Raw genomic sequence first — 288,358 nt, forward strand, 5'->3', positions numbered from 1 at the left:
GCCTTTCGCTCGCTGTATTTTACCCCTGCCACCTTTAGAATTTGAAAGAGAGTATTCCAGTCAACATTGTCAAATGCTTTCTCTAAGTCTACAAATGCTAGAAACGTAGGTTTGCCTTTGCTTAATCTTTCTTCTAAGATAAGTCGTAAGGTCAGTATTGCCTCACGTGTTCCAGTGTTTCTACGGAATCCAAACTGATCTTCTCTGTACCTTTCACAATAAATATTGCTTCGTCACTAAAGATAATTTTCTAAAAAAAACCATCCTCTTCCATACGCTGTTGCAACTGTGCCGAAAATTCAAAGTGTCTGGTTTTGGCATTGGGAATCAGGAATTGTAGCAATTGTAAGTGGTAAGGCTCTAGGTTCAGCCGTTCCCTTAAGATCTCCCATACGGTCGGTTGTGGTATGTTCAGCTCTGTATTTACTTTGCTCATCGACGTCTGAGGGCTACGTGCGAAAATTGCCCTCAAGCGGTCAACTGTTCCTGCACTCACTGCAGGTCGTCCCGTTGATTTCGCCATCACTGAACATAGCCGACAATTGGTCGATCGTTGAACTTCGTTCTGAAGTGACATTGCACTGATATAGCAGACTGACGTGAATTCGATTCAAGAACAACATACTATACACGCGAACAAAGTTGACACTCGGTGTGGTGGCTGACGGGAGCGACCGTAAAGGCATTTTCCATTTACAGTGGCTCCCATCAGCGACCACGCCGGGTGTCAACTTTGCGCGAGTACAGGCCCCCACAACCGCACGAGTGGTCGACTGTGAAGAGCGGACAAATTGAATAGCTGGGCGGCGGCCATTAGAGTGATAAACTGACGCGCGGATTTCGAATGTTTATACATCGCTTTTGGTTATAAAATGCCTTCCCTAGAGTTAGGTCACAAACATAATGCCTCATTTAAATACGTTACTACAATATAGTTTTTGATTTACGAACAAACAGCAACTAGTCACTGTTTATGAATTTATGTTACGTAGTACATGGAATCTGCCGTAGCTAAAAGTTATGCACTGGACCCCTAGCATTTTTCGTAGTTCATTTACGATAGATGTACGCAAAATGCATCAAAATACTCGAAGATTTGCCCACTATGTTAATAGATATTTCTGACTCTACCTTGCTTTAGATTTTATGACGAAAAGTGCGTTATATATGGCGTAATGCTTTGGCAACTCACGACCAAATTAACAAGTTTCAACCTAACCTAGACCATGAAAACAGTACCGATCAGCCAGCTACAACAAACAAGACTTCAGGCAGGCATCCACTATCGCATTAGTCACAATATTTACTTTCGAAGATGTACACTTCAGTTTATATGTGTGGTTTTTTCATATAATAAATAAAACTCAACAACTGTTCCATCGAGAGAAGTTGTGAAATCAGATTACAATTACACACATTCAGTTGCATTTTATAACGATAAAAAGCCTGCTAACTCAAATTTCGTGTTGCTTGCAACTCAACTTTTATAGTTAAAATAAAATGTGGTTCACAAAGAAAAATTTATCTTCTGCTATATATGGTCTGGAAAACGAAATACGGATGGAACAGCATCATCTTTCAGCTTTCTGCGATTTACGAAATTTTCAAGGAAACAACTTTCTTCAAAATGATCGGAACATATAAAATGGTATTCTGTCGGTCGGAAATCTTGCCTCCTGACAGCGTGTAACCATTTTTGTAACAGCTGTGGTTTTGAGAAAGGAAACCTGCAAATATATGCACAGACATTATGCTAATACCGTGTTACAAAAACATTTACTAAGCAAGTGCACTGACATACAAAACAACTTAAAATATCCACATACCTGTGATATGTAATATTCGTTTCTTTCTCGAATTTATTTGTACAATTAATCGCTGCACAACTCTTCACCATTGTACTTCTTTTGATTGGAACGTACAGACAGTAGAATTACGAGTAACAAATACTGTATGTACGCCCCAACAAATATACAACGTTGAATCAGGGTCTTCATAAACAACAGTACTACACAACACATCAGACTACAACCACTATAATGGCGTCCAGCCGAAGGTTCAAATTATCCCGCGACTGCAGCACCATCAGTGAGTCTAGTTATTTTTTACAAGGTCTTTGCGCGAGTATTACACTTTCTCGGTGCCTGTCGCCGTGTTGCCTAACTTCACTGCTGCGCTCTCGTGGCAGAAAGCTGAATGAAGTGCGGCTGCAATACGGGTGTCGAGTTTTGTGAGAATACGTCAGTCACTGTAGCTACAATGAATTTATGAAATCGATCCAATCATTTATAATAACAATGTATGTATTGTTGAGGTTTGAACAGCTGAGCTAGTTTTCAGCAGCTTTGTGCGTGTCAGTAACGACTTTCGGCTTCCTGTCGGCGACATGTGCGGAGGTAATTTATTACACATCACACACATACAATGGATTCTTATCAGAACTGCCATCTTGCTCGCCTTCCGCTGAGCTCGTGGTCAACTGCACAAGTAGCAAACTCCTAACTCACATCCTGTGCGGCCATTGCTCCGCCTTTGTGCAACATTCTGTGTTACAGGCTGTCTCCCACTGCATGCGTGAAAAGAATGCCTTCAGCACGGCGATATTCGTTTAAGGTGGTTTCAGAACAATCTCTATGCTATACCTCGTGATAATGAACTCTGCGACCTCCATCTTCAAACAACTTTCATTAACGAAAGGAAGTAGTTGTCAAGATCTACTTCTTTATTTTTTCCCATGTCTCAAGGAACCATCTTAAGCAAGATTCTCGCTCGCGGAATTAGTCGATACATAGTTCTTAGAAATCAGATTAAAAAATAGAACCAGAATGCAAAAGATTTCCAGCACTGAAACAGTTTTCAATGTTTGATCACTTATAACTGCTATAATAACAACAATAAGATGGAACTCACATTAAATAAGACAGGGTTGCAGTCTTTCACCCCAGCTGCTCACTTTATACAGGATGAAAAATTAATTTAAACCGACAAACTCTGGGAGACTGAACGGGACACCGTAACAAATATTTTTCTCTAATGTCATATTTTCCTGTGACGATTTCTTAAACCGGTAGAAGGATTTTTCTCAGGATGAAAATTAATTAAAGTAACAAACTCTGGGAGTTTGCATGGTACACTGAAAACGCTTTTTCTAATGTGTTTTCCTGTGCAGACAATAAGTAACACAAACAAGTTTTAATCCTTTGCTACCAAGGGACAACAACATCAACACAGGCACAAAAAAATGGTTCAAATGGCTCTGAGCACTATGCGACTCAACTGCTGAGGTTATTAGTCCCCTATAACTTAGAACTAGTTAAACGTAACTAACCTAAGGACATCACAAATATCCATGCCCGAGGCAGGATTCGAACCTGCGACCAACACAGGCACAGTTAGTACAATTATAGTAGGGGTTCAATATGCCTCCATTGACTTGTAAACAGAGGTTACACCGGTAGGCCATGTTCTTCTAACGCGGTCAAAGACTGCAGGAGTGTCCTGAATTCCTGCTGCTGCTGTTGCTACTATCCGGGCAACCAGAACCTCTTCCGATTGAATACAGATTTTGTAAACAAGGTTGCACATCCCTGACCACACAAAAATACAGAGAGGTCAAATCAGAGAATCGAATAGGCCCTGGTACAGGACCACCACTGCCAGTCCACTTTTCTGGAAACTGCCAGTTCAAGAATCGATATACAGGTCGATTGAAATGTGCTGGCGCTCCGTCATGCTACGGGGTGTTCAAAAAGTCTCTCCGCAGTGTCGTACGATTGTTAGCCAAGCGTGCCGCATGCCGCAGTGAATAAACCGACATGAAACTCAGTGAAATACAAATTATTAATGTGTTGAATATTAATTTTTACTTATAAATTTTCACATTAGATGTTGAAAGTGTCCCCCCTGTTGTTGAATACGCAATTCAATTCGTCTAATCATGTTTCCAAACACAAGCTTTAAAATGGTTCAAATGGCTCTGAGCACTATGGGACTTAACATCTGTGGTCATCAGTCCCCTAGAACTTAGAACTACTTAAACCTAACTAACCTAAAGACATCACAAACATCCATGCCCGAGGCAGGATTCGAACCTGCGACCGTAGCAGTCGCGCGGTTCCGGACTGCGCGCCTAGAACCGCTAGACCACCGCGGCCGGCTCACAAGCTGTAAGATTTCGTCTATAACAGAAACAGTGAAAGAGAATATTGTAGTTTTCAATTCATCGATGGATTTTGGACTTTTTTTTTTATTGACAACACCCCAGATGAAAAAGTCAAGTGGTGTTAGGTCAGGCGATCGTGGAAGCCAAAGTCCCTGTGCAATTATGCGATCACCAAAGACATCAGCAAGCAGTGACATTGACACGCGAACTGTGTGCGCGGTTGCACCATCTTGTTGAAAATAATCGTTCAGTATTTCACTTAACACAAGGTCTCCTATGAATGGGTACAGAATATCACTGCAGTATCGTTGTGCGTTTATTGTTTCGTTGAAAAATATGGGACCCAAAATCCGACGTCTAGAAATTGCAATCCAAAGTCCTATTTTCACAGAATGAAGTGGTTCCTCATGAATACACAATGGATCTGCAGTAGTCCACATAGGAGAATTTTGCGAGTTCATGTACTCGGATAAATGAGCCCGCATCTCGTGGTAGTGCGGTAGCGTTCTCGCTTCCCACGCCCGGGTTCCCGGGTTCGATTCCCGGCGGGGTCAGGGATTTTCTCTGCCTCGTGATGGCTGGGTGTTGTGTGATGTCCTTAGGTTAGTTAGGTTTAAGTAGTTCTAAGTTCTAGGGGACTGATGACCATAGATGTTAAGTCCCACAGTGCTCAGAGCAATTTTTTGAACCGGATAAATGAAACCACGCCTCATCAGTGAAAAGCTTTTCATTAAGAATATCCTTTCCATTTTGTTGAACGAAATTTTTGAACCATTAACAATAATGCAGTCTCTTGTCATGATCAGTATTTTTCAGTTCTTGCACGACTGTCATTTTGTACGGGAAAAGTTCTAATTCTTTCCTTACAGCTGTGTGGGCCGTTCCGGCACTAATATCGATTTCCTGAACGAGTTTTCTTACTGACTTGTTCGGACTCATGAACATTTTATCGGAAATATCGAGTTGTTTATCCTCAGACAAAACGCTAGGACGACCACTTCTCGGTGCATCTGTCACTGAACCCGAACTTCGAAATTTGTTAATCAAATCTCGCACAGTATCGCGATGTGGGAGTGTTGTCTCCGGGAAAACTGAATTAAATGTTTGACGAAGTGAAAATGTGTATTTACCGCCAGCTTTGAACACTTGTTCGACTAAAAACACACATTCTTCAATGGTTAGCATTTTAACAGTAACAAAAACGAAACAAACGAACTAACTTGAACGTTCACGTCAACACGTAACGACACACACCAACGATACTACTGACGCTGGCTGAGACAAACGAAACAGTGGAATGTTGGGAGAGTCCACTTGCAGGGAAGTAACCCAGGCAGGCGAACTATCATACGGCACGCGCGGCTAAGAATCGTACGGCACTGTGGAGAGACTTTGTGAACACACCGTAGAACCACATGCGCTGTCTTGTAACGACTGACACGTCACTCAGAAACTGTGGTAATGCTCTGGCGAGCAAGTTGTAATAATGTTTGTCTTTTAATGGCCTAGGTAGGAGATATGGTCCAGCCAAACAGGAGATATGGTCCAGTCAAACAGTCACCATCAATATCTGTCCACACGTTCACGTGGAACCACAACTGATGTGCGAGAGTAAATGTGATTTGTGGATTGAGCTCACTCAAAACTTGCAAATTGTGGTTGTTGAATACCCCGTCATGCCCGAACCTTGCTTCATCTGTAAACAGTGCAGAAGACGGAAATGTAGGATGCATTTCATACGGTTCCAGGTAGTACTACGGTAACTGTGCTCTGACTGAATATTCACCTGGTTCCAGGCTGTGCACACGCCGTTAGTAAAATGGATTAACAATTGATCGAGAAGGACGTTTCTTACATTCGTCTGATTCGGCCCCTTGCTATTGGCAGTTGGACCAGTGCTGAGAAATATTACGCCCTCTACCGGATTAAAAAAATTCTCAAAAGTAATTATGAGATTAAAGAAAAATGTTTGTTTTGGTTTGCCGTGCACCCTCCCAGAGTTTCTCCGTTGCAGTAATTTTCATCTTGAACGAGGTCTGCTCAAAAAACTTTGTCCACAAAATTCTTCTGTTCCTATCTTATACTTATTGAGCATGGACTCCTTCGAAATACTCTCCTCCACAATTGATACACTCCTTCCAACGCCGTTTCCACTTCCGGAAGCAGTCTTGGTACGCCTTTTGCTGGTTCGTGGGAAGCGCCGTCTGTGAATTTTCTTTCATCCCGTCTGTCATTGCCAGTCTTCGTCCTTTCAACGTCGCAACATCATAACCGTAGTAGACCCACGTCTCATCACCAGTTATGATTCTCTTAAGGAACATCTCGTTCTCATTTGGGCGATCCAAAACTGTTCACAGATTGCGAGACGTGGGACGAACTTGGCGCCAACAGGATGCATTCCACGATGCTGTGGCAGGATTTCATGATATGGTCCAACTGAAATGTTACATTCTTCTGCAATGTCTCAAACAACCAGACTTATGTTGCCACGCACAATTTCATTGACGTTTCTGGCATGAGCGTCTTAGGTAGACGTCCAAGAGCGTCCTGAACGAGGATCAGTCTTAACATCCGTCCAGCCACTTTTAAACCGTGTGAACCATTCGTAACACCGTGTACGGCTTAAACACTCATTACCGTAGGCTTCCTGCATCATTTGGTGTGTCTCTCTAAACGTTTTCTTGAGTTTCGTGCACTCTGCCATCTCGAAAATCTCAAACTGTGCGACACAACATTCTATTCAATACAGGACTGAACAATAAGTAACATACAGGGTGTCCGAAAAGTCTTTCCCTGATTACGTAAATTGATAACTCAGGCTAGAAGTAAGATACAAATATGAAACTTGCGTCGAATTGTTTACAACTATCAAAGTTTTTTTTCTATTTTAGGCTCGCAGTACGTAAGTAGTGGATGAGGTGCAGTGCCCAAGAAGCCATGTTAACCAATCAGGAGAAGGCACAGTGTGTCCTGTGGTACCGTGAGACACGATCACCAACCACAGTGCAGGGACACTTCCAGACAACATTTGGAAGGAATCCACCTGATGTCAAAAGCATTAAAGCCTGGTATGAGAGGTTCAAGAACACAGGATCGGTTGCTGACCTTCCGAGGTCTGGTGGACCAAGAACCTCAGCAGACAGGGTGGATGCTGTAAGGCATCCTTTCTGCGAAGTCCGAAGAAATCGGTGCGCAGGGCCTCACGTAAATTACAGATGCCAAAAAGCTCTCTCCATGACATTTTACACAAACGTTTGTTGTTTCGTGCATACAAAGTGCAAATCGTTCAGGCCTTGTTGCCCAATGACAGTACACGTCGCTATGACTTTGCGGTCGAAATGCTATCACGTATTGAGGACGATGATGGTTATCTCAGACGAATTGCCTTCTCCGACGAAGCGACCTTTTTTGTCAGTGGAGTAGTGAATCGCCATAATGTGAGCATTTGGGGTTCACAACCCCCTGGCGAGGTCATGGAGTGCACCAGAGGCAGTCCAAAGGTGAATGTTTGGCGCACGCTATTGCACGATCGAATTATCGGGCCATTCTTCTTCGCGGAGGCTACCACCACATGTGCAGTGTATCTGGACATGTTGCAATTGTATGCTGTGCACCGCCTCATTGGGGTTTTGACGTCCGTGTCTATCTCGATATGACCTTTCCTGGGCGATGAATTGGTGGCGATGGGCCAACGGTTTGGCCTCCACGCTCTCCTGACATAACCCCATTAGAGTTCTTTTTATGGTGTTACGTCAAGGACGAGGTCTACCGAACACGTGTACCAGATCTTGAAACCCTGAGGCAACGGATAACCACAGTCGTTGAATCGATGCCTCCAGTGACGTTGGTTAATGTGTGGACAGAAACTGAATATCACCTAGATGTGCTACGTGCTACCAAGGGTGCTCATGTGGAAGTTTACTGATGTGTGAAAAAACTTCGATAGTTTGTAAACAATTAGACACCAGTTTCATATTTGTATCTTACTTCTAGCCTGAGTTATCAATTTATGCAATCAGGGAAAGACTTTTTGGATACCCTGTACATACTACAGTGAAACGTCCGGCACCTACACATTAAACACAGGGACGTGTAGGGATGCCAACTGCCTTTCATTCCAACACACCATTCGCACGAAATTACGAATGTTCCGGAATCTTTTGAACAGACCTCGTACATCGAGGAAGCAACAACGGAAATTAATGTATCGAGAGTGGGATTAAAATTCAGGGTGAGAGGGTATCGATTCGTCGGGACATTGGTATGGTTCAAATGGCTTTGAGTACTATGGTACTTCTGAGGTCATCAGTCCCCTAGACTTAGAACTACTTAAACCTAACTAAGGACATCACACACGTCCATGCCCGAGGCAGGATTCGAACCTGCGACCGTAGCAGCAGCGCGGTTCCTGACTAAAGCGCCTAGAACCGCTCGCCCACAGCGGCCGGGGACATTGGTATCCTCAGAGGAAGTGAGAAAGAAGTGCTGGACCTGTTGAATAGAATGAACACTCTAATGAGCACAAATTATGCACTAACAGTAAACTGAAGAAAATTAAAAGTAATGAGAAGTGACAGATATGAGATTACCGATAAAACTAACGTCAAAAGTGGGGATCACGAAGCGGGCAACGTGAAGGAATTCTACTACTTGGGAAGGAAGCAAAATAACTCCTGATGTGCGAAGCAAAGAGGGTATAAAAAGCTGACCACCACAGACAAAGACGGCATTTCTGGCCAAAATAAGTCTGCTAGTATCAAACATGAGACACAATTTGAGGAAGACACTTTGGGATATGTACAACTGCGGCACAGCATTGTATGGAAGAGAATCATGAACTGTGGGAAAAGCGATTGAGATGTTGCCCACGTTAAGAATTAGGTGGACAGATAACAAATAAGGTTGGTCTCCACAGGATCTGCGAGGAGAAGAATGTGGGGACAACACTGACAATAAGAAGGAACAGGACGATAGGAAATGTGTTAAGGCATCAGGGAATAACTTCCATGGCATTTAACAGAGCTGTAGAGGGCAAAAACGGTAGTGGAAGACAGAGATTGGAAATAATGGAGGACGTCAGATGTAGTGCTACTCTCGAAGAAGATGTTGGCACAGGAGAGGAATCAGTGGTGAGGCGCATGAAGCGAGCCACAATGCTGATGACCCCCAAAACAACTGCTATTGAGATCTGACACTCATTCCGAATGAAGACATTTGATGGAGATGTCTTACAATAAAATTGTGCAACTAATTACGTTCTTAGTTCATTTTTCTCTCAATAATGGAGAACATTTAAAAATCGCTTAAAGCTTTGATATAGACAAATGATGTATGAGCCGTGGTGCGGCTCGCGTTGGTGCTGTTTGTAGGTTCCCGCCCTCTGTTGGAGGCCAGACCGTATCCTTTAGTTGGCATGGTTGCGGTTGTTTGTCTTCTTCTCGTCTTGACTGGCACCACTCGTTTCGCAAGCGTTGCCTGTCCGCTAGTGGCAGCAGCGGCGGTTATCGATATGCAGTAACTGCTGCCCTATCCTTGGGGCGACGTCGTCGTCTTTCCGTGTCGTGTGTGTGCAGTCCAGTTGGGGACTCAGGAGGAGCCAGGTCTGCGCAGTGCGAGAATACGCTGGGAGTGCTGGCGGCGTGCATGGACTGCCGGATAGAAGGGTTGTGGCCACGAGGGTGCACGACCTCGTCGTAAACCATATCCTGCAAGCTTTAAGATGAGTGCATTTCAATTCAAGTAGAGAAAATGATTGGCTCTGAGCACTATCGGACTTAACATCAGAGGTCATCAGTCCCCTAGAACTTAGAACTACTTAAACCTAACCTACGGACATCACACACATCCATATCCGAGGCAGGGTTCGAACGTGCGACCGTAGCGGTCGCGCGGTTCCGGACTGAAGCGCCTAGAACCGCTCGGCCACTGTGGCTGGCTTGGAAGAAACCGCAGGAAATGTAGTCGATCGACAAAGGAGATAGCTTACAAAACACTCATTTGACCAACATTTGAATATTACTCATCAGTATGAGTACCGTACCAGAGAGGAGCGATGGAGGAAATAGAGAAGATCGGAAGAAGAGCAGCACATTTCGTTGCAGCTTCATTTAGTAAGAAGGTAACCGTCACAAAGATGATCAGCCAACTTCAGTGTGTCGCGCGGGGAAGCCTCATGCTGTAGGTGCCTTAAAAGCTACGTTGTGCAAGACGCGACAGTTGGCTGCGACTGCGACGCTGCCCCCTCCTCTTTTCCCACCCTGGCAGACGGCGACCCGGCCGCAACACGACTGGAGTCGTCGCTGTTTCCCAAGCTCCGGTCGTCGGCGGCGGATTCAAATACACAAGAAAAATAAGAATTCCGATTTTCTTGCTGTAAAAAATACTGTATGTTAATGGAACAAAGTTGCATCGGCTTCCAGAATTAGTTTTTCGATACAGATTCTCCTTTTACTTTAAAAAATTGAAAAGTATCTCTTCCTGTTTTGTGTGTTTTTTTCGCTGTATATCACTTCTCTATCGATTGTGAGGAAAGTAAACGGCACAAAAAATTGATGTTTGCATATCTTACAGTTTCACATCACAGCTTGATAGTGATGTGTCTATTTTTCCGATATTCGTCACAATTATTCCGATAATTAATTTACAAGTAACCTACTGCATAAAATTTGAATTGTGTACAGTGAAAAATGTGGTCGCTGGCTACTTTGCGTATGGTTTACGTTAGGTCATCCATCATTCCCGATGAAAAGAAGCTAACATATCGAAATTATTTTTAAAGTTGAGATCAGAATGATATCGATCTCCGTGTCTGAGATTTGGGCTCATATATCTCTGGGAGTGTCGCGACTAGCCACCGGTTCTGTCGACGCGCAACGTGAATCGTGTGGTCATCACACGATAGAGAATGCATTTGTTTTGTTTCGCTGACACATTTGGACCTAATGAAACCATTTTATGTCATATATTTCTCCGGTATGAGTTACTAATATTTCTCCATATGCTCTTGACAATTTCCTTTAAAATGTCACGAAATGTAGGTTTGTTAAAAGTAAAGACATGCTGCCTTCAATATATATTCTACTCATTCTTGGGAAGAGAATAAATTACTCACCTCTAGTATTTTCTTCTGAACCTGGAAGAGGATAACCAAGTAGAAGTAGACGTCCTAACAAAACCAACAAATGTCAAAAATTAACGTTTTTCAACAGAGCGAAAAAACGTTCAAATTAGTTTAATATCGCCTTGCCATCAATTATATTTTTTATATGATGTGGTAGGTAAATCATAGCGACACTGGGTTTGGGTATTACTTCCCGTGAGTATTGCATTGTCGCTTCACAGTACATCATGCGATAAGTACTGGCTAGACATCTTTCTGGCAGCCGTACGTCTCTGTGCCGTCCGACTTCCGTCGCAACACTGCTCACTGGTGCGGTGCTGCGGCAGCTGCCGCAACAGTCGCGCGTCGCAATCCAACCTCGAACTGCGCATGCGCCAGCAGACTACTTGTGACGTCACGTAGCGACCCGTCGCAGTCGCTAGTGTGCGTCGCGTCTTGGACAACGTACCTTTAAGTTACGTTGTGCAAGACGCGACAGTTGGCTGCGACTGCGACGCTGCCCCCTCCTCTTTTCCACCCTGGCAGACGGCGACCCGGCCGCAACACGACTGGAGTCGTCGCTGTTTCCCAAGCTCCGGTCGGCGGCGGCGGATTCAAATACATAAGAAAAATAAGAATTCCAATTTTCTTACTGTAAAAAATACTGTATGTTAATGCAACAAAGTTACATCGGCTCCCAGAGTTACTTTTTCGATACAGATTCTCCTTTTACTTTAAAAAAATTGAAAAGTATCTCTTCCGGTTTTGCGTGTTTTTTTCGCTGTATATTACTTCTCTATTAATTGTGAGGAAAGTAAAAGGCACAAAAAATTGATGTTTGCGTATCTTACAGTTTCACATCACAGATTGATAATGAGGTGTCTATTTTTCGGATATTCGTCACAGTTATTCCGGTACTTAATTTACAAGTAACCTACTGCATAAAATTTGAATTGTGTACAGTGAAAAATGTGGTCGCTGGCTACTTTACGTATGGTTCACGTTAGGTCATACATCGTTGCCGATGTAAAGAAGCTAACATATCGAAATTATTTTTAAAGTTGAGATCAGAAAGATATTGATCTCCGTTTCCGAGATTTGGGCTCATATATCTCCGGGAGCGTCGCGACTAGCCGCCAGTTCTGTCGACGCGCAACGAGAATCGTGTGGTCATCACACGATAGAGAATGCATTTGTTTTGTTTCGCTGACACATTTGGACCTAATGAAACCATTTTATGTCATATTTCTCCGGTATTAGTTACTAATATTTCTCCATATGCTCTTGACAATTTCATTTAAAATGCCACGAAATGTAGGTTTCTTAAAGCCAAGTGATCAAGCAGAACCCATTTTCTTGGTTTTGCTGAGGCATCTGAACCTGTTCCAAGCTTTCTTTCTCGTTTATTTCTCTGATACGAGTCCCGAATATTCCTCCATCTGTTTTTGCACATTTCACCTAAAATTCCAATGAAAGATAAGTTTATTAACAATAAGCGCACCTAGCGTCATTGCTTTGTTTCAAGTTCTTGGCAACAAGATAGGGTTACACCTTAAACATTTCTAGAATTTTGATTCTGAACGTCTACAGTATACATTGGCAGAAATGTGGAAGAAATAATGTCCGTGCTTGTTCACAAAATTTCCCCAAATTATGCTTGTCAGTTTCTCCCATGCAGAAACTTTTGGAACAAGCTAAGGCAACTTTCATAGCTGACTGAATCTTTATTCCCATCCAAATGAACTTCCATATTCTTATATTCTGACAGCATACATCGTTATGGATGACATGAACATTTAATCTTGCCAAGCTGCACTCAAAAGATGACTCCAGGATTTACAAAAGACGAATTTCAATTGTGAACTGAGTCAGACCAGAAGGGCCTTGTAAAACAGTAGTGCACCTTATTACCATGGTTCGCGCGGCTCTCCCCCGTCGGAGGTTCGAGTCCTCCCTCGGGCATGGGTGTGTGTGTTGTCCTTAGCGTAAGTTAGTTAAGTTAGATTAAGTAGTGTGTAAGCCTAGGGACCGATGACCTCAGCAGTTTGGTCCCATGCGAACATACGTCAAATTTCCAAAATTTCTGCCGGCCGCTGTGATCGTGCGGATCTAGGCGCTTGAGTCTGTAGCCGCTTTGCTGCTACGGTCGCAGGTTCGAATCCTGCCTCGTGCATGGATGTGTGCGATGTTCTTAGGTTAGTTAGGTTTAAGTAGTTCTAAGTTCTAGGGGACTGATGACCTCAGATGTTAAGTTCCATAGTGCTCAGAGCCATTTGAACCATTTTTGAACCAAAATTTCCAACTCCAGTGGCAGATGCTGCGAGCAAGAGAGGTGATCTGGATGACGGGGTTGTTTACTGGTAAAGGTGGTGGTGGTTAGTGTTTAACGTCCCGTCATTAGAGACGGAGCGCAAGCTCGGGTTAGGGAAGGATTGGGAAGGAAATCGGCCGTGCCCTTTCAAAGGAACCATCCCGGCATTTGCCTGAAACGATGTAGGGAAATCACGGAAAACCTAAATCAGGATGGCTGGAGACGGGATTGAACCGTCGTCCTCCCGAATGCGAGTCCAGTGTGCTAACCACTGCGCCACCTCGCTCGGTTTTACTGGTAAAGTTCGAGTGCTTACGTTCCTAGAAGAGTCAACAAATATATGTCGCGAAAAGATCACGAAGATAAAATTAGAGAGATTCGAGCCGACACAGAGGATTACTGGCAATCATTTTTCTGCAAACTATTTGAGACTGAAATGAGGCAGGGTGAGAGATGGGGAGGGGGGGGGGGGGGGTCGGGAAACGCGACTGTGCTACACAAACTATCCTCCGCCAACAAATGGCAAGGTGGATTGCGTAGTATAGACGTAGACGTAGAAATATTTGTCCTATTCTCTGCAACGGTTGAGAAATGGATCTGATTGGAAGCAGAAGTGAATGGATCTCCAATCGCCTCTTCAAACACACTATAGCAGGAGTTTTACCTGAGTGTCCACATTTCCTTCCAAGCTCAGATCTTGTTCCTTTACACTCTTTATCCGATTTGCAGCTTGTAAAAATAAAACTGAATCGATATTTGAAAATAACAGTCTATTAATTAACTACTGCACTGTTCTGCACATAAATGAGCATCTACAACTTTCGAACAACAAAGAGTTTCAATAACATCGATGTACATCTGATCATGACTCAATAAGATCACAGTAATCACTTTCCTAAACCAGAGAACAATAAAATGGAAAATAATAGACTTCCAGTTCTTACAACGAGAGGAACATCTGAGAACAATAATATCACGAGCGCTTCTTCAATGAGCGATGGCCTTCGACACATTTGCTGCTGATGGCCAGGCACCCGGAGCAGCTCGGTGTCGGATGCGTTACTTATTTTCCCGGTGATCGCCCATTATATGAAAAGAAACACAACACTATTTTTTTAGTTACAAACCAAACATACATCTATTTTGAAACATAGTAAATCTACTTAAAATATGGATCATACATACATACATTTGGTCGGCTCTTGCAAAGAAGAGTGTAAAAAATTTGTTTGTCACACTTCAGTTCGTAGTGAAAAACAAAACAGGGCAGGCAGGTAAAATTCAGTGTTTTGCACAACGCCTGTTGACATTATCAGTCCATTCAGTCAGTGGAAATACAGGTAAATAACTTATAGAGTATGTGCGTAGAAACGCAGCAGGTACAAACAATTTCAATGAAGCTAATTGATAGTTAGGCATGTTAAGTAACTCGTCTTATTTTTTGAAATTTCATTAGTTTTCTTAAGAAATGCAGTTAGATAATTCTTAACTATATCCATGTTCCTTCATATTTAACTCTTTTACACAAGGTTGTTTTGTGTCAAGGATTCTTTGAGAACCAGATTATGAGTCTTAGACGTCAGAACATAAATGAAAAATCCAAGTTTGCTTTGCGCAAAATGTTTCTTGTTACCTTCGCTCGACGCCGCTGATTCCGCTTAACGCCCCGCTGCAGCTGACGTCAGTGAATCACCTTCCATTTTTTGTTACCAGCCAATAGGTGCAATTGCGATGTACAGAAAATGCTTTTGAGTACATTAGTGACCAATTTTGTCCATAATATATTGCAAGAAAATCCTTATCTAATGACTGAAAATTTTCATACTTTGTTTGCGTCCATACTTACAAGTCCTTGTCACATCGATTTTTAAACCACTAGACCGTAAGTCCCGATTTTCTGCAAATTGTGTCTGCGAGTACTGGGACAGCGACTCTTGTGGGCAATGACTAGATGGTAGGTGGATCCGAGAAAATTCTTCGCTGGATTCAGAGAGGGAAGAAAAGGCCAAGACTATTGCCTAACACGAGTTGGGTAGATGACATTAAAAATACGTGTATGGCAAAATGGTCGACTGTAGCTTAACGCTGCAATACATAGTAAAGTGCTTTCGGGTGTGTATTGAGGGGTGTTACAGGGGGCCCTTGCCCCTTCCTGGAATTTTGGGGTATTTTCTTTCTTTTCGTTATAAAGTTCTTAGTCGTTGCTAGCAGTGATTGTTTGCGACTCTAGCAAACTGCATTTCGGAAATGTGAAATGTTATTGCTTTAGCAGTCATTATATAATCTGAATTTTTTTTTTCAGTCTGTTGGCGGGATATTGCAGTTTACTTGGAGCGCTGGTGGGTTCCGAGCTACACTGGCGTCCACACACATTGACGAATATTAATGTGGTAGGGTAATTTTGCAGTTTTTACGGATGATATATATATATATATATATATATATATATATATATATATATATATATATATATATACAGGGTGTTACAAAAAGGTACGGCCAAACTTTCAGGAAACATTCCTCACACACAAATAAATAAAAGATGTTATGTGGACAAGTGTTAGAGCTCATTTTAGTTTCGTCAGTATGTACTGTACTTCCTCGATTCACCGCCATGATTTCATACGGGATACCCTACCTGTGCTGCTAGAACATGTGCCTTTACAAGTACGACACAACATGTGGTTCATGCACGATGGAGCTCCTGTACATTTCAGTAGAAGTGTTCGTACGTTTCTCAACAACAGATTCGGTGATCGATGGATTGGTAGAGGCAGACCAATTCCATGGCCTCCATACTCTCCTGACCTCAACCCTCTTGACTTTCATTTATGGGGGCATTTGAAAGCACTTGTCTATGCAACCCCGGTACCAAATGTAGAGACTCTTCGTGCTCGTATTGTGGACGGCTGTGATACAATACGCCTTTCTCCAGGGCTGCATCAGCGCATCAGGGATTCCATGCGACGCAGGGTGGATGCATGTATCCTATCTAACGGAGGACATTTTGAACATTTCCTGTAACTAAGTGTTTGAAGTCACGCTGGTACGTTCTGTTGCTGTGTGTTTCCATTCCATGGTTAATGTGATTTGAAGAGAAGTAATAAAATGAGCTCTAACACGGAAAGTAAGCGTTTCCGGACACATGTCCACATAACATATTTTCTTTCTTTGTGTGTGAGGGATGTTTCCTGAAAGTTTGGCCGTACCTTTCTGTAACACCCTATATATATATATATATATATATATATATATATATATATATATATATATATATGTGTGTGTGTGTTCAATCAATCTTCCTAATTATATTTTATATATTTTTATAGTTTGTATATATTGTATATTTGTTTTATATTTGTTTCCTAGGAAGATTGATTAAATCACGTCAAAGAGGAAAAAAATAATCTGTAAAAACTGCAACATTACCTTCCACATTAATGTTGTCAACATATATATCCAAGCTACACTGGCGACAACACACACACACACACACATTCTTGTTCGACATGTTTAATCAATCTGCCTAATTTTGTTTTATATATATCCGAGGTACCCTGGCGTCCACATTGACGAACATTAATGAGGCAGGGTAATGTTACAGTTTATACGGATTATTTTTTTCTCTTCAACATGATTTAATCAATCTTCCTAGGAAACAAATATAAAAACAAATATACAATATACATAAAAATTTCCAAAACAAATATAAAACAAAACTATGAAGACCGATTTAATTTCCAGTGTCAAACTAATAGCAAAAGTCTTTTGTCGTTAACTCATTGGAGACCCTCGATTTTATCGTAAGTAGTATGTCATACCAAATTGTTTGGTCAAACGGATGTCGTTCGTATTCATATCTATAAGGTAAATCCATGTACTTTGCATAAACTAACGAAATATTTGTATACTTCAGGTACTAAACTAACCCAACTTACAAACATGGAGGTTATAGTAATCAAACAACTTATGTGTGCTTTCTATTAAATTTAATTGTTTGGGGACCGATATGTTCTCAAAATCACAGAATCCGTTATATCAAAAACGCAATTTTAGGATATTTCCTCCTCTTGGATAGGTTTCTGCGGACGCCTATGAGAAATAGCAGAGGAGGTCTGTGCTTGGATGTGAAATGGCTGATGACGAAGATAATAATAATGTTCGTAACATCGATAAATGTCTATGGGACGATTTAAAGTACTCTTTGCTTCACATTTTACAGTAGATAATACAGTTATCTTGCGATCCGTTCACTTTCTTGGCTGTTAAATCCCATTGTGACTCATACGACACAGCCTCCTTCTACGTCTGTCTATACCTGTATACATACTCTGCAAAATGGCTGACTAAATGCACGTTTCATAATTAATTTCGTCTTGACTTCTCGGTCCCATAAGGAGCGACGTGTATCGGGCTGAAACATATCTCTGGATTCTTCACTTAACACTGTTTCTTGAAATTTTGTAAGCAAGCTTTAGTAGGATGATTGTCGTCTGTCTCAGAGCGTCTAGGAAGGAAAGTGAGTGCTAATTTATGTCAGATTGATTTTTATTTCTTTTATCGCATTTCTTATGTCGAACCACATTCGCTTCTACTTATTTTCGTATGGGTGCTGATAACCTCGTCGTTGAGAGCTCCAACGCTCAAACACACACACACACACACACACACACACACACACACACACACACACACACACACACACACGAACACACACAAACACAATCCCGGTGTTTTAGGATTTCCGTAACTCTGTGTCGTTGACATAAAACCTTATGCAGGAAAAAACCTGTAACGTTAACTCTACAAAAGTGTCACGTAAGAAATAACTCTCCCCATGAACCATAGACCTTGCCGTTGGTGGGGAGGCTTGCGTGCCTCAGTGACACAGATAGCCGTACCGTAGGTGCAACCACAACGGAGGGGTATCTGTTGAGCGGACAGACAGACGTATGGTTCCTGAAGAGGAGCAGCAGCCTTTTCAGTAGTTGCAGGGGCAACAGTCTGGATGATTGACTGATCTGGCCTTGTAACATTAACCAAAACGGCCTTGCTGTGCTGGTACTGCGAACGGCTGAAAGCAAGGGGAAACTACGGCCGTAATTTTTCCTGAGGGCGTGCAGCTTTACTGTATGGATAAATGATGATGGCGTCCTCTTGGGTAAAATATTCCAGAGGTAAAATAGTCCCCCATTCGGATCTCCGGGGGGGACTACTCAGGAGGACGTCGTTATCAGGAGAGAGAAAACTGGCGTTCTACGGATCGGAGCGTGGAATTTCAGATCCCTTAATCGGGCAGGTAGGTTAGAAAATTTAAAAAGAGAAATGGATAGGTTAAAGTTAGATATAGTGGGAATTAGTGAAGTTCGGTGGCAGGAGGAACAAGACTTTTGGTCAGGCAAATACAGGATCATAAATACAAAATCAAATAGGGTTAATGCAGGAGTAGGTTTAATAATGAACTAAAAAATAGGAGTTCGGGTAAGCTACTACAAACAACATAGTGAACGCATTATTGTGGCCAAGATAGACACGAAGCCCACGCCTACTACAGTAGTACAAGTTTATATGCCAACTAGCTCTGCAGATAATGAAGAAATTGATGAAATGTATGATGAGATAAAAGTAATTATTTAGGTAGTGAAGGGAGACGAAAATTTAATAGTCATGGGTGATTGGAATTCGAGTGTAGGAAAAGGGAGAGAAGGAAACATAGTAGGTGAATAGGGATTGGGGCTAAGAAATGAAAGAGGAAGCCACCTGGTAGAATTTTGCGCAGACCATAACTTAATCATAGCTAACACTTGGTTCAAGAAGCATGAAAGAAGGTTGTATACATGGAGATACTAGAAGGTATCAGATAGATTATATAATGGTAAGACAGAGATTTAGGAACCAGGTTTTAAATTGTAAGACATTTCCAGGGGCAGATGTGGACTCTGACCACAATCTATTGGTTATGAACTGTAGATTAAAACTGAAGAAACTGCAAAAAGGTGGGAATTTGCGGAGATGGGACCCGGATAAACTGAAGGAGCCAGAGGTTGTAGAAAGTTTCAGGAAGAGCATAAAGGAACAATTGAAAAGAATGGGGGAAAGATATACAGTATAAGAAGAATGCATAGCTTTGAGAGATGCAGTGGTGAAGGCAGCAGAGGATCAAGTAGGTAAAAAGACGAGGGCTAGTATAAATCCTTGGGTGACAGAAGAAATACTGAATTTAATCGATGAAAGGAGAAAATATAAAAGTGCAGTAAATGAAGCAGGCAAAAACGAATACAAACGTCTCAAAAATGAGACCAACAGGGAGTGCAAAATGGCTAAGCAGGCATGGCTAGAGGACAAATGTAAGGATGTAGAGGCTTGTCTCACTAGGGGTAAGATAGATACTGCCTACAGGAAAATTAAAGAGACCTTTGGAGAAAAGAGAACCACCTGTATGAATATCAAGGGCTCAGATGGAAACCCAGTTCTAAGAAAAGAAGGGAAAGCAGAAAGGTGGAAGGAGTATGTGGAGGGACTATACAAGGGCGATGTTCTTGAGGACAATATTATGGAAATGGAAGAGGATGTAGATGAATATGAAATGGGAGATATGATACTGCGTGAAGAATTTGATAGAGCACTGAAAGACCTAAGTCGAAACAAGGCCCCGGGAGTAGACAACATTCCATTAGAACTACTGACAGCCTTGGGAGAGCCAGTCCTGACAAAACTCTACCATCTGCTGAGCAAAATGTATGAAACAGGCGAAATAACCTCAGACTTCAAGAAGAATATAATAATTCCAATCCCAAAGGAAGCAGGCGTTGACAGATGTGAAAATTACCGAACTGTCAGTTTAATAAGTCACGGCTGCAAAATACTAACGCGAATTCTTTACAGACGAATGGAAAAACTGGTAGAAGCCGACCTCGGGGAAGATCAGTTTGGATTCCGTAGAAATATGGGAACACATGAGGCAGTACTGGCCCTACGACTTATCTTAGAAGCTAGATTAAGGAAAGCCAAACCTACGTTTCTAGCATTTGTAGACTTGGATAAAGCTTTTGACAATGTTGACTGGAATAATTTCTTTCAAATTCTGGAGGTGGCAGGGGTAAAATACAGGGAGCGAAAAGCTATTTACAATTTGTACAGAAACCAGATAGCAGTCATAAAAGTCGAGGGACATGAAAGGGAAGCAGTGGTTGGGAAGGGAGTGAGACAGGGTTGTAGCATCTCCTCGATGTTATTCAATCTGTATATTGAGCAAGCAGTAAAGGAAAGAAAAGAAAAATTCGGAGTAGGTATTAAAATCCATGGAGAAGAAATAAAAAGTTTAAGGTTCGCCGATGACATTGTAATTCTGTCAGAGACAGCAAAGGACTTGGAAGAGCAGTTGAACGGAATGGACAGTGTCTTGAAAGGAGGGTATAAGATGAACATCAACAAAAGCAAAACGAGGATAATGGAATGTAGTCGAATTAAGTCGGGTGATGCTGAGGGAGTTAGATTAGGAAATGAGACACTTAAAGTAGTAAATGAGTTTTGGTATTTGGGGAGCAAAGTAACTGATGATGGTCGAAGTAGAGAGGATATAAAATATAGACTGGCAATGGCAAGGAAAGCGTTTCTGAAGAAGAGAAATTTGTTAACATCGAGTATAGATTTAAATGTCAGGAAGTCGTTTCTGAAAGTATTTGTATGGAGTGTGGCCATGTATGGAAGTGAAACATGGACGATTAATAGTTTGGACAAGAAGAGAATAGAAGCCTTTGAAATGTGGTGCTACAGAATAATGCTGAAGATTAGATGGGTAGATCACGTAACTAATCAGGAAGTATTGAATAGTATTTGGGAGAAGAGAAGTTTGTGGCACAACTTGGCAAGAAGAAGGGATCGGTTGGTAGGACATGTTCTGAGGCATCAAGGGATCACCAATTTAGTATTGGAGGGCAGCGTGGAGTGTAAAAATCGTAGAGGGAGACCAAGAGATGAATACACTAAGCAGATTCAGAAGGATGTAGGCTGCAGTACGTATTGGGAGATGAAGAAGCTTGCACAGGATAGAGTAGCATGGAGAGCTGCATCAAACCAGCCTCAGGACTGAAGACCACAACAACAACAACAACAAGAAATAATTCAATAGACAGTTTCTTTCAGTTCTTTGCCGATTTCTTTGATATTTTGACTCAATGTTGCATTACAATACGCGAGTGTTTTTATACACCTACTGGTATGCCATGTATAAAAATGTAATTATTTAATATATGTATCATATGGCTTGTTGGAATGCAACGTTGTATCAAAACTTCAAAGGAACTGGTCAAGAAATTCCAGAGATGTAAGATCTTGAACAAACATTTACTTCTGTGTACACAAAAATGTAAATGTTCGTTTATTCAGAATCGTAAACCTCCGAAAGTTCTTCACGAGTGCTTTGAAATTTTGACACGGCATTGAGTTCGAACACACGTATGTGTAATAATTATATGTGTAACTATAAGTGGTCGCTAGATGGGTATTGAGTTACAGAAGGGGCCACTCCCAAGATAAACAAGCATATAGAGGTCCTGCTCCAATAAAAAAGAAGAAACTTAGCAATGTAAATAAAATTCTACAATACATAACTCATGAGCAAAAATTAATTTTATCATAATATCTGCCAGTGGCCAGCGAAGAACGGACAACATAAAAATGAAGCATACCCACTGTCGTCTGCTTTGCTGTATTTTGATTGTGATTGTATCTTGGGTACATTATAAATAAACTATTGTGCTCATGACTGACAACATTCGATACCTCAAGTATATTGTAATCGTATAAACTGTTTATTCGTGGGGCATTTCCTGCACAGAAACCTTCCGACCACATGTTTAAACCCGTTGTGTAGTAAGACAGCTTTTTGTGTCTGCTAAAAAATTTACTTTCTAGGACATGACCCCTTTTGCAACTCAGCAGTTCAGTTCTTAAAACTGTTATTATTTTGGGCATGATGGGTAGTTTGATGCAGCTCTCCAGGCTACTCCATCCAGTGCAAAGCCTCCTCACCTATTGAGACCTACGTCCATTTGCAATTACTTATTGTATTCATCCCCTCACATTTCCGTCAACTAGTAACTGGCGAGTCGTTCACGCCTCAGGATGAGCCCTGCCAAACTATCCCTTTATTTGAGTCACGTTTTGTCATAAATTGAAGGATCTAAGTGCAATAATAAGGAATTTTGAGGTTTTGTGTGAGATGAGATCTGTGTGCCATCCCAGTAACCTATAAAGGGTTCAAACTGCCACGAATGAAAATATAGTACTAAATGGAATCAAAAGATGATATGCGTTTTAACAGCCACTGCTGTTAACATATGAAAGGCTGTAACGTCCAGTGCTCTTATTCCTCGGTGTTAGATAAAATGACGGAGGCAGTAGACGTTTGTAATAGTTTGAGTGGAAAGGAACGACGGATTAAAGGAGAAGGTACTGTGGTAGGAAGGACGAAAAAGTTGAAAAAATGGAGGGAATCAATATATAAATTCAAGTAATAAATGTATTCCAGCAAAACCTCGTTCAGTACAAGACGTCTCATTACTGATCGCTATTTGAGTTACAGAATGCATTGCTCCAGAAGATACAAAGGGCATGACACAGCAATCAAAACAAAGCCACTTATCGTCACTAGGATGAATGCATATTGTGGTGTCACCGCTAGACACCACACTTGCTAGGTGGTAGCCTTTAAATCGGCCGCGGTCCGTTAGTATACGTCGGACCCGCGTGTCGCCACTGTCAGTGATTGCAGACCGAGCGCCGCCACACGGCAGGTCTAGAGACACTTCCTAGCACTCGCCCCAGTTGTACAGCCGACGTTAATAGCAATGGTTCACTGACAACTACGCTCTCATTTGCCGAGACGATAGTTAGCATAGCCTTCAACTACATTTGCTACGACCTAGCAAGGCGCCATAGCATTTGATAATTAATATTGTGAAGCTTGTACAGTAACGAGAGATGTACACCAATTGTGGATTAAAGTTAAGTATTCCAACAGCTACGTACTTTATTTGCTAGACTCAAATCCTTTAACTGTTCCAGACGTCACGCCAATCTGCGTGAGCTTAAAAGCGTGCATTTCGGCCTCCTCTAGCAACACGGTGTTGGCTCTTCTGCCAACACTACACATATGACTACGTAGATTTTAAGAAAGCAACATATTGTAATGTCAACACCGCAAATCCAAACATATTCAATGTACAGTGGCTATTGTTGGCAAAAGTAAATCTCACGCAGTTAAGACTAGGAGAAGCTGAAATGAAACTTTGGCCAGGAAATGCATCCTTATTTTGAGGAAAGGTTTACGACTAGAGGACACCAAGAAAATGGAACTACCAGTCCTGGTTACTAAAAGTCACATCTGCGAAGAAAAGAAGAAAGATTTAATGAAATGGTGCAGTACCTGACAGGCAATGACCACATACAGTTTTACAAAACCAGAAGGATCTTTTACTATCTTTTTGTTGAGAACTGAACAATGACGTTTAGAGTTTTTCATACTTTTCAGTAAGTTTTTCATACTACTACAAAAAAATGTTTATAATTTCCCTTGCAAAGTAGGTCCGTCGTGGGACAGCGAAGGCACATACACTGAGCCATGTTGGGCTCAAGTTATGCGTTCGTTTAAACCTTGGTTCCTATTCTGTGTTTGGTTTCCCATGGTTATTGCGATTATGCTGTTGTCTGCTCTCTCCATGACAGGCAGTATGAGCCGATATTCGCACATTGTACTATCTTTGGTCTGGTGCTTTTAGTTTCTGGCTGTGCTGTGTGCGAGGAGTCGGTCGGTTGGCGTGGAGCAGTGAGGAAACCTCCGCGGGGCATAGTTTGGCCAGGCCCGCTCGCTGGCGGTCTCTACGCAGTGTCGGAGTGTGCGCGGCTGTTCCTATGGCTACGAGGTCCGTGGCTCACCGACCCTGGACACGAAAGTTGAGTTTGGATTTAATTTATCAGCAAGTCAAGACTGTTCACATTGTGCAGTCTGGTTCTCGTTGTTGGCTGTTAGGACATTCCTGCCAGCAACAACATGTGTGTTCGAGTTGGTGAAGGATTAGCCACCGTCTGGTGGAGTCTAACTATATTTGTTTATCTGCAATTGAAGGTCACCAGCAGAATTTTCTGCCTTGTGGCCGTTAACATTCCGGTTACCTGCCCTGGCCAATGACGTAAATTCAGGCAGTATCCTTTCCTCACCATATTGTCACTGTTCAGCATGGTGTGTAGTTCGACAGCTTAATGTATGCTTGGTTGTGGGCGTCCATGCCTTTTACGTTTGCAAAGAACTCCCAGTTGGGTTCTGGTCGAGTGGAGCACAAATTACTTTGTTGGTGGGTCCGTTGACTGCTGTTGGTTGGGTTGTCGTCGGATCAAAAATGGTTCAAATGACTCTGAGCACTATGGGACTTAACATCTATTGTCATCAGTCCCCTAGAACTTAGAACTACTTAAACCTAACTAACCTAAGGACATCACACAACACCCAGTCATCATGAGGCAGAGAAAATCCCTGACCCCGCCGGGAATCGAACCCGGGAACCCGGGCGTGGGAAGCGAGAACGCTATGTCGTCGGATCGAGAAGGGTTGTGCTGACTGCCTGTCTCACCTAAGTGAACGTTAGTATTTCAAGTGCTGAGAGCCATTAGCAGCACTGCCTTTTCTCATTTTCTGTTGTGTGTGTTTGTATGCGTCCGCAGCTCGTGGTCGTGCGGTAGCGTTCTCGCTTCCCGCGTCCGGGTTCCCGGGTTCGATTCCCGGCGGGGTCAGGGATTTTCTCTGCCTCGCGATGACTGGGTGTTGTGTGATGTCCTTAGGTTCATTAGGTTTACGTAGTTCTAAGTTCTAGGGGACTGATGACCATAGATGTTAAGTCCCATAGTGCTCAGAGCCATTTTTTTTGTATTTGTATGGCTCATAGCCAATGGTTTTGAATTAAAGTTGAATTGTTTTTAGTGGTGTTTTGTCATGGGCCTTTAGCCGCTTTAAAATTAACAGCTTGTCAAGTGTTAGATTGTTTGGGCCTTCAGCCTCATGAATATATTGTTTAAAGATAAGGCCTTGGGCCTTCTGTCTACTAAAAATTATTTTAGTTGTGTTTTAAGTTATGGGCCTTCAGCCATTTTAAAATTAAAGTTCCTTGCTTGTAAAGTGTTAGATTGTTTGGGTCTTCAGCCTGATTAATATAGTGTTTAAAGGTAAAGCCTTGGGCCTTCTGTCTACTAAAAATTATTTTAGTTATGTTTTAAGTCATGGGCCTTCAGCCATTTTAAAATTAAAGTTCCATGCTTGTCAATTATTGGATTGTTTGGGACCTTCAGCCTAATTGAAGATAAGGCCTTCTGCCTTGTGTTTTTTTTATTTAATTTTACCTTGAGTGGGCCTTGAGCCGTCTTTAAATTAAGGTTGTTGCCTTTCAAGTGTTAGATTTTGGGCCTTCAGCCAAATTATAGAACTTACTTAACGTGAGGCCTGCTGCCCTCTAAATATTCTCTTTGGCGTCTGAATTTTGAGTTAATGGATTTTAGCCATTTTTTTAAATTAAAGTGATTGTGCCCTTAAGACATATGATAGTGTGGTGATTTAGCCGATAACTAAGTTCAAGAATTTGTACTGTAATGTTTGGTCAATTAAATAAAGTTATACGTGTGAGTGTAACTGACAGCCGCTCATTTTGGCCCCTTTCCACAATTCCAACTACCTATCCTGTCCTGCGGGTTTAGCAGGAGGTTTCACACAGGTGTCGGTAGTTTCACGTACACGAGGTACAAAAGAGCATTTCATTGGCGAAGCTGTCATTTGCACACAGATGAATCATGTGGAAAGGATTCCGCAGTGGCTGTGGCCACACGATGGGAATTAAAAGACACTCAACCCATAATGATAGTTGGAGTTAGGCATAGGACATTCTATTCTGGAACTGTTACGGAATTCAATATGTCGAGATTCGCAGTTTCAAGAGTGTGCCGCGAATACTATATCTCAGACATCATCTCTCACCACGGACAATGTAGTGACCGACGGTCGTCATTTAACGAACGAGAACACGGGCGTTTGCATAGAGTTGTCAGTGCTAACAGACAAGCAACACTGCATGACGTAACCATAGGAATCAATGTGGAACGTACGTCGAATGTATCCGTTAGGTAAATGCGGCGACATTTGGCGTTAATGGGCTTGCTAACAGCACGACATTGCCTGCAGCGCCACTCCTAGGCTCATGAACATAGCTGTTGGACACTAGAGGAGTGGGAAACGGTGGCCTGGTCAGATGAGTCGCTGCTTTAGTTGCAGAGCTCTGTTGGTGGTGGTGGTGGTGGTGGTTAGTGTTTAACGTCCCGTCGACAACGAGGTCATTAGAGACGGAGCGCAAGCTCGGGTTAGGGAAGGATTGGGAAGGAAATCGGCCGTGCCCTTTCAAAGGAACCATCCCGGCATTTGCCTGAAACGATTTAGGGAAATCACGGAAAACCTAAATCAGGTTGGCCGGAGACGGGATTGAACCGTCGTCCTCCAGAATGCGAGTCCAGTGTGCTAACCACTGCGCCACCTCGCTCGGTGATCTGTTGGTAAGGTCGGAGTGTGGCGCAGACCCCACAAAGTCGTGGGCACAAGTTATCAACAAGGCACTGGGCAACTTGGTGGTGGGCTTCATAATGGTGTGGGCTGTGTTTCAACATCTACATCTATATCTACATGGTTACTCTGCAGTTCACACTTAAGTGCCTGGCAGAGGGTTCATCGAACCATTTTCATGCTACTTCTCCACCATTCCACTCCCGAATGGCGCGTGGGAACAAGGAACACCTAAATCTTTCCGTTCGAGCTCTGATTTCTCTTATTTTATTATGATGATCATTTCTTCCTACGTAGGTGGGTGCCAACAAAATATGTTCTCATTCGGAAGAGACAGTTGGTGATTGAAATTTTGTAAATAGATCTCGGGTGTGTACCCGTGGTCTAGGGGTAGCGCCTTTGATTCATAATCAAAACGTCATCGGTCCCGGGTTCGATCCCTGCCACTGCATAAATTTTGATAAAATATCAGCATTGGCGGCCGAAGACTTCAGGCATAAGAAGTCAGCCTCATTCTGCCAACGGCCTTGTCAAAGAGGGCGGAGGAGCGGATAGAGGTTCAGGGCACTCTCTTGTCCTGTTGTTGTTGTTGTGGTCTTCAGTCCTGAGACTGGTTTGATGCAGCTCTCCATGCTACTCTATCCTGTGCAAACTTTTTCATCTCCCAGTACCTACTGCAACCTACATCCTTCTGAATCTGCTTAGTGTATTCATCTCTTGGTCTCCCTCTACGATTTTTACCCTCCACGCTGCCCTCCAATACTAAATTGGTGATCCCTTGATGCCTCAGAACATGTCCTACCAACCGATTCCTTCTTCTGGTCAAGTTGTGCCACAAACTTCTCTTCTCCCCAATCCTATTCAATACTTCCTCATTAGTTATGTGATCTACCCATCTAATCTTCAGCATTATTCTGTAGCACCACATTTCAAAGGCTTCTATTCTCTTCTTGTCCAAACTATTTATCGTCCATGTTTCACTTCCATACATGGCCACACTCCATACAAATACTTTCAAAAACGACTTCCTGACATTTAAATCTATACTCGATGTTAACAAATTTCTCTTCTTCAGAAGCGCTTTCCTTGCCATTGCCAGCCTACATTTTATATCCTCTCTACTTCGACCATCATCAGTTATTTTACTCCCCAAATAGCAAAACTGCTTTACTACTTTAAGTGCCTCATTTCCTAATCTAATTCCCTCAGCATCACCCGACTTAATTAGACAACATTCCATTATCCTTGTTTTGCTTTTGTTGATATTCATCTTATATCCTCCTTTCAAGACACTGTTCATTCCATTCAACTGCTCTTCCAAGTCCTTTGCTGTCTCTGACAGAATTACAATGTCATCGGCGAACCTCAAAGTTTTTATTTCTTCTCCATGAATTTTAATACCTACTCCGAATTTTTCTTTTGTTTCCTTTACTGCTTGCTCAATATACATATTAAACAACATCGGGGAGAGGTTACAACCCTGTCTTACTCCCTTCCCAACCACTGCTTCCCTTTCATGTCCCTCGACTCTTATAACTGCCATCTGGTTTCTGTACAAATTGTAAATAGCCTTTCGCTCCCTGTATTTTACCCCTGCCACCTTTAGAATTTGTCCTAGGGGTGGGAAATTGCCCCTAAAGGCGGAAGAATCAGCGATGATCAACGACATGAGGATGCAGAAGGCAATGGAAACCACTGCATTAAAGGCACGTAACATGTATCCATAGGACATGTGGCCTGTAATTGAAGAAGTGTCATGATGATCTCTTCATTGGAAAAAGATTGCATGGGGGCTTAATTAAATAAAATGCAAATATTTTTTAGTTTTTAGTAGCTGTAAGTCCGATTACGCTGTTTCGTAAACGGTTGGCCCTGACTAGAATTATTACGCTATCTGACTGCAAAGAACAACAACAAGATTGAAATGAAATTTTTCGTTAACACAATTAATTAATTAAGTCCCCAGCAACTATGAAACCTACGAAACCAAAGCATAAGTATAACTGTTCTGTATGTGGAAGTATGACTCAACGGACATCTGGCACGGTTCTTCTTCAACAAGACAAGAATTTTCAAATACCAATTTTACTGACGTGATAAAAGAAAATTAGAAATACGAAAATTGCGTAAGGAAAGCAGGATTACACTCTAATACAAGAACACACGCCAGATGCTTTGTTGACTGAACCTGTAATGACGCATTATTTAGGACACTAAAATAAAAACAAACTGAGTTAATTACCTCACTTATATTGATGAAAATCATTCTAATCCTTACAGTATATCTCAACCAGAACTCTCCAATATCACATCTCAGCAAGCACTGCCTAATAGCACATCTCAACAAACACTCTCTGCTACAACATCTCAGCACAGACTACCACGAGACCTCGACATCGACAGGCACTCACTACTACGAGCTCTCTCCAAGCACTGACTTCTACGAGTTCTTAACAGGCACTGACTACTACGAGCTCTTAACAGGCACTGACTTCTACGAGTTCTTAACAGGCACTGACTACTACGAGCTCTCTCCAAGCACTGTGGAGGCGGCTTAATAATACTCTTTGGCGCAATCTCTGGCGCACTGGCTCAGTGTAGCCACCTTTCATATGCCCTTCCTCCACAGGCCAGAATTTGATGGTATTTTTGCCAGCATCGGTGGTGAAAATACCACCAAATTCGTCCAGAAAAATACAGACAAAAATAAAAGATAATATTAATACCTAAATATCACATAATTAGTTAAAATTTTGGCTTTGCACTGACCTTTCAATAACTTAATATATAAAATACAGTAGGCAATACAAATTCTTTTCATACATGTGGCTTTACATAATAGTTTGCACAATACACAAAAAATCAGTTTATACAAATGTTCACATAAAATACTTTTAATTGTCCAAAAAAAAAAACAAATAGTTGATAATTCCAGCCCAGCAATGGTCAACAGGTGCAAACACCAACAAATGACATCATTTCAGCAGAAGCAGTCCATCAGTTGCACCCAGCAATGTTGAGCAGGTGCAGACACCAACAAGTGACATCATTTCAGTAGAAGCAGTTCATCAGTTGCACCCAGCAATGTTGAGCAGGGGCAGACACCAACAAGTGACATCATTTCAGTAGAAGCAGTCCATCAGTTGCACCCAGCAAGGTTGAGCAGGTGCAGACACCAACAAGTGACATCATTTCAGTAGAAGCAGTCCATCAGTTGCACCCAGCAATGTTGAGCGGGTGCAGACACCGACAAGTGACATCATTTCAGTAGAAGCAGTCCATCAGTTGCACCCAGCAATGTTGAGCGGGTGCAGACACCGACAAGTGACATCATTTCAGTAGAAGCAGTCCATCAGTTGCACCCAGCAATGTTGAGCAGGTGCAGACACCAACAAGTGACATCATTTCAGTAGAAGCAGTCCATCAGTTGCACCCAGCAATGTCGAGCAGGTGCAGACACCAACAAGTGACATCATTTCAGTAGAAGCAGTTCCATCTGTTGCACCCAGCAATGTTGAGCAGGTGCAGACACCGACAAGTGACATCATTTCCATACAAGTAGTCCATCAGTTGCACCTAGCAATGATGAGCAGGTCCAGAGAGCAGTCCATGATATTCACTATCCCTGATCACACTGTTCCTCAGCAGAAATTAAACATGTCCTAGTGGCACCAATCATGTAGAAAAAGTACAAGTAACAGTCCATAATATTCACTATCACTGATCACACAGTTCATCAGCAGAAATTAATCATTCCTAAGTGTCACACATTATGTTGAAAAAGTGCAGGTAACAGTTCATAATATTTACCATCACTAATCAGACAGTTCAGGCATGAACAATAGTTTGAATACACGTACAAATGCTTTTACACACTAAACATATAAATTCTAATAAACACAAAAATGATATCAGATAATTGTCATATTAACTATTACAAATACTCAAATATCAGTAAACCTATAATATTTATGGGTGTCAGTGAAGCCACTACAAACAAATAAAATAATATTTACGAGATAGGTGGGTAGGATTAGGAAAGGAAAACACACAAAACACACTCATTCGTCTTTCATCCACATTAAGTACTACTGTGTAAGTGAATGGTGTTAACTGTGTAAATGTAATTCTGTCAAAATCTGATGTTCATCATGTGTATCAAGTAGTAGTGGCAGCAATGTATAACAGTCAATAATAGTTAAGTCAACGTCATAGTCATCATGTCAAGACCAATGTTTGCCAAGCCAGATCAAATGTACTGTTGCTGAACAACTGTCAGTGAGCCAAGATATGCAAATACTTCCTCTCTTCAAAAAAAAGTATATACTGCTTAGTGATTTAACAAAGTGTGTGTATAGACTATCTTCCTTCTACTTTTGTGTTCTAGTCTGCTATCTTCATCTTCCTTGTTCCATAAGACCAACAAAAAAATATGCATCTCACTTACTTTACCTCTTATCCACCAAAACTCCAATAATCATCAACTTCACACAATCTCAATAATACCTCAATAATACCTCTTCAATACGTCGATACATATAAACCTTATTGCCAATATATGCTCCTCACTTACTCTACCTCTTATCCACCAAAACTCCAATAATCATCAACTTCACACAATCTCAATAATACCTCAATAATACCTCTTCAATGCGTCGATACATATAAACCTTATTACCAATCTCATTTCACTTCCATAACAACTCTTTCCTCTAGTCAGTCTCCTCGAACAAGTACAGATAAAATCCTAATGCAAACTTCAGTTCATCATTCCATACAATCTGAAGACACATTGCCAACACACAACCTCTGTGTAATCCATCTGACCCAAATCTTCTGCTCATTATGAATTATAAACAAAGAAATGCATACATGACCTCTAACAGACTTAGTTCGAATAACTCTCAGTAATTAAGTACGATTACGGAATGTGAATGATCACAATATTTCACAGTGTGTACACCACTTCAAGAATTATGGCAAACAGAAGCAAACATGTGGAGTATTTCTTTGTGTCAAGTGTCACTTCCTATTTCAATTGCTCACGAAAAATGCAGTGTAATAACTGTCAATGGTCTAAACCTAGTAACGGTATGTCATGTCGTTAGCTTCCTTCCTATTAGCATAAAGTTATACAGCTTCCATAAAACCTCAGCTCATGTGACTTCTATGAAGTTTCTTGTACTAATGCCGTTCGTCGAATTATAGCAGTTCATTTTCTTATCTTAAAAATATAAGGCACTTAGCGTAAGCAGAACAAGCAATAGCGAGTAAATATACCAGTAGAGAACAGAATGTCAAAAAGTGGATGCAGCACAATCCTTACAACGAGGCTCTGCCAAGCGAACAATCTGTAACCTATACCATAGTGTAACCTAAACTCTATATTCGTACACTGTACATCAGCATTTCTATACACCAAATTAAAGAGTAGTTATGACAACAACAGATATGTATAAATATGCAATCCATACGCAAAGCAGTAAACATGTCATTAGCATCATATCAGCATAAGCAAATAAATGTTCATATGTCATCTTAATAAGTAAACATGAAGGCGCAAGCAGATAAATCACAAAGTATAACTTACATACCTAAACAAATCAGCACAATAAATCAGGTTACAATTATAATTTAAATAAATAAGCACAGCAGGCACATAATTAAAAAAAAATATGACATCAGTGAAAAAGCATAGCAGCCAAGCGATGCATAATATATACAAATAACAACCCTGTTCATTAATAAAACATTGACAAAAATCAGCAAATGTACGCAAGCACGTCGCTTCACACGTAAATTCATAGAACATGACATTAGCACAAAGTATGAATCACGTAATCGCGAGCAGCAAATTACGTCTAAAGTACGTACCTAAGTGGAAATATGTTACCTGAAAAATAAACTCAATTAATAGTTACCCTTTTTAGTTTATTAGTTTCTTCTTCGAAATTACATTCTTCCTGAAAATTTCTCGATAGCAAGTCCTCTTAACGTCGGAGACACACAGAATTTACCTGAAGTTCTTAAATATTTTATAGAACCGTATCCTGAAAAATACTGAATGTTAATAACATAATTCATCAAGTCACTATAGCTTTATACTGAATTTAATCGGAGAAATTAGACTGTGTATTTGTTTACGGCTGTCAGTGCATTCGCACTGAGCGATCGATCAGCTGTAGGCGCGTGACGTAGGAAGCAATTGTTCGCGGTCAACGACTGCCTTGTGCGGCGCGCAGACTTGACTGTTGCTTTGAGTATGTGCCGCCGCCAAAACACAGCGCGGTATCCTTGTACTCTCCGCATGTTTACATCTAGCTGTTAGTTTCTCAAAAGTATGTCATTCCACAAAAAACATTTTTCAAAAGTATATCATTCCACCAAAAATTTTGGAAACTACGAACCTCACGTTTTGTGGTAGGTACAGCATAATTATGAATAGCGTCTAATTTTTTTTGGATCAGGAAGAATACCTTCTGTAGAAATAAAGTGACCGAGAAATTTCACCTGAGAACGACCAAATTCAGATTTTTCTAAGTTCACTGTAATGCCAACTCTTGCAAAAATACGTAATAATGAATCCAAAATTTTGTTGTGCTCACTCCAAGAACGTTTAGCAATAAGAATGTCGTCAACATATGAAGTAATATTGTCACGAAGATAAACAGGTAACATTTCGTTTAAACTACGAATGAATGCTGCAGAAAATATAGTAAGTCCAAACGGTAATTTCCGAAGTCACTTTTGGGTAAATTAGTCATATCCGGTTATTGTTTACTTACTCTCTAGATAGATTGATAGTCGAAGAGTTGTTCTGACAGATGCAAAGAATAGTGAAAGAGTAGGCAGCGGTACAGAAAACTAAAAGAGAAATAGCACCACTACAGCTCGGGGCCCTATGCTCGCTACGGCACATATTCACTTAGAGTAGTGAATCCCCTGAGGACTTTAATAACTGCACATAATTTCTAGTTTGTGACTTAGTGGCCTATTTAGTGGAAGTGCGTACATAAATTGATCTAACCATGCACGTGGATGTATGTCATTCTTAGAGTTGCGGAAGATCTTAAATTTCCGAACAGTCAAAAAGTGTTTACAGTCAAAATTTTCGCCTCGTGGCGACAAAGACCTACCGCGTCTGTCCCAGTCCGAATGTCGATTATTGTAAAGTACGCGCGCCTGGCGCTCTCTTGTTGCATCCCGTAAATGAAATAAATTATTTTCTTCAAACCCTTCTGGTATCTGTGATTCTAAATTTCCTTTGGCGTCTTTTCCTACTATTTCGCTTCAATTTGTTTGACTTGCTTTCGTAATGCCTCAAATTCCCTTTTCACGCGTTCATTAAATTTTCCCTGATTTTCAACATGCTTATTTATATTCTGGTACTCTTCGGTTTCTGAAAATGGTAATGGAGCTGTATCATCCGAATCTCTGTCCCCATGTAAACTAAGATTTGTCAATTTGTCTGAAATCTCCTCAACTCTTTCCGATAAGTCACCTAATTGCTCTTTCTGTTTATTTACGCCTTCCATAAGTGTCGCGACTCGGGATTCAGTATTGACACATTTGGTAGCTAGCTGTTCATATTGTTGTGTTAGGTTATTTAATCTGTCATTTGGTACTGATTCTTCGATTCTCTCAAATATTTCTTCCTTATCCTTTGCACGTTGTAAATTTAACTCTGAAAATTTCTGTACTATCACGCGATCTCTTTCTTCCTGTTCTCTATCCTGTTCCCTTTGTCTAATCTCTACTGCAATTAATCTATTATTGTGAGAATTCAAAATCGGTTGTACTTCTTCTCTGATTTCTTTCTTTAATTCCTCTTTCATATTTTTGAAACATGTCCCTATTCGTGAATCTAACCGTGTTTCCAAAGTTCCCATCTCTGTTTTTAATTCAGATCCAAACCGTGTTTCCATTGCTCCCATTTGTGATCCCAGTGAGTCTAACCGTTTTTCCATTGTTCCCATTTGTGTTTTTAATTCAGATCTAAACCGTGTTTCCATTGTTCCCATCTCTGTTTTAATTGTTCCCATTTGTGATCCCAAATTTAATATTGCACCCATCAACTGCTCCACATTAAATGGTTCAGAATTCTTTTCGCCCCTAACATTTCCCGCAAAACTAACTTCCTTCTGCATAGCCATAAGGCTATCTGTGTTCGATGCTATTCCAGAATCTTCTGTCGTTAATCTCGGATTCTGTGAATTTTCTGATTGAGAAAAATTTTGAAATGGTTCCGGACTATTTTCCCGACTTATTAAATTATTTTCAGCTCCATTATTCATCATACTGTTGTCCTGTGTTGGCGAGTTCGCCATGTCAACAATTTCGTCATTCTCACTATTCATCATTTTCGCCTTTTTCATTGATCGCGTAATCATTTACAAAATATACAAAACTCGTCACTATATGAAAATTACACACAATGACACTTTATCATCAACAATATCATTGACATGAAATGTTTCCCTCAAACACGATTAGTCGAACAATTGAAATAATTGCACTAAATTGTCAAACCCGTAGACAAGACAAAAATTTAAATTTTGAAAAATACCATTAGAAGAATGACAATTACCAAATCTACACATGCAATACAGACTACAATTACTAAACTCAAATTACTACAACAATACTACGGTCTACTATTTTTACAATCAGAAGAATTCCAAGGGACGATCCGAAGCAGCGGTCGCCACATGCATGGGGCCTTAATTAAATAAAATGTAAATATTTTTTAGTTTTTAGTAGCTGTAAGTCCGATTACGCTGTTTCGTAAACGGTTGGCCCTGACTAGAATTATTACGCTATCTGACTGCAAAGAACAACAACAAGAATGAAATGAAATTTTTCGTTAACACAATTAATTAATTAAGTCCCCAGCAACTACGAAACCTACGAAACCAAAGCATAAGTATAACTGTTCTGTATGTGGAAGTATGACTCAACGAACATCTGGCACGGTTCTTCTTCAACAAGACAAGAATTTTCAAATACCAATTTTACTGACGTGATAAAAGAAAATTAGAAATACGATAATTGCGTAAGGAAAGCAGAATTACACTCTAATACAAGAACACACGCCAGATGCTTTGTTGACTGAACCTGTAATGACGCATTATTTAGGACACTAAAATAAAAACAAACTGAGTTAATTACCTCACTTATATTGATGAAAATCATTCTAATCCTTACAGTATATCTCAACCAGAACTCTCCAATATCACATCTCAGCAAGCACTGCCTAATAGCACATCTCAACAAACACTCTCTGCTACAACATCTTAGCACAGACTACCACGAGACCTCGACATCGACAGGCACTCACTACTACGAGCTCTCTCCAAGCACTGACCTCTACGAGTTCTTAACAGGCACTGACTACTACGAGCTCTTAACGAGCACTGACTTCTACGAGTTCTTAACAGGCACTGACTAATACGAGCTCTCTCCAAGCACTGTGGAGGCGGCTTAATAATACTCTTTGGCGCAATCTCTGGCGCAGTGGCTCAGTGTAGCCACCTTTCAAGATTCCGGAATAGTTCCTCATTCGGATCTCCGGGAGGGGACTGCCAAGATGGAGGTTACCATGAGAAAAAGGTTGAATAATCAACGAAAGGATAACGTTCTACGAGTCGGGGCGTGGAATGTCAGAAGCTTGAACGTGGTAGGGAAACTAGAAAATCTGAAAAGGGAAATGCAAAGGCTCAGTCTAGATATAGTAGGGGTCAGTGAAGTGAAGTGGAAGGAAGACAAGGATTTCTGGTCAGATGAGTATCGGGTAATATCAACAGCAGCAGAAAATGGTATGACAGGTGTAGGATTCGTTATGAATAGGAAGGTAGGGCAGAGAGTGTGTTACTGTGAACAGTTCAGCGACCGGGTTGTTCTAATCAGAATCGACAGCAGACCAACACCGACAACGATAGTTCAGGTATACATGCCGACGTCGTAAGCTGAAGATGAACAGATAGAGAAAGTGTATGAGGATATTGAAAGGGTAATGCAGTATGTAAAGAGGGACAAAAATCTAATAGTCGTGGGCAACTGGAATGCAGTGGTAGGGGAAGGAGTAGAAGAAAAGGTTACAGGGGAATATGGGCTTGGGACAAGGAATGAAAGAAGAGAAAGACTAATTGAGTTCTGTAACAAGTTTCAGCTAGTAATAGCTAATACCATGTTCAAGAATCACAAGAGGAGGAGGTATACTTGGAAAAGGCCGGGAGATACGGGAAGATTTCAATTAGATTACATCATGGTCAGACAGAGATTCCGAAATCAGATACTGGACTGTAAGGCGTACCCAGGAGCAGATATAGACTCACATCACAATATAGTAGTGATGAAGAGCAGGCTGAAGTTCAAGACATTAGTCAGGAAGAATCAATACGCAAATAAGTGGGATACGGAAGTACTAAGGAGTGACGAGATACGTTTGAAGTTCTCTAACGCTATAGATACAGCAATAAGGAATAGCGCAGTAGGCAGTACAGTTGAAGAGGAATGGACATGTCTAAAAAGGGCCATCACAGAAGTTGGGAAGGAAAACATAGGTACAAAGAAGGTAGCTGCGAAGAAACCATGGGTAACAGAACAAATACTTCAGTTGATTGATGAAAGGAGGAAGTACAAACATGTTCCGGGAAAATCAGGAATACAGAAATACAAGTCGCTGAGGAATGAAATAAATAGGAAGTGCAGGGAAGCTAAGAAGAAATGGCTGCAGGAAAAATGTGAAGACATCGAAAAAGATATGATTGTCGGAAGGACAGACTCAGCATACAGGAAAGTCAAAACAACCTTTGGTGACGTTAAAAGCAACGGTGGTAACATTAAGAGTGCAACGGGAATTCCACTGTTAAATGCAGAGGAGAGAGCAGATAGGTGGAAAGAATACATTGAAAGCCTCTATGAGGGTGAAGATTTGTCTGATGTGATAGAAGAAGAAACAGGAGTCGATTTAGAAGAGATAGGGGATCCAGTATTAGAATTGGAATTTAAAAGAGCTTTGGAGGACTTACGGTCAAATAAGGCAGTAGGGATAGATAAAATTCCATCAGAATTTCTAAAATCATTAGGGGAAGTGGCAAAAAAACGACTATTCACGTTGGTGTGTAGAATATATGAGTCTGGCGACATACCATCTGACTTTCGGAAAAGCATCATCCACACAATTCCGAAGACGGCCAGAGCTGACAAGTGCGAGAATTATCGCACAATCAGCTTAGCAGCTCATGCATTGAAGCTGCTTACAAGAATAATATACAGAAGAATGGAAAAGAAAATTGAGAATGCGCTAGGTGACGGTCAGTTTGGCTTTAGGAAAAGTAAAGGGACGAGAGAGGCAATTCTGACGTTACGGCTAATAATGGAAGCAAGGCTAAAGAAAAATCAAGACACTTTCATAGGATTTGTCGACCTGGAAAAAGCGTTCGACGGTATAAAATGGTGCAAGCTGTTCGAGATTCTGAAAAAAGTAGGGGTAAGCTATAGGGAGAGACGGGTCATATACAATATGTACAACAACCAAGAGGGAATAATAAGAGTGGACAATCAAGAACGAAGTGCTCGTATTAAGAAGGGTGTAAGACAAGGCTGTAGCCTTTCGCCCATACTCTTCAATCTGTACATCGAGGAAGCAATGATGGAAATAAAAGAAAGGTTCAGGAGTGGAATTAAAATAAAGGTGAAAGGATATCAATGATACGATTCGTTGATGACATTGCTATCCTGAGTGAAAGTGAAGAAGAATTAAATGATCTGCTGAACGGAATGAACAGTCTAATGAGTACACAGTATGGTTTGAGAGTAAATCGGAGAAAGACGAAGGTAATGAGTAGTAGTAGAAATGAGAACAGCGAGAAACTTAACATCAGGATTGATGGTCACGAAGTGAATGAAGTTAAGGAATTCTGCTACCTAGGCAGTAAAATAACCAATGACGGACGGAGCAAGGAGGACATCAAAAGCAGACTCGCTATGGCAAAAAAGGCATTTCTGGCCAAGAGAAATCTACTAATATCAAATACCGGCCTTAATTTGAGGAAGAAATTTCTGAGGATGTACGTCTGGAGTACAGCATTGTATGATAGTGAAACATGGACAGTGGGAAAACCGGGACAGAAGAGAATCGAAGCATTTGAGATGTGGTGCTATAGACGAATGTTGAAAATTAGGTTGACTGATAAGGTAAGGAATGAGGAGGTTGTATGCAGAATCGGAGAGGAAAGGAATATGTGGAAAAGATTGGTAAGGAGAAGGGGCAGGATGATAGGACATCTGCTAAGACATGAGGGAATGACTTCCATGCTACTAGAGGGAGCTGTAGAGGGCAAAAACTGTAGAGGAAGACAGAGATCGGAATACGTCTAGCAAATAATGGAGGACGTAGGTTGCAAGCGCTACTCTGAGATGAAGAGGTTAGCACAGGAACGGAATTCGTGGCGGGTCGCATCAAACCAGTCAGTAGACTGATGACCAAAAAAAAAAAAAAAATAGATCTCGTCACAAAGAAAACCGCCTTTGTTTCAGTGACTGCCACCCCAACTCGCGTATCATATCAGTGACACTCTCACCCCTATTGCGCGATGACACGAAACAAGCTGTCCTCCTTTGCACTTTTTCGATGTCCTCCGTCAATCCTACTTGGTAAGGATCCCACAGCGCGCAGCAATATTCCAGCAGAGGACGGACAAGTGTAATGTAGGCTGTCTCTTTAGTGGGTATGTCGCATCTTCTAAGTGTTCGTGTTCTGTCAACAAAGCGCAGTCTTTGTTTGCCTTCTCCACAATATTATCTGTGTGGTCTTTCCAATTTAAGTTGCTCGTAATTGTAATTCCTAGGTATTTAGTCGAATTGACAGCCCTTAGATTTGTGCGATTTATCGTATACCCAAAATTTATCGGATTTCTTTTAGTACCCATGTGGATGACCTCGCACTTTTCTTTGTTTAGTGCCAATTGACACTTATCGCACGATACAGAAATTTTCTCTAGATCATTTTGTAATTGGAACTGATCGTCTGATGATTTTACTAGACGGTAAATTACAGCGTCGTCTGCAAACAATCTAAGGGGGCTGCTCAGATTATCACCTAGATCATTTATGTAAATCAGGAACAGCAGAGGGCCTATGACACTACCTTGCCGAACGCCAGATATCACTTCTGTTCTACTCGATGATTTACCGTCCATCACTACGAACTGTGACCTCTCTGAGAGGAAATCACGAATCCAGTCATACAAGTGAGACGAAACTCCATAAGCACGCAATTTTATTAGTAGTCGCTTGTAAGGAACAGTATCAAAAGCCTTCTGGAAATCTAGGAATATGGAAACGACCTGAGATCTCTTGTCGACAGTACTCATTACTTCATGGGAATAAAGAGCTAGCTGTGTTGCAAAAGAACGATATTTTCTGAATCCGTGTTGGTTATGTATCAATAAGTCATTTTCTTCAAGGTGATCGTAATGTTCGAGGACAGTATATGCTCCAAAATCCTACTGCAAATTGAGGTCAGTGATTTGGGTCTATAATTCAATGGGTTACTCCATGTTTACAGGGAATAGACTGGACCCTTTGGTCCAAGTGAACTACTTGGAGGCCATTTGCAGCCTGTCATGTACTACATGTTCCCAAACAACGATGGAATTTTTGTGGATGCCGGCGCATCATGTGATCGGGTCAAAATTGTTCAAGCTTGGTTTGAAGAACATTCTGGACAATTCGAGCAATTGATTTTGCCATCGAGATCGGCCAACGTGCATCCCATCGAACATTTATGGGACATAATCGAGAGGTCAGTTCGTGCACAAAATCCTGCACCGGCAACACTTCCGCAATTAATGTGAGGTTATAGAGACAGTTTGGCTCAATATTTCTGTACGGGACTTGCAACGACTTATTGAGTTCATGCCACGTAAAGCTGCTGCAGCACGCCAGACAAAAGAAGATCCGACAGAATATCAGGAGATATCTCATGACTTGTCGCCTCAGTGTATGCATAACTATCAGATAAAACATATTAATAGTGCAATTACGATCATGAATACCTAGTATAATTAAAACTCATTTTCCTCAAACTCATGGTTTTGGCACTTAGAGGCTTTCTTATTTCAAGTCTTCAGTTTCCTTTTACCGAATTCGATTCAGTAACTCCAGATTGGTTACTCAATCTACAGATCTAACCTTCAGCATTCTTCTGCAGCACCACGTTTCAGATGTTTTTGTTCACTATGGAACTTAAGCTGTGGGAGTAACGTCAATCTACACTCATGCTCATAAATTAATGATAATGCTGATACATGGTAAAACAACGCTCTGGTGGGCGGTTTTCGGTTTTAAATCACCTCGGGGTATGACCACGCGGTGCATCTGACCTGGGGTCGTCGCACGGTGGCGCTGGCAGCAGTCCACATACGCAGAGCTGTGTTGGTGCATGTCAGAGTACGGTGCAGTGAGTAAGTTTGCAGACGTTTTCAGACGTGCTAACGGTGACTGTGTGTTCAAAATGGCTCAAAGAACATATATTAATGACGTTATGAGGGGTAGAATACTAGGGCGACTAGAGGCTGGTCAAACACAGAAGGTCGTAGTACGGGCCCTCCGTGTGCCACAACGTTATGGCAACGATTCCAGTAGACAGGAAACGTGTCGAGGCGCTACAGTATGGGACGTCCACAATGTACAACACCACAAGAAGACCGATATCTCACCATCAGTGCCTGCAGACGGCCACGGAGTACTGCAGGTAGCCTTGCTCGGGACCTTACCGTAGCCACTGAAACAGTTGTCGCCAGACACAGATTCTACAGACGACTGAACAGACATGGTTTATTCGCCCGGAGACCTGCAAGGTGCATTCCACTGACCCCTGGTCAGAGGAGAGCGCGTCAAGCCTGGTGTCAAGAACACACTACATGGTCACTGGAACAGTGGTCCCAGGTTATGTTCACCGACGAGTCCAGGTATAGTCTCAACAGTGATTCTCGCCGGGCTTTCATCTGTCGTGAACCAGGAACCAGATACCAACCCCTTAATGTCCTTGAAAGGGACCTGTATGGAGGTCGTGGTTTGATGGTGTGGGGTAGGATTATTATTGGTGCATGTACACCAGCATGTCTTTGATAGAGGAACTGTAACAGGTCAGGGGTATCGGGACGTCATTTTGCACCAGTATGTCCGCCTTTTCAGGGGTTCAGTGGGTCCAACCTTCCTCCTGATGGATGATAATGCACGGCCCCACCGAGCTGCCATCGTGTAGGAGTACCTTGAAACAGAAGATATCAGACGAATTTAGTGGTCTACCTGTTCTCCAGTCCCAAGCCCCATCGAACAAGTTTGGGATCCTCTCGGTCTACATATCACTGCACGTCTTCAAACCCCTACGACACTTCAGAAACTCCGACAGGGACTGGTGCAAGAATGGGAGGCTATACCCCAGCAGCTGCTCGACCACCTGATCCAGAGTATGCGAACCCATTGTGCGGCCTGTGTACGTGTGTATGGTGATCATATCCAGTATTGATGTCGGGGTACATGCGCAGGAAACTGTTTCGTTTGGTAGTGTTTCCGGACGGTTTTTTCAACGTATCAGCATTATCGTGGAGTTACAGATCTGTGTTGTGTGTGTACTCTATGTGCCTCTGCTGTTTGCGCCTGTTTTGTGTAGTGCCACGTTGTGTGGCACCACATTCAGCAGTTATCCTTAATTTATGAGCATGAGTGTATATTTGCGGGAAGAGAGGGGGGGGGGGGGGAGGGGGACAGGGAGAGAGAGAAGTAACCAATTGTGAGCCTCCCCAGAATGACGGAGCATATGTAGTGATTCGAGAATGAGACTGGGGCCGCACCACTGTCGGGCAGCTAGCAAAGACCGTGGGCTATGTGTTCATTAGCGACTATGCAAAATGAATGTGAATGTAGCGGACGGCAGAATGCGGTGTCGGCCTTGGGCAGCTGTGACGGGGCCATTGATAGCATCTGGTCGCACGCGAGCTTCCGGCAGCGCTGGACTACAAGAGCGGTCCGGCGAGGTGCGCTCCGCTCAGAGCCAGTTGTGCCGCTGGACCGCCATGGCAGCTACCGCAGCCACCGTCGCCTTCATCGCCGCCGCCGTGGCAGCCCTCGCCGGCACCGCCCACGCCTGCGTGAGTGTCGCGGCATGCGCGCTCTGTACACTAAGCAGGCCTTCTCCTGCACCCTGTGGCCACGTGTCCCCGGACAGATACCGACGTTACGTCCTAACATGCCCATTGAAGATGTTCAAGAAATGACACGTGTCTGCTCCAAAGGGAAGTGACTCGATGCGGTAGACGCCATATTTCTTTCATCTACATCTACATTTATACTCCGCAAGCAACCCAACGGTGTGTGGCGGAGGGCACTTTACCTGCCTATGTCACTGCCTCCCTTTCCTGTTTCAGTCGCGTATGGTTCGCGGGAAGAACGACTGCCGGAAAGCCTCCAGCATCCGTGATCTCCTCGGCAGGTATAAGTAGGGGGAAGCAATATGTCGATACCTCATCCAGAAACGCACCCTCTCGAAACCTGGACAGCAAGCTACACCGCGATGCAGGGCGCCTCTCTTGCAGAGTCTGCCACTCGAGTTTGCTAAACATCTTCGTAACGCTATCACGCTTACCAAATAACCCTGTGACGAAACGCGCCGCTCTTCTTTGGATCTTCTCTATCTCTTCTGTCAACCCGACCTGGTACGGATCCCACACTGATGAGCAATACTCAAGTATAGGTCGAGCGAGTGTTTTGCAAGCCACCTCCGTTGTTGATGGACTACATTTTCTAAGGACTTTCCCAATGAATCTCAACCTAGCACCCGCCTTACCAACAATTAATTTTATATGATCATTCCACTTCAAATCGTTCCGCACGCATACTCCCAGATATTTTACAGAAGTAACTGCTACCAGTGTTTGTTCTGCTATCATATAATCATACAGTAAAGGATCCTTCTTTCTATGTATTCGCAATACATTACATTTGTCTATGTTAAGCGTCAGTTGCCACTCCCTGCACCAAGCACCTATCCGCTGCAGATCTTCCTGCATTTCGCTGCAATTTTCTAATGCTGCAACTTTTCTGTATCATCCGTGAAAAGCCGGATGGAACTTCCGACACTATCCTCTAGGTCATTTATATATATTGTGAAAAGCAATGGTCCCATAACACTCCCCTGTGGCACGCCAGAGGTTACTTTAACGTCTGTAGACGTCTCTCCATTGAGAACAACATGCTGTGTTCTGTTTGCTAAAAACTCTTCAATCCAGTCACACAGCTGGTCTGATATTCCGTAGGCTCTTACTTTGCTTGTCAGGCGACAGCGTGGAACTGTATCGAACGCCTTCCGCAAGTCAAGGAAAATGGCATCTACCTGGGAGCCTGTATCTAATATTTTGGCATATTTACCTAGTTTGTAACACAGCTCGCAGTTTACGGTTTCAAGCTAACGGCATATTGAAGATTTATCGCCGGCCGTTGTGGCCGAGCGCTTCTAGGCGCTTCAGTCTGGAACCGCGCCACCGCTACGGTCGCAGGTTCGAATCCTGCCTCGGGCATGGATGTGTGTGACGTCCTTAGGTTAGTTAGGTTTAAGTAATTCTAAGTTCTAGGGGACTGATGATCTCAGATGTTAAGTCCCATAGTGCTCAGAGCCATTTGAACCATTTTTTTGAAGATTTATCAAAAACACGTCATCCTTGTCGTAAAATGTCAGTTAATGACGCATCGGCAATGTAAACCTTCTTGAGGTACTGTGATACTCAAGACAAAATACCGACGTCATATCACTGAGACCTGGTGTAATGGGTAACTTAGTGGATTACAGTACTAAAGGAAGTAGACTCCTAGGTTTGTGCCTCAGTATGAACTAATACTTTTTTCAACTTGGCGTTCTCAACATATTTCGGGACTTACTTATGAATGTAATACGAATGGTGTTCAATAAGTAATGCGGCACATTTTTCTCTGAAAGCAGGTTGGTTTTCTTCAGTATTCCAATACACAATATTATTCCCCACTCTATTTTGTATCCCGCCTGGAAGGTGGCGCGTGGGTCTGCTCCTGAAAACTGAAGGGTAGGAAGCTAGGAGGAGCAGGTGATGTAGAACTCTCGGTACTGCAATTAAAGTAAAAGTGGTTTTACTATATCACAACACAATAATAACTTGAATACATAAACTATTACCTAACTTTGACAGAGATGCACGTAGGTGTGAAGCCGGATGTACAAAGCTAACATAAGTTACACAGGCAAAGTCTGTAGTGGCTCGCCCACTATGAAAATGAAACGATGTTGGTTGGTCGTCTGCTCGTGATCAAATGGGCTGAATCTGGAGCACTGCACACCGCCGGCTAGAGGGCGCTGTCGTCGGCGAAGATCTTCCGCTCTCGTAGTGCCAACCTAAGGACGGGCACCTACGCTGTGCCATCGTAGCTATCGATACCACACTCTTTTCGCTACAGAACCGTATATTTCGACAGAACCTTCGTACAGGGCGACGCCCTTACGTCACCTTACCGAAAGGCTCTTTATACCAGCATGGTACCTTTATACCAGCATGGGTAAGCTATAAGGAGAGACGGGTCATATACAATATGTACAACAACCAAGAGGGAATAATAAGAGTGGACGATCAGGAACGAAGTGCTCGTATTAAGAAGGGTGTAAGACAAGGCTGTAGCCTTTCGCACCTACTCTTCAATCTGTACATCGAGGAAGCAATGATGGAAACAAAAGAAAGGTTCAGGAGTGGAATTAAAATACAAGGTGAAAGGATATCAATGATACGATTCGCTGATGACATTGCTATCCTGAGTGAAAGTGAAGAAGAATTAAATGATCTGCTACACGGAATGAACAGTCTAATGAGTACACAGTATGGTTTGAGAGTAAATCGGAGAAAGACGAAGGTAATGAGACGTAGTAGAAACGAGAACAGCGAGAAACTTAACATCAGGATTGATGGTCACGAAGTCAATGAAGTTAAGGAATTCTGCTACCTAGGCAGTAAAATAACCAATGACGGACGGAGCAAGGAGGACATCAAAAGCAGACTCGCTATGGCAAAAAAGGCATTTCTGGCCAAGAGAAGTCTACTAATATCAAATACCGGCCTCAATTTGAGGAAGAAATTTCTGAGGATGTACGTCTGGAGTACAGCATTGTATGGTAGTGAAACACGGACAGTGGGAAAACCGGAACAGAAGAGAATCGAAGCATTTGAGGTGTGGTGCTATAGACGAATGTTGAAAATTTGGTGGACTGATAAGGTAAGGAATGAGGAGGTTCTATGCAGAATCGGATAGGAAAGGAATATGTGGAAAACACTGATACGGAGAAGGGACAGGATGATAGGACATCTGCTAAGACATGAGGGAATGACTTCCATGGTACTAGAGGGAGCAGTAGAGGGCAAAAACTGTAGAGGAAGACAGAGATTGGAATACGTCAAGCAAATAATTGAGGACGTAGGTTGCAAGTGCTACTCTGAGATGAAGAGGTTAGCACAGGAAAGGAATTCGTGGCGGGCCGCATCAATCCAGTCAGTAGACTGATGACAAAAAAAAAAAAGAAGAGGTACCACTCTATTGGACGAAGTGGGAACCAGCGTTTTGCTCCATCGGCAACCTCCTCAACACGCACGCACTGCTTCCCACAGAGAGCATCCTTCATTGGACCAAACAGATGGGAGTCGGAAGATCCGAGATCTGGGCTGTAGGATGAACGAGGAAGAACAGTCCTTTCCTGTCAAGAAAGGTCACAGTTCGTAGTAATAGACGGAAAGTCATCGAGTAAAACAGAAGTAATATCCGGCGTTCCCCAAGGAAGTGTTATAGGCCCTCTATTGTTCCTGATCTATATTAACGACTTAGGAGACAATCTGAGGAGCCGTCTTAGATTGTTTGCAGATGATGCTGTCATTTACCGTCTTGTAAAGTCATCAGATGATCAAAACGACTTGCAAAATGATTTAGAAAAGATACCTGTATGGCGCGAAAAGTGACTCTGAATAAAGAAGAGTGTGAAGGTATTGACATGAGTACTAAAAGAAATCAGCCAAATTTCGATTAAGCGGTAGCTCATACAAATCTGAAGGTTGCAAATTCAGCTAAATACTTAGGGATTACAGTTACAAATAACCTAAATTAGAACGATCAGATAGATATATTGTGAGTAGAGCAAACCAAAGACTGCGACTCATTGGGAGAACTCTTCGAAGGTACAACAGGTCTCCAAAAGAGACTGCTTACACCACGCTTGTCCGCCCTATTCTGGAGTATTACTGTGCGGTGTGGGATCCGCATGAGGTGGGACTGACGGATGACGTCGGAAAAGTACAAAGAAGAACAGCTCGTTTTGTATTATCGCGAAATAGGGGAGATAGTGTCACAGACATGATACGTGAATTGGAGTGGTAATCATTAAAACAAAGGCGGTTTTCGTTGCAACGAGAGCTTCTCATGAAATTTCAGTCACCAGTTCTCTCCTCCTATTGCCAAAAAAATTCTTTTGGCACCCACCTACATAGGGAGAAATTATCATCACGATAAAATAAGGGAAACTGGGGCTCGCACAGAAAAAATTAAGTGCTCGTTTCTCGCGCGTGCCGTTCGAGAGTGGAACGGTAGAGAGAGCGCTTGAAGGTGGTTCATTGAAACCTCTGCCAGGCACTTTATTGTGATAAGCAGAGTAATCATGTAGATGTAGAAAGAAGGTTTCTGAGCTCCGCTCGGGTGCACAGACTTGTGTGCGGCCTTACGTTGTCACTGAGAGGGAGAAGTTCGTTAACATATTCATAGCAACGAACGCGCTGAAGTCGTTTCTTCAATGTTCTGACGGTAGCGCAATACACTTTCCCGTTCATCATTGGGAGAGAGGACGTCAAACAGATTAATTCCTTCAAAGTCCCAGAAGACCGTCGCCTTGAATTTACTGGTCAGGGTGCGGCTTTGAACTTTTTCTTCGGAGGAGAGGTGATGGAAATGAGCGTTTGGCGTCATTGGCCGGGAGGCTCCTTGAGGAGCAGGTCTGGCCGCCTTGGTGCAGGTCTTATTACATTCGACGCGACATTGGGCAACCCGCGCGCCGGATGGGGATGAAATGATGATGACAGCACAACACCCAGTCCCTGAGTGGAGAAAAATCCCCGACCCAGCCGGGAATCGAACCCGGGCCCGTAGGACGGCTGTCTGTCACGCTGACCACTCAGCTATCTGGGCGGACGGAGGACAAGTGGTTGAGGTGGTGAGGCGCCTCTCCATGGATTGCCGTTCTGTTTCCGGCTCGCAGTGATGAACCCATCTTTCATCGCCTGTGACGACGTTCGACAAGAAATTGGCACGATCAGCCTCGTAACGCGCAAGCAATTCCGCACAGGTGGTCCTTCGTTGCTCTTTATAGTCTTTTGTTAGGCGGTGGGGAACCCATTGGACACACACCTTTGAGTACCCCAACTGACGGACGAGTGTGTCAGCACTACCAACAGAGACTTCCAGTTGTGCAGAGAAGTGTTTGTGATCCGTCGATCACCTCGAATGAGAGTGTCCGCACGTTTCAACACTCTGGAGTCACAGCTGCGTACGGCCGGCCGGTACGAGAGACATTTTGCGCGACCTTCTTGTGATGAAGACAGCAGCCTTGCCCAACGGCACACCGTGATTCTGTTCACTGCCAGGTCTCCGTAAATATTATGCAAGCGCCTATGAATATCTGTGACGCTCTGTTTTCCTCCAGAAGAAACTCAGTGTTAGCTCGCTCGCTGTTTGGAGCGCACATCTGTTACAGAGACCATTTTGAAGACTACTTATAGCACCGCCGCCCATCGGAACTTCATGAAACTATAAATGCTGAAGAGAGAATAATTTGCTATGTTCCACAATAAATTCCGCATTTTTTCAAACAAAATTGGCCAAGGAAGAAATGTGTTGTGTTACTTATTCAACGCCTCTCGTATGTTCTGCAATATTCGTTGCTCTTAGTATTTCTGTCTCATTACAAAAGGAAAAGTGGTATATACACTCCTGGAAATTGAAATAAGAACACCGTGAATTCATTGTCCCAGGAAGGGGAAACTTTATTGACACATTCCTGGGGTCAGATACATCACATGATCACACTGACAGAACCACAGGCACATAGACACAGGCAACAGAGCATGCACAATGTCGGCACTAGTACAGTGTATATCCACCTTTCGCAGCAATGCAGGCTGCTATTCTCCCATGGAGACGATCGTAGAGATGCTGGATGTAGTCCTGTGGAACGGCTTGCCATGCCATTTCCACCTGGCGCCTCAGTTGGACCAGCGTTCGTCCTGGACGTGCAGAGCGCGTGAGACGACGCTTCATCCAGTCCCAAACATGCTCAATGGGGGACAGATCCGGAGATCTTGCTGGCCAGGGTAGTTGACTTACACCTTCTAGAGCACGTTGGGTGGCACGGGATACATGCGGACGTGCATTGTCCTGTACGAACAACAAGTTCCCTTGCCGGTCTAGGAATGGTAGAACGATGGGTTCGATGACGGTTTGGATGTACCGTGCACTATTCAGTGTCCCCTCGACGATCACCAGTGGTGTACGGCCAGTGTAGGAGATCGCTCCCCACACCATGATGCCGGGTGTTGGCCCTGTGTGCCTCGGTCGTATGCAGTCCTGATTGTGGCGCTCACCTGCACGGCGCCAAACACGCATACGACCATCATTGGCACCAAGGCAGAAGCGACTCTCATCGCTGAAGACGACACGTCTTCATTCGTCCCTCCATTCACGCCTGTCGCGACACCACTGGAGGCGGGCTGCACGATGTTGGGGCGTGAGCGGAAGACGGCCTAACGGTGTGCGAGACCGTAGCCCAGCTTCATGGAGACGGTTGCGAATGGTCCTCGCCGATACCCCAGGAGCAACAGTGTCCCTAATTTGCTGGGAAGTGGCGGTGCGGTCCCCTACGGCACTGCGTAGGATCCTACGGTCTTGGCGTGCATCCGTGCGTCGCTGCGGTCCTGTCCCAGGTCGACGGGCACGTGCACCTTCCGCCGACCACTGGCGACAACATCGATGTACTGTGGAGACCTCACGCCCCACGTGTTGAGCAATTCGGCGGTACGTCCACCCGGCCTCCCGCATGCCCACTATACGCCCTCGCTCAAAGTCCGTCAACTGCACATACGGTTCACGTCCACGCTGTCGCGGCATGCTACCAGTGTTAAAGACTGCGATGGAGCTCCGTATGCCACGGCAAACTGGCTGACACTGACGGCGGCGGTGCACAAATGCTGCGCAGCTAGCGCCATTCGACGGCCAACACCGCGGTTCCTGGTGTGTCCGCTGTGCCGTGCGTGTGATCATTGCTTGTACAGCCCTCTCGCAGTGTCCGGAGCAAGTATGATGGGTCTGACACACCGGTGTCAATGTGTTCTTTTTTCCATTTCCAGGAGTGTATATACAGGGTGGTCCATTGATCGTGAACGGGCCAAATATCTCACGAAATAAGCGTTAAACGAAAAAACTACAAAGAACGAAACTCGTCTAGCTTGAAAGGGGACACCAGATGGCGCTATGGTTGGCCCGCTAGATGGCGCTGCCATAGGTCAAACGGATACCAACTCCGTTTTTTTAAATAGGAACCCCCATTTTTATTAGATATTTGTGTAGTATGTAAAGAAATATGAATGTTTTAGTTGGACCACTTTTTTCGCTTTGTGATAGATGGCGCTATAATAGCCACAAACATATGGCTCACAATTTCAGACAAACAGTTCGTAGCAGGTAGGTTTTTTAAATTAAAATACAGAACGTAGGTACGTTTGAACATTTTATTTCGGTTGTTCCATTGTGATACATCTACCTTTGTGAAGTTATCATTTCCGAGAACGCTTGCTGTTACAGTGTGATTACTTGTAAATACTACATTAATGCAATAAATGCTCAAAATGATGTCCGTCAACCTCAATGCATTTGGCAATACTTGTAACGACATTCCTCTCAACAGCGAGTAATGTTCGCACATGCATTGAAAATGCGCTGACGCATGTTGTCAGACGTTGTCGGTGGATCACGATAGCAAATATCCTTCAACTTTACCCACAGAAAGAAATCCGGGGATGTCAGATCCGGTGAACGTGCGGGCCATGGTGCTTCGACGACCAATCCACCTGTCATGAAATATGCTGTTCAATACCGCTTCAACCGCACGCGAGCTATGTGCCGGACATCCATCATGTTGGAAGTACATCGCCATTCTGTCATGCAGTGAAACATCTTGTAGTAACATCGGTAGAACATTACGTAGGAAATCAGCATACATTGCACCATTTAGATTGCCATCGATAAAATTGGGGCGAATTATCCTCCCTCCCACAATGCCACACCATATATTAACCCGCCAAAGTCGCTGATGCTCCACTTGCCGCAGCCATCGTGGATTTTCCGTTGCCCAATAGTGCATATTATGCCGGTTTACGTTACCGCTGTTGGTGAATGACGCTTCGTCGCTAAGTAGAACGCGTGCAAAGAATCTGTCATCATCCCGTAATTTCTCTTGTGCACAGTGGCAGAACTGTACACGACGTGCTTAGAAATATGGTACGGGTGCAATCGATATTGATGTAGCATTCACAACACCGAGGTTTTTCAGATTCCCGATTCTCGCGCAATTTGTCTGCTACTGATGTGCAGATTAGCCGCGGCAGCAGCTAAAACACCTACTTGGGCATCGTCATTTGTTGCATGTCGTGGTTGACGTTTCGCATGTGGCTGAACACTTCCTGTTTCCTTCAATAACGTAACTATACGGCGAACGGTCCGGACACTACGATGGTGTCGTCCAGGATACCGAGCAGCATACATAGTACACGCCCGTTGGGCATTTTGATCACAATAGCCATACATCAACACGATATCGACCTTTTCCGAAATTGGTAAACGGTCCGTTTTAACACGGGTAAGCACGAAGCAAATACCGTCCGCACTGGGGGAATGTTACGTGATACCACGTACTTATACGTTTGTGGCTATTACAGCGCTATCTATCACAAAGCGAGAAAAGTGTTCCAACTAAAACATTCACATTTCTTTACGTACTACAAGAGTATGTAATAAAAAATGGGGGTTCCTATTTTAAAAAAACGCATGGCAGCACCATCTAGCGGGACAACCATAGCGCCTTCCCCCTTCAAGCTAGACGAGTTTCGTTCTTTGTAGTTTTTTTCGTTTGTCGCTTAATTTGTGAGATATTTGGCCTGGTCACGATCAATGGACCACCATATATATATGGTAATTTCCCGGATTGTAGTTAGGCAGGAACCTAACAGGACAGTTTAAATAACTGAGACTGAAACAAGCTGCAGAAATATTCCTTTGTCACATATATTTGTCTGTTCATTTCCGAATATGTTGCTATACCCGAGGATGTGGTTAGGCAGAATCCTAAAAAAAATGGTTAAAATGGCTCTGAGCACTATGCGACTTAACTCTTGAGGTCATCAGTCGCCTAGAACTTACAAGGGAACCTCCCCATCGCACCCCCCTCGGATTTAGTTATAAGTTGGCACAGTGGATAGGCCTTGAAAAACTGAACACAGATCAATTGAGAAAACAGGAAGAAGTTGTGTGGAACTGTGAAAAAAATAAGCAAAAAATACAAACTGAGTAGTTCATGGGAGGATATGCAATATCAAGGACTTCGGGCACGCAGGAGTGCTGTGGTCTCGTGGTAACGTGAGCACCTGCGGAATGAAAGGTCCTTCGTTCAAATCTTCCATCGAGTGAAAATTTTAATTTTTTATTTTCAGTTTATGTGACAAACTCTTATGTTTTCATCACTTTTTTGAGAGTGATTATCACATTCACAAGAAAACCTAAATCGGGCAAGGTAGAAGAATGTTTGTACCCATTCGCCAAGTGTACAAGTTAGGTGGGTCGACAACATATTCCTGTCATGTGGCGCACATGCCGTCACCAGTGTCGTATAGAATATATCAGACATGTTATCCTGTGGAGGAATCGGTTGACCTATGACCTTGCGATTAAATGTTTTCGGTTCCCATTGGAGAGGCACGTCCTTTCGTCTACTAATCGCACGGTTTTGCGATGCGGTCGCAAAACAAAGACACTAAACTTATTACAGTGAACAGAGACGTCAGTGAACGAACGGACAGATAATAACTATGCAAAAATAAAGAAAGTAAAATTTTCAATCGAGGGAAGACTTGAGCCTGGGACCTCTCGTTCTGCAGCTGCTCACGTTACCACGGGACCACGGCACTCCTGCGCTTCCACTGTCATGATGTTGCCTATGTCGTCCATGGACTACTCAGTTTGTATATTTTGCTTATTTTTTCACAGTTCCACACAACTTCTTCCTGTTTTCTCAATTGATCTGTGTTCAGTTTATCAAGGCCTATCCACTGTGCCAACTTATAACTAAATCTGAGGGGGGTGCGATGGGGAGGTTCCCTTGTTAGAACTAATTAAACCTAACTAACCTAAGGACAACACACACATCCATGCCAGAGGCAGGATTCGAACCTGCGACCGTAGCGGTCGCTCGGTTCCAGACTGTAGCGCCCGGAACGGCACGGCCGCAGAAACCTAAAGTACAGCTTAAACTGCTGCGAGTGGAACGAGCAACAATGAGGTGTATTCTTCGATGTTATAAATATTTAGCTGTTCGAGAAGAGCAGGGTGGAGTAGACGTCGCGCATGCGCAGAGTGGGATGCTTCTTAGGTCACTTCCGCTTGGAGAAGATGCGTGTTGTAGGTCTAACGTCTTGTACACGATGTACACTCGGCGCCTCTGTACCGCTGCAGCCAGTTTCGGTTTAATCCCCGAGCCTCGCAAGCTGCTGCTTGGGAGTGGGGGGGGGGGGGGGGGGGGAGGGGTGCAAGCTGAGAGAGGCGCAAGGTATAAATGTCGTATGCAGGATGTTTCGTAATTAGCAATGCTGTGCTTGAGCGCGACTCGAAAACTGCTCGAGTACATTACGTCAGAGCCCCTTTCGCTTGTCCGGCAGTCTGGTGCTATTTGTTAGTACTATTTTCTCGACTAGGCTTCCCACTGTCATTTGTTTCCACTATAGCAGTTATGGACGGTTTATGCTGATTTACTTTGTTTAGTATTAATTTAAATCTTATTTAATTTTTGTCCTTACTTCATATGAACGTTTAATTCTATGTTAGAAATTGTCCTAAAATGTGAAAAGGAATTTGAATGATCATTTGCAACCAACGTGATGAATCATCGTAGTCCTAATTACCAAATCAAATATTTAGCTGTGTTCATAGTCAAATAATATTTTCCGATGGATAACAATTACGTCCTTAACTTAGAAATTGCCATTACTGTTTACTCCATGTGAGCGAAAAATCGCGGAGTCACAGAGAGTTTATACAGGATGAGGCAAATAAAAGTGGCTTGGATATTTCGAATTCATTTGTGGCGGCATTAACGGCGGAGAAAAATGCCTACAGTTACTTCCAACAGCTGCCCATACAGCCGACCGAACCTTGGAGCTCATTTACACAATCTGGACGCCTGACAGGGCTGTTAGCAGAGGTCAGTCTGATTGTGGCCCTAGCTGGCCACCCAGGTCAGCTTATCTGTCACTGTGCAGGTGTGGGGAGCCCTCAAGTCTAAGGTGTATCGCAGCAAACCTCGCAGTCTTGAAGAACTGCAGCAGAACATTTCGGATGAGACTGCACGAATTTCAGCAGTCCAGTTTCGATCCACTTTCAGCAATTTGCCGATCAGGGTCCAAAAGTCCAAAGAGATGAATGGTGGTCACTTTCTACATCTGCTTTAGTCAGGCTATTACAGTATTTCCTTCCCTCTGCTGTGTTTCTTTGTATCCTGGTCCACTGTTCTACAGGCCACTTTTATTTGCCCCACCCTGCAGCTATGAATAACCCCCGTCAGAATCTGAAACAAAAGAAAGGAGAAAAGAATATATAAATAAGATATTCACAGTTACAGCTCCTTCGTGACTTTTCGTCCATCCTGTCTATTCATACATACTGTACATGAGCTCTTATTGCATATTTGTTCGCACACATTGGAGTAGTAGGATATAATGTCACTCTTTTTTCCAAAAACTGCCATATTTTAATCGCAGCTACAGCCTCTTCATGTAGGTAATCCAGAGTTCTCGTGGTTAGTCTAGCAGGATCGATACAGGATCGAACTCTGTGATGTATCGAATTATCCTGAGGATGTTCGAAGCAGAGTATCGTTTGCCCAGCACTAATAATTTCCACAGAAAACCAACACGGATGAAAGTGTACAACAACAGAAGCAAAAACGTTCTTGTAAACGTGTCCACAAACCATCCATTTGCGAGAGAATTGCAGATGTGTTATTACAAATCACCGCTGGCTTCAGTAGCAAATATTGTCATAGACGAAATTTGAGTCCAATTAGATGGAACTTGACAGAATCGTTTACGTATCAAACAAATTTGTGGCAACTAGGACTATAATTCATTGTGAAGTCAGCTGGGGCTCATAGCCGGCCACGGTGGCCGAGCGATTCTTGGCGCTTCAGTCCGGAACCGCGCGACTGCTACGGTCGCAGGTTCGAATCCTGCCTCGGGCATGGATGTGTCTGATGTCCTTAGATTAGTTAGTTTTAAGTAATTCTACGTTCTAGGGGACTGATGACCTCAGATGTTAAGTCCCATAGTGCTCTGAGCCATTTGAACCATTTGGGGCTCATAATCACACAATCGCAAGTATGCCACCACGGGCGTGTTCGTGCTCAAATGTTTACTGGAACGTTTTTGCTTCATTTATTGTATACTTTCAGACGTTTGTGTTTCTGCTATAATTTTCATCCTTTGTATATAAAGTAGCAAATTTTTTTCTGTAATATCCTGTGTGACTCAGAATTTGATGCAAATACTTTCGTATCACGCCATTTCACAGACGGGCATGCTGTTATAACTTCCCCCTTGTATGTATAGGATGACAGTGCAGGAAGAAAGTCTTACGTTATTTGATTTTCAAACAGCTGAGTAAAACTGAACGTACTCAGACAGTTCTCTCTGTACTTATTCTGATCATCACTAAACTGACACACAATATTTTTAGCGCAACGCAATCTGACTTTCAATAATACCTAAAAAAGAATTGCCCTGACTAACAATAACCTACACCTTTCATGAATCACTTACCTCACAAAAATTTTCGTTACTCGAACTACTGTAATACAGCCAGCGCCAATACTGCCAGATAAATAAAAGTTTCTAACTCTGAAGACACTAACTACTGAGAGGTATAGTTAGCAAATGAAAGATTTTGATAGAGAACAAACAATGTATTTACCTTAATAGCGTTCAAAAGTCATTTTATATATACACTCCTGGAAATTGAAATAAGAACACCGTGAATTCATTGTCCCAGGAAGGGGAAACTTTATTGACACATTCCTGGGGTCAGATACATCACATGATCACACTGACAGAACCACAGGCACATAGACACAGGCAACAGAGCATGCACAATGTCGGCACTAGTACAGTGTATATCCACCTTTCGCAGCAATGCAGGCTGCTATTCTCCCATGGAGACGATCGTAGAGATGCTGGATGTAGTACTGTGGAACGGCTTGCCATGCCATTTCCACCTGGCGCCTCAGTTGGACCAGCGTTCGTGCTGGACGCGCAGACCGCGTGAGACGACGCTTCATCCAGTCCCAAACATGCTCAATGGGGGACAGATCCGGAGATCTTGCTGGCCAGGGTAGTTGACTTACACCTTCTAGAGCACGTTGGGTGGCACGGGATACATGCGGACGTGCATTGTCCTGTTGGAACAGCAAGTTCCCTTGCCGGTCTAGGAATGGTAGAACGATGGGTCCGATGACAGTTTGGATGTACCGTGCACTATTCAGTGTCCCCTCGACGATCACCAGTGGTGTACGGCCAGTGTAGGAGATCGCTCCCCACACCATGATGCCGGGTGTTGGCCCTGTGTGCCTCGGTCGTATGCAGTCCTGATTGTGGCGCTCAGCTGCACGGCGCCAAACACGCATACGACCATCATTGGCACCAAGGCAGAAGCGACTCTCGTCGCTGAAGACGACACGTCTCCATTCGTCCCTCCATTCACGCCTGTCGCGACACCACTGGAGGCGGGCTGCACGATGTTGGGGCGTGAGCGGAAGACGGCCTAACGGTGTGCGCGACCGTAGCCCAGCTTCATGGAGACGGTTGCGAATGGTCCTCGCCGATACCCCAGGAGCAACAGTGTCCCTAATTTGCTGGGAAGTGGCGGTGCGGTCCCCTACGGCACTGCGTAGGATCCTACGGTCTTGGCGTGCATCCGTGCGTCGCTGCGGTCCGGTCCCAGGTCGACGGGCACGTGCACCTTCCGCCGACCACTGGCGACAACATCGATGTACTGTGGAGACCTCACGCCCCACGTGTTGAGCAATTCGGCGGTACGTCCACCCGGCCTCCCGCATGCCCACTATACGCCCTCGCTCAAAGTCCGTCAACTGCACATACGGTTCACGTCCACGCTGTCGCGGCATGCTACCAGTGTTAAAGACTGCGATGGAGCTCCGTATGCCACGGCAAACTGGCTGACACTGACGGCGGCGGTGCACAAATGCTGCGCAGCTAGCGCCATTCGACGGCCAACACCGCGGTTCCTGGTGTGTCCGCTGTGCCGTGCGTGTGATCATTGCTTGTACAGCCCTCTCGCAGTGTCCGGAGCAAGTATGATGGGTCTGACACACCGGTGTCAATGTGTTCTTTTTTCCATTTCCAGGAGTATATATATATATATATATATATATATATATATATATATATATATATATATATACTTGCTCCGGACACTGCGAGAGGGCTGTACAAGCAATGATCACACGCACGGCACAGCGGACACACCAGGAACCGCGGTGTTGGCTGTCGAATGGCGCTAGCTGTGAAGCATTTGTGCACCGCCGCCGTCAGTGTCAGCCAGTTTGCCGTGGCATACGGAGCTCCATCGCAGTCTTTAACACTGGTAGCATGCCGCGACAGCGTGGACGTGAACCGTATGTGCAGTTGACGGACTTTGAGCGAGGGCGTATAGTGGGCATGCGGGAGGCCGGGTGGACGTACCGCCGAATTGCTCAACACGTGGGGCGTGAGGTCTCCACAGTACATCGACGTTGTCGCCAGTGGTCGGCGGAAGGTGCACGTGCCCGTCGACCTGGGACCGGACCGCAGCGACGCACGGATGCACGCCTAGACCATAGGATCCTACGCAGTGCCGTAGGGGACCGCACCGCCACTTCCCAGCAAATTAGGGACACTGTTGCTCCTGGGGTATCGGCGAGGACCATTCGCAACCGTCTCCATGAAGCTGGGCTACGGTCCCGCACACCGTTAGGCCGTCTTCCGCTCACGCCCCAACATCGTGCAGCCCGCCTCCAGTGGTGTCGCGACAGGCGTGAATGGAGGGACGAATGGAGACGTGTCGTCTTCAGCGACGAGAGTCGCTTCTGCCTTGGTGCCAATGATGGTCGTATGCGTGTTTGGCGCCGTGCAGGTGAGCGCCACAATCAGGACTGCATACGACCGAGGCACACAGGGCCAACACCCGGCATCATGGTGTGGGGAGCGATCTCCTACACTGGCCGTACACCACTGGCGATCGTCGAGGGGACACTGAATAGTGCACGGTACATCCAAACCGTCATCGAACCCATCGTTCTACCATTCCTAGACCGGCAAGGGAACTTGCTGTTCCAACAGGACAATGCACGTCCGCATGTATCCCGTGCCACCCAACGTGCTCTAGAAGGTGTAAGTCAACTACCCTGGCCAGCAAGATCTCCGGATCTGTCCCCCATTGAGCATGTTTGGGACTGGATGAAGCGTCGTCTCACGTGGTCTGCACGTCCTGCACGAACGCTGGTCCAACTGAGGCGCCAGGTGGAAATGGCATGGCAAGCCGTTCCACAGGACTACATCCAGCATCTCTACGATCGTCTCCATGGGAGAATAGCAGCCTGAATTGCTGCGAAAGGTGGATATAAACTGTACTAGTGCCGACATTGTGCATGCTCTGTTGCCTGTGTCTATGTGCCTGTTGTTCTGTCAGTGTGATCATGTGATGTATCTGACCCCAGGAATGTGTCAATAAAGTTTCCCCTTCCTAGGACAATGAATTCACGGTGTTCTTATTTCAATTTCCAGGAGTGTATATATATCAGTTCATGACGTTCAGTCTTACAAATTTCCTTTTTCTGACGGACACACGTCTAGATCGTCCGCTCTCAAAACTCTGGCATCTCTGTCTCCACATCCACCACTGCTGGCGGCTCACCTCCAACTGCCCAACTCTACACGCTGTTCACATCGAACTGTCCAACGCTTCACAAGCGAATATTCCAACAATGAGTCCAACCAGCCACAGACTGCAAACAGTGCAGTCATCGATTTTCATACAGAGCACTACGTGGTGTTGCCAACACAAAAACTTAAACAGCCTCCTTACACTGTCACTATGAGTCGAATTCAGGTCCACTGCGTGATTTCTCCTTCATATCATTGACAAATTTGTGTTATACTCATCCATTGCATACATAAAAGTGTTGACCGTGTTTATCAAATTCAAGCTACTTTAATGGAAAATTTTCTAAAATTTAGCTGTAGGGGGCAGTAAAAAAGTTCCTGTTTGAGGACATTGCTACAGTGTACATAGAACTCGGCATAACTCCGATGTTGGCGTGCTGTACAAGCACCAGCATGTGGGAAAGGGATTAATGTGGCATTCGTGTCTTTCTGGGTCGGCCGCAGTAGCCGAGCGGTTCTAGGCGCTTCAGTCTGGAACCGCGCGACCGCTACGGTTGCAGATTCGAATCCTGTCTCGGGCATGGACGTGTGTGATGTCCTTAGGCTAGTTAGGTTTAAGTAGTTCTAAGTTCTAGGGGACTGATGACCTCAGAACTTAAGTCCCATAGTGCTCAGAGCCATTTGAGCCATTTGTCTTTCTGGCATGCATGTGGTAAATGCAGAGACGTGAACTATGGCGACACTATTAGGAAATGAGTCAAAACAAGACCAATGAGCTGTTATTCTTTTATAGGCTGCCGAAGGAGAAGCACCAGTTGACATCCGTTGGTAAATGGAAGATGGTGTATGGGGTAGCATGTCTGTCGAAAACTACCGTTGTGGAATGGTGTGCCAAGTTCCGTGCTGGTCGCGATTCGACACAAGTCGCAGAAGTTACGCCAACACAAGTGGGAGGTATTCGAGCACCTGATCTATACTCCTGATTATCACGGCTTCGTTCGCTTAAAAAAGGCATCAAAGGGTCAACGATTCCTGTCAGACGAGTGTGTGCAGAAAGCACTTACGCTTTACGCAGCAGCCCATGGTTTTACTGAACGTGGAATCTTGAGGCTGGCGCGTCGGTGAAATGAATGCCTCAATGCAATGGTTCATCTAGTCCAGACTATACGGCCTTCAAGCGGGAATGTTAATGCGTCAGGATTGGCCAGGAGGGGAAAGCTGTAGGCATCCGTAAAGAAAACATACACTACTGGCCATTAAAATTGCTGCACCACGAAGATGACGTGCTACAGACTTGAAATTTAACCGACAGGAAGAAGATGCTGTGATATGCAAATGAGTAGCTATTCAGAGCATTGTGCTGACATGAGAAACGTTTCCAACCGATTTCTCATACACAAACAGCAGTTGACCGGCGTTGCGTGGTGAAACGTTGTTGTGATGCCTCGTGTAAGGAGGAGAAATGCGTACCATCACGTTTCCGACTTTGATAGAAGTCCAATTGTAGCCTATCGCGATTGCGGTTTATCGTATCGCGACATTGATGCTCGCGTTGGTCGAGATCCAATGAGTGTTAGCAGAATATGGAATCGCGTGGTTTCAGGAGGGTAATACGGAACTCCGTGCTGGATCCCAACGGCACCGTATCACTAGCAGTCGAGATGACAGGTATCTTATCCGTATGGTTCTAACGGATCGTGCAGCCACGTCTCGATCCCTGAGTCACAGATGGGGACGCTTGAAAGACAACAACCATCTGTACGAACAGTTTGACGACGTTTGCAGCAGCATGGACTATCAGCTCGGAGAAAATATCTGCGGTTACCCTTGACACTGCATCATAGACAGGAGCACATGCGATGGTGTACTCAACGACGAACGTGGTGCACGAATGGCAAAACGTCATTTTTTCCGATGAATCCAGGTTTTGTTTACAGCATCATGATGATTTCATCCGTGTTTGGCGACATCGCGGTGAACGCACATTGGAAGCGAGTATTCGTCATCGCCATACTGGCGTATCACCCGGCGTGATGGTATGGGGTGCCATTGGTTATACGTCTCGGTCACCTCTTGTTCGCATTGACGGCACTTTGAACAATGGACGTTACATTTCAGATGTGTTACGACCCGTGGCTCTACCAATCATTCGATCACTGAGAAACCCTACATTTCAGCAGGATAATGCACGACCGCATGTTGCAGGTCCTGTACGGGCCTTTCTGGATACAGAGAATGTTCGACTGCTGCCCAGGCCAGCACATTCTCCAGATCTCTCACCAATTGAAAACGTCTGGTCAATGGTGGCCGAGCAACTGGCTCGTCACAATACTCTTGATGAACTGTGGTATCGTGTTGAAGCTGCATGGGCAGCTGTACCTGTACACGTAAACCAAGTTCTGTTTGACTCAAATGCCCAGGCGCATCAAGGCCGTTATTACGGCCAGAGGTGGTTGTTATGGGTACTGATTTCTCAGGATCTATGCACCCAAATTGTGTGAAAATGTAATCACATGTCAGTTCTAGTATAATATATTTGTCCAATGAATACCCGTTTATCATCTGCATTTCTTTTTGGTGTAGCAATTTTAATATGCCAGTAGTGTATTTTTATCTGCATGAAAGTTTAATGTCGTAAACAGGCAGGCCTGGAGAAGCCGCCGGGACTGAATTGCCAGCCGCCCCAGAGAGCAGGAGAGGAGGGCGTCTGGTCAGTTTGGAAGCTGCCAGCACAAGAGAGCGAACGCCGTGTCCGCTCCCGGCAGCTGGCCGCGGTTCCACCCCCACTTGACCACCTCCAAGCCTCCCTATTGGTCGGTCAGATCGTAAGGCGCGCACTTCGGTAGCGTTAACTCGTCAGCAACACGTGAGTTTAGCTGCTGGTGGTTCAACACGTGAGTTTCACGGTGGTTCTATCCGGTTTTGGGCAACGTGACTGAGATGCTGCAACTTACCGCCAGGCAGAAGGCATTGACGAACATCAAGTGAAAAGTAAAGATCAAATTTTTATGCTAGTAAACCGATTCAGTAACGGGTCCAACTGTACAGGGAACTCCCTGATCGGCCCTTACAAGTATTGGTGCCTTTTCTTTATATGTAACATCTGGCTCACACAGTTAACCAATGTCTTATGTTTAATATGTCAATACAGAATTATATCTATCTTTATTTGTGTCTCACTTCTTTTTTCATTTGCATGTATACGTTATCGCTTGCACGTAGAGGTTATAGCTTTCAAACAGTCCGTTGGAAATTTTGTAATGAAATGGAAAAGTACTTACAGATCAGCGTCTAATTAATTATTTGTAAGCCAACCAGCCACCTCTCATTTGGCAAACTGGTTGAAAGTTTGCAGGTTTCTTTTGGTCACTGTTTGCGAAATATAGTATTTTAACAGCCATTTTCTGTGTCTAGAGTGTCATTTGTTTCTGTATGTGTTGGCAACTTTCTCAGATTTTGCCTTCAATTGCTTTTTTCTGTGTGCACTGATGTAAGTATCTGTGTGTGTCTGCTTATTTTTTCCGTACACATTTATATTCCTGGCAGAGAAATGGGATTTGTGTTCCTATACTGGGATTACTGTCTATTATATAACAATGAGTAGTTAGTCAGATTCACTTGCTCATTTAATAGTATCTTCCTTTCAGCCTTTGTTTTAGATATGTGGTAATTTTCTTGCAAGGTTAAGAGATGTCTTTCATTATTTATTGTAACTATGTTCATGTCTTCCTCTCTTGTAGCAGGTTTGTGATTCTTTTCTTTTAAAACATCTGCAGAAATTGAGTGACTTGTCCCATATTTCCATGCTCTGATATAATCTTTGTACCAGCTGTCGAACGTTCTGCTGGTTTGTCCAACATATCCTCCATCACACACGTTGCATTGTAGCTAGTATATTCCTGCGTTGTAGTAAATGTCTATGTTCTTTTGTTATTTTTTAAGTGCTCTTTTGATTTGGACTGTCTCTTTTGAATGCTATGATTATGCCTTGTCTTTTGGTTGTTGTCAATTGACTAACGTAACCTTACACTTCATTTACTCTTGATTAGGGTTTGCATGCCTTACATACACCAGAGGACGTTGAAAGCATTCTGGATAGTGCAGAAGCCCACGGTCTTCCAGGGTGAAAGTAGGCCACAACACTCAGAGCCATTTCGTAGAAGTACGCCCAAGGGAGGTACAGGTCAATAGCCTAGCGGCTGGACAGCTCTTTGTATTGCTGCAGCCGGCCGGTATGGCCGAGCGGTTCTAGGCGCTTCAGTCTGGAACCGCGCGACCGCTACCGTTGCAGATTCGGATCCTGCCTCGGGCATGGATGTGTGTGATGTGCTTAGGTTAGTTAGGTTTAAGTAGTTCTAAGTTCTAGGGGACTGATGACCTCAGATGTTGAGTCCCATAGTGCTCAGAGCCATTCGTATTGCTGCAGTGGGTAGTCCAAAGCATCGTGGCCGAACACAGATAGGATCTCCTGTGGTGCAGCCCCCCTGCTGCAAAACAGGTTACAACAACCTAGAGAGTGGAAATAGGAGGAACGTTTCTAGCAGAACGCACTAAGGTGCAAGAAAGTAGAAAGCTGAGTTTTTCTCTGTAAAGCAGGGGACGCCACAGATAAACATCTCAAAAATACACACATGCTCATAAATTAAGGATAATGCTGATACATGGTGAGACAACGCTGTGGTGGGCGGTTTGCGGGTTTAAATCACCTCTGGGTATGACCATGCGGCGCATTTGACTGCGGTCGTCGCACTGTGGCGCTCGTAGCAGTCCACATACGCAGAGGGCGTCTGCAGGCTGGCCAAACACAGTAGGTCGTAGCACAGGCCATCCGTGTGCCACAAAGTGTGATCTCAAGATTATGGAAACGGTTCCAGAAGACAGGAAACGTGTCCAGGCACAACAATACGGGACGTCCACAGTGTACAACACAGACGGCCACGGAGTACTGCAGGTAGGCTTGCTCGGGACTTTACCGCAGCCACTGGAACAGTTGTCTGCAGACACACAGTCTACAGACGACTGAACAGACATGGTTTATTCGCCCAGAGACCTGCAAGACAGTTGTCTGCAGACACACAGTCTACAGACGATTGAACAGACATGGTTTATTCGCCCAGAGACCTGCAAGGTGCATTTCACTGATCCCTGGTCACAGGAGAGCCCGTAAAGCCTGGTGTCAAGAACACAGTACATGGTCACTGGAACAGTGGTCCCAGGTTATGTTCACGGACGAGTCCAGGTATAGTCTGAACAGTGATTCTCACCTCGTTTTCATCTGGCGTGAACCAGGAACCAGATACCAACCCCATAATGTCCTTGAAATGGACCTGTGTGGAGGTCGTGGTTTGACGGTGTGGGGTGGGGTGATGATTGGTGCACGTACACCCCTGCATGTCTTGACAGGGGAACTGTAACAGGCCAGGTGTATCGGAACGCCATTTTGCACCAGTATGTCGGCGTTTTCAGGGGTGCAGTGGGTCCCACCTTCTTCCTAATGAATGATAATGCACGGCCCCACCGAGCTGTCATCGTGGATGAGTACCTTGAAACAGAAGATATCAGGCGAACGGAGTAGCCTGCCTGTTCTCCGGTCCTAAACGCCATCGAGCACGTTTGGGATGCTCTCGGTCGACGTGTCGCTGCACGTCTTCAAACCCCTAGGACACTTCAGGAGCTCCGACAGGCTCTGGCGCAAGAATGGGAGGCTATACCCCAGCAGCTGCTCGACCACCTGATACAGAGTATGCCACCCCTTTGTGTGGCCTGTGTACGTGTGAATGGTGATCATATTCTATATTGATGTCGGGGTATATGCGCAGGAAACAGTGGCGTTTTGTAGCACATGTTTTTCGGGACGGTTTTCTCAACTTATCACCAATACCGTGGACTTACAGATCTGTGTCGTGTGTGTTCCCTATGTAACTATGCTATTAGCGCCAGTTTTGTGTAGAGCCACGTTGTGTGGCACCACATTCTGCAATTATCCTTAATTTATGAGCAAGAGTGTAGATTGGGGACAGTTTTTGGGCCCTTGAAGGCGTGAGATAGTTTTCAGAATATAAAAATCGCAGGGATTGGCTAAAAGAAGTAAAAAAGAGGTTAAGAAGAGGACCTCTGCTGTGTTCCTGATGACTGCCTTGTTTGGTCACAGAGAGAGAGAGAGAGAGAGAGAGAGATGATTTTTATGTGTGGAATGGTAGAACACACGTGACTGGTTAACCTGGGTAGACGATAGCCCAGGCAAGAAAACAGTGACAAGCGTGTTGGATGGAGCATATTTATTGGTCAGTGCTCGGAAGAACCGAAGCCGAGCCAATCTGACTGCAATAAGAGATGTTTAACGTGGCAATGCAAGGTTTCCTTGTAGAAAACATTCGATCAGAAACCACTGATTTTTCTACTTTATCTTAGACTTGATGGAAGATTTGTAGTTTAATTCAGTGAACAGTCTGCTTTCAGCTCCAACCACAGGTGCGATGTGTTCCATTCTGTAGTACCACTTGTCATTCAGTTAACATCATTACAATCACTGTGCACTCTGCGATTGCAATTTATTCTCCTGCACGGTTATTAACATCCTGATGCCCTTTGTCAGATGTGCCAAGGTAATAGTATATTAATACTTGTTGTGGCGTAACAAGACAGCTACGCCACACTGAAGTAGCCGAAAGGCTCGCGTAATCTCACTTAGGCTAGATAGAGGTCTGAAACAGGATACGTAATGAATGGTAGCAAGAAAAGTACGTAGCTGCTATAATACTTAACTTTTAATCCTTCATTTGTTTACAACGTTCTTGATGAGACATTTCATACGATAACTATCAAACTATGTAAGGCTAATGGCGCCTTGCTAGGTCGTAGCCATGGACTTAGCTGAAGGCTATTCTAACTGTCTCTCGGCAAATGAGAGGAAGGCTTCGTCAGTGTAGTCGCTAGCAAAGTCGTCGTACAACTGGGGCGAGTGCTATTCCGTATCTCGAGACCTGCCTTGTGGTGGCGCTCGGTCTGCGATCTCACAGTGGCGACACGCGGGTCCGACATGTACTAAATGGACCGCGGCCGATTTAAGCTACCACCTAGCAAGTGTGGTGTCTGACGGTGACATCACAATACTGTCATTGTTTTTCAACTGATTTTTTTGTAAACCTTCGTCGCCAGTTTTGCAAAGGCCTCGTCGCTACCGCTGTGGAGGCCGAGTTGCCAATGTTGTTACGGTAGGAAGAGTCTGTGGGTTCGTGAAACTACTTCTGGTGCAGTACACCGCTAAGAAAACTTCTCATCGCCGCTATCATTCAGCTGTACCCCCGGATCAGGTAACAGGATAGGAGAACGAAAGTTCTACAACACTCCAACAAATTAGTAACAAAGTCACACAAATGAGTTAAAAGATTTCTTATCTTTGCGACTTGTTCAATATTGAAGTCTGCGACACTTCTTGTAATATAACACAGAAAAGGCCCTCAATGGTTAAGTGCAGTTAATCGTAGGTAGACCTCACAGTATATAGCAAATGCAATCTATAACAACTGTCTGTCCACTTCTAGGAGTTCACTAAACGACATTTCCTGTCTAACAAGGGGAGGCCGCCAATTGTGAAATTCAGATTCGATTCATACTGCGCATAATAAAAGCTCATGGCCAGAGGTGTAATGTGGCAAAGCACCAAAATGCACTTCTCAGCCGTTGTCGAGAAGATCTACAGTTAAAAGAAACCGTTGCAGTGAAATACTCTCTATGAATAATAATTTTCTACAGCGTCGTGGCGCAGCGGTAAGCGCTCGGATTCGTAATCCGAAGGTCGCCGGATCGAATCTCGCCCCATACAACCTTTTTTTTTTTTTAGTATTTGTTTTTTGTAATTCAAATGTGTATATACACAAACACACACACACACACACATATATATATATATATATATATATATATAATTCCCGGCAATCAGTTGCAACAATTATGCATATAATAAGTTGTTGAAAGTCGTTTGTCGCGGAAAAACTGGCGACTTCGAACATCATTATTTTTTTCCGCAAACAAAGTTGTATTTCACAAATGTTATTAATTGTCTTCGTAATGTTTACCACGTATAGTTAACGGAAGACGTAGAAACGATATTCCGAAACGAATACGTATAGCGTAAGTCAAACGTTCGAATTAGAATAGATACCCAAGAACAGAAATTTGCTGTGGCAGGTATGAAATATGAACTCCGTTACTCGCTCGTTACACTTGAAGGACAGATGTTGAATGGGCCGAAACGAGCCGCCGCATAACAGCGTAGTTGCCTGCTAACTTCAAAAGAAGGTAGATGCGGTCCCTAGCGCAACTTATAACATCGTCGAAAATCAGTGCGGACGTGAGAGCTTTGGTACACCCTGTTAAACAAACGGAAAAATGGAGGCGGTACAATTGGAGAGCGATCCGCCTTCACCAACATGCATAAGCAATTCATTAATAATTTGTGTGTGTGTGTGTGTGTGTGTGTGTGTGTGTGTGTATACATTTGAATTACAAAAAACTAATAATAAAAAAAGTTGTATGGCGCAAGATTCGATCCGGCGACCTGCGGATTACGAACCCGAGCGCTTACCGCTGCGCCACGACGCTGTAGAAAATTATTAATCGTAGAGAGTATTTCACCGTAACGGTTTCTTTTAACCGTCGATTTTCTCGACAATGGCTGAGAAGTGCATCTTGGTGCTTCGCCACATTACACCTCTGGCCATGAGCTTTTATTATGCGCAGTACGAATCGAATCTGCATTTCACAATTGGCGGCCTCCCCTTGTAAGTCAGCCTTGGACGACGATTTATAACCAAGTGGGCGAGAGCTGCTCTTCTGAGTAGGCTTCTGCCCGTTGTCGTCCGGTCACTCGTTGGCTGTACTCGGCCGGCAATTGGCCGAGGCGAAGTCGATGTCTTCATCCTCAGCGCCGCCCGTGGCGCAGATGGAACTCGCGCAAGTGGCGAGTCTCTATGGCACTGGCATCAGCTCCCATCTCTGCGCCTTGGTGCTTTTGCCCTGGGTGTGTCTTGTTCCGATGACAGAGCTGATTTAAGAATAACTTTATCAAAATAACTCAAAGTAATTGTAATTATCGTCTCATTTAGGAGTCACAGTATTCCTAATTAATTATTTTGGAGGGTGATTAATTAATATATCACATATACAGGGCCCACTTTCATACACTGCTGGCCACCGTAAATGCAACACCAAGAAAGACAAGAGGTAGCACAACAAAATTTATTTTGTAGATAACATGTTGACCAAGTATCAAATGATTACGTTTACAGACGTCTGTGACATGTGGTTCCTGCCAGAATCAGTAGCCAGAGTAGCCGCCATTGTTGGAGATCACCGCTGCCACACGTCTCAGCGTTGAGTCAAAGAGACGTTGGATGTGTTCCTGGGGTACAGCAGCCCAAGCAGCTTCCACACGTTGCCAAAGATCATCTGGTGTGGCAGCTGGGGATGAAATCTGGGTCACTCGTTGAGCAACCATGGACCACATGTTTTCTATCGGCGAAGGATCCGGAGAGCGAGCCGGCCAGGGAAGCACTTCAATTTGGTTATTGACGAAGAACCTTTGGACAATGCGTGCCACGTGTGGTCGCGCATTATCCTGTTGAAATATGGCTGTGGCCGAGCCCTGAAGGTAAGGAAGGACAACTGGCTCCAGCACCTCGGATATGTAGCGCCGGCTATTTAAAGTACTGGCAATGCGTACTAGAGACGTGCGAGAGTAATATCCAATACCGCCCCATACCATAATACCCGGTGCAAGACCAGTGTGGCGGTGCATAATGCAGCTGTCCAGCATCCTCTCTCCACGGTGTCTCCACACTCGAATCCGACCATCGTGGTGCTGCAGACAGATGTGTGCCTCGTCAGTAAAGACAACGTCATTCCATTCTGCTGTCCACATCCGTCTGTCATCACACCATTGGCGACGGAGACGTCTGTGGTTCTGCATCAATGGTATACGAAGCAATGGACGTCTTGCGGACAGACCACTCTGCTGTAAACGCCGTCGAATGGTACGTGCAGTCACTGGATGATGCGTTACAGACGCAATGTGCTGTGCTATGGTTCGGGATGTCACTGAGCGATTCGTCACTGCCATGCGCACAATTTGCCTATCAGCACGTGCAGTGGTGCACCGAGGTGAATGCGATCGACCACGTCGGTCCATCGTACCCTCCTGCATCCAACGGTCACATATTCGCATTACAGTTGTTTGGCTTCGTCCAACACGACTAGCGATTTCTCTGTATGATAATCCACAATCTCGGTAAGCCACTATCCTTCCTCTGTCGAACTCGGATACTTGATCAAAAGATGTTCGCTGTTGTCTACGAGGCATAACTGATCGTCTTGTGAAACAACCACAAGGTAAACACACGTGCCGAACGTACACTCGTCGAAATCGCCAAGCTTTAAATGGCGCTATGAGGTGGCGCCACAGGCGCGCGTGATGTGCGTCTGCGCTGAAATTCTAATCAGTTGCATATCTCATCGCTGCAAACCCATGGTGTAAATTTCACTTGATTCGGATGCTTCCTTCAGGGTGTTGCATTTACAGGTGGCCAGCAGTGTATTTCTTTATAAATTATCAAACCTCAACCAGTGTTCACTACCAATATGTTAGGACCACACTGTGGCAGTCCCAAGAAGACAGTTTCCCCGCCTTTCTAGGTACTGCTGAATACGTCCGCTTCCACTGGAAGCTGCACTGGCCATACCTAAGTTTACCTTACGTCTTGGATTATCCCGTAAAGTCCATGCTTTTTAGTGCTGTCTTGGGTAATGTCCGATGTTTCAGAAATGTTCGGGGTTTGGGAATCTTTACGACTGGCGAAGATTCTTTTTTTAATTTTAGAGCTATATGTTCGACATGACATTTTTAAACATTCATTTACCGATGCCTCTCTCAGCCGACCACGGAGTAAGTGCTGACATCGATGGAAAGCTATAGCTACCAGTTACGTCGCAACTTTTCATTTAGGCAATTGTTAAACAACGAGGGCAATATGTTTGTGTTGCTTTTGTATGTGAAGTAATTCATCTACACGGTTTTGTTTATTTTATCTCTATTCATTTTTTTGTCTCATCGTTTAGTAATGGGCAAAAGAAAGTATGTTTTTAATGTTAATCTGGAACAAAAATACGAAGTTTTGAAACTGTGTAATAACGGTAACAATGAAAGTCTACATTGCACACTATCTACTGTCCAACTTTCTGTTGCACATAAAGGAAAGGACAATATTAAAGACCAAGTGAAAACATCTAAATACAGGAGTTCTATAAATGATACTGCTTCACCACAACTAAGAGATTCTTTTAAAGATCATGTTGGGAACTGTGATGTAGTGTGTGCTGCTGAAGAGACTATATTTTTAGCACAGGCCGCTAGACACGAATTCAATTTCAAAAGACCAGACTGCACATTTGAAGTGGTAAGTAAGTAAGTATTCGTGTGGCTAGGGCCTCCCGTCGGGTAGACCGCTCGCCTGATGAAAGTCTTTCGATTTGACGCCACTTAGGCGACTTGCGCGTCGATGGCGATGAAATGATGATGATTAGAACGACACAACACCCAGTCCCTGAGCGGAGAAAATCTCCGACCGAGCAGGGAATCGAACCCGGGCCCTTAGGATTGCCGAGCTGACCGCTACCGGCGGCGGACATTTGAACTGCTTAAAAGTTATGTTCAAACAATTTCCATCTGCTAGAACCAAAACCGAGACACTCATTCTTAGCGTTATTTGCCGGCCGGAGTGGCCGAGCGGTTTTAGGCGCTACAGTCTGGAACCGCGCGACCGCTGCGGTCGCAGGTTCGAACCTGCATCGGGCATGGATGTTTGTGATGTCCTTAGGTTAGTTAGGTTTAGGTAATTCTAAGTTCTATGGGACTGATGACCACAGCAGTTAAGTCCCATAGTGCTCAGAGCCATTTGAACCATTTTTAAGCGTTATTTTGTCATTTATATTTGATAATGTGCTGCGTTCTTTGGAAAGCATTAACTGTGTAATAGCAACGATAAGTCAAACAAATGAAGTAAAAATTGTTCCAATTCATGTAAGATATTTCAGTCTGGAGGAGGGAATTCGGGATTAACTTTCAAATTCTTATAAACTGCTAGGTGAAACTGCTCAAATTTTCACTCAGCATCTTTTGCAGTGTGTAAAAAATACAAACTTGAAGAAAACTTTGTTTGATATACTGCTGATAGCACTAATTTTGATGGTGTAAAGAGAAAGCCGAATGGAAATCTGTTCATAAGAGCTCAAACTGATTTAGACAGAGCTATTTTAGGAACTTGTCATTCAGCGGACATTGTACGAGGTGCATTCAAGTTCTAAGGCCTCCGATTTTTTTTCTCCGGACTGGAAAGAGATAGAAACATGCGCATTGTTTTAAAATGAGGCCGCGTTCATTGTCAATACGTCCCAGAGATGGCAGCACCATACGGCAGATGGAATTTTACCGCCGGCGGCGAGAATGAGAACTGTTTTAAATACTTAAAGTGGCGACGTTTTCCTTACTTGAACAGCATGCAATCATTCGTTTTCTGAATTTGCGTGGTGTGAAACCAATTGAAATTCATCGACAGTTGAAGGAGACATGTGGTGATGGAGTTGTGGATGTGTCGAAAGTGCATTCGTGGATGCGACAGTTTAATGAAGGCAGAACATCGTGTGACAACAAACCCAAACAACCTCGGGCTCGCACAGGCCGGTATGACGACATGTTCGAGAAAGTGGAGAGAATTGTTTTGGGGGATCGCCGAATGACTGTTGAACAGATCGCCTGCAGAGTTGGCATTTCTGTGGGTTCTGTGCACACAATCCTGCATGACGACCTGAAAATGCGAAAAGTGTCATCCAGGTGGGTGCCACGAATGCTGACGGACGACCATATGGCTGCCCCTGTGGCATGTTGCCAAGCAATGTTGACGCGCAACAACAGCATGAATGGGACTTTCTTTTCGTCGGTTGTGACAATGGATGAGACGTGGATGCCATTTTTCAATCCAGAAACAAAGCGCCAGTCAGCTCAATGGAAGCACACAGATTCACCGCCACCAAAAAAATTTCGGGTAACCGCCAGTGCTGAAAAAATGATGGTGTCCATATTCTGGGACAGCGAGGGCGTAATCCTTATCCATTGCGTTCCAAAGGGCACTACGGTAGCAGGTGCATCCTACGAAAATGTTTTGAAGAACAAGTTCTTTCCTGCACTGCAACAAAAACGTCCGGGAAGGGCTGCGCATGTGCTGTTTCACCAAGACAACGCACCCGCACATCGAGCTAACGTTACGCAACAGTTTCTTCGTGATAACAACTCTGAAGTGATTCCTCATGCTCCCTACTCACCTGACCTGGCTCCTAGTGACTTTTGGCTTTTTCCAACAATGAAAGATACTCTCCGTGGCCGCACATTCACCAGCCGCGCTGCTATTGCCCCAGCGATTTTCCAGTGGTCAAAACAGACTCCTAAAGAAGCCTTCGCCGCTGCCACGGAATCATGGCGTCAGCGTTGTGAAAAATGTGTACGTCTGCAGGGCGATTACGTCGAGAAGTAACGCCAGTTTCATCGATTTCGGGTGAGTAGTTAATAAGAAAAAATATCGGAGGCCTTAGAACTTGAATGCACCTCGTACACACACCATTTCTGAAGGAAGTCACGGCTAGTGAAAAATACAACTGAATGAATAAAATTTTGTGTTTCAGTAAACTATTAACGAATTTTAAAAAAAATATATGTCTTGTGTTTCAACCAAAAAATGTGGAAATATTTACTGGGATGGACCCAAAAAAACGTAAGCCTAGTCATAGTGAGACACCCAGTGCTTGTCCATAGATATTAGGCGGCGAAACAAGTAGTCTGGATTGGCCTGACGTAGGTGCAACATTTTTGCTGCTACCTTGGTTTAGCGGTCGTTTTGATTGGTGTGAACAGTCGCGGAACCCGGCAAGCACCGACCTTTGTCACGTCCAAAATGTCGTGCAAAATGTTGAAAACTTATCCGTGACTGATTTCCACGTTTCCGTCTATCTCCTTGATTGTGAAACACTGCTTCTAGAGGACCAGTTCTCCACAGAGAGATAAGTAAAATGTAAACATCGTATGACTAGCGCCTCCCGTCGGGTAGACGGTTCGCCGGGTGCAAATCTTTCGATTTGACGCCACTTCGGCGACTTGCACGTCGATGGGGATGAAATGATGATGATTAGGACTACACAAAACTCAGTCTCTGAGCGGAGAAAATCTCCGACCCAGCCGGCAATCGAACCGGGACCCTTAGGCTAGACATGCTGTCGCGCTGACCACTTTTTTTAAAATCTTATTTTGTTCGTTATAATTGTTCGTGGTGGACGTCACCTGACGCCCGTTGAAGTTCATTATTGAGCCATTCACTGAGGTTTTTTATTACAGAGGGCTGCTAACCCTCTGACCGAACACGCTGAGCTACCGTGCCGGCAACCACTCAGCTACCGGGGGCGGACACAGAGAGATTACATCAACACATTTCTTATAAAACAGAGGCGGGCAAGAATTTAGCTCGCGAGCCATGCCCTGGCATGATAACCACAGTGCCCACCTTGGGGGCGCCATTTCCCCGACCGCATCATACCGAGCGGTAGAAAGCGAACGACGGCAGTTGTACGGCATACGACAGTTTTTACGTTTCACATTTCTCAACGACATAGACGATAGACAAAACGAAGTTTCAGTATTATTTAACTATTTTTGGTCCGCTGAAGACATAATTTTTATCTGACACAAACTGTCGGTGTACGAACAGTCACAGACAATTTCAGAGATTTTCGAACTCACATTGTCACTTAATCGAGACTCATTTCGTTTATTCATCGAAAAAATAGTCTTTCACACACATATAAGTTGGTCGAAATATTGCAATACTTTCGCAACCTTAACATGGAGACATGGAAACTCTACCCGAGGAGAATAATGCAAACGTCCTGGACTGTTTTAACGCAAATGATTTCTGTTTAAAACGGGAATAGATCAGTCAGTTAGGCCTACATCTGCTCATGCGCAGCGGCGCTTTCAGCTGAAACGGTAAACGGTCACCAAAACAGCCATAAAACGAGTTTAAGATTGACAGTGTCCTCGAAACGTTTAGAAAGCTATCTTTGTAATTTTATCAAGGCCACAATGAACTCTTCAAACGTCGCTTTTTCTTTAACGTCAGCGGACTTGGGGAACTGGACTGTGGTTGTCAAAATGTGTCGCTTCTTTAATATTATTTTCTTTTTAAATGCCTCCTCATCAAATCAGAAATAAGCTTTTTTTTAACCCTGCAATGTCTTACTGTTGGTCGTGTGCAGTCAAGTCCAATTAAAATACGAGTTCTGCAGTCCATTCTGGATTTTTTCCTTCATAAATTCAACAGCAGCGAGTTTTAAATCGAAAAATCGTTTCTGGCATGCCCCTTGACTTAAGAAACGTACTTTGCAGTAATACATAAAACTTCCGTAGTCAATCAGTTCCATCGAAAACTATTTGAAAGTGGCGTTCGAATAATGTATAATACTTCAGAAATTTACCATTTGCACCACAAATTTCTTGACGTGCTTCGTGTCTACAAATTTAGCACAAAGTGATTCTTGATGTACAGAACGATGGACACCGTCTGTCGACCGTTGTAATTTTTTGCTCTTTCATTGTCAACTAAGTATTTAAATTCTTTCTGCCTGATATTGTAATGTCGTTTCACAGCAATTTGCAATTGTACAACTGCTTAATAGACTTTCAGAAGTCTCATCCCTCTCTTTTGTCATTCTCTTTCAGTTTTAAGGGCTTGTTGCGATACATTGAAGACTGACTCATTTTATGCTGTAACCTCCCCGCAGAATTTTGAAAAGACAATAATTAAATGTTAATGGGAATAGAGCCAAGTGTAACCTCCCCACAGAAATGAAAGAAATTTATTTAAATGTTTATGGTCGTCGTGCTAAACGTAACCTCCCACCAGAAATAAAAGAAAAGTCTTTGATAATGAAAACGAGCCAAATGTTTGGTCCCCACAAAAATTATAGAATAATAATGACCCAAATGTAAACTCGCCACAAAAATTGAGAAATGAACATTAATCATTAAACCCACAATAATAGGGCAGCATCGCTGACCTTAGGCCCTGTGCAATAATTAATCTGATAAATAGATTCTGGGAGGAAATGCATAGGAAATATTGTTTCAATTGGAATGATTCTTTTCTTAAGAAACAATTGCTTTAAAAACAAAATTATTATTGTGGCATTTCTTGCACAAATTAATTACAATTAACATACATTACATTCTCAGGTGTGCGCAATGCTGCTTCATTACCTTATTTAACAATATACCTCGTCCCGAACCTTGACCAGCGACCCATGTCGTCGCCCGCCGACTCCACACACACCACTTCCGACTGAGTACAACTCGCAACTGAACTCTCGCGCGGTCAAGCGCAGACTAGCAACGATAAATAACTCTCTGGTCAGAGATTCTGTCATGCCTCGCCATCGCTGGTACTGAATACACACGCGTTTCAATGCAATCAGCCGCAGAACCTGTGAACGCCCTTGATACCATAAACAAATTGTGAACCGTAAACCGAACCGCTTACACCACGATTCTGGTGAACTGAAGAGAGTTTCTCCGACCGAGAAATAGGGCACAACAATGTTAAATCAAGTGTCGCGTCCTACTTCCTAGAAGGACTGAACAAAGACGAGATTGTCAAGGACTCGACCTGTTCACAGCACTTGCCTCCGACTCATGTGCAGTTTGGCACTCCCTGGCCGGCTTTGTTATAAAACGTCTAAATGTTGTAAGTTGTTTTGATCAACTACACAATAAAGTAAAACGTAATTCAGGTGTTAATCTGTCCTGTTCATCTGGCACTGTTCAGATTCGAAAATTCTATTTAAGTTCCTTAAATTCGTATCAGACATTGGCCTGTATAACCAGTGATAGTTTTGCTCATCCCAAAAGTAGAAATCCAATGCTCCACTCGGATGGCGTTTTTCTGATACAGGCGGCACATACAAACTCGCCAATACTGGAAAGTTGCAGGCAGTAACACCATTTAGTCTCTTTAGAATTTAATAAACTGAACACCAAAGTTCAAATCCATAAAATGGACTGATACAGCCTCGCCCGCGAAACATAAGCTTTTTTCCAAGTGCAATAATATGGATCTCGCACTCACCAGCTATGAGGCAAAGTGACTGTTTCACATTTACTTACCACAATCTGCCCGTATTGCAGCCTCCGCCACGAACTGCCTACAACGACAGATTACTGCAGACTAATCCTCAGCCCATACTGGTGTTGGTTTTGTCACTCGTTGCGGACGTTATTTGGAACACTCGACTTCACACCTGTAATGCGTGAAACTATCTGCTCTTAAACCATCACCTATCAGCACAAAAATCTCAGTTAATCTTCACAAGTGGCATTCTACTGTAATAGTATTTTTTTCTATTAGATGGCAGTGTCTATAATACAGTTACGAAATTTTGAGTCTCTATTTAAAAAATTAAGGTCTCCCAAATTCTTTCATACAACTACTCGTAGCCTTTTTCCTCTGAACTTGCCAGTTCCACATTTCTAAACGAAACTATCTTACACTTACTATCATGCAATTTGGTATAACTGTCTATACTCCTCCTTATGACCCCTTATTACTTGTATCTTTATAATTCTTATAGGAAACGTATGTTGGGGACTGTATAATTGTTCTGCAGTCACTTCAAATGCGAATTCTCTAAATTTTCTCAATATTGTTTCTTGAGAAGAACGTCATCTTACCACCAGGTATTTCCATTTGAATTCCCGAAGCATTTCCGTAACACTTGCGAGTTTTTTCAGACCTATTGGTAATAAATCTGGCAGCCCACTTCAGTATTGCTTCGATATTTTCCTTTAATCCCACGTGGTAGCGATCCCAAACACTTGAGAGGTAGTCGGGAATGGGTCGCTCTGTACACGGTACCCTTAAGAGATGAATTATACTTTCCCAAAATTCTCCCAATAAAACGAAGTCGACCATTCACCTTCCCTGCCACAGTTTTCACATGCTCGTTCCACTTCAAACCCCTCTCTAATGTTATGCCCAAATATTTAAAGACGTGACTGTCAAGCAGGATACTGCTAAAGCAGTAACCGAAAATTATGAGCTATTTCCTGCTCGTCTGCACTGACTTACATTTTTCTACATTCAGAGCTAGCTGCTATTCACCATAGCAACTAGAAATTTTGTCTAAGTCATCTTGTATCACCCAACAGTCACTGAACGTCCAGACCTCCCCTTACACTACAGCATCATCAGCAAACAACTGCAGACTATTGCCCATCTCGTCCACCAGATGGTTTATGTACAAAAAAAAATAAAAGCGATCCTATCACATTGCCCTGGGGCACTCGTGACGATACGCTTGTCTATGATAAACACTTGCCTTTTAGGATAACATACTGGGTTATATATATTGTGTTCTATTACGTAAGAAGTCTTTGAGCCACATATCTCGAACCTTCGTTAACACTCTGGAGTGGGGAACCGTTTCAAATACTTTCTGGAAATCTAGATCTATGGACTATGCCTGTTGTCCTTCACCAATAGTTCGCAGTATATCATGTGAGAAAAGCGCAAGCCGAGTGTCGCGCGTTCGATGGTTTCTAAAACCATGCTGCTTCGTGAACATAAGTTTCTGGGTGTCCAAAAATTTGTTATATTCGAACTAAGAATATGTTCAACGAGTCTGCAGCAAACTTATTTTAGGGGTACTGACCTGTAATTTTGCGGGTCTGTTCTTTTACCCTTCTTATGTACTGGAACACCTGCGCCTTTTTCCAGTCGCTTGGAACATTGCGCTGGGGGGAGGTTCGTGATAAGTGAAAGCTAAATAAGGGGCCAATGCCGTGTGATTCCATCCGGATCTGGTGACTTATTTGTTTTCCAGTCTTTCAGCTGTTTCTCTATGCCAGGGATGGCTATTACTATGTCATCCGTATGGAATCTGTTCGATGATCAAACGATGGTACCTTGGTACCACTCTCATCCTTCTCCGCACTCTGTCCATCTCCTCCACTTCTTCTCTCTGTCCATCTCCCCCCCCCCCCCCAATTCTCTGTCCATCTCTTCCTGCCTTTCTCTGTCCATCACCTCCTTCCTCTCTCTCTGTACATGTGCTGCTCTCTGTCCGTCTGCTCCTTCCTCTTCTGTCCATCTTTCCTTACTTCTCTAACTCTATCTCCTCCTCCCCCCTCTGTCTATCTCCTCTTTCTTTTCTCCATCAACCTCCTCTTCTCACCTCTCTCTGTCCATTTCACCTTTCCCCCCTCTTTCTGTCCATCTTCTCCTCCCCTTATCTGTGCCCATCGTCTCCTTACCCATCTTTCCATCTTCTCCTTCCCCTTCTCTCTACACTTTATCACCCCTACCCCCCATACGAGGCTGGTGATTCTTACCCCCACAGTATATCTTTCCAGACTAATAGCAATACCAAATTTTACTGAAACCGTTCCACATGACTTTGCATGCATTCGCACCTGTCAAATATGTTTCACATATACTTCAAATATTTCACTCATATCTGTGCGCATATTTCACATGTATCTATAGCGAATTGCGCCTTGCAGTTGCTCAATGTTTATGACGTTATGTCTCCTGAACTACGCGTCGAAAAAAGGGATAATTCTGCTGGTTCATTCAGTAGCATATGTGAACTCTTTCTGCAAAATGTGTCGCGAATAGAGTTAGTTGTAAAGAAGTAATAAATTAGTCATGCTTCACGTAGCAGTTTTACTGCATGAACAGCGGAAATGTAGTAAGTGATAAACTTATTTTCTTTCATAATTTTGTGGAGGCTGTCAGCCAAATAAAGTTTCGTAGAGGTTTAAAGCTATGTGTAATGTTTGTTGGATAGTCACTAAGTGTTCTCATTCTCGAATACTAATAGAATATGGGTATTCGCGCGTTGTGGACTACACTGATTTCTCAACCTCGCTCCCATCCCTTTGACAGGTAGGTGGTTCTAACCCCATAGCGATTCTTTCCTGACAGTGAGTGGTATGAATTCCAAGTTTGGGTGAAACCTGTTGAACGGTTTAGGAGGAGATGTGGAACATAAATACTTACACACATGCATACATATGTACAGGGTTACATACATACGTACAACATTTTTATAATATGTATGGATTATGATTTTTTGAACGTATTGTTACGCAATTTCTAGTTACACAGACAGTCAGGCAGTTCACGGACTTACCCCCCCGGAGGAGAGGACGGGAAGAGGAATTCCCTACTCTCTGCCGCTTGTGCTATCTTGCGCACGTAGTAAGCGAATAAGCTGGCTCGCTTCCCCACAGTGGAAGACATTTGTACAGAACACGAGTAAATAAACATCCAAGCACGATTGTAGTGATAATCAGCGGACTGCTGCGCCAAACAACACATCCTGTCCAGTCTTGATGATGTGTTATACACACTTGAGAGCCAAACTACCAGGTGCACCTCCCAAATATCGTGTAGGACCGCCGCGAGCACGCAGAAGTGCGGCAGCACGACGTGGCATGGACTCAATCAATGTCTGAAGCAGTGCTGGCGGAAATGGACACCATGTATCTACAGGGGTGTCCATAAATCCGTAAAAGTACGAGGGGGTTAAGATCTCTTCTGAACAGCTCGTTGCAAGGCATCCCAGATATGCTCAATAATGTTCACATCTGAGGAGTTTGGTGGCCAGCGGAATGTTTAAACTCAGACGAGTGTTCTTGGAGCACTGCGGTTGATTTCGGTTGGCAGTACGTGACACACTCAATGTAAAACAAAAGGAAAATAAAAGAAAAATCAATTATGGAAGCCACAATTGTGGTGAAACATGTTTAGTTGTTAAAACAAAGTAATATTTTGCGTACTTGCAAAAACATGGACCCATCGTTAATTCACTATTATGTTCTGCAGACACAGGAACTGAACACAAATCTCCAAAATGATGATTTCGTAATCACTGCAGTACCTTCACATACCATGTCAATACGTAAAGTTTCATTCCGTTTCCTCCTCCCATTCTCGGCGTTTCACTTTTTTTTTGCCAATCAGTAACGTATAAAACACCAAGCTGTAGACATAAAGTATATCATTTACTCGAAATTAAAAGACTTTCTATACCATATGCTCGAACCGATTTTTTTAGCGGAAATATCCGTATCAGTTGGCGAAGGGTAGTGCTGAGTCATTACATAAAGTAGCGGAACCAGTAAAAGGACTGAGGCCCAAAAACATCATGCCATTAGCTGTACGATAATACTAAAATAAACCAGACTCGTAAAACTTGGTAGAATATGTGGCGGTATAATGAAAGGACATGGTATTAAGCGGACTGTCATGTTCAGTTTTAGGTGAGTTACCACAACCTCATAGATCGCAATGTATTCCGAAGAAAGCGCCAAACGTAGGTGACAATAATGGTTGTTGCATTCCGGTTTCAATCTCGATCCCTCATGGCAATATTAGCTGTACTATGAGACCCTAATCCAGTCACCGCATAGGAAACGCAAAATATTTTGAATAAAGTTGCACACTGTACGCCACATGATAACATTTTCCTGCAAGTCAAGGTCATTTCATTTATTATTATTATTGGTATTATTATTGTCATTACTATTGACATTATTGCAGTTTTATATGCAATACCATCCTAATAAATAATTTATAGTTGATAAATGTTTTGAACAATCACTAGATCTGTCACGGCTCCAAACTAAATCGTATCTTATCCAGAACAGGTGATAGAGTCTGTGCAGAGAATATCATGGCCGATGGACGCACAGACCGACACGCATGAGGAAAGCGGTTGTGGTAGGGGCGGCAGGCAGGCGCTGTAGGGGAAATGCGGAGCGCTGGAGGGGAAGTACCGTTTTAAACTGAAGCCTACATTCACTTTTTTTGTAAATATTTAGTGGGGCCCCTCCAACTGCATGGCGACGATTCAAAACAATCTATCACCTCCGCTTTGGTTAGTATCTAAAAAGAATTCTGCTGAAAATGCAGCGATTTATTTTCGCCTGGCTTGTTCGCCATTTATAAATTTCAGAGAAGCATAATGAGGGCCGAATTTTCAGTAAAATCTACACGGTTCTGTGGTTTCGACGCTAAAATTTGCTTCTTGTGCCAAAACACAGTGAGTTCACACAGTCTCACAAAAATGGTTCAAATGGCTCTGAGCACTATGGGACTCAACTGCTGTGGTCATAAGTCCCCTAGAACTTAGAACTACTTAAACCTAACTAACCTAAGGACATCACACACATCCATGCCCGAAGCAGGATTCGAACCTGCGACCGTAGCGGTCGTGCGGTTCCAGACTGTAGCGCCTTTAACCGCTCGGCCACTCCGGCCGGCTCACACAGTCTCACCTCACTAACTTCTTCTGCAGACACAATTGCGAGTGAATTCTGAAATAATGGTTTATTAAGTTTATTAATTGAGGAACTGAGGAAAAGTGAGGTCATTAGCATATGAAAAAGCACATTGTCTGTACAAAGAATGGTAATGTCTCCATTTATGTTGTTCCAAAACCCTTAGAATTTCTTGCTTCACCAGGTATCGATGACACTTAAAAGGTACATTCGTTCCCAGAAAAAAATTTATAGTTAGTGGAATAACACTGTAGGTAATGAATCTCTGCATAATAACGATGTGGCAAAATACTCTCTTCTTTCTGTGCTATCATTTGTCAAAATCCCATTTCGATATCTGAACCCGTTTATAAAATGTGAGGAATGTTGTGGGTATTACACTCTGGCTTTATCGCTGGCGCAGCGCGATCGCCAATGAGTGTGCTACATGAGTCAATTTTCTCGAGACTGTTGACAAATAGACACATCTACCCAAGTCTAAAAAATACGATGTGTTAACTAAATTTCATACACAGTAACATATTATGTAATAGCCCGCCCCCGGTAGCTGAGTGGTCAGCGCGACAGAATGTCAATCCTAATGGCCCAGGTTCGATTCCCGACGGGTCGGAGATATTCTTCACTCAGCACTGGGTGTTGTGTTGTCCTAATCATCATCATTTCATCCCCATCGACGTGCAAGTCGCCAGGTGCAAACCTGGCGAACGGTCAACCTGACAGGAGGCCCTAGTCACATGACATTATGTAATGTGCACCAAAAGCAAGATCATAATGACCTCTGTTCTCCATTGCAAAATTTCAAGCAGTCTCTTACTTCTATGCAAATGTCACGTTAACTATGACCATTAATGAAATGATGGGCATATCATCCTGAACCTGACATATGAAGCTATAAGTAAGCAAAAATTAATTATTTTACAGAATAGTTTCTGTAAAATCGTTTGAGCAAGATTGCTTCTTAGATTCTGGCATCGCCGACCAGCTGAAAGGTGCCAAGCACTTGTCGGCCTCCATTTCCAAGCAAACGAATGAACTCGCCCAGCACTTTGGACGGAAGCTGGTCACTGCGCATTGGCCACCGTATGTTGCATGGACTCTGTCACAGTTATTGGTTTTTGTTGCCAACTTTCTTTTCGTTCACATTGTTGAAGCACACTTCGCGTCTCCCCTCACACCCCCACTTCCACTAACAAGTGGGAACTAAAGCAGCTGGTGCCGCACCATCTGGCCTCGGAAGCATGTCACTCGAACCTCCTCACAGGCGTGAATCAAGCTGTCACTCTAGACATCGACTAATCATAAATTATCTTGAGGGTGTAGATGAACAGTATGAGCTGTGCCACAATCAAAACAATGGGAGAAGCCCAAAATTGACTCATTAATTGAAATGTATGCTGCAGTTAAGATTTACAAGCAGGATAATGAATGTTAAGCACTGAAAACGGTAGGAAAAACTCCACTACTATTCACACTTGATCCAGCATCAGTTAAAAATATAAATTTGAAAATGATATCAAGGGAACCACTATAGGGTTGACGCGAGCGACAAAGAAAAGTACTATCAATGAGGAGCAATGGCGTGTTGCTGTGCCTGTGGTCTGCAGCATCTAGATGTGTTATACAGATGGTGGTCGGTGGTTGTCTCCTGATCGAGTGAATTATGTAGATCATTTACGTCTTGCAAACAGTAAACGCCACAGTCACTTTCCAAGAATTGGTGGTTGTCTCCTGATCGAGTGAATTATGTAGATCATTTACGTCTTGCAAACAGTAAACGCCACAGTCACTTTCCAAGAATTGGTGGTTGTCTCCTGATCGAGTGAATTATGTAGATCATTTACGTCTTGCAAACTGTAAACGCCACAGTCACTTTCCAAGAATTGGTGGTTGTCTCCTGATCGAGTGAATTATGTAGATCATTTACGTCTTGCAAACAGTAAACGCCACAGTCACTTTCCAAGAATTGGAGATTGTGTCCTGATCGAGTGAATTATGTAGATCATTTACGTCTTGCAAACAGTAAACGCCACAGTCACTTTCCAAGAATTGGTGGTTGTCTCCTGATCGAGTGAATTATGTAGATCATTTACGTCTTGCAAACAGTAAACGCCACAGTCACTTTCCAAGAATTGGTGGTTGTCTCCTGATCGAGTGAATTATGTAGATCATTTACGTCTTGCAAACTGTAAACGCCACAGTCACTTTCCAAGAATTGGTGGTTGTCTCCTGATCGAGTGAATTATGTAGATCATTTACGTCTTGCAAACAGTAAACGCCACAGTCACTTTCCAAGAATTGGAGATTGTGTCCTGATCGAGTGAATTATGTAGATCATTTACGTCTTGCTAACAGTAAACGCCACAGTCACTTTCCAAGAATTGGTGGTTGTTTCCTGATCGCGTGAATTATGTAGATCATTTATGTCTTGCAAACAGTAAACGCCACAGTCACTTTCCAAGAATTGGTGGTTGTCTCCTGATCGAGTGAATTATGTAGATCATTTACGTCTTGCAAACAGTAAACGCCACAGTCACTTTCCAAGAATTGGTGGTTGTCTCCTGATCGAGTGAATTATGTAGATCATTTACGTCTTGCAAACAGTAAACGCCACAGTCACTTTCCAAGAATTGGTGGTTGTCTCCTGATCGCGCGAATTATGTAGATCATTTACGTCTTGCAAACAGTAAACGCCACAGTCACTTTCCAAGAATTGGAGGTTGTGTCCTGATCGAGTGAATTATGTAGATCATTTACGTCTTGCAAACAGTAAACGCCACAGTCACTTTCCAAGAATTGGTGGTTGTCTCCTGATCGAGTGAATTATGCAGATCATTTACGTCTTGCAAACAGTAAACGCCACAGTCACTTTCCAAGAATTGGTGGTTGTCTCCTGATCGAGTGAATTATGTAGATCATTTACGTCTTGCAAACAGTAAACGCCACAGTCACTTTCCAAGAATTGGTGGTTGTCTCCTGATCGCGTGAATTATGTAGATCATTTACGTCTTGCAAACAGTAAACGCCACAGTCACTTTCCAGAATTTCACCAGCATGGCGCCAAATGGTTCAAATGGCTCTGAGCACTATGGGACTCAACTGCTGTGGTCATAAGTCCCCTAGAACTTAGAACTACTTAAACCTAACTAACCTAAGGACAGCACACAACACCCAGCCATCACGAGGCAGAGAAAATCCCTGACCCCGCCGGGAATCGAACCCGGGAACCCGGGCGTGGGAAGCGAGAACGCTACCGCACGACCACGAGATGCGGGCATGGCGCCAACCACGGGGTCCTCTATGATGGACACTGACCATGTGGATACTAACGAAAGTGAGGTTGAATGGCCATTCTAGGTCCTTTTTAAAAACTCAGTACCAATAAAGAAAACAGCAACTGTCAGAGTAGGCACTATTTGCTCTTGCCACTACAAAAAGTTAAGTTTGTCTTAAAAGTGAGCGTACAATCCAAATCCTTTACATTGCCAGTAGTAGGAGAGTAGTACCAGATCAAGCCCGAGGATAGACAACCTGCAGGTTGACTATCAGTGCCACTTCAAGTGCAATATAATAATCTTATCTCAAGGTCACTTGTGGTGTCAGGCTACTCACTTGGGAAACTTATATTCAAGGTAACCTCCCACTCTCCTCCCACCAATGTAATCACCCTCTCTCCCTCCCCTCCCATCCTATGTGGACCAATAAGATTTAAATGAACCCCCCCCCCTTCTGCTTTCGTATTTGGAGCAACTGAGTGGGTGGCTTCCTTTTGAGCTGTGCACCATCTACATCTACATACAGAGTGTTACAAAAAGGTATGGCCAAACTTTCAGGAAACATTCCTCACACACAAATAAAGAAAATATGTTATGTGGACATTTGTCCGGAAATACTTAATTTCCATGTTAGAGGTCATTTTAGTTTCGTCAGTATGTACTGTACTTCCTCGATTCACCGCCAGTTGCTCCAATTGAAGGACGGTAATGTTCGGTGCTTGTGTTGACATGCGACTCATTGCTCTACAGTCAAGCACATCAGTACGTAGCGTCAACAGGTTAGTGTTCATCACGAACGTGGTTTTGCAGTCAGTGCAATGTTTACAAATGCGGAGTTGGCAGATGCCCATTTGATCTATGGATTAGCACGGGGCAATAGCCGTGGCGCGGTACGTTTGTATCGAGACAGATTTCCAGAACGAATGTGTCCCGACAGGAAGACGTTAGAAGCAATTGATCGGCGTCTTAGGGAGCACGGAAGATTCCAGCCTATGACTCGTGACTGGGGAAGGCCTAGAACGATGAGGACACCAATGGACGAGGCAATTCTTCGTGCAGTTGACGATAACCCTAATGTCAGCGTCAGAGAAGTTGCTGCTGTACAAGGTAACGTTGACCACGTCACTGTATGGAGAGTGCTACGGGTGAACCAGTTGTTTCCGTACCATGTACAGCGTGTGCAGGCACTATCAGCAGCTGATTGGCCTCCACGGGTACACTTCTGCGAATGGTTCATCCAACAATGTGTCAGTCCTCATTTCAGTGCAAATGTTCTCTTTAAGGATGAGGCTTCATTCCAACGTGATCAAATTGTAAATTTTCACAATCAACATGTGTGGGCTGACGAGAATCCCCACGCAATTGTGCAATCACGTCATCAACACAGATTTTCTGTGAAAGTTTGGGCAGGCATTGTTGGTGATGTCTTCATTGGGCCCCATGTTCTTCCACCTACGATCAATGGAGCACGGCCGGCCGCGGTGGCCTCGCGGTTCTAGGCGCGCAGTCCGGAACCGTGTGACTGCTACGGTCGCAGGTTCGAATCCTGCCTCGGGCATGGATGTGTGTGATGTCCTTAGGTTAGTTAGGTTTAAGTAGTTCTAAGTTCTAGGGGACTGATGACCACAGCAGTTGAGTCCCATAGTGCTCAGAGCCATTTGAACCATTTTTGAATGGAGCACGTTATCATGATTTCATACGGGATACTCTACCTGTGCTGCTAGAACATGTGCCTTTACAAGTACGACACAACATGTGGTTCATGCACGATGGAGCTCCTGCACATTTCAGTCGAAGTGTTCGTACGCTTGTCAACAACAGATTCGGTGACCGATGGATTGGTAGAGGCGGACCAATTCCGTGGCCTCCACGCTCTCCTGACCTCAACCCTCTTGACTTTCATTTATGGGGGCATTTGAAAGCTCTTTTCTATGCAACCCCGGTACCAAATGTAGAGACTCTTCGTGCTCGTATTGTGGACGGCTGTGATACAATACGCCATTCTCCAGGGCTGCATCAGCGCATCATGGATTCCATGCGACGGAGGGTGGATGCATGTATCCTCGCTAACGGAGGACATTTTGAACATTTCCTGTAACAAAGTGTTTGAAGTCACGCTGGTACGTTCTGTTGCTGTGTTTCCATTCCATGATTAATGTGATTTGAAGAGAAGTAATAAAATGAGCTCTATCGTGGAAAGTAAGCGTTTCCGGACACATGTCCACGTAACATATATTCTTTCTTTGTGTGTAAGGAACGTTTCCTGAAAGTTTGGCCGTACCTTTCTGTAACACCCTGTATATACTCCTCTAGCCACCAAGCGGTGTGTGGCGGAGGGTACACTTCGCGCCAAAGTCATATCCCCCCACCCCCTCTGTTCCACTCGCGGATCGCACGAGGGAAAAACGACTGAACGCCTCAGTACGAGCTCGAATTTCTCTGATCTTTGAATGATGATAATTACGTGATTTGAAAGTTGGTGATAATAATATATGCTCTACATCCTCGGTGAAGATTGGATTTCGGAATTTAGTGAGCAGCCCCTTCTGTTTAGCGCGTCGTCTATCTGCAAGTGTGTTCGATTTCAAACTTTCTATGAGATTTGTAACGCTCTCGCGATGGCTAAATGTACCAGTCACGAATCTTGTCGTTCTTCTTTGGATCTTCTCAATTTCTTGAATCAGACAAAACTGGTAAGGGTCCCATACAAACGAACGATACTCTAAGACTAGACGAACTAACGTATTGTAAGCTATTTCCTTTGTTGAAGGACTGCATCGCTTCAGGATTCTACCAATAAACCGCAATCTAGAGTTCTCCTTACCCGTTACTTGTGTAATCTGATCATTCCATGTGAGATCATTTCGAATAGTCACACCCAGATACTTGACTGATGTTACCGCTTCCAAAGACTGATAATTTATTTTGTGCACATACATTAATGGGGATTTTCGCCTTGTTATACGCAGTAGGTTACACTTACTAATATTGAAAGATAACTGCCAGTCATTACACCACGCATTTCTTTTCTGCAAATACTTATTGATTAGTTCACAACTTTCGTGTGATACTATTTTCCTGTAGACTACAGCATCATCGGCAAACAGTCTAAGGCCGCTGTCAATACCATCAACCAGATCGTTTATGTAAATCGTAAAAAGCAGATGACCTATTACGCTGCCATGGGGCAGACCTGAAGCTACTGCTGTTTCTGTTGAAGTTACCCCGTTCACGTCGTGGCTATTTGTTAGTAACAATGTAATTTTCTTGTAATTACACTAGGTCCAGTACTTGAGGTCGAAGATAAGGATGTATGTTACTAATGAATTAAGTTTAATATCATACAATTTTCGTCATTTGAGGCACCAGCAGAGACCATATCCAGACATATATACAAGTTATTATTTTTTTTATTTTTTGCTCAATCACTTTTATGAACAATCATAACCGGTTTTTACCTTCAAAGGCCGTCCTCAAATGCTATAGGCGGCATATGATGAACAAGTGTTCATGTGTTGTCAATACACGGCAGTAAATGGCCTTAAAATATTAACGTAATTTAAGGTGTGAAGCACTTTGACAATTCAGTATGTGGTCGAATTAACGATATCAATATATATTACACAAAATGATGCTAAATATTAACTTAATTTTTTTATTGTGTAGGACTCTATGATAATGCAGTATGTGGCTAAATTAATGACGTCACGATATATTAGCAAAAACTGAGAAAAATGTTATCTAGTAAGGTGGAAGACACAAACGTATTACTTACAAAGCATTGTATTGTTTCTAAATTTGTTTCTTGCGAGTTATTAAATTTTTTTGCAACTGTTGGTTCGTCCATACCTGTAGGTGAATTGTGTGGAACCATCACTTTGGTGGGCTTAGCTTGGTGGGAATACATAGCAGAAATATCACATTTCAATACATAAACTCTTGCTAAGTCATTCCTGCAGTACTAGTGTGTTGCTAGCACTTTAAGCGCCAACAACTCCCTTCTCTCCCCTTTTTTCTCTGGACCAATAAGAAACAGGATCCACCTCCTCCCCCTATACCATGTAGTTTTTAATACTAGATCCTCAACCACAATGCGATATTAAAACAAATGCTGCATCACCCATATAGTATTAATAATGTGTGACATCGTAGTTCGTGTTAAAAATGGTAATGAAATAGTTTCAGGACATTATGACATTTTCTGTATGCACTGCAAAGCATGATGCCAACTACATGGAATGTTTAATAATTACGTGATGCATTATCCAGTAACAAGTACCCAGTTGCTAGGTACTAAGTCTGTATTACCACTGCACTGTCAATATGTGATGTATAATGTTACAAGCAATTCAGTCTAGAAACACCTTTCGATATTTACATTATTTTAACTATCTCCCATTTTCACAAGAAAATGGACGTAAATATTTGATTTAATACGTAACAGACATGAGAAAAAATAAAACAAATGCAACGGTTCCAGACTGTAGCACCTAGAACCGCACGGCCACTCCGGTCGGCTGTCTTTAAAGCAAAAACGATTTGCATCCTCATAGTAACGCTACTGAAGCCACTCATATACATCGGGCAAGAAATTTGAAAAGGCAACATCTTTCAGATGTAGAAACACGCATACCAACTTTCGTTTATGTTGTCAGCTCCTTCTTAGTGTTTCAATTTTTTTATGTTAGTTTATTACAAAGAGGATCACCATCTCACTTGAGAGGTAGACAGTGATCGACACTTGGCATGGACTGCTCACTAAAACTATCGAAGAGAAGTATTTCACTAGTGTGAAATATCCAAAGAAAATGGCTCTCGAAATTAAGGAACTTAAAGGATGATTAATGAATTAAAAACAATTTCTCACTAATCGCGGTATCGCACAACACAGGCACAAAGAACAAAGACCTTAGGTACTGGTTAACATGATCAAAATAACAAAAATTCCAGGAGAATAATCTCAATAGCTCTCATGAATAGATACACGTTTGAACTGAAAACTGAACAATAGTGGAGAGGCAAAAACCAACGAGCTGTAGAAGCACGTGGTTGCATTTGGTCATGAACGAAGACCTTGAAAGTTAACACTTTTGGCAGCTATATAAAAAATGATTGAGAATCTATACAAAATCTAGTTTATTGACAACATCTTTTTTTCCCAAAAAACAAAGACTAACATAATTTATGCAAAACACGTTATGACAGAATATCGTAAACAACTTACAAGTCTTTTAAGACCACAATGGACAAGGATCCTGGTGGCAAAAGTGAGTCAAGTACTCTGATCCTAAAAAAGTGGATAACCCAATCTGACTTAATCTGCCACTGAGCAGACTCGGACTGTTCAAATCTACAGCTGTATATATTGGTGCAGCTGACAACAAGTGCGCGATTGAGATCTGTATACCCTGACAATGCTGGAGCAGCAGTACGTTACACTGTTTGCTTCGTGCAGAGATGTAACTTGAAGCTGTCGAGATGCGTACTGCAGAGGCTATGCGTAAGGCGGCACCTGTGAATCGGTCGCGGCCACGAAAGAATTGCAAAATCTCATGGTCTAGCGATCATGCAATTTACTCTCTACCAGAACCCTGAAATGACGGTAGATTTCAATGTGTGACACACCCATTCGCTGGTAGTACCAAGAACCAATTTGGCTCACTTGTACGACAGAGTGCACAAGGGTACCACACGTCAAGACTGGTAAACCAAAAATGTACAAGTGTTCCCTCAGCAAACAAGCAGACCGAGACGTTCGAAGTCGCCCTGTCGGTACAGTAAGAACTTCACCACAGGCTCTCCATCTAACTACTTGCCAGTGAAGTCAGTCTCAGGACAGGTGCCAAGTACCAACCACACATGCCAGAGCTTCGACCAGAAATTGCTCCCAGACCCCGAGTACCTCGCACCTCTCCAGATAAAAAACTCCGTTTTTTCGCAAAGTACACGAACGACACCACCTTCGCCCCATCTTGAGCCAATGACAGAGCTTTAGAGGCGCTAAATCTCCCCTCCTACACGACAGCACAACCTCATGTCGAACCAGGGAAAGAGTTAAGAAACCTGCGTCTCTGGAAAAAAAAGAAACTGCCAATTACAGGCCTTTTTAAGTTTTCATGGAGGGAGAACATGTTTTTCTCTGAAGTCGTGTCGCTTCCCGTGGCAACAAGTGAACAGATACAATCTTAAAGATCTTTATCTAAATCGCCTGTGCCTTGGAGCATGTTAGTCCTTGCTATGAGGTGTCATAAAGAATCTATCTCTAAAAGTTTCTCAGATGCCAGAGTTTCTTATACGACCGAGGCGGCCGATGGAAGTGGGTCACAGGCCTATTTGCAGAATCGGCGAACACGAAAACTTGCGATTTTTTATTAGGCGTGGCCCTGCACACAATGCCCAGTCTATGACTCCACTGTGTAGATGCGTCCCTTCAGTCCTTCACCCCCTGCACAGCCTTCGGCTATCGCCAATGTAGGTATAGCGGCATTGTCCTGCTGAAGACTTGTCTCGACTAGGAGGTGCTCTGTCTGCCCTGTGCAGCTGTGAACCTGTCTGGCAAGATTGCCTGAGGGATTGGCTTGCCACCACTTGCTTTCAACTTCCAACGTACCGTTTCTACAAACTAAGAACCATAAAAATATCTCATGCTTTTAGTGCCTTACCAGGCTCCATCAATGCCTGCTCAGGCCGTTAACGTTCTAGAGTCGCGCTCAAGTTGCGCAAGTTGTAAGAAAATCTTTATCAAAAATAGATGAGAGAGTAACTTGTCCTGTCTCAACCTACAGCCTAAGTCCCTCTGCACGTTAACTTTAAATAAGAGCAACCTAAACATCTACTTGTGAAGTACACCATCGAATTACTCTTCTAACTTAAACGGCTTCAAACCCACTATATGTTGAAATGCAACAAATTGTTATCCATCTCTAACATGTGCCAGCAAGCTCTGAAGATCTCCGAAGACCCACCATGCAATAACTGCGGGTCCCAGAAAAAAAGTGTCTGAACGGCATGCTAATACCAATCCCCATTTAGAGGTACTTTGACTGAAATGCACACATCTTTGCTTTGCTGGGTTTTAGAGTACAGTTAGAGTGGCAAGCCACAGGCGTCTACGTCTATGTCTACATACATATTCCACAAGTCACTGTACAGTGCATAACATACCACTATTATTCATTTCCTTTCCCGTTCCACTCTCAAATAGAGCGATGGAAATCGACTGTTGAGCCCTAATTTCTCTACACCCACATAACACTCTGTAAGCCACCTAATGGTGTGTGGCGGAGAGTACTTCTGGTCATATTAACTGATCCCCTCTACCCTGTTGCACGCATGGGAAGAATGATTATCGGTAAGTCTCTGTGTTGGTTCTAATTTTTCGAATTTTCTTGTTGTGGTCATCATGCGACATGTTTTCTGGGAGAAAGTAATATTTTCCCCACTCTTGCTGGGAAATGCTCTCTTGAAATTACAGTAGTAAACCCTTCCGCGTTTGCCAATAGAGTGGGTGTTGACGAAAGATGCGGCGCTTTGTTAGATCTTCTCTCTTCTCTCTTCTATCAGTCCTAGCTGGTAAGGGTCCCATATTGACGACTATACTAAAGAATCGTACTAACAAGCGCTTGTATGCCACTTCCTTCGATTATGAGTTACATTTCATTATGATTCTTCCTATGAATCTCAGTCTGGCGTTTGCTATTTGTTTTATGTGGTCAATCCACTTAAGGTCGCTCTGAATAGTTACTCTTCGATATTTGGGGTAAATACTGTTACCAGTAATTTCTCATCAATAGTGTTGTTGTACAGTAATGGCTTTCTGTTCCTATGCAGATGCAATATATTATATTTATTTACGTTCTTGCTTCGCATGTTATCTTCGTTAGCCCTACGGGAAATATACGATGACGGCAGTGGAACCGTTCTGCAGTCGGCCCCAAATGCCAGTGCTCTAAATTTCCGCAAAAGTGCCTCAGGAAAAGAGTCCTCTTCTCTTCAGGGATTGTCTTTTGAGTTCCCAAAGCATCTCTGTAACACCTGCGTGGTGAAAGAACCTACCGTAATAAATCTAGCTGCTCGCCTCTGAATTGCTTCCATGTTTTCCTTTAATGCGACCTGTTGCGGATCCCAGACACTCGAGCATTACTCAAGAATGGGTCACACTAGCGGAGTTACACTATCCCAAAATTCTCCCAGTAAAATAAGTCTAGCATTCACCTTCCCTTCTACCAAACTCCATTTCACATCACTTTAAACATTACGCCTACATATTTAATAGCTGTGACTGTGCAAAGTAGCACCCTGCTAATGTTGTATTCAAACTTGACAGGATTGTTTTTAATAGTCATCCGCATTAACTTGCATTTTTCTACACTTTGAGCAAGCTGCCATTCATCGCACCGACTACAAATTCTATCTGAGTCATCTTGTATCCTCGTACAGTTACTCAATGATGACACCGTCTCGAACATCACAACATCATCAGCAAACAGCCGCTGGCTACTGCTCATCCCGTTCACCAGATCATTTACGTGTACAGAAAATAACGGCAGTGCTGTCATTCTTCGCAGGTGCACTCCTGGCGATTCCCTTGTTTTTGAAAAACACTCACCAACGAGGACAACGTACTGGTTTATATAACTTAGGAAGTCTTCGAGTCACATATCTGGGAACTTAAGCCGTATTCTCTTACCTTCGCCAACAGTCTGCAGTGGAGCACTGTGTCAAACACTTTTCGGAAATCTAGAAATATGCAAATTGCCTGTTTCCCTCCATTCTTGGTTCGTACGATTTTGAGAGAGAAAAGGGAAATCTGAGTTACACACGAGTGATGTTTTCCAGACCCGTGCTGATCTGTGGTCAGAGGCTCTTTTTTGTCAGGGAAATTTATTATGTTTGAACTTAGAATGCGTTCGATGCAGACAGTTGTTAGATCTATGGTTTCTCACAGAACTTTTAAAACATCATTTATTCATGCAGTGATTCAGAAGAGTAGACAGGAAAGGATGCGAACTATGTGGATTTAGTTACGTGAAAAGAAAATATATATTTTCTCACTGATTCTTCATACAGAGACTCATCAGAACAGCAAAGGACTAACACTGGGTGCGAGGCGCATATCATAAACATTCGAGGAAGTTTTAAATGACGATCATTATGAAACAAAACTTACCTTAGGTACCACTTCAAAGTGTCAACTGACTGCTTAGTAAATTATTGTAGCAGAGATCTTCTTTTTGTGCAGTTATAGAAAAATTAAGAGTTGAGTGTACTGTAAATTACAAATGGTTCAAATGGCTCTGAGCACTATGCGATTCAACTGCTGAGACCATCAGTCGCCTAGAACTTAGAACTAATTAAACTTAACTAACCTAAGGACAGCACACAACACCCAGCCATCACGAGGCAGAGAAAATCCCTGACCCCGCCGGGAATCGAACCCGGGAACCCGGGCTTGGGAAGCGAGAACGCTACCGCACGACCACGAGATGCGGGCTGTAAATTACACCCCTTACGTATTTTGACGGACGCTTTAGACGTGAAAATAGCATTGTGAAAAACTAGACACAAATATTGTGCTGCTGATGAAGCTTACGTAGTTTTCCAGATTTTTAAACATGAAAATAAATTTAGTTATACCTTTTCACGTTTTAGACATGGAGATATTATAAGCTACACCCTTTATGTGTTTTGGCAGACAATTTAGACATGGTAAAAACATTGACATAACCGTTATGTGTTTGCTGAATAATACTCGTACATCGTTTTCATACAGCCAGTAACATAGCCTGACTTAGACACAGGCAGTTGCTGTGAAATGTTAGTGTTTAAGCACAGAAATAAGGTAGTGTGTGTGGTTACGTACTTTTGATAAACAAAATAGGCAATTTACTTGGGGAAATAATTGCAGTGGCTGCTGTGCCCTACTCCAAGTGAGGTGCAATTATCAAACTATACTTATTCACAAGCGCTGCTCAGTTAGTAAATTTTGGATGTGAAAATAACGCTGTCATACACACTGACTGCGTGCGTGCGTGCGTATGTGTGTGGTGTGTGTGTGTGTGTGTGTGTTTTAACATGGAAATACTGTATGTTTCACCAAATTACTAAGGCTTTCAGAATGAGATTTTCACTCTGCAGCGGAGTGTGCGCTGATATGAAACTTCCTGGCAGATTAAAACTGTGTGCCCGACCGAGACTCGAACTCGGGACCTTTGCCTTTCGCGGGCAAGTGCTCTACCATCTGAGCTACTTAAGCAGGACTCACGCCCGGTACTCACAGCTTTACTTCTGCCAGTATCTTGTCTCCTACCTTCCAGACTTTACAGAAGCTCTCCTGCGAACCATGCAGATCTAGCACTCCTGAAAGAAAGGATATTGCGGAGACATGGCTTAGCCACAGCCTGGGGGATGTTTTCCGAATGAGATTTTCACTCTGCAGCGGAGTCTGCGCTGATATGAAACTTCCTGGCAGATTAAAACAGTGAAATTGCGTGCTTATGGAATACCGTCTCAGTTATGTGACTGGATTTGTGGTTTCCTGTCAGAGAAGTCACAGTTCGTATTAAATGACGAAAAGTCATCGAGTAAAAGAGAAGTGATTTCTGGCGTTCCCCAAGGTAGTGTTATAGGCCCTTTGCTGTTCCTTGTCTATATAAACGAATTGGGAGACAATTTGAGTAGCCGTCTTAGGTTGTTTGCAGATAACGCTGTCGTTTATCGACTAGTAAAGTCATCAGAAGATCAAAACAAACTGCAAAACGATTTACAAAAGATATCTGAATGGTGCGAAAATTGGCAGGTGACCCTAAATAACGAAAAGTGTGAGGTCTTCCACATGAGTGCTAAAAGGAATTCGTTAAACTTCGGTTACACGATAAATTAGTCAAATATAAGAGCCGGAAATTTAACTAAATACCTAGCAATTACAATTACGAACAACTTAAATTGGAAGGAACACATAGAAAATGTTGTGGGGAAGGCTAACCAAAGACTGCCTTTTGTTGGCAGGACACTTAGAAAATGTAACCGACCTACTAAGGAAAATGCCTACACTACGCCTGTCTGTCCTCTTTTAGAATACTGCTGCGCGGTGTGTGATCCTTACCAGATAGGACTGACGGAGTACATCGAAAAAGTCCAAAGAAAGGCAGCACGTTTTGTACGATCGCGAAATATGGGAGAGAGTGTCACAGCAATGATACAGGATTTTGGCTGGAAATCATTAAAAGAAAGGCGTTTTTCGTTGCGACGGAATCTTCTCACGAAATTCCAATCACCAACTTTCTCCTCCGAATGCGAAAATATTTTGTTGACAACGACTTGCATAGGGAGAAACGATCACCACGATAAAAGAAGGGAAATCAGAGCTCGTACGGAAAGATATAGGTGTTCATTCTTTCCGCGCGCTGTACGAGATCGGAATAATAGAGAATTGTGAAGGTGTTTCGATGAATCCTCTATCAGGCACTTAAATGTGATTTGCAGAGTATCCATGTAGATATAGATGTAGAAGATAACTATACTACTGACAGGAAAGCGGCTTTGACATAGGGAGATTGTTACGATCTGCCAGCTGAGAACGAACATTCTCGTAAATGGCAAATCTGCACATCCGTTTGCGTATTACGGTGGTGGGCATCAGTGGAAAGTGGCTGAAGGACCCTGAAATCCCTAGCAGATGAAAATGTTAGACGCCTAAGTGTCATCACAGAACGTAGAAGTCGGAGGTTTACCTGCTCTGTAGAGCAGTATAGGCATCGATCTGTGAAAGCTCTGACAATAAAGCACAATGTTGGTGCAGGTACAAGTGTTCAAAGCACACTGTTGTTGAACATGGGACTTCATAGCAGTTGGCCCCTACGTGTTTACATACTGGCCCAACTATATCGGCAATTACGATTGCAGTGGGCACAGATCCACTGAGACTGGACCGTCGATCAAAGGAAAGATATCACCTTCTTGCACATATCACGTTTCTTCTTATTCCAAGTTGATGGTCGTGTCTGGATACACTGTATCGTGGTTGGTGAACGGCTAATCGGAGCAGGTACTGCGCGACGGGTATAGTCTGGTAGGAGCTTATTATACTATTGGGAACATTTCCCTGCGTTTCTGTGCGATCTGTAGTAATAAGATGTCAAAGAGCTGTGGACTGCGTGACGATGATTGTAGATCACGCTCCAAGCTTGACGTCTTCCCCAACAGCAATGATACCTTCCAGCAGGTTAATTGTCCGTGTGACAGAACCAGAATCGCGCTGCAGCGGTTTGAGTGCAGCGGTTGGAGGAGCGTGCTAGTGAATTCACGATGATGTCTTGGCCAACAGATTCGCCTGATCTGTTCCTGATGGAATTCATCGAGAGCCAGCTACGCGCCTGCAAATCACCGGCCCATAATTTCACTGCAACTGTGTACCCGCAGAGGTGTCTGCCACCACATACTTCTGGAAACCTGCCAAGGACTTGTTGTGTCCATACCACACAGAATCGATGCTGTAGCGCGCTCCTTACGTGGCCCAATGCACTACTGAGCAGTTGGTCATTACGTTTCGACTGATTAGCGTACAATTAGTGACGGACTGCGCAGCCAAGGTAGCAGACATCACTCAACCTGGAAAATCTGCTTTCATAGCAGACACATAACTTTTGCTGCTTTCCTGGTTACTCTTAAGATTGTGTTTGTTGACAGTTTTAAACTCAGAATGCCTCTTTCCATTGACAGGGCAGAAGTGAAACAGACGTTTGTCTCACTTTAAATTCGGCGCTTCAGTTTAAATACAAGAGTACTGAGATCATCGATAAGCTGTCAGTGCCCACAAATGTTACACATTTCACAACCATCTCATTCATTTGCGAATCATTTCCTGACCCTGTTCTTACTTGTTATCCGTTATTGTGGCTTCAGAAAAGCTATGTTGCCTTGACTGACTATTACAAAAGGTCGTTCAACAATTTTGTGCCGATGCTAAACATTGATTGACTAGTTGAACACCCAGCTTTGCTCAGGTGTGTGTTTATGCCACCCTTCTATCCTCCTTCCCCCTCTTGGTCCATCTCTTCCTCACCCCCTCTCTACCCATCTTCTCTTCCCTCCTGTATATCTCCTCCTCCCCCTCAAGTCAGTCCCCTCCTCCATCTAGCACCTCCTCAGCCCCACTATCTCCTCCTCCCCTCTCTTTGTCTGTCTCTCCTCCCCCTTTTCCTGTCCATCCTCTCCCCTTTCCTTTCTCTGTCCATCCCATCCTCTCCCCTCTGTCAATCTTCTCTTCTTCCCTTTCTGTGTCCATTTCTCCTTCCCATTCTCTGCCCATCTCCTCCTCCCTCCTACTCTCTCTCCATTTCTCTCACCTCCCTCTTTTTCTCCATGTCCTCCTCTTCCTTTCTTTGTGCATCTCCATCTTTCCCCTGTTCTGTTCATCTTGTCCACTTCCTGTTGTGTACATAGTTCCGCGCAGTCAGCTCGTACGCAACTTTCCCACTAGAGTGCGCCCCGCTAAGCACAACAAGGAGCAGCGCTCGTCCGTCTCCACACTATGAGATGGCGCTGCCATAGAGACGGACCAAATTCTGCTTCCGTCGATCCGCGTATTAACATGTAACGCAGCCAATGAGATTGCTGCTAACAGTAAAACCTTTTCTTCTCGTGGATGACACTCGCGCAGTGATACACAGACGCACGAGGTATTATAACGAGTGTACAGACCTCTGATTAGTCAGTCTGCATTTGTCTGCACCAGTCTGTACCAGTCTGCATTAGTCTTTACCAGTCTGTACGAGTTCTACATTTATCTGTACCAGTCTATAGTCAAGTTTCAGTCTGCGCGTAATAAGATTACCATATTCCTGTACAAAGCCATGAAGATAAATGTATACACACTTTTGTCAAGCATCAGAGATATGTGTGAGAATAAGATTAACGTACCAATACCAAAGGAACTTCAGATTGTCAATTGTAAATAGTATCCAGAACCAAGTTAAGTAATTTTTTTGCTTGTTATTATTTTAATAAATGTGTGTGAAAATTAATCAAGTTGGTCACCGTCAATCTGATACTCTAAGTGTGCAAGTGGCATTTCTATCGTCTGACCTAACGGCAGAAGATTAACACGCCACGATAAGACCACGAGACATATTGCTGATACTCGCCTACTTCGTTGGGGCGACAAGTCAAATAATCTGATGGTGTGTGTACTGAAGGTCTTACAGTACGCACATCACATTTACCTTTCTGTTCATTTCCCCCTCGCCATCTCTCAGTTCATCTCCTCCTCCGCTCTATTAGTCCCTGTCTGTCTGTCCATCTTCTTCTATCCCCTTCTCTCTCCACGTTATCAACCCTTCCCCAAAAGAAGAGTGTTGGTCCTCCACAATTAATAAAATATTCCGGGCTATTATGCCGTGGTCTAACAGATTTCACTTCAAAATCCGACGTTTCGTCCCCATCTGCGGAGGACATTTTCAAGGGCGTTCGTAGCTTGGTAGAGAGCCAGGGTGTGAATCGAATGTTCAACAAAGCTACGATCCCCCTTGGAAATGTGCTCCGCAGGTATGGACGAAACGTCGGGTTTTGAAATGAAATCCCTTAGACCACGACATACACTACTGGCCACTAAAATTGCTACACCAAGAAGAAATGCACATGATAAACGGGTACTCATTGGACAAATATGTTATACTAGAAGTGACATGTGATTACATTTCCACGCTATTTGGGTGCATAGATCCTGAGAAATCGGTACCCAGAACATCCACCTCTGGCCGTAATAACGGCCTTGATACGCCTGGGCATTGAGTCAAACAGCGCTTGGATGGCGTGTACAGGTACAGCTGCCTATGCAGCTTCAACACGATACCACAGTTCATCAAGAGTAGTGACCGGCGTATTGTGACGAGCCACTTGCTCGGCCGCCATTGATGAGACGTTTTCAATTGGTGAGAGATCTGGAGAATGTGCTGGCCAGGGCAGCAGTCGAACATTTTCTGTATCCAGAAAGGCCCGTACAGGACCTGCAACAAGTGGTCGTGCATTATCCTTCTGAAATGTAGGGTTTAGGAGGGATCGAATGAAGGGTAGAGCCACGGGTCGTAACACATCTGAAATGTAACGTCCATTGTTCAAAGTGTCGTCAATGCGAATAAGAGGTGATCGAGAGGTGTAACCAATGGCACCCCATACCATCACGCCGGGTGATACGTCAGTATGGCGATGACGAATACACGCTTCCAATGTGCGTTCACCACAATGTCACCAAACACGGATGCGACCATCATGATGCTGTAAACAGAACCTGTATTCACCCGCAAAAATGACGTTTTGCCATTCGTGCACCCAGGTTCGTCGTTGAGTACACCATCGAGGCGCTCCTGTCTGTGATGCAGCGTCAAGGGTAACCGCAGCCATGGTCTCCGAGCTGATAGTCCATGCTGCTTCTTCGAACTGTTCGTGCAGGTAGTTGTTGTCTTGCAAACGTCCCCATCTGTTGACTCAGGGATCGAGACGTGGTTGCACGATCCGTTACAGTCATGCGGATAAGATGCCTGTCATCTCGACTGCTAGTGATACGAGGCCGTTTGGATCCAGCACGGCGTTCCGTATTACCCTCCTGAACCCACCGATTCCATATTCTGCTAGCGGTCATTGGATGTCGACTAACGCGAGCAGCAATGTTGCGATACGATAAACCGCAATCCCGATAGGCTACAATCCGACCTTTATCAAAGTCGGAAACGTGATGGTACGCATTTCTCCTCCTTACACGAGTCATCACAACAATGTTTCACCCGGCAACGCCGGTCGACTGCTGTTTGTGTATGAGAAATCGGTTGGAAACTTTCCTCATGTCAGCACGTTGTAGGTGTCGCCACCGGCGCTAACCTTGTGTGAATGATCTGAAAAGCTAATCATTTGCATATCACAGCATCTTCTTCCTGTCGGTTAAATTTCGCGTCTGTAGCACATCATATTCGTGGTGTAGCGATTTTAATGGTCAGTAGTGCAATAGCCCGGAATATTTTATTAATTGTGACAGTTCCGCAGTGAAAGTTGACATTTTACAATTTGCTGTTTCTTACCCTCACAGTAGTTCTTTCCAGATAGTAAGTAGAAAGTCTAACAAGGTTTGGTTGTAATCGATCCAGGAATTCAGGAGTAGCTCTGTAGTCGTGGCTTTGGCGGCTACACACATGTCACATATATTTAACAAATTTCACACATATTTATACATGTAGTTCACCTATATCTCTAGCGAATTTTGCCGTGCAGTTTCGTCCTCTCGCAGCTCTATATCTAAGACGTCATGTCTCCTGAGCTCATCAGTATGGGACCCTTATCAGGTTGGATTAATAGAAGAGATAGACATGATCCAGCGAAAAGCAGCGCGATTCGTCATGGGGACATTTAGTCAGCGCGAGAGCGTTACGGAGATGCTGAACAAGCTCCAGTGGCGGACACTTCAAGAAAGGCGTTACGCAATACGGAGAGGTTTATTATCGAAATTACGAGAGAGCACATTCCGGGAAGAGATGGGCAACATATTACTACCTCCCACATATATCTCGCGTAATGATCACAACGAAAAGATCCGAGAAATTAGAGCAAATACGGAGACTTACAAGCAGTCGTTCTTCCCACCCACAATTCGTGAATGGAACAGGGAAGGGGGGATCAGATAGTGGTACAATAAGTACCCTCCGCCACACACCGTAAGGTGGCTCGCGGAGTATAGATGTAGATGTAGATGTACAATGACATAATTTTCTACATGTATTCAGAGGCATATTTGGACACTGTCAGCGAAATGGTTTGCGAATATAGATAATAGTAAAGAAGTAATAAATGAACAGCGAAAATGTAGTAAGACATAAACTTTTTCCATTCATCATTTTGTGGGGACTGTCAGGAAGAAAAACCTTTCTAAATTGTTAGAATTTATGAGTAAATTTTGTTGCATGTCAGTAAGTGCTTTCATTCTCAAATACTGGATAAATAAAGTCTGAATATTCGAGTGTGATGGAGTACACTTCTTTTTCCAGATCCAAGCCCACCACTTTCATAGGTAAGTGGTTTTACCCACCCAGCGATTCTTTACAGGCAGTAACTGATATTTGCACCAAATTTGGTTGAAATCGGTCGAGTGGTTTAGGAGGAGGAGATTAGTGTTTAACGTCCCGCCGACAACGAGGTCATTGGAAGCGAAGCACAAGTTCGGATTGGGGAGAGATGGAGCAGAAATCGGCCATGTCCTTTGGAAGGAACCATCCTGGCATTTACCTTAAGGAATTTAGGGAAATCACGCCCAACACGGATTTGAACCGTCGTCCTCCCAAATCCGAGTCCAATGTGCTAGCCACTGCGCTACCTTGCTCTATGTTTCGGAGCAGATGTAGAACACTTATACATATGTGGGTGGCACTCCTGAGAGTCGTAACCGATGGAATTCAGGAATTTATTGAATAATACACCATGATGGGAGATCACAGTATTAAGTTTATTAGCCCATCACGTAGCCTATTCTGCTTTCGTATCTGTGGCGTTTTTGCCTCTGTTTCTGTAAAACCGATTTCTAATATTTCTGGATCCAGGAGAAGACAGCGAATAGCGATCACCTTTACGACCTTTTCTCAGGTAGGTAAATGAATGACAAATAATTCGTAAATAGGCTCGTCATTAACAATAACATTATACCATGATTAGAAATAACGAATTCACGGTTTATTGATATTCCAGATCAGTTTACAGTACAGCATGTATTGCTGAAAATGTGACATCACGATTCATACATACAACATGAACAAAACGAATTCTGGGCATAGTTCCAAATCACATATCTACAAAGATGACGAATATTTATAGACAGAATGTCATCATAGAGTGTATTTCAATGTATTACCATTTGTACTACAAACTGACAAGTACAGAAAATTCCTCTCACATGATCTAGCAACTCACAGAGCTATCTAGAATATATCACCACATAAAGAAAACGATCTGACAAAAGTTGAAGAATGCACAGAAGTAACGCAGTGCAATTAGGCCACATTAAAAGTGCTTCAAAACATATGTGGCATTCAACAATCCCTTGTCCTTGGACCAGATCAGTCTGCACTGCCCTTTACAAACATAATGCACAGCTTCACTTTGCAACCTTATTACACAGTACTAATAAGTGATTCACACCGTGAAAGTTTAGACAAGTGTGTGACCTGACTGCATGAAGAACCGCTGCAACAAAAACGTCTCGAGTTCCACGTCGGTAGGAGACACTAACAAGGGGACCCTTCATACTGTAAATAACGGATTTTGATGCGCTTCAAATATGTTGTAGAGGCACTTACCACGAGTACCTGGCTATCCGATTTTTTTAGCGACGGGCCTTGGTTTTTGAGAAAATCGATTTTGAAGTTCATTGCGCGATTTGTATACCTGTAACATTACATGAATTCCGAGCAAGTCAGCGTAGTGCAGCGGTAAAGGTTCACGGTGGAGGTACCGTGTTCGAATCCTTTTCCTGTACTTTTTTTTCAAAATCGACTGAATTTTTCAAATTTATTTCAAAGAACATTAACAACCAGTGTAAGGCTGGCGACATTATAAAGATATTTTCAGTTATTAATTTTTTCTGTCATACAATATTACAAAATCTTATTTTTTATCGGCCACATTGCTTGATCTGCCAGAACAATATTGTGGATGATACTCATCATAGAAACAACATAAGCACAAATTTTCGCAGCACCACCCGCATTTTATGAAAGCAACCGTCTTGCAGGCGCTCGGTTTCTTCATTAGCAATACCGGGAAACACAATTATTTTGCATTCAAAAAGATTTCCCTTGCATCCACTAATTTCGATGCGAACCATGCGTATCTAATCATGCTTTCAAAATTCGGTGCGCTGAATTGATATCGGACTACCGAATGTAATTTTATCGAATCTTCCCTACAAGCGATCTCTCTATTAAAGGTTCAGGAATTACTGCAACCAATCGCCGATTGGCTGCAGTAATTCCTGAAACCTTTAACAACACAGTCGCAGTGTTCCAAATCCAGAATGGATAAAAGTTTGATCTCTCTATTGTCTTTAATCAAGTAGGGAGTATTCTGAATAATTTTCGTGAAGATTTTCACCTGTGGGTAAAAATAAACATCGCAGGGCTGGCAATTAGGAGCACACTTTGGTGGGACCACTTTTAGGGTGCAGGTGCTCGCTTTCCTTTCACCAGTGAATAGATGATCGTAAAAAGTTGAATCGGTTTTCCCTCCCCACGAATCGATAATGTACAAAAAATTTATCTGTCCCACGTTCGGAAGAATTACAGAACGCAAAAATTCTTCGTACACCAGTTTCGTGAACTTCCCGGATATCGTGCAGGACACGACTACATTTCTGTATTACCCAGTTAATTCGTCTAATCGTGTTTGAACGTTAGGACGAAATTTTCCGGACGGTTCTTGCATACATAAAAAAATACACTCCTGGAAATTGAAATAAGAACACCGTGAATTCATAGTCCCAGGAAGGGGAAACTTTATTGACACATTCCTGGGGTCAGATACATCACATGATCGCACTGACAGAACCACAGGCACATAGACACAGGCAACAGAGCATGCACAATGTCGGCACTAGTACAGTGTATATCCACCTTTCGCAGCAATGCAGGCTGCTATTCTCCCATGGAGACGATCGTAGAGATGCTGGATGTAGTCCTGTGGAACGGCTTGCCATGCCATTTCCACCTGGCGCCTCAGTTGGACCAGCGTTCGTGCTGGACGTGCAGACCGCGTGAGACGACGCTTCATCCAGTCCCAAACATGCTCAATGGGGGACAGATCCGGAGATCTTGCTGGCCAGGGTAGTTGACTTACACCTTCTAGAGCACGATGGGTGGCACGGGATACATGCGAACGTGCATTGTCCTGTTGGAACAGCAAGTTCCCTTGCCGGTCTAGGAATGGTAGAACGATGGGTTCGATGACGGTTTGGATGTACCGTGCACTATTCAGTGTCCCCTCGACGATCACCAGTGGTGTACGGCCAGTGTAGGAGATCGCTCCCCACACCATGATGCCGGGTGTTGGCCCTGTGTGCCTCGGTCGTATGCAGTCCTGATTGTGGCGCTCACCTGCACGGCGCCAAACACGCATACGACCATCATTGGCACCAAGGCAGAAGCGACTCTCATCGCTGAAGACGACACGTCTCCTTTCGTCCCTCCATTCACGCCTGTCGCGACACCACTGGAGGCGGGCTGCACGATGTTGGGGCGTGAGCGGAAGACGGCCTAACGGTGTGCGGGACCGTAGCCCAGCTTCATGGAAACGGTTGCGAATGGTCCTCGCCGATACCCCAGGAGCAACAGTGTCCCTAATTTGCTGGGAAGTGGCGGTGTGGTCCCCTACGGCACTGCGTAGGATCCTACGGTCTTGGCGTGCATCCGTGGGTCGCTGCGGTCCGGTCCAAGGTCGACGGGCACGTGCACCTTCCGCCGACCACTGGCGATAACATCGATGTACTGTGGAGACCTCACGCCCCACGTGTTGAGCAATTCGGCGGTACATCCACCCGGCCTCCCGCATGCCCACTATACGCCCTCGCTCAAAGTCCGTCAACTGCACATACGGTTCACGTTCACGCTGTCGCGGCATGCTACCAGTGTTAAAGACTGCGATGGAGCTCCGTATGCCACGGCAAACTGGCTGACACTGACGGCGGCGGTGCACAAATGCTGCGCAGCTAGCGCCATTCGACGGCCAACACCGCGGTTCCTGGTGTGTCCGCTGTGCCGTGCGTGTGATCATTGCTTGTACAGCCCTCTCGCAGTGTCCGACGCAAGTATGGTGGGTCTGACACACCGGTGTCAATGTGTTCTTTTTTCCATTTCCAGGAGTGTATGTGAGGAGGATTCGAACACTGTACCTCCAGCGTGGTAGCCGTGAACCTTTACCGCTGCACTACACTGACTTGCTTGGAATATATGTAATGTTACGGGTATACAAAGTGCGCAATGAACATCAAAATCGATTTTCCCAAAAACCAAGGCCCGTCGCTAAAAAACCGGGTAGTCAGGTAATCAGGGTAAGTGCCTCTACAACATATTTGAAGCGTATCAAAATCCCTGATTTACAGTATGGAGGGTCCCCTTGTAAGACATTTTTATATTATTGGAATGTCAGTGATGGCTTTGGGTGGTTTCATATCAATATGTACTCTCCAACACGGTACTCTGTCTTCTGTGTTACATCTTCAACATACTATGCCATGACTTGACCTGTTTTTGTTGTTCAGTAACTTTCAGTCTCACCTTTCCTATCTACACCTTGCCTGAGTCTTCTACATCTACATCATACTCCGCAAACCACCTAATGGTGTGTGGCGGAGGGTGCATTCGGTACCACCATCTGATCCCTCCAACCATGTTCCACTCGCGAATAGTGCGTGGGAAGAATGATTGTGGGTAAGCCTCTGTATTGGCTCTAATTTCTCGAATTTTCTCCTCGTGGTCATTGCCCAAGATGTGTATGGGGGGAAATGCTGTCCCGAAATTTCAATAGTAAATCTCTTCGTGAGGCACAATGCCTCTCTTGTAACGTCCGCCGTTAGAGTTTGCTTAGCCTCTCCGTAGCGCTCTCTCGCCAGCTAAACGATCCCGTGACGAAACACGCCGCTCTTTGTTGGATCTTCTCTATCTCCTGTATCAGTCCTACCTGACAGGGATCCTAGATAGATGGACAATACTCAACAATCGGGCGAATAAGCGCCTTATATCTTACATTTATTTACGTTCAGGGTCAACTGCCAGAGTCTGCACCCTTGATCAATTCTTTGCAGGTCGTTCTGCAAATTCTTACTTGCTACTTTGGTATAGACAACTGGATCATCCGCGAGTAGCCTTAAAGAGCATCCGACGCTTTCTACTAGATCATTTATACATAGTACTGTATACAGCAACGGTACTGTCACTCTTCCCTGTGGTACTCCGGATATTACCTTTACATCTGGCGATTTAGTTTCGTTAAGAGCGACGTGTTGAGTTATATCTGCAAGAAAGTCTTGAATCCATTCGCAGGTCTGTTCCGATTGTAAGCTAGTACTTTATTCATTAAACAGCAATGCGGGAGGGTGTCAAACGCCTTACTGAAATCAAGGAACACGGAATCAACCTGAGCGCCGTTGTCCACTGCGCTGTCGATCTCATGGAGGAACAGAGCGAGCTGAGTTTCGCAGGATCTCTATTTGCGGAATCCATGTTGATTTTTATAGAGGAGATGTTCATTTTCCAAGAGCATCATAATTCTTGAGCGTAAAACATGTTCCATAATTCTACAACAGATCGACGTCAACAATATAGGTCTATAATTGTGTGGATCTGTCTCACGGCCTTTCTTAAAAACTGGAATGCCCTGCACTTTTTTCCAGTCGTTAGATACCTTTCGTTGCTCAAGCGATCTACAATAAATTGCTGCTAGAAAGGGAGCAAGTTCTTTCGCATAATCTTTGTGGAATCTTATACGTACATCATCTGTTCCTAAGGCCTTTCCACCACTAAGCTGCTTTTCACTTTCGCGTTCGGGTATCTCAATATCTGCCATTTCGATGTTCGTACGACGATTGAAAGGAGGGACAGTGTTAGGTGATCTTCCGCGGTGAAACAACTTCGGAAGACCGAATTCAGTATTTCGGCCTTCTCTCTGTTATCTTCCATTTCGGTGCTGGTGTGGTCACTGAAAAAATGAATAGATGATTTTGATCCACTTACTGATTTTACATACGATCAAAATCTCTTAGGGTTTTTACTCAGATCGGTTGACAACGTCTTACTTTCAAAACCATTGAACGCCCCTCTCATTGCTCTCCTTAGGCTCATTTTCGCTACGTTTAGCTTTCGTTTGCCAGCTAGGTTTTTACTTCTCTTGAATCTGAGATAAAGCGCTCTTTGTTTACGTAGTGCCTTTCTAACACGGCTATTAAACCATGGTGGATTTTTCCCATTCCTTCAAACCTTACTCAGAACATACTTGTCTAGGGCGTATTGAACGATGTCTTTGAATTTTTTCCATTTGTTCTTCACATCTTCTTCTTCTCTTGAATCTGAAATGAAGCGCTCTTTGTTTACGTAGCGCCTTTCTAACACGGCTATTGAACTATGGTGGATCTTTCCCATCCTTCAAACCTTACTCAGAACATACTTGTCTAGGGCGTATTGAACGATGTCTTTGAATTTTTTCCATTTGTTCTCCACATCTTCGTCCTCATCGCCGAATATTTGATGCTGACTGCTGAGATATTCCGAAATTTGTGTCCTGTCACCCTTGATGAGCAAATATGTCTTCCTACCTTTCTTTATATTCCTTGTAGGACCCGTCGTCATAGATGCTTCACAGCCTTATCATCACTGTTACGTTCCTCTACGTTAACTGATTCGATAAGTTCAGTTCTGTTTGTTGCCACGAGATCTAAGACGTTACCCTCACTAGTTGGTTCTCTATCTGCTCGAGGTAGTTTTAGGACAAGGTATCCAGAAAAATGCCACACGATTCCCTGTCTCTGGCACCAGTTTTGATGATATAACACTCCCAATATATACCTGGCAAGCTGAAGTCACCCCCTATTACAACGGCATGATCAGGAAAATTGCTAATGATATTCTGCAAGTTCTGTCTGAAGTGCTCTACAACTTCAGATCCTGACCCAGCATCCGATCACCCTTTTTGGCCGTTCTTTAATACTGAATTCCACCCAGATTAAATCACATTCGGAATCCGTGATAACCTCGCTAGATTTTATCGAATTTTTAACTGTAATAAACACGCCGCCACCATTGGCGACTAACCTATCCTTACGATACACATTCCAATCTGAACTTAGGATTTCGTTGTCATTGACATCTGGTTTCAACCAGCTTTGTGTTCCAAATAGTGTCTGTGCGTTATAACCTTCAGTAACTGACTAATTCTGGGACCTTTCCTTTGACCCTCCTGCAGTTTACTGAAATCATATTAAGCTTTTCTGTGGTGTCACCGCCAGACACCACGCTTGCTAGGTGGTAGCTTAAATCGGCCGCGGTCCATTTAGTACATGTCGGACCCGCGTGTCGCCACTGTGTGATCGCAGACCGAGCGCCACCACAAGGCAGGTCTCGAGATACGGAATAGGACTCGCCCCAGTTGTACGACGACTTTGCTAGCGACTACACTGACGAAGCCTTTCTCTCATTTGCCGAGAGACAGTTAGAATAGCCTTCAGCTTAGTCAATGGCTACGACCTAGCAAGGCGCCATTAGCCTTACATAGTTTGATAGTTATCGTATTAAATGTCTCATCAAGAACGATGTATAGAACAAGGATTAAAAGTTAAGTATTCCAGCAGCTACATACTTTTCTTTATAACATTAATAAGTATCCTGTTTCAGACCTCTATCTAGTCTACGTGAGATTACGCGTGCCTTTCGGCTACTTCAGTGTGGCGTAGCTGTCTTGTTACGCCACTACATTTTCTATCTCTGATCTGCGAGGACCAAGATTCTCTGAGATCGCTGCAGCTGATTTAACAGGCAAGTTGTCTTTGCTCCCAAGGGAGGGATTCTCTGACTTTAAAAAGCCCCATGTGCACGCCACACATACTCCACTACGCTAGTAGCCGCTTCCTGCGTGTAGTGCACGCCTGACCTATTAAGGGGAATCCTACAATTCTGTACCGGATAGCAGAGGTCGAGAAATTCGCAGAGCCGTCTGTGCCTCTGGTTTAGACCTTCCACTCTGCTCAAAACCAGAGGACCGCGATCAACACTGGGTACGATGCTACAAATAACCTTATCCTGCACCCTGCGTGCGTTGCTAGTTGCCTTCACCAAATCAGCCAGCCACCGAAAGGAACCGAGGATACTATCTCCCCGAGGGGCTCCTAATATTCGAGCTCCCAATGACTAGCATACCCACCCTCTGTACTTGTCCGGACTGGGCAGGAAAATCCACCGCTGGCCCAACAGGAGAGGCATACCGTTCTGGCTCAGTCATCATCAACCTCGTACCTGTTGCTAAGACGTATAGAGCCAGCCGCACGGCCTGCTCCCTCTTTCGCCTTCCGCCCAAGGACACATGAACCCACCACTGTCTGCCACTCACTCTGGAGTGCTAACGGACTGGTCAGATGTTGCGTATCGGAAGGCGCAGCGACATCCAGGTCACCAGGGGATTCCAGTGGCACCAAACGAGTCGCAGGTCTCGTCAATGGCGCCCTGACGTCTCCGCAACTTTGAGCATTAGCTAGAAGCTTGTCGACGGTAGCCAACGCAGCTTCCAGTTTTCGGACAGCAGTAAACTCTCCTTGTGTCCGCTCACAACAAGCACAGTCCCTAGCCATATCGCACTGTGTATAAATCAGATATAAGGCTTCAAATATACCAAAGGAGAATAAAGTAACACTAAAAGTTGCTGTGCAGATTTCTCACTGCACGATGAGACCGCAAGCTATTATACAGAAATAAATTTCTCTACTGAAGTTATTAGAAATCCTGTTTGCCGAAAAGTTACTGCACGAGATAAATATTCAAACCAGAATGCACTAATGTAAACTGTGTGCTGCCCACTAGCACTCGATTAAAACTTAGTGTCGTGACGGGGTTTCAGGCGTAGCGAAAACTTACACTAGTTTCGAAATGGTTCACATGGGTCTAAGCACTATGGGACCTAACATCTGAGGTCATCAGTGCCCTAGACTTAGAACTACATAAACCTAACTAACCAATGGACATCACACACACCCATGCCTGAGGTAGATTCGAAGCTGCGACTGTAGCAGCAGTGCGGTTCTGGACTGAAGCGCCTAGAACCGCTCGTCCACAGCGGCCAGCCTTCACACTAAGAAGCCGCCCTGCATAAGGGTATTCACAAGACTTAGGCAAAAACAAAAACTACGATTAATTTTCTAACCACTAGTCTACACAGTGAAATACACACGTACAGTCCACTTCTTTGGAGAAGCACATGAACAAAAAAAACAAAGACAAAATCAGTTTACAGTTTATCAGACAAGTGCTGCTGCTGCACTGCTACGCGTCCTGTCGGCTCGGCTCGGCGTCATAGCTGTGTCCATTTATTGTCTTCCATCTTCTTAAAAACCAATTAGAATAGAATAAAGTTGGATGACGATTGTGGGAGACGATTAATTATGTGCTCAAACTCTTCAAGTTACTCAAGCAAGGGACTTTGCCTTTCAGAGACCCATCAACACATAAATTTACTTAACTCACGGAATAGTCTTGTTGCTGGGTTTGCAACTGTATGAAATTTTGATATCAGAATTTGGTGGCTATTGTTTCCCTTTAAGAAATTTTGCCATTGTGTTCAGGTGAATTGACATCTGTTAATATGCTTGATTATTATCGTTATTACTGTTATTATGTACATTGATGGTGGAGGGGGGGGGGGCAGAAAGGGAAGAGAAGGAACTGATGATATAAGCTGCATTAGGACTTTCTGTAAAGTCAGTGGCGATGAGCCAAATGTGTACTGAACTGGCACTTGAACCCGGGATCTCCTGTATACTAGGCAATTGCATTATCTACTGTGCCACTTCAAAATGGTTCAAATGGCTCTGAGCACTATGGGACTTAACAGCTATGGTCATCAGTCCCCTAGAACTTAGAACTACTTAAACCTAACTAACCTAAGGACAGCACACAACACCCAGTCATCACGAGGCAGAGAAAATCCCTGACCCCGCCGGGAATCGAACCCGGGAACCCGGGCGCGGGAAGCGAGAACGCTACCGCACGACCACGAGCTGCGGACTACTGTGCCACTTGGACACAGTGTTAACCACCAATGTGTAGACTATCTCAGCATGTCCCTCGACTGACCCACACCTAGCACCGCCACTTATCTTCTATTCCTGGCCATGCTACCGCACGACCACGATCTGCGGACTACTGTGCCACTTGGACACAGTGTTAACCACCAATGTGTAGACTATCTCAGCATGTCCCTCGACTGACCCACACCTAGCACCGCCACTTATCTTCTATCCCTGGTCATGTTCTCCTTCATCACTAATTTTAGATTTAGGACGTGTCTGAAAGAACAGACACCACACATTCAGATAACTAATATGCCTCCATGGTAATCAGTCTACTACTGTCAGTGCATTTATATTCGACTACCAGCAGGAATCTAAAATCAATGAGCAAGGAGCACATGTGTGAGGACTGCAGATAAGTGGTGGCACTAGGTGGGAATGTGGGTACGCCGAGGAGTGTGCCAAGACAGTCTACACATTTGTTATGAACATTATTTCTGGGTGGTGCAATGGTCAATGAAACTGCCTAGTAAGCAGGAGATCCCGTGTTTGAGTCCCAGATTGGCATAAATTCCACATAAAATCCTGATGCAGCTGATACCATCAGTTCCTCCCCTTCCTTTTGCTTTCTCCCCCCTCCATCTTCAATTAAAATAGTATGTATCACAGCTGCGGATTCTGCATGGTGTCTCTTCTTTGAGACACATCCGAAAGACCAGACACCTCCCATTGGTATAATTACTGTTATTATTGTTGTTGGGAATGTTTTTAATGTCTTTGGTATGTGTTGCTCCTAATCAGGTGCAAGAGATGACCTAAAGGCCCTCTTCTGGTCAGAGTAAATAAGCAATAAATAAATATGGACTTTTCTATGGATGGGCAAATAAACCTTTTCTGTAGCTACTCTTTACAATACTTCAAGAAAGCATCTGTAGTGCAATAATATATTTAATGAAGGTCTTTCCATGTGGAAAATGTACACAGATGTCAATGCACAAAATTTTTGGCTGCTTAGTCAGTAATACGGTATTTCATTCGTCTTTTATCCTTCTGCTGGACATCTTTGTTTCCTGACCTTCTCAGTAGTTCCTGAACTCTGCACTACAGGTTATGAAAGCTGCAATATTCACTTCATTTTAGAGCATATTTCATTCTCCCTCCTCCCCTCAATGCAAAATACATCTTCGAAATTTCTTCAGGTTCTTCAGGAATTCACACTAAATACTTGTTGCATTATCTTTACATTTGTAAAATGAAACATTTTTTGAGGCATATAGTGCATACCAAGCTTTTGCTCCCTTTGTTCTTGCACTCTTCTCTGTGGATAGCCACTGGGCACGTGAAACCTGTATTCAGACCATAATTTCACATATCTCCATCTTTATACTTTTGGTAACTCGTTCATTGATTAATAAAATTTGGGTAAAATAATTAGCTTCTGTATTTAATGGAACTTCTTGCAGTACACCTGGGGCAATGCGTAAAGTGTGTGATGATTTGTTCTCCTTTAACGTAAGCTGTTTTACCTTGGTCAGATAATGGCAAACTCACGGTTCTGGCAAATAATAATTTATAGTTCAATAGAAAAACCAAGAGCTTTATCTTTGTTATAAACGTTTCTGTGATGCCCACAAGGATACAAATTAACACGCCTAGGTGCCCAAGTGATTTCCAATGATTCAACTTCCCCGACAGAAAAAGCTTTTTCACAAGGTATGCTTGGGTTCTGGAACCAATCTTGTAAACCTTGGCTCCCTGAATCTTGTGTCAGACTGGGCACGGAATAATTAAGCTCTGATTCCAACATTTAACGTACCTATCGCCAAATAAAAATCTTTTGTCATCTGTGGATAGTAAAACATACTATTTTAACTTACCTCTATTTCGATAGCCTCAAAACCTTTTTGATAATCTGGTAGCCAGTGCCATGCAACCCGTAGCGAAACTTCCTGAAAATACTATGCAGACCAGGGAAAGTCTTTAATTCATTGTTAGTGAAACGCCTTGTAAAATTCCTTACCAAGCTGTTTTCACTTTCATCCAGTAGAATACATTTTGATGTGGAAATTAAAAACGGAGAAATGGGAAGAAAGAATCTTCTCTGGTTTCGGCTGTTGAAGAATAATGGGCTGCCATTCCTCCACAGACATTCTGACATCCAATGGAAGTGTCCCCAACAGAGTCTAACCCATCTATGCCCTAGCCATGATTCGAACCTGCGACCATAGCAGCAGGGCGGTTCTGGATTGAAGCGCCTAGAACCGCTCGGCCACAGTGGCCGGCTGACTTCCCTTCAAGAGCTTTGTTTCTGGTTCAATATCAATGCTGATGCAAGTACAAGTGATTCAGAGCACACTACTTAGAAAACACTGTTAAACGTGGAGATCCTCAGCGACCAACGATTACGAATTCCAATCTACACCCAGCGACATAGTCAAATATGACTGTAGGGCACAGGACCATCGAGAATGAACCATGGATCAATAGAAACGTGTCACCTATTTTGTGTATGCATCTATGGCAACGTGAGTTCCAAAGTGTTACAAGCAGTCCAGCTTGCATAATGACCGTGCGGTAGTTAGAAAGAATGGGGTGGGGTAGAATGGTGTTACAGCTCCTCATAAGTCACATGTTTCGATAACCAATGTTAGGCGACACTTGAGGTGATGTACAGAGCGATGCCACTGGACAGTGGATGACTGGAAAAGAGTTGGAGTGATGAATCACCTGGTCCCAGTTAATCACCTTGTGTCAATTCGATGGAAGGGTTTGGGCTTGGTGAATGCCTGGAGGCCATTACCTGTCACCTTGTGTAATGTCATGAGAGGGTGTTGCTGTATGGGAGGTGTAGTCTTCTTCATGCACTTAAGAAACGCAAAACGCTGAAAAATGAGAACATTTTTATAGTTCTTTGTAATGCTTATAGTACAGGAACATTTCGGAGATCCTGGCTGTGTATCCTGTTGTAGAACAGGAATTATGAGGCAGTGGCATGCAGACAATAACATTCCTGACATCGACTGGCCTGTCCAGAATTCCGACCTGAGCAGACCATTGGGATGAGTTAAAACACTGACTTCACTCCAGGCCACAGCATCCGAGATTACTATCTTCTCTGGTTTCGGCTGTTGAGGGAGAACGGGCTGCCATTCCTCCACGGACATTCAGACATCCCATGGAAGTGTCCCCATCAGAGTCTAACTCATCAAAGGGCGAAGGGCGGACACAGTTCATACTAATGTCCACTAACAGGTGTCTGGATACGCTAGATCAATTAGTGTAAATTCATACAGGATCATAGTGGGAGAGGATGGGTGGATACAGGAAGCAAGGTGAAGAATGCACGGTGTTAGAGAATTTGTAGGAAGGGGTAAAATTTTGGAAGAGTGGAAATCTAGGAGTCACTGGCATAAGAGTGGGCTGGCCGACTTACGGTCGTGTAACGGTAGTCTATGTCGTATCGGCCCCTTATCAGTTAGAGGGCCTGCACAACAGACAAGCAAGGTGGGCTGCCGACCTCCCTTCAAGAGCTCAGATTTTCGTTCAGTATCAATGCTGATGCAGGCACAAGTGATTCAGAGCACACTATTTAGCAAACATGGTTAAACGTGGAGATGCTCAGCAATCGACCATTACGAACTCCAGTCTACACCCAGCGACACAGTCAAATACGACTGTAGGGCACGGGACCATCGAGAATGGGCCGTGGATCAATAGAAACGTGTCACCGATTTTGTGTATACCTCTATGGCAACGTGAGTTCCAAAATGCTACAGGCAGTCCAGCTTGCACAATGACCGTGCGGTAGTTAAAAAGAATGGGGTGGCGTAGAATGGTGATGCAGCTCCTCATAAGTCACATATTTCCGTAACCAATGTTAGGTGACGCTTGAGGTGATGTACAGAACGATGCTAATGGACAGTGGATGCCTGGAAACGACTGGGAGTAATGAATAACGCTGTACCTTGTGTCAATTCGATGGAAGGGTTTGGGCTTGGTCAGTGCCTGGAGGACGTTACCTGTCACCTTGTGTAATGCTAAGGAAGGGTGTTACTGTATGGGAGGTGTGGTCCCCTTCAAGCACTTAAGAAACGCAAAACCCCGAAAGATAAGAACACGTTTTATAGGTCTTTGTAATGGTTACAGTAGAGGAACATTTCGGAGGCGCTGGCAATGTATCCTGTCGTAGAACAGGAATTATGAAGCAGTGGCATGCAGACAATAACATTCCTGACATGGACTGGCCTGTCCATAATCCCGACCTGAGCCGACCTTTGGGATGAGTTAGAATGCTGACTTCACTCCAGACCACTGCGTCTTCTCTGGTTTCGGCTGCTGAGGAAGACATTCAGACATCCCATGGAAGTGTCCCCAACAGAGTCTAACCCATCAAAAGCACGAAGGTTCAAATGGCTCTGAGCACTATGGGACTTAACTTCTGAGGTCATCAGTCCCCTAGAACTTAGAACTACTTAAACCTAACTAACCTAAGGACATCACACACATCCATGCCTGAGGCAGGATTCGAAACTGCGATCGTAAAGGTCGTGCGGTTGCAGACTTTAGCGCCTAGAACCGCTCGGCCACCCAGGCCGGCGGGTGGACACAGTTCATATTAATGTCCACTAACAGGTGTCTGGATACTCTTGATAGTTAGCACAAGTTCATACAGGATCACAGTGGGAGGGGACGGGTGGATACAGAAAGCAAGGTGAAGAGTGCATGGTGTTAGAGAATTTGTAGGAAGTGGTAAAATTTTGGAGGGGTGGAAATCAAGGAGTCATTGGCATAAGAGTGGGCTGGTCGATTTATGGCCGTGTGGCTGAAGTCTATGTCGTAGCGGCCCCTTATCAGTTAGAGGGCCAGCACAACAGGCAAGCAAGGTGGGCTGCTGACCTCCTTTCAAGAGCTCAGATCGAAACATCGCCAGTGGATGTAAACAACAACAGACTTTCTGCATAAACACGGGACTACTTCGTGAAAAGCCATGTGACAAAGATCCGCCAATTGGAATTAATGTGACTGCGAATCGGTGTTGTGAGCACGCCAGCAGTAGACCGTCAGTGTGTACCTACACCTAGGACAGCACGGGCCAATACCTACGCCAGCTCTAGCATAGTAGACACTCGCCGTAGCATTCGGTAGAAAGCTGTGTTTTTGTAATTGAGTACAGTAGTATCTTGGTTGTTATGTTTTTTTTTCATTGTCTTGTACTGTTATCTGGTTTTGGCCACCACAAGAATTGTCGTGCTTCTTGTTGTTCTTGCATTTGGAAATTAGTATACGCCATGGAGGCGTTTTAGTTGTAATAAAATGTGTTCAAACTTGATAGTTCGTTGTGTCCCGCCAACCGCAGGACACTACAGTCTATGTTAGAGGATACAGTCCATAAGTTCTGCAGGTTAGAAGTTTTAGTCTAGTGTGGGCTTTCTGATGGATGGTTATTAGGCGCGGTTTCCGTGTTTATTTATTTAGGTTGGCAGTATTTGTTGGCATCAGACCATCTCTTACATCTTTCCAGGCGTTCTTGATGTTTTGAATCACATGCATTATGACAAGGATGTTATAAGTTACCTCTAATGCACAACATTACAACAAATGGCAGTCGCTGTAGTGCACAGTGGTGGGCGGTTACTGTGTGCCACTGTGCTATAGCATACTCTAAATATCGCACTAAAATTATGCCGTTTCTCTTCGACTGCAAGCCAGAAATCGAACTAAAACTACGCCATTACTCTTTGAATGCGTGCTGTTACGCAAATAAAATGGACGAAAACACGTTTTGTAGCGCTGTCTCTACGGTAACTAAAAACCGGTATCGAGTGCTGACATGATGGTCGGCCACTCTACGATCAATTCAGAGAAGAGATACAGGTACCTCATTTCGGCAGCGTATACTCTGATGTGGCACCATCCCTTCCACCAGTTTGAGTGCTATGTTGTTCACAGCACTAGGTCAGTATTTTTTTAAATTTCGTGTGACGTATTGTGCAAGCGTAGAGTATGAAATGTTCTGAGGAGCAGTTGCCGTAACAGCACTGCGGCTGAGTGATCAAGCGCACTGACTGGCAGTTCATTGGCTCGGGTTCAGTTGTTGCTGCTGCTAACACTTTCTTTTTCCGTTTTATTTTATTCCTCCAATAGTTAAACAATTCATTATAAAATCTAGATATATTTAAACAGTTCAGTTTATGTGCATAAAATTAATATTTTCAGTTTAGTTACAGTTATTACCATTGTAAGTCAAAAGGCTTTAGATCGTGGTAGAATACGCAAGTACAGAGGAAATGCGAATGATCTGCTAAGGAGGCCCTTTCCCAGTAGAGATTCGGAAGAGAAAGTGCGATTTAATAAGTTGGGTAAGTCTACTCCAAACGTAAATCCAACAAAAGTAAGGTGTGGGATGAGGCTTACTGATGTGACAATGTGAATAGAAGCAGCTAAATGCATCTTTCATGTCCCTAGAATATTTCGCCTGAGTGGCTCGTAGTAAAAGGTAAAATTCTCTCTAAAGCGCATCAAACGGCAATTCATTGGCTCATATACGACTCCCGCATACTCCATCATTTTTTTTAAATTTTATTTTATTCCCCGCAATGTTAAACGATTAATTATGAAATTTAAACATATCGAAACAGTCCAGTTTATATATGTAAAATTAGTATACTCAGTTAAGTGTTCATTTTTGGCCTTGCTAAGTCAAACGGCTATAGGCCACCACTTTGGCAGGCCGTTCACAAAACATCAAATAAAATGTGTCTTCCGCCCTCCAGAGCGAGTGCAAACTATGCTGCGTTCTTTTAAAGACGACCTAGGTCTAAGGAGACCAGGGATATATAAAAGCTCTCCCAGTATGGGGAATCATAAGTTGGTCAGACGTGTCGCACTGTTAATGATATATGTGCTGAACACAGACGTCATACCAGACTGCGTCAGCCAGAAAAGTCTGCTGTGGCTGAACACTGTCTTCACACGGGACAGAGCTTGAACTACGGAGAGACAAAGATCTCTTGAATGAAATGAACACCCTTAGCTGGTCACAGGCGTTGACATACGTCAACGGGGACAGATGAAAATGTGTGCCCCCGACCGGGACTCGAACCCGGGATCTCCTGCTTACATGGCAGACACCCTATCCATCTGAGCCACCGAGGACACAGAGGATAGCATGACTGCAGGGATTTATCTCTGGCACGCCTCCCGCGAAACCCACATTCTCAATGTATTGTCCAGCACTACATTCGTAGTGCCCCCGCCCATTATACTCATTACTCGCGGCACGTTGCCGATTCCCGTAAGAGTTCGGGCACTGTTTGTGCATCCACACAGAAGAAGAAGATGGTCAAGTGGCCGGTGAGCCTTAACTATATATATACTAAGACGGTATCTGTTCTTTCGGACATGTCCGAAAGAACAGATACCATCTTAGTATATATAAAGATCTTTTCGTCCGCTTCCACGTACTGGGATTCCATCATTAAAGAAGCAGTCGAAATTCGTATAAGTAACGACCTGATCAATAGAGACACAGGATTTCAACTCAGCAAGCATGGGAACCAGCACTGACGGTACTAAGGCATCGTCGGCCGCAGTCGAACGAATCCGAGTCAACACAGACGGAGAATCAAAGTCCGCACACTTAAATTGGGCGCCAACGCTGTGCCCGCACGCGCGCTCTGCAGCAATTCGCGGCCGCACTTTTCCCGCGTCGCGAATGAAAAGCCCGTGGACCGTTTGTGCGGCAGGGGGCACTGGAAGTCGCCGTGCTCTATGATTCGTCTACGATGATGTTATAGCCTTAATCCTCGGCGCCTGCGCATCTCTAGCGAGCCAGCGTTTATATTGGCGAGCCATTGCAGCACTACGTCCTCTCCACCCCCCTCCTCTATCACTGTATTCCTCCCTCTCTCCACCTCCACACCATCTCCTTCATCAGGGCAATTTCCAGCACCTCCCCCTCCCACATGTTGAACTTCGCCGTGGCATCTACCCTTCCTACCAACTATAGCCTGGCCTTGTTCCTACCTCCCCCCCACCCCCCGGGGCCCCCCTTTTTCCTCTCCCCTCCTTCTCCCAGAGCGGATTTCCCTCCTTTCCCCTGAGTCCCTGCACCCCCTCCTCGGCCGTTTTCTTCTCCCGTCCTTTCCCTCCCCTGCCCTCCTTCGACACGCTCCCACCTCATCCCCCTTTCTCTCCCCTTCTTCTCGCCTCCTTTGCCTTTTTCCTTGCCCCCCCCCCCCCTCTGGTAAATACTCCCAGGTTTTTATTCATTATCAAAGTGTGCTGTGTTTGTGTGTCGTTGTACAGTGTCATTGAGTGATGCAGTTTTAATTGTAGTCCATATATAGTCCATGAGTGTTCATGTGCTTTTTATGCTGTGGCCGACTTTTAACTTGTTTTTGCCTCCAGTGTTTTTAGGTGCACTACTAGCTGTGTTCTTTTTAACTTTATGTCGACTTTTTAACTATCCCCCAGTGTTTGTCCCCGTATTAGTGTGTATTTTAACTCCCATGATCTCTATTTAAAGTGTTTTTTATGCCCCTCTTTTTTATCCCCCTTCTATGTAGGAGCTCACCTTCTGCATTTGTAAAGCCCTTTGGCTGAAGAGCAGTGGACTGTGCCACTGCCAGCCCTCCCCTGCCCGTGTGGGGCAGGGAAATTAAATTACAATAAAGAAAAAAAAACAGCAATACGTCAGTCATTCCCTGAAGATGATGAGCAGCTGTCTAATCGAAATATTGTGCAGCTTCCACATCATTACCGGATACAATGCCCGTGAACAAAGGAGGCAGTTACTATGTCGGGAAAGTCTTAAACAGCAAGTTCAATCTTAATATACACTCCTGGAAATGGAAAAAAGAACACATTGACACCGGTGTGTCAGACCCACCATACTTGCTCCGGACACTGCGAGAGGGCTGTACAAGCAATGATCACACGCACGGCACAGCGGACACACCAGGAACCGCGGTGTTGGCCGTCGAATGGCGCTAGTTGCACAGCATTTGAGCACCGCCGCCGTCAGTGTCAGCCAGTTTGCCGTGGCATACGGAGCTCCATCGCAGTCTTTAACACTGGTAGCATGCCACGACAGCATGGACGTGAACCGTATGTGCAGTTGACGGACTTTGAGCGAGGGCGTATAGTGGGCATGCGGGAGGCCGGGTGGACGTACCGCCGAATTGCTCAACACGTGGGGCGTGAAGTCTCCACAGTACATCGATGTTGTCGCCAGTGGTCGGCGGAAGGTGCACGTGCCCGTCGACTTGGGACCGGACCGCAGCGACGCACGGATGCACGCCAAGACCGTAGGATCCTACGCAGTGCCGTAGGGGACCGCACCGCCACTTCCCAGCAAATTAGGGACACCGTTGCTCCTGGGGTATCGGCGAGGACCATTCGCAACCGTCTCCATGAAGCTGGACTGCGGTCCCGCACACCGTTAGGCCGTCTTCCGCTCACGCCCCAATATCGTGCAGCCCGCCTCCAGTGGTGTCGCGACAGGCGTGAATGGAGGGACGAATGGAGACGTGTCGTCTTCAGCGATGAGAGTCGCTTCTGCCTTGGTGCCAATGATGGTCGTATGCGTGTTTGGCGCTGTGCAGGTGAGCGTCACAATCAGGACTGCATATGACCGAGGCACACAGGGCCAACACCCGGCATCATGGTGTGGGGGGCGATCTCCTACACTGGCCGTACACCACTGGTGATCGTCGAGGGGACACTGAATAGTGCACGGTACATCCAAACCGTCATCGAACCCATCGTTCTACCATTCCTAGAACGGCAAGGGAACTTGCTGTTCCAACAGGACAATGCACGTCCGCATGTATCCCGTGCCACCCAACGTGCTCTAGAAGGTGTAAGTCAACTACCCTGGCCAGCAAGATCTCCGGATCTGTCCCCCATTGAGCATGTTTGGGACTGGATGAAGCGTCGTCTCACGCGGTCTGCACGTCCAGCACGAACGCTGGTCCAACTGAGGCGCCAGGTGGAAATGGCATGGCAAGCCGTTCCACAGGACTACATCCAGCATCTCTACGATCGTCTCCATGGGAGAATAGCAGCCTGCATTGCTGCGAAAGGTGGATATACACTGTACTAGTGCCGACATTGTGCATGCTCTGTTGCCTGTGTCTATGTGCCTGTGGTTCTGTCAGTGTGATCATGTGATGTATCTGACCCCAGGAATGTGTCAATAAAGTTTCCCCTTCCTGGGACAATGAATTCACGGTGTTCTTATTTCAATTTCCAGGAGTGTATCTACTGTTTTCCTACAGAGATCAAATATTCCACCTGGCGTCGAAATTATTTGTTGTAACGTTTCATGTTCCACAATTGCAGAACAGAAGAACTCGATCAGCAGTGCCACTTTTAATGGTTAGTATAAATTTCTTATGGGCCTGTGGAATTAAGCTAGCACATTATTTTGTGCACCCCGTGTTTTCGAAAACGGCCGACAAGTGTCTACAAAGCCGGTCTGCAAAGCATGACAAAGAGGCCCTCAGCAGCAGTTTCTAGCGCTTCTCCTCATCCCAGCGGCCCACTGGCCAAAGTTGTAAAGCAGACAATGCTTAGTGGCTCCCTGGGACGCCGCGGAAGTCGCACCTCCGTGAAGTCAATGCCTGTCCCTTTGTCATCCCACAAAGGGACATTCCTCATAACATTTCGTGTTCCCCCATCTCAGCTCCAGCGCTTTGCGTCTTCCCACATACCCAAAACATTCAGAAAACAATTAATGATTCACCATTTTAAAGAAATGGAATTTCATAGGGCATCATACTATCAGTCACTGTGATCTTAAGTAAATACTTCCTTACGCATATACCATCACTCCCATTCTTTAAATTACTTAATATAAAAATTAATGAAAAAGGAACGCAAATTTGCATGCTGCTTTCCAGTTTGTTTCTGTATAATGCTTAGTGTGCATCTACACTACACTGGAATATGAATATTCACTGTGTAAGTTTCATTTGATGTGTGTGGTGCAAATTACTCGCAACTGAATCTGATAATCCGTAAATGAAGTTGAATAGAAAGAATAACTATCAGTAATACACAGAATGACTTCCTCGTCAAATAATTACAACACGCCAACTAACTATCGCCCACTAAATCTGCGTCTTGTTAAAAAAAAAAAGTCACTCTCGAATTTTACAAAAAATTTACAAACGAATACAGTTTCGTAATTCAACATCACAGAGTTCGTTTTGGCCCTGCGACTGATTCTTGTCTGAGCGATGGACAGCTCAACTTACCACATAATAAATCACAGCTTCATATCCCTGTAAGAAAGCATTGGACGGCAGATAGACTTACAGCTCATCCGTAGCTACTTTTCAAAAGGAATTATTTTGTTATCAAAAAATGCAGCTAGCTGTCCACGCAATAGTGCTCGTCATGACGGCACACTTCTGTTAAGATTTACTTTCAGAGTGAGACGAGAAATGTTGGCAAATGAATAAAAAGGTTGCTTTAAATAGAGATAGCACTACGATTTTTTTCATAATAGAAATGGATCACATTATCTTTGAAAACTGTGGTCTTCCTATGGCATTATCATAAACTATGAAAACTGTTTCAGACAAACAGTACGTAAGTTACGAAATTTACCCTCTACTTTTATTATGAAATACTTTTAACTGAAATGTAGAGGATGCACAATAAGAATCAAAACTCTAAACACATGAATGATAATTTACCAATGCATGTCAAAGGACAGCTATTGTTGAGCAAAATGCAGTCTCTACACTACAGTAATTCACAGCTGGCGCTTGCAGCAAGTATAAACTCTATCCATGTTACATCTTTTCAAATGTACAGTCACTCCACGAAAGAATCTTAAGAAACATCTTCTATCCTTCGTTATAGCAGGGAACTAGGACTGTAGATAAAATAACAATATATCAATATTTTCCAAAAAGTATCGATATTTCTAGGCTTAATTTTTTCCACGCAATCCAGAATAGGTATTCCAATCACGCAAAATCGCCGTAACTATTAAGGCAATCCTCCGTCATCTACATCTACATCTACATTTATACTCCACAAGCCACCCAACGGTGTGTGGCGGAGGGCACTTTACGTGCCACTGTCATTACCCCCCTTTCCTGTTCCAGTCGCGTATGGTTCACGGGAAGAACGACTGTCTGAAAGCCTCCGTGCGCGCTCTAATCTCTCTAATTTTACATTCGTGATCTCCTCGGGAGGTATAAGTAGGGGGAAGCAATGTATTCGATACCTCATCCAGAAACGCACCCTCTCGAAACCTGGCGAGCAAGCTACACCGCGATGCAGAGCGCCTCTCTTGCAGAGTCTGCCACTTGAGTTTATTAAACATCTCCGTAACGCTTCACGGTTACCAAATAACCCTGTGACGAAACGCGCCGCTCTTCTTTGGATCTTCTCTATCTCCTCCATCAACCCGATCTGGTACGGATCCCACACTGATGAGCAATACTCAAGTATAGGTCGAACGAGTGTTTTGTAAGCCACCTCCTCTGTTGATGGACTACATTTTCTAAGGACTCTCCCAATGAATCTCAACCTGGTACCCGCCTTACTAACAATTAATTTTAGATGATCATTCCACTTCAAATCGTTCCGTACGCATACTTCCAGATATTTTACAGAAGCAACTGCTACCAGTGTTTGTTCTGCTATCATATAATCATACACTAAAGGATCCTTCTTTCTGTGTATTCGCAATACATTACATTTGTCTATGTTAAGGGTCAGTTGCCACTCCCTGCACCAAGTGCCTATCCGCTGCAGATCTTCCTGCATTTCGCTACAATTTTCTAATGCTGCAACTTCTCTGTATACTACAGCATCAACCGCGAAAAGCCGCATGGAACTTCCGACACTATCTACCAGGTCATATGTGAAAAGCAATGGTCCCATAACACTCCCCTGTGGCACACCAGAGGTTACTTTAACGTCTGTAGACGTCCCTCCTATGCACCGGTCGAAGATACCCGTTTGGTAAGACACTGTGTCCTACTGCATGAAGAAATCCGTAACCGAATGCTGCACCTTCTCGTCCGACCCTTCAAGGTCTTTTTCAAGAGACCGAAGGCGTGATAATCGCATGGGTAGCGTTCTCTAGTGATGGAGACACCAGGTTCCTTGAAATCAATAAGCTATGGACCCTGCTAATCAAAGAAGAATAGGATGAGCATAACCTTTCTAGAAGATGGCTGGTTCTTGAACTTCTTGCGACGAGGGGACAGTGAATGACACCACTGCTCCATACGGATTCTTCATTCTCTGATGGATTTGTACCGGGGTCATGTTTGGATGCATTTGGTAATAATATCGTCACAGTTCACGATTCAACACTTACCACATGCATGTCGGAAAGGCACGAATGCCACACTCATCCCTTACCTACATGTTTATTATACAGGGTGGTCCACTGATCGTGACCGGGCCAAATATCTCACGAAATAACCGTCAAACGAAAAAACTACAAAGAACGAAACTTGTCTAGCTTGAAGGGGGAAACCAGATCGCGCTATGGTTGGCCCGCTAGATGGCGCTGCCATAGGTCAAACGGATATCAACTGCGTTATTTTAAATACGAACGCCCATTTTTATTACATATTCGTGTAGTATGTAAAGAAATACGAATGTTTTAGTTGGACCACTTTTTTCGCTTTGTGATAGATGGCGCTATAATAGCCACAAACAGATGGCTCACAATTTTAGACAAACAATTCGTAGCAGGTAGGTTTTTTAAATTAAAATACAGAACGTAGGTACGTTTGAACATTTTATTTCGGTTGTTCCAGTGTGATACATGTACCTTTGTGAACTTATCATTTCTGAGAACGCATCCTGTTACAGCGTGATTACCTGTAAATACTACATTAATGCAATAAATGCTCAAAATGAGGTCCGTCAACCTCAATGCATTTGGCAATACGTGTAACGATATTGCTCTCAACAGCGAGTAGTTCGCCTTCCGAAATGTTCGCACATGCATTGACAATGCTCTGACGCATGTTGTCAGGCGTTGTAGATGGATCACGATGGCAAATATCCTTCAACTTTCCCTGCAGAAAGAAATCCGGGGACATCAGATCCGGTGAATGTGCGGGCCCTGGTATGGTGCTTCGACGACCACTCCACCTGTCATGAAATATGCTGTAAAATGCCGCTTCAACCGCACGCGAGCTATGTTTCGGACATCCATCATGCTGGAAGTACATTGCCATTCTGTCATGCAGTGAAACATCTTGTAGTAACATCCGTAGAACATTACGTAGGAAATCAGCGTACATTGCACCATTTAGATTGCCATCGATAAAATGGGAGCCAATTATCCTTCCTCCCATAATGCCGCACCATACATTAACCCGCCAAGGTCGCTGATGTTCCACTTGTCGCAGCCATCGTGGATTTTCCGTGGACCAGAAGTGCATATTATGCCGGTTTACGTTACCGCTGTTGCTGACTGACGCTTCGTCGCTAAATAGAACGCGTGCAAAAAATCTGTCATCATCCCGTAATTTCTCTTGTATCCAGTGGCAGAACTGTACACGACGTTCAAAGTCGTCTCCATTCAATTCCTGGTGCATAGAAATATGGTACGGTTGCAATCTATGTCGATGTAGCATTCTCAACACCGACGTTTTTGAGATTCCCGATTCCAGCGCAATTGGTCTGCTATTGATGTGCGGATTAGCCGCGACAGCAGCTAGAACACCTACCTGGGCATCATCATTTGTTGCAGGACGTGGTTGACGTTTCACATGTGGCTGAACAATTCCTGTTTCCTTAAATAACGTAACTATCCGGCGAACGGTCCGGACACTTGGATGATGTCGTCCAGGATACCGAGCAGCATACATAGCACACGCCCGTTGGGAATTTTGATCACAATAGCCATACATCAACACGATGTCGACTTTTTCCGCAATTGGGAAACGGTCCATTTAACACAGGTAATGTATCACGAAGCAAATTCCGCACTGGCGGAATGTTACGTGATACCACGTACTTATACGTTTGTGACTATTACAGGGCCATCTATCACAAAGCGAAAAAGTGGTCCAACTAAAACATTCATATTTCTTTACGTACTACACGCACGAATATATAATAAAAAATGGGGATTCCTTTTTTAAAAAAAACGCAGTTGATATCCGTTTGACCTATGGAAGCGCCATCTAGGGGGCCAACCATAGCGCCGTCTGGTTTCCCCCCTTCAAGCTAGACGAGTTTCGTCCTTTGTAGTTTTTTCGTTTGATGCTTATTTCGTGAGATATTTGGCCCGGGCACGATCAATGGACCACCCTGTATATCCGCATCGAAGTCGCACTACGTTGTTTGTGCGCTGCAGCAACGCCCTCATACGTAAACCTTCTGATCGCCCCTGATATTTTGTTTAAGACACAATACAGATAATCATCTGGTCCTAAATTTTATACATTAAAACAGATTTTTTTTAAGAGGGAGCTAACTTCCGTGTAGGTAGGCTTTTTGTAAAATGGAACATTTCCGCTTTTGTGATTGCTTACCTTGTTGTTCCAGGACGGCTACACCATCAAGGACATGCGGATCAAGCCGTGCGAGGGCCACAACAACGCCGTAGAAATGAAGGACCTCAAGCCCGAATTGACTCCGCAGTGCACCTTCAAAGCCGTAGGCTGCTATAAGACCAACATCACCATCGAATCTTCCTGGGTAAGATCTCTCTGTGTCGTAAAGTTTCGGGAATTCATGTCTTGAGATAAATTACTTTGCTAGGAAACCGCAAAGGACAAAATTTTCAAATTCTATGGCATTTACACTATCTAAATTGCTCAAAATTGCTTTGCTCCGCTCTCATATCGTCCGTCAGGCCTTGATTATCAACTCGAAAAAATCGAGATGCGATCCTTTAATTTTCCTCAATGACAGATAAATCGTAGGCTGTAGTTGTAGAAGTCTGCATTTTGGTTGTTCAGCAAACATTCGAATTTCAAACTCATCTCGTCGCCTTTACGGAAATGTCCGATACTCCATGGTTCTACCACTTCTTCCTCCGAGGGAGCAGAAGAAAGTCACAGGGTACCACAGCAGGAAAATACAGGGCGAGAAGAGCAGGACAAAATGTGGTAACCCAAAGATTCTTCTGTACAGAAAGAACCGGGGCGTTGCCGTGGAGCGAAAAGATTGCCTTGAAGCTTTTTCCTGCGATACTTTGTCTCGACAGTCTATGGTGACGTCATGAGATACTGTGATGTTTCTCCTCTTACGAGCTTGTTCTGTTCGTATAACAATGGAAAAAGTTGAAGTAGGTTATTTACTCATGGAAACACGGAAATTTTTTTAAAAGGGAGAACCTTTTAAAAACAGAAGCAAGTATTAAAGTAATTATTCGCATGTCAGGTTAAAAGAAAAAACTTGTACTTGGTTTTAATAGAAAACATAAAGTCACCGCTGGAGAAGTGCTACACTTAACTGTGCGTAGTGGGCCAACAAATTGAATGGCAGAAGCTTTATTTTTAAATCATAATTTTTATTTTTCGGAGTTTGGTTCTCCTTACAGAAGAAATGCGTTTCGCTGCAGAGTCGTGGCTAGGCATATGTTTGTATGATACCGAATACCACCGGGTATTGCTTCCAGCACACGCCATGATCTCATGCATACCATTTTCACAGCGAGTAACACTGACCAGGTGACCCTCCGGCGAGGTATGGCTGACGAGGGTACACTTCCAGCATACCTTCCAGCACCCAATCAGAGTGCTGTGAATGGTCACGTGGTGGCTGGCGAGAGTAAGTGTGAGAACTAGGCCGCTCTTGGCAGCGAGCTTTCGACTCATCCAGACGTGTCCTACCAGTCCTCTCTAGGACAATATATCCCTCAGTCTGTTGGTGGCCTCCCAGGCATCACAAGTTGCATCCTCTAGATGAATAAACGTGGCGGTTTTGGAAAATTATCTCAGTGTTCTGTTTTATTAATTTCATACACTCCCTGATGCCCACATACCCTAGTAGCCTTATCCTCGTCAAATCCTGAACAATATTGTATTTGTCGCTGTCACCCACAGTGATAATAAATATGCCTGAGCATACAGAATGAGATTTTCACTCTGCAGCGGAGTGTGCGCTGATATGAAACTTCCTGGAAGATTAAAACCGTGCGAGGGACCGAGACTCGAACTCGGACCTTTGCCTTTCGCGGGCAAGTGCTCTACCATTTTTTTTGTTTTTTTTTGTTTGTTTTTTTGTTTTTTGCGTTTGGTCTGGGCGGACGTCACAAGACATCCGTTCAAGTTGATCGTTGAGTCCTTTACTCAGTTTTTTTTATTACAGAGGGCGAGCAGCCCTCTGACCGAAACACGCAGAGCTACCGTGCTGGCGTCCATCTCAGCTACCCAAGGACGACTCTCGCCCCGTCCTCACAGCTTTACTTCTGCCAGTACCTCGTCTTCTACCTTCCAAACTTTACAGAAGCTCTCCTAGGAACGTTGCAGAAAGAGCACTACCGAAAGAAAGGATATTGTGGAGACATGGCTTAACCACAGCCTAGGGGATGTTTCCAGAATGAGATTTTCACTCTGCAGCGGAGTGTGCGCTGATATGAAACTTCCTGGCTGATTAAAACTGTGTGCTGGACCGAGACTCGAATTCGGTAACTTTGCCTTTCGCGGGCAAGTGCCCCACCTACTGTGAGGAGGGGGCGTGAGTCGTGCTTGGGTAGCTCAGATGGTAGAGCACTTGCTCGCGAAAGGCAAAGGTTCCGAGTTCGAGTCTGGGTCCGGCACACAGTTTTAATCTGCCAGGAAGTTTCATGCCTGAGCATATTTACACTTTTTTTCATTTATATTTATCTCTAACGAAGGTGCATCGCCTACCTAACTAAATGCACCGTTTCTTGAGTTATTTTTTTTAAAAGTTGTATAAAAGACATTTATGTTGTACCCCAGTGCATATTTATGATTTTATAATTAGATGAAAGCTTCAAAACAACTTCAGATTGAAAAATTAGAAGAATCTGACTAAAAATTACTTCTTTGGAAAGGAGAACCTGCGATCTCTGCCGCATTCGGGAAATGAAAGAATTCATTGGTGACAAATGAATATTTGTACCAAAGCTCCAATAATTCGAACCCAGGTCTCCCACTTACTATTCAGGTACGTTAACCATCTACGGCACAACACAGAAATAGCGTCTGCTCTTTCGTACATGTCCGAAACAACAGACACCACTTATATTGATATATATGCGCTATGAAGCATAATAGTATCATTCAGCGCAGAGGAGTCTTCGTCCGACATCGTGCGAGACTCGCCGTGACTGGACGAGCAAGCCGGCCGTTGTGCCCGAGCGGTTCTAGGCGCTTCAGTCCGGGACGGCGCTGCAAACAAGGCCCAGTGCTACTTTCTTGCAGTTGCACTGGAAGTCTGTAACTGACTGTCCAGATGCTTGCGAGTTTATGCGCAAATTTTTTTGCATTATCGATTGTCTGTCCTATCTGTTGGTTAAACGTCAGTCGATCTTAAATCTGAACGCCTAAGTCTTTGTGTAAGTGTTTTCTGTATATCTTTGCATTGTGCAACGTAGCTTCCCTTCCGTAATATGTAGACTGCCTTGTCTGGAGTCACAGTCAGCTTGTTTTTCAGGCGTCACCTGCCGATCCTGTGTGCAATGACACTGATTTTGATTTGAAGTCCTCTTCTTAAGTTTTCTGACGCCACAACCAGCAGATCATCAGTGTATGCAACAATCCTGTCAGTGTGTGCGTCGCCATCCATTTCTGTTATGAGGCCTTGATGGAAAGATCGCAAAAGGTGGATCCACAGACTGAACCTTGCGGGCACCACTTTGCCATTCTCTTGATCACTTTACGTCTACCCACCTGTCATTCTGCTACTCTATTATTATAGTAGCCTAGCAGACTATGGTAATGAATTGCTGGTAACTGCAGTTGCTGTAGTCTCGCAAACATCCCATGGCACCAGGGATTATCAAATGCCTCTCCATGTCTATCAGTATGGCCAACACGTTCTTGCGGTTGACATTATGCGCTAATTCGAGTGCCCAATTGTCTCATCAACTGATTTATTTTCATGGTACCCATAATGGTGCACGCTCAGTCTTAGGAGCCGTCTGCGATCCTGTTATCAGTTACACAGAAGCCTCTCCTGGTATTGATGAAGCAAATTGGCCTATACGACTTCGACTTAACCGGGTCTTGCAATTTCTTGATGATTACTGTATTTGCTAACTTCCAGGGTGCAGGTGTTCATCCCAGTTTTTGAACTTCATTTGTTACCTCAGATAAAAGACAGGTGATATGTGGAGCTGCTCGTTTAAAGGTTCCGGAGTGAATGTGGTCTGGGCCCGATGCCTTTTAACTTTTAATTTTGCTGTGACTAGCGCCACCTCTTCCTGTGGAAAGGGACAGGTAATGGTCTCTGTTGTGTATTCTGTCTGTATTAGAGCTCTTAAACTGATACTGATACTGATCGTCTGCATTGTGGTTGTCATCGGAGAGGAGCTTGGAAAACAGATATTCTGCCGTAGGTCTCCACCCCTGTTTGAAGGATCCATCATACCGCCAACGTCTAGCTAGCAAAAACGGTTTTTTTGTCCACTCGGTCATTAGTTTGTAAGGTGCTACCCGTAAGCTGTCGCTTAATAGTGTTTGACATACTCGTCCCAGTGACATCTCTTTGTTTGCAATATCAAGTCTTTGTATTGTCCCTTTGCCTTCTTAAACTGTTCTAGCCGTATTTGTCTCTCACTAGCTGTTACTGACCTCTGGTAGTATCTGCGTTTGGTTCACAAATTCCTTTCAGTCTGCTAAGTCTGATTGATCGGGCTGTTGTCCTTTTACTCTTATCTGCTACTGTTTGCATTCCTTTATCTTCTGCCTCTTGCAAGATCTGCGTCAGTCTATGTATCACATATTCAGTGCTGCCTTCAATCTGTGAAAGGCAGCCCAGTATCGCTACAAGGTCCTGTAATTTCTGCAAATCTGCTTTACTAAACGGAAACCTCTTATAGTATGTTTCTTGTGTTGCATTGTGTGGCAACGTTTGTGGTTATGACATTATGATCACTGTATGTAGCCCCGTTGCATACCTCCCATGTTGAGAAGAGCCCGATAGATTTTATGTTTGCTACTGTAATGTCGATGTTTGACGTTGGTCCAGTCCTGTTATACGTGTGAGCTGACCCTCCCTGTTAACTAAGTGCAGGTTGTTCTGTGTATTTTGTCATTAATGTAGCGTACATGTATATCTGTTCATAATGAGTGCCCTTTGTGTTGGATACGGATTGAAATCTGCTGTGATAATGGCCTTTTTATGTCGTGTGTGTTGTACAAGTCTGCCTATCCATTCTCCACACGGACAGATCTAATCAGAGATCTGCGCATAAATGGACGACATCATCCAAGCACCATTCCACTCATATATTTCAGCTGTAACTATTTGGTCAGAGTGTAGTAGTGACATCTTTGTCACAGTCCACTTCCTGTTGACTAATATGATTCCAGCCTTTGCATCTGTGATCACTGTTGTGTTGTTTGCAAGACCAATCAGCCATCCATTCCTTGTGCATGGTTTCTGCAAACGTCCACACATTTTACAGTGTTTTTGCCAATTCTGGCAGTCCTAAAAGTCATAAATCCCCTAATTACACATTGTCATAATAGGTGTTATGAAATCTAATAGCCCGAGACTGTCCAAGGCCATCACACTATTTCACAATATCACCTAGTTGTGATATTTCCCAACACCTAATCTCCAAATTCCGAAGGTTTCAGACGGGAGTGTTCTTAATTTTCCCACGGTTTAATTACAGTTTCGCAATAATGCATAGAGCATCACAACAGCACCCAATGCATTGCCTCTTATCTCCAGAGTCTGTGGATTCCATGTTCAACTCCTCGTTTGTGCAATGTTACTCAATTTTCATGTGACGTAATGGCAGTTTAACAATATCATGTATCATGTTGCAATTGCGCCTTTGCAATTGCAATTGATTTGTATGGAGGTCCTACCCTGAAGTTATTATTGCCAGAAGACCCTTCACGTTGTGTTTATTTAAAACATTGGCTGTATGGTATAGGATGAATTGCAACAGAGCTACTAATTCGGTGGTAGCAATATGTGAAAGCGTTATTTGCAAAAGATGATTTAGAACAGTGTATTACTGTACGTATGCATGCAGTACCAAAGTCTGGAACCGTTACTCCTATAGGTAATAAATCAGTACAACTTGAAATTACAGATGGAGTAACGAAGAATGTCATTGCTCCTGTTGGTTTAAATGGCATACAAGCAAAATTTCTGGCATATAAAAATCAGTTACTTATCCAATATTGTAGGGATGTAAGGCAGAAAAGTAATAAGAAATACAATAAGAATATGTATTTATTTCTGTATGAAAAACATAAATAAGCAAAGTTATTTACAATATATATTTTTAATGACGCAGTTCCAATGATAACATTACAATATTTATTTACATGCACGAGAATATATGAGCAGCAGCAGGAAAAAGCTAATTAGTGCATACGTAGTATGCTGGATACAGTCAGCTATGATAAACAGGTCATGCTATTCCACATACACACAGTAAATACATTTACTCACTCAGTGAATAGTGTGATCATGGTAGGGTGTCAATACCAAACACACCAAAGACCCATTTATCATCGCAATGCAACAGTCCAATTGTCAGCTGTGATACAGTATGCATTACATGTTTTCTCGTGTCAAAATTTACCTGGTGTACCATATGTGAAGCTGGTGGAGAAGCATCAACATCAACACCATCACACAGTCACCTCTAATAATCATTGGCCATGAGATTTCTTTGACTGCACAAGGCACACCTTTAGCCCGCTGAGAGATGCACATGTGTCTGTATGGTATGACAATGAAGCCATCCAAACCTTCCCCACCTCCAGAGCAACGAATTCTATATTGAAGATAGTAGCTGATTTAAAATTCAGCTTAGCAATCAATTCCACCATGACACTTATCTCATTTATTGACTGAATAAATATCACAGTGCTTTTAGATATTTTACATCTTTTCCAGAAAATAAACATTCTTCTTTAGTTTATAGAAATCCTTTTCAGATTACCACTTTTTACTGTTTAAATCAATATATTTTTTCAAACATGAAGACTGACTGAATTTAATAACACAGTGAATTTTTCTCAGTTCCGTCCTCAGCTTAAGGCGTTACTCAAAGTTTCTGTAATCTAGGATGTGTCTTCTTTTTACCTCCAACGTTCCCATAAGCTTGTATTGAGAACTTTTCTGCAGAACGCAATGCTCTGGACATAGTGGTAAATAGCTGTGCGCATCAGGCAACCCTTTAGAATATGTCATGTCTATCCCCAAGACATATCCTACCTTACAATCAGCTGCCAAAGATGGTAAATCTTTTAACCAGCAGAGTTCATTCAGAGATAAGACTATGTGTGAAACTCTATTGACGAACAAAGTTGTGATCTACGTAAACTTAGCAGAGGTGGTATAACAAATGCTGAATATGAACATGTGCTCCGTTTTTGCAACGAATTTAAAATCCCTACTTTAAAGGAATATGTATCTCTTTACACAGATAACGATGTACATTTACTTGCAGACATTCAAACAATTCTGGTATGTACTAACGAAACGTATGAATTGGATCCTGCATTCTGCTTTACCACACCAGAGCTTGCATCGGATGTGATGTTAAAAAATAAAAAACCACAGAAACCACATTGGAACTATTAACAGATGTTGATACGCTAATATTTTTTTAAAGTGGAATTCTTGACGGATTATTTCAGTGTATACACAGACACACAAAGGCAGATAATCTGTTACTGTGTGATAAGACATATGTCGATTCAAATGTCGTGGTATACCTGAACGTTAACATTTATACAGATATGCCATGCAACATTGTCTATCTACTGGGGAGGGTTTCTGTGGCTATCTGATGAAGAACTCACCTGATTGAAAGATTTTTCATCTGTGGCGGCTGACTGTAGGGTAGTATATGACTTGGTAATAGACATTCTTTCTATACATTATGAGAAATATAATGCATAAGTGCCCACACTGCAAATTATAGCATACATGGCTGTTGGCGAAATAGTAACGTAATTCTTCAGGCGAATGTAGATCGCCGAACGAGTCCAAATAAAAGACATCATTTCGAGTTAACATAGTGGACCCAGTATGTTCCACGAGCCCCGTCTGCATCTAAATTCACAGTTCCGCATTCATTCGTTTCCCGCAGCGTATTGGGCAGTTTATTGCACATAAACACTATCCAAAATATTTGAATGCGGGACTTTGTAACATGCTTAAATTAGTCTGCATTCTGTTTGATAAAATGCCTGGGAGTTTTTTTTTATTATTATTATTTATGAACAATGCTATACCCTGTCTGTATAATGTTAAACATAATCCGTTTCCTGTAGCTACAGAATCCATGCTTTCACTATCCATACTTTTACTATGTCTTTAAGCCTCATCGAGTTGTTCCTGGGCGTTTGCGGCTTTTTTAACTGTCCTGGCTTTGGCACTAAGTCCTCCTGCCAAAGGGCCTGTCGCAGACAGGTTAGCTAACGCTGGTATCAGAAAGAGAAGAAATCCACTTGATGTTTCCTGCAATGGTAGAACTCTCGGCGTTTTAACTTGCTTCTCCCTCCTCATTTCTGTTGTACAGATCGTTCAGCTGCTGACAAAGATTATTGAATACATTATGTTAAGCACACTTTGGAGTTCATTGAACAACAAGTTGCTTCCACAAATCGTAGGAAACTTCGACCAGCACCAAATTTAATTTTTGCTCATATTATTTTATCGACGACTAATGCTGCAATTCGTTGTCGTATACCTATGTCTCTTCTTGAGCGTACCTCCTTACCCTGTTGGCTAAAATACAATCTGATGTACGATTCGGAGTTACTCTATATGTTTAGTTGCAGCGTCTGAGATGCCATGAAGTTTAAAAGCCTCTTCTAATTCGTTAGTATCTTCATCAGCTCAGGCTAAACGTTTCTGTATCTATGTTCCTGACCACAGTAATTATGTGTCGGTATATGTATTTCAACTTGGAGTGTGTCGTGAAAACTCCCTATCCCATAACAGAGACATGTCTGAACGCTCATGCTAGCGGTTGTAGGGTATGTTGGTTGAAACCTGTTATTTATCATGTCATTAGCGTCAATCCAGCCATCATGTGATGACAGAAATCCAAGCCATCAAACCAGTACTCTGTTTCATACTCGTCTAGTGATGTCTGGCTCAATTGTTTTTCGTATTTCTTTTCTGTACAAAGAGCCTGATATTTCATCACCTTTATCATCTTTCCCCGATGTCTGTGCTAGGATTTGTACATTGCGCTTTAGAAATTACAGACACCTCCGTCAACCAGTTTGTTAAATATGATTTCTCAAAACGTGCCTTTAGTTTGAAAATGCAGATGAAACACACCAACATTAAATTTCTGTTTGCGTGGTTCTGCCATTTAATGTGATTATATTTTGTATTTACAGGGTGTTTCAAAAATGACCGGTATATTTGAAACGGCAATAAAAACTAAACGAGCAGCGGTAGAAATACACCGTTTGTTGCAATATGCTTGGGACAACAGTACATTTTCAGGCGCACAAACTTTCGAAATTACAGTAGTTACAATTTTCAACAACAGATGGCGCTGCAAGTGATGTGAAAGATATAGAAGACAACGCAGTCTGTGGGTGCGCCATTCTGTACGTCGTCTTTTTGCTGTAAGCGTGTGCTGTTCACAAAGTGCAAGTGTGCTGTAGACAAGATGGTTTATTCCTTAGAACAGAGGATTTTTCTGGTGTTGGAATTCCACCGCCTAGAACAGTGTTGTTGCAACAAGACGAAGTTTTCAACGGAGGTTTAATGTAACCAAAGGACCGAAAAGCGATACAATAAAGGATCTGTTTGAAAAATTTCAACGGACTGGGAACGTGACGGATGAACGTGCTGGAAAGGTAGGGCGACCGCGTACGGCAACCACAGAGGGCAACGCGCAGCTGGTGCAGCAGGTGATCCAACAGCGGCCTCGGGTTTCCGTTCGCCGTGTTGCAGCTGCGGTCCAAATGACGCCAACGTTCACGTATCGTCTCATGCGCCAGAGTTTACACCTCTATCCATACAAAATTCAAACGCGGCAAACCCTCAGCGCCGCTACCATTGCTGCATGAGAGACATTCGCTAACGATATAGTGCACAGGATTGATGACGGCGATATGCATGTGGGCAGCATTTGGTTTACTGACGAAGCTTATTTTTACCTGGACGGCTTCGTCAATAAACAGAACTGGCGCATATGGGGAACCGAAAAGCCCCATGTTGCAGTCCCATCGTCCCTGCATCCTCAAAAAGTACTGGTCTGGGCCGCCATTTCTTCCAAAGGAATCATTGGCCCATTTTTCAGATCCGAAACGATTACTGCATCACGCTATCTGGACATTCTTCGTGAAGTTGTGGCGGTACAAACTGCCTTGCATAAACCTCGTGGTTTATGCAAGATGGTGCCCGGCCACATCGCACGGCCGACGTCTTTAATTTCCTGAATGAATATTTCGATGATCGTGTGATTGCTTTGGGCTATCCGAAACATACAGGAGGCGGCGTGGATTGGCCTCCCTATTCGCCAGACATGAACCCCTGTGACTTCTTTCTGTGGGGACACTTGAAAGACCAGGTGTACCGCCAGAATCCAGAAACAATTGAACAGCTGAAGCAGTACATCTCATCTGCATGTGAAGCCATTCCGCCAGACACGTTGTCAAAGGTTTCGGGTAATTTCATTCAGAGACTACGCCATATTATTGCTACGCATGGTGGATATGTGGAAAATATCGTACTATAGAGTTTCCCAGACCGCAGCGCCATCTGTTGTTGAAAATTGTAACTACTGTAATTTAGAAAGTTTGTCTGCCTGAAAATGTACTGTTGTCCCAAGCATATTGCAACAAACGGTGTATTTCTATCGCTGCTCGTTTAGTTTGTATTGCCGTTTCAAATATACCGGCCATTTTTGAAACACCCGGTAGAAGTCCGTTATCACGAGTATCAAATGCTTTCAGATGTATCATATGATGCGTGGGGTGGTTACGTTGTATAGTTATTGGCAGAAATATATCAGTCCATTTATATGACCCACGAAAATCGAATAGTTTACACATATGATTTTTTATTGTTCTATTCAGTCATTCAACGATAGCTGCTCTCATATGTGAGAACACTGAGCAGTGATGTATCCCATACCATTTCAATTTAGTTTTGAAGTAATGATTGTGGAATCCACCCCAACTCCCATCCCCACACCTGCCCTGGCCAATAGTCTGTCTGCAGATTCTTCAGAATTCTGTTTGTTCCAGTTTGCAGTAATTCTTCCATTTACATCCAACTGCATTGCCTGTCTTCATTTTCACAGGTATAGCCGATGCATATTTAGAGTAAACATCAATGATCATTAAAACATATTTGTAACCTTTACTCTCTCATGTGTACTGTTTCATATTTACAAGATCTGCTTACCATAAATCGTCTAAACTGCATATTACTATATGTATATATGGAAATTTTTCCGTGCAGCTCTGTGAAGCGTGTTAACTACAGTTTCTGTACTTACTTGATAATCATCCTCTGTCAGAGTTCTGGAATGACTAATATGATTTGTATGAACCGCGTTACTGGAGGTTGTCGAAGCCATCAGTAGCTGTAAATTGTCTACAATCTTGTTAGGATCGTTTTAGCAAATGAGTTGCACAGGTAAAGTGTTCATTGCATAGGTAAACTGTTCACTTTCTTAGGGTAAATGTCAATAAAAGCAACCGCACCACCATCATAAAAACTGTCCAATGAAGGGCCGGCCGATGCGACCGAGCGGCTCTAGACGCTTCAGTCTGGAACCGCGCGACCGCTATGGTCGCAGGTTCGACTCCTGCCTCGGGCATGGATGTGTGTGATGTCCTTAGTTTAGTTGGGTTTAAGTAGTTCTCAGTTCTGGGGGACTGATGGCCTCAGATGTTAAGTCCTATAGTGCTCAGAGCCATTTGAACTGTCCAATGAAGGCTTCATAATCTTCTTGTATTTATTACTGCAATTGTTTCTTACATCATCATTGTCTTTTTATGTGCTTTTGTCATGTATAATATTTCTGCATACATCCTTATTTCCTCTGGTGTGTAACTACTGAGTTCCAGGGATTTGTTTTAGGAATATTCAGACTAGTTTTTGGCTGAACATCTTCCGCATAACCTCATAACTGAGATCTACAACGTGCCTGTCAATTGTTTCAATTTTGTGTCGCCCTATAAACTTGAGTTTTCTATGCATTCTCTCTGGCTGATTATACAACATTCTAGCAAATTTGTCCATTAATGATATTATTACTCCAGTGTACCACTAGTTACGCCAGTTTGTGAGTTTTATGTGTCTAACCTTTAAGTACAATATATGATAGATGGTTTTCTAATGTGGTTGTCAGTACTGAATGGTTATTGGTGTAGAGTTCCATTAGGTGATCATTCATTTCACTATTATCTCCTAACAATCTAGCAAAGTGTATTTTAATCAAACTTATTTCATCCATCAGTTTTTGTATGATCACTTCATGCTCTTTAAAGATATTCATTACTTCAACTCCAACTCGTTCATGTAGGCATAATATATGCCCATGGTTATCAATACTCATCTACCTACTGATGTAGTTACATGCCACTATATAGTCTTTTAACACATTCTTCACTATTTCTTCTGTTCTTCAATCAGTTTTCAGGTCTTATTGATAAATAGAAAACCATACTTACTATGGTACTAGCAGTCTACAAAAATGCTACTGAAATCACTGAAACACGTATCTGTAATGACATGGTCTTCATGAGCGTGTTTCGTATTCGTGTTATCCTGTTTGAAAGCGATAATAAGATTTACAATATCATGAATCAATTCTTTGGTTATTTCGAGTACATTGTGAAATATAAAACACATCTATGTTGCTATATCTACAAAAGCAGGAGTTATTTCTTATCTGACTCCACTCTCACATTCAACATCATCTGACATAAAAACTGTATCTGGTTTTACTTTGTTTCGTGGTGGTACCATCATCCTGTCACTATATTCATCATGTATTATCCTTCAGTCTCTGTCATTATTTCGTTTAATAGTTGATACTTGGTCTGAAACAGAGTATTTGGAAAAATATACGTTATGTGCTCGAAATGGTGTCCATTTGGAGGGTTAATAACGTCATAAGTAAATTCGTTTTACCGAGATCGGAAGAGCTTGTAATTACTGAACATATATTGCTTGATGGGAGAATGCCATTTCTATTCAAAGTCCTTTTTTAGTTGTATCACATGAGCAATTACCCATAGTAAGCTCTTTGCCAGGAGGGCATTCTGCCCACTTCAACAATTTGGAGAATGTATGTTTCTATTACTTTGTAAGAGGTTTTATGTAGAGGTGTAATGAAACATATACAGAATTTTTACCATTATTCGTTTTGAAGTCTTTTACCTATGGGTGGATGCATGAAGCGCTTTAAGTAAGATCTCAGTTCAGTCCCAATATCTTGTACATTTAGTTCTTCTACAATATGACACATTAATGCACAAGAGTTGTCATAGTGTCTAATACAGGTTCCTCTATCCGTTGAAATTCACTCCATGCTAATAAGGGAAAAGTTTCGCTTTCAGGATGTTAACACGGTGGCAGAAGGGCATTTTAACATCTGCACCATCTCAGTTCCAGTAACCACTTAGCTTTCACCCTACGTGTTGCTCAGGAAAATACTGTGCAGCAGATAACATAGTTAGCTAAACAGCGTTCTTCATCTTACTTCCCCTGTTATGCCAAATTAACACTTAATGACCGAATGGATGATGTGTGCTAGTTCCACATAACATATGTATTTCCGTACTGTATTTGTAGTGTTTGCTGTGAAATAGTGTGTAACATAACATATCCCTATTGTGCTGGATCGATGTAATAATAATAAAACATTGTTAAATGTTATTTTCTGCATGATATTCCATTCCTGGAGTAGTCTTGGAAGGATAAGCATGGTTCTTCAGCATACTGTTCCTGTTGTTGTCCAGAATTAACACTAAGTAATCAAGCGAATTCTAAGTGTTTTTTCTACGTAACATTCACATTCCTCCAACTGCTTCATATAATTTGAAGAAAGTACAGTTTCCATAAAACTGGATAATAATTCATAAATTCATTGTCTAGAGCTCTGCTTATCACATCACTCACATTGACATGTGGGAACAGATAGGTCACAACCGAATTACGTTTTATAGATGTGTCAATGAACTTGAGAAAATCTCGTCACCTGTACTGCATCTGTCCCATAGACGCTTAATATGGATAACATGACAGTGAAATTCAGACACGATGGTGGCAAGGACAGTGGTGGTGGCTCCTGTGGTGGCGGTGAGGGTAGGAATAACACGATTTTGTGCAAATTACACTCGAACACACAGTCTTGGGACTCCAGACTTTAGGGGCGAATCCTTAGGTGCTGTTGCAACATGTTATGCGATGTTGCGAAATTGCAATGGAATCACATGAAAATTAAGAAACTTACACATGTCCAAACCTGGAACCTTCGGGCTACAGAGCTTAGGGACAATGCCTCACATTCTGTTGTGATATGCTGTGCAGTCTTGCAAAATTGCAATTAAATTGTGTGAAAATTAAGAACGCTACACATGCCAGGACTCAAACCCCAAATTGATGGACACTGGCACTTACGTGCCAGAATTTGAAAAAACATCCTTCTCATGCACTCCTCGACCACGAATTTCTCCATTTCTGCATATATAACAATAGACCACATAATCTTTAGTTGGAACGGCTTCACAGGTGCTTGATGAAAACAAAGCATTTCACGACTGTCCTGGTCTGGTTGCAGACTGCATGGCTGAGCACCCTCACAAGGAGTTTAAGCAATGTGTGGGGATTAGTCCAAATGGTCCAAATGGCTCTGAGCACTATGGGACTTAATATCTGTGGTCATCAGTCCCCTAGAACTTAGAACTACTTAAACCTAACTAACCTAAGGACATCACACACATCCATGCCCGAGGCAGGATTTGAACCTGCGACCGTAACAGTCGGACCGAGCGCCTAGAACCGCTAGACCACCGCGGCCGGCGGGGATTAGTCAGTAGATTTTCTACATCTAACATCCTTTTGTCTGGTTGCTCGCTAGAGTGAAAGCATATTGCATTCGCCTTCTGGTGCATTTGCATGTTGTGAACCACCGGGCCATTTGGAAAATTTCTCGCTGTTTCACTCTGTTAATGGGCAAGGTCTTATTTATTTTTGGTTGTTTGTGGTACAGCGCCACCGATGTAGAGCGGCCTGCCTTGGTGGCTGAGTAATTTTCGTCTTTGTCACAATGATGCCATCATAATGACATCATAGTACTGCATGTTGAAGGTATGGCGTTGGGATTTGAAGATCCACACCACCCTCTGACAGGTTAAGTTCGAGGTTGCTGAGAAGATGTGCTACAACTACAGAGATAATAAGAGTGGTGGTCACACCAAAGATTACACAGAATGAGTGACCATACTAAAAGACACGTTGTTAGTGGCTGACCCAGGGCGATCGTTAGCCATGGTCAAAATCCGAGTCCTCAAGGATGTTAAGAGGACCAGGGTGGCAGAGGCATGGTGCCAATGTGTTACAATCCACTGTGTCATCAGGGGCTTCTTTTAAATGAATATCTTTAGAGGGACCCTGTTGGCCTTCTCTTGTAAGATAACAATCCTCATGAGTGGAGGGGCATGCAAGTTCCTCCAAAGATAGAGGGTGTGCATCTGGGAGGCACTAATTGTGGCCCACACAGAGGAGCCAAAGTAGAGGCGAGGATGGACAACCATCTGGTACAATCAGAGCTTGGTGTCTAAGCTCAGTTCCCTGCTGTTGAAGAATCCTTTTGTCAGCTTCTGCCTCTTTTGCATGACGTATTCTGCATCGCTATGAAAGATCAGCTTTTTATCTATCTAGACATCTAGATATTTGGTATCTGGGAAACATGGACCCAGACACCTGCAATAATGATGTTGTGGCGCAGGATAGCGCTTGGTGAAGTGGACCGCTTTAGTTCTGGCAGCATTGAGGCTAATCTTGTTTGAACGACACCTGCCCCTGGAGACGTGCAGTGAGCTGGTCGGTGTTGTGGACAGTCTCGTGGAGTGCCATATCGTCGATGTATTGGGCCAGGTGGCAGTGAGGGATGACTGACATAACATTAACATAATTTTTAATGAGGATAGGAGACAACACGTAGCCTTGAGGAGTACCCATCGACAGGTGAGCACTTTCCTTGCTAATTAGCCAATATAGTTCTATTGTGAAGGAAGTCTTCACGATCATGATATAGATGTCCAGGATGGACGTCTGTGTCAGCATTTTATGCACGAGATTGTCCTTCTAAATGCTGTCGTAAGCGTTTTTCAGAGCCACGAAAACCTCTGGCGTCGATGTGGTGGAGTTAAAGTCTCTGCTGACATATTCTGTGATCCTAAAAACTTGTAGTTTAACCGACAGGTGGGAAGCGAAACCGAACTGTTCTTGACAGATCGTCCCAGCCACCGTCAGAGGCTGAGAAATGCAGTGCAGGAGCAAAGATTCTAGGGTCTTCGCCATGACATCCAGAAGGCTAATGGGTCTGTTGTTCGTAGGGACTGTGGGATCGTTTGAGGGCTTGGGGACAATAATCAGTTTTGCTTGCTACCACCGTGGGGGAAAAGGCCAGTTGTGAGACAGCAGTTCAGAATGTTGGTGAATAAGACCAGCAACTTGCACAGGAGGCAACAGAGGTGTTTGTTTAAGATGCCGTCTGCCAATGCTTTCGCCAGAGGATCCTTTGGAGTTCTGACAGGCATGTAATATGAGAAGCAGTAAGAGGTGGTCGTTGTCTGAGAGCAGTAATGGCTTTAAGGGCATCGTGTTCATCCTGGAGCTATTCAGGCATAAGGTCCTGGATGAGCATTTGGTTCTGGGCTTCAAATGCATCAACCAGGTTTTCCATGACACATAGGGCATTGTAAGTTAAGGCATCCACCATACAGATGGAGTGGCTGGTCCTCACTGTGGAACGCCTCAGGGCTCAGACAACAATACATTCTGACTTACATTGGAGGAGAAAGACAGACATCTTGTCCTCCCATTCTTTCGTTTTCCAATCAGTACATTGTCAGGATTCATGCTGGAGACACGTCATGTGATGCTTATCCCGAGGATCACCAAACGGCTTCCACTACCTGCAATATAGGTTCTTCTGGGTTTTCAGTTTGTGCAATAGGGGAGGCAAATCATTCAGGGGATTAAAGCCCTAGGTACAATGGAGGCAGAGGCCTTCATTGCGCCTGGAATTTCTTGGTTAGTTAATCAACAGTACCAACCAGATTGGGAGGCACTGTCAGGTCAAGGTTCTGCAAGGTGGTGTTGAGGACCCTGGCAAAATTGTCCCAGTCGATGATGGTCAAGGTAGAATGGATGTATAAAGGCAGAACTATATCAGTAAGGTGCAGGAGCAGCAGCTCATGGTCAGATGCGAGTTCATGTAGTGTTTCCAACGAAAACTGTACCGCAATATTCTTGAAAATGGTCACATCCAGAACATCCAGTTTGCAGTTGGAGCAGATTGGTATATGTGTCAAAGTGTGTGGGCCATAGACAGACAGTGCCTGACTATCTTCTAGTTTGAGGAGGAATCTCCCCTTGGCATTAGCGATACAAGAATGCCAAGCCAGGTCCTTGGAATTGAGGTCTACTCCAACGATAAGTCTATCAAACAATGGCAATGTGCAGATGTCCACTTCAAGAAGTGGCAGGTGAGAGCTCAAATATTCCACAGCAAATGTGATAGCTCCAAGGCAGGTAGGGGTAGTGACTGCTATAGCCTCTACATGTTCCAGTGGTTGTGAATAGTGTCTTATAGAGGAACCCCATGCCCCCTCTTCATCAATGGAGGTCTGTTCGACAGCAAACCATGTTGCATAGATGAAAATCGTCCGCCAATATGAGAAGGGTTTCTCAGACAAGAAAATGTCCACATAGTTGCCATAGAGGAAGATGTTCAGTTCATTTTCATCTGTTTAATGGCATTAGCATTACAAATACAGACAACTAGATCCCAAGGGATCTGGTGATTGTGTGGCGGGCGATTTGCCATTATAACAAAATCTGGATGAGCCTTTCAACCAGGGCTAAGACTTTTGTGCGGCTGTCCTCCGATCGATGGTTCTTCTGAGGTGTTTCATGGAGGAGGAGAAGGAGATAAGTGTTTAACGTCCCATCGACAATGAGGTCATTAGTGACAGAGTGCAAGCTTGATTTAGGGAAGGATAGGGAAGGAAGTAGGCCATGTCCTTCCTAAGGAACCATCCTGGCATTTGCATGAAGCAATTTAGGGAAATGACAGAAAAGCTAATTCTGGGTGGGTAGACACGGGTTTTAACCTTCACTATCCCGACTGCAAGTCCACTGTGCTAACCACAGCGCCATCTCGCTCATTGTTTCAAGAATGACAGCAATCATGTCAGGCGGCGTGAACAGAAATATGAACTGGAGAATCTCTTGCATGTCATCCTGAAACAAAGCATATGCCTCCACAGCTAGAGGATATCCCAGGTGGGCTGCTTGACCCTGTGGTGGGCAGGGGTGGATGCTCTGACAGGTTGGCAGGGTGTTGCAATGGGTGGTTGGGGTATGTCAATAAGTGGGCGTGAGGAGGCTGCAGGTGGGTTTTTCGTTTGGTGGGCGTTGATATTCATCACAGGAGACGGATGAGTAGGAGAAGACTGAGCTGCAGAGGCAAAGGTGGTCGTAGTGGACGAAGCTGGAGGAGCCCTGTGCCACAGATGTGTCTGGGCATCTGTGGTTTGATGGTTTAGTCCATAAGACGGGAAAACTGATGTGATCCTGCAATGGCAGGTGTGGCCGAGTTGTTCTTGGCTTCCTTCTTAAACTATGGGAAGACTTCATCACCTTCAGGTATTTAGAACAACGCTTCCAGGAGGCCAGATGGTGAGGGTCCTGAGAGACGCCCAAATAGTGGGCGCAATTGGGTTTTTCTGAGGCCAGCACACTTGTAACACTGGGAAGGCAGAGAGCAGTAATTACTGATGTGCCAAAAATGTTGACACCTGCAGCAGATGGGTGAGCAGGTGCAGCCTTCATATGATTCAGTATGCTCCTTGATGCACAGTTATCTGATTTGGTAAATACGTTCAATGTCTTCTTTCCTAAGAAGGGAGACGACATGGGTTGGCATAGGGATTAACTTCGAGGTCTCAGGCCCCCTTTTGTTGTGTTGGTGGACCAAAGGGTCAAGGAACTCGAGTAATTCATCCCTGACGTCCATTTCTGTAACTTCAAAGAGTAGATCTTTGATTACGATTTTTGTTCTTCTGTCGCCAGAAACCTGATGGATGTAGTAACTCGTTGCCCTCGACCTCACAAAGAGTAGTCGTTCCTTGTGGTTAAGCAGATACTTCACGTGGCCTTTCTGGTAAACAGTTGGCCTGTAAAAAGGCGCTGCAGTTCAGTGTTCAGTTTAATTTAACAGGTGGGATTGTAAACTACAATAGGAGAGATCGTCTCCTCCTTTGGCCGTAGTGGCGGTGGCGGAGGGGGACCCATTTCCTGGCCCATGGCACCAACAGGTAAGGTTTTCCCTGGTGTGAAGGCATCCAAATCCCAATCACAGCTGCTTAGATGGGCGCAAGCAGATGACCATTTAGATTTTCGGCTGGTGGGTGGTGGGGGGTGGAGAGGGGGTGGGGGATCGACAGAGGCGGAGTCCCCAGAAGACCCGACGGGTCGACGACCTAGAGTAGACGAAGCAGCACCCGATGGGGTGTCCAAGTGGTGGTTAACTGTATAATTGTTTGGTGCCGACGTGGCTGACCTTCAGTGGGTGAGAGGTCTATCACTTGGCGGCCTTGGAGTTGTCGGATGACGAGGTGGCAAATCAGCCCCTCACCTGGGGCTATGGACAAGGCTTTCGTGAATCGCTATCACTATCAGTGGTTACCGATGAGTTTTGGCAGGAGGCATGGTGCACTCAGTCCTTAGTCTGTTGGATGATGTCGATATCATCACCCCCGGCAGCATGCCAGGATGAACGTGATCAGCATACGTCATATTGTCGCGTGAAGGGGCGGCGGAAGGTTCCCCTACCTGCGGATTCCTGCCCTTGGCCCTGTTCACGTTTTGCCGACTGACGTAGCTATGGCCTCGGCTGACGAAAACCCTGACTCCTGTCGCCTATAAATCCCACGGCGACGGGGAAACGTACGAATCATAGTATGAAGGCTTTCACGACCGGATGACATATCTTCTGGTAAACCTTCCGGGATGTAAGGTCATGGTCCATGAAACTCTTCAGCTCCTAACGTTTCGTCCAGAGCTGCGCTGGACATCTTCAGAGGGGTGTTTCTCCTCCGGTGAAGGCAAGACTCACCGGAGGAGAAACACCCCTCTGAAGATGTCCAACGCAGCTCTGGACGAAACGTTAGGAGCTGAAGAGTTTCGTGGACCACGACCTTACATCCCGGAAGGTTTACCAGAAGAAACGTACGAATAACAACAGCACTGTAGAAGGCAAACTGCAAATCAACGTCGACTCAGACACTATGAATAGCAACACTGAGCGAAACTCGTAACCATATTCTCTGCCTCGTGATGACTGTGTATTATGTGATGTCCTTAGGTTAGTTAGGTTTAAGTAGTTCTAAGTTCTAGGGAACTGATGACCGTAGATGTTAAGCCCCATGGTGCTCAGAGCCATTGGAACCATTTTTTTTTTCGTAACCATAACGAAAGACGCGCATGCGCTCGCAAGCATACACTGGTCAGGGCTACTACCTGACTGAACTGGGCAAGGTCTCACCTAGGATCCCATACTTACAGAAGCAGTTTAGATGGTTTCCTTGTTCTGTTACAGAGTTTGTGTTTGGCAGATGTTTGGTTTTGTGCGTTGTGTCGTTTGTGGTCTATTGCATCTGGCTAGGTGCATCTGTTTGCGTGCTGTCGTCACTGTCAAAAATGGTTCAAATGGCTCTGAGAACTATGGGACTTAACTTCTGAGGTCATCAGTCCCCTAGAACTTAGAACTACTTAAACCTAACTAACCTAAGGACATCACATACATCCATGCCCGAGGCAGGATTCGAACCTGCGACCGTAGCGGTCGCGCGGTTCCAGACTGTAGCGCCTAGAACCGCTCGGCCACTCCGGCCGGCTCGTCACTGTCAAGTGATCACTTACCAGATGTTTTGTTGATTACTGTTTGTGCAACTGTCGACGCAGTCATTATTCTGTTATGGAAACTGATGTCCTGCAGATGATGGTGGCTGTGAACATTTGTGTATCACCCTGGTTCGAAGTGTACCGGCTTGATGTGTCGCCTGCTGTTCGCCGCGTCATACTCCTTTTTTCTGTTGTGTTTGTCATTAGTTTTGTAGTTGTCTGCTCCCTCTGGTCACCCGTACGGTGTTATGTGGTGTGTTGATGGTTTCTGTGTTCATTTGCGTATCTGGCACTTGTGTTGAGCAATGTATGTCTCGAAATGGAAGGGCCGTTTTGCGTGAATTTGTTGATGCTCTTTTGGATCCAATGTTGTAGTGTAGGGTATGTTTGGTTGTTCACTTGCTTTTCACTTATACACTCTCTTTTGATGACCTCATACACCAGCTCCTCAATGCTTAGAGCTAACCCTATTTGAGAAAATGTTGATAGGTGTAGCTCATGCTTCAGTGGCCTAATTACGTTGTAGTCCATTAGGCTCTGCACTACAATGTCGTTGTGACCTGGTAGTCAAAAGAAGGCAGGATTGGGTTACGATTGTGGACAGGGCCGTAATAAGTTACTATTGGTTGCCTTTTATAGTTACACATAATTACTTTTAAAACAGTAATTCAAGACTCAACAATAAATAAAAAATAAAAAATACCACACGTTATTAGTGAAGGAATAAACAACTGTGTAAATAATAGTGTTTTCAGTGAGTTACAATTTAGCAAATCACCATAAAATACAGATACAGATAATGATTAAAAAAAAAACAAGCCACTGTGATCAAGGTAAAGGCATTACACGCCATGAGTATTGAAATATAACAAACACAACAGAAGGTATCAGACGCCAGGAATGGCAGTAAATAAGGTTTTAAGGCTTACTGGTAAAATACAAATATTGATTTTTTTTAAAGCAAATGACCACAATCACGGCTGAAGGCCTTACACACCAGGAACGGCAATTATATAAAAAATTTAGTAACCTGCTGTAAAAGAGCAAATAAAAGCAAGGGTTAATTAAAAGAAACAAGCAACTGATCACCAAACGGGTGAAATAAGTTGATGGTAACCTTGTGACACAACCCTTACACTGCTAGATTTATTCCAGAAGGTGACTGGAACTATTAACTAGACATACATAACCTTTAATACAGGCATTACAAGGTATGGTAATAAATAGTACAATAATAAAACACAAGGACGAGTCACAGACGGTGCTCCAGGAATCAACCTCTGAGAAGGTGCGGTAAGAACCACTTTCGCGAGCGATGAGATAGGCAACCAAGAGTTGCATTCTCTTCACAAGATGGTAACTCAGACTAGCGGCAGTCTAACGAATGACTAATGAGAGTCTTGGTGCAGCTACCTGACGTCCAATAAAGCAAATGCAAGAATGGAACAACACGCCAAAGCCGGAAACGCTGGACTACACTACGCCCCGAGAATATTGTGCTTAGAGCGCCCGGAACGAGAAAGGAATCACTACCACCAGAGTAGAAGAATCACAAACGGCCTGCAATTAAGAAAGCTGTCAGAACTACACACCTTAGCGGACAGCAGCGGCAAGGCGAGGAAACGTGCACTGCCGTTACATATACAGGGTTATTACAAATGATTGAAGCGATTTCACAGCTCTACAATAACTTTATTATTTGAGATATTTTCACAATGCTTTGCAGACACATACAAAAACTCAAAAAGTTTTTTTTAGGCATTCACAAATGTTCGATATGTGCCCCTTTAGTGATTCGGCAGACATCAAGCCGATAATCAAGTTCCTCCCACACTCGGCGCAGCATGTCCCCATCAATGAATTCGAAAGCATCGTTGATGCGAGCTCGCAGTTCTGGCACGTTTATTGGTAGAGGAGGTTTAAACACTGAATCTTTCACATAACCCCACAGAAAGAAATCGCATGGGGTTAAGTCGGGAGAGCGTGGAGGCCATGACATGAATTGCTGATCATGATCTCCACCACGACCGATCCATCGGTTTTCCCCTTACAGAGGCATCCAGAAGCTTTAAACTGCGCATACCATGGAGTTAGCAGTTGGTGGATCTTTGTTGAACTTCGTCCTGAAATGTCGTTGTACTGTTATGACTGACTGATGTGAGTGCATTTCAAGCACGACATACGCTTTCTCGGTTCCTGTCGCCATTTTGTCTCACTGCTCTCTCGAGCGCTCTGGCGGCAGAAACCTGAAGTGCGGCTTCAGCCGAACAAAACTTCATGAGTTTTTCTACGTATCTGTAGTGTGTCGTGACCATATGTCAATGAATGGAGCTACAGTGAATTTATGAAATCGCTTCAATCATTTGTAATAGCCCTGTACTAACTCCCAGGCCAGGTAACTGGGGCGTTAGCGTCCACCAGGCAGGAAAAATACCGCTGGCTGAACTTAACAAATTGTAACAAGCTGAAGGCAGTAAATAGTAATAAGCAGCCAAGAGAAGCTAATCAAATCCGCCTTCTCCAAGCACTCCACTCGCTGCTCTTCACCTCGGCGACACTACGAGCAGCAACACGAACCCAAGTCACTGGAGAATCGCGAAATGTCACAATGGTGGAGGATTCTCTACCTGAACTGAGAAGCACTCATCTTAAAGCCTGCAAGATCTGGTTTACGACGAGGTCGCGCACCCTCGTGACCACAGCCCTTCCATCCGGCAGTCCATTCGCACCGCCAGCAGTCCCGGTGTGTTTACGCACTGCGCGGACCTGGCTCCTCCTGAGTCCCCAACCGAACTGGCCCACTCACACGACCTGGAAAAACAACGACGTCTCCCCAAAGATAGTGCAACAGTCTCTACATATCGATAACCGCCCCTGCTGCCACTAGCGGACAGGCAATGCTTGTGAAACCGAGTGGCGCCAATCAACACGAGAAGAAGACAACCAACCGTAACCGTGCCAACTAAACGATACCGTCTGGTCTGCAACAGAGGGCGGAAACCTACAAACAGCACAACGCGAGCCGCACCACGGCTCAGTCATCTACGCAGTTTATCATAGTAGTGTACCCATTATACGTTCATTTGACAGTAAAGGAGGCAGAGAGCATGTTTGCGTGCCGACTTCGGTTATGAAGCTCATTTGTCGTTGCTATGAAATGGGGCGACGCCAAACACGCATTCTGGTAGAAGGTTTCTTGTACCTCATCCTCACTGTTTTGGAATCATAGTTTACTACGTAGTCATTTCAGGTGTGTTCTCCTCCATTATATGCATGGTCACTGTCATGCTGATGTGATGCTGTCTGCAACCCGTTTGCCCCGTGTCCTTCCTTGTTTTGAATTGTAATTTGAGCTCTCTCGTGAACTCCTCCTTATCTAGGTCGTCAGTTAGTTTAATTTCGTACAAGTCATCGAGAAAGTCATCATCAGAAAGCGTTGTTGGGACTTGGTATATCCCGAGACAGGCCATCTCTTTTTTGGCTCTTCCCATCTAAATAAAAACATTTTTGCTGTCCACTTGTGATGCGTTTTCTACAACACCGTGTTGGCTGTGGATCTGTTGGCCTTTATCTTAATTTTGTCTTTTGCGGTTTGATTGTCTTCATCAAGGTTTCCTTAACAGCGCGCTTATCTTGGTTGTTGGTTGCTTTGAAGAACATAACATTTTTTGCTTTGTTCGTTTCTGTTCTACCCTAGCTTCTATCGTACTTTTTGATTTTCTGGCAGTGACATCCGCAACCTCTGCCGATAAAACTGTGAGAAGTGGTTTCACTCCGCTTCTACGTTGTATGTTCTCCCGCCTTAGATTCTCTACTTCTGTCTCTAGGCTTTCAATCTTGTCCTTTTGCGTCCGGCGCAGTCGCTACAGCCAACTTGCGGAGCATGTGTTTTTTTTTCTTTTCTATACGCAGGCCTTCATCCTGGCCGTCAAGTTCTGCCTGTGTCAGTGCAAATGGCCAGATTTTGTTTCTAACTTGAGCTATGACCTTTGTCGATGATGTTGTTTCAGTTCGCTTTGTAGGTTACTCAGACTCTCATCGACTGCTTCGATTTTCTCCGTAGTTAATGTTCACGATAACTAAACTTTTATCAGCCTTGCCGGTTCTCTTAATAGCGCGTGTATTCCTACTCAGTGACGATTCGTTTCTTGTCGCCTCAGATGTCACGGTTACCACTAACTTCAGCGTGTCATCTCCCTCGCTATTTGCACTAGAGGCATCTGCTGTCGGCGAATACCACGTAGTTTTCTCGTGTCCGCGATGACAATGCGTAGAACCCTATGTGACGTCTCAGACACTGGACCAACGCGCGGTGACACAGCCTCTGTCAACTAGAAATACCATAGGACTGCAACTTTTAGTTTTCTCCGCTAAAAAGCAAGGATAAATCTGCAACAGATAGGTACTGAGTTGTTACAACACAAGCCGTGGAACTGAATCGAGACACGTGGCAGTTCTCGCCGTTGAAAATACGTGCAAAGAAGATGGCATTGTTCACTTTGCTGTAATAATTCGTTTAGTTCACAATTAGTAACGGCCTTCTTGACCATTCTGAAGGGAACTTTATATTCTGTACAAAATAGAATTTAGTATATTATTTCCACCAATAGAAATATAATGACGTGAACGCAAACCTACTTGAAATACATTTACATGCAATAAAAAATTATGCCTTACGTACTGAAATGGCACCGTCTTTAAATTTATGTTTTCTACTCGTGATGGTTCACAAATGATGTCTTGTTGGTTGGACGGGTTGGCAGCTTGACATTTACAAAGATATTATATTGGTCTAATAGTAAAGCTAAGCATGGAATTAATGGAAATAGTAATTTCAAATACTACGACTGTGTATTTAAATGGGTATTTGAGGAAAGTTAAAAATACTGAAGAAATAAAGTAGTATGGAAAATAAAATAAAGTAAAAGATAAATATAAATACTGAAATATACGGCGGGACAAAATGAAATTTTAAATTTCATTTTATTGTACAGATGATTTCTGATTGATTATTAGCAGAATACGACTGAAGTTATAGAGCAATTTTGTTGTTGTTTACTCATTAACAACGGCACCTGGTCGACTTCTTAATGGACTGAAATTTCGATTTATACTAAGATATTCATTTGCTTCCCTTTCTTAGCACAGTGCAACATTTTAAGTTTTCGTTAGTGTACTAGGTCGCATGTTTGTTATTTAGGAGACATAGTTCAAAGGCACTAGATGGCTGATTTGACTCTGTGAACGCCAAGGCGTGCAAGCCAGCCCGACTGCAAACTTTCTCAAACAATCGTAAGGAAATCAATCCGTAAAAAAAAAAAAAAGAAACTTCCTGGCAGATTAAAACTGTGTCCCGGACCGAGACTCGAACTCGGGACGTTTGCCTTTCGCAGGCAAGTACTCTACCAAGTGCTTGGTAGAGCACTTGCCCGCGAAAGGCAAAGGTCCCGAGTTCGAGTCTCGGTCCGGCACAGTTTTAATCTGCCAGTAAGTTTCATATCAGCGCACACTCCGCTGCAGAGTGAAAATCTCATTCTAGAAGCATCCCCCATGCTGTGGCTAAGCCATGTCTCCGCAATATCCTTTCTTTCAGGAGTGCTAATTCTGCATGGTTCGCAGGAGAGCTCCCGTAAAGTTTGGAAGGTAGGAGACGAGGTATTGGCAAAAGTAAAGCTGTGAGGACGGGGCGTCAGTCGTGCTTGGGTAGCTCTGTTGGTAGAGCACTTGCCAGCGAAAGGCAGAGGTCCCGAGTTCGAGTCTCGGTCCGGCACACAGTCATAATCTGCCAGGAAGTTTCATATCAGCGCACACTCAGCTGTAGAGTGAATATCTCATTCTTAATCCGTAAAAAGTTCGATTCTCGCACATCTCAAAGCTGAATTCGTGATGAACTATCTGTCATTTCGTTAATGGTCAGAATTATTATGATATTTCAGGATGCGGTAAAGTACTGCAATATTTTCTTAAAGTTGCAGTGAAAAACAGGGGTCGCTATGACTTTGCGTTTGGTGCACATTAGGTCATATGTTGATGCATATGAAACGTAATTAACATACTGAATTATTCTGTAAGCTTGGAAGGATATTTTTATCTATCACTAGTCACTAGGAAATGGGTTGTATGTAATGCGCTTCATCCCAAACTCATGTGACAGTGAAAAAGCCAAAATGAAATATTTATAACATTCCTTGTATCTCATAAACGGTTCGAGATATAGGAACAATATTTTGTCAGATGATAGTATGCAAAGAGGAGAGTTATTTTGTTATATGATGAATATGCGGAACATACACAACCATTGCGATTTCAAGCGCCTACAAAGTTTTTCAGTGAAGTAATATAATATTTAAGGATCACTGATAGTCGGTGAACGAGAGTTGCTGTGAGTTTATAACGATATTTGTGAAAAAGTTACAGTCTTTTTATAAAGAACATGGGAAGTTTCACGAACTATTGAGTTGTCTTTCCATCGGTTGCTGTTTCACGAATCTGTCGCAGTTTCAATTGCATTAGAATTTTAGTGAGATAAATATTTACAAGCTCTTCTGTGTTTTGGCGAAAGACGCACATTTTGACGTGACAACAAAGGAACTTACGTATTACTCAAAACTTACCACTGATAATGTTTGCCTGAAAAAAAATAAAGGAAACAAGATGTGTGGCGAAAATAAATCGTTACTTCTGTTGAAATTTCAACGGTATGCTATATGCCAGTCCCTTTTCAATAATGAATGATGTGGAATGAAACTGGTCAAACAATTTTATTTCTTTACCTTAGTGATCTGAGAAACATGAAAACATTTACATTTGCAGAATACTGTCAGTTACCCATCAAAATGCGAAAAGATTATCAATTCCTTTGAAGATCTAGAAGATGTTTGTGGTGGAAAAGCGCAATCCTTTATTCTGTATGGGGAATAGGAAAGAAAGGATGGTGTACTAGGTGCTGTTAATTGTTTTCATATTTCTTGGAAAACTGAGATACAGAAATAAAATCCGTTGGCCAGTTTCAATAAATATCATTCGTTATTAAAGACGTACAGAAGTGCATGATTCCACAGAAATTTCAAAAAAGAAGCGATTCATTTTTCCCAGACTTCTTATCACATTTATTTGTCTTCAGAGGAACGTTGTCAGAGACGAGTTTTGAGTAAGACATAAGTCCTCTTGTTGCCACGTTAAAATTTGCTTCATTCGGCAATATACAGCAGAGTTTATAAATATTCATTTTGATAACATTCTAGTGCAGTTGCATTTGCGACAGATGGATAAAACAGTGCGTTATTGAAGTAGAAACTTAAGACAACTCAATAGTTCAAAAAAATGCCTATTCTCCGAGTGATCCTTCACTTAAACTCTTCCAAACCCACAGCAAATATCGTTTCAGCAGCTATCGATGAGGCTTAAATATTACATTATTTCAGTGAAAAGAATCTATAGTCACATGAACATTGTGCTAATTATGGTGTTTTTCATATTAATTATATGGCAAAACACTCTTCTACCTGCGTCCTATCATTTGTCAAAATTTTGTTTCGATATCTGCAACCGTTTATGGGATACGAGGAATTTTGCAAATATTTTATTCTGATTTTTTCGCTGGCACGCGAGTTCGGGACAAAGTGCTTCTCATGGAATCCATTTTCTCGAGATTGGTGATAGACACATACTTCCATGTACAAAAAATAATTCAATATCTTACCTACATTTCACATGTAGCAACATATGAACTAACAGGCGCCAAAAGCAAATTCATAGTGTCCTCTATTTTTCTCTGCAAACTTGAAGAATTTCTTGCAATAGTATATCTAATACCGAAATATCACAATAACTAAGACCATTAACGAAGTGACAGACATTGATCATGAAGTTGACTAATGAAGCTATAAGATGCGTAGAAATCAATTTTCTTACCATTTAGTTTCTTTACAGTCGTTTGAGAAAGAATTCAGATTGGCCGGTGGGCATGTAGCAGTCTGTTTGGTCGCAAGAGTTAACTGGCGTTGTAAGCTATGATGTCAGACACCAGACAGAACTTCTGCTTGACCAGCACAAGTAGCACAAGAAAAACAGCACCGAAGCTACCATGGAAAACACGCACGAGTCCCAGCAGGCTAGCCAGCCAGGAGGCGACGGAGCTTGCGAGGGAATTACGGAGGTACGGTAATTCTCATTTCATGTGAGACAGGCGTAACGCCTGACACAGCACTGAAGTCCGCGTGTTGTTCCTCTGCTCAATTCACCATGTGACACGTGACGCCATAGCGTGAGCCAGCTCGAGCATGCTGGCAGGACCTATCACATTTCAAAACTTAAATTGCTGAAACTGTGTGATTTGCACCTTATACACGAAAGAGCCAAAGAAACAGGTACACCTGCTTAATATCGTGTACGGCCCCCGCGAGCACACAGAAGTGGCGCAACACGACGTGGCATGGACTCGACTAAAGTCTGAAGTAGTGCTAGAGGGAACTAACACCACGAATCCTGCGGGGCTGTCCATAAATCCGTAAGAGTACGAGGGGATGGAGATCTCTTCTGAACAGCACGTTGCAAGGCATCCCAGATATGCTCAATTCATGTCTGGAGAGTTTGGTGACTAGCCAAGTGTTTAGACTCAGAAGAGTGGTCCAGCAGCCACTCTGTAGCAATTCTGGACGTGTGGGGTCTCGTATGGAATTGCCCAAGTCCGTCGGAATCCACAATGGATAAGAATGGATGCAGGAGATCAGACAGAATACTTAGGTACGTGCCACCTGTCAGAGTCGTATCTAGACGTATCAGGGATCCCATATCACTCCAACTGCACACGCTCCACACCGTTCAGAGACTCCACCAGCTTGAACATTCCCCTGCTGACACGCTGGGTCGGTGGATTCAGAAGGTTGTCTCCATACCCGTACGCGTCCATCCCCTCTCCGCAATTTGAAACGAGACTCGTTCGACGAGGCAACATGCTTCCAGTCGTCAACAGTCCAATGTCGGTGTTGACGTGCCCAGCAGAGGAGTAAAGCTTTGTGCTGTGCAGTCACACGAGTGGGCCTTATGCTCCGAAAGCCCATATCGATGATGTTTCGTTGAATGGTTCGCACACTGACACTTGTTGATGGCCCAGTACTGAAATCTGCAGCAATTTACGGAAGGGTTGCACTTCTGCCACACTGAACGTTTCTCTTCAGTCGTCATCGTTCCCGTTCTTGCAGGATCCTTTTCCGGCCGCGGCGATGTCTGAGATTTGATGTTTTACCGGATTACTGATATTCACAGACACTGGCAAAATGGTCGTACGGGAAAATCCCCACTTCATCGCTATCTCGGAGATGCTGTGTTTTCATTTCATTCATTTTCATTTTTTTAAAAATGTGTGTGAAATCTTATGGGAGTTAACTGCTAAGGTCATCAGGCCCTAAGCTTACACACTACTTAACCTAAATTATCCTAAGGACAAACACACACCCATGCCCGAGGGAGGACTCGAACCTCCGCCGGGATCAGCCGCACAGTACGTGGCTGCAGCGCCTGTGACCGCTCGGCTAATCCCGCGCGGTGGATGCTGTGTCCCATCGCCGTGATTCATATGGTTCAATTGGCTCTGAGCACTATGGGACTTAACATCTGAGGTCATCACTCCCCTAGAACTTAGAACTACTTAAACCTAACTAACCTAAGGACATGACACACACATCCATGCCCGAGGCAGGATTCGATCCTGCGACCGTAGCGATCGCGCGGTTCCAGACTGAAGTGCCTAGAACCGCTCGGCCACACAGGCTGACCCCCATCGCCGTGCACCGACCATAACACCACGTTCACACTCACTTAAATCTTGATACATACCATTGTAGCGGCATTAACCGATCTAACAACTGCGCCAGACACTTGTCTTACATAGGCGTTTCCGACCGCAGCGCCGTATTTTGCCTGTGTTCGAATATGCATGACTAGTTTCTTTGGCTCTTCAGTGTACTGTAACTCATTTTAAATACTTTGCACTACAACAAAATGGCAAATCCAGCTCTTGTAAGTGTAAGTACCAGCTGTTAAATACGACTTTTACCAGAAAAATGGTACAACTGAGCTGGGCATCTTCCCTAATAGCGAGGGAGAAGTAGGACATTGGTGTTATCACCATGGCCTCCACAAAAAGGAGCAAAGCGAGTGGTTGTAACACGTGGATTATCAGTGTCACAAAAGGCAGAGACGAAACTTATAACCTAGCAAGATGATGCTGTTTTTTGGATGCCACAGTGTGATGCTAACATACAGTTACCATCCATCTAGCAAAAGGAGGACTCGTCGGCATTTTTAAATCGAGTAAATGATCTAGAATTTTGCTCTATGTAATTTTAATATTTAACATGTTTTGTTAGGTTTTTTATTAGTATAGTGTAATCTGTGTACTGTTCCAAATATATGTCTCTGACTATTTTATCGATGACAAATAAGTTCAGTTTAACATGCATATGGTTAGATAAAGAAATGGTGAAAATTTTTTCAAGTGCAAAAAGTCTGCATATGCCGAAACTTCCTCAGAACTGTGTAACCTCCCCACCGAAATTTAAAAGAATAAAAAACAATACTTAGTAGAAATGGGAGCCGAGTGTAACCTCCCCACAAAAATTTACATGAATGACAATATTATTTAAGAATACTAATGGACATTGCGCTATGCGTAACCTGCCCACAATGAAATGTACTGACAATGGCAACAAAAATGTGAAATTCGCAATCTGACTCAAATATAAATTCTTCACAAAAATTAAAGTCCATTCAGTGATAAGAAAATTCAATTAAACCGAAATATCGGTCTTTGGCCCTGTGTAAAACAATCAGAATTAAAGTCTTACCTCAGAATAACTGGATGTCAAATTTATGCTCTTGTTGTTGCGCACCGCTTGGAGGAATTGCATTGCAAATAATAATAATATTCTTTTTTTTTGTGATTTTAGTGAAATTTTTCTTCAAAAGAAGTGGAATGAAATGGGAAGTGCAACGAAATCTTTAGTTCAATAAAAAATTAAATTTTTGAAAAAATGCTTTTGAAATAAAAATTATTATTGGGGGACTTGTTGGAGAATAATTACAGTAAATATATTTTTATATTATCTAATAATTATATTAATTAATAGTATACCTCATTCACCATCTTGACCAGTGTTGCCGACCGCCTACATCACACAACCGCACTGGGCTGCTACTACTGACCGACCGCTCTGCATGACGACTACTAGCGTACTGCACTGCACGACTACACAGAGCTACAGACTCGCAACGACTGACGACAGAGTACTGAGAACCGCTCGCAACACTCGCGCGGTCAAGCGCAAACTCTCTGGTCACAGATGCTACAATGCCTCGCCATCGCTGCTATGTTACATACGTGTTTCATAACCCTCCACTGGGGGGGCAAAAATTTGGCAGCGATGGTGAGTCATTTGGACTTGCCAAGCGCGGCAAAATTTTTCTTTAATTAACAAAATTCTTCAACTTACAGAATATTTAAACGTTGAGCACACGCACTAAGTACAAAATATATCAGACAAAGACAAAATGTGAGTACAAAACATAGTAGCAAATCAGAAAAAATGCATATACAAATTATTTGACAGATAACAAAGTGCACAGGCACTGAAAAAATTCTTTAGCATATTCAGAACAAATAAACAGACTGGTAAGAAAAAATATCATGATGACAAGTGACATAAGTGTACTCGCATTGGAGTTCAGCGAATCGAAAAATGTATAACCTATGAACATAAATGATGTTACCAAAAAATTTTTTTCTTTATGTGACAAGAATCAGGATAGGAAAGGGAAGGATTGCATCATGGTTGTAGCACTTTAGATTGCACACAGCTGTTCTGAAAGTCCATATCTTTCCACAGAAGTACAACACCAAGTGACACAACTTGAAGTTCTTTTCCCATCAGAATTTATCAGTGTAGCCAAGACACTGAACTGTCGTAGTAATGTTCCATGTTTTCATTTTGGCAGTACATTACGTACACCAAACAGTGGGACCATAATAATGTCTTCATTGCTCACGGTGGTGGACAGCATGTCGTGTCAACACCACGCTCTTACAAGGCACACCAACGTAGAATTAGTGCAAAACCAAATATAGTGCTCCATGATCACTAGGATAAACAGGACAAATGGACATTGCAATAATTCAGGGTAGTTAGCTCATGAGGTGAAGGACATTATGTCACATACCATTGACAATTACAGTCTTCATTAGTAGTTTGCGGCATTCATAGCCCAGTTATTGAACATTTCTGTACCAAGTATGCAGTATTACAGAAAAATGTTCATTAATTGTTTTACATAGAATCAGTAGCCTTCTTTTCCTGGTTACAAAGTATTATGAAATAATCGCATTCTTTTCAGTTACAGAGTATAATTAAGAATCATTAACCTTCTCCTAATTACAGTTAATTAATCATTTGTCATTCCAATAATAATCATTAGCCTTTTCCTAATTACAGTTAATTAATCATTTGTCGTTCCAATAATAATCATTAGCCTTTTCCTAATTACAGTTAATTAATCATTTGTCGTTAATTAATCATTTGTCTAATTACAGTTAATTAATCATTGGTCGTTAATTAATCATTTGTCATTCCAATAATAATCATTAGTCTTCTCCTAATTACAAAGCATTATTAAACAGTCACATTCCTTTCTGGTTACAAAGTATCAACATTGGAAACAAGAGCTAATCAATGGCATAATTAATAACAATTCGTGGAGTGACATTAATTATTGGCACTCAGTGGCCAGCAAGTATTGAATAGAATCATCATTCAGTATTATTCAGATTATTACGAAGTCATTATTAAAAATCAGTTAATTACAGTCATAGCATTAATAATCATGGGCATTACAAGTACTCATTACAATAAAGAGTGTTCCTCATTCAGTAATATTCCGATCATTACAAAGTCATTATTAAAAATCAGCTAGTTACAATCAAAGCATTAATAATCATGGGCATTATAAGTAGTCTCATTACAATAAAACATTGTTCCTCATTCAGTCAGATCATTACGAAGTCATTATTAAAAATCAGCTAATTAGTCATAGCATTAATAATCATGGGCATTATAAGTAGTCTCATTACAATAAACAGTGTTTCTCCTTCAGTAGTATTCAGATCATTACAAAGTCATTATTAAAATCAGTTAATTACAGTCAAATCATTAATAATCACAGGCATTATAAGTAGTATCATTACAATAAACAGTGTCAGTTATTAGCTAGTGACAGAGCATTATCTTAAATATATACTTTTTTTTTGTCTCATTAAGAAGTCATTACTCAAGTGACGTACTATTCAGAGCTAATCAGTATTATTCAGAATTGTCTCAAACTGGTGTCACTATTTGGGACTGGTAATACCTTTTTTTTTTTTTTTTTTTCATTAAGAAGTCATTACTGAAGTGACATACTATTCAGAGCTAATCAGTATTATTCAGAATTATCATAAACTAGTGACATTATGTGGGACTGGTAATACATTTTTTTTGGTAGCAATGCATTGCGTTGGGATCGATAATTAATTGCTGAAACATAACACTATTTGCTTTTGACCTATTGCAGCAAATGAGGATAGGTAACGTCATTCGTCATGAGTCAGCTGTACCAAGGTTATGTAACAAGGCAGTATATGTGATCACATTTATAAACGATAGACACAAATGGGTAAAAAATATAAAAATGCAAGTACTAGAACAGGTATAATAAGTAACAGGTTTAGTAAGTATCATGAAAAGCTTCTCCTGGAAAAAATACAAAAACGGATTATTGACCTGAAAGAAGAAACGCACACTATGCTGAAAAGTAGTGAACTTCGAATTAACAGGTAGTGAAATGTGTATAAATTGTGTTCCATAGCTGTCCTTTCCAAAACTTTCTGTCATCCTACTATGCAATGTAACACCTGCTGTCAAAGCAAACTGCAACAAAAACTTAAATAACTACATAGCATAAATACATAACTTCAACATTATCCTCATCTGTAAAGAAAAAAACTTCATTATCAATCACTTCATTATCCACATTATCATAAATTCATTATTATCATCACCTATAAAGAAAAACTTCATTATTCATAATACCATATCCTTCATCATTATTCATCAGTATTCATTATCATCTGCAAAAAATCACTTCATTACTCATTATACAACTATTCCTTATCTCTAGCATATTTCATCACTAAAACTAAGATGTGTAGTTCTCTCTGACAGCCTGCATCAATCACCTTGTATTCTGAAAGAAAAAATTAGTTAAGACTGCTATTCTGTGATGAGTATAGTATATTCTTGTTAATGCCTGCCAATCCTGATCCATTTACTCTTCCTCATAAAGTTATTGCATCTTCTTTCGTTTATTCCGTAGGTGAAATTCCCATTTCTGTTGAATTTATTTCTTACACGCATCATTTTTTTCTGAAATTGATGAACAAAGATTAATGTCTTACATTTAAATCATATACCCATTAAATAATGACTGGTTTATGGAAACATAATTAACCATACAGCATAACATGACAGAAAACGTAATATGTCAAAGACATTGACAGTGTTCAGATGCAAAAATGTACACAGAATAATACAATGCAGTAGCAAAAAAAATGTAAAACAGTCACGATGTTGAGATGTCATAAGGCAAAAAAAATGTCAAAGTCGACTGGTGTGTGTTATATCTTAACTATTTCACAATACATACAAACAAAACTGGAGTACAATCATATACACAAAAAAGTGGAAAATGTGCACGGTCTGATGTGTAACGACAAGAAAAGCGACCTGCTAACCTTACCTTGCCGGGCACTTGCCAAGAAAAAATACGATAATCATCAGTAATTAGTCAGGTGAAATAATTGCATTAGTAAATGGCATCATAGTGTGTTGAATCATACAGTGGTTTCACTCAATAAACGGTTTAATGTTTGAGATATGGTGATTGCCTTTCGATTTTCTGGTTCTCAAAGTTTCGACGTGTACAACATTGGGGTGAGGGATGCTGCGAATCCGATATGGACCTGCGTATAGAAGTTCAAATTTACTGCACTTACCTTTTAATTTGCTGGATAAATAGTGTGTACGTACTAGTATCTTCTGTCCAACGTGAAAGTCGCGGCGTGTACAAACCTGTTTTTGCTGTCTTCTCCGGCGCTCTGCGGCACGTTTGATGTTCTTCAGCGCAATGTCAATTATTTCGTGGTGTCGTAATCGACGAGATGTAGGAAATGTTATTAATTCTTTAATTTTGTTAGGTGGTTCAGCATTTTTCAGTATAACAGACGGAGATAGCATAGTGGATTCATTTGGAATGGAATTAATTACATCTTGGAATGAGAATATGTGAGTGTCCCAATCAATATGTCTTTTGTGGCAGTATATTCGGCACAGCTTACCAATTTCTTTCATTAATCTTTCACAGGGGTTCGAAGAAGCATGGTACTTGGATATATAAATCGGAGAAATGTTTCTGGCTCGTAACATGCGTGTCCATACGCTACTACGAAATTGTGATCCATTATCAGAAATTACTTTCATTACATGCCCTACATGAGATAGAAAATGTTTTACAAATGCATTTGAAACAGTTTTAGCAGTAGCTTTGCGTAATGGAGTGAAAGTAACAAATTTTGAAGTGAGCTCAACAGCGACAAAAATGTAGCAAAAACCTCTGTTAGTTCTCGGAATCGGACCAAAAATGTCTACTGCAGCCATATGTCTTAATTTAACAGGTATAATGGGATATAAAGGAGGAATATGTGAAGTGGTGTCTGATTTAGCTTTCTGGCAAATTTTACAAGACGCTAAAACTCGTCGTATACGTTTTTCCATGTTAGTAAAATAACAGTTCTGTCTCAGTATAAGAAAACATTTTCGTGCTCCGTAATGTGCGTAGCTTAAATGAGTGTACCAAATTAATTTGTTGACCAGTTCGTCAGGAATGCATAATAACCAATTGTTGCTGTCAGGATGAGAGCGGCGAAACAGAACGTCATTGCGTACAGTGTAGTGGTTCCTAATCGTAACATTTTTCATATCTAGCCAAAGGTGTTTAATTTCTTTCCACACATTGTCTGTATTTTGCTCCTTTGCTATGTCCTGTAATGACGATGAAATAAAGTTTTCAAATGCAACTTGCTGAATGTACATGACACTGAAATTTGTTTTGCAGAAGTTGGTTGCTACGTCTTGCTGATTGTTGCCGAGAGAACGCGACAGTGCGTCCGCTATAACATTTTGTGTGCCGGGAATGTGAACAATCGTAAAATTAAATTCCTGTAAATAAAGTTTCCATCTACTTAACCTGTCGTGAGTAAATTTAGCCGAGAGTAAAAATTGTATCGCTCTGTGGTCTGTGTAAACGGTGGTATGTCTGCCATAAAGAAAGTGCCGAAATCTCGTAAAAGCCCATACAACACATAATATTTCCAATTCTGTAACGGAATAATTTCGTTCAGCAGGTGACAGAATGCGGCTTGCAAATGCGATGTTTTTAATAACTGTTGAACCATCTTCTTCAATTTCCTGGAAAATATGTACGCCTAAAGCGGTGTTAGAACTGTCGGTGGCAATGGAAAAATTTCTAGTAAGATCTGGGTGCGATAATAGTGGTGCATTCAACAAAGCATGTTTCAAATAACATTCTCGTGAACAAAATTCTGCGTGTCAAAAGTAATGTTTGCGTTACTGTAATGTGCAATCTGTGCTGTATCTGGTTAAAATCTATCGTACGTCCTGTTATTTACGGGAGGATGCTGTGGCATATCCACTATATGAACTGTTCTCTTATTTCTTACTGACGTATTACGCTATCGATGACACCTATTGTCTGGGTAATTCATGATTATTTGTTGTTGCTGATGTTGTTGCTGCTCATAAGATCGACTGTTATTAAATGTACGCTGAAAATTGTGCTCATCATTTTTTTTTACGTCTGTCATGATAGTAATTTTTATACGGCGCATTGCGATAGGAATTCAAATACTGTGTTTTCTATACGTAGTTATTTCCTTTCTGCTGTGCGTTACTATTTGTTGGATCTGGTACTACACGTGCACGCGGCGAAACATTAAAGCCTGGTTGACCTTGTAGACTGCATTGTTGGTTAGGTACGCCAAGCGGCTGACTTTCATGCTATTGTGGTGTAAAGGTCTATTGTTACCAAAAATGCGCTTGCTGTTAATTTTATACATACTGATGATTACGATTTTATCTGTTATTAAAATCACGGCGGTAATTCTGGAGTGCTTAATAAAATTGTCACATTCGGTAAAGATTTGTCATATCCGGTTTTCATTACATATTCTTAATCCTAGGTAGAGCAATAGTTAAAGAGCTGTTTTGATAGATATAAAGGATAGTAGAAGAAAAGGCAGCAGTGCAGAAAACTAAAGATGAAATAGCACTACTACAGCTCGGGGCCCTATGCTCGCTACGGCACATATTCATTAAAGCGTAATGAATCCCCTGAGGTCAATTACGCACTGCAAATAAATTTTAGCTTTTGCGTTGCACGCAATAGCAGTAAAATTCCAAAAGTAAATAGTTGTATCCATGTTAATTCCAGTTTCTGCATAATAGGTAATGCTGATGAAAATACCATAGCAAATTGTCGCCTCAGGTTCAAAGCTAGTTTCTCCGTTACAGGTAATAGCGGTGAAGGTACAAAAATAAATTGTCGTATACAGTGCAAAGCGTGTACCTGTACGCTGTCATTATTAAATTCTTTACATTTTCTGGCGGATAAAATTTGCTCGTAATCTACATTCTCGTCATTGAATTTGAAAACACGTTCGGGTTTGTGTGTGAATCTGTTTGTCTGTGTCATTTCGGATTTCAAGTTGCGTAGCTTTTCAGATTTTAATTCGCGTAGTCTCTGTAAATTGCTCACATGATACGCGCTGCGTGACTCTGACAAATGCTCGCAAAGTGGCGGATTCTGTGACGTATTGGTGACTGAAATAGTTTTCAACTCTGTTACTGTAACACTTTCGTCAATTTGGTTGATCTGTCGTGCAAATTTCTCGTCATCTTCCGTATTCGGAGTGTGTGAAACTTCCACTGACTCTAAATTGATTTCGTCGCGAATCTGTACTTCGTTTTTAGGGCATTCTTCAGTGACTGCATTAATTTCGTGTATCACTGTTGCGTTTGCTGAACATTGTTCAGTGACTGCAATAACTTCGTCTTTATGTGGTTCTGTTGTGCCTACACGTGTGCTATTTAATTCTTGTGCAACAGTGCCAACTTCTTTATTACTGTTTTTAGCACAAGCCTCAGTATCCTCACGTAATTGTTCTTTAATGTCCTGGCATTGCACGGTAATAGCTGTATTCTCTTCACTAACTTGTCTGCTCCGTTCGTTAAGGTTATCTTGTTTTTCGTTCGTCAGTTTGAAACTTTCATTAATTGTTTCGCTAAGTTGTTTGTAATGGTTGTCGACACTTTCATTTAGTTGTTTGAAATAATTATTCATCATTTCATTCCGCTGTTTGTACTGTTCCCTAAGTTGTTTGAAATTGTTGTCCATTTTCTCACTCTGTTGTTTGTTTGATTCAAGAATTTGTAGCAACAATTCCTTAAGTGGATCCGACACAAAATTAGCATTTCTATTCTCCGTGCTATTTAATGGTGGATCTGAAATTGTCTTGTTTTGCGTGACCATATGGTCATTCTGTAATTTACAGAAAGGTTTATCACTCGAGTCCGTCGTATTTTCGGTACACTGACCACTTTCACGAGAATTTTTCAAACCGGGTGTGTTAGGTTCGGCAGCGCTCATTACTATAGAGCGTTCTGCGTCATCAATTGTCGTCAAATTAACAGACTAGACAATTGAGTTCGTTTGTTCATTATCAGGGTGAAAGTCATCATTAGTGGTTGGAATGCACTGATTGTTAGTGGACGCAGGATTGTCATGATTACACTGCGTGTCACTAGTATTATTGGTGAAGTTATTTAATTCGCTTATTTCGTTCATAATACCTCGCGATACACTATTCACAGTCTTTCGCGGCATTTTAACAACAGTCACAATTATTCACAAAACAATAAGCACAAATGCAAAAGCAACACACAAATACAATAGAGCAACGAATTGCCGTTGACCTGTAGAAAGAAAGTCACAAGATTAATAAAAGCGTTGCGCCAAATCCTAATTATATCTAAGCAAATAAGAGCAGATATCTGACTGTCGCTCAAAAGACTCTCAACGAAATACGATCCTGGACTGGGTGTCGCCAAGTGTAACCTCCCCACCGAAATTTAAAAGAATAAAAAACAATACTTAGTAGAAATGGGAGCCGAGTGTAACCTCCCCACAAAAATTTACATGAATGACAATATTATTTAAGAATACTAATGGACATTGCGCTATGCGTAACCTGCCCACAATGAAATGTACTGACAATGGCAACAAAAATGTGAAATTCGCAATCTGACTCAAATATAAATTCTTCACAAAAATTAAAGTCCATTCAGTGATAAGAAAATTCAATTACACCGAAATATCGGTCTTTGGCCCTGTGTAAAACAATCAGAATTAAAGTCTTACCTCAGAATAACTGGATGTCAAATTTATGCTCTTGTTGTTGCGCACCGCTTGGAGGAATTGCATTGCAAATAATAATAATATTCTTTTTTTTTGTGATTTTAGTGAAATTTTTCTTCAAAAGAAGTGGAATGAAATGGGAAGTGCAACGAAATCTTTAGTTCAATAAAAAATTAAATTTTTGAAAAAATGCTTTTGAAATAAAAATTATTATTGGGGGACTTGGAGAATAATTACAGTAAATAGATTTTTACATTATCTAATAATTATATTAATTAATAGTATACCTCATTCACCATCTTGACCAGTGTTGCCGACCGCCTACATCACACAACCGCACTGGGCTGCTACTACTGACCGACCGCTCTGCATGACGACTACTAGCGTACTGCACTGCACGACTACACAGAGCTACAGACTCGCAACGACTGACGACAGAGTACTGAGAACCGCTCGCAACACTCGCGCGGTCAAGCGCAAACTCTCTGGTCACAGATGCTACAATGCCTCGCCATCGCTGCTATGTTACATACGTGTTTCAACTGTCGAGAATTTGCCTGTTCTTCTGGTTTTCTATTGTAAGACACAATGCGAATGTTAAAAGAAATTTTTCGGCAGTAACATCTAAGTGGACCAAAGAAAGAAATTGCTTCTTGCCACAGACAATTGGGAGGATCATAATGCTGAAATAAAATTTAAAGACATGTTCTGTTTTATGACTACAGGTTGCAAGAAGTGAACTTATCACTTCTTCCCAAAGTGGGTCCTCCTTCTGATTTCTTGCCTTACCCATGCCTTCGAGGTGTTGACATGTCAATCCGGACTTGGCAATGCTAGTGGTAGAGAATGGCTCGATGCCCTTCCTTTACCACACCTCCCTCCTGGTATTGAATTTTTCTGTTCCAGCTGTCTGCATCCCATGTCAAAGCGTTAGGACATTTTCCGAAATGCTCGCGAATCATATAACTGTGGAGGAATTTGTGTACCAGCCCAGTATTCACCTAGCCGGATGTGGGAAACCGCGTAAAAACCACATCCAAGCTGGCTACCACACTCACTATCGTCGTTGACTCACTGGACGGATTCTATCTGGGACCGGCTCGCCCCTCAAATCTAGCACAAGATGTTCTAATGTGGAATAGATAAAAACTACGTGACATGGAATGAACATTTGGGTAAGCATAGGTACATCTTGTACAAAGGGCGTTCAAAAAGCTTTGCACAGTCGTCTCTAACTTTTTTATTTTTTGCAGGAGGAGAATGAAATTTGTTGTGAACATACTTGGACATTTAACTATACATTGAACCTACTCAATGTAGCCTCCATGAGCTGTGACGCATCTGGCCAAACCTTCTTTCCATGATGTAAATGCACAATGGTAAAATTCTGGGGATTGACTTTTACAGCATCGCTTGACAAAGGAAATAAGGTCTTTCTCACTATCAAATGTTTTACCGCGCAGGTGGACCTTCAGACGACCGAAGAGATAAAAATTAGACGGAGCCAAGTCCGGACTGTAGGGAGCAAGAGGAACAATTTTCCAACCCATTTTCCTCATTTTCTCCTGCGTCATAAGGGCTGTACGGGGTTTGGCATTGTCATGGTGTAGTCTGATGAGCTGATCCTGATGCTGTGGTCTGTGGCACGTCGCAGCTTGCCCAACGACAAACAGTAAAGGTCCCGGTTAATTGTGGAGCCAGGTTCTAAAAATTCAATGAAAATGACGTCACACGGATCCCAGAAGAAGGAGGCCGTCACCTTTCGGCCTGCTGTTCGTGAAAGTCTTGGTTTCTTCTTCCGAGGGGAACCCGGATGACGCCACTCCATGGATTCGGTTTTGCTCTCAGGTTCGAACAAAAACAACCATGTTTCGTCCTGGGTAATGACGTCTTGATGAGGAAATCCATCACCGGCCGTTGTCGCAATCTTACACCTACTTCACGGTTCATTATGGCTCGCCTGTAAATAAAAGAAAATACACTCCTGGAAATTGAAATAAGAACACCGTGAATTCATTGTCCCAGGAAGGGGAAGCTTTATTGACACATTCCTGGGGTCAGATACATCACATGATCACACTGACAGAACCACAGGCACATAGACACAGGCAACAGAGCATGCACAATGTCGGCACTAGTACAGTGTATATCCACCTTTCGCAGCAATGCAAGCTGCTATTCTCCCATGGAGACGATCGTAGAGATGCTGGATGTAGTCCTGTGGAACGGCTTGCCATGCCATTTCCACCTGGCGCCTCAGTTGGACCAGCGTTCGTGCTGGACGTGCAGACCGCGTGAGACGACGCTTCATCCAGTCCCAAACATGCTCAATGGGGGACAGATCCGGAGATCTTGCTGGCCAGGGTAGTTGACTTACACCTTCTAGAGCACGTTGGGTGGCACGGGATACATGCGGACTTGCATTGTCCTGTTGGAACAGCAAGTTCCCTTGCCGGTCTAGGAATGGTAGAACGATGGGTTCGATGACAGTTTGGATGTACCGTGCACTATTCAGTGTCCCCTCGACGATCACCAGTGGTGTACGGCCAGTGTAGGAGATCGCTCCCCACACCATGATGCCGGGTGTTGGCCCTGTGTGCTTCGGTCGTATGCAGTCGTGATTGTGGCGCTCACCTGCACGGCGCCAAACACGCATACGACCATCATTGGCACCAAGGCAGAAGCGACTCTCATCGCTGAAGACAACACGTCTCCATTCGTCCCTCCATTCACGCCTGTCGCGACACCACTGGAGGCGGGCTGCACGATGTTGGGGCGTGAGCGGAAGACGGCCTAACGGTGTGCGGGACCGTAGCCCAGCTTCATGGAGACGGTTGCGAATGGTCCTCGCCGATACCCCAGGAGCAACAGTGTCCCTAATTTGCTGGGAAGTGGCGGTGCGGTCCCCTACGGCACTGCGTTGGATCCTACGGTCTTGGCGTGCATCCGTGCGTCGCTGCGGTCCGGTCCCAGGTCGACGGGCACGTGCACCTTCCGCCGACCACTGGCGACAACATCGATGTACTGTGGAGACCTCACGCCCCACGTGTTGAGCAATTCGGCGGTACGTCCACCCGGCCTCCCGCATGCCCACTATACGCCCTCGCTCAAAGTCCGTCAACTGCACATACGGTTCACGCCCACGCTGTCGCGGCATGCTACCAGTGTTAAAGACTGCGATGGAGCTCCGTATGCCACGGCAAACTGGCTGACACTGACGGCGGCGGTGCACAAATGCTGCGCAGCTAGCGCCATTCGACGGCCAACACCGCGGTTCCTGGTGTGTCCGCTGTGCCGTGCGTGTGATCATTGCTTGTACAGCCCTCTCGCAGTGTCCGGAGCAAGTATGGTGGGTCTGACACACCGGTGTCAATGTGATCTTTTTTCCATTTCCAGGAGTGTACTTTTATATACCAACTTATAGCTAAATGTTCCAAGTACGTTCACAAAAAATTTCGTTCTCGTCCTGCAAAAAAAAAATAAAAAAAATGAGAGACGACTGTGCAAAACATTTTGAAAGCTCTTTGTAGTTACTTGGTTGTGCCACCATTTTGACTCAGTTGCCTGGTGTCATTATGTCCCGTAATTTTTGTCAGGCGTATGGTCATAATTCCCTTTAAATATTCTCCAATTGGTGTTTTTACATTTGAAAATGACGACGTAGTTCGTTGAAACCGGTAACGCAACCCTTTCTTTTTAAAGAAAAATGTTTTATATACTGTGACTTGGCTTTACTATTGTAGTGTCAAACAAACTTTAAAATTACACTTCAGTCACACTCCTTTTGACAATCATGCCAGTGCGTAAGGTAATTCTCCATAGCCTTTTGGTTACAGCAAATCGTTCTGGACAGCCACCTCTTAGCACAGGTAAAAGTAATCCTTCGCTCCCAATGCATTTTAACCCGCGATCGCTCGCGCCTATTGTTGTCGCGCGATAACTCCCGTGTTAGATTTTTTCTATCAAAGATATGTTTATGTTTTTTGGCTGTTGGTTCCATACCGAGATACAATTAGCAAGTAAATTACTTCTTTATTATTACCAAAACATTATAATTATGTATAAACACTAAATGAAACATATATCTCGCTTTAGTTTAAAAATTCGATACGCAATGGTTACACACAGTTTATCATTACATCACAACACTTCTCCTAACAGCACTTCGAAACAATGACTGTAAGTGAACATCCAAGGTTACCATCACACCCGTTTTACTAATCTGAGTTAATTCCAGCTACTTGTGATGAACAAGTCATGGCAAGTAAGAACATACGAATGGAACTGGAACAAAGATGGCAGCTATGGTGCGTATATCTGTGACATCTTGTATTTCCTCTTGATTCACTTGCTTCTTCTGCTGTTGGTAGGTTGTGGATACCTTCAACGCCTTTTATTTACTCCTTCAAGTGGTGTGATATGCTAGTAACTTGCATACGTTTGATCATATGTTCTTTTGTAAGTACCATACTCAGTTCTTTTAGAAATCATCTCCTTGGCATTAAGTCACTCGTATTCATCTTGTATATTACTTCACCATTTATCGCACCGATGTCCAGCAAGGTGAAAAACAGCTTATTTTTGAAACAGAATATTCCAATTTCGGACGGTCGACAATATCTACGCCACCTTTTGTAAGATTGTAGAATGTAATCCCTTCAGGTTTACTTGATTCGCCACTGTCCGCATCTGTATTATCGTCTCTGTCCATGGTAGATATCATTAGTACAATCTTTTTCTGTCTCTTGTTCGGAACATACGAGCAAAGGAGACAATTGTAACCTGGTTTCTTTCCAAAGGCGAAAACGCTGCTGTTTATTGACCCACCCTTTGCAGACAGTAGCGCCGGTGGAATTTTTCTCTTATTATCTATTGTGAGTCGATGGTTAGTGTACAGTTCGTTAGCGACTGGGACAGATGTAAAATAATTGTCCATCGTCATGTTCCTGCCTGTGGTTTCAGTGATTCGAATTACTCATAACACCATATTTCTTGCATCATTAAGTACTTGATATGGACCAACAGGCTGTTTGCCTGCATATATTTCCACATTCAGGGTGTAAAAAGTTCTAGGATCACAGAGTGCATATACTTTTATTCCGTATCTTGCTGGCTTATTTGGAATATACTGCCTGAATTTGCAACGTTAACGGAAAGCTTCGGGCATCTCGTCTACTGTTGTCAATGCTCCTGCACTGTAACTCTTTTTGCAGACGTTGACAAACCCATCGAATATTTCCCTAATCGGTGTCAGGTTATCTGTTTCCTTCCTCTGCGCCCTCGTAGACTTGTCATCAAACCGTAAAGCTTCCAGAAGAGTATGAGATCTTCGTCTCCTCATTGATGCAGTAAACAAAATCTCGTGCAGTTCCATCAGTGATTCGTAGTTCTTCAGTATTGAGGTGCTATCGCTTTTTCATTCCGGCGAGACATAAAGCACCAAGGCAAGCAGATAATTCTTCGAAATCTGTCTGTGGGCAGTCTCAAGCACTCTGCAAATAACCTGCTGCCATTCTGTCTAGTTCCTGGTTTGTGTGAAGGTAGAGAAGGCATTCCTAGATCAACATTTCAATATCTTTAAAATATGTTGTAATATTTCAGTAAAATCAAGAATACTAGATTTTTTTCTCTCGCGCGAGCGATCCCGGGTAGGGCTATTTTTTTAATAGAGGTGGAGCCCCTCCACGCCCACACCGGCATGATGGCCAACACAAAAGGTCTACTGCCATCTCTGCATAAGGGTTAGTATTCACTAAAGTGAGGTGTCGCAGGATGTGGGTACTGCGATGTCTGCGTACGTCTGGTTAGGATTAACCATTAATACGCGCTCATCTGGAGATAGATTGGTCGAAATCTGACGAAGGGTAGCGGTTTGAAGGGCAGAGGAAAAAAAGTGCCAAAGCAAGAGCCAAGGGAAAAAAAAACCTCTGCGAAAGTTAGGTCGGGCGGCAAGAGCAGTAGCGGTTGTCTTGCTGCCTGCGATAGGTTGTGTAAGGATAGGCTTTGTTAGTAGTGGGTATCATGCATGTCGATACCTTGACGTTGTGCGTTTGTGCTGCTCGGCGGCTGGCGCTGGGTGCTGGTACAGAGTCCTCGTTCAGCGTCCTGCAACCTGCAACAGTTAGGTTTGTTATCGGTCTTGTGTCCGATAGGTCATATACCGGAGGCACAGTGTGAGGGAGTGTTGGCAGATTGTTCGTGCGTCTGTGGGCGAGCTCGTCGGTGTCCCTGCTGTGGCCTGTTGGTTGGCTCTAATAGCAGCTGGTAGTTGCCAGTCAGTGTTGCTGATATGCAGGGGCTTACCGGCGTTTGTCGCTGTTTGCGTATGTTAGTTTACCATAGGTGGTTATGCCCTAGCTAGCAGTGTCTTTGGCCGCTTGTGTTTCCACCTGTGGTTGTGATGCCGGGTAGAGCTAGCTGCGTCCCCCGTTATAAACATCACATCTGCTCAGGTTGCCAGCGTCTCTCCTCGAAGGATCATTTTTAACATTTGTGCGCAAATTGCCACATTTCACTTGTCATCGTGTGAGATTGCCCACTGACTTAGCGCACACCACAACAGCGTCATTGGAACATTACACCACTATCGTGAGGCACAAAACGAAATTGCGCCTCGAAGTGTTCGCCTTCGGTCGACAACAACAGCTGATGAGTGCTGCCTGCAAATCGTGGCTCGTAGAAATCTCGAATGCATTGGAGCTAGACTTGGCCACTGTTTCTCCGTTTCGATACAGTGTATCGATACGTGGAACTGTTTCAGTGTTTCGAAACGGCTATGTTTCACTGTTTCGAAATAGTGGTGTTTCGTTCCGCTCTGGCTCGGATAGCAGAACCAGATTCGATCTCGAGCCAGAAACAGGAACTGTTTCGTTGTTTCAAAATAACGCTGTTTCAGTCCACTTGTGCTTGGAACGGACTAATTGTATCGAACAATCATGTTTCATTCCGCTCTGTCTCGGCCGAGATTCGGGCAAGGCGCAGATACTGAAACACGTTTAACATTCCACTTCATAAAACACACTCAAGAGTGTCGAAAACTTTTTGGCACACAACAGCATGAAGCTTAAGATTTACGAAAATAAAGCTTCGTTTGTAATTGACTGTCCTATTCCGAAATCGTGTAATATCTGCTTTATAAACACTAACAATCAATAAACTAACGCTAACTATTCGCATTCAGAATAATAACAGTGTGAAAAACATTCAGTTAAATTACACATCTCTTATAACATAGGCTTCTCTGTTCATGTACAGTAATCACGTTAAAAAACGGAAGTAAACCTGCAACGTTTTGAATAAAAACAAGGGTGTATAGGGCAGTTTTTAGACATATACATAAATTGGATGTAGTATACTTACAAGCAATTTGATTGACGGATCATTGATGGTGTAACGGTGAACGGGAAGGACTGGAAAGTATGGTTCGAAACACCTTGGGGGACAAAATTTTTTATCTTATACTTCGTTATTTATTTGAATTACGTGGCGTTATTTATGAGTCTATAATCAATGTGCCTATTCTCCATGATGATTCCTTTTGTGTGTATGGAAATTAGTAGGACGGGTATATTATCCATACAAACGGAATGTGTTACTGCAGTTTGATCCCACCTCCAGTTCTGTTCGCGTTGGTTCTTCTGTCTTCAGCTATGGCGTTACGAAGTCCGGTGTGAGATTATTTTATGAAGATGAATCCTGAGAAGATTAAAAGTAACTTGTGCTCGGCAGTGTTGTCCTTTAAAATTAGTTCAACGTCTTGCTGAAACAGACATTTGAGACATAAGCATCCAACAGTTAATTTAAGTGAAACTCGTTCGAAACCAGTTTTTATGAATCTGGGCAGTGACGAAGGCAGTTGAGTTTCCACAGCACTGTTCAGGAGTCTGCCATTTCAGTGCCTGTGCGTCAAGATGAACAATCTGTGCAAGATATATCCAGCACTTCCACCGGTTCTGTTCTGGGTAAGTATGGCAGACAAACAAAGATTACTGGATTTGCATCAAGACCAGTGCCTTCATCCAAACGAGCCAAAAAAAGACGAACAGATTTTAAGACTTGTTGTTAAAGAATATCTTCCATTTAATGTAGTTGAGAGTGTACAGTTTATGAAAATTACTCATCTATTAAATGAAAACTGTGTACCTCCCAGTAGAAAACAACCTCCAATAGTAATCTCAAGTGTTCGACAGCACACTAGTGTGAGTAAAATCTGCAGTGCAAGCTGCGTCCTAGATCTGTATTACGACTGACGAATGGACATCTGTAAAAAATGAGAATTTTATTTCAATGACTACTCTCTTCATTGATGAAAATTGCAATCTGAAGTCATATTTGTTTTCTAGTTTTAAATTCCATGACAAGCATACAGTTGAAAACATTCCCAGTGAATTACAAAACGTGGCTTCAACCTGGGGAAATACCAATAAGATTGTAGCATGCACTACAGATAATGCACCTAATATGGTGAAGGCAGTGATGATGTGCAAATAGTGGCATGTACCTTGCTTTGCACATACACTGAATTTAATTGTGCAAGCAAGCCTTGAAATAATTACAAACACATGGGCAAAAATCAAATCAGTAGTTGAATTTTTCAAGAGAAGTCCTGGAGCACTTGAGAAACTACACAATATTCAGTAGTAAATGTGCTTCCCTTATTTAACACCGAAACAAGATTGCCCTACGAGATGGAATTCCACATATGAAATGTTTGACAGCATTTGTAAAATCAAAGAGCCTTTGCAAAGCACCCTCGTCATCCTTTGTGGGTTCACAAGTAAAACTGTCCAATGAAGACTGGTCAGTTATTGAAAAATCTTGCAATGAAGCCATTAATACAGTAATTGCTAAACTTGAGGATGGAATCTCTACCCGCCTCCTTCAAAAGTTCGCAAATAAAGCAACTGCTTGTGAAGCAACATTATTGTATCCTCGCTTCAGGGAGCACGGGCATCGATTAAAAGAAACAAAAGATGCCATCATTAACAAGTGCTGTGCAATACGACAGAAACCCATTCGCTGTTCTACAGACAATCGAAAACCAGCCAAACCAGTTGTAGAGAGCACATTCAACTCTAGCATTGGCAACATTTGGCAAGCTCTTGACCAAGCTGTAGGAGACTTGATCCACGTGCTGCAAGTATAGTCGAGCTTGATAAATATATGAAAATGCCGCTGATACATAGATCACAAGAGCCATTGCTGTGGTGGAAAGAAAATCATACGTTGTTTCCTATGCTGTTTGAAATAATGAAACGACGTCTTTGTATTATGGCCACCTCTGTTCCATGTGACCGCATGTTTTCAGAGCAGAGGCAAACAATAGCAGACAGATGACCCCGTGTTCCAAGCGGAAAAGTATAAAAAATGATAATTCTAAACTACAACTTAGAACAGGCATAGTAGATCTACTCATAAATGAAACAGTAAAATTTCAGTTGATTTTGTTCTTCTCTGGACAATGTGCACTGAATTTGTATTTGACTGTATTTTGTTTAGTCCACTAAATCTTACATGTAGTTACCTTACAAGAACATTTTTCTTAAATTTGTTGCACACACAAGACACTTGCGTATTTGCTCACCATTCAGTGAGTTTAATTGTTTTGAGTGTATTATTTATTTACGTGTTTGAGAATAATTATCTGATTTATGTATGTATATGTTTGTGTGTTTATTTTTGTAATTGTGCTATGTTTAGTTATTACACTATAGGCATCTTAATACTTGTGCATCATGAATAATTCTCAGGCAGATCAACAATGGTACTTTGATACTTTTGTTTTTGGCGTTCAGATACTGCGATAAAAATTGCATTTCAACAGCAACTTCATCTCTGATTTCCTCGGGAAGTTTGTAATAAAATGATAATATATCGGCTTGCTGTGAGTACTTGAGGGAGCTCCATATACCTCTACATCAAAAAAACTTTTTTGGCAAGAACTGTAAGTGGTGTAGAGCCAAATCTGCCATGACATAGTGAAACGTCCCCTTTGAACAATTATACATGACTGTGCTTAAACTGACACGCATTATTTTTAGCGCAACGCAATCTGATTTTCAATAATCCCTACAAAAGAATGGCCCTGACTAACATTAACCTATACCTTTCACAAATCACTTACCTCACAAAAATCTTCGTTTCTCGAACTACTGCAATACAGCGAGCGCCACTACTGCCAGCTAATAAAAGATTCAAACTACGGAAGGCACTAACTACTGATAGGCATAGTTAGGAAATGAAAGATTTTAGTAGAGAACAAACAATGTATTTACCTTAATAGTGTTGAAAAATCATAATATACATAACAGATCATGACATCTAGTCGTACAAATTTCCAAACTCCGCCATCTCTCTCCCCACATCCACCACTGCTGGCGGCTCACCTCCAACTGCGCAACGCTACGCGCTGTTCACATCCAGCTGCCGCTGCCCAACACTACCATGGCAGACAACAATGCAAACTAGCCACAGACTGCACACAGCACAGCCAGTGGCCAATAAGAAAACATAAACAGCCTACTTACAATAGGTACCAGAAAGGCATTATACTGTATGAATTCCTTTAAATTTTAGTCTGGATTTTATACCTAAAGGAAACATACGGATCTCTGCATTTTAGTTACCTCGGAATGTTTTAACATGTTTTCCAGTTCTGTCAAGTGTACATCTTATGAGCTGTATCCAGCTAACTTGTGGATGTTTGATGAAAAACTGCGATACTTACCCATTGTCCTATATACTTCAGTCTGTTATGGTAATTTTTTGATCTGTGTACATCAGTCACTTCGCACTCTGCTCTGTGTAACAAACATGGGAAAATTTAACTGTGAGTAAGAAAAGTGTGAGTGGCACACTCAAAAATGTTAATTCAGTGCCTCACTTCCCGGAATGCTATCACAATAAATTACATCTCATGATAAGTCTTTTCAAGAGCATATACAGATTATCACTCATAAAACCTATCAAAATTAGGCAGTAGAATACAGGGGAACCAGTCTGCCAAATCCGTTACGCGAAACATACAAAGCCTGCTCTCAGCCAATTGGAAAGTATGAAAGTCACACGACACGAAAGCAGCGCATTTGCTGCAGGAAATACGAAACTGCCAAGACGCCTAAGTGAAAGTTTCATATTTTCCGCGATATGATTGGCGCTCTCTCACCTCATTTATGTTTTTATGATAATACACTCCTGGAAATTGAAATAAGAACACCGTGAATTCATTGTCCCAGGAAGGGGAAACTTTATTGACACATTCCTGGGGTCAGATACATCACATGATCACACTGACAGAACCACAGGCACATAGGCACAGGCAACAGAACATGCACAATGTCGGCACTAGTACAGTGTATATCCACCTTTCGCAGCAATGCAGGCTGCTATTCTCCCATGGAGACGATCGTAGAGATGCTGGATGTAGTCCTGTGGAACGGCTTGCCATGCCATTTCCATCTGGCGCCTCAGTTGGACCAGCGTTCGTGCTGGACGTGCAGACCGCGTGAGACGACGCTTCATCCAGTCCCAAACATGCTCAATGGGGGGCAGATCCGGAGATCTTGCTGGCCAGGGTAGTTGACTTACACCTTCTAGAGCACGTTGAGTGGCACGGGATACATGCGGACGTGCATTGTCCTGTTGGAACAGCAAGTTCCCTTGCCGGTCTAGGAATGGTAGAACGATGGGTTCGATGACGGTTTGGATGTACCGTGCATTATTCAGTGTCCCCTCGACGATCACCAGTGGTGTACGGCCAGTGTAGGAGATCGCTCCCCACACCATGATGCCGGGTGTTGGCCCTGTGTGCCTCGGTCGTATGCAGTCCTGATTGTGGCGCTCACCTGCACGGCGCCAAACACGCATACGACCATCATTGGCACCAAGGCAGAAGCGACTCTCATCGCCGAAGACGGCACGTCTCCATTCGTCCCTCCATTCACGCCTGTCGCGACACCACTGGAGGCGGGCTGCACGATGTTGGGGCGTAAGCGGAAGACGGCCTAACGGTGTGCGGGACCGTAGCCCAGCTTCATGGAGACGGTTGCGAATGGTCCTCGCCGATACCCCAGGAGCAACAGTGTCCCTAATTTGCAGGGAAGTGGCGGTGCGGTCCCCTACGGCACTGCGTTGGATCCTACGGTCTTGGCGTGCATCCGTGCGTCGCTGCGGTCCGGTCCCAGGTCGACGGGCACGTGCACCTTCCGCCGACCACTGGCGACAACATCGATGTACTGTGGAGACCTCACGGCCCACGTGTTGAGCAATTCGGCGGTACGTCCACCCGGCCTTCTGCATGCCCACTATACGCCCTCGCTCAAAGTCCGTCAACTGCACATACGGTTCACGTCCACGCTGTCGCGGCATGCTACCAGTGTTAAAGACTGCGATGGAGCTCCGTATGCCACGGCAAACTGGCTGACACTGACGGCGGCGGTGCACAAATGCTGCGCAGCTAGCGCCATTCGACGGCCAACACCGCGGTTCCTGGTGTGTCCGCTGTGCCGTGCGTGTGATCATTGCTTGTACAGCCCTCTCGCAGTGTCCGGAGCAAGTATGGTGGGTCTGACACACCGGTGTCAATGTGTTCTTTTTTCCATTTCCAGGAGTGTATTTATACAGTGGATACTCAAGATAGTGTAATGTGAAGGCCTATACGACTACAAAACACAAACTGTTTCATTGTTTCGAAACAGCGTTTCGAAACGTTACATTGTACTGTTTCATTTGTTTCGAAACAGTTATGTGTTTCACTTTGTCCATCTCTAATTGCAGCAGACTGGCATTCTTGGTTTTTGCAGGCAGGTATGAGCGTTGTGTCGAACACAGGAAGTATGCAGCCGTCTAAACACAATAAATTTGGCCTTTAGGCGTTATCCATTACAAAACAGAGTAACCCTCGTCAGCTGTCTCGTACAACGAGTGGAAACGGGGTCATAATTCGCGCTGGAAGAAAACCCTTTTAGGTATGCAGTTTCGCAGCCAAGAATGCTATATGATCCTTCCTGTTTTGTTGTTGCAGACAAATTTCGTGGTGAAGAAGGACGGAACTGTGGTCAACCAGGGGGAACAAGAGGGATGCGAATTCCTGGAGGACAACAAGGATAATGACAACACGAGACCTCTCCTCGATGCGCTTAATTTGCCTATGGAATGCCCTGTGCCTCCGGTAAGTGATGTCACGAGGTCCGTTCAAAAAATTCTATAACTTTGTCCACAGAATTTTTCTACGCTTACCTTTTACTTATTGTGCATGGTCTCCTTCGGAATTCTGTCCTCCACACTTGATACACCGCTCCCAACGCAGCCTTGATACGCCTCTTGCTGGATCAAGCGAAGCGCCGTCTGCGAATTTCCTTTTATCTCGTCTATCGTTGTAAATTTTTTTCCTTTCAAAGGGGTTTTCAATTTTGGAAAATAAAAGTTCGTAGGGGCCAGAGTACAGCATAGTGGTTTCTTTTTTTGTGCAATAGTCATGCACCAATAGGGATGAATGTGCGGGTGCGTTACCGTGATGCAAGAGTCATGAATTGTCTCGCGACATTTCAGGCCGTTTCCTTCTCACATCTGTCCGCAGGCGTCGTAACACGTCCCGATAGAATAGGGTGCCCAAATTATTTTCGGTGAAAACCGGGACACATTCACCCGGGTGACAATGGACACCTCATTCCACATGTACCCAGGTTTCTTAATTTTAAATATTAATGTTTTGTTGATACATTTTGTTAACCCGATTATTATAACTAACAAGAGGATACAAAAGATTGATATAATCTAGATTATCTGTATAATTAATGACATTTAATAAACGTATACAGTAATAAAGAAATGTATTACGATTTTACAAAATTTTACAGCCATTCAACTTTTAATCAATTAATATTAACATGAGCTTTAACATTACTGATCACTTGTAGATGGAACTGACTGTCCTTGAAGAAAAGGGAATTTTTCACTGCCTCCAGCCTTCTCGATCATGTCTTTGTTCTTTGAGACACAGTGATAAAACTCGGCACAATCCATTTTGTTGTTGTACAGGATCTGCAGGATTGCTTCAAGAGAGTCCACCTCCATTCTGTTTCTTTCATCAGTCCACTGGATATTCATGAACGAAGATATTCTTTACACATTGGCATTATGTACTGGGATTGCAAATAAATACCTTGCAAGTATTACCAACTCAGAGTAATGCTGAAGACAGTCACAGCTTTAAAAAAAACTCATCCACTTCTCATGACATTCCAATGGTGTTTTGTTTTTTTTTCATCATTCCACTTGTGAAGACTTTCTTCAACAAAATTCGTCAGTATGCCGAACTGATCAAAGAGAATGGAATCATCGATTTCAGTCTCTTTACTCTTCAAATAAGAAACTGTCTCTTCAACACTTTCCCATTTTGGAACTCTTTTCAGTAACATCCAATCAAACACCGGCGATGAGGGTAAATATGAGGCGCTCCACTTGCTGAGATATTCTACACAAGTGTCATAAAACTTGTTAACTTCTTCTCTAAAACTCCTTTCCGCTGCTTCTGATACTTCTGCTCTTTTAAGGACAGATTTAACATTAAGAGAAAAGAATTGCTGTTCTCTCCTGTTAGTAACAATTTCCAGAGTATTTTTCAAAACATCATTTACCTCTATTACACTTTTCGTGCTTCCTTCAATTTTCTTTATCCCATGCTGCAAAGTGCTAAGCTGACTGTGAATGAACCATAAGCAGGCTTCACTTAAAGGGTTACTGAAAAACTGAACCAATATTTAGGAAAAAATCTTTTAACGGTTCAAACAGGCGGATTACTCTTTCAACTGCTGGAAACAGTGATAACCAGCCAGTTTTCGAGTGACACATTACATTCATATATTCAGTTCGCACATAATCACAGAACTCCTTAAGCCTCTCTGTTCTAACAGTATATATGTGAAAGTGTGAGTACACCTTCATGACGATAGTTTCAACGTCACAGCTTAAACTGTCAGCAGATGTCTGCACGTTATTGTGTAAAACATGTGCAGGGCACCCTATGCCTTCAATATTTTCATGCAATGTTGCCTTTAATTTGGCAAATACGTTGCATTTGCCTTGTCTTTTTAAACCACCAAAGTTTATGTTGGTGTTGTCTCCACAAAATGCCACACATTTATTTTTCTCAAGATCAAACATTTCGATAGTATTCATACAAAATCTTGAAATTTCGTCAGATGTTTCATTAGGTAGGGAACTCACCTTCAAATTTTGGTCTCAATTCCCTGATTAATATCGAAAAACTGAACAACAAACGGAAATATTTTAGCGGCCTTATGATTGCTGGCATCAGTGGATATCCCGTAGAAAGAAGTCTTTTTGATGTATTGAAGGCTTTCCTTTACACTCTGGGAAGCAATAACTCCTTTCACTAAGGCTGACACTTTAGTTCTTGCTGAACTAAACTTTTTTGCAATGGAAGAATCATCAAACATAATGCTGTTAAGCTTATTAGTAGAATCACTAGATCTGTAAGTTTGGTGATGTTTTACCGTGTGGTAGGCTAGTGTAAGCTCGGCTGCACGAACTTTCGTCTCTTCACTTGACTGATGTTTCACAAAATAATTTTGTAGAGTCTTACTGCAGCTCGGTGCACTGTATCTGTTAATGTGTTTCTTTGACCTGATGTGATCAACTATGTCGGAACGTCCACCATGACTTATACTAATAAAACAGTTACATACGGAACACTCTGCTTCGTAACCAAAACGACCTTTCTTAATGAAATTCCATTCCTTGGAATAACAGTCACTGAACTTGCAGGCACGCTTCGGCATTGCGTTTCACAGTACTGCAGCAATAATACCACTAATATGAGAAAAAACTATTGCAGTTTGTCTGACAAAATATCAACTTCTACACTGTTCTGACAATGAGTGTGTGAGTAAGTGGCGCGACAATCGGACGGTTTCATAGCTCTGTTACAATAATATAACTTACTATTTGTTGGCCAAAGTACCGCTCAAAGTAAATTTTTGCCTGAGTGTATCAATACTGATACTGTGATAACTAGTATGGGACAGTGGAGGTTTTAGACAAATAAGCTAAAATATATTAATTTCTTGTGTTGTATTTCCTTTAATATAGCGAAATCCCAAAAATTTGAGAAAGTTTCAGGAAATGTCTTTAAAAACTGAATTCCGGGACTTTTGAGCGCCCGAAACAAATTTTCGGGACACCGGCACACAGGGATGAAAACCGGGACAATCCCGGTTTTCCGGGACGTTTGGTCACCCTACGATAGAACCATCGATTAGCAGTTTGTTCCTGTGGCGCGAATTCATGTTGAACTAATCCTTGAAAGTCAAAGAAAACTTTCAGCATGGCTTGACATTTGACCTGACCTGACCTGTCACTTGGGCAACCTTTCGCGCCCCTTTGTGAAAATTGAAGCGTGGACTCAATGTCATAACCGTAGACCCACGTGTCAATGCCAGTTATGATTCTCTTATGGAACATCTCGTTCTCATGTGAGCGACGCAGAAGCTCTCCACAGAGTACGAGGCGAACATCTTTGTGGTCTTGATTCATGATCCGTGGGGCGAACTTGGCGGCAACAGGATGCATTCCAAGATGCTGTGTCAGGATTTCACAACATGATCCAAATGAAATGTTATATTCTTCTGCAATCTCTCGGACAGTCAGTCTTCGATTCGCGCGCACAATTTCATTGATGTTCCTGACATGAGGGTCGTCGGTAGAAGTCGAAGGGCGTCCTGAACGAGGGTCACCTTTTGACTTCCGTCTGGCCGTTTTTATACCGTGTGAACCATTCGTAACACCGAGTACGGCTTAAGCAGTCATCACTGTAGGCTTCCTGCATCTTTTGGTGTGTCTCTGTAAAGGATTTCTTCAGTTTCACGCAAAACTAATGCAAACGTGTTGTACATGTAAGTCTGCCATCTCGAAATTAGCAAACTGTGTGCCACACACTCAATGCAGCAGCACTGAACAATAACTAACAGACATACAACAATGAAACTTCAGGCAGTCGGACATTAAATGCAGGCGTGTGCAGGAATGTCAACCGCATTTCACTTCAATATAGCATTGGCGCGAAATTAAAAATGTTACGGAAGTTTTTGAACAGACCTCGTATTTTTCTTTCATACCGTGCTCGTTGCATAGCCTCTGCTTGAACTTGCCGACCCTTTATCCCTTAACTATAGTCGGGCTCCAATGGATTTTCTTCAATCTTTGAACACATGTAAAAACGGAGTGGGAACCAGAAACTTCTCCGGCAGTACGCCGGTAGTACGCACGTCTTTCGCTCGCTGCTCCTACACTCAGAATCGGCATACGCTCACGTCCACTGGATCCCAACTACAGATGTGCAATGGATTCGCTTTTGTTATTTTCTTCAGTTTTACTGTTTCGTTTCAGGTATCTGTAATGGAAAATCTAAACAGTGGTCCCTGAAATCGACATGTCCTCTTAGACCAACGGTTGGACGATGAATTACACAGCCATGAAGACGAAGTTGGTGAAAATTCAACATCTGCACCTTACCATCTCCGACAACGGACAGGAGGACGAAGAGTTTCTGAAAATGAGTGATCAAGACTCAAGCTACGAATTGTCTGACGACGAAGAGATTCATCGAATGAAGTTGAAATAAATTGAGAGACTAATTCCACGAAATAATTTTACGGCAAAATAGGTTGAAAGACGACCTCCAGGAAAGTTCGTGCCAGGAACCACAGTATCATCAGACTGCCTTGCATCACTTATCGACCAAGAAGTATTTAGCCACTTGATCCAAATGAAGCACTGGAGACAGTATTTGAGCGGTTATCAGGAACAAACTATGGTTCAAATGGCTCTGAGCACTATGGGACTTAACTTCTGATATCATCAGTCCCCTAGAACTTAGAACAACTTAAACCTAACTAACCTAAGGATACCACACACATTCATGCCCGAGGCAGGATTCGAACCTGCGACAGTAGTGGTCACGCGGTTCCAGACTGTAGCGCCTAGAACCGCTCGGCCACACCGGCCGGCGAACAAACCAACGATTTGGCTGAATAAAAAACTGGCAAAGTTCAGTTTGAGGAACAAGTCTACGTATCACGCAAAACTGAAGGAATGCTCTCAGCAGCAACTGGACACCTTTTGAGGTCTGTTGCTATACTCTGCTGTATTCAAGTCGAATCACGAAGTCGTAATATCGCTATCTGCGACAGATGGAACTGGCGCGAGAAAAATCGCTTCGAAAATCCAGAAGACAAAAAAGAGTCCGAAAAAACAGACTCAAGTTGTATAGTGATAGAACTTATGAACTATCCACACATGTTAACGTGACCACCTCTCAAAAGCCTGAATAACCAATTTTGCAGAGCCGATCACTGTGATGTGTGACGGAAGACGGTCTGGAAGTTACCGACAAGGTAGTGGAGCCATGACGACTCCAGCGCAGTGACCAGCCGCACTAGGTTTCTTGGTTGAAGAGCCGTGGCGCGAAAATCCCGATTCTCGATTCGGTTTTAATCGAGGGAGTTTGGTGGCCAGGAGGTGTAGTAAACTCGTCCCGGACTTGCAATACGGCGGCCGAACTTCCCCGCATGGGGCCTCCCGGCCAACAATGCCATACAATCATTTCTTTTCTTTTTTTTTCGCTCTTCAGTGTAAATACGGGTCATTCGCAGTTTTTCCTCATGCTCAGGCAGCGTTCCATGGCAGTGCAGGAAGTGTGCAGCTAGGCTGATCGCTATGGCACTCATGCGACGGCACGCAAGACTCAAGTTTCACATGGAATTTGCAGTCTCCCCTCCACAATGGCTACAGGCCGGTTACGTGATTCCACCTCCACACGGACAGGAGGCAGGGCGTGACTGCCAGCGCTCAGTCTTAGACCTACTACAAACAGATGTTATTCGCCTTCATCATGATTTTACCTGGACTTTAATAAAATTGTCAAAGTCTACAATTTTTGAACATGTTGCTTACAAGGCATTTTCAATGTCTTTAGATAAACATAAGTATGTACTAGAAACATACCTTCTGTGCAATTTTATTCAAAAGAACAAGTTTCCAAAACTAATAACACACACATATTTTGGATATGCAATAGATAGATAAGGTAATTCATAATAATGGCAACAGAGTTTGTCATGGTAGCAAATATATGTGGTTATTGTACAAAGCTTTAAAACTATTCAGCAGTTTGCTGAGGACGACTGTATGCAAAATATTGACAGTTCAATAATTATTGTATCCTATTTGAGCAGCAAATGGATAAAATGTTGGAAACTCATTCTTTAGCCGACTGTAAAATTCTGAAAAGTCATATCCCATGTATTGCCAAACTATGCATTAAATGTTATATCAGCCTAAGACACGGATATATTATGAACATAATGCTTGAAGTATGCAAAATAAAATCTCACAAGAACACCAGTAGACAGCAACTTTAATAAAGAAATGAAACGAACAATGAACTGTTTGCATCTGCTAAATGTTTGTGTAGAAAGAAATAGCCAACTCGTTACAGCATGTTAAAGCAGAAATTTCACGAACTTAAGCCTTTTTAATTGCCGTACACGAAACTGAAGCCGACTCCTTCGGCAATTTTGTCACAGACATTTTATTTTGAGCAATAAAAACATCACAGTAGATACTCATGTTCGCTACAGACGAAAGTTAATAAGAAAAATATTTATTTTGTGAAACAAAACGGAAAAAGAGTGCAAACTTTTGTTAGGTCACTTAATCTTCTAGGCTCATTTTGCGCTGTACGTTTTTAAACAGTTCGTAGCAAAAACCTGAAAAGAATCTGTGCAATCTGGCTGTAGTGCACTTTGCTGGTTTTGCTTACAGACACAAAGCAGGCGAGTGCGTGTTTGTTTTCTGGCGGGAAACGCAACATAGTACACTCAAGTAAAACCAGGAGCGCTGGCAGTCACGCCCCGCCTCCTGCCCGTGTGGAGGTGGAATCACGTGACTGGCCTTTGGCCGTTGTGGAGGGGAGACTGCAAATTCCGTGTGAAACTTGAGTATTGCGCGAGGGCACAGCTTGTGAGCCGTATTCTTGACCACCGCCATTTCAAGGAATCGATGGCTTACGTGCTTAGAACATAGGGTCCCAAAGAAATTAGTCAACAGTGTAAAGTGGCACTACATTTTAAGCCTGACCAAACTGCTTCCTTTGCAGCAGTTCTGGAAGGACCACAGTGGGACGTTACGTTGTCAAGCACTGGTAGCTCTTAACACCTCGCATGTATATCCTCGTTTGTGAAACTGCTCAATTTCCTGCCAAGACTTGATTTTATCGAAAATCGCCATCTTATGTGTAATTAGTAACTTTTTAATACAACTAAGTGTTGAACTGCTAAAATCAAGGAAAAGTTCATCTGAGCCTATGTATCATCATTATTTATTATTCTCTCACGGATGCCCTCACATCACATGTAAAATTGAGATACAAATGTTACAGCTCCTTACCTATTGAATTCTTTAGCTTCGAGTACTTCACTTTCTTTAAACTACGTAGTTGCGAAGTTCTGTAGCCATACCAAGGGGATATGGCTTCATATTGCCTCTGTATTTTGATGCATTGTTCTCACACTAGTGAAACTGGTTCATTGCGTTCTGCATCGGATTAACTCTTTACTGTTATCAGGAAAAGCTGTAACGCGTCTATAGTCGCTGAGCTAGCTATTTTCAAATGACAAATAAAAATTAAAGTATGTTTAATTTTTAAAAAAATTATTATTATAGAACTTAAACATTTAGCAAAATGAACGATACGAATTTTCATTTTTTTATTTTAATCTGCACTTGCATAAATCAGTCTGAAGTCGGAACGCGTCATCGAAAAAAACGTCGCATGTACTAAATGAGTATAAAAAAAAACAATATAAGGTTCCTATTATTTTTTAAAGTGTGCTTTTTAAAAGTATTAAAACAAAAACTTAGAATATCCTTCTATAAACATTTTGACAACGAACAAAGTAATCCAACTTCCATGCAAGAATATCGAAGTGGTTCAGAACAAGCTTGCAGGCAGTACAAAGTGCGTTCTGTAAGTAATGCGACCAAATTCATAAAAAATCATTTATTGAATATATTCATACAAATAATCAAAAATTTTCAAAAGAGCACCCTCTTGCATAGAAACACTTCTGGAGGAGGTGTTTCCATGCCTGGAAGGCATCTGGGAATGCCTTTCCCGGAATGTCCTTTAGAGCTGATGTAACATGCGCCTGGATACTTTCAATCATGTCCCAATGTTTTCCTTTCATGGCTCCTTTTAACCGAGGAAACAAAAGAGGCAGCAGGAGCCAGGTCAGGACTGTAGGGAGGCTGGGGAACCAATGGGGTTTGGTCCTGGCCAGGAAGTTGTTGACAATGAAGGCGCTGTGACCCTGCGTGTTGTCGTGGTGAACTTTCCACGTGTCCTTGATGTCGCTTCGGCAGCACGAAACCCACCTTTTCAGTCTTTCGAGCAGTGACATGGTTTTGATCCTGGACTTGCTCATGAGTGCCTTCTTGAGATGGGGCGACAATGGGGTGTGCCACTCTGAACTCTGCCTTTTTGTCTCAGGGTTGTACTCAAAAATCCACGACTCATCACCAGTGATAACTGAGTTTAAAAAATGTGGATCATTTTCACACATTTCCAACATTTCTCGGCACCGAAGCACTCACATGTGCTTGTGTTCATCAGTCAACACTTTTGGGTCGAGTTGGGCAGACACCTTTCTCATGTTCAAATCTTCGGTCACAATGTGGAAAACGGTTGTTTTCGACATGTTTAGAGTTTGTGCTATCAATGGAAAGCTCAGTCGTCTGTCAGAGTTCAAACATCGCGCACACGCGTCACATTTTCGTCGACTCGTGTAGTTGATGGCCGACCACTGCGAGGTTCGTCGGTGATATCCTCTCGGCCCTCCATGAACGACTTGTGCCATCGGAAAAGGTGTGATTTGGAAAAGCAATCAGTCCCAAAGGCATGCTGAAGTAATGGAAACGTTTCGGTGGCGGACTTCCAAAGTTTAACGCAAAATCTGATAGCGTACCGTTGCTCTACAAAATGATCCATTGCGCCGCGTTAAGTAAACTCAAAACGGGGTTGACGGAAACGCACGTCCTGGCTCTACGGCAGCTTCCAGCCGAATGAGACAAAGAGCGTTTTGAAGTTAACACCCTCCTCCACTTAACCCAGCCGGTTACTACACGCTGTAATCTTTGCTTTTTTGTTAGGTGGACAGAATGAAAATCTCTCTCTCTCTCTCTCATTTCTACCCAATTTAAGGGTGTTGTAATCACTTTCTTCCGCTGCTAGTTGAAGTTTTAATGCCGTGTTCGTTCTGAGCTGTGTGGTGAGTGTTTATGTATATCATCTCTCTTTCATATTAAGTCCACACAGTCTTTCAACAACATCATCCACCTCAACTTCGTTGTAATTTCATGATTCTGCCAGACGGTATAAGCATTCGGTCCACTCATGTCCAACAACCTACACGTAAAAAGTCGGCGCCAAAGACGCTTTCAGTGACTGCCTGAATATTCTGAACACATTTGGTCGACGGAATCAACACCTTGATCTACATGTCTCATGATTTCATTTACTTGGTAAAACAATCTACAGCTAAGATCGCATAGAGACTGGTTTATTTTCGACAAGCAGTTTCGACAGGCATTGCTGTCATCTCCTGTTCTTGAAAAACTGTTGTTACAAAACGTGTTCACCGTGTGTAGGAACCTGATGCCAAGTTGTCATATTAGTGGATAAAATGTAGCACATCATGCAAACGTTTCTCAGAATTAAAGTGTTTGCAATCAAACAGCCCCTCGTGCACGTGGCCATGTCCATGTATGTAGCATTCAACAGGTGATCGTTAAATCTTATGAAACACAATATATAGTAAAATGTACAACAGCACATCTGTTTACGTTAGCTTGACATGCTCTGTTCATTGATGAAGTAACTTAGGAGGCATATATGGTACGTATAGCATCTAATGAGTGATTTGCTCGGAAATTCTTATTGAAGATATCGACACAGTCCAGTCACGTTAATGTGACACCCCCCCCCCCCCCTCCTATGTTCGACGTCAGCATGCAATAAGCAGTCACAGCCAGCAGATGCCAGCGCTAGCAATGGAGAGTATACGAGTACAAAGCGTGTCGTGTGTTGGTGGAGAGGGGCGGGGAGGGGGGGGGGGGGACGCGGGAAACAGTGCAGTCGGAGGGAATTTTATTGGAAGCAGTTCCAAACGGCTAACTTTGTAAATTGTTAGCGTGCCACTGTGGCTGCAATATACCCCAGATGGCAAAATGATGCTATAAGAAACCGGCGCCAAGACAAGTGTTGTGCACCTTGGGCAAAGGATGGCAAGGATGAATGAATGAGATGTGTACAACCAAATATAAGTGCAACTGTTGAACAAGTGACAGGCCAGATGAACGAAAGGGCTACCAACAGTGTATCTTCAACGACCGTTCAGTGGACGTTGCCGCATATAGGCCTCTGCAGTAGGTGCACGGTTGTGCACCCAGGCCTGCTACTGTACATCGGCGACGAAGGTTGTAATTTGCACGCAAATACCACAACCAGACATCCACAGGGATGATGCAGGTAGCCTCTTCAGATAAATCATGTTTTAGGTTTATCACACAGATGGCTGTTGATGTGTGCGGCGTGAAATGTGCCAAGACCCTGCAGCAGTCATCGGAAGGGTCCAGGCCAGAAGAGGGAGCGTTATGGTTCGTAGCATTCCTTGGATGATCTCATCATTCTGGAAGCAAAATGGATCAACACAAGCGTGTATTTATACCTCGGGACCATGTCCACCCCTACATGCTGTTTGTTTTTCCTCGGCACGATGGCATCCTCCAGCAGCAGGCCGGTGTGCCCGCGCGGTTCTAGGCGCTACAGTCTGAAACCGCGCGACCTCTACGGTTGCAGGTTCGAATCCTGCCTTGGGCATGGATGTGTATGATGTCCTTAGGTTAGTTACGTTCACGTGGTTCTAAGTTCTAGGGGACTGATGACCTCAGCAGCTAAGTCCCATAGTGCTCAGAGCCATTTGAACCATCCTCTAGCAGTAAAATCCAATGTGTCACACAGGTCATAGTGTATATGCATGGTCCGAAGAGACGCCACTTCGGGGACTTGCGAGTCAATGATGATGACGAACACACAACACCCAGTCTTCACGAGGCAGAGAAAATCTCTGACCCCGCCGGGAATCGAACCCGGGACCGCGTGCGCGGTAAGCGAGAACGCGACCGCAAGACCACGAGCTGCGGACACTGAAGAGCCAAAGAAACTGGTACACAGGCCCAATATCGTGTAGGACCCCTACGAGGACGCAGAAGTGCCGCAACACGACCTGGCATGGATTCGACTGAAGTCTGAAGTAGTGCTGGAGGGAACTGACACCATGAATCCTGCAGGGCTGTCCATTAATCCATAAGAGTACGAGAGAGAGATCTCTTCTGAGCAGCACTTGCAAGGCATCCCAGATACGCTCAATAATGTTCATGTTTCGGGAGTTTGCTGGGCAGCGGAAGTGTTTAAACTCAGAACAGTGTTCCTGGAGCAACTCTGTAGCAATTCTGGACGTGTGGGGTGTCGCACTGTCCTACTGGAATTATCCAAGTCCGTCGGAATAAAAATGGTTCAAAGGGCTCTGAGCACTATGGGACTCAACTGCTGAGGTCATTAGTCCCCTAGAACTTAGAACTAGTTAAACCTAACTAACCTAAGGACATCACAAACATCCATGCCCGAGGCAGGATTCGAACCTGCGACCGTAGCGGTCCTGCGGTTCCAGACTGCAGCGCCTTTAACTGCACGGCCACTTCGGCCGGCCCGTCGGAATCCACAATGGACATGAATGGATGCAGGTTACCAGACAGGACACTCGCGTACGTGTCACCTGTCAGAATCATATCTGGGAGTGTCAGGGGTCCCATATCACTCAAACCGCACACGCTCCACACCATTACAGAGCCTCCACCAGCTTGAACATTCCCCTGCTGACATACAGGATCCATGGATTCATTAGGTACACGTACGCGTCCATCCGCTCGATAAAATTTGCAACGAGACTCGTTCGACGAGGCAACATGCTTTCAGTCGTCAACATTCCAATGTCGGTGTTGATGTGCCCAGGAGAGGGGTAAAGCTTTGTGTTGTCCAGTCACACGAGTGGGCCTTCGGCTCCGAAAGCCCATATCGATGACGTTTCGTTGAATGGTTCGCACGCTGACACTTGTTGATGGCCCAGTATTGAAATCTGCAGCAATTTGCGGAAGGGTTGCCCTTCTGCCACGATGAACAATTCTCTTCAGTCGTCATCGGTCCCGTTCTTGCAGGATCCTTTGCCAGCCGCAGCGATGTCTAAGATTTGATGTTTTACCGGATTACTGATATTCACAGTACACTGGTGAAATGGTCGTACGGGAAAATCCCCACTTCATCGCTACCTCGGAGATGCTGTGTCCCATCGCTCGTGCGACGACTATAACACCAAGTTGAAACTCACTTAAATCCTGATAACTTGCCATTGTAGCGACAGTAACGGATCTATCGACTGCGCCAGACACTTGTTGTCTTACATAGGCGTTGGCGACCGCTGCGCCGTATTCTTCCTGTTTACATATCTCTGTACTTGAATATGTATGTCTATACCAGTTTCTTTGGCGCTTCAGTGTATGCACAAAGTTTATAACTGTAATACTTGTGTTATTGTTCTAAGCCTTTAATATAAGATGGATTAAGATATCAATTATGTGAAATATTGAAAATCAGATATTTAGTGCTCCTGGTAGCTGTGGAATAGGCAACCTGCAAATAGAAATGTGAACCACAAACCAAGGAACGGGTTAGCTATTAAATGATACATGGTGTTACAAAACGATTCTGGCAAACGTTGGATGGTTGTAGAGGCCGTCTTGAGGAACAATTTGAGGATTGGAACCTGTGCCCGGAAGCGTCACCCAATGTTGCTACAGAGCGTCCAAGTTATAGGCACCTGCGCATGCCACTAGCCCACCCTTTCAGCAGCAAACATGGATTTATATGCTGACGGACTGTAGGAGGAATGTCTCCCTATAGACCTGTGTTGTTTGTTATTTAGTGATCGTGACTGACTGCACGATCGCCAGTGGAGAAGATCGAGCTATGTGCCGTATATGCAGGCCTTGTGTTCCATGAATCCTTAGGTGAATGATGGTTTTGTGCACTGGTTTACAACTGCAAATACATTTTCTGCTGTATAGTGAAGAACGTAGAAGATTATAAAGTGTTCCAGGATAAACGTGAAGTTCAGATGGAAACGTGTATCTGAAGCCATCATCCAACGAGGCAACGTAGAGTCGCTTTCATAGGCGACAAGGACACTATGTGATCAAAAGTGTCAGGACACCCCCAAAAACATACGTTTTTCATATTTGGTGCATTGTGCTGCCATCTACCGCCAGGTACTCCGTATCAGCGACCTCAGTAGTCATTAGACATCGTGAGAGAGCAGAATGGGGCGCTCCACGGAACTCACAAACTTCGAACGTGGTCAGGTATTGGGTGTCACTTGTGTCATACGTCTGTATGCGAGATTTCCACACTCCTAAACATCCCTAGGTACACTGTTTCCGATGTGATAGTGAAGTGGAAAGGTGAAGGGACACGTACAGCACAAAATCGTACAGGCCGAACTCGTCTGTTGACTGACAGAAACCACCGACAGTTGAAGAGTGTCGTACATCTACATCTACATTTATACTCCTCAAGCCACCCCACGGTGTGTGGCGGAGGGCACTTTACGTGCCACTGTCATTACCTCCCTTTCCTGTTCCAGTCGCGTATGGTTCGCGGGAAGAACGACTGCCGGAAAGCCTCCGTGCGCGCTCGAATCTCCCTAATTCTACTTTCGTGATCTCCTCGGGAGGTATAAGTAGGGGGAATCAATATATTCGATACCTCATCCAGATACGCACCCTCTCGAAACCTGGCCAGCAAGCTACACCGCGATGCAGAGCGTCTCTCTAGCAGAGAATACCACTTGAGTTTGCTAAACATCTCCCTAACGCTATCACGGTTACCAAATAACCCTGTGACGAAACGCGCCGCTCTTCTTTGGATCTTCTCTATCTCCTCTGTCAACCCGGCCTGATATGGATCCCACACTGATGAACAATACTCAAGTACAGGTCGAACGAGTGTTTTGTAAGCCACCACCTTTGTTCATGGACTACATTTTCTAAGGATGCTCCCAATGTGTAATAGGCAGACATCTATCCAGATCATCACGCAGGAATTCCAGAACGCATCAGGATCCACTGCAAGTACTATGACAGTTAGGCGGGATGTGAGAAAACTTGGATTTCATGGTCGAGCGGCTCCTCATAAGCCACAAAATTTTGTGCAGTTGACACCAAACGACGCCTCGCTTCGTGTAAGAAGCGTAAACATTGGACGATTGAACGGTGGAAAAATGTTGTGTGGAGTGACGAATCACGGTACACAATGTGGCGATCCGATGGCAGGGTGTGGGTATGGTGAATGCCCGTGAACGTCATCTGCCAGAATGTGTAATGGCAACAGTAACATTCGGAGGCGGTGGTGTTATGGTGTGGTCGCGTTTTCCATGGAGGAGGCTTGCACCCCTTGTCGCTTTGGGTGGCACTACCACAGCACAGTCCTACATTGATGTTTCAAGCACCTTCTTACTTCCCACTTTGAAGAGCAATTCGGGGGTGGTGACTGCATCTTTGAACATGATCGAGCACCTTTTCATAATGCACTGCCTGTGGCGGAGTGGTCACACGACAATAACATCCCTGTAATGGACTGGCCTGGACAGAGTCCTGACCTGACTCCTATAGAATATCTGTAGGATGTTTTGGAACGCCGACTTCGTACCAGGCCTCACCAATCGACATCGATACCTCTCCTCAGTGCAGCATTCCGTGAAGAATGGGCTGCCATTCTCAAAGAAACCTTCCAACACCTGACTGAACGTATGCCTGCGAGAATGGAAGCTGTCATCAAGACTAAGGGTGAGCCAACACCATACTGAATTCCAGCATTGCCGATGAAGGACGCCACGAACTTGTAAGTCATTTTCAGCCAGGTGTCCGGATACTTTTGATCACATAGTGCATGTCTGTGCAACAGCTAGCTTCATCTTCTCCACTGGCGATCGTAACAATGAGTCGCTATTACTGAGTAACAAATTATATTGTGGGACGCTCGCCTACGGTCCGTCAGACTATAGAGTTATGTCTGCTGCCGAAAGGTGCCGGCCACTGTGACATCGACGCTCTGTAACGTCGTTGGCTAACGTTTGCGGCCTTGGGTTCCTATCCTCGATTTGTTCCTCAAGACAACCTCTACATCCCCTCGAAGTTTGTCGCCACATTTCTGGGACATCCTTTGTATTTGTGTATGTATCTACCTACAATGGAAAAAAACCTCCACCACCAAGCAGGACTGTGGGAGGTAAAGGAAAGTTGGGAGACATATTTCTGCATCCGAAAGATGACATCTATTGAAAATTAGCAATATAATCCGTTCAGCATAAGAATAAACGTGATGTAAACGACCACAAACGCAATGATTGCTCACAAGGGAACCTCCCCATCGCACCCCCCTCAGATTCAGTTATAAGTTGGCACAGTGGATAGGCCTTGATAGACTGAACACAGATCAATTGAGAAAACAGGAAGAAGTTGTGTGTAACTGTGAAAAAATAAGCAAAATATACAAACTGAGTAGTCCACGTGTCGCATAGGCAACATCAAGGACAAAGAAAGTTCAGCAGCGTAGTGGTCCCGTGGTAGCGTGAGCAGCTGCTGAACTAGCGGTCCTTGGTTCAAAGCTTCCCTCGAGTGAAAATTTTATTTTCTTTATTTTTGCATAGTTATTATCTGTCCGTTCGTTCATTGACGTCTTTGTTCACTGTAATAAGTTTAGTGTCTGTGTTTTGCAACCGCATCGCAAAACCGTGCGATTAGTAGAAGAAAGGACGTGCCTCTCCAATTGGAACCGAAAACATTTGATCGCAAGGTCATAGGTCAACCGATTCCTCCACAGGAAAACACATCTGATATATTCTATACGACATTGGTGACGGCATGTGCGTCACATGACAGGAATATGTTGTCGAGCCACCTAACTTGTACACTTGGCGAAGGGGTAAAAAGATTCTTCTACCTTGCCCGATTTAGGTTTTCTTGTGGATGTGATAATCACTCCCAAAAAAGTGATGAAAACATAAGAGTTTGTCACATAAACTGAAAATAAAAAATTAAACTTTTCACTCGATGGAAGATTTGAACCAAGGACCTTTCGTTCCGCAGCTGCTCACGTTACCACGAGACCACGGCGTTCCTGCGTTCGTAGTGTCCTTGACGTTGCTTATCTTCCCATGAACTACTCGGTTTGTATATTTTGCTTATTTTTTCCACACAACTTCTTCCTGTTTTCTCAATTGATCTGTTTTCAGTTTTTCAAGGCCTATCCACTGTGCCAACTTATAACTAAATCTGAGGGGGGTGCGATGGGGAGGTTCCCTTGTCAGTGACAGCAATATGTTGCTCATTTTTGTAATCATCATCACTGAAATCCCACAAACACCTATGAAAAGTATAGATATCCTCTACAAACACACATAACCTCAAATCTCATGCAACTAGTGTCGCCAAAGTTGTAACACGCCGAAAGTGTTTAGTTTCACCAACGAGTTGCGCAAAAGCACGGCGCGCATGCGCAGTGGCCGGTAGCGCAGTTGCATGCAACCTCGTCGTGTAAACTAGGCTTTAGGTAGGCTTTAAATACACTCTGTAAAAGCATGTGCGTGGTGAGCTGATGTTAGTGAAGAATGCCTTTAAGTCGACAAGAACGCCGTTAGCAACACCTGACTGAGTTTGAGCGAGGTCGTATAATAGGGTAACGAAAAGATGGATGTTCCTTCTGCGGGACTGCAGAAAGACTTGACAGGAACGTAGCCACTGAATGTGGCTGCTGGCAGCGGTGGTCACAGGAAAGTATGGCAGCAAGATGACCGGACTCCGGACGTCAACTTGGCACTACCGAGAGGGAAGACGATCGTTCTTGCGAATGGCTCCGGCGCATCGTACTACGGCTGCAACAGCAGTTCGAGCAGCAGCTGGCATCACAGCGAACTGTTACAAATCGGTTACTTCACGGACAGCTCTGAGCCAGACGCCCCGTAGTGTGCATTCCACTGACCCCAAACCACCGTCATTTGCGGCTTCAGTAGTGTCAAGCGAGAGCCCATGGGAGGATGGAGTGGAGGTCCGTTGTACTTTTCTGATAAAAGCCGGTTCTGTCTCATTGCCACTGATGGCCGTGCGTTGGCTAGCAGGCCAGGTGACGCCTCCAACCAACCTGTCTGCGACCTGGACCACTGGACCCATACCTGGGGTTGCAGTCTGGGGCGTGATTTTGTATGACAGCAGGATCACTCTCGTGGTTCTCCAACCCACCCTGGCTACAAATTTGTACGTCAGTCTGACGATTCGACCTCTTTTGCTGCCACTGATGAGCAACATTTCAAGGGGTGTTTTACAACAGGATAACCTTCGCCCACATACCACTGTTGTAATCCCACATGCTCTACAGAGTCTCGTCAATTTGCCTTGGCCAATTCGCTCGCCAAATCTCTCTCCAATCAGGCATGTACGCCACATCATCGGACAACACCAGTATCATCTACAAACAGCATTAACCGTCTCTGTATTGACTGAGCAAATGCAATGGGCATGGAAATCCATACCATGAACTGACATCCGGCACCCGTACGTCAGGTCGATTTGCAGTAGACTTTTGGAACATATACTGTATTCGAACATTATGAAGTACCTCGAAGAAAACGATTTATTGACACATAGCACGGATTCAGAAAATATCGTTCTTGCGTAACACAACTAGCTCTTTATACTCATGAAGTAATAAGTGCTATCGACAGGGGATGTAAAATTGATTCCATATTTTTAGATTTCCAGAAGGCTTTCGACACCGTTCCTTATAAGCGTCTTCTAACCGAACCACGCGCCTACGGAGTATCGCCTCAGTTGTGCGACTGGATTCGTGATTTCCTGTCGGAAAGGTCACAGTTCGTAGTAATAGATGGAAAGTCTTCGAGTAAAACAGAAGTAATATCCGGCGTTCCCTAAGGAAGTGTTATAGGCCCTCTATTGTTTAGCCGGCCGAAGTGGCCGTGCGGTTAAAGGCGCTGCAGTCTGGAACCGCAAGACCGCTACGGTCGCAGGTTCGAATCCTGCCTCGGGAATGGATGTTTGTGATGTCCTTAGGTTAGTTAGGTCTAACTAGTTCTAAGTTCTAGGGGACTAATGACCTCAGCAGTTGAGTCCCATAGTGCTCAGAGCCATTTGAACCATTTGAACCCTCTATTGTTCCTGATCTATATTAACGACATAGGAGACAACCTGAGTAGCCGTCTTAGATTGTTAACAGATGATGCTGTCATTTACCGTCTTGTAAAGTCATCAGACGATCAAAACGACTTGTAAAATGATTTAGATAAGATATCTGTATGGTGTGAAAAGTGGCAATTGACCCTGAATAAAGAAAAGTGTGAAGCTATTCACATGAGTACTAAAATAAATCAGATAAATTTCGATTAAGCATTAAGTCACACAAATCTGAAGGCTGTAAATTCAACTAAATTCTTTGGATTACAATTACAAATAACCTAAATTGGAACGATCACATACATAATATTGTGGGTAGAGCAAACCAAAGACTGCGATTCATTGGCAGAACATTTAGAAGGTGCAACAGGTCTACTAAAGAGACTGCTTACACCACGCTCGTCCACCCTGTTCTGGAGTACTGTTGTGCGGTGTGGGATCCGCATCAGGTGGGACTGACGGATGACATCGAAAAAGAACAAAGAAGGGCAGCTCGTTTTGTATTATCGCGAAATAGGGGAGATAGTGTAACAGACATGATACATGAATTGGAGTGGCAATCATTAAAACAAAGGCGTTTTTCGTTGCGACGGGATCTTCCCATGAAATTTCAATCACCAGCTTTCTCCTACGATTGCGAAAACTTTCTGTTGGCACCCACCTACATAGGGAGAAATTATCATCACGATAAAATAAGAGAAACCAGGGCTCGCAGAGAAAAATTTAAGTGCTGGTTTTCCCGCGTGCCGTTCGTGAGTGGAACGGTAGAGAGGCAGCTTGAAGGTGGTTCATTGAACCCGCTGTCAGGCACTTTATTGTGAGTAGCAGAGTAATCACGAAGATGTAGATGTAGATGTAGACACATTGCATGCACTTTTGCATGCTTGCATTCAACATTTTAGCAGTTACACCGGTGACTAACACACCAGTATTTCACATTTTCAATGGCTCATTTCACACTTACATTAACCTGTGATATTGCAACGTTAATCACTTAAGTATGTTACCTAGACAAATGCACTGCCAAAACTTCAGTACTGTACATTCCATGTTTCTTGGTGTTGCAACTATTTTTTGTCAATGTACACAAAAAAAAAACTTTTCCGAAGGCCGCTATAAATTTATTTGGATATTTAATATCTGTTCAGAGAAGGTCTAACAATGACGGTGACAAACATGCGCTTTCCGTGGCTTTACTGAGTTCATAGCGCAGTAGTGGAAAACATGACATGAGGATGAAGAGACTCACCGAATGCTGAATGGTGACTGGTCACTAAAACAGATTTATAACAGTCTTCGAAAAATTTACAGATACGAATTATAACTGCAAAACTGTTTGCTAGCCCATAAATGCAAATTACCACGAACAAAATAATACGGAAATAGCGCGCTTTTTGGTCGCAGGGATATACGAGAATCTACCAGAGAGTAATGCACCACATTTCTTTTCCTCAACAATTCTTTATTCAACATAATGAGAATTACACACACCAAAAGATGGTGTTGCAACTACACACCCTATTTTTCCACGTAAACTCCATCCCGTTCAATGGCCTTCCTCCAGTCCGAAACAAGGGCGTGTATGCCCTGTCGGTTCCAATCCTTGTCCTAGTGGTGGAGCCAGTGCTTCACTGTGTGAATCAACTCCTCATCGTCCTCAAAATGTCTTCCACGAATGGCACAAACAAGTGGAAGTCCGAGGGGGCTATGCCAGGGCTGTAGGGTGGATGGAGTAATAGTCCTCGGACTTATGTGGGGCCGAGAGTTACCGTGTTGCAGCAAAACATCTCCTGGGTTGCTGTAGCGTTGAAATCGCCGGAAGCGCGTCTTGAGTTTTGTTGATACACTCCTGGAAATTGAAATAAGAACACCGTGAATTCATTGTCCCAGGAAGGGGAAACTTTATTGACACATTCCTGGGGTCAGATACATCACATGATCACACTGACAGAACCACAGGCACATAGACACAGGCAACAGAGCATGCACAATGTCGGCACTAGTACAGTGTATATCCACCTTTCGCAGCAATGCAGGCTGCTATTCTCCCATGGAGACGATCGTAGAGATGCTGGATGTAGTCCTGTGGAACGGCTTGCCATGCCATTTCCACCTGGCGCCTCAGTTGGACCAGCGTTCGTGCTGGACGTGCAGACCGCGTGAGACGACGCTTCATCCAGTCCCAAACATGCTCAATGGGGGACAGATCCGGAGATCTTGCTGGCCAGGGTAGTTGACTTACACCTTCTAGAGCACGTTGGGTGGCACGGGATACATGCGGACGTGCATTGTCCTGTTGGAACAGCAAGTTCCCTTGCCGGGTTAGGAATGGTAGAACGCTGGGTTCGATGACGGTTTGGATGTACCGTGCACTATTCAGTGTCCCCTCGACGATGACCAGTGGTGTACGGCCAGTGTAGGAGATCGCTCCCCACACCATGATGCCGGGTGTTGGCCCTGTGTGCCTCGGTCGTATGCAGTCCTGATTGTGGCGCTCACCTGCACGGCGCCGAACACGCATACGACCATCATTGGCATCAAGGCAGAAGCGACTCTCATCGCTCAAGACGACACGTCTCCATTCGTCCCTCCATTCACGCCTGTCGCGACACCACTGGAGGCGGGCTGCACGATGTTGGGGCGTGAGCGGAAGACGGCCTAACGGTGTGCGGGACCGCAGCCCAGCTTCATGGAGACGGTTGCGAATGGTCCTCGCCGATACCCGAGGAGCAACAGTGTCCCTAATTTGCTGGGAAGTGGCGGTGCGGTCCCCTACGGCACTGCGTAGGATCCTACGGTCTTGGCGTGCATCCGTGCGTCGCTGCGGTCCGGTCCCAGGTCGACGGGCACGTGCACCTTCCGCCGACCACTGGCGACAACATCGATGTACTGTGGAGACCTCGCGCCCCACGTGTTGAGCAATTCGGCGGTACGTCCACCCGGCCTCCCGCATGCCCACTATACGCCCTCGCTCAAAGTCCGTCAACTGCACATACGGTTCACGTCCACGCTGTCGCGGCATGCTACCAGTGTTAAAGACTGCGATGGAGCTCCGTATGCCACGGCAAACTGGCTGACACTGACGGCGGCGGTGCACAAATGCTGCGCAGCTAGCGCCATTCGACGGCCAACACCGCGGTTCCTGGTGTGTCCGCTGTGCCGTGCGTGTGATCATTGCTTGTACAGCCCTCTCGCAGTGTCCGGAGCAAGTATGGTGGGTCTGACACACCGGTGTCAATGTGTTCTTTTTTCCATTTCCAGGAGTGTATGTTGACGTATGCTTCTGAGTTAATGGTACAACTTCTTGGCATCACATCAATGGGAATCACGCCTTCACAGTCGAACAAGGTTATCATGAGCTTACCGGTGGAAACAGTTGCTCTGAATTTTTTCTCCTGTGGGCAGTGGAAATGGCGCCACTACATCGACTATTCTTTGTTTCAGGCTGAAAATGGTGAACCAAGGTTTCATCACCTGCCACAATCCGGGACAAGAACGCCTCGCCCTGAGCTTCAAAATGTTGCAACAAATCAAGACAAATATTTTTTCTGTGCGATTTGTGATCCATCGCCAGACACTGCAGAACCCATCTTGCACACACTTTTGAATATTCAAAAATGCGGATAATTCCATCCACACGTCCTTTGCTGATTGACAGATGCAGCTTCAACTGCCGAGTCGTAATGCCTCTGTCCTCGCGAACAACATCAGGTCACTGCAACATTTCAGGTGTGACAGTCGTGGATGTACTCCTCGACCTCTGCAAATTGTGGAGCTCCGTCGAACCGTCTTCTGATGACCTCACCCTCCGTGCCCAGCGACTAACAGTACTTCTGCGAGAGCAGATGCTTATTAGACTTTGCACAAGCATTTGTGAATATTTCTCACACTTTCTTTCTCTGCAGTGAGAAATTCAATGACGGCACGTTGCTTGTAACGTACATCACCTACAAACGCCATTTTGAAACCGTGCTGCAGGTAAACTATCTGTCTGAAATGACGGAAACTTGGCACGCTCCCTCGGGAGACTTCAAGTAATACATACGTAATGTTTGGCATTCGTAGCATTGTTTTCGGCTGAGAAAAAAAAAATGCGTTGCATTACTTTCTGGGCAACCCTCGTAATAGTGACATTTCTGTGTCCAGTTATGGTTTTTCTCATGGTGGAGACGAATAAACAAGAATACACTCAATTTGGTTGCACTGGACAAAATTTGTATGTTTTTCGTCTAAAGTGTGGACTATAACGTGGAACTTAATCGAGGCATCACATTTGCGACTCTGTACACTGCATGAAGTCAATTTCGTCTTACACCCTCCACAGTCCTCAGAACTTCGTTAAACGCCATCTGGTCCTGAAAAACCAGTCATTTCACCTTGTCAATGCTACTTCACAGCAGCAAGATAATATACGAGCGGGGACCCAAAAGAAACCGGACTCCGAGGGCGCTGCCATTCGTAGACGTAGTGCAGGGTTCTCACGCTAGATGGTGTTAGTAGAGACCTTCATGAAACAGCTGTGCAGACGGCGTCAGTGTAGAGCTGAACGTGCAAGTGTGATATTGTGTTTCTCTGACTGTTGGCGGGTTACCTCTGCGAAGTCGTTATGGCAACTTTAAAAGAACAAAGTGTGTGTGTGAAATTTTGTTTCCTGCTTTAAAAAACTGCAACGGAGACACACCAAATGCTTGAGGAAGCTTCCCAGGAGGACGCTATGAGGCGCACACATGTTTTCGAGTGGTTTGGGCGCTTTAAACATGGTGAGATGTGTGTTGAAGACCAAGCTCGTTCTGGACGCCCTTCGACATCGCGAAATGAGGAGAACATTGAAAAGGTCCGCCAAAAGGTCAACGAGTATCGTCGCCAAACGGTCGACCAAATTTCAGCAGAGACAGGAATCAGTCGGAGCTCGTGCCAGCGAATTTTGAGTGAGGATTTGCACATGAGACGTGTTGTTGCTAAATTTGTTCCGCGCCTTCTCACACAGGAGCAAGAAACCATCCGCATGAATGTGTGTCAGGACTTGAGAACAGAGATTCACGTGATCCAAACTTCTTGAACAAAGTCATTACAGGGGATGAGAGTTGGTGTTACGGGTATGATCCAGAAACCGAGCAAGCGTCAAGCCAGTGGAGGACTCCCAACTCTCCCAGACCAAAAAAAGCAAGGCAAGTGAGGTCAAATGTGAAGACGATGATCATTGTCTTCTTTTACGTTCGTGGAATTGTGCATCGGGAATTCGTACCCCCTGGCCAGACTGTTAACCAGCACTTTTACTTGGATGTTTTAAGGCGTCTGCGAGAGGATGTGAGGAGGAAACGCCCGGAACTTTGGCGATCAGGTGACTGGGTTCTGCATCACGACAACGCTCCAGCACACACTGCCTTACGAGTGACCCACTATTTGGCATCTCCGTATTTGCCGGACCTAGCCCCGTGCGACTTTTTCTTATTTCCACGAATGAAAAAAACGGTAAAAGGAGAGCGTTATGACGATGTGGAGGCGGGAAAAGCAGCTTCGCAAAGGGCACTGGACAATATCAAACTTATAGAGTTCTAAACATGCTTCCAACAGTGGGAAAAGAGACTTGACAAGTGCATCGCATGTGATGGAGAGTATTTTAAAGGTGACTGAAGTAATTTTGTAAAAAGGTTCATCAATAATTTTTTTATGAGAACAATCCGGTTTCTTTTGGGTTCCCCCCTCGTATTCATCCTCCGCACTAACAATAAGCCACGAGCAGTCTTGCACTCCCACAAGCTTCAGGAAGACGAAATGAGTCGACGAGTATGAAGCGATCGCAGCGCCACAGTTCTCAGATCGTCACACTCTTGGAACTTCAGTAGGAACGAAGGAAGCCCCCGTTAGCGCTGAGGTAACAGCGGCGCCTTGATTTGTAAAGTATGCAGCCCGCAGTAGCTGACTCGTAATCGCTCCGTTTCTGATCTTCACTCTTTATGCATGTAACACTCCCTAGAGAAATTTATAGCTCGGAAATCTAACACTGTCGTCATTGCTTCTTAATACGTTTGCCTTATGCCACCCATAATGTGCACTACAGTGGATATTTATCTTCATAATACCTATGACATGTAGTCACAAAATTTTAGTTATCACCACATACAAAAAAGGTACATAATTACCTTTTTCTTTGGTTATTGGCTGCAGTCACAGTACAGAATGACAACCCCATGCCGTGGGACCATAGCACTACAGGTGTGTATCTGGAATCAAACAACAATATTATTTTCTGAAGGTGATAGTTAAAACTTCACGAATAATTTCGTAAACTAACATGAAGTGCAACGCTAAATGTTCTGTGTGCACCTTGAAACATGCGCCATTGGCAGATGTAGCAAAAGGACACTGTAGGTGGAGTGTTATGTGGAACACTGCCCCATTACCTACTTTTGTATGTAACACAGCACCACACGTAATTTTATAGACCTCCTTGCCATGTTCAGGACTCTTTAGTTTCTAAGTTATTAAACTGAGAAAGCTGGAAATTTTTGCACAAAAATCACTCTACGACAAAAAAGGACGCACCACGAGGGATTATCTGAGTGGGACAGAAATCAGTAGATGTGATGTACATGTACAGATGAACAAACGATTGCAATTTCAAAAGAACTGGACGATTTATTCAGGAGAAAGAACTTGATAAACTGAGTAAATCAGTAAAACATTGGTCCACTTCTGGCCCTTATGCAAGCAGTTATTTGGCTTGCCATTGATTGATAGATTTACTGGATGTCCTTCTGAGGGATATCACGCCAAATTCTGTCCGATTGGGGCAGTGATTTATTCAGGAGAAAGAACTTGATAAACTGAGTAAATCAGTAAAACATTGGTCCACTTCTGGCCCTTATGCAAGCAGTTATTTGGCTTGCCATTGATTGATAGATTTACTGGATGTCCTTCTGAGGGATATCACGCCAAATTCTGTCCGATTGGGGCAGTAGATCGTCAAAATACTGAGCTGATTGTAGGGTTCTGCCCGTAATGCTTCAAAAGTTTTCAATTAGGAGATGCCTGGCAACCTTGCTGTCCAGGGTATGGTTTGGCAATCACGAAGGCAAGCAGTAAGGCTCTCGCCATATGCAGATTGGCATTAGCTTGCTGAAATATAAGCCCAGGAAAGCTTGCCATCAAGGGGCATAGAATACCGTCGACATACCTCTGTGCTGTAAGCGTCCCGTGGATGGCAACCAAAGGGTTCCGGTATGAAAAGAAATGGCACTCCAGATCATTACTCGTGGTTGTTCTGCCACATGGCGGACGACAATCAAGCTGGTGTCTCACCACTATCTGGTATGCCTCCAGACACGTTTTCGATGGTCACAGGGGCACAATTCGTAGCGGCACTCATCACTGGAAGGCAATTCTACTCCATTCAGTGAGATTCCAGGCCGACGATGTGTCTGGAAGTATCCTGAGCAGCGGTAGGATACCAATCTGACTGCCACCCACCATATAGGTCCGAAAACCAGCAGTGATGATCTGGAGTGCCATTTCTCTTCATAGCAGAACCTCTTGGTTGTCATATGCGACACCCTTGCAACACAGCGGTACGTCTATGATATATAAGCCCCGTCTTGTTGCCCTTCATGGCAAGCTTTCCTGGGCTTACATTTGAGCAAGATAATGCCTGTCCATATACAGCGAGAGTTTCTACTGCTCAAGTACTATGGTGTGAATGGGACAGCGCTCAAATGGTTTATATCATACCTAACTGGAAGAGTGCAGAAAGTTGAAATAAGCAGGTCACATAATATGCAAAAAACTGGTGATTTCTCGAACTGGGGAACAATCAAGAATGGAGTGCCACAAGGTTCAGTCTTGGGTCCTCTGCTGTTCTTAATATATATTAATGACTTGCCATTCTACATTCACGAAGATGCAAAGCTGGTACTTTTTGCCGATGATACAAGTATAGCTATCACACCCAACAGGCAAGAATTAACTGGTGAAATTGTAAACGATGTTTTTCAGAAAATCATTAAGTGGTTCTCTGCAAATGGGCTCTCATTAAACTTTGACAAAACACAGTATATACAGTTCCACACAGTAAATGGAATGACACCATTAATAAATATAGACTTCGATCAGAAATCGGTAGCTAACGTAGAATATTCAAAATTTCTAGGTGTGTGCATTGATGAGGGGTTGAACTGGAAAAAACACACTGAAGATCTGCTGAAACGTTTGAGTTCAGCTACTTACGCTATTAGGGTCATTGCAAATTTTGGCGATATACACCTCAGTAAATTAGCTTACCACACCTATTTTCATTCTCTGCTTTCGTATGGCATCATATTCTGGGATAACTCATCATTGGCTTGGCTCTGAGCACTATGCGACTCAACTGCTGAGGTCATCAGTCGCCTAGAACTTAGAACTAATTAAACCTAACTAACCTAAGGACATCACACACATCCATGCCCGAGGCAGGATTCGAATCTGCGACTGTAGCGGTCACGCGGTTCCAGACTGAAGCGCCTTTAACCGCACGGCCACACCGGCTGGCTAACTCATCATTGAGTAAAAAAGTGTTCATTGCACAAAAGCGTGTAATCAGAATAATTGTTGCAGCTCATCCAAGATCATCCTGCAGACACTTATTTAAAGAGCTAGGGATCTTCACTGTAGCCTCACAATATATATATTCACTTATGAAATTTGTTATTAACAATCCGAACGAATTCCAAAGTAATAGCCGTGTACATGGCTACAACACTAGGAGAAAGGATGATCTTCACCACTCTAGGTTAAATCTAACTTTGGCTCAAGAGGGAGTAAATTATGCTGCCACAAAAGTCTTTGGTCACTTACCTAATAGCATCAAAAGTCTGACAGATAGCCATATAGCATTTAAAAGGAAATTAAAAGAATTTCTGAATGGCAACTCCTTCTACTCATTACACGAATTTTTGGATATAGTAAGTGGGTAATTTCACCATCCCACCCTCCCACCCAAAAAACAAATTAAAAAATATTAAGTGTCATGTAATATTTTGTGTAATGTAATATCTTGTATAGACACCTTTTATTGACCTGACACGTCCCACATCATTGCGAAGTGTCATATTCATGATCTATGGAACAAGTACTAATCTAATCTAATCTAACCTTCATGCTTCCCAAACCCTACCTTGGCCAGCTAGATTACTAGGACTCTCCCCACTTAAAAAGATTTGGAGCATTATGGGCTCCTCCATAAAGCTCGGTATTTTGACTATCTAATACGCTAATTGGACAGAATTTGGGACGATATCTCTCAGAAGGACATCCAGAACTCTATCAATCAATTCCTAGCCGAATAACTGTGTGCATAAGGGCCAGAGGTAGACCAACACGTTATTGACTTGCTCAGTTTGTAAAGCTCTTTCTCTTAAATAAATCATCCAACTTTTCTAAAATTGTAATAATTTGTTTGTCTGCATATGTACATAACAACTGCAGTTTTTCAGTTCCATTCGGATAATTTCTCCGTGGTGCGTCTTTTTACTGTCTTGTTGTTGTTGTTGTGCATGCTTCTTCATCTCCCAGATCCTACTACAGCCTACATCCTTCTGAATCTGCTTAGTGTATTCATCTCTTGGTCTCCCTCTACGATTTTTACCCCCCACGCTACCCTCCAATGCTAAATTGGTGATCCCTTGATGCCTCAGAACGTGTCCTACCAACCGATCCCTTCTTCTAGTCACTTTGTGCCACAAACTCCTCCCTAATTCTATTCAGTACCTCCTCATTAGTTATGTGATCTACCTGTCTAATCTTCAGCATTCTTCTGTAACACCACATTTCAAAAGCTTCTATTCTCTTCTTGTCTAAACTATTTACCGTCTATGTTTCACTTCCATACATGGCTACGCTCCATACAAATAATTTCAGAAACGACTTCCTGACACTTAAATAAATACTCGATGCTAACAAATTTCTCTTCTTCAGAAACGCTTTCCTTGCCATTGCCAGTCTACATTTTATATCCTCTCTACTTCGACCATCATCAGTTATTTTGCTCCCCAAATACCAAAACTCCTTTACTAATTTAAGTGTCTCATTTCCTATTGTAATTCCATCAGCATCATCCTACTTAATTCGACTATATTCCATTATCCTCGTTTTGCTTTTGTTGATGTTCATCTTACATCCTCCTTTCAAGACACTGTCCATTCCGTTCAATTGCTCTTCCAAGTCCTTTGCTGTCTCTGACAGAATTACAATGTCATCGGCGAACCTCAAAGTTTTTATTTCTTCTCCATGGATTTTAATACCTACTCCGAACTTTTCTTTCGTTTTCCTTTACTGCTTGCTCAATATACAGATTGAATAACATCGGGGACAGGCTACAACCCTGTCTCACTCTCTTCTCAACCACTGCTACCCTTTCATGTCCCTCGACTCTTATAACTGCCATCTGCTTTCTGTAGAAATTGTAAATAGCCTTTAGCTCCCTGTATTTTACCCCTGTCACCTTCAGAATTTGAAAGAGCGTATTCCAGTCAACATTGTCAAAAGCTTTCTCTAAGTCTACAAATGCTAGAAACGTAGGTTTGCCTTTCCTCAATCTTTCTTCTAAGATAAGTCGTAGGGTCAGTATTGCCTCACGAGTTCGAACATTTCTACGGAATCCAAACTGATCTTCCCTGAGGTCGGCTTCTACCAGTTTTTCCATTCGTCTGTAAAGAATTCGCGTTAGTATTTTGCAGATGTGACTTATTAAACTGATAGTTCGGTAATTTTCACATCTGTCAACACCTGCTTTCTTTGGGATTGGAATTATTATATTCTTCTTGAGGTCTGAGGGAATTTCGCCTGTCTCATACATCTTGCTCACCAGATGGTAGAGTTTTGTCAGGACTGGCTCTCCCAAGGCTGTCAGTAGTTCTAATGGAATGTTGTCTACTCCCGGGGCCTTGTTTCGACTTAGGTCTTTCAGTGCTCTGTCAAACTCTTCACGCAGTATCATACCTCCCATTTCATCTTCATCTGCATCCTCTTCCATTTCCATAATATTGTCCTCAAGAACATCACCCCTGCATAGACCCTCTATATACTCCTTCCACCTTTCTGCTTTCCCTTCTTTACTGTCTTAGAGTGTATGAATTCCTGCAGGAAAATGTTACTGGGAGCGGGGTTTCACGTCTCCCAGATAATCCTTTCCCCATCCCCCTCCTTCGCCTTCCCCCTTCGAATCCACAGCAGCCTTTTACAGCGCACACTGCATTGCTCATATTATAACTTGAAGAAAAATAACTTCATCTGATACCTGAGGACAACAGAAGTGTAACAGGAATCATTCTTAATGGCAGTGGCACAGTTTAATAAATGTTGCGGCTATCTTATAGACGTTCACAAAATTTCCCGATCCATCGTTGCACGTGCAGTAATGTTATTGTGAGTGGTGCCTGCTATTTTGCCACATCACGGTACTGGTGTTCTGTGGACGTCTCTGTAGCCTTCATGGAACTGACTGAAGCTAAACTGTTACAGGGCGAGTTCTGCGGAAACGGCAAGGAGGCCAGCATGCACAAGTTCAGGGCTGCTTTGGCCGGATTCGTGGGGAAATACACCGTACACATGGATATGGACTTCGGAAACGGCAACGAAGCCTGCTTCGACGGCAGCTTCGAACTTGTGAGCCCCTTGGGGTTCTAAGGCGACACACCTGCTTACTGTGTTACCACCGCTGTGCACAACTGTAACCAACAGTTCGTCAACTATTATGTACCATTGTTACTTCAATAAATTTGTCCAACCGCTGGTGGATTCTATATTCTGTCTCATTTACTTTTTTCTGACGGCAGTTCTGAAAACAGCGTTTAAAGAGTCTGTATGAACCCTCGCAAAGTAAAGAATGTGGCCCAAGCGTAACAGCGCTTTCTTGTCCTGAGCACTGGGTGATTCTACCCGTTTCCTCTTCAGTTGACAACCGCCTGCTGACCTGCACAGTTAGAGTGTCCCGGTTGCTAACTCTTTACTACGCAATGTGGCACCGCAGTCTTTGTGCACTGCAGGTATAGGGAAAGTTCTTGATAATAAAGTACTGGGTGATCAAAAAGTCAGTATAAATTTGAAAACTTAATAAATCACGGAATAATGTAGATAGAGAGGTAAAAATTGACACACATGCTTGGAATGACATGGGGTTTTATTAGAACCAAAAAAAAAAAAAACGAAGTATTGCTAGACGCGTGAAAGATCTCTTGCGCGCGTCGTTTGGTGATGACCGTGTGCTCAGCCACCACATGCTTGGCCTCCCAGGTCCCCAGACCTCAGTCCGTGCGATTATTAGCTTTGGCGTTACCTGAAGTCGCAAGTGTATCGTGATCGACCGACATCTCTAGGGATGCTGAAAGACAACATCCGACGCCAATGCCTCACCATCTGGACATACTTTTCAGTGCTATTCAGAACATTATTCCTCGACTACAGCTATTGTTGAGGAATGATGGTGGACATATTGAGCATTTCCTGTAAAGAACATCATCTTTGCTTTGTCTTACTTTGTTATGCAAATTATTGTTATTCTGATCAGATGAAGCGCCAACTGTCAGACATTTTTTTAACTTTGTATTTTTTTGGTTCTAATAAAATCCCATGTCATTCCAAGCATGTGTGTCAATTTGTACCTTTCTATCTACATTCTGTGATTTATTCAGTTTTCAAAATTTATACTGACTTTTTGATCACCCGGTATTTGTGGTTATGTTCTTATTTATTTATTAACCAGGTCTGATTAGGGCCACCAGAGTGCCTGTTACACCGGGCCAGGGTTTCACACATACAGTTTCTTTTTTACATCATAGTTACCTAACAAATAACAGTTTTAATATGACGTATACACTGCCGAAAAGAGTCAGAACACTAAGAAGAACTTGTGCGACATCAGTGAAAGTTGGTAGGCATGTTTCTACATTTGAAAAATGATGTCTAGTCAAATTTCGTGTCAGTCACATAAGAGTTGCGCTAGTAACGCCACTATGAGGTTGCAAATCAGGTTTGCTTTAAATACACGTTAAAACGGTCGTGAGCGTTCGTTTCCTTTGAGATTGGACAAGATGAGTTGATATTAATCAAGAATGCCGTTAAGGCGACAAAGACCCCATTATCAGCACCTGAGATTAAACGAGGTCGTATAATAGTGTTACGAGGAACTGGATGTTTCTTCCGCAACGTTGCAGACAGACTGGGCAGGAACGTAGCCACTATAGATGATCGCTGGAAGCGGTGCTTACGAGAATGTGCGGCCACAAGAAGACCAGACTCCGGACTGCAATGTGGCACTACCGAGAGGGAAAACCATTGTGTTTGGCACATGGCTGTGGCGTATCGTACTGCATCTGCAGCAGCAATCTAAGCACCAATGGCACCACAGTGACACAATGAACTGTCAAAAATTGGTTACTTCATGGACAGCTCCGAGCCAGACACCCTGTAGCATGCATTCCACTGTACCCAAACCAACGCCGTTTGCGACTTTAGAGGTGTCAAGCGATAGCTCATTTCAGGGTAGGGTCGTGTTTTCTAATGAAATCCGGTTGTGCCTCGTTGCCACTGATGGTCGTGTGTTGGTTAGAAGGAAATCAGTTGTGTGCCTCCAACCAACCAGTCTGTATGTTAGACGTACAGGATCTACACCTGGATTTATGGCCTGAGGTGCGATTTCAAATGACAGCAGGAGTACTCTCCTGGTTTCAGAATGAGATTTTCACTGTGCAGCGGAGTGTGCGCTGATATGAAACTTCCTGGCAGATACCATTTGGTAGAGCACTTGCCCGCAAAAGGCAAAGGTCCCGAGTTCGAGTCCCGGGCCGGCACACAGTTTTAATCTGCCAGGAAGTTTCATATCAGCGCACACTCCGCTGCAGAGTGAAAATTTCATTCTGGAAACATCCCCCAGGCTGTGGCTAAGCCATGTCTCCGCAATATCCTTTCTCCCAGGAATGCTAGTTCTGCAAGGTTCGCAGGAGAGCTTCTGTGAAGTTTGGAAAGTAGGAGACGGGGTACTGGCGGAAGCAACGCTATGAGGATGGGGCGTGAGTAGTGCTTGGGTAGCTCAGTTGGTAGAAAACTTGCCCGCAAAAGGCAAAGGTCCCGAGTTCGAGTCTCGGTCTGACACACAGTTTTAATCTGCCAGGAAGTTTCACTCTCCTGGGTATCTCACGCACACTGACTGCAAATTTGTACGACAGTCTGGTGATTCGATTTGTAGTGTTGCCATTTATGAACCGCATTCCAGGGACTGTTTTCCAACAGGATAACGCTCGCCCACATACAGCTGTCGTAGTCCGAAACTCTCTACGATGTGATGTCATGTAACCTTGACATGCTCGATCACCATATCTGTCTACAATGCAACACATATAGGAAACTGGAAACATACAGGATAGCATCAGACGACAACTCCAGTGTCATCCACAAACAGCATCAACTGTCCCTGTATTGACTGAACACGTGCAATGGGCAAGGAATTCCAGTCCACAAACTGACTTCCGGCACCTGTACAACACGATACACTCATGTGTGCCTGCACGCAACATATGGCGGTTTCATCGGTTATTAATAAACCAGCATTTCACATTTGCTGTGGCTCATCTCGTGCTTACATTAAAGTGTTACCTTGCGACGTTAATCACTTAAATACCTTACCTGGACATATGTGTTTCGGAAATTTAATTACTGTACGTTAATTACTTTTTGGTGTTGCGATTTTTTCCATTAGTGTAGTATTAAAATAATTTGAGTGTCTGAACCGACAGTGTGAGTAAATAATACTGACTATGATCTAACAAAGTTAATGGTGGCAGTACTTGTACTACTGCAACTGCTGCCGCTAATAGTGAGAATAGTAAAATAATACGAGGGCTATCCACAAAGTACATTACATTTTGGAATTAAAAATAAATAAAGCATTGGAAATTTCTTTTATTATACACAGATGAAAGCCACACTTAAATACTACTTTTCTACATAGTTGTCATTTAAATTAAGGCACTTATCGTAGGGATGGACGAGCTTGGAAATTCCTTCGTCGTAAAATTCGGCCGTCTGCGCCTTCAACCACGTGGTTACCTCTTCTTGAAGCTGTGCGTCGTCATCAAAACGCTGCATAGCCAACCACTTCTTCATTGCTGGGAATAAGTGGAAGTCGCTCGGTGCCAGGTCGGGACTGTACGGCGGATGAGGAAACAACTCCCACTTAAAAGATTCGAGAACTTCACGAGTGGCATTTGCCGTATGGGCCCGGGCGTTGTCGTGAATCAGCAAGACCTTTGAGCCCAACTTTCCCCTGCGCTTGTTTTGTATTGCTCTTATGAGGTTGTGCAGAGTTTGGCAGTACCTTTGAGAGTTTATTGTAGTGCCTCTTTCCAGGAAATCCACAAAAATCACACCTTTTCTGTCCCAAAAGACAGCCGCCATCACCTTCCTTGCCAACATTGTCTGCATGCATTTCTTGGGTTTTTGGGGGGAATTTGTGTGCCCCCACTGCATTGACTGCAATTTTGTCTCGCAGTTCACATGCTTAACCCATGTTTCGTCACCAGTAACGATGCGATCGAGTAATGAGTCGCCATCTTTCTCGTAAGCGTCCAAAAACGTTAACGCTGTAGCCATTCGCTGATTTTTGTGAATCTCTGTCAAGATTTTTGGTATCCATCTTGCACAAAACTTGTGGTAACCAAGCTTTTCGGCAATGATTTCGTGCAACAAACTTCGTGCAATTTGTGGAAAACTCATAGAGAGTTCCGTTATTGTGAAATTACGGTTGTCACGGACCGCGGCATCGACTTTTTCGACAATTTCGGCAGACACTATGCTGGGTCTTCCACTTCGCTCTTCGTCGTGAATGTTAGTTCGGCCATTTTTAAATTTTATGACCCATTGACGCACTCCACCTTCAGTGATTATGTTGTCCCCATACACTTCACAAAGCTGCCGATAGATTTCTATCGGTGTACAGTTTTTTGCAGTCAGAAACCTTATTACAGCATGCACTTCACACTTTGCGGCATTTTCAATTAACGCAAACATTTCAAACTGTCACAGTAACTCAACGGAGTACAGCACGAAACTCTCACTAGCACGGCAGGATGCCGACTGAGCGGCGGAATACCACGACACCAAGATGGCCGCGTTAGCCCCGCCCCTAACGGACACAAACGGAAACGTAATGTACTTTGTGGATAGCCCTCGTAATAATACTAATAACAATAATAATAATGACAATAATAACAATAATTATACTGGTAGATATAAAAAGAACTTACAGATGTACAAGATAGATGTCTGTGATATGAGGAGTTCCAGGGAAAAGAAATTTAAGGAGACTGCAACAGCTAAGAATACAGGTAAAACTGGAGAATCTGACTGGAAAAAAGGATGTACAGGTACAAGGGTAACGAGTGCGTGTAGACACTCTGGTAAAACCTCTTGCTGCTTTAGTAAATATGCCATTAAGTGTCTGCTCTAGCAGGAGATGTGAAACATCCCATTAGAAAATTTATGAATTACTGTGCTGATAAAACCCTTACTTTAAGACTAATAATTGAGAAACAAATTTCCAAAAACAAACAAGTATTTATAGCCTTCGTAGACCTCGAAAAGGCATTTGACAATGTTGTATGGCCAGAAATGTTTAGAATTCTGAAGAAGGCTGGTCTGAAATATAATGATAGAAGGATAATCTTTAAAATATACCAAAATGAAACAGCCTTAGTTAAGAAGGAAAACAAAGAAGAAACAGCAAGAATAAGGAAAGGAGTGAGACAGGGATGCCCACTATCTCCAGTAATTTTCAACGCATATATCCAAGAAGCAATAGACAAAATAAGAGAGAATATTGAAGTAGGAATAAAACTTAACGGAATGAAAATAGATATGTTGCGATATGCAGATGATATCGCCATAATTACAGAAAGGAAAGAAGATTTAGAAGCCGCACTCAATGAAATGGAAAACACCTTAAAAGAACAGTATGGAATGAAAATAAATAAGAAAAAGACTAAAGTGATGGTGAGTGGCGCCCTGAACTACAATGAACCCATACGAATAACAATAAAGGGAGAGAAACTAGGGCAGGTTACAGAATTTAACTACTTAGGTAGCAAAATAACAGCAGATGGAAGGAGCAAAAGTGACATTAAAAACAGAATACAACTTGCCAAAATAGCATTCAATGGAAAAAGAAACTTACTGACGAGTAGAAATGTTAGTTTAGACGTAAGAAAGAGAGTCATGAAAACCTATGTGTGGAGTACAGCCCTTTACGGATGTGAAACTTGGACTAGTGGAAAAGAAGAAAAGAGAAGATTAGAGGCATTCGAAATGTGGTGCTACCGGAGAATGGAAAAAATCAGCTGGCGAGACAAGGCTACAAACGAAGATGTCCTCAGAAGAGTGAAAGAAAACAGATCTCTTTGGCGAAATATACAGAAAAGAAGAATAACCTTCATAGGTCACATTTTACGGCATAACAATTTCATTAAGAGAATATTAGAAGGAATCATTGAAGGAAGAACTCGCCGAGGACGACCTAGATTAAGCTACATTCAACAAGTAATAAATGACATCGGGTGCCAGACCTATGCAGATATGAAGAAGAAAGTTGACAAAAGAACGGAATGGCGTGCTGCTGCCAACCAACCTGTGGGTTGATAACCGAAGAAGAAGAAGAAAACCCTTACGTTATTTGATTTTCAAACAGCTGAGTAAAACTGAACGTATGCAGACATTACTCTCTTTACTTATTCTGATCAACACTAAACTGACACACAATACTTTTAGCGCAACGCAATCTGACTTTCAAAAAACCCTACAAAAGAATGGCCTGACTAACAATAACCTATACCTTTCATGAATCACTTACCTCACAAAAATCTTCGTTACTCGAACTACTGCAATACGGCGAGCGCCAATACTGCCAGCTAATAAAAGATTCCAACTACTGAAGGCACTAACTACTGATAGGCATAGTTAGCAAATGAAAGATTTTGATAGAGAACAAACAATGTATTTACCTTAATAGTGTTCAAAAGTCATTATATATATATATATATATATATATATATATATATATATATATATATATATATATATATATATCAGTTAATGACATACAGTCTTACAAATTTACTGTTTCTGATGGACACACGTCCAGATCATCCGCTCTCAAAACTCTGCCACTGCTGGCGGCTCACCTCCAACTGCACAACGCTATGCGCTGTTCACATCCAACTGCCCAACACTACAATAGCGACTATTCCAACAATGCCACCCAGCCACAGACTGCACACAGCACAGCCATTGATTTTCATACAGAGCGCTATGTGACGTTGCCAACATAAAAACCTAAACAGCCTACTTACAGATGTTATTCAGTTATCTAAAGTAATGCGGGAGGTTATTCCAGAGCTGACTTCCTGCCACTGAGAAGGACTTCTAGAAAGTAACTGAACAACAGAGTGGGACAGAAAGGATTATGCTTTGATGTGAACTGTTGTTTCTATTATTTTGTTTTGACAAGAGCGTTCAACTCGAGGAGAGACATCAGGGACAGTGTTCGTTGGCAAGACAGAGGCTCTCTGCAGCTGTCTGAACACAGCCAGTGTGAATATGATGGTAAAATATGATCAAAGAGTTGAACATCACAGATTTAACGAACATAAGCATTCATAACCAGTTGCAAGCACAGTGAGCTTTTCTGGGAAACGCCTTGCACGACTACCTCTAATGAGTAATTAGCAGTGAAAGTGTGTGTACAAGGTTTCTTTAGGTCAAGATGGAAGAAGTTTTTATATTTCTGTAGGGCATGGAAAGGTGCTGATGCCTTTTCTACATTGCAGTTAGGTGCAGTAACCGCCCTGTTAAATTGTTAGAAACTTAGTCAGCCGGTGTCGTAATTCTGAAATGTATGAATGTCGCATAATTACACTACTGGCCATTAAAATTGCTACACCAAGAAGAAATGCAGATGGAAATGGAAATGAGCGTTTGGCGTCATTGGCTGGGAGGCCCCCTCGCGGGGCAGGTCCGGCCGCCATATCGCAGGTCTTATTACATTCGGCGCCACATTGGGCGACCTGCACGCCGGATGGGGATGAAATGATGATGAACACAACACAACACCCAGTCCCTGAGCGGAGAAAATCTCCGACCCAGCCGGGAATCGAACCCGGGCCCAGAGGACGGCAATCCGTCACGCTGACCACTCAGCTACTGGGGCGGACTAAATGCAGATGATAAACGGGTATTCATTGGGCAAAAATATTATACTATAACTGACATGTGATTAGATTTTCACGCAATTTGGGTGCATAGATCCTGAGAAATCAGTACTCAGAACAACCACCTATGGCCGTAATAACGGCCTTGATACGCCTGGGCATTGAGTCAAACAAAGCTTGGATGGCGTGTATAGGTACAGCTGCCCATGCAGCTTCAACACGATACCACAGTTCATCAAGAGTAGTTACTGGCTTATTGTGACGAGCCAGCTGCTCGGCCACCATTGACCAGACGTTTTGAATTTTGAGAGATCTGGAGAATGTGCTGGCCAGAGCAGCAGTGGAACGTTTCCTGTATCCAGAAAGGCCCGTACAGGACCTGCAACATGCGGTCGTGCATTATCCTGCTGAAATGTAGGGTTTCGCAGGGATCCAATGATGGGTAGAGCCACGGGTCGTAACACATCTGAAATGTTAACGTCCAATGTTCAAAGTGCCGTCAATGCGAACAAGAGGAGACCGAGACGTGTAACCAATGGCACCCCATGCCATCACGCCGAGTGATACGCCAGTATGGCGATGACGAATACACGCTTCCAAAGTGCGTTCACCGCGATGTCACCAAACACGGGTGCGACCATCATGATGCTGTAAACAGAACGTGGATTCATCCGAAAAATTGACGTTTTGCCATTCGTGCACCCAGGTTAGTCGTTGAGTATACCATCGCAGGCGCTCCTGTTTGTGATCGTCGTGAAGATCGTCGCCATGGTCTCCGAGCTGATAGTCCATGCTGCTGCAAACGTCGTCGAACTGTTCGTGCAGATGGTTGTTGTCTTGCAAACGTCCCCATCTGTTGACTCAGGGATCAAGACGTGGCTGCACGATCCGTTACAGCCATGCGGATAAGATGCCTGCCATCTCGACTGCTAGTGATACGAGGCCTTTGGGATCCAGCACGGCGTTCCGTATTACCCTCCTGAACCCACCGATTCCATATTCTGCTAACAGTCATTGGATCTCGATCAACGCGAGCAGCAATGTCGCGATACGATAAACCGCAATCGCGATAGGCTACAATTGGATCTTTATCAAATTCGGAAACGTGATGGTGCGCATTTCTCCTCCTTACACAAGGCATCACAACAATGTTTCACCAGGCAACGCCGGTCAAATGCTGTTTGTGTATGAGAAATCGGTTGGAAACTTTCCTCATGTCAGCACGTTGTAGGTGTCGGCACCGGCGCCAACCTTGTGTGAGTGCTCTGAAAAGCTAATCATTTGCATATCACAGCATCTTCTTCCTGCCAGTTAAATTTCGCGTCTGTAGCACGTCATCTTCGTGGTGTAGCAATATTAATGGCCAGTAGTGTAGTATTTCGCGTTAAGCGCCGTTGCGACACACGCAAAGGTCAATTGTGGAAACTAAGCCACTGAATATTAAAAGTAACTTTACTAAGGGATACACCCGACCAACTACACAAAATAAGAGGGCACGTACATTCGCGAGTGAGTGGTTCAAAATAAGAAGTAATACTGTAAGGGAAATGGGTCGTAAGTGTAGTTACGTCGGTACACACTCAGCTGTATGCGAACGTACGATCGGGATAGATGCACGTACGTTCTAAGTACTATCATTCCCCATGGCCTGGGTAAAAAGAATTGTGGTTAAAATGCATTTATTCTCCTGAGTAAGAAAATAATCGGACTTCGTAATTAAATGAAAAGAAAGTTTGCAAGTTCTGAATGTCAAGAGGCAAATAAGACCTGTATATTGAAACTGACACTGACGGCCACGAAGGGAAAGAGGTGAACACATCCACGTACCTCTATTGTTGAGCTACATCGTCGTGAAGATCGTCGCCTCCATCTAAATTCTCCATACAAAATTAAAATTATAGTAATCTTCCAGAGTTATAGGAGCTGGGATCCATGGTATCGTAAATGAAAAAATCATACCGTTTCAGAAATTGCTTTCATTATTTATCCCAATTTCACTTGAAATTGCTGGGCACTTCGTTTATACGTATTATCACCAGGACATAAGAACAACTAATGGTAACTATTACTTAAACTAATAAACGAAGAGTGTAAATCTTCTTTTGCCCGTCAGTGTTAAATACTTTTGAAATGAATCTTTGGTATGAGAGTGGAATAATTACCTATACCTTTATCGATAAGAAAAAATTATTAATTTTCTTTACATTGCCCCCTTGGGCGAATTGTCCGAAGAAATGTCAAATTCCGGGCAATGAGCCCAACCACTTTACACACTGGTAGTTCTTTCACTCCTTTACACGTGTACTTGAATTGCACTGTTTGTGTCTTATCACCACTTTGCTTATCTATCTGGTGCCGGCCGTGGCACTTATATAATCATTTGTTGTAACATTCGTTTCTCTCGTGTACTATACATTTATTGTTTTAGCAATGAAAACATATACATTATGGCACACAAAATATACATTGACTTACATACTACACACAAAAATTACTCCATCATCCTTTACATAAATTACACGAATATTACATTACATTTTATATAATTCAGAGGCTCAGTTCTTTATGATTGGTTTGTAGCGTCGTTGTTCCTGCGTACAAATAACATTTTCAGTAGCTCGTTGACAATATAGTTACATTTCACAAGTTTTTTCTATGATTCTACAATTACATTTTTCCTGAAAATAAAAAAATCACAAGAACGTCATATATTCTGGTGTGCCGATCCAAACTGTACGGTTAACAAGGGATCTGGAGTGATAAGTGTGATAACTTCTTCCTTATGGTGTAACGTCCCCTTAGAAAAATTAATGAATGACTGTGCTGACAAACCCCTATGTTATTTGATTTTTAAACAGCTGAGCAAAACGTGTTAAATACTTTTATATAATACACATACTCAGACATTCACTAAAGTGACACACAATATTTTTAGCGCAACGCAATCTGACTTTCAGTAATCCCTACAAAAGAATGGCCCTGACTAACAATAACCTATACCTTTCATGAATTCTTACCTCACAAAAATCTTCGTTACTCGAACTACTGCAATACACGAGCGCCAATACTGCCAGCTAAATAAAAGATTCTAACTACTGAAGGCACTAACTACTGATAGGCATAGTTAGCAAATGAAAGAATTTGATAGAGAACAAACAATGTTTTTACCTTAATAGTGTTCAAACGTCATAATATATATATCAGTTCATGACGTCCAGTCTTACAAATTTACTGTCTCTGTCCAGATCATCTGCTCTCAAAACTCCGCCATCTCACTCCCCACATCCACCACTGCTGGTGGCTAACCTGCAACTGTGCAACAACACGCGCTGTTCACATCCAGCTGCCCAACACTACGACAACCAACAACAATGTAAACCAGCCACAGACTGCACACAGCACAGCCAGTGATTTTCATACAGAGTGCTATGTGGCGTTACCAATAAAAAAACCTAAACAGTCTACTTACATAGCCCCCATGCTCTCCACACAAAATTTTACAAATTGTTTTGGGCAGTGGCCAATACATATATGAAAAAATTTTTCATAATTACAATAACAAAGATATCAAATGCACACACTTATTGATATAATGTTGGTCAAAAGCAAAAATTGTTCTCATAAAGACAGTCCTGATCATTCATCACAGTAGTAATTACAGTTTTTTTTTTACAAAGGCTCATTAGTAAAAGAAAATGGACACAGAAGTAGTGGATTTCCATGCAGTCTTGAAGAAGTAGTCTTGTCCTTCCAACGGAAAGACAGTGCTGACTCTTGACATGCAGACAGGTAATGGGCCATATAACAGAGCAAACCCACTGTAGAGTCAGTCGAAGTTTTGAAGAATATTGGTAGGTAGATCATCAGAGAGCAGACCCACTGCAGTCCTGGTAGAGATTATGGTATTGGTGGGCTACCAGAGGTGCAAACCCACTGCAGTCCTTGTCGAAATAATGGTATTGGTGGGCCATCAAAGGTGCAGACCCACTTCAGTCCTTGTAGAGACGGCCAGCAGCCATCTGTTGCGACTGTGCAGGTGCACAATCACCATTGAAGAGTCTTGGGGACAATATAGCAAGTCCATAAACCACCACTTGTGCACTCACAACCCTTTTGGCATGTCCTTAGAACCAGCAATGCTGTTAACCAGTCCCTTACTGAATTATTAACACATGTGCAAACACTAACAGTCCCATCTTGTCACATATTGTGCATATACTATGACCAGCAGAAACGTGTGCAGTGAAATGAAGCTTAATTTGAAGAACTGGTGTCTATTACAATTTTAAATTTACGACATGAGAATACAATTACAATGGTACAAAATACATCATTAAAGAACATAACAATACAGATAACATTTGTGATAATACGGGCTTTACAAAAGAATCGAAATAACATATACATCACTGTCACAGGAATTATGACATAAGTAAATATATAAAAGGTCAGAATAACTTTCGAAACATGAACTTCACACGTGAGCATTAAAACAAAACAGAATAAATAATATCTAAACATCTTTACAAAGTAAATAACATATCATAATTGCAAATTATATTTGAGGATAACTGTAGTCCTCATCATAGTGAATGTAGCTGAGTATTAGAAAAATTCTACAACATAAGTCTTATCAGATAAACACATAAAGATAGGAAGAACACAAACACACAAGGTACACAGACATATAGTGGAATAACACAAAAGGACAGGACAGGGTTTGTTTTCAGTGTGACATTTGGTACTGCAGTCCAACCCAAAACTTCATTTCATAGATGTTTCGTCTTATTTCATTTTTTTTATACCTTGTCAATGCATTTCTTCCAGTTCATCACAACTCATTCTCTTATATAGCTTACCCCCTCTTAAGCTAACTTAAATCTACTGAGCTCAGATGCTAAACTAAGGGACAAGGCAATGCGGCAACACACAACAAATTAACACAAGCAGGAATGACAAAAAAATTCAAATTGTCAAAGCAAGCAGCAGTAAATCTAAATTAGCAGAGCAAATGCAACATTACAATTAATATGAGCCAATGTGCAGCAGCAAGAAAAATAAATCAGTAGTAAAACTGGCTTAATACAATGTAAAATTCAGTAGAACAAAGCCTGGCAAACAACAGCAGCAAATGCTATAACTTATATCTAAACATGACAAAGCTCAAGCAGAAAAAATATTACAGTAAAGATGGCCATGTCTAATACCTACGTCAGAACTTAACACTAGAGTGATGCATCACGATAAATTACTCTATGAAGCAAGTTACCCAGTCATTGACAAAATTATGCATGCAATTCCTGTGAAGGGAAATGTTTTTTTGTGCTCCCTCGTTTTTTTGGAAGTAGATCATAAAATTATTATTTACTGGATCTGTAGGCATAAAATATCTATATTAGTACATCTATTAAATTTTGTTTTAACCAATGCTGCAGTGCAGCTAGAAACTGGATATTAAACAAATTGAGCAGTCTCTCAACTAGAAAGACAATAGATGTAAAACGTTTCTCATCATTTCATTAGGCATTTTAGTAAATATCATAAATTAAGAGCTCCACAGTGTAATCATATGTTTTCAAGTTTGAGCGTGTCGTATTTGCGATGCTTTCTACAAAGAAATCTCAATAGCGAGGATAATGGCCTCTTTTTTTGTCCACCTAATGGGTTTCTTTTTTCAGGCGATTGGCACAGCTGGGCGTCCACAACGCATTACTTAGCTTTCTTACCGAAAAATTTACGACAGCAGTTTCCACTACAATGACAATCTCATAAAAAAATTTCACAGGTCGAGAATTTGCGTTACAAATGTGTAGAAACAAAATCCTATAAATATAATAGTGTCCAAAAAAATTTCGTCGGCATTGTGATACATTCACGCATATACACACATTTCGTAACTCTTAAAGTACAATTCTTGGTTTACAACATCCTTTTTCACAAATCAGAGTCCCTAAACACTACTCATTAGTTCTTACCTTATTACACATATACATATTCGTCGACACGTCAATCTGGCGTCGACACTTCAATATTTCATCATAATAAATACATAGCATAGTCAGATTCCTCATATAGCATCAGCTTATTGATCATAAACATACCTCAACAGCATAAGACACATCAAATCTCAAAAACGTCGTAGCTTTCTGCAATAATTTCAAAACCTAAAAAAAAATTCTCTGCTCATTTAAATAGTGTCATCTAGCTCAAACGTACTTTAAAAATCATGATCCCATACCAAATACATCATTCAAAGCTGTCATAGTATCACAATGGTTCCGAAAAAATATCAACAGTTCACAAAGTACAGACGAAATACAATTTCATAAGTATGAAGTTATCGAACTGTGTAATTACGTAAACATCTACCACTGATGTAGTAAAATGAATGTTTGTCTCTCTCAGTTAAATGATCAGATAGCTATGTAATTTATGTGTTAGAGAAATATGGTACCGATGTGTAAAGTTGTATAAGGAAATACCATATTAGCTAGGGCTCCTTGTGTTTGTCAAACACATGGTACACAAAGTAAGCGAGTACCCCCCTGAGGATTAATGTAATTATACCCTCAGGTGTTACAGATTACATCAATGGAATGAAATTTATCACGGAAAACCTTTGTATCTTTGTAATTCAAAAATCTTTAAACATAAATGTTTTAAGTACAAAATTAATCACTCAAATACGTGTCCTTTAGCGCTAAATGTGCGTCTTGCTGTAAGATAATTCTGTGGAAGTGTCGTAGTTATCGTCCTTCGTAAGCTAAGTTCTGCAGAAGTCAATGTACTTACCTCATCATAAACAAAAGTGAAATGCTATGCATATAGATATCTTAGTTAGTACGTACACTACCGTGATCAAGAAAGTACTATACTGTAACGTATTGTTGTGCTATGAAAAAGGCTGTCTCATTGTAGCTACACCACAAATGTTACTACTAAAACATGTTTTATTTTCCAGAAGAATTCAGAAAAACTGTGCAGCTATAAAACAGATACAGCACAAAAGCAACAATGTAAATTGTGTCACACATTAGTAGCGTCATGATGTAATCGTGTAGCTGTCAAAGAAACCAATTACTAAGTCATCTTTAATCTCACAGAAAGTACTTCAAATAAAGAATGTCTTTTCAAGTAAACCAAAATGTTGCATTAAAATCTCATTAGCAGTATATGTTCTAAGTATGTAATCCTTATAGTCGTTATGTAATTGTACAACTAACAAGCAAGAATGTACACACACAATAACACTTTGTCGTCTGTTCACTATAACAATGCATTCGCAATTACTGTCTAAATATGTTCCCTAGGTTCTAGACTGGATAGTTAACTTTAAAACATAGTTGCATGTTGACAGTTTCTAAGTCTGACGAAGGGTACTAGTAACATGAAGTGAAAAATTTTATAGCAAAGACTAAGTTAACAAGCAGATTATCTTTCAATAAACGGTCTTATATGTGAAATATGGTGTAAACGTTTACTCTTCCTTGTACGCACAGTTTCAACTTCATCGCAATTATCATGTGGTATACGTCGAATTCTGTAAGGTCCATTGTAAACCAGAAAGAATTTGTGACTCAAGTGTTTCTTCTTATGTGACAATGAATGAGCATTAACGAGAACTTTCTGACCAATATACAGTTTCTTTGCATTTGCTTTACCGTCTAGTTTTCTCCTTTTGTCTGCAGCAGAATTAATATTTTTAATAGCCAAATCAATTATGTCTTTGTGTCGAAGTTTACGTGTATTCGGAAAAGGTACAAGCTCTCTGATTCTGTTTGGTGGTTCTTCATTCTTCAGTACAAGAATAGGTGGTAAAGCAGTGGAGTCATGAGGCATTTCATTCAGCACGTTTTGAAATAAGTGTAAATATCTGTCCCAATGCTGATGCTTTCTGTGACAATAAAGTCTGCAAAGCTTATTGATTTCTTTCATAATCCGTTCAGATGGGTTACAATGTGGTGAAAACAATGAAACAATAACAGGTTTGATTTTATGATTCCGAAGCACGCGTGATCAAACAGCAGACCTGAATTGCGGTCCGTTATCTGAAATGACTTTAGCAACGTGCCCAACTTCACGTAAGAAATTTTTAACAAAGGCGTTAGATACAGACCGTCCAGTGGCTTCACGTAACGGTGTGAAAGAAACTAATTTTGAAATAAGTTCAACAGTGACTAGAATGTACGAAAATCCATTCGATGTTCTGACAAGGGGTCCCAAGAGATCAACAGCAGAAAATTCTTTTAATTTAGAAGGAATGACAGGAAACAACGGAGCACGATGTGAGATAGTAGATGGTTTAGCTTTTTGACAAAGTTTACAAAGACTCTTCGAATTCTCTTTTCCATATTTTTAATATAACAAGTCGTCCGAAGAATATGATAACATTTTCTTGGACCAAAATGTGCGTAGCTGAAATGAATGTACCAAATGAGCTTATTAACAAAATCGTCAGGAATGAAAAGTACCCATAGCTTGTCATCAACAGTGTAGCGTTTGAAGAGTATGTTGTTTCTAACCAGATACTAATGCCGAATCTGTGTGTGTGTCTTTTCATGCCATTTACTTTTGATGTCTTTCTAAATCGGATCTTTATCTTGTTCATGAGCAATGTCCTTTAAAGATGTGGTGATGAAGTTTTCAAAGGCGACTTTCTGAATGTAAAGAATACTGAAATTTTTCTCGAGGTTGCCTTCTGTGTCACTTTTCTCAAGCCCAGCCGGTGCGCGTGACAGTGCGTCCGCAACAATGTTCTCCTTGCCGGGAATGTAGACTATTGTGAAGTGGAATTCTTGCAGAAACAATGCCCAACGTTTTAACCTGTCATGATTTAATTTTGAAGACATAAGAAATTGTAATGCACAATGATCACTGTATACTTTTACGTGCTTACCAGAAAGAAAGAAACGGAATTTGTTAAATGCCCAAACGATAGCTAAAGCTTCTAATTCAGCAACGGAATAATTTTTTTTCAGATTTTGTTAGCACTCGGCTAGCAAAAGCAATGGTTTTCTGAACAGTAGTGTCATTTTCTATGGCTTCTTGAAATAAGTGGGCACCAAGACCAACTTTAGAAGAATCCGTGCTAAGGCAGAATTCTTGTGACAGATCTGGATGAGCTAGTATTGGCGCATTAAGTAGCGCTTCTTTCAAAGAATTGAATTCCAGCTGTGCCTGTTCGTCCCAGTTCCAAACAGTATTTTTTTCAGTGAGAGAACAAAGTTTTGGTTTAACTAGAATTTGCATATTCAGAAAACGACGGTAAAAATTTACGAGACCTAGAAAACTGCGGACTTGTTTTTTTGTGGATGGAACTGGAATGGCTCTGATTGCTTCTAACTTTTCAGGATCCGGCTGAATGCCTTCAGAAGAAATAATATGCCCCAAAAACCTCACCTTTGACCTACCGAATTCAGGCTTTTCCAAGTTAACTGTAATTCCAGATTCTGCAAAAATACGTAACAAACTGTTGAGGATGCGATTATGTTGTTCCCATGAAGCTTCTGCTATTAGAATATCGTCCACATATAAGGTGATGTGACTTTTTAAGAACTCAGGTAATATGGAATTTAGCCCGCGAATGAATGCTGCTGAAGAAATGTTTAAACCAAAAGGAAGTTTCCGAAACTGATCACAAACGCCGAAACAAAGGAAAGTTGTGTATCTTCTACATTCTGGATTAAGTTCGATCTGATAAAAGCTGGATCTGAGAGTAATAGAAGACAACACTTTTACACCATTAAAATTTTGAAGAAGTTCTTCCAACGTTTGCGGCCTATCAGTTTCAGGAATGATGATAGTATTGATTTGTCTCGAATCTAAGACAAGCCCGATCGATCCATCTTTCTTCTTAACAACATGTAGTGGATTGTTGTATGAGCTTACTGCAGGCTCAATAATGCCCTCGTCAAGCATAGATTGTATTTCTGTTCTAACACGGTCCTTATAATGTGCCGGAATTACATATGGTCTAACACAAAATTTAATATGCTCACAAACACGAAATTGGTATTGAAATCCCTTGATTGTTCCTGTTTTATGAGTAAAAACTGTGGAATGCGCTTGTAAAATCTCAAAAAGGTCCTGCCTATCAGTGTCATTACAATTCTCAATTGTTTGAATTTTATTCTGAATTAACTCATTAGTATCAAATACGCCGTCGATATCATCCCTGTCAGTACTTGCAGAGTGATTGTTAGTGTCAAGTTCCATCGAAAATTCCGAACTGTTGTCTAACAGGAGATAAAGCCGATTAATTTCCTCGTCATAGTTTGAGGGCCAATCTTCAAATTTCAAAGCTGTTGAATTACCCTCTTTCTCTAAACTTATTTCAGCATCGTGAAAGTTTAAGATTGCTTTGTATTCGTTCAAAAAGTCTACTCCCAATATAATTTCTGTTGACGATAATGGAACGATAAAGAAGTTCATAGAGAAACTGTGGCTTTGACAAAAGAATTCTAAGTTTGTTTGTTGGCGTACATCTACACTTTTTCCAACGATTGCACCTTGTAATTTAATCTTACGTAACGGAAGTGTGGGGCAATCGTTCGATTTGTTGCATTTGCTAAAGGCTGTTTCACTAATTACTGAAATGGGACTGCCAGAGTCAAGTACTGTCGTAAATTTTACGTCATTTACTGTAATGTGAATTACAGGATATGCAATGTTGTTACGTTTTACGTTGTGTTCCTGGAGTAAGATGTCCCTAATGTCTTCCATTTTTACGTAATTACCAGCCACGGCAGCTACGTCGTCAGCTTCATAAGTACGTTTTGTGGCTGCCAGCGGTGTGAGTCACCGCCTATTGTCTCTTTGTTGGCGCGCGTCGTTATTGGGGTTTGGAGGCCTAACTTCTACAAATTCACCTTGACGAGGGGGCCATGCCCTGTTTGAGTCCCGCTAGTTCTGATGGAATTCAGGTCTGTCGTTTTGTCGGTAGTTTACATAGTATCTTGTTTGTCGGTCATGTGGTGGAGAATTTCTCCCGGAATCGTAACTGCGCGGTGGACCGTTGCGTCTGAAGTTATTCTGTCTCCCTTGCTAATAATTATTCTGGTTCCCATATTGTCTGTTTCTCTCATTGTCTCTGTGGTAGCCATTACCGTGGAGAGGTGATATTTCCCTGTAATTATTACTAATCTGGGGTGGTGTCTGTTTTGGTCACGATTTACGTTGTAAGAATAGCCTTGTCGTGTCCGGTTATTATTTCTTTCATCGCGGAATTGTGGCGGATGTGACCCGTAATTGTTGTGCTCCTGTTTTCGCGTTCCGCGATTGTCAGTGTCAATTTCCAGTTCTTGTAAGAGTCCCTGAAAAGCTTCAATGTCGTCTTTGCAACGTCCTACCAAAATAATATGTCGTAAATGTTCAGGCAATTTGATTAAGCAGATGCGGATGAGTTCTGAGGAGCTGTATGGGTTTGAAAGAGACTGATTCTTATGTAAAATGTCTTCGAAATATTGGACAAGACTAGAAAATTCCGATTGTTCGAAATGTTTCATCATTATGGTGCTATGTTTTACTCGGTCTTGTGTAGCTCGAGACCAATATGCTGAGAAGAAGGCATGATAAAATTCTCCTTCACTGTGACAATCGTTGTGTTGAAATCGTATCTACTGTGTCCTTTAAGATTTCCTGAGTTTTTGCAAGTTGCGTAACCGAATCGGTAGATGCAACTGAGTCAATTTTTGCTTGCAAGGTGTCGTGATTTTCATGAACAATAGTTTGCAGTTCTTTTATGGCTGCTTCGTGCTTCTGTAATGCATTTTCATGACGCAAAAAAATAGGTTGGAAATGCTCACAAATTTGTGTTTTTACGTCATTACAGACTTTTTGACATTTCGATTCGATTTTAAGTAAATCAGCAGTTAAACCTTCACGTGTTTGTTCAAGCATGGTGTCTAACTTCTGAAGCTGTTGCTGTGACTGTTTTTGATTTTGTTCCATTGTGTCTAACTGTTGCTGTGTTTGTCTCTGGTGTTGTTCCATTGTGTCTAACTGTTGCTGTGTTTGTCTCTGGTGTTGTTCCATTGTGTCTAACTTTTGAAGATTTTGTTGCATTGTGTCTAACTGTTGCTGTGTTTGTCTCTGATTTTGTTTCATTTGTTGCATTAACTGCAATAATAATGTATTAGTATCTGGAATCTGTTCCTCTATGCTTTTCGGCAGTGCATTTGCACCAGCAACATTCACATTTTGACAAGCGGAAAATGTGTCTTGACTTATTTGAGAAAACGGTGAGGACGCAAAACCTGACTCTACAGTACTTGCAAGATTGTGTCCTGTCATTTCGGATTCCTGAGGCGAACTGTTGCCGACCGATCGATCGATAATGCTTCCCTGTTCACTAATTGCTTCACTGCCTACACCATTATTTGCCGCCCGCTCCATTTCCCGATGCACAATTACCAAATTACTATGTTGAACATTAGTTAATTCATTACACAGTGGTGCTGATACACCGCTTTCGTCTTCACTGTCAATTCTCAGTTTACTTTGGAGCCTAGTATTACGTTTTTCACTCGCCATAATTGTCACAATGTTTCACACAACAACACAGAAAATCACAATTGGAAGAGTAAAATAAGAAAACATATTAACATAGCACTGAAAATAATATCTAGTTAATTGCAAGCGTAGCTGCAAAATACTTGGTGCAAATCTACATGCATGCCACAACTGTTTTACTGTACAACAATGAAAAACTACAACCACAAACGAGATTCTCTCTACAATTACCCGCTAGTAATAAACAATAGCTATACTAATTACACAAACTACAAGAAAAAATCAGAAGATTCCAGTGAGGTATCCTCGGCTAAGTGTCGACATATGTAACATCCCCTTAGAAAAATTTATGAATGACTGTGCTGATAAACCCCTACATTATTTGATTTTCAAGCAGCTGACCAAAATTGAACGTGCTCGGACATTCACTAAAGTGACACACAATATTTTTAGCGCAACGCAATCTGACTTTCAGTAATCCCTACAAAAGAATGGCCCTGACTAACAATAACCTATACCTTCCATGAATTCTTACCTCACAAAAATCTTCGTGACTCGAACTACTGCAATACACCGAGCGCCAATACTGCCAGCTAAATAAAAAGATTCTAACTACTGAAGGCACTAACTACTGATAGGCATAGTTAGCAAATAACAGATTTTGATAGAGAACAAACAATGTATTTACCTTAATAGTGTTCAAAAGTCATAATATATATATATATATATATCAGTTCATGACATCCAGTCTTACAAATTTACTGTCTCTGTCCAGATCATCTGCTCTCAAAACTCCGCCATCTCACTCCCCACATCCACCACTGCTGGCGGCTCACCTCCAACTGCGGAACACTACGCGCTGTTCACATCCAGCTGCCCAACACTACAACAACCAACAACAATGCAAACCAGTCACAGCCTGCACACAGCACAGCCAGTGATTTTCATACAGAGTGCTACGTGGCGTTACCAATAAAAAAACCTAAACAGCCTACTTACAATGGTTGCTCAAGTTCTCCACTGCCTCCCTCTTTTATACCAGGATCTGTTTGATAACGTCCTAGTACAGTAAACTCCCGTTTATCCGAAATGATCGGGACGGCGGCCGGTTCGGATACCGAAAATTTCTTTTTTTCTTTTTTCACGTGTGAAAAACCCCGAATTGCATCAATACCGCGAAATATGATCGTAAAATGTGGGTAGGGTACGTAGAATGTTATTGATATGCTTGTGAATAAGCCTGCAAGTTTTTGACTGAAAAAATTGTGTCGACGCGTTAAAAAGGCACCAAAGTATGATTGAAATCTCAAAGTTTTTAACGGCTGAATAACAAGGCTCGTTCATTTTGCCTTCTTGCAGAAAAAATCCGCTTCATTTGGCAGCAGGAAGAAACAGGAGTTTTAATTTTATTACCTACTCTTTTGAATAAAAAATAAACTACTGTACAAAATTATGAAACAAATCTAGAGATTATACAAAGGAACGAAAAGTTTGTCTAGGGGAACTTTAAAGTAAAAAAAAAAAAACTCTTAACTTATGGGCGTTGAAGTTCTAGGACACTTCATCAGAATTTATTTTTTGCTAAAAAATTGTAATGGTTTTTTGTGTTTTGGCTTGAGAAGCATTTGTTGCGGCAATATATCTCCAACGTTGGAGACAAATAATTTCGGGATAAGTCGACTCCTCCTGTTGGCCGATGTACTCCAGGCCGGTTCGGATCGCTGCGTAACCGACTGTATGAGGAATCTTTTTCTCTGCTTCGTCATCAGAGACATATTCTCCTGACGCTTGCTGATTAGTCGCAATTTGGATGTTTTCTTCCTCAGTCATATCAAAAAAGTCGTTTCCATCCACTCTTCTACGTCTTCGAAGTGCACGTCTTCACAAGCCGCTAGCTTCTCCGGCAAATTCACCAAAACTACGTCGTTTTCATCTGTTCCTGGCACGTCAGCTTGAGTTTCGGTGTTGCCTCCTTCTTCCCACCACTGATGAGCTGGCTTATGATCTAAGAGTTTTTGCCAAGACCCAACGAAAGAAACTGGAGGAATTAGATTCAAAGCATTAGCAATCCAATGAGTGACACTTAAGACATCGATTTTTTTAAGAGCTTGCACAAAATCTTCTTCAGTATCAATCGCACCGATTAAGTATTACAGCAGCTTACGTCTGTAATGTTTTTTCATCGCATCAAGAACATCTTGGTCTATCGTTTGACATAGAGACCTGACGTTTCGTGGGAAAAACACAACTTTGATATACCCATCTTGTAGATCACCTGGGTGAGAACGTGCGTTGCCCACAAAAAGTAACTCTTTTCGAGGGACTCCATTTTCCTCCATGGCCATTAAAATTGCTACACCACGATGATGACGTGTTACAGACGCGAAATTTAACCGACAGGAAGAAGATGCTGTGATATTCAAATGGTTAGCTTTTCAGAGCATTCGCACAAGGTTGGCGCCGGTGGCGACACCTACAACGTGCTGACATGAGGAAAGTTTGCAACCGATTTCTCATACACAAACAGCAGTTGACCGGCGTTGCTTGGTGAAACGTTGTTGTGATGCCTCGTGTAAGGAGGAGAAATACGTACCATCACGTTTCCGACTTTGATAAAGGTCCAATTGTAGCCTATCGCGATTGCGGTTTATCGTATCGCGACATTGCTGCTCGCGTTGGTCGAGGTCTAATGACTGTTAGCAGAATATGGAATCAATAGGTTCAGGAGAGTAATACGGAACGCCGTGCTGGATACCAACGGCCTCGTATCACGAGCAGTCGAGATGACACGCATCTTATCCGCATGGCTGTAACGGATCGTGCAGCCACGTCTCGATCCCTGAGTCAACAGATGGGGACGTTTGCAAGACGACAACCAGCTGCACGAACAGTTCGACGACGTTTGCAGCAGCATGGACTATCAGCTCGGAGACCATGGCTGCGGTTACCTTTGACGCTGCATCACAGACAGGAGCGCCTGCGATAGTGTACTCATCGACGAACCTTGGTGCACGAATGGCAAAACGTCATTTTTTCGGATGAATCCAGGTTCTGTTTACAGCATCATGATGGTCGCATCCGTGATTCGCGACATCGCGGTGAACGCACATTGGAAGCGTGTATTCGTCATCGCCATACTGGCGTATCACCCGGCGTGATGGTATGGAGTGCCATTGGTTATACGTCTCAGTCACCTCTTGTTCGCATTGACGGCACTTTGAACAGTGGACGTTACATTTCAGATATGTTACGACCCGTGGCTCTACCAATAATTCGATCCCTGAGAAACCCTACATTTCAGCAGGATATTGCACGACCGCATGTTGCAGGTCCTGTACGGGCCTTTCTGGAAACAGAAAATGTTCGACTGCTGCCCTGGCCAGCACATTCTCCAGATCTCTCACCAATTGAAAACGTCTGGTCAATGGTGGCCGAGCAACTGGCTAGTCACAATGCGCCAGTTACTACTCTTGATGAACTGTGGTATCGTGTTGAAGCTGCATGGGCAGCTGTACCTGAACACACGATCCAAGCTCTGTTTGACTCAATGCCCAGGCGTATCAAGGCCGTTATTACGGCCAGAGGTGGTTGTTCTGGGTACTGATTTCTCAGGATCTATGCACCCAAACTGCGTGAAAGTGTAATCACATGACAGTTCTAGTATAATATATTTGTCCAATGAATACCCCTTTATCATCTACATTTCTTCTTGGTGTAGCATTTTAAAAATGAAAGAAGGATGGAGATATTAGCTAGTATCGGATGGTGCTTATAAAGCTTATAATGATATCTCAGTGTAGCAAACCCTTATCATGGTATTGCGTTGTCGCATGCTCTGAGAATCACTCACTCCACTCCTCTCTCAACCAACATAGCGCGTTACTTTTTCTATTTGTAATTTTATTGTTAGGAGACCAAGCTCGGCGTGCAGTAAATGACCGCTCTCATTGCGCAGGCAACGATGGAACAAAAGCCTTTTGTACGCAATGTCCTACGGGCCCGAGCGCGTGACACCATTTAACAACGTCAAATGCGGCGGATGTGGCTATCACAGGAAGCCCGCTACAGCACTGCCCTGACGACTGTTCTGGAAAATTTGCGAAACGACGTGCACGAGGGCACACACCTTCTTCGTGTCGCTACAATGCAAGAGCTTCCGTTAGGAACAAAATTTACGTTTTCATGCGAGGTTTCAATGACTTCCATAACTCAGTCGAGGTAACATTAGGAATACATTCCTCAATAAAGGCACCAGCTGTGTGTGTGCAACCACTTCGTTGGCATTCCTTCCGTAACGTTCTTGTCGATGAAGGCGACGACGCCAGAAACCGCAGTCAGCTTCGCACGAAAGAACTTTGCATGCTGTTGGGGTAGAAGTAAATTGCCTGTGATACAGAAACAAATTCTCTTGAAAGAGGCCAGTCTTGGTTGAAAAATGCTTTGCCTATTTATTGGCAATGACACGTTTCGCCCTTGTGGGGCTTCTTCAGATGAACGAATCAATGGCTGGAACAAGAGTGTCTTAAAAAATCAGTCAATTGACGGCCGTTGGAGCTGGAACCCAGAATCCAACCGGTGTCCATTGGCTGGTTTTTTAAGACACTCTTATTCCAGCTATCGACTCCTTAAGGGGAGCTTTACTATCTTTGGCCCGAAAAAAGCATGTTCTTTGAGAATTATTTTTTCATTATAGCTATCAATGTCAAATATGGTCTAAATGTTTATTGATGTTTCCTCTACAAATTGGAATTTTATCGACCGGAAATGTCGAAGAGCAAAGGCGGAAGTGCCGTCGGAACGAAACAAAATTTCGATGTAGACCTCCACGCGCGGTATGTCGCAGGTCAACCGCCTCGTCTGAAATCGAAATTGAGTTGACGTTAGCGAAGTACAGGGTTATTACAAATGATTGAAGCGATTTCACAGCTCTACAATAACTTTATTATTTGAGATATTTTCACAATGCTTTGCACACACATACAAAAACTCAAAAAGTTTTTTTAGGCATTCACAAATGTTCGATATGTGCCCCTTTAGTGATTCTTCAGACATCAAGCCGATAGTCAAGTTCGTCCCACACTCGGCGCAGCATGTCCCCATCAATGAGATCGAAAGCATCGTTGATGCGAGCTCGCAGTTCTGGCGCGTTTCTTGATAGAGGAGGTTTAAACACTGAATCTTTCACATAACCCCACAGAAAGAAATCGCATGGGGTTAACTCGGGAGAGCGTAGAGGCTACGACATGAATTGCTGATCATGATCTCCACCACGACCGATTCATCGGTTTTCCAATCTGCTGTTTAAGAAATGCCGAACATCATGATGGAAGTGCGGTGGAGCACCATCCTGTTGAAAGGTGAAGTCGGCGCTGTCGGTCTCCAGTTGTGGCATGAGCCAATTTTCCAGGATGTCCAGATACATGTGTCCTGTAACGTTTTTTTCGCAGAAGAAAAAGGGGCCGTAAACTTTAAACCGTGAGATTGCACAAAACACGTTAACTTTTGGTGAATTGCGAATTTGCTGCACGAATGCGTGAGGATCCTCTTCCGCCCAGATTCGCACATTGTGTCTGTTCACTTCACCATTAAGAAAAAATTTTGCTTCATCACTGAAAACAAGTTTCGAACTGAACGCATCCTCTTCCATGAGCTGTTGCAACCGCGCCAAAAATTCAAAGCGTTTGACTTTGTCATCGTGTGTCAGGGCTTGTAGCAATTTTAAACGGTAAGGCTTCTGCTTTAGCCTTTTCCGTAAGATTTTCCAAACCGTCGGCTGTGGTACGTTTAGCTCCCTGCTTGCTTTATTCGTCGACTTCCGCGGGCTACGCGTGAAACTTGCCCGCGCGCGTTCAACCGTATCTTCGCTCACTGCAGGCCGACCCGTTGATTTCCCCTTACAGAGGCATCCAGAAGCTTTAAACAGCGCATACCATCGCCGAATGGAGTTAGCAGTTGGTGGATCTTTGTTGAACTTCGTCCTGAAGTGTCGTTGCACTGTTATGACTGACTGATGTGAGTGCATTTCAAGCACGACATACGCTTTCTCGGCTCCTGTCGCCATTTTGTCTCACTGCGCTCTCGAGCGCTTTGGCGGCAGAAACCTGAAGTGCGGCTTCAGCCGAACAAAGCTTTATGAGTATTTCTACGTATCTGTAGTGTGTCGTGACCATATGTCAATGAATGGAGCTACAGTGAATTTATGAAATCGCTTCAATCATTTGTAATAGCCCTGTATATAAGATTCTTTAGGAGTTGTACCTCGCTTAAGTTATTTGGACCATAGGAAACAAAATGCAGGCCATTTGAAAAAAATGGGTTTTTTCATCGATTTTTCGACTTCGTCGGCCAAGTTGATGAATCGGAATAAAAGTGGTACAACTCCTAGACATTTTAGTTAGCTTCGTCGGAAACAAAAGAATCATGCCAATCGGTTCAGTAGATTTGAAGTTAGCATACCGCGCGATAAAAAATAGTCATTTCGAGAAAAACGCGTTTGAAGTTAAGACTACATATAAATGCAATATTATGCAACTTAAGTTCAATCTGCTGTTCCGGATCCATAAACTAGTCCTTCCTCTTCTTCACAGAGGGCGTTCTGCGCGATGTGGGCCATCCTGCGCTGCTCCAGAGCCGCTCGTACGGCCGGTGACAAGCGGATTTCGGCCGCTTGAATCCGGTGCTCGTCCGAATGCTTGGCGAACCACGTCGAATAGAGTCCTAAGGTGACGTCCATCGTTGTCATGGTCTTTAGGATTGCTGAATACCCTTCGTTGAAGCTGCTCACTGCCAGGAAAGTCGCAATCTCCATAGCCTTCGCACCAGAATGCAAATGCTTGGGGGCTAACTTCCAAACACACGCGTTCAAACTTTCATTTGAATTTTGTGTTTCCTCCCAAGCACCAGTACAATAACTCGTCCTCGGAAATAAAAATCCGGTGCGTGTAAAAGGCCCATTTCAGGCAGGTGCATTGTTTTGCTCAACCACGAATAACGAACATTTCCGTTCCGTATTCGGAAAACCCGTTTCAGGGGTAGATTCTAAACACTTTTATGGATCCAAAAATGCAATTTAAGAAAATTGATTTTTTTACCAAAAGATAGTAAACCTGCCCCTAATCTGAAGATGCCCCACAAGGGCGAAACGCGTTATTGCTAATAGATAAATAAGACAATTTAAACCAAGACTGTCTTACTTCAAGAAATACATACCCGATTACTGCGCCCAGCATGAAATGGAACCAATTTTACAAAAATACAAAATTAAAAAACTGCCTGTGATAAGAAAATAAAAACGTATAAAAAAGTTGGGGGAGGCTATTCTCAGGCGTTCTGTCAGTGCGGCTCATTCATTCATTCGCGTACCAGAGCCAGTAGACCGTGTCTTGAAAAATAGTCTTTAGGCCGTCCCCACGCGGGATGTATGTCCCATCGCGAAATGCGCCAGAGGCGGTGTCCGTCGTGGTGGCTGCGCGTTCTGAAACGAAGTGCTATGTTACACGGAATGTGACCATCGTGATTTGCGACTGCAGGCTCTCTAGCGGCAGTTATCGGCTGCATCTGGTACGCACATCATACAGTGGACACGCATGAAATAGTTGCGTTGACTCTGATCGCATTCGTCGTAGGTGAACAGAGAAAATATTTGGACTCATCGATGGCTTCAACAGCCAATTGCTGGTAGGGGAACGCTATCTATGTAGCACAACCAACTGAGATACAGTCCAGTAGAGGTAATGCGTTAACCCACGTGAATCTCCAAAACATTTTCGGTTTTAAATTGAATATCGTTAAATTACAGTGTATAATGTCATTTGTGCTTGCTTGACGTCCATATTCTTGATGATGTATTGACTACCATCACTCTGAAGTAAAGTACTATGTCACACAGAGATTCGTTTCGTAATTTCATTTGAAGGGGAGGGGAAATTTCCGACGCTACTCACCATCACAGAAAAAGACATTTATCAGCAAGATAAAAACATGAGACATTTCATAACGCCGAGACATAGGTATACATCTTTCACACAGTGTTTCATTACTGCAAAAACTTCCGGTGTGTAACTTCTGTTAGTTTCCAGCACAGACGGGCACTCAAGTTTATTCATTTTTGTTCTGTATCGTTCGTTGCGTTTGGTCTGGGCAGACGTCACATGACATCCGTTCAAGTTCATCGTTGATGCCTTTACTCAGTTTTTTTTTTTTTTTTTTTTTTTTTTTTTTTTTTTTTTTTTTACAGAGGGGCGCCAGCCGTCTGATTGAACACGCTGAGCTATCGTTTTTTTTTTCTGGCGAATATCCATTTGCATATCTCTTGCGTTCACACAGTACGGCTAAAATTTGCTGCTGATGCGTCGACTATAGCTCTAGAGATAAACTTCAGCGGCAAGCGACTACGCTCTGACGCTCTGGCAGTTTTATACGCACCAGGAGAACGCGCCTATTCGTCATCACCGATTTCTTTCTGATTTTTGGTGTGTGCAAGGCTTTGCGGGAGATGAAAGTGATAGAATTGAGAGATCCAGATGGCCAGGCGTTTAAAAAGAAATGCATTTTTGGTGCGCGTCGGCCGGCACAACAGGCTTTTGTTTAGCGTAGTCGCTAGCTAGCGGTTGGCGGAACGGAATTTTGATCCTGTAGGATCCTATGCCCTCCATCCTTCTTCGTTCTGAGGAGGAAAAAGGGACATCGTGGACAGGCCTCGGGTTGCGACCCCTGCCCGGTTTGCCTCCGATTCTCCTCCCCTCCCCCCCTCCCCCGCCCCCCAAGTTTTTCCAAACAAAAAAGGGGGAGCATGTATTAAACGTAAAGAAAAAGAAAAAAAGAAAAAAAGCATTAAACTACGAAGCCGTTGGTTCGTATTCGGTTCTTGATCGTGGCATTGAGAAAATGGGGTGAGATAGTGAAGTTGGTGGAGCAGTTGTCCGCGAAAGGCAAAGGTCCTGATTTCGTGTCTCGGCCCGGCACACAATTTTAATCTGCCAGTAAATTTCAACTACCACTTTGATTGACATCATATTTTGTGAAAGCTTGTGACTCAGTGTCAACAATATTGAAACTAAGAATCACTGACAAAGAAAACATTGATTCAAGCTATGTCAGTATGCAGAAGGGGGGGGGGGGGGGGGAAACTGAAAGAGTGCAGAACAGTAATCAGAGGGTTGCAGAATCTAGTGCCTATGCCGAAACCTCTTTTTATTTTCAATTTTTACGCTGCTTACACTGTAAATGAACCGAAATAATACCCACTAAATTGTATATATTAACATTTTCTTAAAAGGCGTGAGAAGAAAAGGCAAAGTAAAATTTCAAATGGCAAATAAAATTTCAGGAAGAGATTGTACAGCATACAGCAGAACTTCGGATATAAAATTAGATACTTTTATTATTTTACAGTTGATGATGTACACGCGCTGTGGCGATATTTATCGTAAAAACAGGATAAGCAGTAATTGTCTTGGCACCTTGCAACACAGCAGTTTGCGCAATACATCGTTGTTTTCAATTTTCTATAGGAGAGCAAACTCGGTTAACGCTCATAGAAGGTTCTCTCTCATAGCACTGTTGGTAGCAAACGGGGTGTCACGCATTACTTCCTTAAATGTTGAAGAGGATAGCTCGTGATGTACAACGGAATATATTTTGATGCAGTCTTATCGGGATGTGGCTGAAATTTCTCTCTCGATGGGCCGCCTTTAGCCTCACCAGGAACCGATGGTTAGCGTTCATCTGCCGAGCGCTGAGGGATTACGAAGTCCTTTAAGCTTTAATTACAATCCTTTCGTGGAAAGTTATTTGTAGATTCCTCGTGATGCTGCAAGTCTTCGAAACCATGATACATATGAAAAATGTGTTTCATATATAGGGTGATGGGAAATTCCCATTACGAACTTCCAGGACTCGTAGAGGGAAGTGCGAACATAATATTCTGAATAGGAACCCATGTCCGGCAACGTACCGTTTCAGTTTCTCAGTTCCGATGTTTAGCTCTTGCACTTCAGCCTGAGGAATTGAATTAGGAGTGACGCAGCACAATTAGGTAACAATTCAAAAGAAATCATAAGGAAACATCTGTTTATCACTTAAGCACATTTGTTTGTATTGACATTGAAACAAAAGTTTTTGCAGTAACCCAAAGCAAAAAAAGAACGCAGTGTACTGGACAAATGTATAAGTTTCAACACAAACAGATGTTGTGAAGCGATAAATGGATGTTTCGTTATGTTTTTACTTTGGAATTGTTACCTAATATTTGTGCTACGTCAATGCTAATTCAATTCCTCAGGCTGAAGTGCTTTAGTTAAACATCTGAAACGAAACCTTCGTAGAACGGAAACGGTTCCTATTCAAAATAATATGTATTCACTCACCTCTACAGGCCCTCTATTTTGTAACGGTAATTTCCGAACACACTGCAGATGTTGAAATGTAATTAACGTTCTTGAAAACTATGTAATCAACTTTTATAATAATTTGAAATTTTGCAGAAATACCCCATTACTACTACTTAATACAAAAAATGAAAACTTTTTGTTACAACATAAAAGTTCTCACGCCGCCACGTACACCGATGTGTAAAAAAGCTACTTTTTGAAATGCCATTTTTGGAAAATAAACTATAGGTCAACTCATTGCGCTTTCGGAGAATTTTTAACATACCAGATTAAAGTATCTATACATTCTTTATTATTTTAATTATTTTTCTTTTTCTGTGTTTTGTTTTAAATTGTTATTTTCCATTTATGTTTTCTTGTTTTTTTAGTTTACCGTTTCACATATGTGTATTTTGTTAACTGAAAGTAATGTATAACTCGTTATTGTGATACAAAATCACCACAATAGTGATTATCTGTAAAGAAATGCTTAAAACATAACGTTTTTTTACATCATGCTCTTAAAGTGAACGAAAATTCTGCACATAATACACACCACGGAGAACACAATGTAAAACAAAATTCAGCAGGATTTCAAATTGTGACGGCTGAACCTCTAAATAGCCTGATTTAAGCCAGGTATCTATGAGTTCATTGTAAAATCTCGACGAAGAGAACTGAATACGTACTAGTGATTGCAGCTTGGTTCTGAAGTGGAGCTGGCCGCTGTGGCCGAGCGGTTCTAGGCGCTACAGCAGGTTCGAATCCTGCCTCGGGCATGGATGTGTGTGATGACCTTAGGTTAGTTAGGTTTAAGTAGTTCTAAGTTCCAAGGGACTGATGACCTCAGAAGTTAAGTCCCACAGTGCTCAGAGCCATTTCAACCATTTTTCTTTTTTTTTTTTTTTTTGAGATTATCCTGTTTATGTCGTTATGTAGTTCAGTATTCAATAAGTTACTTGCCCTAACATAATAATGTGTAACTTACAGGGGCGGTGAAAAACATAAAACATTACCATGCATAATACTGTGCAAAAAAACAGTTAGCATTCAAAACGGCTCCCAGTCGTATCGGATTGGGTAAATGGAGAACCTGTATGGTTTTCAAGGGAATCTTATAATATTCTCCCTGTAAAAGAGGGTAAAGTTCTGGTAAGATGATGGAGGTGGACAGCGATCTCACACCCTTATCTCTACAGAAGACCACAAAAGTTCAGTAACGTTGAGATCTGGTGACTGGGGTGATCACGATACTTCATACTCGCAAAACAGTGCTGGACTATGCGAGCCGTGTGAACAGAGGGGTCTGTCGTCTCGAAACACACCATCATTTCATTGGGAAACAAACATTGTACCATGAGAGACACCTAATCAGTAAAAATGGTCACATAACCCTTGGCAGTAATGCGAACTGGCAGTGTAACCACGGAGCCAATGGAGCACGATACGGCTGCCCAAATCATCATCGAATCGCCCCCATGTATCACTCTTGGGACTTAAAAAACCCGTAGAGAACTTAGAAACCATGTAAAGCAAGAAGGGTCGTAGTATAGGTGCACGTAATTGTAGGCCTATATTGTCGCCGTCAATCTGTTGTAAAATTATGTAGCATGTTTTATGCTCAAGAATTATGACGCTTGTGGATAACGAAAATTTCCCCTATGAAAACCAACATACACTCATGCTCATAAATTAAGGATAATTGCAGAATATGGTGCCACACAACGTGGTACTACACAAAACTGGCGCTAATAGCATAGGCACATAGGGAACACACACGACACAGATCTGTAAGTCCACGGTATTGATGATAAGTTGAGAAAACCGTCCCGAAACACATGTGATACAAATCGCCATTATTTCCTGCGCATTTACCCCGACATCAATATGGGATATGATCACCATGCACACGTACACAGGCCGCACAACGGGTTGGCACACTCTGGATCAGGTGGTCGAGCAGCTGCTAGTGTATAGCCTCCCATTCTTTCACCAGTGCCTGTCGGAGATCCTGAAGTGTCCTAGGAATGTGAAGACGTGCAGCGATACGTCGACCGAGAGCATCCTAGACGTGCTCGATGGGGTTTAGGTCTGGAGAACAGGCAGGCCACTCCATTCGCCTGATATCTTCTGTTTCAAGGTACTCCTCCATGATGGCAGCTCGGTGGGGCCGTGCGTTATCATCCATCAGGAGGAAGGTTGGAACCACTGCACCCCTGAAAAGTCGGACATACTGGTGCAAAATGACGTCACGATACACCTGACCTGTTACAGTTCCTCTGTCAAAGACATGCAGAGGTGTATGTGCACCAATCATAATTCCACCCCACACCATCAAACCACGACCTCCATACAGGTCCCTTTCAAGGACATTAAGGGGTTGGTATCTAGTTCCTGGTTCACGCCAGATGAAAACCCGGCGAGAATCACTGTTCAGACTATACCTGGACTCGTCCGTGAACACAACGTGGGACCACTGTTCCAATGACTATGTACTGTGTTCTTGACACCAGGCTTTACGGGCTCTCCTGTGACCTGGGGTCAGTGGAATGCACCTTGGGGGTCTCCGGGCGAATAAACATGTCTGTTCAGTCGTCTGTAGACTGTGTGTCTGGAAACAACTGTTCCAGTGGCTGTGGTAAGCTCCTGAGAAACGCTACCTGCAGTACTCCGTGGCCATCTGCGGGCACTGATGGTGAGATATCGGCCTTCTTGTGGTGTTGTACACTGTGGACGTCCCGTACTGTAGCTCCTGGACACGTTTCCTGTCTGCTGGAATCGTTGCCATAATCTTGAGATCACACTTCGTGGCACACGGAGGGCCCATGCTACGACCTGCTGTGTTCGACCAGCCTCCAGTCCCCCTAGTATTCTACCCCTCATAACGTCATCAATATGTGTTCTTTGAGCCATTTTCAACACACAGTCAGCATTAGCACGTATTAAACCGTCTGAACACTTACTCGCTGCACCGTACTCTGACATGCACCAACACACCTGTGCATATGTCGACTCCTGCCAGCGGCACCGTGCGAGGACCGCAGGTCAAATGCACCGCATGGTCATATCCCGAGGTGATTTAAACCCGCAAACCGTCCACCAAAGCTTTGTTTCACCATGTATCAGCATTATTCTTAATTTATGAGCATGAGTGTAGATTCCGCAAACAGAAATCTTGCGAAACTCAACTCGCCCTGTTCCTCCATGAGATCCACAGGAATCTACCCAATGGCGCTCAGGAAGGTATTTGACACCGTCCTGCACTGCCATTTAGTGAAAATAATACGAGGTTACCGAACATCGGACCAGATTCGCGACTGGAATCAAGACTTCTATCCAGATAATACCCAGCACTCACTCTTAACGGAACAAAGTCGCGAGATGTAAAGATAATTTCCGGAGTACCAAACCGAAGTGTGATAGGACCGTTTCTGTTTAGATGGTGCATAAATGATCTAGTAGAAATCATCAGAAGCTCTTTAAGGCTATCCGCAGATGGTGCTGTTGTCTATAAGAAAGTAGCAACGCTACAAGACAATATCGATTTGCAGAATGGCCTGCAGAGAGTTGACGAATGGTGCAGGCTCTGGCAGTTGGCCCTGAATGAAAATAAATGTAACATATTGCGCATAAATAGGAAAAAAATCCACTACCGTACAACTACACTACTGATGAGAAACTGCTGGGAACAGTATCTACCGTAACATATCTAGCAATAAATATCCAGAGGGGGCTTAAGTGGAACGAGCACATAAAATAAATAATAGAAAAAGCAGATGCCAGATAGATTCATAGGAAGAATGTTAAGGAAATGTAGCTCATTACGAGACACTTGTTCGATCGATTCTAGAGTACTGGTCATCAATTTGGGATCCTTACCAGTAAGGAGAGACAGAAGAGATAAGGAAGATCCAACGAAGATCGTTTAGCCCGCGCGAGAGCGTTGCAGAGATGGTCAACAAACCCCAGTGGCAGACGCTACAGGAGAACCGTTGTGCATCGCGGAGGGATTTAATATTGAAATTTCTAGAATACTTTCAAGGAAGAGTGGACAACAATACTGTTTCCTTGCAGATACATCTCGCGAAATGGCCACTAGAGAAAATTCGAGAAATTAGAGCTAATACAGAGGATTACCATCTGGTGAGCAAGATGTATGAGACAGGCGAAATTCCCTCAGACTTCAAGAAGAATATACACTCCTGGAAATGGAAAAAAGAACACATTGACACCGGTGTGTCAGACTCACCATACTTGCTCCGGACACTGCGAGAGGGCTGTACAAGCAATGATCACACGCACGGCACAGCGGACACACCAGGAACCGCGGTGTTGGCCGTCGAATGGCGCTAGCTGCGCAGCATTTGTGCACCGCCGCCGTCAGTGTCAGCCAGTTTGCCGTGGCATACGGAGCTCCATCGCAGTCTTTAACACTGGTAGCATGCCGCGACAGCGTGGACGTGAACCGTATGTGCAGTTGACGGACTTTGAGCGAGGGCGTATAGTGGGCATGCGGGAGGCCGGGTGGACGTACCGCCGAATTGCTCAACACGTGGGGCGTGAGGTCTCCACAGTACATCGATGTTGTCGCCAGTGGTCGGCGGAAGGTGCACGTGCCCGTCGACCTGGCACCGGACCGCAGCGACGCACGGATGCACGCCAAGACCGTAGGATCCTACGCAGTGGCGTAGGGGACCGCACCGCCACTTCCCAGCAAATTAGGGACACTGTTGCTCCTGGGGTATCGGCGAGGACCATTCGCAACCGTCTCCATGAAGCTGGGCTGCGGTCACGCACACCGTTAGGCCGTCTTCCGCTCACGCCCCAACATCGTGCAGCCCGCCTCCAGTGGTGTCGCGACAGGCGTGAATGGAGGGACGAATGGAGACGTGTCGTCTTCAGCGATGAGAGTCGCTTCTGCCTTGGTGCCAATGATGGTCGTATGCGTGTTTGGCGCCGTGCAGGTGAGCGCCACAATCAGGACTGCATACGACCGAGGCACACAGGGCCAACACCCGGCATCATGGTGTGGGGAGCGATCTCCTACACTGGCCGTACACCACTGGTGATCGTCGAGGGGACACTGAATAGTGCACGGTACATCCAAACCGTCATCGAACCCATCGTTCTACCATTCCTAGACCGGCAAGGGAACTTGCTGTTCCAACAGGACAATGCACGTCCGCATGTATCCCGTGCCACCCAAAGTGCTCTAGAAGGTGTAAGTCAACTACCCTGGCCAGCAAGATCTCCGGATCTGTCCCCCAATGAGCATGTTTGGGACTGGATGAAGAGTCGTCTCACGCGGTCTGCACGTCCAGCACGAACGCTGGTCCAACTGAGGCGCCAGGTGGAAATGGCATGGCAAGCCGTTCCACAGGACTACATCCAGCATCTCTACGATCGTCTCCATGGGAGAATAGCAGCCTGCATTGCTGCGAAAGGTGGATATACACTGTACTAGTGCCGACATTATGCATGTTCTGTTGCCTGTGTCGATGTGCCTGTGGTTCTGTCAGTGTGATCATGTGATGTATCTGACCCCAGGAATGTGTCAATAAAGTTTCCCCTCCTGGGACAATGAATTCACGGTGTTCTTATTTCAATTTCCAGGAGTGTAATAATTCCAATCCCAAAGAAAGCAGGTGTTGACAGATGTGAAAATTACCGAACTACCAGTTTAATAAGCCACGGCTGCAAAATACTAACACGAATTCTTTACGGACGAATGGAAAACCTGGTCGAAGCCGACCTCGACGAAGATCAGTTTGTATTCCGTAGAAATGTTGGAACATTTGAGGCAATACTGACCCTACGACTTATCTTAGAAGCTAGATTAAGAAAAGGCAAACCTACGTTTCTAGCATTTGTAGACTTAGAGAAAGCTTTAGACACTGTTGACTGGAATACTCTTTTTCAAATTCTGAAGGTGGCAGGGGTAAAATACAGGGAGCGAAAGGCTATTTACAATTTGTACAGAAACCAAATGGTAGCTATAAGAGTCGAGGGACATGAAAGGGAAGCAGTGGTTGGGAAGGGAGTGAGACATGGTTGTAGCCTTTCCCCGATGTTATTCAATCTGTATATTGAGCGAGCAGTGAAGGAAATAAAAGAAAAAATTTGGAGTAGGTATTAAAATCCACGGAGAAGAAATAAAAACTTTGAGGTTTGCCGATGACACTGTAATTCTGTCAGAGACAGCAAAGAACTTGGAAGAGCAGTTGAAGGGAATGGATAGTGTCTTGAAAGGAGGATATAAGATGAACATTAACAAAAGCAAAACGAGGATAATGGAATATACTCGAATTAAGTCGGGTGATGCTGAGGGAATTAGATTAGGAAATGAGACACTTAAAGTAGTAAAGGAGTTTTGCTATTTGGGGAGCAAAATAACTGATGATGGTCGAAGTAGAGAGGACATAAAATGTAGACTGGCAATGGCAAGGAAAGCGATTCTGAAGAAGAGGAATTTGTTAACATCGAGTATAGATTTAAGTGTCAGGATGTCGTTTCTGAAAGTATTTGTATGGAGTGTAGCCATGTATGGAAGTGAAACGTGGACGATAAATAGTTTGGACAAGAAAAGAATAGAGGCTTTCGACACGTGGTGCTACAGAAGAATGCTGAAGATTAGACTGGTAGATCACATAACTAATTAGACAGGTACTGAATAGAATTGGGAAGAAGAGGAATTCGTGGTACAAATCGGCTAGAAGAAGGGATCAGCTGGTAGGGCATGTTCTGAGGCATCAAGGGATCACCAATTTAGTATTGGAGGGCAGCGTGGAGGGTAAAAATCGTAGAGGGAGACCAAGAGATGAATACACTAAGCAGATTCAGAAGGATGTAATTTGCAGTAGGTACTGGGAGATGAAGAAGCTTGCACAGCATAGAGTAGCGTGGAGAGCTGCATCAAACCAGTCTCAGGACTGAAGACCACAACAACAACAACAGAGGATTACCGACAATCATTCTTTCCAAGTGGCATTCGCTACCGGAACTGGGAAGTGGAGTTTCAGTTAGTGGTGCTAGATGGTTCAAATGGCTCTGAGCACTATGGGACTTAAAATCTGAGGTCATCAGTCCCGTAGAACTACTTAAACCTAACTAACCTAAGACATCACACACATCCATGACCGAGGCAGGATTCGAACCTGCGACCGTAGCGGTCGCGCGGTTCCAGACTGAAGTGCCTAGAACCGCTCGGCCACTCCGGCCGGCTGTGGTGCCAGAAGCACAGATTATGTTGTAGACGTAGGTATACACACATCCGACCAAACGTCTTTCTTACATTGCTCCATAGTCCAGGTTTTATGGCTTCGGCGTCAAATTTTCCTGTTACAGGCATTTGTATCACTGACGAGTGGTTTTGCAATTTCAGTTCGCGCTGCAGTTCCTTGTTTATGGTGTTGTTTTAGTGCTGTCACGGTTGGCGAGTGCGACGTTCAGTTTTGCAGTGACATCGTCCTCTTATGTTTCATTGTAATCCTCTTCAATGGCAGTCTGTCACAATCACTCAACACACACTTTCGTCTGCGTTGTGACTTAAGGCCTGGTCAGACAGAATCCGGCCTGCCGCTGCGACGGACGGCGCAGCGGCAGGCCGGACCTGTCAGAGGCCAGGGACGACACACAGGCAACGGCCGGCCGGCCGGCCGCAGCGACTGTTGCTGCGTCAGCTGTTACACTGTGGAAGGGGCCGAACCCCATTATTTAGCTTGCGTGCGCAACGCGATTGTCTTGGCGCTAGACGATTTGGAAGCTTCACGTGGGACACGTTATCTTTGTGCGAGTTCTTTTATGTTGCTTCTATATGTTGCTTCAGTTTATGCTTACACCGTTTCTATTATTTGTAGAGCCGGGATATACGAGTGCTATCCATAAAATAACACACGTTTTGAAATAAAAATTAACAATTTGGAAAAACCAAATTTTATTATACACCTTTAAAGGTAAATTCTCAGTTATTTTTCTACATAACCGCCATTCAAGTTGAGGCACTTATCATAGCGTGGAACAAGTCTTTCAGTACATTCTGGAGAAAACTGCTGCCTGCGAATGCAACCTCGGGTTTAGACTGCTGTTCAGTGATAATAGCAAAGCTTGTGTAGCGAGCTGGGAAGAGATGGTAGTCGCAAAAGATCCATAATCGTGAGATGATGATTTTCACGAATTTTGTCGCTGATTTTCATCATCATTTCGTCAGTTACAGGCCTTGGCCTACCACTGCGGTCCTCATCGTGAATATTGGTACGGCCATTTTTAAAAACAATGCCCTGTTGCCTCCCTCTGCTTTCATTCATTATTCCTTTTCCGTACACATCACAAAGATCGCGATAAATTTCAATTGGTTTTCAGTTTTTTGCCAAGAAAATCCCAATCACAGAACTTACCTCAAAAGCGATGTGATTTCCTATTTGCGCGCACATTTTAATACGTCACAGAAAGGAAAGTACCAGATACACGGACCACATGCAGCCACTGAGTCTTGGAACGTTACGGCACAAAGATGGTGGCCGCCGGATAGATGAGAACGTCTGTTACTTTCTGAATAGCCCTCGTAAGCTGGTAACACTTTGCTATCTCCTTGGACTTTAACCCCTTGCATTTCATTTCCTATAAAAAATATAAAGGGTGTCCCATTTGTCTTGACCACTAGAAATAATTTTTATCCAGAAACAAAATAAAAAATGCGTCAAGTAAATTTTGTTTAGCTACCACTAGAATATTATACCAGTGTCGCATGTTTTTTCGCTCATAATGTATAAATATTATACCAAGAACCAGTGGAACATCCAGTTAACACCAAGGGGCATTAAGCAGCATGACCGCCTTTCTTTTATTTTTGTTCATTACGAAGATATGAACAGCAGTACATTTTCTGAAGAGCGTTCTGTATTTTTTTATTCGGTAACGTTTCAAGGCCTGTTCAAAAACGTATCGTATACTTACGTAAACACAACATACAACTTAAAGAGAAGCAGAAACGGGAACATCGTTTTGTAGTACTGTAATCCATCATGGGCACAAAATGGAGTAAAACATACAAAGGTATTTAAAGTGGTGACAATGGACAGTGATACACCAGCTTACGCTTTGGATGACAGAATTCATCGCTGCTTCGATTGTTGCCTCCTGAAACGAATTACAAGCAGTCAAGATACGTTTCTGCATATTCTCAGGGTCTATTGAAATATCTAGACAGAAAACGTCTTTTAGAAATCCCCAAAGAAAGAAGTCCAGAGAAGTTAAGCCAGGAGACTGGGCAGGTCAAATCACTATTCCTCCATGTTCAATCCATCTGGCAGTATACCTTCGGCTCAGACAACGTCCATGCAAGACATTATGAGCTGGATATTCATCGTGTTGGTATCACAAAAGCAGTGTGGCTCAGTGGTGCTTCATACAGAAGACGAGGATGAATTCGCCTGAGAAAGTTGACATATAACGTGCCGTTTAGGTTACCACTAATGTAATAAGGGCCAATAACCATTCATTCCACACCCGACTGACGCTGATGTTCCACCTGTCTAAGCCATTTTTGATTTTTGCTTGATCAATACCACATGTTATTTGTATTTATTTATTTTACATATTTATTTATCTAACCTAATCTGATCTCTTACATTGGAGCAGCGTTTCACACATACGAGGGTTGGGCAGAAAGTAATGGACCGCATTTTTTTCTTCAACGATTCGTTATTGAACATAATGAGAATTACACACACGAAAGAATGGTGTTTTATATACACACCCTATTTTTCCACGTAATCTCCATCCCATTCTATGGCCTTTCTTCAGCGCGAAACAAGGGTGTGAATGCCCCGTCGGTACCAATCCTTGTCCTGGTGGTGGAGTCAGTGCTTCATCGTCCTGAAAATGTCTTCCACTAATGGCATCCTTTAATAACCCAAACATCAGCTCGCTGCAACATGTCGTGTCTGACAGCCGTGGATGGTCTCCCCGACCGCTGCAGATCGTGGAGCTCCGCCGAACCGCCTTCTCATGACCTCACCCAGCAACTAACCGTACTTCTGTCGACAGCAGATGCTCCATAGACTTTGCACAAGCGTCTGTGAACATTCCTCACTGTTTCTTTCTCTGCAGCGAGAAATACAAAGGCGACACGTTGCTTGTAACGTACATCACCTACAGGCGCCATTTTGAAACTGTCCTGCAGCTACGCTCTCTGTCCGAAGCGCGCTCACTCAAGGAGACTTAAAATAAAACGTACGTAACGTTTTGCATTCGTAGCATTGTTTTCGGCTGAAAAAAATGCGGTACATTACTTTCTGAGCAACCCTCGTACAATACCTGTTTTACGTCATACTTACCCAATAAATAACAATTTTAATACAACGAATTGTATTAAAATGATATGAATGTCTGAAGTGGCAGTGTGAGAAAATGATGCTGACTATGAACTAATAAAGTTAATATTGGCAACACTTATACTACTGCAACTGCTGCCACAAATAGCGATAATAATGAAAATAATAACAATAATGGTAGTGACGGATGTGACGCCTCTAATTAGTGGTAAAAGTAATTACAGTGATATATGCTTCATTAAGAATATTTATCGTAGGTAGTGCATTGAAACTTTAGATTTCTCGGTGACATATGAAGATTCCATGAACTACAATACTATGTAAAGGTAAGACGCCATGTTATCTCTCTCTGAACGCTTGTCTTTTTTATCTTGTTGCTTAGCTCTTGACTTGTCTTGAGTTCGTGCCTCTGCATGTAATTCGATGTATAGACAGTTTCTGCCTATTCATGTAAGTTAAATTACCGTTAAATAATACTTACCAGTCATGAATTTTGAAAACCTGTTCATGATTTGAAAAGGGAACCTTTTCCTCTGCTTAAAATTCACGTGAATGTGCCCAATACTTTGTGTGGATGGAAATTCGTGTGGTAATTTAATGTAATTCCAGAGGTTGTTTAAAATTAATTTTCTTTCATTTCACGCGCTCTAATTCTGAACAATCCGGATTTTAAAGTTATTTACGAAGTCTGATTTTCAATTTACACAGCAAGCTTGTCTTTGATTGTTGAAAATGTATCTTTACGTAAAACCACACTAGCAGAATGTTGCATTAACTTTCGCTTGCGCCTGACAAAGTAATATTTCAGAATTAAAAGAATTTTCAATTTATTTCGCCTCAGAAAGAAAAATACGTAATAGCCATATCAAAGATAATTTTTTGTAGCGGTAAAATGTATCTATGATCTCCGATTAGTAATTTCTAACATCATGATATTTTCGCTTTATGTAAAGGATACATTTGAAGAGCAGTTTCCATTATTAAAGGTAGGACGAGAAGTTCATAGTTATTTATTCTTACTTTTCCAAGAATTGTTTTGGGGGATGCTTTCTCAATTCCCCGTAATAAAATCAGGTGGGGGAATTTATATGTGTACAAAATAGATGTTTTCTTATATAACGAGTGCTGAGGAAAGGAAATTTGAGGCACAGCGGATTCTACGGTGACTGCGTTGGCTTGGAAACTTTCCGTTTCCTGAAGCGTCACTAGACGAAGAAATAGCCGCCAGTAAGGTGTGTTCTCATCAGGGTATCGCCCGTTGTGGAGATCGTCTGCCTCAGTAGCGCCGGCCGGTGTGGCCGAGCGGTTCTAGGCGCTTCAGTCTGGAACCGCGCGACCGCTATTGTCGTAGGTTCGAATCCTGCCTCGGGCATGGATGTGTGTGATGTCCTTAGGTTAGTTAGGTTTAAGTAGTTCTAAGTTCTAGGGGACTGATGACCTCCGATGTTAAGTCCCATAGTGCTCAGAGCCATCTGAATTTGAACTTCAGTAGCATTACGCTTACCTTCCATCACAATAAAAGAAAAGTAGCGATGATATAGTTTTTAATTAAGGATGACCTTTACTGTACACAACCAATCATTTAAAACAATTACCTTACTGTACTACTTGTACAGGAAAACATTATTGCAGTTACTTTTCTGCTAACCCACATTCTTCATATATGAGTAGCATTTCTACCTTCCATTCGCCTATACTCATTGTACTCACAGATCATACAGCTGCTTAATCCTACCCAGCGGTCCGCAGCTCGTGGTCGTGCGGTAGCGTTCTCGCTTCCCGCGCTGGGTTCCCGGGTTCGATTCCCGGCGGGTCAGGGATTTCTCTGCCTCGTGATGACTGGATGTTGTGTGATGTCCTTAGGTTAGTTAGGTTTAAGTAGTTCTAAGTTCTAGGGGACTGATGACCATAGATGTTAAGTCCCATAGTGCTCAGAACCATTTGAACCTACCCAGCGTACAACTGTGATGACACAGGACTTCAAATCCATAGCACCTAATGAAAAAAACAATGTGTCATCTGCTCCCTAAGAAGCACCAACTCTTTTGGGTGACTTTATCAGCAACATATTGTGCTATTTAAGTAACCAATCTACGAAAAATGGAGTGCTTCTTTCATAGATTGAAACATTCTACAGTGATGTCAATACACTATTTTCAACTGCCAATCCTTTCAAAAATATTTGAGACGATAGTGTACAATAAGCTATATTAACACCGAACACTAAAAGGCTTTAATATACCATCACAGTTTGGCTTCCGCAAAGGCTATCCTGAGCAATCTCACAAAAGAAATCCGAGGTTAATTGAACGGCTGAAGGTCTCCTGTGAGGATTTTCTGTGCTACCGCTAAAGCTTGTGGCTGTGTAAAACGTAATATATCAGTCAAACACTCCCACACGATCGCATCAAATACGAACCACTAGTATGGCTAAGATACTACTTATGTAACTGGAAACAAAGAGTTGCCCCATTAGGCGCATGTGACACAATAAAACCTGAGTGGGGAACTGTTAAGTATGGTGTTCCGTAAAGTTTGATGCTTGGAACACTGATATTCTTAGTGTGCATTAACGACCTATCAGCACCAGTAAATAACAATGCAAATACAGTAAGATTTGTTGATGATAGAGGCACCTTGATCAAGGGAGTGAAATCCTCAATGTACATTACAAGTGAATCAGTACTGCAACAAGTATATAAGTGGTTCACAGCAAAAAGTCTATCATCAAGTCTTTCAAAAACAAATTTAATACCGTTTCAAACAGCAAATAACAAGCTACAAGCTTTGTGGAATATAGACATCAATGGTCAGAAAATAAATTATATCTCACATATAAGATTTCTAAGCGTATTAATGGATAATAAATTGTTATGGAATGAATTTATTTATCACCTGCTAAAGGAGTTATCTTTAGGACGCTCTGTACTAAGAGCTATTTCGCCCGATGTTGCCAGGGGAATATTTCCACTCACTGATCTCTTATGGTATAATATTCTGAGGCAATTATGCAAAAGTAGAAAAGCTTTTTAAGCACAAAAACTAATTGTGAAGTCGATCTGTGTTATTGCAAATTGGACATCCTGTAGGCACCTGCTCAAGCTGGAACACTGAGACTCAAAAGTCAGTTCACTGATGATATTTTTAATCAAAAACAAAAAATATCATCAGTTCACTGATGATATTTTCAATCAACAACAAAAAACTTTTCCAAACTAACTGCAACACAAGACGTAAGCAAAGCCTTCACAAAGACTCAATAACTTTCTATATAGTACAAACAAGAGTTATCCAGTCGGAAATAAAAATTTACAATAATCCTCCACTGAATGTAAAAAAAGGACATTGACAGCTCTCGTGAATTGAGGAAAACCATGCTGTATATAATTTAAATGAATTTCTAGAGCTATAAGTTTTGTAAAAGATATATTATATTATAAATAATGCTGTAATATTGTTGGTAATGTATGTAATAATGAGTACTTTGTATGTATATTGTCTATAATGTTGTTGTTTTTCTTGAAATCTTGAGTGTAATATTTTATACTTGGTACATATATTGTTTACAGTATTGTTTGTTTTTATACATGTAATAAAATTCGTTGACTTGTCTTACACTTCAGTACATCCTTTGCACACAATGTAATTCAAAAGGACCAAATAAAAATCAAATCAGATCAACTCAAGACGGTTGACTGAATGACAATTGTTCATTTTCATTGTGTTTCCATTTGTTTACAGTCAACTCCAGCAAGTGGACGAGTTGCAATACCCTTGGTAGTTGCACTGTGTGCTAGTATGGGAGAGCAAAGTCAGTTTTGTGTTACCTTTTAACAAAATTATCAGTAGTACACAGTGATAACTTTCTAGAACAGGAAGTGGATTGCTGAAAAATACATATATTACTCTTCACAAAACACGTGCTGCTGTCCATATTTTCGCTTAGCCGAGCGGTCTAAGGCGCTGCAGTCATGGACTGTGCGAAAATCCCGGCGGAGGTTCGAGTCCTCCCTCGGACATGGGTGTATGGGTTTGTGCTTCGGATAATTTAGGTTAAGTAGTGTGTAAGCTTAGGGACTGATGACCTTGACAGTTAAGTCCCATAAGATTTCACACACAGTTGAACAGTTGTCCATATTTTCACAGTGAACAAATACAAGAAACGCAATGTAGCTAACTGATGTCCTCTTGCTAGCTAAACAACAGTCGGCAGATACACTCTAAGGCATATATAATGGAAATCGGTAGATGTGATGTACAGTCGTCCTCAAAAGTATCCGAACGACCTGAACTGCATTTCGCCTGATTCGCATGCAATCCACATAACGCAGCTGTCTAGCAGGTCCTCTAATCGCTCCTTGGTACAGTCGTTTGACTATTGAAAATGGTTCCAACAAGTCACCACTAGATAACACTGCTCTGCATCCCAACAACTCAAGATGTAAAGTAATACTACGAAACTACAAATATCAGGGAACACCTTATCACAGATAAGACTGTCCTTAAGGCTTGTAAGCTCACATTTATTACAATAAATGACATACCTGAAATGTCACCACTCTCATTATTACGTCAGATAGGTAATGCACGTAGTAATTTCGTCGTATTCATGATTTCCTCTTCAAAGTAACATACTGTACTTATTATTTAACACAAAATGACATTAAAAATTTAAGTTATTCACGAGCAGCTGTTTGAGAATATGTATGAACTTCAAATGACACGACGAACCGTCTCGTTCTGCATATGGATTCAAACCCAGGTCATGCAGACTAAGCAAAGATTTCGTGACTGACGGAAACTAACAGTAATTCCTGATTAGGCATACAGAGAGTGATATACCTCGATTTTAGACAGTATCAATTACCAAATACCAACATTAAATTACATAACGCAAACATTTTTAACGGACCCGAATGCCTACACAGCACCTATTGTCCCTGTTAACGAACTACGAGAGATGTTAAATATTGCTTCTTAACAAGTAACTTACTTGAAATGCCGTGAGGTAAAGCTTTGTGTTGGACAGGGATCTGAACCCAGAACCTAATAAGATAGATATCGAAGCACAATCAACTGTGACATATCGCATTTTCTCGGCAGTAGCTAGATGTTTTAACTGAAATGACGAGACGAAACATTAATTTTTTCCTTCCCAGGACTCCAACCCGGCACCTATTGCTGTTTTATTCTAGAGAAAACGAACGTTAAATATGGGTTTGTTGCACCAGCAGCGACATGTGAAAATGTTTGAACTAGAAATAATATGACGAAGAGTTCGGTGCTGACTGGGAATAGAGCCCCACATATATCGTTGTTGACTACACACAAAGATACGTCAGCTACCGAATTTTTCTCCACCAGCAGCTCAGAATAACATCTTGAACTTACAGTGATCTCGCAAATAGTTCTGTGTCTCACTGGGAGTCAAAAACGTCAAATAGCGTTAGTGTTGACAACGAATGAAAATACATTAAAAATCGAAATTATTATCCACCAGCAGATAGGTGTTCTCATGCTAGATCTTGATAATACATAATGAACTCTTTAGCGCTGGGCCAGGATTCGAACCCATTCACGCGCAATATGTGGAGATGTTGAAGAATCTGCAGTTTTGACAAACAACAAATTGTAGCCGAGCTGTATTGTCACAAAGGGAACAAATTCCGCGTTAAGGGGGTCTGAGTTGCATTCCCAGTTCAGAACGAATTTTATCGACATACAGAAGCTCAGATAAAAGATGGAATAAGTGTCCTGTGAGCCTGCATAGCGTTTGTTTCGTCACTAGAAATAAATAACTAGTATAAGAAAGGTTACTGGTGATAGAGTTTCTACATGTCGCCACTCCCGACTTTATTGTGGCTCAACCTAACGTCTACTTGGTAGAGAAGGAATATCATGTTTAATGTGAATGTCAGACCACAATGCCATTATATCTTCTTCACTTTGTGCAGCCAGAAGAGAATGGAATCTGTCTCTCCCTATCTAAAATCACTGACCAAAGTTGGAATCAAACCCAGAACATAGATATATGAACCTCTCATCAGCCCAACAGACCACCAAATCCTCTTCTTAGTGGCTCATTTTTCTATCATAGCGCCGTTGTGCCACACTGGCTGAGAATTGTGGCACACAGGCTGGCTGTATCAATTTGCAGCATGTTCAGTAAATTCATTTACTTGGTTGACCGGATCACCATGAACTAGCTGCCTCGGCTATCCAGTGCATACATTCAACTTCATTTTGTAACCACCAAAATAAAATCACTTAACCCTGCCACCAACACAGAACTGCCAACAGTGTAAGATGCAGAAGTCACTGACTTGGAGACACCAGCTATGGTCACTTCCCAGCCCACTGTAGGATCACAGCGGTTCGTCTTCTTCCTGCTGGTATTGTAACTGAGAACTGGCAACAAGGCAATGTATGTTTGGCAACTCTGTGATCGACGAGTTACTTCCTGGTGTGCACGGAATTAAGCCTCAAAGTTCACTTGATTTTACCTGTATTTTCCATTGAATACTCTGAGTTATTATCGCTTGAGGTGTAATAAAAGATTGTAAATTTACGGTTTTCAGCCCAGGAAAGTCGTTGCACGTGGAAATCGCAACTAATCTCGTCTTTTAAATAGCGGTTTACGCGTTCTAGCCACTATTGGTCTAGCTCTGTGGTAATGTGCTGACCTATAAAACAGCGTCTGTTATGGTTCGCAGTTCCAGTCTCACTGAGTGCAGCGTTTTTATCCCTTCTGTGAAAGAGCTACAAACAGTCAGATCAAACATCGATAAGGAAATCACAAGAAAATACTTTCGGCTCATAGTGCAATGGTGAAAAACTTACAATGCTGCACAACAGGTAACGCCTCTTTCCGCTGCTGACAAGCAAATTTTGGGTTTCTAGGAATGCATAACATTATTTATGAAATGTCACATTTGCATACATCTTGAGTATGACATAGCATACCAGCAATTTGTTCTGAGTTAAAGCTCTCAAACAAGGTTTGAAGAAGAATAAAATGCCACTGCCAGACGACAGCTAATGTAGAAAATACTTTTCCGGAGTATTTTGGCACGATGCGCTCTACCCATACATAATACAAAAGTTTCGAGATGCATCTACTGTCTGGCTGTCTGTTAAACCTGAAATTAACAAAATGTCGCAGAAGTTAGCCTTTTTTCCACATACGACTATTTTGGGTTGAGAAGTGAAGGGAATTATGTTACAAGTTCCATTAGATTGATAACTTCAGCAGACAACAGAATTGCGTTTTAAAAATTATGGCACTGAATGTACTCGAACTCGCGACATCTTATCTAGCGTGCGCGATACTTACCATTACGCTGCTAGCCGAGCCGTAGCTGTAACAGCTCCAGAAGTCAACAACAATTCCTCCAGAACTTCTGCATTCCACAGCACTGTGGGATAATGCATATGGCCAGGTCAATACTTATGAGAGACAAACAGTTTATACCTTTGCTTTCGCACTGCACGACGTTTTCAAAAACAGATAGCGCAATAGAGTAGCTCAAGTGGAAAGGAACACTTCCTATTTAAATTTCTGCATCTTACACTGTTGGCAGTTCTGTGTTGGTGGCAGGGTTAAGTGATTTTATTTTGGTGGTTACAAAATGAAGTTGAATGTATGCACTGGATAGCCGAGGCAGCTAGTTCATGGTGATCCGGTCAACCAAGTAAATGAATTTACTGAACATGCTGCAAATTGATACAGCCAGCCTGTGTGCCACAATTCTCAGCCAGTGTGGCACAACGGCGCTATGATAGAAAAATGAGCCACTAAGAAGAGGATTTGGTGGTCTGTGGGGCTGATGAGACGTTCATATATCTATGTTCTGGGTTCGATTCCACCTGCGGCCAGTGATTTTAGATAGGGAGAGACAGATTCCATTCTCTTCTGGCTACACCAAGTGAAGAAGATATAATGGCATTGTGGTCTGAAGTTCACATTAAAAATGATATTCCTTCTCTACCAAGTAGGCGTTAGGTTGAGCCACAATAAAATCTGGAGTGGCGACATGTAGAAACTCTATCACCACTAACCTTTCTTATACTAGTTATTTATTTCTAGTGACGAAACAAACGCTATGTAGGCTCACAGGACACTTATTCCATCTTTTATCTGAGCTTCTGTATGTCGATAAAATTGGTTCTGAACTGGGAATGCAACTCAGACCGCCCTTAACGCGGAATTTGTTCCCTTTGTGACAATACGGCTCGGCTACAATTTGTTGTTTGTCAAAACTGCAGATTCTTCAACATCTCCACATATTGCGCGTGAATGGGTTCGAATCCTGGCCCGGCACTAAAGATTTCATTATGTATTATCAAGATCTAGCATAAGAACACCTATCTGCTGGTGGATAATAATTTCGATTTTTAATGTATTTTCATTCGTTGTCAACACTAACGATATTTGACGTTTTTGACTCCCAGTGAGACACAGAACTATTTGCGAGATCACTGTAAGTTCAAGATGTTATTCCGAGCTGCTGGTGGAGAAAAATTCGGTAGCTGACATATCTTTGTGTGTAGTCAACAACGATATATGTGGGGCTCTATTCCCAGTCAGCACTGAACTCTTCGTCATATTATTTCTAGTTCAAACATTTTCACATGTCGCTGCTGGTGCAACAAACCCATATTTAACGTTCGTTTTCTCTAGAATAAAACAGCAATAGGTGCCGGGTTGGTGTCCTGGGAAGGAAAAAATTAATGTTTCGTCTCGTCATTTCAGTTAAAACATCTAGCTACTGCCGAGAAAATGCGATATGCCACAGTTGATTGTGCTTCGATATCTATCTTATTAGGTTCTGGGTTCAAATCCCTGTCCAACACAAAGCTTTACCTCACGGCATTTCAAGTAAGTTACTTGTTAAGAAGCAATATTTAACATCTCTCGTAGTTCGTTAACAGGGACAATAGGTGCTGGATAGGAATTCGGGTCCGTTAAAAACGTTTGCGTTATGTAATTTAATGTTGGTATTTGGTAATTGATACTGTCTAAAATCGAGGTATATCACTCTCTGTATGCCTAATCAGGAATGTCTGTTAGTTTCCGTCAGTCACGAAATCTTTGCTTAGTCTGCATGACCTGGGTTTCAATCCATATGCAGAACGAGACGGTTCATCGTGTCATTTGAAGTTCATACAGATTCTCAAATAGTTGCTCGTGAATAACTTAAATTTTTAATGACATTTTGTGTTAAATAATAAGTACGGTATGTTTTGAAGAGGAAATCATGAATACGACGAAATTACTACGTGCATTACCTATCTGACGTAATAATGAGAGTGGTGACATTTCAGGTATGTCATTTATTGTAATGAATGTGAGCTTACAAGCCCTAAGGACAGTCTTATCTGTGATAAGGTGTTCCCTGATATTTGTAGTATCGTAGTATTACTTTACATCTTGAGTTGTTGGGATACAGAGAAGTGTTGTCTAGTGGTGACTTGTTGGAACCATTTTCAATGGTCAAACGACTGTACCAAGGAGCGATTAGAGGACCTGCTAGACAGCTGCGTTATGTGGATTGCATGCGAATCGGGCGAAAAGCAATTCAGGTCGTTCGGATACTTTTGAGTATGACTGTACATGTACAGACAAACAAGGGATTTGGCCTACAATTTCAGAAAAATTGAATGATGTATTCAAGAGAAAGAGCTTCATAAATTGAGCAAGTCAATAACGAGTTGTCCTCCTCTGGCCCTTATGCAAGCACTTATTCGCCTTGGCATTGATTGATATGTTGGATGTCCTCAACTGGCGCGCTAGATTGTCAGAATTCCGAGATAGTTGGAGGCTCCTGTTTCAAACGATCTCAAGTGGGGAGAGATCTGACGACCTTGGCGACAACGTATGGTTTGATAAGCATGAATACAAGCAGTAGAAAATGTCACTGTTTGCGGGTGGGGATTATCTTGCTGAAGTGTCAGTAAAGGATGGCTTTCCATGAAGGGCAACAAAACGAGGCATTCAATATCACTGTTGTGCTGTAAGGGTGCCACCGATGACAACCAAAGGGGTCCTGCTACGAGAAGAAATGACACCCCAGATCATCACTCCTGGTAATAATAATGCCGTGTGGGGTCTCCCGTCGGGCAGACTGTTCGCCTGGTGCAAGTCTTCCGCGTTGCCGCCACTTCGGCGACTTGCGTGTCGATGGGGTTGAAATGATGATGATAAGGACAACACAACACCCAGTGTCTGAGCGGAGAAATTCGCCGACCCAGCCGGGAATCGAACCCGGGCCGTTAGGTATGACATTCCGTCGCGCTGACTACTCAGCTACCAGGGGCGGACAGCACTCCTGGTTGCCGGGCCATATAGCGGGTGACAGTTTGGTGTCCCACCACGTCTATAGTCAAAACTTCGGCCTGGAATCTCATTGACTGGAGTAGAACTGTCTTCGTTGTAGAGTCCCGCTTCAAATTTAGTCCTGATGACCAGCGGTACCCTTATCACAAAGCAGTTCCTACGCCCCATTTTATTGCCCTTCATAGCAAGCCATCCTGGCTTGCGCTTCTGCAAGATAATGGCCACCCGCACATGACGAGTTTCTACTGCTTGTCTTCGCGCTTGCCAAACCCTTCCTTGGTCAGATCTCTCCCCAGCTTAGAACGTCTGGAGCAATATGGGCTGGGCCTTCCAACCAGCTCAGTATTTTGACGATCTAACACATCAGTTGGTCAAAATGTGTCCCTGAGGAGAACGTCCAATAGCTCTGTCAATCAACGCCAATTCAAAAACTCCTTCGATAAGGACCTGAAGTGGACAATGCATTGTTGACTTGCTCAGTTTGTTAAGCTCTTTCTCTTGAATAAATCATCCAATTTTTCTCAAACTGTAATAGTTTGTTTGTTTGTACATGTATATCACATCTACCAATTTCGTCCTATTCGGATAATGCCTTCGGGGTGCACTGTCTTTTGTCTTCGCGTGTTTAACTTTTTTTTATTTTGCTTCTGAACAAAAAGGTATTTGGGTTGGTAAAGAAAAACTGGACACCTTATAGCCTATATCAATGTTGCGTCTATGTCAGTGGTTCCCAACCATTAGGGGTAAAATGAAATTTTCTGAAGGGTAAAAAAAATTGAAGGATTGTTTCTGTTTCAGTCGCGAAACTAAATTATTTTCAAAAGATCATTACTATCATCACATTTTGTAAGACTCTGATATTAATTATATAAGTTATCAATCATTACCTTTCCTCAATTAGTAGCATTAATGCGGTGGAGATTACAAGTTCCTCACACAGTCCACCCACTACGAACATATGTTGTGCTTTGTTCTGTACATCGTTGATGATAAAAGTGAGACATGCGGAACAAATGCTTAATATCTCAAGAAAAAATCTTCTCCAAGTTTTAGAAAGTACCTGCAGTTGTCTAGAAATTGCTTTATTATTCACTTCGAGACAGTTAAATGAATTAATTGACAGCACGGCACAGTGGTAGCTACATAAAGGCTACTACAGTGCTGGACACAGTTTTATTGTTATTATTATTATTATTATTATTATTATTATTGGAGTGGTTAGTCAGAGAGCTTTAACGGTTTGAAGTCGTCCAATTTCTGACAGTTCAGAAATAATGAGTGTAGCAATGAAGCGATTTACAAACAGTACGTATAGTGCACACACCTGAACTTGTTTGATTTTAGATTGGATTGCCGCGAGCAGGTCAAGCAAGTGCCGCAACGGAGAGGAATAATGCAGAGGAAGCATATTTTGTAACGAGTGTGTACCCTCACAGTAGGTAGTTAGGTTTCTTTTCCGAGAAGGAATTGTGGGTAGCACATGCTATGTACTACAAATACCTTCGTCATTCATTCTATCACACAAACACACACACACACACACACACGAAGTATCTTTCATCTTTCTAAATAAAAGTGTTCCAAAAAAGTCTTTCATTCTACAGTTTAGTTAGTTGTGACGTGGGAGAGGGCCGGCAACAAATGACTGTGGCTGGGCTAGCCTGCGTCATGTCGCTCAGGTGGATGTCGCAGTGGCATCCACTTGGCTGCAGCCACAGAGCATATAAGTAAATACAGTGGCCTTCATGCCACGCAAGGTGTGTCAAGCTTACTGCTCCCTCAGGGTAGCCAGAACCACAGAGATGCTGGTTGCTCCACGCAACTCGTATCGCATGACACATGGAGAGTGACATTTCAATTCATCCGATTTGTCTAAAAAAATTGTACACTCCTGGAAATGGAAAAAAGAACACATTGACACCGGTGTGTCAGACCCACCATACTTGCTCCGGACACTGCGAGAGGGCTGTACAAGCAATCATCACACGCACGGCACAGCGGACACACCAGGAACCGCGGTGTTGGCCGTCGAATGGCGCTAGCTGCGCAGCATTTGTGCACCGCCGCCGTCAGTGTCAGCCAGTTTGCCGTGGCATACGGAGCTCCATCGCAGTCTTTAACACTGGTAGCATGCCGCGACAGCGTGGACGTGAACCGTATGTGCAGTTGACGGACTTTGAGCGAGGGCGTATAGTGGGCATGCGGGAGGCCGGGTGGACGTACCGCCGAATTGCTCAACACGTGGGGCGTGAGGTCTCCACAGTACATCGATGTTGTCGCCAGTGGTCGGCGGAAGGTGCACGTGCCCGTCGACCTGGGACCGGACCGCAGCGACGCACGGATGCACGCCAAGACCGTAGGATCCTACGCAGTGCCGTAGGGGACCGCACCGCCACTTCCCAGCAAATTAGGGACACTGTTGATCCTGGGGTATCGGCGAGGACCATTCGCAACCGTCTCCATGAAGCTGGGCTACGGTCCCGCACACCGTTAGGCCGCCAAGACCGTAGGATCCTACGCAGTGCCGTAGGGGACCGCACCGCCACTTCCCAGCAAATTAGGGACACTGTTGATCCTGGGGTATCGGCGAGGACCATTCGCAACCGTCTCCATGAAGCTGGGCTACGGTCCCGCACACCGTTAGGCCGTCTTCCGCTCACGCCCCAACATCGTGCAGCCCGCCTCCAGTGGTGTCGCGACAGGCGTGAATGGAGGGACGAATGGAGACTTGTCGTCTTCAGCGATGAGAGTCGCTTCTGCCTTGGTGCCAATGATGGTCGTATGCGTGTTTGGCGCCGTGCAGGTGAGCGCCACAATCAGGACTGCATACGACCGAGGCACACAGGGCCAACACCCGGCATCATGGTGTGGGGAGCGATCTCCTACACTGGCCGTACACCACTGGTGATCGTCGAGGGGACACTGAATAGTGCACGGTACATCCAAACCGTCATCGAACCCATCGTTCTACCATTCCTAGACCGGCAAGGGAACTTGCTGTTCCAACAGGACAATGCACGTCCGCATGTATCCCGTGCCACCCAACGTGCTCTAGAAGGTGTAAGTCAATTACCCTGGCCAGCAAGATCTCCGGATCTGTCCCCCATTGAGCATGTTTGGTACTGGATGAAGCGTCGTCTCACGCGGTCTGCACGTCCAGCACGAACGCTGGTCCAACTGAGGCGCCAGGTGGAAATGGCATGGCAAGCCGTTCCACAGGACTACATCCAGCATCTCTACGATTGTCTCCATGGGAGAATAGCAGCCTGCATTGCTGCGAAAGGTGGATATACACTGTACTAGTGCCGACATTGTGCATGCTCTGTTGCCTGTGTCTATGTGCCTGTGGTTCTGTCAGTGTGATCATGTGATGTATCTGACCCCAGGAATGTGTCAATAAAGTTTCCCCTTCCTGGGACAATGAATTCACGGTGTTCTTATTTCAATTTCCAGGAGTGTATTATGTACATGAAGCGAAGCTACATCCATCTCTGTAGTTAGTTTCCCAGTCAAGCTTTTCATGTAAAAAAAATAAAAGCCACTGTTTTGGGATTCACGCATGTTCTCCACTATGCAGTCTTTCTCAATCATTTTGAGGAAACTATTCGGTAAGAAAACATTTCTCCGCTACTTATACCAACATTGCCGCTTCATAATGAACGTTTTTTTCTTTTAGTTATGGTCCATAGTTATTGTTATACTTCAAAGTAAAGTACAAAAGTGTGCATAATTTGAAAAGTTTGCAGTGAAAAATGTAGTTGCACGCCAGTTTACATTTCATGCATTTTAAGGGGAGGTTAACTATCTTTTGGTTCAAAAAATCGATTTTTTTTAAATTGCATTTTTGGATCCATAAATGTGTTTAAAATCCATCCCTGGGACGATTTTTCCGAATACGGAACGGAAATGTTTGTTATTCGCGGTTGAACAAAAAAATGCACCTACCTGAAATCGGCCTTTTTCACGCACCAGTTTTTTTCTTTCGGAGGACGAGTTATTGTACCGGTGCTTGGGAGGAAACACACAAAATTCAAATGAAAGTTTGAACGCCTGTGTTTGGAAGTGATCCCCCAAGCATTTGCATTCTGGTGCCAAGACTGTGGAGATTGCGACTTTCCTGGCAGTGATCAGCTTCAACGAAGGGTATTCAGCAATTCTGAAGGCCATGACAACGATGGACGTCACCCTGGGACTCTGTTCGATGCAGCTCGCCAAGCATTCGGACGACCACCGGATTCAAGCGGCCGAAAACCAGTTGTTACCGGCCGTACGACCGGCTATGGAGCAGCGCAGGATGGCCCACATCGAGCAAACGCCCTCTATCAGGAAGAGGAAGGACTAGTTTATGGACCTGAAATAGCAGATTGAACGTAAGTTGCATAATATTGCATTTATATGTGGTCAAAACTTCAAACGCGTTTTTCTCGAAATGACTATTTTTTATCGCCCGGTATGCTAACTTAAAATCTACTGAACCGGTTGGCATGATTCTTTGTTTCCGACGAAGCTAACTAAATTGTCTGCGAGTTGAACCACTTTTATTCCGATCCGTCAGCTATAAATATTTTTACTTGGCCGAAAAAGTAAAAAAAAATCGATGAAAAAACCCTATTTTTTCAAATGGCCTCCATTTTGTTTCCTATGTTCCAAATAACTTAAGCGAGGTACAACTCCTAAAGAATCTAATATACTTGGCTAACGTCAACTCAGTTTTGATTTCAGACGATCCGGCTGACCTGTGACATACCGCGCGTGGAGGTCTACACTGAAATTTTGTTTCATTCCGACGGCACTTCCGCATTTACTCTTCGACAGTTCCGGTCGAAAAAATTCTAGTTTGTAGAGGAAATATCAATAAACATGTTGACCAAATTTGACATTGACATCTATAACAAATCCCGGGAAAAAGTTCTCCATGAACATGCTTTTTTCGGGCCAAAGATAGTAAACCTCCCCTTAAGGGTCATAGTTATTGTGACATTTACGTGAAAGTAAGACACTGCGTGATATTCGGAAAAGTGTACAATGGAAAACAGAAGTAACTTTGATTTTGCGCTTGGTGTATATTACATAATATGTTGTTGCATATGAAATTTAGCTAACATATTGAGTTGAGACTTGTGTAGAGGTATGTATCTGTCACCAATCTCGAGAAAACTGATCTGATGTAGCACATTCATTTGCGATCGTGCCGCGCCAGCGACAAAGTCAGAGTCAAATATCCACAATATTCCTCACATTTCGTAAACGGTTTCAGATATCGAAATGAGGTTTTGGCAAATGCAAAGAGGAGAGTATTTTTCCATATAATTATTATGTAAAACTTCATTACCTACCATGTTATTCGAATAACTACAGGCGTTTTCGGTGAAAGAATGTAATTTTTAAGGGCCATAGATAGCTGGCGACACGAGAAATGCTATGGGTTTTGGAACAACATGTGTGAAGACATTACGCATTTTTTTGTACCGAGGATGTTCTTTTTCGTAAGTTACTGACTTTACTTTTCATCAGTTCCTCACTTAATAGACTTCATAAACCACTATTTCAGAATTCTCTCGCATCTGTGTCTGCACATGTTAGTGGAGCAAGACAGTGTAATCTCCGCTGTGTTTTGGCAAAAGAAGCAAATTTTGACATGGCAACCAGAGAAATGTGTAGGTTTCATTCAAAATTCGCCACCCATGATATTTCTCTGGAAGTTAGAAACGATTAACAAGCCAGAACAAAATAGATCGCTGCATTTTCGGCGGAATTCTTTTAAGATACTAACTAAAGTAGAGGTGACAGTATATCTTTTTGAATGCTCAGCATGTAAGCGTGGGGGTGAAGGGGCTCCACTTGATATTTACAAAAAATGTGAGCATACGCTTCAATTTAGAATGGCACTTTCCCCTCCAGCGCTCAGCATTTTCCCTATAGCGCTCCTTGCGACTTCCCACCACTGCCATCTCCCCATGCTTCCCCAGCCGACTTCGCATCTAGCGGCCATGGCATTTTGTGAGTACGAAAGTAAAATAAATGTCGTATGACTAGGGCCTCCCGTCGGGTAGACCATTCGCCAGGTGCAAGTCTTTCGATTTGACGCCACTTCGGCGACTTGCGCGTCGATGGGAATGAAATGATGATGATTAGGACAACACTACACCCAGTCCCTGAGCGGAGAAAAATCTCTGAACCAGCCGGGAATCGAACCCGGGCCTTAGGATTGACATTCTGTGGCGTTGACCACTCTTTTTTTTTTTTTTTTTTTTTTTTTATTCGTTGAGTTTGGTCTGCACGCATGGCGCAGCCAACTCCTGGCTCCTCCGTTCCTGACTTCAGCATATCCATCTATGATACACTCCTGGAACAAGTGGACCATTTCCTCTACCTGGGAAGCATACTGTCATCCAACTGCTCATCTGGAAAAGATGTGGAGAATAGAGTACGTGCTGCACATGTAGCATTTGGTCGTCTTACAAAGCGTGTCTTCCTGAATAAAGACCTAACACTGTACACCAAACTGATGGTGTACAAAGCTGTAGTCATTTCCACCCTGCTATATGGTTGCGAAACCTGGACGTTGTATCGCTGCGATCTGAAGAAACTAGATCGCTTCAACCAACAGAAGCTAAGATATACCATGAACCTGAAATGGGATGACTTCATATCCAACACGGCTGTTCTAGAGAAAGCAAAAATGCATAGCATGGAAGCTCTTATCATTGGGCATCAACTCAGATGGGTCGGACATGTCCAGCGGATGAAAAATGACAGACTTCCACGCCAAATGCTGTACAGCGAAGTGAGCACAGGTAAAAGGCCACGAGGTGCCCCTCTCAAACGTTATAAGGATCAGTACAAGAAAAATCTGAAAAACTTGAACATCGATCCGAGTAACTGGTCCACAATAGAAGAAGACCAAAGTCGCTGGCGCTCAGTTACCTCAAATGCTCTTCAAAACTTTGAGCTGGAACGTCGAAGAATGGAGAATGACAAACGCCAGAGACGTAAACTCCTCCAGGCTCAGCCACGTCCTCCACCTTCTATCAGCTGTAATGTCTGTGGCCGCCTGTCCCACGCTAGGATTGGATTGCTAAGCCATCAACGACACTTCCACGCCTGAACCGTGACAAAGGAAATCTCAGGAGAGAAATGAAAACTCGGATACGAGTATCAGCCGACGACGGTCTGCACGGACGTCACAAGACATCCATTCACATTGATCGTTGATTACTTTACTCAGTTTTTTATTACAGAGAGCGAGCACCCCTCTGACTGAACACGCGGAGCTACCGTGCTGGGATTCGGCTACCGGGGATGGACCGCACAATAGTAACGAGCTATGACTGTATCGTGATTGTACAGTGCCGACCCACGTACGTCAGTCGTGAACTGTCGAGTATTATCGTACGCCTTCGGTCCCCTCTGTACGTAAACAAAGTTGTGTCTCGTGTACTGCCGTCAGCAACTGTAGAAGATGCTATTGTTAATTTGAAATCTAACAAATCTGAAGCAAGCCCGATAGACAGGTGAGGTGAGGCAGTGAGTAAACAAGCAGATAGAGATAAAAACAGCAGTGAGACAGGTGCTGCACTAAGTGCGGTAGGTACCAAAGGGTGAGGAGGGGAGTGGGGGAGGTCTGGGCACAAACCACGTCCTAGTCTTTCATCACACAAATTTCATGACTTTTGGAGCCTCCACCCCCTTCCTTGTCCCAAGTGGTCTCATTTGTGTGACCATCCCCCTGGTGCAATGTAACGTAAGTGTAGAAATTATTAAATTACAACAGCACTCGCAAAATTATTTACATATTTCTATATAAAGTCTTTTTTTCTTAAAATCAAGAACAAATCAAATGTTTTAGAAAATTTACAAAAAGTAATAAATCAAATGAATGATGAAAAATTTAATCTTCTTGTGTCCATGGACTTTGTACCCATTCCCCCATATCATTTATGGTTGGCTTTGGATAATGTTAGGAACATCCTTTGTATCCACATCATCTTCCCTGGCACGTCTAGCTGCAATTCTTTGAAGATGAATCTTCCTGCTGGGCGTATGTTATTACATTTGGTGGTTAGTGTTTTTGTATGGTGAAAAATATAGGGCACAGATGCCACACGATTTTGTAACTAAGTATGCGTTGCCAGTGGGGCAACAGCCATCGTACAGATCTTGTTTCAAACCTGATGAAGCTCGTAGATCCAAAGATGTTCATTTTTATTTTTTACAATTGCCGACGGCAGAATCAACGCCACCTAGGTGACGTTGGCTGAATGCGGAACTAAGCTTTGTTTACATATTGACGGGACCGAAGGCGTCCGGCAAAACTCGACAGTACGCGAATGACGCACGTGGCTCGGCATTGTACACTCACGTTATTGTCACAGTGTGTTACTACTGCTGTGTATTATTAGCATTTGCTGAAACGGACAGTGATCGCGCACATATGCTCTATCGAGGAGTACGCTCAGACGGAAAAGTCTACGATAATTCAGATCTGTCGAGGAGCAAAACGAAAAGGTTTGCTAAAACCGTTAGAAAGAGCTCTGGAAACAGCAGCAGCCGCAGTAGGAAAGAGTGTAAGGACAGTGCGTAATGTTGTGCACGACATTGAGAAAGCCAGACGGAGTGGTCAGAACATTGTGACACCAAGGAAGAAGAGACTGAGGAAGAAAACGAAGTGTCTCGATGACTCTGATAAGTGTTTACTGAAGAGAAAGTTCTTGGAATATTACGACGTTAAAAATCACATCGAAAGCTTTACAGTTGGATGAAGGAGGATACAGTCATTAACTTCACCGTGAAATGAACCACTTTGTAAAAATAGACTAACATTTCTGGTTGAGAGAGTGTACATTATAACATGGCGTGCATGCTTCCTTAGAATTTTGAGAGAAAACGAGAAAGTTGCGAAGAAGCCCGTCGTGTATACTGATGAAACATGGGTATATACACACTATACAGTCAGTAAATGTTGGCAGAATAGCGACACACCGCCGGCGGTTCTAGGCGCTTCCGTCCGGTACCACGCTGCTGCGACGGTCGTCGGTTCGAATCCTGCCTCGGGCGTGCAGTTGGAATGATATGGGACTCCCAGCCATGAACATTATTGAGCATACCTGGGATGCTTTGCAACGTGCTGTTCAGAAGATATCTCCACCCCCTCGTACTCTTACGGATTCATGGCCAGCCCTGCAGGATTCATGATGTCAGTTCCCTCCAGCACTACTTCAGACATTAGTCGAGTCGATGCCACGTCGTGTTGCGAACACTTCTGCGCGCTCGCAGGGATCCTACACGATATTAGGCAGGTGTGCCAGTCTCTCTGCCTCTTCAGTGCATAATACTTGCATAAACGTAGCGAGTAAGCTTATGTTTTTCAGCGACCACGAAATCTTGATCCATTAATTTTATACGGTAGTCAAAGTGCATTAATAGTGTAACTCTTCAGGCTTTCCCGGCGAGATCTTGACTTGTGGAATAATCGGGTCTACTGCCGGATGTTTGTGTCGCTGTGGCACCGCAGGCAGCACCTGCAGAAGGCAACGAGTTACGTGGCCGAAATATTGTGCCAAAGCGACACTAACATCCGGCAGTAGACCCGATTATTCCACATGCATTAATATTGTTGTTTAAGCATTTTCAACTGTAATGTCTAATGGCATACCTGTTTTGTCATACATATATAAAAAGAATAGTTGACCAGAGCCCAAAATTGAAAGAGTCAAGGTTTCTTATAGTAGCTGTACAGAATTTGCCATTTTTATGCTTTACATGAAGCGTAGAGTCTGGTTTCCACAATTTAACAGGAACAGTTACCACACTTTTTTTTCCTTCGTCTGTATTGATTCGTCTGGGAGGTGTCTTCAGTCTATCCCTGTTCGACTGATAGTACAGCCTAGTTTACATAATTCGGCTTGTTAGTCGTCCAATGCTTTGCAACGCCTTATAATTTCACTGCGACGTCGATCATCAGGTGCACCACCAAAAACTGCAATCTCCTTTATGACTTCAAGTAAACCGGGCCTACTTTCTTCTTTCTAGGCCGACCAACAGTATTTCGAATTTTAAGAGCTGCTGCTAAGTCGAAATTACTTTCACAAATTTCTAGACTTTTTCCTGTCGCTGATATTTCTTTTCATTATGTTTCTTTCTCGTTGAGTGTCTTTCCTTGATGCTGTTACTCTTCTTGTTGCTTCATCTGTCGCCATTCCAGCATCGCCTGCTAACATCATCAAGCTGTTGAACTGATTCTAGTACTAAAATTTTATTCCTAAAAGTATCCCGACTAGTCGTTGATTTAGATACTGTTTGAGGTAACGCTTCCACTTGTTGCATACCAATATCTTAAGCGTTTTCCGGTATGTGTGGTTTCTTCCTACAATTACATGCAAGCATGTAACACGTTGAATTTGGGCATTTCACACCAACATGTAGCGACTAAACCAACCATATGTATTTTTAATTAAAAACTCTAAATTTCTCAATAAAAATTCTTTTGCAGCAGCTGAAACATCCAGTTGCAAGGAATGGCACAAGCAACATACTGAAATCAGGTGTGGTACCCCTTCTTACAATTTCGTAAATAGTCCAACCATGACAGAGGCACTATCTGTAGCAATGCCCAATACATTTTCAAGTCGCAAATCGAATCGCTGAAGTGTCTTCTTTACAGCAGAGACAATAGAGCTTCAGCTTTACATTCGTGCAGTTCAGCAAGGTCAAGGTATGTAGACACTATTTTAGGTGAAACTTACTGTAATAAATTATAATCAATCCCAAGTATTTACATATTAAACAGGCAAACTAAGTTGACACTCGGCGCGGTGACTGATGGGAGCGACTGCAAAGGCATTTCCAATTTACAGCCGCTCCATCAGCCAGCGCGCCAAGTGTCAACTTTAGATTCATCAATTAATAAACTAAATGGTTGATCTTTGCAGTCTTGTTTTAGAACGTCAGTGAAACGCGGTGCTAATACGTTTTTTATAAATGGGCTGCACTTATATCGGTGCAGCTGAACTTTTTCGATATCTTTTTCATGACTGTCATTAATTACCTCTCCCAAATGGCCAACTACACGCATACTAGAATCAATGGCTGTGGATAATGCAAGTCTTGCTTCTTCCGTTTTTTGATTCGCAATGGGCTCTGACTTAAAAGCAATTTTAGGCTGCATAGTTGCAACCTGCAATAATTTACTTAGTCAAAGAGTGGTCAAAGATGTAGAACCTGATTAATGAATGACTAATCAATTTTTGAAAAAGCTTACCTTTTTATTTTGTAGATGCTTCTTTGACATCCCATGACACTTCAAATCTCCACAGTGACTCCTTAAAACTGTACCACAAAATTTGCACTTCGCTACCTGACCCGTAGTACTTTCAATAACTTGAAGCCAACCTTTTACAGGGTGTTTCAAAAATGACCGGTGTATTTGAAGCGGCAATAAAAACTAAACGAGCAGCGATAGAAATACACCGTTTGTTGCAATATGCTTGGGACAACAGTACATTTTCAGGCGGACAAACTTTCGAAATTACAGTAGTTACAATTTTCAACAACAGATGGCGCTGCGGTCTGGGAAACTCTATAGTACGATATTTTCCACATATCCACCATGCGTAGCAATAATATGGCGTAGTCTCTGAATGAAATTACCTGAAACCTTTGACAACATGTCTGGCAGAATGGCTTCACATGCAGATGAGATGTACTGCTTCAGCTGTTCAATTGTTTCTGGATTCTGGTGGTACACCTGGTCTTTCAAGTGTCCCCACAGAAAGAAGTCACAGGGGTTCATGTCTGGCGATTAGGGAGGCCAATCCACGCCGCCTCCTGTATGTTTCGGATAGCCAAAAGCAATCACACGATCATCGAAATATTCATTCAGGAAATTAAAGACGTCGGCCGTGCGATGTGGCCGGGCACCATCTTGCATAAACCACGAGGTGTTCGCAGTGTCGTCTAAGGCAGTTTGTACCGCCACAAATTCACGAAGAATGTCCAGATAGCGTGATGCAGTAATCGTTTCGGATCTGAAAAATGGGCCAATGATTCCTTTGGAAGAAATGGCGGCCCAGACCAGTACTTTTTGAGGATGCAGGGACGATGGGACTGCAACATGCGGCTTTTCGGTTCCCCATATGCGCCAGTTCTGTTTATTGACGAAGCCGTCCAGGTAAAAATAAGCTTCGTCAGTAAACCAAATGCTGCCCACATGCATATCGCCGTCATCAATCCTGTGCACTATATCGTTAGCGAATGTCTCTCATGCAGCAATGGTAGGGGTGCTGAGGGGTTGCCGCGTTTGAATTTTGTATGGATAGAGGTGTAAACTCTGGCGCATGAGATGATACGTGGACGTTGGCGTCATTTGGACCGCAGCTGCAACACGGCAAATGGAAACCCGAGGGCGCTGTTGGATCACCTGCTGCACTAGCTGCGCGTTGCCCTCTGTGGTTGTCGTACGCGGTCGCCCTACCTTTCTAGCACGTTCATCCGTCACGTTCCCAGTCCGTTGAAATTTGTCGAACAGATCCTTTATTGTATCGCTTTTCGGTCCTTTGGTTACATTAAACCTCCGTTGAAAACTTCGTCTTGTTGCAACAACACTGTGTTCTAGGCAGTGGAATTCCAACACCAGAAAAATCCTCTGTTCTAAGGAATAAACCATGTTGTCTACAGCACACTTGCACGTTGTGAACAGCACGCGCTTACAGCAGAAAGACGACGTACAGAATGGCGCACCCACAGACTGCGTTGTCTTCTATATCTTTCACATCACTTGCAGCGCCATCTGTTGTTGAAAATTGTAACTACTGTAATTTCGAAAGTTTGTCCGCCTGAAAATGTACTGTTGTCCCAAGCATATTGCAACAAACGGTGTATTTCTATCGCTGCTCGTTTAGTTTTTATTACCGTTTCAAATATACCGGTCATTTTTGAAACACCCTGTAAATGTGGGTCTTGAAGTCAAGAATCCCGAAACTTTTGCGTATATTGTGGTTTCGGCATAGTTATACGCGTATGTAGTCGTGAAATAATACCATACAGTGAGAGTCACTATTGTCAAATGCACAAGACGAACGACAACAGTCGAGTTACTTTTTCTGCGGATCTGATGTGACGCACCCCGCGTGAGCCAACTAGTGGTCAGTGGTTATTCTAAGCGACAATGAAATAAGTGAGCACCCATTGTTTGAAACCGGTTGCTGCAGTCCCTGCACCTGCGCAAGCCGCCTTCGCTCGTGAAATGAACTATACTAGGTGCTACTAAATACTGTTCATTCTACAGGGAATCCCCGCATGTAGTCTATGGAGTGTGATGGTTCGTTTGATGTCAGATGGTAATGCATCAGTGTTGTCTTCGCAGTAAAAGTTAAATGCTCCTGAAATCAAGTAAAGTAGAAATAACATATTTCGAAACATATAAATAGCTAGTGGTTGAGAGATCGCGTTTTTAGTAACTGAAGCCAAATTCTACTCAATCATTATAAAATCCACCAGCCACTAGAAGCAACATTTCGCCACTAAAAAGAGGGTGGAAACCACTAGTTTTAGTGGGAAATCCACTCAGTTGACAACACTACTTTCGGCGCATGTCAAAGACGGCCGACGCGCGAGCATGAACAACGATCGCATCGCGCGGCTGCCACGTACCGAAGTCATAGAAACAAATTTAAACCTTAGTAAATAATAATGATATAATGGGTAATGTTTTAAAGTTTTCATCAGAGTTGAAGTTCAGAGTTGTAATACGAAACAAAACAAAACATTATACATGTAAAATCATGAAGCTTATGACTTCCACACCCCTTGTCCCACTACGCCACACTTAGTTGCCCCTTGCTTACTTCCATGTTCTGTAGCTGCAGCCGCCAATATTTCGTAAGGCCTGTTCCCAGCCACAGCCGCAGCGTACAGTCGGTGACAGCACGGAAAGACGCTTTAAAGGAAGTAGGACGTCAAACGGGCCGGCTTGGTGCAGGAGAGGCTCCACTGGATATTTTATTTTCCACTGTTTATACTTTTACAAATAAATTCGTAAAACTTTGTCACTGGATTAAAGTCACTTACAAAAACAGGACGCAAGAACTGCAAAATCGTGTAAACGGTAAAAGTACCGGTGACACATTCTTTGTGCACGAGAATCCTTTTGAAGTGTGTTCAGCTATAGATTGTGATATCTCAATGAGCTGCGTCAAACCACATCGAGAGATAAAGGACATCATAAAACAAAGAACGACTGAGTCGCTTTCAACCACAGGGAAAAAATAATTCAACCGTGAGTGCAGTCGCCTACAGTGAATTAAAATCAAGTGTTCCTCAAGTTGGAATATCGACTAATATGGACAAAAAATACAAAACAAACAGTGCCACCACGCAACATCCAAGTACCGGCAGGCCTAATAACAGCTATCTTCAACCATCGAAAACGTGTAACATAAACCAATTTGCAGATAGTCAAGGATGGAACATAACAGTCTAGAGCCAGTCACAATATAACTTGCATAGTGAAACTAGCCGTAAAATCTCAGGTAGTGACATCCATGAACTGGCAATGGCCTTGTCGCAGTGGATACACCGGTTCCCGTGAGATCACCGAAGTTAAGCCCTGTCGGGCGTGGTCAGCGCTTGGATGGGTGACCTACCAGGCCGCCATGTGCTGTTGCCATTTTTCGGGGTGCACTCAGCCTTGTGATGCCAATTGAGGAGCTACTCGACCGAATAGTAGCGGCTTCGGTCAAGAATACCATCATAACGTCCGGGAGAGCAGTGTGCTGACCCCACGCCCCTCCTATCCATGTCCTCCACTGAGGATGACACGGTGGTCGGATGGTCCTGGGAGACCATTCGTGGCCTGAAGATGGAGTGCTTTAGTGGAGTGATATCCGTGAACTATGACATGAAAACAGCAACAACAAATAACGACTTTTTTGTGTTCTTAGCGGGAACAAATGATGTAGCAAACGACGAAATGAGAGATGTAGTGATCTCACTTAAAAGAAGGCTACATGAGCTGAGAAGTTCAAACGTGATCGTATTCTCTGTTCCACATCGACATGACTTAACAGTCTGGTCGTATGTTAATAAAGAAGTGCGAAGCGCAAATGAAAATATCTTAAATATATGCACGAGATTCAAAAATTTTACATTTGTGGACATAAGCTGCGTAGGAAGAAGATTTCACACATCCCATGACTTACATCTCTACAGACTAGTGAAGGACCTAGTTATAAAACGGATCCAAGAAATAGTGACCAGCAAATTGGATGTGTAGCGTTGTGCTACCGAGTCCATCACTTTCAAGGGCAAAAATAACTAATACTTGAGAGAATCAACCACAAAATGCCAGGTCAGGCAAAACAGTACATCGGCAGGGCAAGAGCGATGTTTTTTTAAGACAACAAAACCTTCCATTCAGAACTGCAAATTAGACGGCTACAACCTAGCTATGATCCACTGCAGAACACACAATAAAGGTGGTGGTGTCGCCATCTATTCAAGAAAATGTAAGTTCATAACCACCACAGAAAGAGTGCTATGGGGGAACAATTTCTGTGTTGACAAAGATTTCTAAACTGCAATTCTTAAAATAACATTTTGCACTGTTCCTTTCTGTGTCATAGGTGTATATAGATCCCCCTGCAGAAACTTTGATGCTTTTGTGAAATCACTTGATGGAGTTTTAAGAAAATTAATGACAGGCTGTAGAATTGTAAATCTTGTCATACTGGGAGATCTGAACATCAGCACTTTACATGATGGTCAGGAAAGCAAAGGATTTACAGACTGTGTCCTGTATTATGGGGCTAAAGATCTTCGTGGACTGGTAACCACCAGAATGGCTAACACATGTAGTAGTTCAACTGAAAATGTTATCACAAATTATGACCACATGATCTCAACAGACATAATAAACGGCCACCTCTCAGATCATTTAGGCCGGACACTAGTGTTAAAATGTAATACCAAATTTGAACCTAGAAAAATGTACGAGCACAGGTGAATATTATCTGCTAACAACATTACTATACTAAGACACAGTTTAAGCCAGGAATCATGGGAATCAGTTTGGACTACCATTGGGATCAACAATAAATGGAACATGTTCACAGAATTATGACGGAGCACTTAAATACAGCCATGCCATTAAAAAGAGGTGAGTCTCCAGAAAAAAAACAAAACCTGCTCCATTAGATTTTAAAACAAAAGATCTTGAAGAAAAAGTGGAAAACATGTATAGCTTACACAGACTGACTAACTCAGAGTTACATAAAGAACTCTACAAGAAGTACAGATATAAGTGCTGCAAATTAGTCAGGAGATTAAAATCAGAAAAAATCGGTCAACAGATACGAGGTTCACATGTTTCAAAGACTTGCTGGTCAATTGCAAATAAAATCAGAAACAATAAAACAGAAACTAAAGTTAATAATGTACAATTAAGAGTGAATAATGAAGTTATCTCTGATCCTCTTCTAGTCAGCAATATTTTTAATAATTACTTCATAGATACTGTCAAAAATGATGTCTCTATGAAACAGAATATACAGCCCTCATTTGATTGACGTAACAAACAGAACTGCAGTACACTACCTGCAGTAAGCACATGTGACATTCTGCAGCTTATTGATAACGTCAGAACAAAAATCAGCAGGATTAGATGAAATTTCTCCATATCTGTTGAAGAAATGTAAACATGAACTAATGAAACCACTATTTCATCTAATACACTGTGTTCTCGAAGATGGTGTGTTCCCTGACAAGTTCAAACTATCTGTAGTGAAACCAATACACAAAAAGGGGGAAACAAAGCATGTACAGAACTACAGACCCATTACCCTGATCTCAACTTTCAGCAAACTGATAGAGAAAATAATATTTAAAAAAAAATCTTGGAACGTTACAACAATGATGACATATTAAGTAATTCCCAGCATGGTTTCAGAAGAGGTGGAAGTACCATGCCAGCAGCAGTACAATTTGCCCATAATGTACTTGAAAAAATAAATGAAAAATCCCAAGCAGCAGGAGTATTCCTGGACCTCTCAAGGGCTTTTGATAGAGTACATCATGATGTGCTCTTATCAAAAATTGCAAAGAGTGGTGTCACTGAAAAACACATGCAATTGCTAGAAAGATATTTAAAGGGTAGACAACAGTGCACGGAGAGTATGTACTCTAATGGAGAAATACTGGAGATGAGAAGGTGAAGTATAAGGAATATATATATATATATATATATATATATATATATATATATATATATATATATATATATATAAAAATCCTGTCTGCCTAATAAACTATGAAACTAGAGTGAGACAACAGCAAACGCGAAAGAACATACATATCATTTCATGTTTATATCCGTATTATTCTTATGCCTAATAGTGATACAGTCAGAAATGAAGCACAGCAATTGACTAGATTTTTAAATCTAAGATGACTAATTTCTATGTAGAATGTAATGTGCTAAAGAGGCGCCTGCAAAGATTTTGAAATTGAGAAAAATTTTCTCTAAACTCTCGTTCAGAAAATCTTCTATAATACGCAGTTTATTATTTCGTTCTTGTTGATCATTATCAAAGAAAGCATCAATGTAAGTAACAACAAATAACAGTCTCTTGCCATTGTTTCGCTAATGTATCTAAAAACAAAGATGATGTGACTTACCAAACGAAAGTGCTGGCAGGTCGATAGACACACAAACAAACACAAACATACACACAAAATTCAAGCTTTCGCAACCAATGGTTGCTTCATCAGGAAAGAGGGAAGGAGAGGGAAAGACAAAAGGATGTGGGTTTTAAGGGAGAGGGTAAGGAGTCATTCCAATCCCGGGAGTGGAAAGACTTACCTTAGGGGGAAAAAAGGACAGGTATACACTCGCACACACACCCATATCTAACCGCACATACACAGACACAAGCAGACATTTACAATCTGTAGAGGCTTTTGGTTGAATTTGATCAATCACAGTATTTTGTTTGTTTGGACCACTTGGTTTAAAATGAATAACATTAGTTTTTTTCTATGTTTACTTTTAGGTTCTCTCTTTCGAAGTGAGCTCCTACATTTTCAATAAAATTATGTATCTCTTCAACTAGGTTGGGCTCATTGTCTGCATAGCAGAGACCAGATGTATCATCTGCTTATTGTCACGATAACTTGGGAAATCATTTACATAGTTATGAATAGGACTGGACCTAAAACGGAGCCCTGAGGAACACCAGAATATATTTTATATATATACAGGGTGAGTCACCTAACATTACTGCTGGATATATTTCATAAACCACATCAAATACTGACGAACTGATTTCACAGACCGAACGTGAGGAGAGGGGCTAGTGTAATTGTTTAATACAAACCATACAAAAATGCACGTAAGTATGTTTTTTAACACAAACCTACGTTTTTTAAATCGAACCACGTTAGTTTTGTTAGCACATCTGAACATATAAACAAATACGTAATCAGTGCCGTTTGTTGCATTGTAAAATGTTAATTACATCCAGAGATATTGTAACCTAAAGTTGACGCGTTAAACCCTCGACGTTCAGTTGCATGTTGTAACAAACACGGGCCACGATCGGCGAGCAGCATCTGCAGGGACATGTTTACGATGACGACCGTGTTTACGAGTGTGGCTGTAGTTCACTGTTGTGGTTTGGTCTAGCTGTCGCAGTGTCCGCATGTAGCGCTTGCTGCTATTGTTATTCTGCATTCGTCTCCGCATGCAGACCAACTGTAGTACACCGTGTTACCAGACGTCTGTGACAGTATAGTGTTGTAGGAACTGTGATCATGGTGTATTCGAACTCTGAAAAGGCGTAGATGATACTCATCTATGGCGAGTGTCGACGAAATGCAGCTGAAGCCTGCAGGGTGTATGCAGAACGGTACCCGGACAGAGAGCATCCAACGTGCCGCACATTGCAAAACATCTACCGCCAACTGTATGCAACAGGTATGGTCGTAGCACGCGAACGGGTCTGTAACAGGCCCGTCACAGGAGAAGCAGGTGCAGTTGGTACGTTAGCTGCTGTTGCCATGAACCCACACATGAGTACACGGGGCATTGCGAGAGCCGGTGGACTGAGTCAAAGTAGTGTCACCGCTTTCACCCGTTTCATGTGTTGCTACATCAGCAATTACATGGTGATGACTTTAATCATCGAGTGCAATTCTGTCAATGGGCATTAACAGAGAATGCGTTGCAGCTCTACCTGTTTACCGATGAAGCGGATTTCACAAACCACGGGGCAGTGAATCTACGGAACATGCATTACTGGTCTGTGGACAATCCTCGCTGGCTCAGACAGGTAGACCGACAGCGACCGTGGACTGTAAATGTATGGTGCGGAATCATTGGCGACCACCTCATTGGTCCTCACTTCATTGCAGGGGCCCAAACAGCTGCAACATACATCGCATTTCTACAGAATGATCTGGCAACGTTGCTCGAAAATGTCCCACAGGAAACACGTCGATGTATGTGGTATCAGCATGATGGTGCACCTGCACATTCCGCAATTAACACTAGGCTGACCCTTGACAGGATGTTCGACGGGCGTTTCATAGGACGTGGAGGACGCATAAAGTGGCCAGCCCGTTCTCCTGATCTTACACCTGTGGACTTCTTTCTGTGGGGTACGTTAAAGGAGAATGTGTACCGTGATGTGCCTACAACCCCAGAGGATATGAAACAACGTATTGTGGCAGCCTGCGGCGACATTATACTAGATGTACTGCAGCATGTACGACATTCATTACACCAGAGATTGCAATTGTGTGCAGCAAATGATGGCCACCACATTGAACATCTATTGGCCTGACATGTCGGGACACACTCTATTCCACTCCGTAATTGAAAACGGAAACCACGTGTGTACGTGTACCTCACCCCTCATGGTAATGTACATGTGCGTCAGTGAAAAAGACCAATAAAAAGGTGTTAGCATGTGGACGTAATGTGCTGTTCCAGTCTCTTCTGTACCTAACGTCCATCACCGTTCCCTTTGGATCCCTACATAATTCGGTGCTCTCCGATACCCATGATCGAACAGCGGAGGAGTGGTACTCAAGCGTCAACTTTAGGTTACAATATCTCTGGATGTAATTAACATTTTACGATGCAACAAACGGCACTGATTACGTATTTGTTTATATGTTCAGATGCGCTAACAAAACTAACGGGGTTCCATTTAAAAAAACGTAGGTTTGTGTTAAAAAACATACTTCCGTGCATTTTTTTATGGTTTGTATTAAACAATTACACTAGCCCCTCTCCCCACGTTCGGTCTGTGGAATCGGTTTGCCACTGTTTGATGTGGTTTACGAAATATATCCAGCAGTAATGTTAGGTGACTCACCCTGTATATAATAGAGGGAAACATTCCACGCGGGAAAAATATCTAAAAACAAAGATGATGTGACTTACCAAACGAAAGCTCACTTCGAAAGAGAGAACCTAAAAGTAAACATAGAAAAAACTAATGTTATTCACTTTAAACCAAGTGGTCCAAACAAACAAAATACTGTGATTGATCAAATTCAACCAAAAGCCTGTACAGATTGTAAATTTTTAGGTTTATGCATAGGTGATTGACTTTCATGGAAGCAGCAAGTTGATTATGTCTGTAAAAAAATAACATCAAGTCTATATGTATTAAGAAGATTATTACCATATCTTAATTCTGAAACCCTAAGGACTGTATATTATGGATTAGTGCATCCTTTCTTGTCTTATGAAATAGTACTGTGGGGTGGGACATGCCAAACTAATATGAAAAGAGTTTTCATACTGCAGAAGCGAGCTTTGAGGATCAGAGCAAAAGTAAAACCAGGACGTTTTTGCAAACCCTTATTCATTAGACATAATATTCTCACAGTTTATGTCATGTATATACTAGATACTATAAGGCTAGTGAAAGAAGTCACCATGATCAAAAAAAGAAACATGGATATTCACAACTACAGAGCATGGCATAGAAAAGATTTTCATATGTTTAACAGAAGATTAACTTTTTCAGCGTAAAACCCCTATGTCAAAGGAGCTGTTTTTAATAATTTGTTACCAAATAAAGTTAAGATATTAATGGGGGATAGTTTTAAAAGGTAAATCAAGCAGTGGCTTATCCAAAAATGTCCTTACAACTTGAATTTGTCATGAATTAAAATGTAATCAGACATAAAGTAAGCTAAAAAAATTGTAGCTGTAGGAACTTTATACTTAGTTGAAAATGGACGTGCATGTAAAATTATGTCTTATGAGCAATAAATTGAATTGAATTGAATTGAAAAAGTATGACCAGAAAGGTTTCAGGATTCAAACCCATAGCAGTGGAAGTTCAAAAACATCACAAAATCTTTTTTTTTTTTTACATGTGAACTTTCATCATTTTTTGCTATAGGTACACTACTCTTCATAAGTAAGAGAGATTCTTCGATGAATTTTGCACAGCATACAAACTATACTTACAGGTGTATGAAACTCTAGAATTTATTTAATTTATGAAAAAAGGAGTGAGCTGTTACATTTTAAACTTCATGTTTAGAAAAAACTCAAATTTTATAGTTAATTGTCTCAATGTTTACCACAGTTCTTAATAGATTTGGAAAATTCTTTAGTTTCATACACCTGTAAGTATGGTTTGTATGCAGCCAATAGTAAGTGAAAAAAATGATGAAATTTCACATGTAAAAAAATTTATTTTGTACTTCCACTGCTATGAGTGTGAATCCTGACAAAGTTTTACAAATTTATTTGTAAAAGTATAGACAGGGGAAATTAAAATGTCCTGTGGTGCCTCTCCTGCTCCAAGTCGGTCCATTTTGTGTCCTACCCCCTTAAATTTCTTAGATATTTTACAATAATAAGAAGAGGATGACTCAGTTTGGTTATAAGGCTCCTGAACAAGGGAAGAAGAAAAAGATTGATAATAGTTTTGCTGCACATGGCGGTGAAGGGTGTTATAGCATTTTGATTAACACACATCTTATAAATGACAACTAAAGTCAGGCTTCATTTTTGATTAAACATTAGTTAGTTTACAGATATTTTGCAATTTATACAAAGTGATACACAAAAAAAGATCATACAACATGTTAAAGAAACTTCTGTATTGTCTATGGAATCAGGCACACTATTTGAAACAGTACTGTCAGTCATTTCTTCCAACAAGAGAGCAAAATATTACAAGAAAATATTTCTTGTTGTAGCTCATTAAATGTTTCAACGTAGGCCATATTTATTATTGGCAAAGCAAAGGAACAGAAACTCGTGCCAGATGAAAGAAGTGCGCATAATATCAACAAATTTACTTGCTGTCTTTTTTATTGAACTATCATGCAGAAATTATTTCTTTGGTTTAGGCACAACAAAAAGACAACTTACTTTTTAGCTTCTTCTGAAGCACACACACATTCACACAAGCACAACTCACGCACACACAACTACTGTGTCTGGTTTCTGTGGACAGACTGAGTCATATCTGCACCTGATGGGACAGGAATCTGATGGTGCGGGTAAAGTGGCCACATGAGGTGTAGATGGTAGTGATAACACATAGGAATGGGCGAAGGTATAGTGCTGCTTGTGGGGTGTGCAAGGACATTGTGGGGCCACGCTAGGTTTGCTAGGTGCAGTTGGATGGGAGGAGAAGTGGGGGGGGGGGGGGGGGGGGGCTTGTGGAAGAGGAGAGAAGGAAAACAATAAGTGGGTGCATTGGTGTAACAGAAAGCTGTGTTGTCCTGGAATGAGAGCAGGGAAGGGGGATAGTTAAGTGGAGGATGAGGCCAGGGGAACATAGGCTATGTTTCAGAGAGAGTTTCCCCCTGCACAATTCAGAAAAGCTAGTGATGACAGGAAGGATCTAGACAGCACAGGCTGTGAAGCACTCATTGAAGTGACACACATTATGTTGGGCAGCAGTTTCAGCAACAGCGTTGTACCAAACTTGTTCCAAAGGAGATCTCCCCTACTTTGTCTCTCCAGTCACTTACCACCTCCCACATACCAATCATCTGGACACAAAGGAGTATTCCTCTCATGACCCAGTAGTACCCAGCACAGGAGCAAGTGAATCACATTCTCCACCAGAGTTTTGGTTCCCTTTTGTTGTATCCTGAAACGAGGAATATTCTACCCATTATCCTTCCCACCCCTCCTACAGTGGTAGTCTGCCACCCACCAGACCTACGCAATATCCTTGGCCATCCCTACTTCCAACACCTTACCTCATTGTACAGCTGGACCACCCAGGCACTGAATATACTGTCTAACACAGTATTTCTCACTTCAGTGACTGCTTTACAGCCTGTGCCGTGTGGATCCTTCCTACCAACACTAGCTTTTCTGATTTCACTGGTAGGAATTTTCTCTGCAATATATCCTATATTTCTGAACCCCCCTGGCCTGAATCTTCACTAGTTTCTGTTCTCCACTTACCTATCTCCTTCCCTGCTCCCACTCTAGCACAACATAGCCTTCCATTTCACTGACATACCCACTAGTCCATTTCCCCTTCTCTGCCCTCCTCCTTCCCACCAACTAAACCTAGAGGCCCTACCTACCCCCACCATGTCCCTGCTCACTCCCCACAAGCAGAACTACACCTTCCCTCATCCCACTCTGCTGGGGGCCCTCATTCCTATCTCATGCTGCCTCCTTACCCCCATCGCTGGATTGCTGCTCCTATCAGGTGTACAGATATGTCTCAGTCCAGTCACAGTGACCAAAGACCATGGCCGTGTGTGTGACAGTTGTGACTGCATGTGTGTTTCTACTTCACAAGAAGGCCTTCTGGCCAAAGGATGAAACATAAGCAGTCATTTCATTGTGCCTTACTGCAACTGAACATCTCCTCTACTTAGAGAGTAACAATCTATCCTTTTCTGTTCTGGACTTTCCATTGTCTGTCAATACAGAAAAAGCAACAGACATCTCACAAACTCAATCCTGTTAGAAATTAAGAAGGAAAATTACTTGCTTGTCATATGCTGTGACCTTGTCAAGGCCAATGGTTGTCTAGATTACAAAATCATTATTAGATGGAGGGAGCATATCACAACAGAAAACAACTAAGAAATACTACCACAGGAATAACACTAAAATAAAAGTATGTAAATATTAACTTTGATGTTCTGCAAGGTTCTTTAATTGGCCCACTCCTGTTCTTGCTACATAAATGATTTGCCAAAGACATTCACATACTGTTATGTACGCTACTGGTACAAATATACTGACAATGAGCTCAAACATATCCATACCAGACACAGTAAACTGTGAAAAATGCTTACAGCTGACTCACAGCAAACAGGTTAACTCCTTTTATTACAAAAACTCATAGTTCATAGTTCCCAAGAAATACAAATTATTTACAGGTACAATAAACAGATATCAATGGGAACATACTGAATGTACCTCCCACTTATGTAGCTACTAGGCATCCATCCAAACAGTACTGCCTGACTATGATACTACAGCAGATCCTAACTTGACGAGCACCTTCCATAATGGAAAATTCGCACAATGAGCAAAACAAATTGTAAAACAATGACTCACTTAACGAGCAATGTTTCGCATAATGGGTGGTGGTGATTTAGTGTGATGTCACCAGCCATTCGGGTGCGGCGGGGGAATGTTTAACAACATGAACACCTTTCATTGTCGGCAGCGGCATATGAACAATGTCTTTAGTACATACCGCACACTAGGTTTGTGCTGTTTCTGCCACCATCTTAGTTCAGCTTATGATCACACATTTTTCTAAACTTGTGTCGCATATTTTAATACCCTTCGTAGAAATGTCCCCGAAGATACGGTCGCAAAAAGAATACCATAAGAGATGGAAAACGACCTTTGAAATAAAACATAAAATCATTGAAAAATGCGAACATAGTGTGAGCGTTGCTGATTTAGCACGCACCTACAATCAGTCTACATCAACTATTTGCACTGTCCCCAAGAACAAAGGCAAGATTAAGGAGATAGATGCTTTAAAAGGGGTGACAAGAGCATCCAAACAACAGTTTCGTATTCTGGATGATGTCGAAAGGTTCCTCCTCATATCGATAAATGAAAAGCAATTGTAAGGTGAAACTATTAACGAGAACATCATTTGTGAGAAGGTGAGAATGATTTTTGCCAACCTCAGGATCATCAGCTGCCAAAGAGGTGTTTAAGGGAAGTCGTGGGTGGTTTCAGAAGTTTAAGAGAACAAACAGCATCAACAGCTTTGAGAGGCATGGCAAAGCAGCCAGTTCTGATACAAAGGCAGAGGAGGACTTCATCAGCAACTTCACGATGCTCGTAGGTTCTGAGGGTAATCTGCCACAATAGGTTTTTAATTGCGACGGGATGGGTCTATTCTCGAACAAGATGCTGAAGTGTACCTTTATAACAGCGGAGGAGAATGCATTGCCTGGCCACAAGCCAATGGAAGACCATCTCACACTGCTATGCTGTGCCAATGCAAGCAGTGATTTGAAAATTAAATAGCTGCTTCACCATTCAGGAACCCCACAAGTGCTCAAGAAGCGCAAAGTCCAGAAGAATAGCTTAAATGTGATTTACAAGGCTTGGGTGACATGTGATCTTTTTTGTGATTGGATCAATGAAGTGTTTAACCCATCAGCGAAAAAATATTTGCTTGAGATGACTCTGCCACTCCATGTCTTGCTTGTTATGGACAACACTCCTGCCCATTCTCCAGGCCTACAAGACCACCTTCTTGAAGAATTTAAATTCAAGATCCAATTTCTGCCTCCCAACACTGCCCCGTTACTCCAACTTACTGACCAGCAGATTATTTCTAACTTTAAGCAGCTCTACACTGAAGCACTCTTCAAGCATTGCTTTGTGTTGACTGAAGCTACCAGTCTCACTCTACGAGAGTTTTGGAAATATCACTTCAACACTGTTGCCTGTGCCAAGATGACTGAAAAGACCTGGGCAGGAGTTACCAAGAGAACTCTCATTTCTGCTTGGAAGAAGCTTCAGCTAGAGTGAGTTGTCAAATGTGACTCTGAGGCATTTCAGTCAGAACCTGTCATCAGTGAGATTACTGTGTCTCTGGCCAAGAGCAAGGGATTAGAAGTGGATAAAAATGATATTGATGAGCTTGTGGAAGATCACAGCCAAGAAATGGCCACCAAAGAGCTTATGGAGTTGCAGTGTGTTTGACAGCAGGAAGTTGAGGAGAGGAGTTTTTCAGAGGAGGAAGAGGAGGAGGAGGCAGTAACAGCAATGCAGCAATCTTCTGGTGCAATAAGAGAAATGCTGAAAGCACAGGAATCAGTTGCATCGT

At 43.0% G+C, this 288,358-nt stretch overlaps 1 protein-coding gene and 1 pseudogene across 1 annotated transcript; both read left to right on the top strand.

Annotated features, from left to right (window-relative positions):
* Positions 1 to 43,229: 43,229 nt before the first annotated feature.
* Positions 43,230 to 211,050, top strand: LOC126412341 (uncharacterized). Its single transcript, XM_050081889.1, has 4 exons — positions 43,230 to 43,326; positions 127,520 to 127,672; positions 180,864 to 181,010; positions 210,770 to 211,050. The coding sequence occupies exons 1-4, from the start codon at positions 43,252 to 43,254 to the stop codon at positions 210,932 to 210,934; spliced, it is 540 nt and encodes a 179-aa protein (XP_049937846.1). The 5' UTR covers positions 43,230 to 43,251; the 3' UTR covers positions 210,935 to 211,050.
* A 65,546-nt stretch (positions 211,051 to 276,596) lies between these two features.
* Positions 276,597 to 276,714, top strand: LOC126413677 (5S ribosomal RNA; annotated as a pseudogene).
* Positions 276,715 to 288,358: the final 11,644 nt, after the last annotated feature.

Source organism: Schistocerca serialis, chromosome 7 (genome assembly GCF_023864345.2).
Source record: "Schistocerca serialis cubense isolate TAMUIC-IGC-003099 chromosome 7, iqSchSeri2.2, whole genome shotgun sequence".
Classification (NCBI taxonomy): Eukaryota; Metazoa; Arthropoda; class Insecta; order Orthoptera; family Acrididae; genus Schistocerca; species Schistocerca serialis.

Coding starts and splice junctions, on each gene's coding strand:
- LOC126412341 (XM_050081889.1), top strand. CDS start 43,252: ATGGCAGCTACCGCAGCCACCGTCGCCTTCATCGCCGCCGCCGTGGCA. Junction 43,327..127,519: donor CCGGCACCGCCCACGCCTGC/GTGAGTGTCGCG, acceptor TTGTTGTTCCAG/GACGGCTACACCATCAAGGA. Junction 181,011..210,769: donor TGGAATGCCCTGTGCCTCCG/GTAAGTGATGTC, acceptor AAACTGTTACAG/GGCGAGTTCTGCGGAAACGG.